Here is a 288,358-nt window from a genome sequence, read left to right as displayed (position 1 = left end):
CAGCTGGGTCCTTAATAACATTATTTACTTGAAATGGCGCAGTTTTATGTATTAATGTAATTACCCCTCTGGCTTGTGTAATAAAACATGCCGAGAATACCTGTCCTTGCCACCTTCTTTCAATTTTGATCACTTCCTCCTTAGTCATGTGTGACTCTTGCAAGAATACCACATTTGCCTGTATCTGCTTAATTCTAGTCATCACCTGTTTAATCTTTTTTAGTTTCCCCAGCCCCCTGCAATTCCATGATAGAAGCTTAATCCCTCCTATCTGTGCCATTTTTTGTTTTAACCATCCTCATTACCTTGAACCATATATTCGCCAAAATATAAGAGGCCAAACCTAAAATAACTAAAACAAAACTAATAACATAAAACATGAACTTACCCCAGCATTTTCCATGCTTCACTGATACCATCTGTATCAGTAACCCCCTTCCCTACACTCGACTTCTTAAATGGTCTTCTCCTATTTGTTCTTTTGTTCAAAAAAAAAAAAATGAACACCAACCCCTCTATCCATCGTTACAGTTTCAACCTTCTTATCCATTTTTATACCCACATATTTTAACCAAGCCATGACTTGTCCAATAAAATACTATTACCTCAAAGAAAAGAAAAAAAAAACACAAGAAATACGCTGACAGTCAGTCAGTCTTATATTTCCAAGTAACATCTTTCCAACTATACACATTATATTAACCTAATATCTTCAAACTATTATCTTAAAATAAAGTCAAACTTTCACTTTGTGACATTTCTTTTTTCCAAATATTATAGCAAAAGCGCCCTCTTCTGAACCTTAAATGAATTAACAAAAACGTCAAATACTTATCTTGTTGCCCTTATTAAAACAAAATTAAATATCTACTTTGGACGAATATACAACCTACAGACAAAGAAAATAAACTACAATTTTACATTTAGTCCTCAGTACCTCGCATTAACTCGATGCCTCAGTTCACTTGTCCTCGACCTGCTGCATAAGTTTCTCCACTTCTTCTGGACTGTTCATAATCACAGTACGGTCTCCATGTGTAAGAAACAATCGAGCAGGAAAGATTACTCTGTGTCGGTTGATTCCTTTGTCACGCAATTTTTGACGGATAGCATTGTACTTTCTTTGTTGCCTGTGAAGCTCTGCCGACAAATCTGGAAAAAAACGAAGATTGGAACCTTTGTATGCAATTGCTCCCTTACTCTTTGCAGCCTTTAGAACATGCTCCTTCTGTTTGAAATTGAGGAACTTCATTATGACAGTCCTCGGCTGCACTTTGCCATCTTGTCCGTATTTTTTTTGACCTGAGCTGGGTATTCGATGGGCTCTCTCTATTATCAATGGCGTAACGCTTTCCCCCAACTCCAAAGTCTCTGGTAGAAACTTTTCCAGAAAAGCACATGCATCCGATCCCTCTTCTTTCTCCGGCAAGCCAACCAACCTAAGATTATTCCTCCTACTTCTGTTCTCCAAGTCAATTACCTTATCAGCCATTGATTTAATCTGTTTTTCCAGCGTATCATTTCCGACCTTCAGTTGGACGATTTCATCCTCTAACCCTGAAATTCGCTCCTCCGCCTCTGTCAATCTCCCTTTGACATCCACGACCGCCGAAAGAATTTCGTCCACCTTGCCGCTTACTTGTCTTTCTATTGCTTTAAAGGCCTTCATCATCTCCGCGTTACTAGGATTCTCATTTGAGGCCTCACCCCCTTCATCCTCCGTCTCTTCGCGTTAGCTCGGGCTTTCAGGTTCGGATGGCATAATTTGTGATTCCCGCTTCCAATCTCTCTTTATTTTTTTCTTCGACGGCATTGTTTTAGTAATCGCTTTAGCTATTCCACCAACTTAAACAAGTATCTTAAGTGGGTTTAGAAGGATTAATTCTAGCCTAATGCACGAGAGTTGAAAACTGCGACTTGTCATGCCACCGCCATAACCGGAAGTCCTGAATGCCATTTTTGGTCTGAAGCAGTGTGCAGCTGACAAAGACACTGAGCTATGTTACACAGCAGTGCACACAGGAGATGTAGTCAGTCTTTCAACATTGCATCATCGAAGATGTCGCTTTGGGGATCTCATAAAACCCCGCCGTGTTGATAGTGAAGGTCCAGATCAGCTGCAAGCAAAGCCGTTGACCTCAGCTAAAAGTATTTCACACAACAGAAGACTTCATAAGCTTACAGGCATAGTAGCTATAAGAGCAAGTTACACAAGCATTAGACGCCTGCAAACACATTGCAGAGTAAAGGACAGCAGTTCCACCTGCATCCTGGATTAATCATAAACTCGGCTCGGTGTTCATCTTCAGTTCTCTCTTCACAGCAGTTCAGTCAGTGTACTGTTTGAGTGCATGCATTACTCCGGGATATTGGTTTGTTTGAACTCAGAGGGAGTGTCAGCCACATTAAAAAAAGTTAACAGCTTAAGTAATTTGTGGATTAATGCGTATTAGAGATGCAAACCGTTTAAAACGATTCAGTTCGATTTGGTGAACTGAATGATTTGTTCGCGAACCGGATATCCAGACTGCTTTGTTTTGAACGCTCTCTCACAACAGACACGGAAGAGAAGACAATGCTGAATAAAGCCGTAGTTTTTGCTATTTTTGGACCAAAATGTATTTTCGATGCTTCAAAAAATTCTAACCGACCCTCTGATGTCACGTGGACTACTTTGATGATGTTTTTCTTACCTTTCTGGACATGGACAGTATACCGTACACACAGCTTCAATAGAGGGACTGAGAGCTCTTGGACTAAATCTAAAATATCTTAAACTGTGTTCCAAAGATAAACGGAAGTCTTACAGGTTTGGAACAACATGAGGGTAAGTTATTAATTACATAATTTTGCTATCTGGGTGAACTAACCCTTTAATTCTCAGCACATAGACCCTTTCACGTAGATATCACACTAGTCAAGTCAAGTCACCTTTATTTATATAGCGCTTTTAACAAAATACATTGCGTCAAAGCAACTGAACAACATTCATTAGGAAAACAGTGTGTCAATAATGCAAAATGATAGTTAAAGGCAGTTCATCATTGAATTCAGTGATGTCATCTCTGTTCAGTTAAATAGTGTCTGTGCATTTATTTGCAATCAAGTCAACGATATCGCTGTAGATGAAGTGACCCCAACTAAGCAAGTCAGAGGCGACAGCGGCAAGTAACCGAAACGCCATCGGTGAAGGAATGGAGAAAAAAACCTTGGGAGAAACCAGGCTCAGTTGGGGGGCCAGTTCTCCTCTGACCAGACGAAACCAGTAGTTCAATTCCAGGCTGCAGCAAAGTCAGATTGTGCAGAAGAATCTGTTTCCTGTGGTCTTGTCCTGGTGGTCGCCTGAGACAAGGTCTTTACAGGGGATCTGCATCTGGGGCTCTAATTGTCCTGGTCTCCGCTGTCTTTCAGGGCATTAGAGGTCCTTTGTAGGTGCTGATCCACCATCTGGTCTGGATACGTACTGGATCCGGGTGACTGCAGTGACCCTCTGATCTGAATACTGACTGGATCTGGTGGCTACGGTGACCTCGGAATAAGAGAGAAACAGACAAATATTAACGTAGATGCCATTCTTCTAATGATGTAGCATGTTCATAGGGTGTAATGTGAAGTGTTCCCGGTTCCGGTTTACCTAATTAATGTAGCCTAAAAATCCTTTAATAGATTTGGATATTAAAAGCATATTAGTATGTTATGTGTAAGCCAGGTTAAAGAGATGGGTCTTTAATCTAGATTTAAACTGCAAGAGTGTGTCTGCTTCCCGAACAATGTTAGGTAGGTTATTCCAGAGTTTAGGCGCCAAATAGGAAAAGGATCTGCCGCCCGCAGTTGATTTTGATATTCTAGGTATTATCAAGTTTTGAGAACGTAGCGAACGTAGAGGATTATAATGTAAAAGGAGCTCATTCAAATACTGAGGTGCTAAAACATTCAGGGCTTTATAAGTAATAAGCAATGTTTTAAAATCTATACGATGTTTGATGGGGAGCCAGTGCAGTGTTGACAGGACCGGGCTAACATCGTCATAGTTCCTGGTTCTAGTAAGAACTCTTGCTGCTGCATTTTGGACTAGCTGTAGTTTGTTTACTAAGCGTGAAGAACAACCAATAAACACCCAATAAAGCATTACAATAATCTAACCTTGAGGTCATAAATGCATGGATTAACATTTCTGCATTTGACATTGAGAGCATAGGCTGTAATTTAGATATATTTTTGAGATGGAAAAATGCAGTTTTACAAATGCTAGAAACGTGGCTTTCTAAGGAAAGATTGCGATCAAATAGCACACCTAGGTTCCTAACTGATGACGAAGAATTGACAGAGCAACCATCAAGTCTTAGACAGTGTTCTAAGTTATTACAAGCAGAGTTTTTAGGTCCTATAATTAACACCTCTGTTTTTTCAGAATTTAGCAGCAAGAAATTACTCGTCATCCAGTTTTTTATATCGACTATGCATTCCATTAGTTTTTCAAATTGGTGTGTTTCACCGGGCCGTGAAGAAATATAGAGCTGAGAATCATCAGCATAACAAGTGAAAGCTAACACCATGTTTCCTGATGTTATCTCCCAAGGGTAACATATAAAGCGTGAAGAGTAGCGGCCCTAGTACTGAGCCTTGAGGTACTCCATACTGCACTTGTGGTCTTCATTCACTGCTACGAACTGATGGCGGTCATATAAGTACGATTTAAACCATGCTAATGCACTTCCATTTATGTCAACAAAGTGTTCAAGTCTATGCAAAAGAATGTTGTGGTCAATTGTGTCAAATGCAGCACTAAGATCCAATAAAACTAATAGAGAAATACAGCCACGATCAGATGATAAGAGCAGATCATTTGTAACTCTAAGAAGAGCAGTCTCAGTACTATGATACAGTCTAAATCCTGACTGGAAATCCTCACATATACCATTTTTCTCTAAGAAGGAATATAATTGTGAGGATACCACCTTTTCTAGTATCTTGGACAGAAAAGGGAGACTCGAGATTGGTCTATAATTAACTAGTTCTTTGGGGTCAAGTTGTGGTTTTTTGATGAGAGGCTTAATAACAGCCAGTTTGAAGGTTTTGGGGACATATCCTAATGACAATGAGGAATTAATAATAGTCAGAAGAGGATCTATGACTTCTGGAAGCACCTCTTTTAGGAGCTTAGATGGTATAGGGTCTAACATACATGTGGTTGGTTTAGATGATTTAACAAGTTTATACAATTCTTCCTCTCCTATAGTAGAGAATGAGTGGAACTGTTCCTCAGGGGGTCTATAGTGCACTGTCTGATGTGATACTGTAGCTGATGGCTGAATGGTTGCAATTATATCTCTAATAGTATCGATTTTAGAAGTAAAGTAGTAAAAGTCATTACTCTATAGAGACTGTGTCTGTTCCCCGAACTAGAAAATACCAAAAAAAGTCTAAAAATATTTAACATTAACAATTTAAATGATGTTCAACAAATAAAACATTTATATAATACAGAAAAACTAATTATAAAATTTGGCTTATTGAATTTTAGCTCCCTTTCGATGAAAGTGCTTTTTGTAAATGAATATTTTAAACGAGTCTACCCCACAAGATTATTATTTTAAACATGAGCCATTTACTCACATTTCACTGCTGGTTAAATATGCTCTATATACTTGTGTATGTGACAAATAAAATCTTGAATGAGCCATGTCCAAAAGGTAAAGGGAGAGGTGTTGCTACAACTTATAATAATATTTTCAGTATTTCTCAGAGTGCAGGCTTCAAGCATAACTTATTTGAAGTAATGGTGCTTTATATAACAGTATCCAGAGAAACAAGTGTCAACAATAAATCCCCTGTGATGTTTGTACTGCCTACTGTAATACAGGCCACCAGGGTAACATACAGAATTTACAGTAACCTATCCTACAGGGTACTGTATGTATTGTAACTATCCTACAGGGGAAGTCATGGCCAGATGGTTAGAGAGTTTGACTCTTAACCCTAAGGTTGTGGGTTCGAACCTTGGGCCAGCAATACCATGACTGAGGTGCCCTTGAGCAAGGCACCGAATCCCCAATTGCTCCCCGGGTGCCGCAGCATAAATGGCTGCTCCCTGCTCCGGATGTATGTTCACTGCTGTGTGTGTGCACTTTGGATGGGTAAAATGCAGAGCACGAATTCTGAGTATGGGTCATCATACTTGGCTGTATGTCACGTCACTTTCACTTTATTAAAGAAATTGCTGATTTTCTATCTGAGTTAGTGCTAGCTGCAGATAAAATCTTAATTGTTGGTGTCCATTTAATGTTTAATATCCATGTTGATAATGATACAAATGCATTGGGATCAGCATTTCTAGACATTCTTAGCTCTATTGGGGTTAGACAACACATGTCAGGTCCTACTTATTGTCGAAATCATACTCTAGATTTATTACTGTCACATGGAATTGATGTTAACAGTGTTGAAATTCTGCAGCAAAGCGATGACATCTCGGATCATTATCTAGTCTTGTGTAAACGCCATGTAGCTAAAACTGTAAATTCTACTCCTTGTTACAAGTATGGTAGAACATTAGGGAAGTCGTGGCCTGGTGGTTAGAGAATCGGACTCCCAATCGAAGGGTTGTGGGTTCGAGTCCCGGGCCGGCAGGAATTGTGGGTGGGGGGAGTGCATGTACAGTTCTCTCTCCACCTTCAATACCACGACTTAGGTGCCCTTGAGCAAGGCATCGAACCCCCAACTGCTCCCCGGGCGCCGCAGCATAAATGGCTGCCCACTGCTCCGGGTGTGTGCTCACAGTGTGTGTGTGTGTGTTCACTGCTCTGTGTGTGTGCACTTCGGATGGGTTAAATGCAGAGCACAAATTCTGAGTATGGGTCACCATACTTGGCTGAATGTCACTTCACTGAATGTCGCTTCACATTCACTTTTACCGCAAAAGACTGCTTTGTAAGTAATCTTCCTCATGTATCTCAATTTCTCAGCATATTCAATTGTTCAGAAAAATTTGATGATGTAACAGAAACTATGGACTCTCTCTTTTCTAGCATTTTAGATAGGGTTGATCCTTTATGCTTAAGGTAGATTAAGGAAAACAGTTTAACACCATGGTATAATGAGCATACTCTGACCCTAAAGAGAGCAGCCCTGAAATATTGAGCGCAGCTGGAGGAAAACAAAACTAGAGGTATTTTGTGTTGCATGGTGGGAAAGTACCCTATCCTATAGAGTAGAATTAAAACAGCTAAATCTGATTATTTTTCATCTCTTTTAGAAGAAAAAACATAACCCCAGGTATTTATTAACAAAAAATAAAGCATCAACAGGTGCTAACATTTCCAAGCAACACAACAGTAATGACTTTATGAACTACTTTAATTCCAAGATCAATACAATTGGAGATAAAATTGTAACCATGCAGCTATTAGCTACGGTATCACATCAGACTTTGCACTATAGATACACTGAGGAACAGTTCCACTAAGTCTCTATTATAGGAGAGGAAGATTTTTATAAACTTGTTAAATCATCTAAACAAACAACATGCATGCTAGACCCTATTCCATCTAAGCTCCTAAAAGAAGTGCTTCCAAAAGTCATAGATCTTCTTCTAACTATTATTAATTCATCATTGTCATTAGGATAAGTCGCCAAATCCTTCAAACTGGCTGTTATTAAGCCTCTTATTAAAAAATAACTTGACCCCAAATATCTAGTTAATTACTGAAAGTTTATGATCTTGAATCTGCCTTTTCTGTCAAAGATACTACAAAATGTAATATCCTCACAATTATATCCTTCTTAGAGAAAAATCGTATCTGTGAGGATTTCCAGTCAGGATTTAGACTGCATCACAGTAATAACCAGTCTGACACTTGATGGCTGATCTGTCAATTCTTCGTCATCAGTTAGAAATCAAGGTGTGCTATTTTATAACAATCTTTCCTTCGACAGCCACATTTCTAGCATTTGTAAAACTGAATTTTTCCATCTCAAAAATATATATCTAAATTGCAACCTTTGCTCTCAATGTCAAATTATCAAGGTTAGATTATTGTAATGCTTCATTGGGTGGTTGTTCAGCATTTTTAATAAACAAACTCCAGCTGGTCCAAAATGCAGCAGCTAGAGTTCCTACTAGAACCAGGAAGTATGACCATATTAGCCTGGTTCAGGTAACAGTGCATTGGCTCCCTATTAAACATTGCACAGATTTTAAAATCCTACTATTTACTTACAAAAGCCCTGAATGGTTTAGCACCTCAGTACTTGAGCAAGCTCTTACCATCTTTGTTGGGGTTTATGTATTACAAGTAACGTTAGTCTTGTAATTAGATTACTTTTTCAAGTAACCAGTAAAGTAACACATTACTTTTTAATTTACAAGAGAATATCTGTGTTACTTTTTCCAAAAAGTAATGACAGTTACTTTGATTTACTATTTACTGACTGACAAGTCTTATGTCCCCATATTGGGAGAAATCGGAAGAACATAGGCATTGTGTGCACTGTGTGAACATGATGTAGTTCTAGACTGAATGTGAATGTGCATTAATTCATCCCACTTGCAAATAAACCAAAACAGATTTAAAAGATAATAGTAACTTTCCCTGACACTGCTTATCATATCATAGTCCTCTGTGTCCACCGTGCTCTCAAAACTCTGGCAATTTGATAGTACCTTGAACATCAAAATGTCAATGTCAATGTCACCTTTATTTATATAGCGCTTTAAACAAAAAACATTGCGTCAAAGCAACTGAACAACATTCATTAGGAAAACAGTGTCAATAATGTAAAAATGATAGTTAAAGGCAGTTCATCATTGGATTCAGTTATGTCATCTCTGTTCAGTTAAATAGTGTCTGTGCATTTATTTGCAATCAAGTCAACGATATCGCTGTAGATGAAGTGTCCCCAACTAAGCAAGCCAGAGGCGACAGCGGCAAGGAACCGAAACTCCATCGGTGACAGAATGGAGAAAAAAACCTTGGGAGAAACCAGGCTCAGTTGGGGGGCCAGTTCTCCTCTGACCAGACGAAACCAGTAGTTCAATTCCAGGCTGCAGCAAAGTCAGATTGTGCAGAAGAATCATCTGTTTCCTGTGGTCTTGTCCTGGTGCTCCTCTGAGACAAGGTCTTTACAGGGAATCTGTATCTGGGGCTCTAGTTGTCCTGGTCTCCACTGTCTTTCAGGGATGTAGAGGTCCTTTCTAGGTGCTGATCCAGCATCTGGTCTGGATACGTACTGGATCCGGGTGACTGCAGTGAACCTCTGATCTGGACACAGACTGGATCTGGTGGCCACGTTGACCTCGGAACAAGAGAGAAACAGACAAATATTAGCGTAGATGCCATTCTTCTAATGATGTAGCAAGTACATAGGGTGTTATGGGAAGTGTTTCCGGTTCCGGTTTACCTAATTAATGCAGCCTAAAAATTATTTTAACGGATTTGGGTAATAAAAGCATATTAGTATGTTATGTGTATGCCAGGTTAAAGAGATGGGTCTTTAATCTAGATTTAAACTGCAAGAGTGTGTCTGCCTCCCAAACAATGTTAGGTAGATTATTCCAGAGTTTGGGCGCCAAATAGGAAAAGGATCTGCCGCCTGCAGTTGATTTTGATATTCTAGGTATTATCAAATTGCCTGAGTTTTGAGAACGTAGTGGACGTAGAGGATTATAATGTAAAAGGAGCTCATTCAAATACTGAGGTGCTAAACCATTCAGGGCTTTATAAGTAATAAGCAATATTTTAAAAGCTATGCGATGCTTGATAGGGAGCCAGTGCAGTGTTGACAGGACCGGGCTAATATGGTCATACTTCCTGGTTCTAGTAAGAACTCTTGCTGCTGCATTTTGGACTAGCTGTAGTTTGTTTACTAAGCGTGCAGAACAACCACCCAATAAAGCATTACAATAATCTAACCTTGAGGTCATAAATGCATGGATTAACATTTCTGCATTTGACATTGAGAGCATAGGCCGTAATTTAGATATATTTTTGAGATGGAAAAATGCAGTTTTACAAATGCAAGAAATGTGGCTTTCTAAGGAAAGATTGCGATCAAATAGCACACCTAGGTTCCTAACTGATGACGAAGAATTGACAGAGCAACCATCAAGTCTTAGACAGTGTTCTAGGTTATTACAAGCAGAGTTTTTAGGTCCTATAATTAACACCTCTGTTTTTTCAGAATTTAGCAGTAAGAAATTACTCGTCATCCAGTTTTTTATATCGACTATGCAATCCATTAGTTTTTCAAATTGGTGTTTTTCACCGGGCTGCGAAGAAATATAGAGCTGAGTATCATCAGCATAACAGTGAAAGCTAACACCATGTTTCCTGATGATATCTCCCAAGGGTAACATATAAAGCGTGAAGAGTAGCAGCCCTAGTACTGAGCCTTGAGGTACTCCATACTGCACTTGTGATCGATAGGATACATCTTCATTCACTGCTACGAACTGATGGTGGTCATATAAGTACGATTTAAACCATGCTAATGCACTTCCACTGATGCCAACAAAGTGTTCAAGTCTATGCAAAAGAATGTTGTGGTCAATTGTGTCAAACGCAGCACTAAGATCCAATAAAACTAATAGAGAGATACACCCACGATCAGATGATAAGAGCAGATCATTTGTAACTCTAAGGAGAGCAGTCTCAGTACTATGATACAGTCTAAATCCTGACTGGAAATCCTCACATATACCATTTTTCTCTAAGAAGGAATATAATTGTGTGGATACCACCTTTTCTAGTATCTTGGACAGAAAAGGGAGATTCGAGATTGGTCTATAATTAACTAGTTCTTTGGGGTCAAGTTGTGTTTTTTTGATGAGAGGCTTAATAACAGCCAGTTTGAAGGTTTTGGGGACATATCCTAATGACAATGAGGAATTAATAATAGTCAAAAGAGGATCTATGACTTCTGGAAGCACCTCTTTTAGGAGCTTAGATGGTATAGGGTCTAACATACATGTTGTTGGTTTAGATGATTTAACAAGTTTATACAATTCTTCCTCTCCTATGGTAGAGAATGAGTGGAACTGTTCCTCAGGGGGTCTATAGTGCACTGTCTGATGTGATACTGTAGCTGAAGGCTGAATGGTTGCAATTTTATCTCTAATAGTATCGATTTTAGAAGTAAAGTAGTTCATAAAGACATTACTGCTGTGGTGTTGGGAAATGTCAACACTTGTTGAGGCTTTATTTTTCGTTAATTTAGCCACTGTATTGAATAAATACCTGGGGTTATGTTTGTTTTCTTCTAAAAGAGAAGAAAAGTAATCGGATCTAGCAGTTTTTAATGCTTTTCTGTAGGATATGTTACTTTCCCACCAAGCAATACGAAATACCTCTAGTTTTGTTTTCCTCCAGCTGCGCTCCATTTTTCGGGCTGCTCTCTTTAGGGTGCGAGTATGCTCATTATACCATGGTGTCAAACTGTTTTCCTTAACCTTCCTTAAGCGTAAAGGAGCAACTTTATTTAAAGTGCTAGAAAAGAGAGAGTCCATAGAGTCCAAAATCAACTGCAGGAGACAGATCCTTTTCCTATTTAATGCCCAAACTCTGGAATAATCTACCAAATACTGTTCAGGAGGCAGACACACTCTGTCAGTTTAAATCTAGATTAAAGACCCATCTCTTTCACCTGGCTTACACATAACACACTTACACATTTCTATTTTTCAAATCCATTAAAGGATTTTTAGGCTGCATTAAATAGATCAACTGGAACTGGGAACACTTCCAAAAACATACAATGTACTTGTTACATCATCAGAAAAAAGGCATCTATGCTAATATTAGTCTGTTTCTTTCTTATTGCGAGGTCCCTGTAGCCACCAGATCCGGTCCATATCCAGCCCAGATTGTGGATCAGCACCTAGAGATGACCTCAAATAGATGAGCCCCAAAGACAGATCCCCAGTGAAGACCTGTCGCCTCTGGCTTGCTTAGTTGGGGACACTCAATTTCCAGTGATATTGTCGACTTGATTGCTCAGATAATATTTAAACTGAACTGAGCTGGACAATGACATCACTGAATTCAATGATGAACTGCATTTAACTGAAAATGTGTGTTTACAACTGTTCTTTAGCATTGACACAGTATTTTCCTATGTTGATAATGTAAAGCTGCTTTGACACAATCTGTATTGTTAAAAGCACTATACTGTATAAATGAAGGTGACTTGCCTTGACTTGACTTGAACGGCTAAATGACCTAGTTGAACACCACTTCGCAGGGGCATCAACTATTGCCGTGATAGTCTACATGGCATATTTGACACCACCCACAATCTCAGGTCAAGTTGTAGACATAATCCTCTTGCAAAGGCAAACTCACAATGGGAGTGAGGAAACATTCAAATCACAGAACTGACCAGAGTGCCCAGCATGAGTTGATCATGTAGAAGGGCGAGAGGTGATCAGCCTTCTTGTGCCACAAAATATTATTGACAGGACATTCTGCCGGGAGACTATAAATAGTTTGGCGTCCTGCCATTATAGTGGTATTCTTAAAACAAGAAGGGTATACAGTCACTGTCAAAATACTCTTGCAAAACATCAAGGAAACTAACAGGGGCTATGTGACCATAAAGTAGATATATTCAGGTCCACCTACAAAATCCAACCCCCTGGCCAAACCTATGTGCCTTCACTTGAATGCATGTTTCAATAGATATATAATGACTTAATGCACTGCACAGTGGAATGATCTGGAAATACAGACCATTGAGTTCCTGTCACCCGCAACAAGCTGGGCATGTAAGAACAAACATAAGAGAGATGACAGTCTCTCGTCGCCTTATGAGTAAGAGCAAAGCACAGTACGCTGCCAATGCCATAACCATCAGTCTCTTAACCATGGGAATTCTTAAAGGAAAAAAAATTATCTGCTTGAAATGAACGGAAGTATAAGTTACATACTCTGAGTGCCCCTGTAAAAATGAGAGCTTGCATCACTACAAGTCCAGTTGGGGTGGTTCTCTGGGTGGTTGAGAAGCAGAAGTCTGTAATCATCCAGACCCAGTGCTCCCGGTGCTGGGAGTTGATATCTGGTTATGTGGGCAGCACACACCATCCCAAGACCCACTGTCAGTCACAAATTACCACCCAAGCTCCACCTTTTCACCAGTCTTTGCCTTGGTCAGTCGTCGACCTGCCATCGCCCCAGGACTCCACTCCTCCAGCTGTGCCTTGTCGATCCGACCTGGCTCCGTTGGGCTCCTCTCTCCCTCCAGCTCCGCCTACGCATCGGTCTCAACAATGACTGTTTTCTATTGTCTTCTTGGATTATTAGCACACATTTTTCACTGTAAAACTGCTTTTACACAATCTGTATTGTATAAAGAGCTATATAAATAAAGGTGACAAACTGTTTTATTTGTACTTTCCAGTGCTGTATAAAACATATTCTAAATCTATATTTTTCTTAACTACATCGGCCCTCATGTTTTTCCTCCTTTTTTGTTATAGAATGTTGGGTCATAAGTTTGACAGTGTTGGTTGAGCAAAAGGGCCACCTATGCCATTTTTTTTTTCACTGTTGGGCCAGTGCGAGCCTTCAGCGGGCCAGGAGGGGCTAATAGCCTCAGACCTCTAGCACCAGTGTTGTCAAGTCCGTAGTGGAATTGGGCTACTTTAACACTGTTGCTTGTTTTTCATGTCAATAGCCACTGGAATGCGATGCACGATAAAGCCCTCTGGAAGTTCCTTACCAAAAAGTACCAAGTATATTTTTAAGTATACTTTATGTAGTACACAAATATCGGTGTTCTAGTAGTACACTTGTAAGTGTACTGTTCCAATACTCCTTTGGACTAAATTAGCCAACTTTCTAGTATATAAAAGTATACTTTAAGTATAACAGTAGCAAACTTTGAGTACACTACTAGTTCCCCATCGAGGGAGACACGATGCGTCGATAACGCCTTGGGAACGCATACTGCGTGAGTGAGTCTGAAGCATCCCTGTCAACTAGTCCAATGGCGAGAGTGAGCGTCAGGAGTGACGTTACGACCAGGAATTGATAAAAACCCCAACCGGAGCAACTGGTGTTAGCTTTCTGTGCCTCAGCAAGCGATCTGTGTCAAACTTGTCTGTCATATTTACTGTTGTCTTGTACAAGTTTATATCATGGCGAAACAACTATTCAAACAGTGTGTTTCTCCCTGCCCACGTTATTTAACGGGTGGGGATACAAACAAGCTTTGTGTAGCTTGTTTGGGAGTGGAGCATGCGGTATCAGCCTTCGTGGAGACTGATTGGCAGCATTGTGAGAAGCTTTTGCTTCGCATGCTCCGCTCCCGCTTGTCACTCTTTGATGAGAAGAGCGGCGAGCCTTGCGCTCCTCAGGGTGCAGGACCCGTTTCTGCCGAGGCAGAATGGAGAATGCATTCCTGGGGTTCGCAAATGGATCTCTCAGCGGGGTTGGAGACGAGTCCGAGGGCTCTTTCTCCTCCCTTACCTGGGAGATCCATAGCTCGATCTCCTGTGTCGGGGGGAGAGCCCAATGCTTCGTTGCTCTAGTTCCGAGGAGTTAGATGTAACGGGCATTGAAGGTGACACAATCAGGGGAGAAGAGGATTCACCATCTCTTTCCCCAGCAAATGAGGAGTTGGTTGATGTATTAACACGAGCTGTAGATAAGTTACATATATCTTGGCCATCTGACAAACAGAGCGCTCGTCCTAAAAGCAAATTAGACGAGCGTTTTCTGTCTTCTAATACGTCACCTACATCACAGGGTCTTCCATTTTTTCCTGATCTTCACAGTGAGCTGTCTAGATCGTGGAATAAGCCATATTCGTCACGTCTTTTCAGCCCTCAAGTGTGCATTTATTCTGATATAATAGGGCTGAAAGAATATGGTTATGAAGCGATGCCCCGGGCGGAACAGACGCTCGCGAGCTATCTTTCCCCTGGTTCAGCATCATCTATTAAGAACCCGACTTTGCCCACGAAGTCGTTAAAGATCACATCTAATTTACTGGGTAAAGCTTACACAGCAGCAGGTCAGGCTGGAGCTTGCCTTCACTTGATGGCTTTGCTTCAGGCTTATCAGGCTGAGCTGCTGGGGGATTTAGATACCAGTGAGGGAGTCAGCCGTGACGAAATTCGTGAACTTCGTCGGGCTACGGATTTATCACTCAGGGCGACTAAAGAAACAGCACGTGCTATTGGTAGATCTATGGCTGCTTTGGTTTCTACAGAAAGACACCTTTGGCTTAATCATTCAGATATTAAAGATAAAGATAGATCTTTTCTTTTAGACGCTCCCATTTCCCATGAAGGTCTGTTTGGTGATGCTGTGAATGAAGTGGTTGAAAGATTTCAAGAAAATAAAAACAATTCTGAAGCTTTTAAAAGTTTTTTCCCTCACTGATCTAATCCTCCTGAGGCTGCTGGGCATGCAAGGCAGCCCCAGCCATCAAGCTCCTGATATCGTGTGTTTCAAAAAGAGAGTGTTGCGTCTCGCGCTCCTCCTCAAAAATCACGGGGACCGAGCCAGCACTCACAGCCAAAGCAATCGAAGCAGAAGCCGGATCTGAGGACCGTTCTTCTCGCTAAGAAAGCTTCGGCTCAGAAGTAAAGGTCCTGACGCCAAATGGGTCAGACCTGTGAGGGCAGCCCCAACCCAGACGGTGCGGTGTACACCTCAGTCTCGGTGCTCTCACGGGGCTGTTCTGCCAACCCCGCCACCCTTGGTGCCTCGGGGCGCAGCGGTCTCCAGCGGGTCTCTGGCGCTGTGTCTCCCAGACGCTGCGTCAGGCTCGCTCCCTCTGAGGGGGGTTCAAGAGCAGTTAACTCGGGTGGTTCCTGCGCTTCGGCTTCAGGTCCCCGAACTAGCTGTTCAAATTACACCAGAGGCCAGCCTCGAGTGGCTGGTTCCCTTATTAGAATGTTTGACAGAATGGAAAAGTCTGCCGAATATATCTCAATGGGTCCTGCAGATAGTAGAGAAGGGTTACAGAATCCAGTTCAGTTCTCGTCCCCCACGCTACAACGGGGTGTTGCTCACAGTAGTGCATCCCGAGCAGGCTCTGGTCATGGAGCAAGAAGTAAAATCTCTTTTAGCGAAGAATGCAATAGAGCAGGTGTATCCTCCCGACAGGGCATCGGGTTTTTACAGTCGTTATTTCATTGTTCCAAAAAAGGATGGAGGGCTGCGTCCCATTTTAGATCTTCGTCTGTTGAATCCTACAGTTCTGAAATTAAAATTCAAGATGCTGACACTCAAACAGATCGTGACTCAAATCAGATCCTAGGACTGGTTCGTCATGATAGATCTAAAAGATGCGTACTTCCATATCTCCATCCTCCCTCAGCACAGGAAGTTCCTAAGGTTTTCTTTCGGGGGCAAAGAATACCAGTATCGGGTACTTCCCTTCGGTCTAGCTCTCTCACCCCGCACATTCACGAAGTGCGTAGATGCAGCTCTGGCCCCGCTCAGGCTGCAGGGCATACGTATTCTGAATTACTTGGACGACTGGTTGATTTTAGCGGAATCAGAACAGTTGGCGGTTTGGCATCAAGATGTCGTCCTCGCTCATATGCAGAAGTTGGGTTTGAGGCTCAATACCAAGAGGAGTGTGCTATCTCCATTACAGAGGACCACTTTTCTTGGGGTGGTATGGGATTCGGTCACGATGCGAGCCGCTCTTTCGCCCGTTCGTACAGCCAATATCTTCACAGCCACATCAGAGCTAAAGCTAGGCCAGTCACGCACTGTGAAACAGTTCGAGAGATTGTTGGGTCTCATGGCAGCAGCGTCCAATGTGATCCCCTTTGGCCTGCTGGGCATGAGACCTTTACAGTGGTGGCTCAGGACCAGAGGGTTCTCCCCAAGGGGAAACCCACTTTGTACGATCAAGATCACGCGGCGGTGTCTCCGCGCCTTGGTCATATGGAGAGAACACTGGTTCCTGTCCCAGGGTCCGGTATTGGGAGCTCTTTGTCATCGGGTTACTATCTCGACAGATGCTTCCCTCAGCTCAGGGTCTGTGGGTGATCCATCATCACTCCTGGAACCTCAACTGCCTGGAGATGATGGCTGTCTTCAAAGCTTTGAGGCACTTCCTCAAACTGGCTAAACCGACCGTCTGCTAGCCGTCTCCCGTCACAGAGGTCAGTTAATTCTCAGCACATAGAGACTTTTTCACCTAGATATCACACTATAGAGACTGTGTCTGTTCCCCGAACTAGAAAAAACAAAAACGTCCAAACCAAGTTAAGATTAACAATTTAATTGAGGTTCAACAAATAAAAAACAGAAGCAATATGGATAAACAAATGATGAAGCTTGGCTTATTGAATATCAGATCCCTTTCTACGAAAACACTTTTTGTAAATAATATGATCACTGATCATAATATAGATGTACTCTGTTTGACAGAAACCTGGCTAAAACCTGATGATTACATTATTTTAAATGAGTCCACCCCCCAAGATTACTGTTATAAACATGAGCCGCGTCTAAAAGGCAAAGGTGGAGGTGTTGCTTCAATTTATAACAACGTTTTCAGGATCTCTCAGAGAGCAGGCTTCAAGTATAACTCGTTTGAAGTAATGGTGCTTCATATAACATTATCCAGAGAAACAAATGTTAATGATAAATCCTCAGTTATGTTTGTACTGGCTACTGTATACAGGCCACCAGGGCACCATACAGACTTTATTAAAGAGTTTGGTGATTTTACATCCGAGTTAGTTCTGGCTGCAGATAAAGTCTTAATAGTTGGTGATTTTAATATCCATGTTGATAATGAAAATGATGCATTGGGATCAGCATTTATAGACATTCTGAACTCTATTGGTGTTAGACAACACGTTTCAGGACCTACTCATTGTCGAAATCATACTCTAGATTTAATACTGTCACATGGAATTGATGTTGATGGTGTTGAAATTATTCAGCCAAGTGATGATATCTCAGATCATTATTTAGTTCTGTGCAAACTTCATATAGCCAAAATTGTAAATCCTACTTCTTGTTACAAGTATGGAAGAACCATCACTTCTAACACAAAAGACTGCTTTTTAAGTTATCTTCCTGATGTATCCAAATTCCTTAGCATATCCAAAACCTCAGAACTTGATGATGTAACAGAAACTATGGACTCTCTCTTTTCTAGCACTTTAAATACAGTTGCTCCTTTACGCTTAAGGAAGGTTAAAGAAAACAGTTTGACACCATGATATAATAAGCATACTCGCACCCTAAAGAGAGCAGCCCGAAAAATGGAGCGCAGCTGGAGGAAAACAAAACTAGAGGTATTTCGTATTGCTTGGCGGGAAAGTAACATATCCTAAAGAAAAGCATTAAAAACTGCTAGATCCGATTACTTTTCTTCTCTTTTAGAAGAAAACAAACATAACCCCAGGTATTTATTCAATACAGTGGCTAAATTAACGAAAAATAAAGCCTCAACAAGTGTTGACATTTCCCAACATCACAGCAGTAATGACTTTATGAACTACTTTACTTCTAAGATCGATACTATTAGAGATAAAATTGCAACCATTCAGTTGTCAGATACAGTATCATATCACACAGTGCACTATAGACCCCCTGAGGAACAGTTCCACTCATTCTCTACTATAGGAGAGGAAGAATTGTATAAACTTGTTAAATCATCTAAACCAACAACATGTATGTTAGACCCTATACCATCTAAGCTCCTAATAGAGGTGCTTCCAGAAGTCATAGATCCTCTTCTATTATTAATTCCTCATTGTCATTAGGATATGTCCCCAAAACCTTCAAACTGGCTGTTATTAAGCCTCTCATCAAAAAACCACAGCTTGACCCCAGAGAACTAGTTAATTATAGACCAATCTCGAATCTCCCTTTTCTGTCCAAGATACTAGAAAAGGTGGTATCCTCACAATTGTATTCCTTCTTAGAGAAAAATGGTATATGTGAGGATTTCCAGTCAGGATTTAGACCGTATCATAGTACTGAGACTGCTCTCCTTAGAGTTACAAATGATCTGCTCTTATCATCTTATCGTGGGTGTATCTCTCTATTAGTTTTATTGGATCTTAGTGCTGCGTTTGACATAATTGACCACAAAATTCTTTTGCATAGACTTGAACACTTTGTTGGCATCAGTGGAAGTGCATTAACATGGTTTAAATCGTACTTATATGACCGCCATCAGTTCGTAGCAGTGAATGAAGATGTATCCTATCGATCACAAGTGCAGTATGGAGTACCTCAAGGCTCAGTACTAGGGCCGCTACTCTTCACGCTCTATATGTTACCCTTGGGAGATATCATCAGGAAACATGGTGTTAGCTTTCACTGTTATGCTGATGATACTCAACTCTATATTTCTTCGCAGCCCGGTGAAACACACCAATTTGAAAAACTAATGGATTGCATAGTCGATATAAAAAACTGGATGACAAGTAATTTCTTACTGCTAAATTCTGAAAAAACAGAGGTGTTAATTATAGGACCTAAAAACTCCGCTTGTAATAACCTAGAACACTGTCTAAGACTTGATGGTTGCTCTGTCAATTCTTCGTCATCAGTTAGGAACCTAGGTGTGCTATTTGATCGCAATCTTTCCTTAGAAAGCCACGTTTCTAGCATTTGTAAAACTGCATTTTTCCATCTCAAAAATATATCTAAATTATGGCCTATGCTCTCAATGTCAAAAGCAGAAATGTTAATCCATGCTTTTATGACCTCAAGGTTAGATTATTGTAATGCTTTATTGGGTGGTTGTTCTGCACGCTTAGTAAACAAACTACAGCTAGTCCAAAATGCAGCAGCAAGAGTTCTTACTAGAACCAGGAAGTATGACCATATTAGCCCGGTCCTGTCAGCACTGCACTGGCTCCCTATCAAGCATCGTATAGATTTTAAAATATTGCTTATTACCTATAAAGCCCTGAATGGTTTAGCACCTCAGTATTTGAATGAGCTCCTTTTACATTATAATCCTCTACGTCCGCTACATTCTCAAAACTCAGGCAGTTTGATAATACCTAGAATATCAAAATCAACTGCGGGCGGCAGATCCTTTTCCTATTTGGCGCCTAAACTCTGGAATAACCTACCTAACATTGTTCGGGAGGCAGACACACTCTTGCAGTTTAAATCTAGATTAAAGACCCATCTCTTTAACCTGGCATACACATAACATACTAATATGCTTTTATTATCCAAATCCGTTAAAGGATTTTTAGGCTGCATTACTTAGGTAAACCGGAACCGGAAACACTTCCCATAACACCCTATGTACTTGCTACATCATTAGAAGAATGGCATCTACGCTAATATTTGTCTGTTTCTCTTTTGTTCCGAGGTCACCGTGGCCACCAGATCCAGTCTGTATCCAGATCAGAGGGTCACTGCAGTCACCCGGATCCAGTATGTATCCAGACCAGATGCTGGATCAGCACCTAGAAAGGACCTCTACATCCCTGAAAGACAGCGGAAACCAGGACAACTAGAGCCCCAGATACAGATCCCCTGTAAAGACCTTGTCTCAAAGGAGCACCAGGACAAGACCACAGGAAACAGATGATTCTTCTGCACAATCTGACTTTGCTGCAGCCTGGAATTGAACTACTGGTTTCGTCTGGTCAGATGAGAACTGGCCCCCCAACTGAGCCTGGTTTCTCCCAAGGTTTTTTTCTCCATTCTGTCACCGATGGAGTTTCGGTTCCTTGCCGCTGTCGCCTCTGGCTTGCTTAGTTGGGGACACTTCATCTACAGCGATATCGTTGACTTGATTGCAAATAAATGCACAGACACTATTTAATTGAACAGAGATGACATAACTGAATTCAATAATGAACTGCCTTTAACTATCATTTTTTCATTATTGACACTGTTTTCCTAATGAATGTTGTTCAGTTGCTTTGACGCAATGTATTTTGTTTAAAGCGCTATATAAATAAAGGTGACTTTGACTTTGACTTCCTGCCAGACCTGAGGGACCATCATGTGCTAGTCCGCACAGACAATACATCGGTGGTCTCTTACATCAACCGTCAGGGGGGTCTGCGCTCGAGCCCACTCTGCAAATTGGCGCACCAGATCCTCCTATGGTCCCTGGGGAAATTACGCTCTCTGAGGGCAGTGTATATACCAGGGACTCAGAATATTGGAGCAGACACCCTGTCGAGGCAGGTGCTGAGGACAGGGGAATGGAGGCTTCACCCCGAGGTGGTGGAGCTCATATGGGAATTTTATGGCCAAGCAGAAGTGGATCTGTTTGCGTCTCAGTACACGACACACTGTCCACTATGGTTCTCCCTTACTCATCCAGCCCCCCTGGGGTTGGACGCTATGGTACAGACGTGGCCGAGGCTCTATATTTCTTCACGGCCCGGTGAAACACACCAATTTGAAAAACTAATGGAATGCATAGTCGATATAAAAAACTGGATGACGAGTAATTTCTTACTGCTACATTCTGAAAAAACAGAGGTGTTAATTATAGGACCTAAAAACTCTGCTTGTAATAACCTAGAACACTGTCTAAGACTTGATGGTTGCTCTGTCAATTCTTCGTCATCAGTTAGGAACCTAGGTGTGCTATTTGATCGCAATCTTTCCTTAAAAAGCCACGTTTCTAGCATTTGTAAAACTGCATTTTCCATCTCAAAAATATATCTAAATTACGGCATTTGCTCTCAATGTCAAATGCAGAAATGTTAATCCATGCATTTATGACCTAAAGGTTAGATTATTGTAATGCTTTATTGGGTGGTTGTTCTGCACGCTTAGTAAACAAACTACAGCTAGTCCAAAATGCAGCAGCAAGAGTTCTTACTAGAACCAGGAAGTATGACCGTATTAGCCCGGTCCTGTCAACACTGCACTGGCTCCCTATCAAACATTGTATAGATTTTAAAATATTGCTTATTACTTATAAAGCCCTGAATTGTTTAGCACCTCAGTATTTGAATGAGCTCCTTTTACATTATAATCCTCTACGTCCGATACGTTCTCAAAACAATTTGATAATACCTAGAATATCAAAATCAACTGCGGGTGGCAGATCCTTTTCCTATTTGGCGCCTAAACTCTGGAATAACCTACCTAACATTGTTCGGGAGGCAGACTCACTCTTGCAGTTTAAATCTAGATTAAAGACCCATCTCTTTAACCTGGCTTACACATAACATACTAATATGCTTTTAATATCCAAATCCGTTAAAGGATTTTTAGGCTGCATTAATTAGGTAAACCGGAACTGGGAACACTTCACATAACACCCTATGTACTTGCTACATTAGAAGAATGGCATCTACGCTAATATTTGTCTTTTTCTCTCTTATTCCGAGGTCACCGTAGCCACCAGATCAAGTCTGTATCCAGATCAGAGGGTCACTGCAGTCACCCGGATCCAGTACGTATGCAGACCAGATGGTGGATCAGCACCTAGAAAGGACCTCTACTGCCCTGAAAGACAGCGGAGACCAGGACAACTAGAGCCCTAGATACAGATCCCCTGTAAAGACCTTGTCTCAGAGGACCACCAGGACAAGACCACAAGAAACAGATGATTCTTCTGCACAATCTGACTTTGCTGCAGCCTGGAATTGAACTACTGGTTTCATCTGTTTAGAGGAGAACTGACCCCCCAACTGAGCATGGTTTCTCCCAAGGTTTTTTTCTCCATTCTTTCACCGATGGAGTCTCGGTTCCTTGCCGCTGTCGCCTCTGGCTTGCTTAGTTGGGGTCACTTCATCTACAGCGATATCGTTGACTTGATTGCAAATAAATGCACAGACACTATTTAACTGAACAGATGTAACGACCCTGGTTTGTAGTCTTCTGTTTGATCGCCACCAGAGTTTGCCTTTGCTTTGCATTGACTCTTGCACCACAGAGACTGTCACAGATCACACTGGACTACAGTTCCCACAATGCATCTCACTTATTACATGCACATCTGAGGCCAATACACATGCTCTACAAAAGGCTCTCTCTCTTGCTCATCTGGGCCGAGTGTTGTTAGCGTTTAGCGCTTGAGAGCGTTAGCTACTTTGCAGAGCCATTTACCTTTCTGAGTTTCATTCTGTTTCCTAGCTTTAGTTCTATCATTCTAGATCCTGACTTAGTTCTTAGTTCCTAGTCTTAGTTTTACTATTCTAGTTATCTCTTGTCTAAGCTTTAGTTTAATCATTCTAGTTTCATCCCGTGCCTCGACCTTCTGCCTGTCTTAGTTTTACCTCCTTAGTTTTGACCCTATTAGAGATTGTCTGCCACTTGATTGATCATCATCCATGGATGGCCCCATTGGACTACCCAATTGGATATTGTTCGCAGATTGCAGATACACGCCTTCATATGCATCACTCTTCATCTTGTATCCTCTGTTCCTGTTTTCCAGTGACTGATCTTAGCTCGTATTACCATGTGGTCTAATAAAGTGTTGCATTTGGATCCGCACGTTTCCTGTTCTGTTGGCTCCGTAACAGAACACTCGGCCCAACAAAGATCCAGCGACTATTCCAAAGAACTTTGGCCAGGTATGAACTCAGCGATTCAGTTATTAGCTCTCAAGCAGGGAACACGATCACTTGAGGGTTACATTGAGGAATATTTGGCTTTGGCTAATGGCACGGAATTACCAGACTGTATGCTGATAGACTTTTTCTGTGATGGCCTTAACCAGCCTTTAAAGTCAAGAATTATTCATGAGAGTCCTCGTTCGTCACTGAGTAATATTTTAGATGATGTTTTGTGGACCGTTGGTTCAACGTTCACTGTCGGTGTCGCAGAGGAACGCAATCCTACTCCCACTCTTGTAATGGTGACTGTATTAGATCAGTCTCACAAGATGTTGGACACAATAGCACCCCTTTGTGTCACAGCCCATCCAGAATCAAGTCAAGACACAGCTGAACGTACAGCTTCACATCACCTTACAATTGATTATCCAGAGTCCGGTCAAGTCTCATGTCTACCTGAATCTATTCACATCATGTCTACTACTACGGAGTCTTGTACTATTACTGTCATCAAACCACAACTCTTCACTGTCCCATCGAAGGAATCTGTCTTCAGGGGCCAGAGGTTGGCATCCAGCGTGGACGATCCACTGCTGATGTCAGCACGCAATGCTGGAATTCCCAAGTCAAGTCAATCTAGTCCTCCTGATCATGAACTTATAACCCTATCAACAGTGCTTCCCACCTGGGGGGTTGCTTTATTGTGTGTTTGGGCTGCATTTACGACCACAGAACTTGCTGGGGAAATGACACGTGTTGCAGTTTCTCCAGAGGTGGAAGCATGCGCTGCAGAATTTCTCAATCCGTGGGTAGCATCCAGCACTGAACTCTCTCTGTCTCCTGCCGTCACTACTGTAGAACCTCCAGAGGTAGCGGCTATCACTGAGGTGTCAGGGATGTCATTCATTGAAAATTCATCCTGCCCTAAACCTGTCAAGGAGTCATTTTCTGAACTTCCTGTCGGCTCTGTCATGATTATCAAGGTTGAGCCTGAACTTTCTATTGATCCTGTCACTGTCATCGGGACTAGTTACGAAATATCTGCCTTGCCAATTTATACTAATGAAACTGTCTTTGTGATGCCTGTCCCAGCCCTTGAGGCTGTGTATACTGTGTCTGCTTCCTCTGTCTTAGTTCCTCTGTCATCGTGGGGGTCTTTGGACTCATCTGCCCTGATCTGGTGGTCTTCAGCTCCGCCGTGGGGGTCTTCAGACTCCTCTGCCCTGATCTGGTGGTCTTCAGCTCCGCCGTGGGGGTCTTCGGACGCATCTGCCCTGATCTGGTGGTCTTCAGCTCCGCCGTGGGGGTCTTCGGACGCATCTGCCCTGATCTGGTGGTCTTCAGCTCCGCCGTGGGGGTCTTCGGACGCATCTGCCCTGATCTGGTGGTCTTCAGCTCCGCCGTGGGGGTCTTCGGACGCATCTGCCCTGATCTGTTGGTCTTCAGCTCCGCCGTGGGGGTCTTTGGACTCATCTGCCCTGATCTGGTGGTCTTCAGCTCTGCCGTGGGGGTCTTCAGACGCGTCTGCCCTGATCTGGTGGTCTTCAGCTCCGCCATGGGTGCCTCCAGACTCCTCTGCCCTGATCTGGTGGTCTTCAGCTCCGCCGTGGGGGTCTTCGGAAACATCTGCCCTGATCTGGTGGTCTTCAGCTCCGCCGTGGGGGTCTTCGGAAACATCTGCCCTGATCTGGTGGTCTTCGGCTCCGCCATGGGTGTCTTCAGACTCCTCTGCCCTGATCTGGTGGTCTTCAGCTCTGCCGTGGGGGTCTTCGGACGCATCTGCCCTGATCTGGTGGTCTTCAGCCTCTGGTTTCCTGCTCTGCTGGTCCTGCTTCAGGTCCTTGTTGCTGCACTGCCTCATGGACCTGGCCCTCCGTCCCGCCCCCAGTTCCGCCTCTGCTCCACCGCCGTCCTGGATCCTGTACTGCGGGGAGCGTCTGGAAGCCGCTCTTTGGGGAGGGGCTCTGTAACGACCCTGGTTTGTAGTCTTCTGTTTGATCGCCACCAGAGTTTGCCTTTGCTTTGCATTGACTCTTGCACCACACAGACTGTCACAGATCACACTGGACTACAGTTCCCACAATGCATCTCACTGATTACATGCACATCTGAGGCCAATACACATGCTCTACAAAAGGCTCTCTCTCTTGCTCATCTGGGCCGAGTGTTGTTAGCGTTTAGCGCTTGAGAGCGTTAGCTACTTTGCAGAGCCATTTACCTGTCTGAGTTTCATTCTGTTTCCTAGCTTTAGTTCTATCATTCTTGATCCTGACTTAGTTCTTAGTTCCTAGTCTTAGTTTTACTATTCTAGTTATCTCTTGTCTAAGCTTTAGTTTAATCATTCTAGTTTCATCCCGTGCCTCGACCTTCTACCTGTCTTAGTTTTACCTCCTTAGTTTTGACCCTATTAGAGATTGTCTGCCACTTGATTGATCATCACCCATGGATGGCCCCATTGGACTACCCAATTGGATATTGTTCGCAGATTGCAGATACACGCCTTCCTATACATCACTCTTCATCTTGTATCCTCTGTTCCTGTTTTCCAGTGACTGATCTTAGCTCGTATTACCATGTGGTCTAATAAAGCGTTGCATTTGGATCCGCACGTTTCCTGTTCTGTTGGCTCCGTAACAACAGAGATGACATCACTGAATTCAATGATGAACTGCCTTTAACTATCATTTTGCATTGTTACGATATTTTGTTACATTATTACCTGAACATACAAAAACATCCAAAGAAAAAAACAAAGAAATGTTCTTGTAAACAAAAACATTTTATTCAAGCTTCATGTATTATTTTTTAAAAACAAATAATGTGTTTTATAAAAAAATAAGAAATATAATTTTGAACAAAAAGCTGAAAAAAGACTATGAATTGGATTCAGAATGATAATCAAAAGGTAGATGGAGTCGATTAACAACCCAAAGCTTGACTGTAATTATTACCTCTTTATCTGTCATTTTATTCCATAACGTTACAGTTTTGATTAGTGCAGGCCGGTATACCGGTTCATACCGGAAAACGGTGTATATTTTCGTTACGATATTCATTTTTAATATACCGCCATACCGATGTATTTAATTACTCAATGTTCGGAATGCTGCGGCGCGGCCGCGTGACACTGCTTCAGACGGACCCTTTACAATGTTGCACTTCTAAGCAGCGACTGCGAGGCGTGGTGAGAGTAAACACCGTAGTGCTCTGGTGTTACTTTATAACACCTGTTTCACACATACTCTGTCTGCAGTGCGTATTTTTTTTACGCACCCATGTTAATGGATTCCAGCGTTCATACTGCACAAGGTTGTGGTCCATCAGTGCGTTCAAGGAGCGGTGCGTCTGCAGCAGTGCAGCGACCATTTACTGAGTCTATTTTTGCTGTGCTGCAGGCGCTGAATTAAAGTGAAAGCGCATTGTTCGCGGGAAAAATTAACATGGATTGACACGGAAATGCAGTCATTTCACAATAAACGTCTACTAATTAAAGCTGTTTCACACGCAACACATGGGTTTTTGGCTAGGTTTAAAACAAAAACATGTGTACTTTTAGATAAACAAGGAAAACAATATATATATTCACTTTTATGAAGGCAGAAAAACAAAGTTCATTAAGACCCGTGGGATTGCTTGTGATAAAGATTTAAATGCAAATAGCATGAGACTGTTTCTGTCTGTGGTGTTTTAATTTTCAATATTTTAACAAGAAAAGTAGGCTAATTATCGTGTTTAAATGTTTTGCCGCTTGCTTGAGCAGCTTATTATACAAACCTAGAAGTAACATGAATGAATAATGCGTTGTTAATATTTATTGAGTTTAAACTAATGTCTTTAAACTAACTGTGCTGTGGACCACATATGCACTGCAGGCGGAGTATGTGTGAAACATGCGTTACAGGAAAGATGGATCCTGCAGAACTAGTAACCCATGACACAGAAGAAAAAAAAGAGGAGCCTGGTCTGTTGTTTAGAGGGTCTTTGGTTTCCAAAAATCTGACGTCGACCAAGCAACCATTTTATGCAAGTGCTGTTGGGCTAAAAGCACGTCTTGGGATATCAACCAGCAGAAATTGCTTTGTACACCTGATTATGCATGGAAAAAAAAAAAAAAAAACCTCATAAACCGGGAAACATAATTTAGAAAAAAAAAATGTGATATACATTTTTGTTCAAACCGCCCAGCACTAGTTTTGATGCTCTTTCATGTCAGATGATCATGTTACATTTGTTAGTATCTGTTGTTTTTTTCTTTTTCACTTGTGTTTTTTTGGAAATTCTCTACAGAAGATGTGTACTAGCACCCTCTACCGTATAGCAATGAAAACACAAATTCTAGGAGTATAGCTCAAATTTATTTAGACTTTTTGCAAGTATAAGTCAAGTATACTTAAATGTAATTTTCAGTATATTTCTGAGGAGTACATAAAAAGTAAACTAAAAGCATACTTCCTATTTTTTTTTAGTTTAAAAGAAGTATACTAATAACACACTCAAATAAACTTCTTTTTCGTAAGGGGTGACAGTGGAAATGCAACTAGCCCATGCACACAGAAGCACGCCCGCTTTTGGCCCGGCAGCAGGAACATGTCTATTGAGGGCCTAAAACAGGGGTCTCTAAACTTAGTCCTGGAGTCCCGGTGTCCTGCAGAGTTTAGCTCCAACTCTAATTAAACACACCTGAACAAGCTAATTAAGATTAAGTTCTACTAGACATGCTAGAAACTTCCAGGCAGGTGTGTTGTAGTGGTGGAAATTATGATTATGATTATGAAGAGATTCGTTCATTTTCAGTTCGTTCACCAAAATGGTTCGTTCAGATTCGTTCACTGATTCATTCAGATTCATTCTCTAAATCGTTCAGTGACCATTCCTTCATATTACACAAAATATGCCAGCAGGTGGCGAAAAATAGTGTCTTATGTCTTAAGTCAACGAACGTATTCACTTGTTGTTTATTAAAATGTGTGCATAATCGCATTCAATATAAAGTCTAATTAAGTTGTTCGGATGAACAAAGCACAAGGTTTTCTTGCATAATTACCATTTTAATTGTTTGGTCAGACAGTTCGTATATTATTCACATTCATAAATCAGGGATTAAACGTGGAGTTATGTTCTGTATGCTAAATATGAAAACAAGCATATGTGCACAGTACCTATAACTGCGCTTTGCATTTTACGAGATTGACAAGCTAAATGGCCAACTGACCCGGTTTACTCTCATTCATTTCACGCATGAACGAGATAAGCTATGTACCAGTTCATTTCATTCTCTAACGACATGTATCCATTCATTAACTCGTTCACAAAGAACATGTGTACCAGTTCAGTCATTTCATTTACGAACGGCAGAAATATGAGTCAGTGGCTTACGTGAATGAGAACGATTCGTTCATCTAAAAGATTTGTTCAAAAAAATACTATTCGTTCATGAACGACACATCACTAGTGTGTTGAGGCAAGTTGGAGCTAAACTCTGCAGAACACCAGCCCTCCAAGACTGAGTTCGGAGAACCCTGGCCTAAAATAAGACTCCCAGTCCAAGTCAACATTATCTTAAAAGGCAGCATAATGTTGTATTGTTGAACACAAACCTATGATATCTGTTATCTATGTAGGCAGCTATCTAGGTTTTGTAAGAAACCTACTTTAAATGGATAGTTCACCAAAAAATGAAAATTTGATGTTTATCTGCGTACCCCCAGGGCATCCAAGATAAGGTTAGGTAACCATGTTTCTTTAGTAGAGCACAAATCAAGATTTTTAACTCAAACCATTGGAATCAATCCGTCTAATAAATGTAAATGGATAAGAATCACAGCTAAAACACACAATAAAGCTAAAAATAAAAAAAATACAGGAAAAGGGCAAATTAAACCTTGCGGCTCGTAACGATACATTGATAAGTGCATTACCGCCACCTGTCTCTCAAGTGGACCACGACACTCTTAACTGAGGTTCTAAATAAGAGTGTCAATGGTCCACTTAAGAGATAGGTGGTGGTAATGGGACTTATAAATCTGTGACTGTGTCTGAGACTGTGTCTGTTCCCCGAACTAGAAAATACAAAAAACGTCCAAACCAAGTTAAGATTAACAATTTAAATTGAGGTTCAACAAATAAAAAACAGAAGCAATATGGATAAACAAATGATAAAGCTTGGCTTATTGAATATCAGATCCCTTTCTACGAAAACACTTTTTGTAAATAATATGATCACTGATCATAATATAGATGTACTCTGTTTGACAGAAACCTGGCTAAAACCTGATGATTACATTATTTTAAATGAATCCACCCCCCAAGATAACTGTTATAAACATGAGCCGCGTCTAAAAGGCAAAGGTGGAGGTGTTGCTTCAATTTATAACAACGTTTTCAGGATTTCTCAGAGGGCAGGCTTCAAGTATAACTCGTTTGAAGTAATGGTGCTTCATATAACATTATCCAGAGAAACAAATGTTAATGATAAATCCCCTGTTATGTTTGTACTGGCTACTGTGTACAGGGCACCATACAGACTTTATTAAAGAGTTTGGTGATTTTACATCAGAGTTAGTTCTGGCTGCAGATAAAGTTTTAATAGTTGGTGATTTTAATATCCATGTTGATAATGAAAAAGATGCATTGGGATCAGCATTTATAGACATTCTGAACTCTATTGGTGTTAGACAACACATTTCAGGACCTACTCATTGTCGAAATCATACTCTAGATTTAATACTGTCACATGGAATTGATGTTGATAGTGTTGAAATTATTCAGCCAAGTGATGATATCTCAGATCATTATTTAGTTCTGTGCAAACTTCATATAGCCAAAATTGTAAATTCTACTTCTTGTTACAAGTATGGAAGAACCATCACTTCTACCACAAAAGACTGCTTTTTAAGTTATCTTCCTGATGTATCCAAATTCCTTAGCATATCCAAAACATCAGAACAACTTGATGATGTAACAGAAACTATGGACTCTCTCTTTTTTAGCACTTTAAATAAAGTTGCTCCTTTACGCTTAAGGAAGGTTAAGGAAAACAGTTTGACACCATGGTATAATGAGCATACTCGCACCCTAAAGAGAGCAGCCCCAAAAATGGAACGCAGCTGGAGGAAAACTAAACTAGAAAAGCATTAAAAACTGCTAGATCCGATTACTTTTCTTCTCTTTTAGAAGAAAACAAACATAACCCCAGGTATTTATTCAATACAGTGGCTAAATTAACGAAAAATAAAGCCTCAACAAGTGTTGACATTTCCCAACACCACAGCAGTAATGACTTTATGAACTACTTTACTTCTAAAATCGATACTATTAGAGATAAAATTGCAACCATTCAGCCGTCAGCTACAGTATCACATCAGACAGTGCACTATAGACCCCCTGAGGAACAGTTCCACTCATTCTCTACTATAGGAGAGGAAGAATTGTATAAACGTGTTAAATCATCTAAACCAACAACATGTATGTTAGACTCTATACCATCTAAGCTCCTAAAAGAGGTGCTTCCAGAAGTCATAGATCCTCTTCTGACTATTATTAATTCCTCATTGTCATTAGGATATGTCCCCAAAACCTTCAAACTGGCTGTTATTAAGCCTCTCATCAAAAAACCACAACTTGACCCCAAAGAACTAGTTAATTATAGACCAATCTCGAATCTCCCTTTTCTGTCCAAGATACTAGAAAAGGTGGTATCCTCACAATATATTCCTTCTTAGGGAAAAATGGTATATGTGAAGATTTCCAGTCAGGATTTAGACCGTATCATAGTACTGAGACTGCTCTTCTTAGAGTTACAAATGATCTGCTCTTATCATCTGATCGTGGGTGTATCTCTCTATTAGTTTTATTGGATCTTAGTGCTGCGTTTGACACAATTGACCACAACATTCTTTTGCATAGACTTGAACACTTTGTTGGCATCAGTGGAAGTGCATTAGCATGGTTTAAATCGTACTTATATGACCGCCATCAGTTCGTAGCAGTGAATGAAGATGTATCATATCGATCACAAGTGCAGTATGGAGTGCCTCAAGGCTCAGTACTAGGGCCGTTACTCTTCATGCTTTATATGTTACCCTTGGGAGATATCATCAGGAAACATGGTGTTAGCTTTCACTGTTATGCTGATGATACTCAGCTCTATATTTCTTTGCGGCCCGGTGAAACACACCAATTTGAAAAACTAATGGAAGGCATAGTCGATATAAAAAACTGGATGACGAGTAATTTCTTACTGCTAAATTCTGAAAAAAACAGAGGTGTTAATTATAGGACCTAAAAACTCTGCTTGTAATAACCTAGAACACTGTCTAAGACTTGATGGTTGCTCTGTCAATTCTTCGTCATCAGTTAGGAACCTAGGTGTGCTATTTGATCGCAATCTTTCCTTAGAAAGCCACGTTTCTAGCATTTGTAAAACTGCATTTTTCCATCTCAAAAATATATCTAAATTACGGCCTATGCTCTCAATGTCAAATGCAGAAATGTTAAACCATGCATTTATGACCTCAAGGTTAGATTATTGTCCTGCTTTATTGGGTGGTTGTTCTGCACGTTTAGTAAACAAACTACAGCTAGTCCAAAATGCAGCAGCAAGAGTTCTTACTAGAACCAGGAAGTATGACCATATTAGCCCGGTCCTGTCAACACTGCACTGGCTCCCTATCAAACATCGTATAGATTTTAAAATATTGCTTATTAATTATAAAGCCCTGAATGGTTTAGCACCTCAGTATTTGAATGAGCTCCTTTTACATTATAATCCTCTACGTCCGCTACGTTCTCAAAACTCAGGCAATTTGATAAATCAAGAATAGAATATCAAAATCAACTGTGGGCGGCAGATCCTTTTCCTATTTGGCGCCTAAACTCTGGAATAACCTACCTAACATTGTTCGGGAGGCAGACACACTCTTGCAGTTCAAATCTAGATTAAAGACCCATCTCTTTAACCTGGTTTACACATAACATACTAATATGCTTTTGATATCCAAATCCGTTAAAGGATTTTTAGGCTGCATTAATTAGGTAAACCAGAACCGGAAACACTTCCCATAACACCCTATGTACTTGTGACATCATTAGAAGAATGGCATCTACGCTAATATTTGTCTGTTTCTCTCTTATTCCGAGGTCACTGTAGCCACCAGATCCAGTCTGTATCCAGATCAGAGGGTCACTGCAGTCACCCGGATCCAGTACGTATCCAGACCAGGTGGTGGATCAGCACCTAGAAAGGACATCTATTGACCCCGAAAGACAGCAGAGACCAGATGGAATTTTGGTTCCTTGCCGCTGTCGCCTCTGGCTTGCTTAGTTGGGGTCACTTCATCTACAGCGATACCGTTGACTTGATTGCAAATAAATGCACAGACACTATTTAACTGAACAGAGATGACATCACTGAATTCAATGATGAACTGCCTTTAACTATCATTTTGCATTATTGACACTGTTTTCCTAATGAATGTTGTTCAGTTGCTTTGACGCAATGTATTTTGTTTAAAGCGCTATACAAATAAAGGTGACTTGACTTGACTGTGATCGTCGATAAAGCAAGAAGAAGAAGATGCCTCATGCCCTGCTGCTGACAACGCGACTGATAGACTGCAACTGACTGAGTAAAAATTTTTGGTTTGTGTTCTACTGAAGAAACAAAGTTACCTATATCTTGGATGCCCTGTGGGTAAGCAAATAAACATAAAATTTTCATTTTTGGGTGAACTATCCCTTTAACACATGTATTAAAAAATTAAAAGCTCTTAAATGAGTACTTTGTACTAACTGTTTTCAACAGAAACAAACATAGTTGTCAAATGACATGAGAGTGTTTGTATTTACTTACAGGGTTTCTCTGCTCCTTATTGTCTTGTATTGAAGGTTGAGGTCTCAGCAGCATGTCATCACTACATTCAGTGTCTGATCCTGTGGGCGACTCGGGTAGATCCAGGAAGTCATCTCGCTTTGGACCACGGAATCTTATTTTGTCCAGCCGCTTTAGCATGTTCAACACAGCTGCTTTAGGCTTTACCTTAACACTCCGTATGGCAGCTCTGCAGTGTCAATAGAGTAAAAAAAAATAATTAAGGACAATCAAAAAGTAAACATTTTACAGAAAACTTTAAAAATGAGAACAAATAGTTAAAGAGGACACAGGTGTTGCACTGCAAACCTGCTGGAGAAATCTCACTAACAAATAATGAAGATGCAAAGTCGCTTTATTACAGTGAGCCAATAATACTGACAGTCTGATACAGTACTGTATATCATCCTGTCAATTTAATTAGTCAATTTTTGGCTCATTTGAGATTACTGGAATTGGCTGATGCTCATGTCGACTACGTTGACTGACAAAAGTGTAAGTAAATATTGTCTAAGTCTCTCAGCAATGTTGTTTTCATTAAATAATATGAAATATCACTAATTTATAGTAGTGTACCAATGTGTCACTGAGCAAGACACTTAACCCCCTAGTTGCTCCAGAGGCGTGCGACCTCTGACATATATATATAGCAATTGTAAGTTGCTTTGGATAAAAGCGTCAGATAAATGTAAGATGTTGACTATAAATTAATACAATTAAATGTATATAAAATATTTTTTAAAAACTCCAATGAATGATTTTAATAAAAAGTAAACATGTCATTAAAACATTTACAGATGCCAACTGAAAGCCTATGAAAATATGTCAATAAATCTGTTATTTAATCAATGTTTACCCAGAAGTCACCTCACTGACACACACTCATATTCTCAGGATTTTCACAAAACCATGTGAATGAATATTCTCAGTAGTCTCTTAAAAGGGCTGACCTTTTAAAGCAGAAAATGCTTCTGTTCTGAAGACCAAAGCCAAAAGAACATCTGGTTACACTTTACTTGAAGGGGGTGCTTAAGACTGACATGTTACCTTCATAATCATGACATGACACATCATAAATATGAAGGAGGTTTTATGCATGTTTATGACAACTGTCATTAAGTGTCATTCGCTCAATTATGTCATTTTTAATGCAAAGAGGACATTGTTTGTGATATGAGTCATTGTTATGGGTTAGGTTTAGGGCAAGGGTTAGGACAAACAGTCATCTTTGCATAAAAAATTGCATATCTGAGCAAATGACACTTAATAAAACTTCCTTCATAAAACTTCCTTCATATTCATGACATGTATGAAGATGTCATGTCAGTCTTATGCACATCCCTTCAAAAAAAAAAAGTGTTACCGAACATCTAAAATTACCAACAAGAATTGCAGGTGCTTTTCCTGCCCCGAGCAAGAATCACTGACCAAAGTATACTGTAGAGATCCCTTACATGCCATTTTTGGATTTCCCAAATGATTTGTGCATGTCACTATTTTAAAAGTGCTTCAATAACTGACACAATGTAACAGTTTCAACTATTGCACAAATTGTAGTATAAAATAATTTGTGTCATGCTTAAGATTTTACAGGCCCAACAATTCCATATGTAACCCAGATTAACGTCCCAAGGTTACGAATGTAACCCTAGTTCCTCGAAGGAACAAGACGCTGTGTTGAACGCTTTGGGGCATGCCTTTGGCAAGACCGACTCTGAATATCGTGTGCAAACTGTCCAATGGGTGACGTCACGGGCGCTCGAGCTGGATACATACAATTAGCTTCTTCTGGTCGGACTCCCAGAAGGGAGGAGGAGAGCAAAAGGCCTGCAGTACTATTGATTGTGGTGTGACAGAGGGAACTTTTGTAACATAACCCGCTCGAGGGTATAAGAGTGCTTTGGCCATGCCGGGTGCAAAGTCTAGGTAGGTAGGGGCCAATGAAGGGGCCTACAGTTTAAAGATCAGATGTGTTATCTAAAAATAACTTGAATTGGCTCGAATGGAGCTTACACCTCTAAAACCACAAGCAAGTCCCAGGGGGGAAAACGGGATTGTACTGGAGGCCTCAGCCTCATTGCACCATGGAGGAAACGTGTCACTATGGGGTGTCTATCCACTGATTGATCACCGGAAGGGACATGGTAAGCTACAATGGCCTCCACGTAAACCTTTAAGGTGGAGTGGTTTAACCCTGCAGAGAGCCTGTCTTGTAGAAACTCTAGAACTGTACCAACTGGGCAGTAAATAGGGTCAAGCTGGCGATCTCTGCACCATGAGGTGAAGAGTTTCCGCCTCAGGGCATACAGTTTCCTCGTTGAGGGAGCTCTGGATTGAAGGAGGGTCTCAACAACCTCGGTTGAGAGAGAGCGGATACTATGAGTTGTGCCCCCTCAGGGGTCACACTCACCGTTTCCACAACTCTGGGAGAGGGTGAATTAACTTGCCCTGCACCTGAGAGAGTAGATCTGTCCTGATCGGAATCTCTCACGGAGAGCTGTCAAGGGTATAATGCTCCCACAGTCAATCTCCCAGGAATATACACTGCTCCGAATGAGAGGACTTTGTCCTGGGACCACAGAAGAAGCAGATCTCTCTGGTGACTGATATAAGAGATCGCCAATGTGTTGTTGGTACGCACCAACACTTGGTGACCTCTCAGGTCTGGGAGGAAATATTTCAATGCTCGATGCACAGCTAGCATCTCTAGACAACTGGTATGCCATGTCAGATGGCGACCGCTCCACAGACCGCGGGCAGGGTGGCCACTCATGATCGTACCCCATTTGGTGAGGGATGCATCTGTCGCTAGCGATTCAAGAACCAAGGTTTCTTTCACATGTCTAAGGCACGAAGGCATTGCCGCATGACCTTAATAGTTCGAAGTGGGTTCCCCCTCGGGGAAAAACCCTTGGTCTTGAGCCACCACTGTAGGGGTCTCATGTACAGCAGGCCAAAAGGTATCATGTTGGACAGAATTCTGAGGAATCTAATGCAATTCAACAATCAGACAAGTAAACACGGTCTAGATTGAGATTAAGTACGCATTGAAGTGATATATTGACTTCTCAAAGTCATTATATTGCTCAGAATTTAAAGCAATCAAACAACCAGAGAAGTAAACACGGTCTGGATTGTGATACAATACACATTGAAGTGATATATTAACTTCTCAAAGTCATTACATTTCTCAGAATTTAATGCAATCAAACAATCAGACAAGTAAACACGGTACAGATACACACTGAAGTGATATAACTACCTCCTCCTTATTAAATGGAGCTTAAACAACCAGAAAAGTGGTCGGGTGTGGAAAGATTCACATCAAAACTGAAAATGATGTAATACACGCGTTAACTCGACAGCACGCAAATAGCTTAGTCACACAAACAATATTAATCCCCTCGGAGATTAAATAGCTGCTCATTAACACTGCCAGTATAATGTTAGGCATAACATTATTTGTTGTATACTGGTGCTTATGCAACTTTATGTTTGTGCAACTACAAGCTCGCCGATGTCCTCCTTGTCAATCTCCACGGAGAAAGAAAGGCAGAGCGTCGAGCCCGATGCTCGGGGGGGAAGAACCGAAGCTCGGGCTTCTGAGCCCAGGAATCGGGCAGATCTGATGGATAAAGTAGGAGATAAGGATGTGCCCGTCTCCATTCCCTCCAGCAGATCTATCTGCGAACCCAACGTATGCTGGCGCCGCTCCGCCTCTGCGAAAGCAGGACTGGTACCGCGAGGAATGCTGGCGAAGGCTCACTTCTCGAAGAGAGGCTTATGGGATCGAAGCGTCCGCACATGAAATCATAAGCAGCGCGCTTTGATCCTGGGCAGACTACGCACAGACTGTGTGTATCCCCGCCTCCAATGTTTAGTTTTAAGAGCAGGGAGGAACACACAATCTGAATCGCGGTCTGGATTCACCATTCAGATGCCTAGTCTTAGCTTTGCTCTTTGACATACTATAGCTACTTAAAGGAGCCAATAGTGACAAACGACAATAAATTAGACTGACAAGACAGAATGACATGCACACACAGAGCGCTTGCTGAAAGACAAGAAGATGGTGCCAGCTGCGCGGCACGTGCTTTTATAGCTTCCTGGTCGCTACGTCACCCCGCCCGTGACGTCACGGCCTTCCATTGGACAGTTTTCACATGATATTCAGAGTCGGTCTTGCCAAAGGCGTTCCCCAAAGTGTTAGACGCAGCTAGCTTTAGTTCCTGAAGAGGAACTGCTTGTTATTTAAGTCACTTTGCTAACACAACTGATAAATGAATAAACTGTGAATGGCACAATCTTCTGTAGAGCTGTTTTGTAAATTTGAACTGAATAACAACATCACTGCTTTTGTAGAACAGCTTATTGTAGTTGATTTGAACTTGTCTCAAATTGTTGAACTTCACATTGTTACTGATTTGAACTAAATAATGACACTATTTTCTTTTTGAACTGTCTCCGTAGCTGAGTTTCCATAATTAATTCTGTCATTTTGCGATTTATCTTGGTGAAGCTGCACTGGCACAGTCTGTGTACTGTATATAAAGTGCTATAGAAATAAAAGTGACTTGACTTGACAAAATGTAAATAAAAATGAATTAATATTTTCCATGGAAGCATGAAAGTCAAAAAGGTTTGAAACATGGGGGTCACTATTTTATTTACTTATTGATTTATTGCTCTCCCAGATATAATTTAGTAAGTTAAAATGCCAAAATAAACAGGTAAGATAAAAAGGTATTATTTACAGAAAATAATGGCATAGATTGTAGATGCAGACAACAAACAAGGGGGTCATGAGCTTTAATTGTAGCCATCTCACACTGAAATTACATTATAAAACATGGTTTCCTTGAGAGCTCTCAGCATAGCCGTAGCCAGCTATGAGGTCACAGAGGTCTGGACCGCTGCTGAAGTGAACGAGTCTTCTGAGTGTTGTGAGCGAGAGAGCGAGATGCAGCCTTTGTGTTGCCAGATCCAGCTATTGTAAGCATTTTTTGACTCGTTTTTTAACTTAATTTGACACTTTAGAAAGTTAATAAAGTGAGAGGTTGCGGTTTAGGGTCATTGTCAGCGATAACTTTATCTTATCTAATTTCCAAAATATTTGAAATAATTTTGGTTTATTTTATTTATTTATAGGTTTTTGTTTATTTTAATAGCAATATCTGGTAACATTGCATCGCCAGCATTAGTCTGGCAGTAATTAAAAAAGGCAGCGGCTATTTACACTAAGTGCAAATAGCTACAGATGTTAAAATAGCAGGATTTTCTGCTATTTATAATACCTATTGCAAATAGTGGCTATTATCTTCCCCTCAGTATTATAGTACATTATAAAACAGTATTCAGTATTTCATGAGTGTACATTTTTATTCAAATTATCAACTAGATGCCACCTTATTGGGACAATAAGCCCTCCCTACACCTACCCTTACCCTACCCAATACTTTATTTTCAACTTTTTGATTATTTACTTCATTTTCATTGAAAATAAATGCTTTTCTGATGTGATTTGAAAAAGGGAGAAAAAAGTTGTCCAAAAGGCCGATTCAAACCTGGGTCAATCCCGTCAAAATACGTATGACACGCGGTTTATCGTCTGCACCACAAGAGGCAATGATCGCCGATGGTCTAAAAAAAGTCCATGGACAGGGTATTGCTGACAAGATCTGACATTCAATAAGGGAAAAAAAAAAATGATATTACTTGTCCCAAACGTTATCAACGTTATTCAAACGCTGTTTAACACTATAAACATTCATAAGAGCACTAGACAAAATTATCAGCTATATAATGGTTATAAATAAAAACAATAACAGCAATATGATGTTCCACCCACATAAATGTGTCCACCCACAAAACCCACCGATATCTATACTGCCCACATCTCCACACAAATATCCATCACCAAGGCCCTCTTCTAACCGAACACCAGAGAGAGCACTGGGGGGACGCCATAACTTACAAAAACAAACAATGACAAGGACATTCATATCAGTGAAAGAGAAATTAAATTCAGTTCATTCAAGATCAAATCAATGCTACATTAAAAAAAAAAACAAAAAAACAAACAAACCGTACTTCTTTATTTGTGCATGAGTCATTCTCAGAGTTCAAATCTACAGGTGATGTCAACATAAACTCTCCCAGTGCAGGAATACTGGCTTAAATCAAAGAAATTGTTTGATTGAGAAAACAGTTTAGTCTGAAAACAGTGAATCTGAATATGACTGCATCAAACAGCGTCAATGCATCAAATGAATAGTTAATCATGAACCAATTAATTAAAAAACTTATATATCATTGGCTCAATAAATAAATAAAACATCAGATCAATGAATCGATGAGTCAGTGATTCAGCTGATTTAAATTATTTAGTTGATTTCTTAATGGAAAAATGAATCAGTGACTAATAGGTCAATGAATTAATAAATCCATGAATTAATTAATCACAAAATTAAATTGTCAATGGCACAACTGAATAAATGAAACAATGCATCAATGATTCAATGTATTCCATTGATTCAGTTGATTTCACAATAGTGTAATTAGTGACTCAATAATGCAATGAACTATTAAATCCATGGATTAATTGATCAAAATATGAATTAATATTTTAAACAACAGATCAATGAATTGATGGATCAATGGTTCCATTATTTTAAAATATTTTAATTGATTTTAATTGAGGGTAAATGAACCAGTGACTCGGTAAGCAAATGAATCTGTGGATCAATTAATCAAAGGATTAATTTATCAATCACTTATTAGATCAATTAATCAATATATCAATGATTTAATTTATTTAAATGATTCAGTTTATTTCTGAATAAGCAAATTAATCAGTGACTCAATAATAAATATTTCAATAATTCCATAGAACAGTTAATCAAAAGATTATTTAATCAATGACTTAACAAATCAGTTAATCAATGATTAAATTTATTTCATAATAAATCAATCAGTGACTCAATAGGTAAATTAATCATTAAATTAATAGATCCAATGAAACAATATATCAATGAATCGATGTATCAGGTATTTGATTGATTTTAATAATTCAGTTGATTTTAAAATGATAAATGGATCATTGACTCGGCAGATCAACGAATCAACAGAACAATGTGTTTACAATTCAGGAAATCAATGAAACAGTAAATCAATAAATCCTCTAAGTGATTCAATCGATCATGCCTTGAAGGAACACAATGAAAGATGGATCAGTGAACGAGTCAATGAATCAGTCGATGAATCAATAGAGAAATAACCAATGAATAACTCCCTTTCAGAATCACGCGACGATCCGTGTTCATCATTATCGCAACATTAGTAACACACATAACCGCTCTAGGCCCTTGTTGTGTGGATACAATATATTCAGTGCTGTGTTCTACATAATGATACATTTTGTTCCAAACATTAACGTGTCTGAACGACAGAATAACGGTCACGTTCCAGCATTTAAATGTGACATTAAACAAAGGATGATCCATTCGATTATGACGTACACATACTTAGCTGTTTAAATCTGCCGGTAGTGCGACACTGTCAGTTATATTAACAGTTCATTTTAAAGATCGTCGCTCCGAATAGAAATTATTTAATCTATGAATTATGACAGTCTTGTAGACGCATACTGCAAAACGCCTGTTGCCCTCTTGAATATCAGCGCGGTTAAGTTGGTTTTGTTTTCGATATTCGTGACACATTCAGCGGTAAACGCCAATAACTCCAAAACGAATTGCCCTAAAAAAATCTAAACAGTGTGACCGCCAAAAGGGCAAAGCTGATCATGTTTCACAGCCTTCTTTTTCTATATTTTCCCTCGATATAATAAGCACGGCCCCGTGCAAGCCGTCGCAATGTGCAGAAAGCCGGGAGAGAACGCTCTCAGCAGAGCCCTCAGTTAGGGACCGTGGGGAAAGTGCAAACTTTCTTCGTTTTTTGCTATAGCTCAGTAGGCGGTGTTTTTGTAATAGTTTTTTTAGTTAAAGGGCATATAGACATGATAACAGTGTCAATCAATAGTGGGGAACCGTGGACGTTTTTCACAACCTCTTTTTTGCCCCTACTGGTAGAAAAGGGAATTGCATGTCCAAATTTAACCTTCTTTTTGTAATAACTTTCTACAGCAGGGAGACAGAGATATGAAACTACTGTCAATCAATAGAGGGAGAGAGTGGAAATTTTTCACAACCTTTAATTTTACCCCAAGTGGCTGATTAGGGAACTGCATGTCCAAAATTAACCTTCTTTTTGTAATAACTTTCTACAGCAGTGAGACAGAGACATGAAACCAGTGTCAATCAATAGAGGGGGACAGTGGACATTTTTCACAACCTTTCTTTTTAACCCTACTGGTAGAAAATGGAATTGCATGTCCAAATTTAACCTTCTTTTTGTAATATCTTTCTACAGCAGGGAGACAGAGACATGAAACCACTGTCAATCAATACAGGGAGAGAGTGGACATTTTTCACAACCTTTCATTTTACCCCAAGTGGCTGATTAGGGAACTGCATGTCCAAAATTAACCTTCTTTTTGTAATAACTTTCTACAGCAGCGAGACAGAGACATGAAACCAGTGTCAATCAATAGTGAGGGACAGTGGACATTTTTCAGAACCTTTCCTTTTACCCCTACTGGTAGAATAGGGAATTCCATGTCCAAAATTAACCTTATTTTTGTAATAACGTTCTACAGCAGGGACACAGAGACATGAAACCAGTTCAAATCAATAAAGGGAGAGAGTGGACATTTTTAACAACCTTTAATTTTACCCCTAGTGGCTGATTAGGGAATTGCATGTCCAAAATTAACTGCCTTTTTGTAATAACTTTCTTAAGCAGGGAGACAGAGACATGAAACCAGTGCGAATCAGTAGAGAGAGAGAGTGGAAATTTTTCACTTCATTTCATTTTACCCCAAGTGGCTGATTAGGGAATTGCATGTCCAAAATATCCTTTTTGTAATAACTTTCTACAGCAGGGAGACAGAGACATGAATCCAGAGTCAAATCAGTGGAGAGAGAGAGTGGACATTTTTCACAACCTTTTTACCCCTACTGGTAGAAAAGGGAATTGAGTGTCCAAAATTAACCTTATTTTTGTAATAACATTCTCCAGCAGGGACACAGAGACATGAAACCAGTTCAAATCAATAGAGGGAGAGAGTGGACCCTTTTCACAACCTTTCTTTTTACCCCTACTGGCAGAAAAGGGAATTGCATGTCCAAAATTAAACTTCTTTTTGTAATAACGTTCTACAGCAAGGACACAGAGACATGAAACCAGTTCAAATCAATAGAGGGAGAGAGAGGACATTTTTCACAACCTTTCTTTTTACCCCTACTGTTAGAAGAGGGAATTGCATGTCCAAAATTAACCTTCTTTTTGTAATAACTTTCTACAGCAGGGAGACAGAGACATGAAACCAGTGTCAATCAATAGAGGGGGACAGTGGACATTTTTCACAACCTTTCTTTTTACCCCTACTGGTAGAAAAGGGAATTGCATGTTCAAATTTAACCTTCTTTTTGTAATAACTTTCTACAGCAGTGAGACAGAGACATGAAATCTGTGTCAATCAATAAAGGGGGACAGTGGACATTTTTCACAAGCTTGCTTTTTGCCCCTACTGGTAGAAAAGGGAATTGCATGTCCAAAATTAACTTCCTTTTTGTAATAAATTTCTATAGCAGTGAGACAGAGACATGAAATAAGTGAAGTGACATTCAGCCAAGTATGGTGACCCATACTCAGAATTTGTGCTCTGCATTTAACCCATCCGAAATGCACACACACAGAGCAGTGAACACACACACACACACTGTGAGCACACACCCGGAGCAGTGGGCAGCCATTTATGCTGCGGCGCCCGGGGAGCAGTTGGGGGTTCAATGCCTTGCTCAAGGGCACCTAAGTCGTGGTATTGAAGGTGTAGAGAGAACTGTACATGCACTCCCCCCACCCACAATTCCTGCCGGCCTGGGACTCGAACTCACAACCTTTCGATTGGGAGTCCGACTCTTTAACCATTATGCCATGACTTCCCAAAAACCAGTGTGAATCAATAGAGGGGGACAGTGGACATTTTTCACAACCTTTTTTTTACACCTACCGGTAGAAAAGGGAATTGCACGTCCAACTGTAACTTTCTTTTTGTAATAACTTTCTACAGCAGGGAGACAGAGACATGAAACCACTGTCAATCAATAAAAGGAGAGAGTGGACATTTTTCACAACCTTTCTTTTTACCCCTACTGGTAGAAAAGGGAATTGGATGTCCAAAATTAACCTTCTTTTTGTAATAACTTTCTACAGCAGGGAGACAGAGACATGAAACCTGTGTCAATCAATAGAGGGAGAGAGTGGACATTTTTCACAACCTTTTTTTTACCCTTACTGGTAGAAAATAGAATTGCATGTCCAAATTTAACTTTCTTTTTGTAATAACTTCCTACAGCAGGGAGACAGAGACATGAAACCACTGTCAATCAATAGAAGGAGAGAGTGGACATTTTTCACAACCTTTCTTTTTACACCTACTGGTAGAAAAGAGAATTGGATGTCCAAAATGTACCTTCTTTTTGTAATAACTTTCTACAACAGGGAGACAGAGACATGAAACCAGTGTCTATTAATAGAGGGAGACAGTGGACATTTTTCACAACCTTTCATTTTACCCCAAGTGGCTGAATAGGGAACTGCATGTCCAAAATTAACCTTCTTTTTGTAATAACTTTCTACAGCAGTGAGTCAGAGACATGAAACCAGTGTCAATCAATAGAGGGGGACAGTGGACATTTTTCACAACCTTTCTTTATACCCCTACTGGTAGAAAAGGGAATTACATGTCCAAATTTAACCTTCTTTTTGTAATAACTTTCTACAGCAGGGAGACAGATACATGAAACCAGTGTCAATCAATAGACGGGGACAGTGGACATTTTTCACAACCTTTCTTTTTACCCCTGCTGGTAGAAAAGGGAACTGCATGTCCAAAATTAACCTTCTTTTTGTAATAACTTTCTATAGCAGGGAGACAGAGACATGAAACCACTGTCAATCAATAAAAGGAGAGAGTGGACATTTTTCACAACCTTTCTTTTTACACCTACTGGTAGAAAAGGGAATTGCATGTACAAATTTAACCTTTTTTTGTAATAACATTCTACAGCAGTAAGACAGATACATGAAACCAGTGTCAATCAATAGACGGGGACAGTGGGCATTTTTCACAACCTTTCTTTTTACCCCTGCTGGTACAAAAGGGAACTGCATGTCCAAAATTAACCTTCTTTTTGTAATAACTTTCTACAGCAGGGAGACAGAGACATGAAACCACTGTCAATCAATAGAACGAGAGAGTGGACATTTTTCACAACCTTTCTTTTTACACCTACTGGTAGAAAAGGGAATTGGATGTCCAAAATTAACCTTCTTTTTGTAATAACTTTCTACAACAGGGAGACAGAGACATGAAACCAGTGTCTATCAATAGAGGGAGACAGTGGACATTTTTCACAACCTTTCATTTTACCCCAAGTGGCTGATTAGGGAACTGCATGTCCAAAATTAACCTTCTTTCTGTAATAACTTTCTACAGCAGGGAGACAGAGACATGGAACCAGTGCCAATCAATAGAGGGGGACAGTGGACATTTTTCACAACCTTTCTTTTTACCCCTACTGGTAGGAAAGAAAAATGACTTTTCTTCAACAGTTTTGTTTCAACATACCGGTTGATCAAAACATACTTTAACATTACGACAGAAATTTTTATTTAGTTTTATTCATTTACTTTTAGTAGTTTTTTTTTTTTTGCAACACAACATTATTTGTATTTATTTATTTATTATCTATAATAAATTTATTTTATTAATTAGATAATTTATTATTATTTATTTATTATATATATATATATATATATATATATATATATATATATATATATATATATATATATATATACATTACTCTTTTTTCTATTTTATTAAAAGGTTTTTAGAAGTAAATCAATAACTATTAACATTTTACAATATTTAAAGTCTAACACATATAAAAGCTAAAAACTATTGAATAAAAACCAAAAAAGAGCTTAATTGGAGAAAAACAGGTGTTTGGCAGTAACATTAAAGTTACACACAGATTTTAAGATTTTGAAATCATGTGCCTCAAACTTATGGGACATATCTAATCAAAATGTAGCTATGTAAGAGAGAGGGACACATTAATATTTCCTGTTCATAAATGTAGGGGTGTAGTTAAAATCAATCTCGGCCAATACAGCAAAACATTTGCAAATTTACAAATAAAATATAAAAGATAAACACACACACACACACACACACACACACACACATATATATATATATATATATATATATATATATACATATATATATATTCGAACATCACTATTTAAAAAAAAAATCCAAAATTTGTTTTTAAATTAAAAAATTATTTAACATTTAAAAATTATTTTATAACATGAAATTTAGAGGTTACGGTTCGGGGCAGCCACCAGCCATTGGAAAGTACCCGAAAAATTATAATTATGATACAGTTTTAAGTTTACTGATATTTTACATTTTATGGGGGGTTTAAATAAATAACACAAGGATCTTGGTAAATATCTAATGTTTGAATACTTAAATGCATTTTTCAATTGTTTTTTGGTTTTGGGACATTACTTGGCACCAATTCTGTGCTGCTCATATTCATATCAGACATTTAAGTTGACAGATGAAGGCTGTGATACTGTAGTTGTTCACTAGATGGATTCTAGAAGATACAATGACCAACAAAGACATAAATTATGTTAGTATGTACTGTAAGTATAGTATTATTACTGCACTACTAGATCATTAAAATAATTTAAATAATGTTTTTACAAAATTACTAAGTTTTGGTAGTATTTTAAAAATAGGTCTAATTTGTTAACACTATTTAATGCATTACTATACATTAACTGAATATGAACAATATATATTTTTGGAGCATTTATCAATCTTTTAATGTTTTAATGTTACTTGATTTATTTTTCTTCATGTTGATCCACGGTACATTAACTGATGTTAACAGATACACAACTGAAAGTTAATAATGTATTTTTAGTATGTAATTATAGAATTAATACTATAAAACATATTGTTCAAGTTAACATGCACAGTTAAGTACTGTTAACATATTAAAGGAACATTCCACTTTTTTGGAAATGGGCTCATTCTCAAACTCCCAGTTTATACCATTTTTGAATCCATTCAGCCGATCTCAGGTTTTTGAGACCAGCAGCATGGCATTCAGAAATGACCAAAGAGTATGGATATTTTTCCTATTTAAAACTTTCCTCTTTTGTAGTTATATTGTGTACTAAGACCGGTGGAAAATGTCAAGTTGTGATTTTCTAGGCCGATATGATTAAAAACTATACTCATTCCAGTGTAATAATCAGGGAACGGTGCAGCCATAACATGAGCGCAGCAGTCGCAGTGATATCACTGCAGTAAAACTCAACTTATTAACTCTGGGGGAGTTGGAGAATGAGCATATTTCCAAAAACGGGGAGTGTTCCTTTAAACCTTATTGTAAACCATTATTAAAGGTTTATATTTTGTTGTCTGTGTGCATGGTGTTTAACCATTTCATTGCTGTAACCCTGTAACCTGCTGTAAACCAGACTGCCAAACGGTTAATATCAATGCATGCACACCTCTTTCCCAATGACACTAGAGGATGGTGGTTGCACTAGTGACTTGGGCTCGTCATTGCAGCTTGAAACATTTTGTACTTTAATTTAGTAATGGCATTTTCCACCAGGGAGATGTAAAAGCAGTGTCAGTTAATAGAGGCGGACAGTGATCAACTTACACAACCTCACATTTAATCCTTACTGTTGCACAAGGTAGTTGCATTTACAAATTGTACCTTATTTACATCCTGACAATTACGAAATTTATGTAATGCAGAATGATCCTGTTAATACTGTAAACTAATTTGAAACGACAACAGCCAACAGTACAATAGCCTTTTTGACTGAACTGGTATTTATACACTGATCAAAAATTTATACTGATTTTAAAATTTACTGATTTTAACATTTATATGGAGCTGATCAAAACAAAAACAACAACAAAAAAACATTCAAGAGTAAACAATATATTTTAACACCTACACTTGTAAAGTACTTTTTACTTATAGAAAACACACAATCACTTTCTCGTCTTCCATTTTTGTACCTCTTTTTAATTCATTCCGAGACAGACAGAGTGGTACCATTTTTTACAGTTGCTGCACTGAATCTAGTGGAAATAAAAATTGTCACAAGTAAACTTAATTTTTAATTATATTGAACATATGTTACGTTCGGGAACCCAGGGAAACACAGGAGACGAGAGATCCAAACGCACTGTGAGTGTAATGGGTAATCCAAATTCAGAATCCAAAAAGCAGGGGTCAAAACCAAAAATCCATCCAAACAAACAAACAGGAATAGGAATAGGAACAGGAATAGAACTTGAAACTCGGAAGGCGAGGAAACTGGGTGACGGAAAGAAAGGACTCCATGAAAAACAAACAGAAACAGACCGGTTAATATAGGCAGGGTAATGACTATCAAGTGAAGACACCTGAGTGCAATTAACAGGAGTGCAATTACTGTGATGAAGGGACAAGGCTTTGTGGGAATTGTAGTGCCTGCGGTGAGGTGCCTATGGGGAAGTGAGACCACTAGCGGAGACTCAGGGAAACAGAGACCAGACAGCGTGACAACATATTAAGTTAAATATAAACTGTAATTCATTCTTTTATTACTCCATTATTAAGATATTAATTGTAATTTCAGCTTAAAATCATCAAATTGAAATATAGACAATTGAACAAACAGTAAAAATAATAAAACCTTTTGATCTGTATTGACCTAATACAAAATACTACTTAATATTTGATGTAAAGTCATTTCTGTATTAACTGCATACCAATTATCGGCATAATAATTATCTATTTAGTTGAAATAATTTAACATTTCAGCTCTACAGATTGTATAATACCTCATCTTCATGGGGAAGTTGTGGCCTAGTCCCAACTGCTCCCCGGGCGCTGCAGCATAAATGGCTGCCCACTGCTCCGGTGTGTGTTCATGGTGTGTGTGTGTGCACTTTGGATGGGTTAAATGCAGAGCACAAATTCTGAGTATGGGCTGAATGTCATGTCACTTCACTAATTACTAATTTCTCAATGAAGGAGCCATGCTTCCAACTGGACACTATTTTCCACACAGGGAGCAATGCTGTTTGGGGTTAAATACTGAAAATACAATATCACAAATCAAAGTTTTATTTTAACCATTTTGTCAGACAGACAGACAGACAGACCGACCAGTGTATCGACAAACAGATAGACAGACAGACATACACTAACCTGAAGGATTATTAGGAACACCATACTAATACTGTGTTTGACCCCCTTTCGCCTTCAGAACTGCCTTAATTCTATGTTGCATTGATTCAATAAGGTGCTGAAAGCATTCTTTAGAAATGTTGGCCCATATTGATAGGATAGCATCTTAGAGATTTGTGGGATGCACATACAGGGCACGAAGCTCCCGTTCCACCACATCCCAAAGATGCTCTATTGGGTTAAGATCTGGTGACTTTGGGGCCATTTTAGTACAGTGAACTCATTGTCATGTTCAAGAAACCAATTTGAAATGATTCGAGCTTTGTGACATGGTGCATTATCCTGCTGGAAGTAACCAGCAGAGGATGGGTACATGGTGGTCATAAAGGGATGGACATGGTCAGAAACAATGCTCAGGTAGGTTGTGGCATTTAAACGATGCCCAATTGGCACTAAGGGGCCTAAAGTGTGCAAAGAAAACATCCCCCACACCATTACACCAACACCACCAGCCTGCACAGTGGTAACAAGGCATGATGGATCCATGTTCTCATTCTGTTTATGCCAAATTCTGACTCTACCATCTAAATACCATCATAAATATAAAATAGGTACATATAACAGTGTTCTTTATAAGTGGATAGCATGTTCTATCCACTGAATCAGAAAGATGTATTTTAATGTTGTCTCATAACATTTTTTTTCAGGTTCCTTTATTTGTAATTGAATAGACATAAAACCATACATTGTTGACAAGGATTGTGCTATATGTAGTGAAGTGAAGTAAAGCAACATGATGGTGAAGTATAATAATAACAAACACTTGGAATTTGTGGAGTTTATCCCATCCACATGCACCTGGCATATACTTTGTATATTTACACAAAACTCCTGTCATTGTGTCAACAGTGTATGGTTTATGTCTATCCTTTATGTTTTCGTAAACATAATGAACTCTTAACTCTACTTATCACAATTTGTTAGTTTGGACTTAGTCTGTCTTTCATACTTTGTCATTTGACCTATATTTTGTCTCACATTTTGATTACATAAGTTCACCTGTGGTGTTGCTAATTATTTCATTTGTTCTGTCTAGTTACGTTCTTGTCCTTTTAGTTTGACTTTGTCGGGTAATTTTTTTGACCTCATGACTGCTATCTGTGGATACCCTTTTCCTATGTCATGTGGAATAAATACCTTCTGAATCTTCTCCTATGTGCACCTTTTTCTACAACCTAGCTTCAGTGTGAAACTACAAAATATAAGGTTCTTTAAAAGTTTAAGATCTTAAGAACTACCATCACCATGTTTCAAGTGAAAACACTTTATTAGTAATATGTAGTAACCAAACCACAATAAAATAAAATAACTATTCAGTCATGCAAATTAAATACATGAAATTAATTAAAATAATTAGTAACACTATATTTCAGGGTCTATTAACCAGTTGCTTATAAGTATGCATATTTATAGAATATTAGCCATTTATTAGTAGTAAGCACATATTAACAGAGGTGTAAAATACTTGAGTCATTTTACTTGATTACTGTACTTAAGGATTATTTTGGGGGATTTGTACTTTACTCAAATACATTTTAAACTGACTACTTGTACTTTTTCTTGTTTACATTTCTGTGGAAAAAAAACAGTGCTTTTTACTCCTTACAATTTTATTTAATCTTGAAAAGTACATTATATTTTTATTTTATCTTATGCACATTAAATATGGTAAACAGAAAGTCAAACGTGTGTGCCTGACGTGGGAACTAATAATCATTGTTTTCATGCATCAAACACACACATTTCTACATTAATTATTACTTTTGTCAGGTAAATGTCTGGATTCAAAAGTTCACCATCAAATCTGAGGGAGCATATTGAGGTAGCAAAGTTGCGTTTCCCCCACAAAAAAAGTTTATTCCTTATTTGTTCTGTTTTGATAGAGCCATTAGCTATGATAAACTGAATGCACAAAATAGTGCAAATAAAATCTGTGATGAGAATTTAAATACTATTAATATTTTTGTGGGATTTTTTTCTCATTAATCTAGTCACAAATAACAATTTATCAATATTTGCTAGGAAAAACTACTGTATAAATGCCCTAAATAAAAATTGTAAAGATTAATTGTTCTTTTAGACAGTGACGCTGAATAGACAACACAAATAAAGTGGACTTTAAACATTTTGTATGTATTAATTCTATGACTCTCCTCATTAATTGAACACATTCTTGTTTTCTGTTTGGAATATATTTCTAGCCTCTCTATCACATCTTGCTCTTCTGTCACAGTCTTGTGTCTTTCTGTCACTGTTTTCTGTGAGTGTTGTGTTTGTTTGGTGCCACGTGCTCTCTCCTGTCTTTTTTTGACCCCATCCATCTTGTTACCTCATTATTGTTTAGTTGCTCCACCTGTGTTTCTCAATTGCTCCCGGACTCATTACCTTCACTCTGCACAGCTGTTTCATCCACTCACACACTTACACACACACCTGGTGCCCATTGTCAATGAGTATATATTCTCCACTCTCACACCACTCTGTCAGGCAGTATTAATTGTGTAATGTAAATTGTGATTTGTAAGTGTTCCTGGATACTCGTGTTTTTGCATCTTGGCTGCGTCTGCTCTTGTCTTCATGATTTGTTTCTGTTTTGTTTTGCCTTGTTGGCCTTTTAGTTCTCATTTATTAAAAAGTAATTTCTTCCCTGCACTTGGACCCAGACCCTGTTCTTTCCACTGCTCCGTTTCTACCACGCCCTGACATCTTCAAAGGGATAGTTCACCCATAAATGAAAATTCTATCACCATTTACTGACCTCTGTCATCCCAGATATTTATGACTTTCTTTCTTCACATGAACACAAGCAAATAATTTTTATTTTTATTTTGAACATGCAATTCTCTAATCAGCCACTGAAAGGTTAAAATGAAAGGTTGTGAAAAATGTCCACTCTCTCCCTCTATTGATTGACACTGGTTTCATGTCTCTATCTTCCTGCTGTAGAAAGTTACTACAAAAATAATTCTTCAGGACATCTGAACTCCATTGTGAAGCCTCAGAATATAACGCACGAGTCATATGAAAAAATATCCATTCTCTCTCTATATAGATTGACAGTGGTTTCATGTCTCTGTGTCCCTGCTGTAGAAAGTTATTACAAAGAGAATGTTAATTTTGGACATACAATTCCCTTTTATACCAGTAGGGTTAAAAAGAAAGGTTGTGAAAAATGTCCACTGTCCCCCTCTATAGATTGACACTGGTTTTATGTCTCTGTCTCCCTGCTTAAGAAAGTTATTACAAAAAGAAGGTTAATTTTGGACATGCAATTCCCTTTCCTACCAGTAGGGGTAAAATGAAAGGTTGTGAAAAATGTCCACTGTCCCCCTCTATAGATTGACACTGGTTTCATGTCTCTGTCTCCCTGGTTAAAAAAAGTTATTACAAAAAGAAGGTTAATTTTTGTACATGCAATTCCCTTTCCTACCAGTGGGGGTAAAAAGAAAGGTTATGAAAAATGTCCACTCTCTCCCTCTATTGATTGACAGTGGTTTCATGTCTCTGTCTCCCTGCTGTAGAAAGTTATTACAAAAAGAAGGTTAAATTTGGACATGCAATTCCCTTATCTACCAGTAGGGGTCAAAAGAAAGGTTGTGAAAAATGTCTACTCTCTCCTTCTATTGATTGACAGTGGTTTCATGTCTCTGTCTCCCTGCTGTAGAAGGTTATTACAAAAAAAAAGTTAAATTTGGACATGCAATTCCCTTTTCTACCAGTAGGGGTACAAAAAAGGTTGTGAAAAATGTCCACTGTCCCCCTCTATTGATTGACAGTGGTTTCATGTCTCTGTCTCCCTGCTGTAGAAAGTTATTACAAAAAGAAGGTTAATTTTGGACATGCAATTCCCTAATCAGCCACTTGGGGTAAAATGAAAGGATGTGAAAAATATCCACTCTCTCCTTCTATTGATTGACACTGGTTTAATGTGCCTATCTTCCTGTTGTAGAAAGTTATTACAAAAAGGGGGTTAATTTTGGACATGCAATTCCCTTTCCTAGCAGTAGGGGTAAAAAGAAAGGTTGTGAAAAATGTCCACTTTCCCCCTCTATAGATTGACACTGGTTTCATGTCTCTGTCTCCCTGCTGTAGAAAGTTATTACAAAAAGAAGGTTAATTTTGGACATCCAATTCCCTTTTCTACCAGTAGGGGTAAAAAGAAAGGTTGTGAAAAATGTCCACTGTCCCCGTCTATTGATTGACACTGGTTTCATGTATCTGTCTCACTGCTGTAGAAAGTTATTACAAAAAGAAGGTTAAATTGGACATGCGATTCCCTTTTTTACCAGTAGGAGTAAAAAGAAAGGTTGTGAAAAATGTCCACTGTCCCCCTCTATTGATTGACACTGGTTTCATGTCTCTGTCTACCTGCTGTAGAAAGTTATTACAAAAAGAAGGTTAATTTTGGACATCCAATTCCCTTTTCTACCAGTAGGGGTAAAAAGAAAGGTTGTGAAAAATGTCCACTGTCCCCCTCTATTGATTGACACTGGTTTCATGTCTCTGACTCACTGCTGTAGAAAGTTATTACAAAAAGAAGGTTAATTTTGGACATGCAGTTCCCTAATCAGCCACTTGGGGAAAAATGAAAGGTTGTGAAAAATATCCACTGTCTCCCTCTATTGATAGACACTGGTTTCATGTCTCTGTCTCCCTGCTGTAGAAAGTTATTACAAAAAGAAGGTTAATTTTGGACATCCAATTCCCTTTTCTACCAGTAGGGGTAAAAAGAAAGGTTTTGAAAAATGTCCACTCTCTCCTTCTATTGATTGTCAGTGGTTTCATGTCTCTGTCTCCCTGCTGTAGAAAGTTATTACAAAAAGAAAGTTTGTGAAAAATGTCCACTGGTCCCCTTTATTGATTGACACAGGTTTCATGTCTCTGTCTCACTGCTGTAGAAAGTTATTACAAAAAGAAGGTTAAATTGGACATCCAATTCCCTTTTCTACCAGTAGGGCTAAAAAGAAAGGTTGTGAAAAATGTCCACTGTCCCCGTCTATTGATTGACACTGGTTTCATGTATCGGTCTCACTGCTGTAGAAAGTTATTACAAAAAGAAGGTTAAATTTGGACATGTAATTCCCTTTTCTACCAGTAGGGGTAAAAAGAAAGGTTGTGAAAAATGTCCACTGTCCCCCTCTATTGATTGACACTGGTTTCATGTCTCTGACTCACTGCTGTAGAAAGTTATTACAAAAAGAATGTTAATTTTGGACATGCAGTTCCCTAATCAGCCACTTGGGGAAAAATGAAAGGTTGTGAAAAATATCCACTGTCTCCCTCTATTGATAGACACTGGTTTCATGTCTCTGTCTCCCTGCTGTAGAAAGTTATTACAAAAAGAAGGTTAATTTTGGACATCCAATTCCCTTTTCTACCAGTAGGGGTAAAAAGAAAGGTTGTGAAAAATGTCCACTCTCTCCTTCTATTGATTGTCAGTGGTTTCATGTCTCTGTCTCCCTGCTGTAGAAAGTTATTACAAAAAGAAAGTTAAATTTGGACATGCAATTCTATGTTCTACCAGTAAGGGTAAAAAAAAGGTTGTGAAAAATGTCCACTGCCCCCCTCTATTGATTCACACTGGTTTCATGTCTCTGTCTCACTGCTATAGAAAGTTATTACAAAAAGGAAGTTAATTTTGGACATGCAATTCCCTTTTCTACCAGTAGGGGCAAAAAGCAAGGTTGTGAAAAATGTCCACTGGTCCCCTTTATTGATTGACACAGGTTTCATGTCTCTGTCTCACTGCTGTAGAAAGTTATTACAAAAAGAATGTTAAATTGGACATGCAATTCCCTTTTCTACCAGTAGGGGTAAAAAGAAAGGTTGTGAAAAATGTCCACTGTCCCCCACTATTGATTGACACTGGTTTAATGTATCTGTCTCTTTGCTATAGAAAGTTATTACAAAAAGAAGGTTAATTTTGGACATGCAATTCCCTTATAAGCCACTTGGGGTAAAATGAAAGGATGTGAAAAATATCCACTATCTCCTTCTATTGATTGACACTGGTTTCATGTGTCTGTCTTCCTGCTGTAGAAAGTTATTACAAAAAGAAGGTTAATTTTGGACATGCAATTCCTTTTCCTAGCAGTAGAGGTAAAAAAAAAAAAAAGGTTGTGAAAAATGTCCACTCTCTCCCTCTATTGATTGAAACTGGTTTCATGTCTCTGTCTCACTGCTGCAGAAAGTTATTACAAAAAGAAGGTTAATTTTGGACATGCAATTCCCTAATCAGCCACTTGGGGTAAAATGAAAGGATGTGAAAAATATCCACTCTCTCCTTCTATTGATTGACACTGGTTTAATGTGCCTATCTTCCTGCTGTAGAAAGTTATTACAAAAAGGGGGTTAATTTTGGACATGCAATTCCCTTTCCTAGCAGTAGGGGTAAAAAGAAAGGTTGTGAAAAATGTCCACTGTCCCCCTCTATAGATTGACACTGGTTTCATGTCTCTGTCTCCCTGCTGTAGAAAGTTATTACAAAAAGGAGGTTAATTTTGGACATGCAATTTCCTTTCCCAGCAGTAGGGGTAAAAAGAAAGGTTGTGAAAAATGTCCACTGTGCCCCTCTATTGATTGACACTGGTTTCATGTCTCTGTCTCCCTGCTGTAGAAAGTTATTACAAAAAGGAGGTTAATTTTGGACATGCAATTCTTTTTTCTACCAGTAGGGGTAAAAAGAAAGGTTGTGAAAAATGTCCACTGTCCCCCACTATTGATTGACACTGGTTTCATTTATCTGTCTCTTTGCTGTAGAAAGTTATTACAAAACGAAAGTTAATTTTGGACATGCAATTCCCTTATCAGCCACTTGGGGTAAAATCAAAGGATGTGAAAAATATCCACTCTCTCCTTCTATTGATTGACACTGGTTTCATGTGTCCGTCTTCCTGCTGTAGAAAGTTATTACAAAAAGAAGTTTAATTTTGGACATGCAATTCCTTTTCCTAGCAGTAGGGGTAAAAAGAAAGGTTGTGAAAAATGTCCACTCTCTCCCTCTATTGATTGAACTGGTTTCATGTCTCTGTCTCACTGCTGCAGAAAATTATTACAAAAAGAAGGTTAATTTTGGACATGCAATTCCCCAATCAGACACTTGGGGTAAAATGAAAGGATGTGAAAAATATCCACTCTCTCCTTCTATTGATTGACACTGGTTTAATGTGTCTATCTTCCTGCTGTAGAAAGTTATTGTAAAAAGGGGGTTAATTTTGGACATGCAATTCCCTTTCCTAGCAGTAGGGATAAAAAGAAAGGTTGTGAAAAATGTCCACTGTCCCCCTCTATAGATTGACACTGGTTTCATGTCTCTGTCTCCCTGCTGTAGAAAGTTATTACAAAAAGGAGGATAATTTTGGACATGCAATTCCCTTATCAGCCACTTGGGGTAAAATGAAAGGTTGTGAAAACTGTCAACTCTCCCCCTCTACTGATTGACACTTGTTTCATGTCTCTGTCTCCCTGCTGTAGAAAGTTATTACAAAAAGGATATTTTTAACATGCAATTCCCTAATCAGCTACTAGGGGTAAAATGAAAGGTTGTGAAAATGTCCACTCTTTCCCTCTATTGATTGACACTGGTTTCATGTCTCTGTCTCCCTGCTGTAGAAAGTTATTACAAAAAGAAGGTTAATTTAGGACATGCAATTCCCTTTTCTACCAGTAGGGGTAAAAATAAAGGTTGTGAAAAAACGTCCACTGTCCCACTCTATTGATTGACACTGGTTTCAGGTCTCTGTCTCACTGCTGTAGAAAGTTATTACAAAAAGAAGCTTCATTTTGGACATGTAATTCCCTAATCAGCCACTTGGGGTAAAATGAAAGGATGTGAAAAATGTCCACTCTCTCCTTCTATTGATTCACACTGGTTTCATGTCTTTATCTTCCTGCTGTAGAAAGTTATTACAAAAAGAATGTTAATTTTGGACATGCAATTCCCTTTTCTACCAGTAGGAGTAAAAAGAAAGGTTGTGAAAAATGTCCACTGTCCCCTTTATTGATTGCCACGGGTCTCATGTCTCTATCTTCCTGCTGAAGAAAGTTACTACAAAAAGAAGGTTTTTCTACCAGTAGGGGTAAAAAGAAAGGTTTTGAAAAATGTCCACTCTCTCCCTCTATTGATTTGAACTGGTTTCATGTCTTTGTGTCACTGCTGTAGAAAGTAATTACAAAAAGAAGCATCATTTTGGACATGCAATTCCCTTTTCTACCAATAGGAGTAAAAAGAAAGGTTGTGCAAAATGTCCACCGTCCCCCACTATTGATTGACGCTGGTTTCATGTATCTGTCTCACTGCCGTAGAAAGTTATTACAAAAAAGGTTAATTTTGGACATGCAATTCACTAATCAGCCACTTGGGGTAAAATGAAAGGATGTGAAAAATTTCCACTCTCTCACTCTATTGAGTGATACTGGTTTCATCTCTATATCTTCCTGCCGAAGAAAGTTATTACAAAAAAGGTTAATTTTGGACATGCAATTCCCTAATCAGCCACTTGGGGTAAAATGAAAGTATGTGAAAAATATTCACTCTCTCCCTCTATTGATTGACACTGGTTTCATGTCTCTATCTTCCTGCTGTAGAAAGTTATTACAAAAAGAAGGTTAATTTTGGACATGCAATTCCCTTTTCCACCAGTAGTGGTAAAAAGAAAGGTTGTTAAAAATGTCCACTGTCCCCCACTATTGATTGACACTGGTTTCATGTCTAAATGCCCTTTAACTAAAAAGCTATTACAAAAACACCGCCTACTGAGCTATAGCAAAAAACGAAGAAAGTTTGCACTTTCCCCACGGTCCCTAACTGAAGGCTCTGCTGAGAGCGTTCTCTCCCGGCTTTCTGCACATTGCGACGGCTTGTACGGGGCCGTGTTTATTATATCGAGGGAAAATATAGTAAAAGAAGGATGTGAAACATGATCAACTTTGCCCTTTTGGCGGTCACACTGCTCAGATTTTTTTAGGGCAATTCGTTTTGGAGTTATTGGCGTTTACCGCTGAATGTGTCACGAATATCGAAAACAAAACCAACTTGACCCCGCTTGAATATCACTACAGGACACATGTTAAAGATCTGCTTACCCAGCTCGCAAATCGTAGCAAAGTTTCATGAACCCTGCTGAAAGTCTGTGATAAATCCTTCAGTAACACCTGCTGGAAAACTGCTGGAAATATACACCAGATCCCTGAGCAGCAGCACGCTCTTCCCCACTGCTGTCTAAAAGAGCTGTGCGATGTCGCAAGGTTTTTGATTATGTATGAGTTTATGTCAGTCCCCACCAGATAACATGGATCTGTGTGTCTTGATGTCACCGAACTCACACACACACACAGCAGACGGGCAGATCTCCTAGACGCGTCCGCTTATCTCTTAAAGGGGCCACAGCACCGTATTTTCTATTTTATTTTAGGTTTTTATTTATTTATTTATTGGGGGGGGGGGCTGTATTTGTTTGTTTGTTACTTTGATTTTTAATTCTTATCCCTTTGCTTATTATTATAAATATTGTTATTATTCATATTGCATGCAGCTTGACTATATAGAAAATATGTTACATGTGTTTTTGTATTTAACATTGTGATTATTGTGATTAAGTATTGGTCAATAATTCAGAGGTTCACTATTTTTCCACATTATATATTTTTAAATCAATTAATACATTTTACTTTAAAAAGTATTTATATTTTATATAAAGACCCTCATGATATGTAACTCTTCACTATTTTCACTTTCACTTGAATCATGGCTGATTGCAAAACAATAGCAACAACAATACTGTTATAAAGACTGTTGTATTATAATATCACAGTTGTGCTTTTAATATTAATGCATTCTCTTAATTAATATGATCTCATAAAACTGAATTTACTATTATTATGTCTAATAAAATATATACATTTGTGGAAATGAAATAAGATATATATATTTTTTTTACCATTTATTTTATATGCTAAACTAAAAGGTACATTTATTCTGTATCAAAAAATAATTGGAGTTTAGGCCAAAACACTGTTCTGTAATTTCTACTATTCTGTAAAGTCACAATAAATTAAATCAACAGAAAGGTACAAAGCTCTTTCTGTCATTTTATTTATTGTTCTGCCATTATTTGTATTTAATTAGTATGCTTGCAATAATTTATGTAGTAAATATTTTCTAAATTCAGAAATGCATATAGGTGTAGTGTGTGTGTGTGTGTGTGTGTGTGTGTTTGTGTGTGTGTGTGTCAGAACACACGGAAAGCAATTCCTTATAAAAATGTTACCAACCCAACAACAAGAACATTCTATGTCTTTATTATTAGTCAAACATACCTGAATGAGCTGCTTTTCCGCTAGATGGCGACAAATATTGCCAGAGATGTTTATTTGGGTAACATTCTTGTCATTTTAATCACATAATTGGTTTAATGGTTTGACTTATTTTGCAAATTTCATACTCATTAAACGCTAAATTATGCAAGATCCAACAAAATATTTTAATTGTTCCGCATCCGATGACCCCTTTAATACTAGGTTTCTTTACGTAATAAATCATTGGTGCCATTAATTATCACACTTCCTTACAAAAGTATCTTTAACCCTTTAAAAAAGATACCGCACTAAGCAGTGGTTATCACCTTTAGAACACTGTATGTCAGTAGACTGCAGTCTTGTCTTCTCAGAGACCATACGACCCAGATTTAGACCAAGTTGTTGAGACCATGTCTACATGTCTCAAAAACACCTAAAGACCACATGATTAAGGCTTTAAACTTTTGATCTTGGCAATAAATTATGCATCAGTAACTGAAAGACCTAGAAATCTACAGGAATTCTATAGAAAACTATAGAATTGAAACATAGCAAGCCTTTTGACTGATCCTGAGATGATAATCAAACATATCAGCTAGGTAATTGATGTGCCAGTAGATGGCGCTAAAAGGAGGTGAAACAGCATAACAAATCATCAATTATCATGTTCATCATATGATTCATAAGTATTTCAGCATAAATAACTCTTAACTAATAAGCTGTTTAGATTGACTGTGTCAGAAAACTATTATTTTGTGAGTACTTTTCAGGAAATAACAGCTGCTGGAGCACAAGTCACCCTGAGTTTTCCAAGTTTTGTTGAGATACATTTACATTGTAGGGGGAGAGTGAGATAAGTGGTTTTCATCCTTAGGCAATATAAATTAGATAAAACAAAGGTAAAACTAATTTGCATAATAATATTTCAGAGTGTCTGCTATCAACTGAAAAAAAGTAAAATACAATTAGTTATGTACAGCTTACCCCAGAGCATGACACACTGCCTCTCAATTATCATTGTAGAAAAATATACTTTATTCAGTAATTCACAGCTAAGTCATATTGTTTTTAAAATAAATAAATAAATTTTACAAAATGTACATGGTTTACACAAAAAAGAAGCTAATTTCTGTTTAAAGAAATAGACATTTTTTGACATGCAAAAAGAAAATAAAAATATTAAATAAATATTACATTATTCATTTAGTTAGAAAGACATAAATCAAATAGTTAAGACAGGTGTGAACATTTAATTTTTTTAGCTGGACTTTTGACTTTAGAAAAGTTTAAATATGCATATCTTACATGATAGCAGATAAATACTTTTGAACTTCAGAAATAGGTTCAGATTTTTGGGCAAAGAAGATAAATAGAGTAATGGGATGATAGATCCATTCTATTTATCTGGAATGAGTTGTGTGCCACCTCCTTCCCACAACACCCTTTAAGGGTGCAAAAAAGACATTAGGACTTTTCCCAGTCAGTCTATGCATAAGTGGGGAATTGTTTTAGGAACTATTTCTGCAGCTTACACTGTAACACCATTGGGTGGAGACAAGTCTTTATGAGTGAGTCATTGACTCATTCACTTAACTAATTAGTTTAAAATGGATTAATACGTGAATGAAACTCAATGAAAAACTTTGTCTTTAACATATTTTCTTTACAGTCTCAATATGTCAGATTAAGAGGAAGAAAAATACATTTAACTGGACTTTTGGCTTAAAACCTAATTACTAAATTAGACTGAAACAGTGACAACTTGTCCTTGTCGTTTACTATATTGATGATGCTATGCTATCATTGCATTGTCTTAGATCAGCAGAGATAATACAATTAAAAAATAACAATTGGACCTGAGAGGGGTCCTGGGAGGGGTTAATGCACTCTCACAGTTTTATATGACAACAAACATTTTGTAGATATATTTAACACTTTCTGCTGTGAAAATACTGAATAAAGACCTCAGTGAGGAGAGAAAGGCCAATTTCCCACCTACTTTGCCCTCATTTTCCCATATACTCCGTCTTTGATGGCATTGTGTATGTGAGACTTCAGGAAGGGGCAAAGTTTATCAGCACCAAGCTGAATGACAACTTAAAGCTGTAACTCTATCCACCCAAGATTAGGTTTCTTCCCAAACCCTGTCAGACTTCTTTCATGCCTATTACTAAGGATTTGCAGCCCATTTCATACTCATACCAAGTTTATTTCTCATATTACTAAGTGAAATTCATTATTCAAGGAGAAAAAGAAGAAAAAAAGTAGGATGAGATCTGAATGTGATTGAATGGTAAAAAATTAGCATTACATACCAGTGAATTGTGAAAGCCTACTCCACTCTTGAAAATCCATCGGGATCTGCTTTTGAGGGTGGAGTTTTTGACAGTGAAGTGGAAGCTGATGGTCAAGTTCACCCTTCAGTGTAATGGTAACGCTTCTTTTAAAAATGGCAATCTGCTAGTGTAAAAAAGTTATTTCTGGTTCACACTGTGGATTGGGCGGTTTTTCTGCTTATGCACATACAGGAAAATTCCAAATGGAATTTCTGTTTCTGCTCACTCAATTTGAGACGTTTGGGAAGACTCTTTACTGTACCTCGCATGAGAGTCAAGTCAAGTCACCAAGTTTTAACAATAAAGATTGTGACAAAGCAACATTAAATAGGAAAATAGTGTGTCAACAATGCAAAAAGGCAGTTCATCATTGAATTCTTCTGAAATATTTTGACTGATTTATTGGTTGATTGACTTTCCTTAATGTGAACAAGCTAAATGTTACTTTCAGTTTCAAATATTATTATTATTATTATTTTTTTTTTTTTTTTTCAAATATTTCTAATCTTTATTTTATTAATTTTTTTCTTGCATATAGGCAAAAATTTTATTTCATTCTCAGTTAATCTAGCAGTATTTAACAGGAGAATGAAAAAGCCATATAAACACATCATTTGACAATTATTTTTTTATATTTTTGGAATTCTTTGGGGGTGAGGGATACACTGACAGGATAAGACATGTGGGAAAAGTGGGAGAATACAAGGGAAAGCAATGTAATTTTCTTGAATGAAATTAAATTGAATGAAACTATGTGTTGTGATACATTCCCTATTTCTGCAGGTTACAGTTGGGTAGCAACAAGTGACTGTCACTTCATTCAAAACTCTGATTTATTCCATTCATGATATTTTTTCTCTTTCTTTCTTTCTTTCTTTCTTTCTTTCTTTCTTTCTTTCAATAAAAAGACTTGTATTGCAAAATTAAACAGTAAAAAGTAAACTCTTTGTATTATTATTATTTTATAGTTTAACAGTGTCCGATTTATATATTTTATGAGTACACCCCACCCCTTAACTTTTCATTCTGAGCGTGAGTTCAGCTCAGTTGTTAATATTTCATGTGCCCTTTGAAGCAAGGCAGTTAAGAGCGCTCAGCAGGGCCGCTGCTGGCCAAATGGGTGCCCTAAGCAGGATTGCATTGTTGTGCCCCCCTTCCTCAAATATGATGATGAAAAAAAACACCTACTATAGGGGTGAAAATAGAACTTTCATCAAATAAAAAAGTAAATGATTAAATTGTATTATTTACAAATTACAATTGTAGCTCTCGACATTTACCTTCGGCTATAACTTTATTATGACTCTAATTTATCTCAAGCATTCAGAAATCATGCAAAAGGAAATTAAGCAGTTTTACTATGATAAAACCATGGTTTATTTTTGTAAGGGTTGTGATATCCACGTTTTTTGTTGAAGAAATTATAAAGGCTGTGTCATCTATAGCAAAAAGGTGGCCAAAAATAAAAGATTAAGTCAATATTTGAATTAAATGTTTGGTCAGTAGCCTAAACAAGGATTTGATTGTCCTGTAAGTGTAACAGCAGCAATTACATGACATTTGGCTCCCTTTGCAGGCATTTGTAATAATGTACATAAATTGTTTATTTTGTATTTGCCTACATTATGTATTTTAACAGTGTTATTATTAACCAATAATTACTGCCTCATTTATATATATTTATATATATATATATATATATATAAATGAGGCAGTAATTATATATATATATATATATATATATATATATATATATAATGCATTTTAAGTCATTTTAAAGGCTATTGATGGCTTAGGTCTGTTTTTATAGCAGTATATTAATACTTCTTTGTAAATTATTATTTGAAGTAACAAAACCATGGTTAATATGCAGTTACCATGGCTACAAGAAAAATGATTTGTGGTGTTATAGTTAAAACCATGGGTAATTTTTGTAAGGGAACCTTAAAAAAAAAAAAAAAAAAAAAAAAGACTTTCACAGGAATGTGCCTGACTGTGATAAACGGACCTCGTTTTTACCTAAATGATTTATAATTTATTTTAATATATATTAAAAATGTATAAGGTGTGCATTGTAGCTGACACCTAAATGAACACATTACTATTGTTTAATGACTACAAGTCTTTCTCCTAAAATGTTTTTGAGCTTCAAATTTACGTTTGAGCCCATGTGAAAAAGTAGCATAATTTACATGTGATTTACAGTTTATTTTAATAAACATCAAACATTCAATTCAATTGTGCATTATAGCTGACACCTGAACAATTACAGTTGTTTTTATGACTGTAAGTTATTCTCCTCAAATGCTACTGTTAGAAAACTGTATACCAATATCGCATGTAAATTTGAGACTCTCGAACGTCCAACGTCAAGCCAACTTTATTATTTATTTATTTTTTTTAGCAACTGGGATAAGAGAGAAACAGACTAATATTAGCGTAGATGCCATTCTTCTAATGATGTAGCAAGTACATAGGTAGTCCAAAATGCAGCAGCAAGAAATGGGAAGTGTTTCCGGTTCCGGTTTACCTAATTAATGCAGCTTAAAAATCCTTTAACGGATTTGGATATTAAAAGCATATTAGTATGTTATGTGTAAGCCAGGTTAAAGAGATGGGTCTTTAATCTAGATTTAAACTGCAAGAGTGTGTCTGCCTCCCGAACAATGTTAGGTAGGTTATTCCAGAGTTTAGGCGCCAAATAGGAAAAGGATCTGCCGCCCACAGTTGATTTTGATATTCTAGGTTTTATCAAATTGCCTGAGTTTTGAGAACATAGCGGACGTAGAGGATTATAATATAAAAGGAGCTCATTCAAATACTGAGGTGCAAAACCATTCAGGGCTTTATAAGTAATAAGCAATATTTTAAAATCTATACGATGTTTGATAGGGAGCCAGTGCAGTGTTGACAGGACCTGGCTAATATGGTCATACTTCCTGGTTCTAGTAAGAACTCTTGCTGCTGCATTTTGGACTAGCTGTAGTTTGTTTACTAAGCGTGCAGAACAACCACCCAATAAAGCATTACAATAATCTAACCTTGAGGTCATAAATGCATGGATTAACATTTCTGCATTTGACATTGAGAGCGTAGGCCGTAATTAAGATATATTTTTGAGATGGAAAAATGCAGTTTTACAAATGCTAGAAACGTGGCATTCTAAGGAAAGATTGCGATCAACTTTATGACTTTTTTTTTTTTGAAACAACTGGGATGGTGCCCCCTCTGGGAGTTGGTGCCCTACACAGACTGCGTACTCTGCATATAGGGAGTGGCAGTACTGGCGATCAGGATAATCAAGCTCAGCTGAAGATGAATTCTTGCTCTGTGCCACCAGCGACAGTAAAGGCTTCACGCTGGAATTTAGGGTAAAGGGCAGAAAGCCTGCGTGAAGTCACAAACAAGGCACTCAAACTTGAAGTTAGCATATTATCCTTTCTAAATTATACACAAAATTAGAGTTAGTGAGCTGAAAATAATGTGCTAAAGATACCTGGATGTTTTATTATTTCTGGTGGATTTTTGAAGTGTTTATCTGTGCATGCTTTTTTTTTTTATTTGGGGCTGATATTACCCAAAATATCTTGTGCAACAGAAAACATTTAGTTTTTTGGGATTTTCTTTAGAATTCTTTAGTGTAAAAAGTTGTGATGCCTTTTAAAATAACATCAACTATAGCTATGGTAACATAAAGAGTATGTGATAGAGATTTTTGGTATTAAGAGACATTTAGATGTGATATAATAGTGTCTTATTAGATACTAAGCAATAATACTTTCACTATCAACGACATTTGGCTCAAACTGCTTTAATCACAATAAGTTCATTTGTGAAATACGCCTATACTAACACAGTATTCCAGTAGTAAAAAATAATGTTTACTAATATACACACACACACACACATACATTTTTATAATACTTATTTTTACACTTCATAGCCTTTTTTTTTTTTAATTATTTTTATTTTATAAAATATGTGTTAGTACATCGTATTATACTTCACCTCACATTTAGTGCTTGGAATGAGATATTGTACAACAAAAATACAAAGAGAGAGAGAGCATTTTATTTTTACAACTTCAATTTTTTTCCAGTGTCTCAAAACATACAAATAAATACAGCTATGTCATAAGAAATCCAGTGTCTTTTGTGATAAGAAATTAATTCGAACACCTGCAAGTCTTTTCTTTATTTTCATGACTATGAAAATTGTAGATTCACACTGAAGGCATCAAAACTATTAATTAACACATGTGGAATTATATACATAACAAAAAAGTGTAAAACAACTGAAAATATGTCATATTCTAGGTTCTTCAAAGTAGCCCCCTTTTGCTTTGATTACTGCTTTGCACACTCTTTCGATGAGCTTCAAGAGGTAGTCACCTGAAATGGTCTTCCAACAGTCTTGAAGGAGTTCCCCGAGAGATGCTTAGCACTTGTTGGCCCTTTTGCCTTCAGTCTGCGGTCCAGCTCACCCCTAAACCATCTCGATTGGGTTCAGGTCCGGTGACTGTGGAGGCCAGGTCATCTGGCGCAGCACCCCATCACTCTCCTTCTTGGTCAAATAGCCCTTGATGCCTTCAGTGTGACTCTACAATTTTCATAGTCATGAAAATAAAGAAAACCTTTGAATGAGAAGGTGTGTCCAAACTTTTGGTCTGTAAAGTATATATATATATATATATATATATATACAGTACAGTACAGTACAGACCAAAAGTTTGGAAACATTACTATTTTTAATGTTTTTGAAAGAAGTTCTTCTGCTCATCAAGCCTGCATTTATTTGATCAAAAATACAGAAAAAACAGTAATATTGTGAAATATTATTACAACTTAAAATAATAGTTTTCTATTTGAATATACTTTAAAAAAATAATTTATTCCTGTGATGCAAAGCTGAATTTTCAGCATCATTGCTCCAGCCTTCAGTGTCACATGTAACATCCAGTCTATCACATGATCATTTAGAAATTCAGATGAATTGCATAGTCCTTCTTTGCCATGAAAATTAACTTAATCCCCAAAAAACCTTTCCACTGCATTTCATTGCTGTCATTAAAGGACCTGCTGAGATCATTTCAGTAATCGTCTTGTTAACTCAGGTGAGAATGTTAACGAGCACAAGGCTGGAGATCATTATGTCAGGCTGATTGGGTTAGAATGGCTGACTTGACATGTTAAAAGTAGGGTGATGCTTGAAATCATTGTTCTTCCATTGTTAACCATGGTGACCTGCAAAGAAACGCGTGCAGCCATCATTGCGTTGCATAAAAATGGCTTCACAGGCAAGGATATTGTGGCTACTAAGATTGCACCTAAATCAACAATTTATAGAATCATCAAGAACTTCAAGGAAAGAGGTTCAATTCTTGTAAAGAAGGCTTCAAGGCGTCCAAGAAAGTCCAGCAAGCGCCAGGATCGTTTCCTAAAGAGGATTCAGCTGCGGGATCGGAGTGCCACCAGTGCAGAGCTTGCTCAGGAATGGCAGCAGGCAGGTGTGAGTGCATCTGCACGCACAGTGAGGCGAAGACTTCTGGAAGATGGCCTGGTGTCAAGAAGGGCAGCAGAGAAGCCACTTCTCTCCAAAAAAACATCAGGGACAGATTGATCTTCTGCAGAAAGTATAGTGAATGGACTGCTGAGGACTGGGGCAAAGTCATATTCTCAGATGAAGCCCCTTTCCGATTGTTTGGGGCATCTGGGAAAAGGCTTGTCCGGTGAAGAAAAGGTGAGCGCTACCATCAGTCCTGTGTCATGCCAACAGTAAAGCATCCTGACACCATTCATGTGTGGGGTTGCTTCTCATCCAACGGAGCGGGCTCACTCACAATTCTGCCCAAAAACACAGCCATGAATAAAGAATGGTACCAAAACACCCTCCAACAGCAACTTCTTCCAACAATCCAACAACAGTTTGGTGAAGAACAATGCATTTTCCAGTACGATGGAAAATCAAAAGTGATAGCTAAGTGGCTCGGGGACCAGAATGTTGAAATTTTGGGTCCATGGCCTGGAAACTCCCCAGATCTTAATCCCATTGAGAACTTGTGGTCAATCCTCAAGAGGTGGGTGGACAAACAAAAACCCACTAATTCTGACAAACTCCAAGAAGTGATTATGAAAGAATAGGTTGCTATCAGTCAGGATTTGGCCCTGAAGTTGATTGAGAGCATACCCAGTCGAATTGCAGAGGTCCTGAAAATGAAGGGTCAACACTGCAAATACTGACTCGTATGAAGTGCTTGTAATTATATTTCAGTACATCACAGAAACAACTGAAACAAAGATCTAAAAGCAGTTTAGCTGCAAACTTTTTGAAAACTAATATTTATGTAATTCTCAAAACTTTTGGCCACGACTGTATATATATATATATATATACATATATACAGTAATTACACAAGGAAGGTATTAGATAAGAGACGGATCCCCTTTCAGCATTTCAGCATTCTGTGATTTATGCTTCGTGATCAGAAAATGTCTCTACACAGTTCCAGCCTTGTGTGATCGTGTGCACACTTGCACAGTTTTAAGGAGCACTAGTAGTAAAATGTACAAAATGACAGAGAATCTTATCTGCCTTTTTAGGTCCACCTGTCACGCAGTCAGAGCGTGCCCCCCTGTTTGGCACAGTTTCTATAAATCCTTGCTGACCATGTCTTGCATATTTACATACATTCCCTTTTCTTTCCTTATCATTCATTTAACAGGCAGATGTCTGCAGTAATACTATTCTCCAATAGAGCCTAGACCCAAGGGGCACACTGGAGAGCATGGTGCACCTATAGGGAGGGTCTTTGGGTAATCCTCCTTCACTTTCTACCTTCCTCCCACAGTCAAGGCTCCTCACGAGGGCAGAAGTTCCTCAGGTTTCCTGCTGGGTCAGATTGATGTTTCATTACTGCCACTGTAGTGAGCAGAAAGGGAGAGAAAAGGAAGGGGGATACATGCGGGTTAGGAGGGTGTCCGGGCAGGAATACAGGCCAAGTACAGCAGGTCCATGCCACATGAACAACAGGTTTAAAGAAGACATTCTTTGTTTTTGGCACACATGCTCCAGCAGACACAAAGAGCTGAACAGAATCAGAGTGCTCAGATTTAAAAAAACATGCAAAAAGTAAATGCCAGTTCATTTTAAAATGTGTTATTTTATCTTCTTTTTAAATATATATTGTAAGGATGTAATGCTACAGTACCAAGTAAAAAAAAAGAGAGAGAGAAGTAATAATAGTACTTAGTAGTTGTTATGTAAAACAATTATGATAATTACATTAGTAATTATTATTTTCCAGGAAAAGCACTAAAATTTCTTAATGAAATAAGCTTGTCTTTATAACAAGAATGATTTGTAGTTTTTAATTTTCACATTTTTATATTTTTTATGCATTATCCATATTGGTATTGAGACTTGTGGAATTTCACTGATATTAGTATCAAATACTGCAAATTTGGTGTTGGGACAACCCTAATATATTTTAAAATCAATTACTAAATTCTATTACTAAAATAATTATTTTAAAGAAAGAAAGAAAGAAAGAAAGGGTTTGGGTGTAGCAAAATGGGTGTAGAAAAGCATCTTACTCAGAGTCTGACTGGTTGCCGCCGTTAACAGTCCCTGATCTCAGATTCATGGCAATGCCATTCTGCTGTTCTCGTGGTGGGACGTCCAGCTGATGAGGGGGCTTGATTAGGATGTTCTGGCCGTTGACCCCATCATTAGAGGCTATAGAGGGCACTCTGGAGGAGATGGTGGGGGGGTTATAGTCCAATAACTTTTCCCTAAGTTTGTTTTTCATGTTTTTGTCCGTGAGTGGAGGACGATATGTATTCTTATTCTTTAGAATACCTATGAAAAGAAAGTACATGAAGTTTATATGGAACATTAGTATTCGTATTTATAAAGGAACATTAGTATATATGTAATGTTTAACAGAGACAACATAAAATCTAAATTTGACTGGATGTTACCGTATTTTTCGGACTATAAGTCGCACCTGAGTATAAGTCGCATCAGTCCAAAAATACGTCATGATGAGGAAAAAAACGTATATAAGTCGCACCGGACTATAAGTCGCATTTATTTAGACCCAAGAACCAAGAGAAAACATTACCGTCTACAGCCGCGAGAGGGCGCTATATGCTGCTTAGTGTAGACTACAGGAGCACTGAGCAGCATAAAGCGCCCTCTCGCGGCGGTAGACGGTAATGTTTTCTGTTAGTTCATTTCTCTTGGTTCATGTCAAATTCATTTTGATAAATAAGTCGCACCTGACTATAAGTCACAGGACCAGCCAAACTATGAAAAAAAGTGTGACCTATAGTCCGGAAAATACGGTAATAAAAATTTATGTTATCTTAAAGAAAATGTTTGTTTATATTAAATTAAATGTAAAAACTACGCTTGTTTTTGTCACTTGACGTTCCTTTAAATAAAATGAATGTTAAATGTAATAAAAAAAAAAAAAAAAAAAAAATATATACACTCAACTAAAGGATTATTAGGAACACCTACTCAGTGTCTCATTAATGCAATTATCTAATCAACCAATCACATGGCAGTTGCTTCAGTCCATTTAGGGGTGTGGTCCTGGTCAAGACAATCTCCTGAACTCCAAACTGAATTTCAGAATGGGAAAGAAATGTGATTTAAGCAATTTTGAGCGTGGCATGGTTGTTGGTGCCAGACGGGCCTGTCTGAGTATTTCACAATCTGCTCAGTTACTGGGATTTTCACGCACAACCATTTCTAGGGTTTATAAAGAATGGTCTGAAAAGGGAAATACATCCAGTATGCGGCAGTCCTGTGTGCGAAAATGCCTTGTTGATGCTAGAGGTCAGAGGAGAATGGGCCGACTGATTCAAGCTGATAGAAGAGCAACTTTGACTGAAATAACCACTCGTTACAACCGAGCTATGCAGCAAAGCATTTGTGAAGCCACAACACACACAACCTTGAGGCGGATAGGCTACAACAGCAGAAGACCCCAACGGGTACCACTAATCTCCACTACAAATAGGAAAAAGAGTTGAAGACTGGAAAAATGTTGTCTGGTCTGATGAGCCTCAATTTCTGTTGAGACATTCAGATGGTAGAGTCAGAATTTGGCGTAAACAGAATGAGAACATGGATCCATCATGCCTTGTTACCACTGTGCAGACTGGTGGTGGTGGTGTAATGGTGTGGGGGATGTTTTCTTGGCACACTTTAGGCCCCTTAGTACCAATTGGGCATCGTTTAAATGCCATGGCCTACCTGAGCATTGTTTCTGACCATGTCCATCTCTTTATGACCACCATGTACCCATCCTCTGATGGCTATTTCCAGCGGGATAATGCACCACGTCACAAAGCTTGAATCATTTCAAATTGGTTTCTTGGACATGACAATGAGTTCACTGTACTAAAATGGCCCCCACAGTCACCAGATCTCAACCCAATAGAGCATCTTTGGGATGTGGTGGAATGGGAGCTTCGTGCCCTGGATGTGCATTTCACAAATCTCCATCAACTGCAAAATGCCATCCTATCAATATGGGCCAACATTTCTAAAGAATGCTTTCAGCACCTTGTTGAATCAATGCCACGTAGAATTAAGGCAGTTCTGAAGGCAAAAGGGGGTCAAACACAGTATTAGTATGGTGTTCCTAATAATCCTTTAGGTGAGTGTGGCGGTTTCTCCATTAGGGCAATTGGGCGACGCACCACCAAAGGAAAGGGAGGATTTTTTTTTCTTTTACATTCAACTACAGTGTTACGCTAGCTTTCACTATTCTAGACTGTTTGTTCTGCCTCTAAATAGTACAATCAACGCCGAGTCGTGTTTCGTGTAGTACCGCCCCTTTTTGGGGCGATTTCTGTCAAACTGACCATTGCCCGAGTGGTCTCATAGACTTCCATTCAAAGATAATTTTTTTTCGAACTGCAGGCACTGCAATGCAATCTCAATGAGTTCCGGGAGGGCTCACACTAACGTGCTTTCGTCATCATGCATAACCTTAACTTGTGCAATGACTGGTGGGAACAGTGACATCCAATAATATTTAAAAACTATTTTGAATTTTAACAACAAGAAAAAAAATGAAAAACGACTTTAATACCTTTATCAAATTTGAAAAAAAAAAATAACAGACACAAAAAAAAACAGAGAGACTGGGACAGCTATGCCTTTGTCAGCTGAACTTGATCGACATCACGGTGAACGTTACCTCAGCGCAGATCTATCGTGTCATTGACATTCATTCATCGTGGCAATAAGGATAAATTGGCAATTAATGAATCAGGACAACCAAGACCAAATTTAAACATCAAACAAGTATCTACAAAGGGCGGGAAGTCGTATAAACAAGGATTTTTACCGCTGCATTTTATTCCATTGCGAGAGTGTAACGGACTTGCATGGAGAACTACAATTGTCACCGAAACTCATCATCTCTAGGAGAAGGTGAAAAAACATGAAAGAGCAAAGATGCATATGGATAGTAGGGAGCAGTGTAAAAGTGACTAATTTAAGTAAGCAGTGTAATGTAAGTAAGGAATGTGATATAAATGAGCAGTGTAATATAAGTGAGTTTTGTAAACAGTGATTTATGTGACTTCAATTATTTCTTATTAAACTGAAATCTAAGTAAAAAGTTTTTTTGGAAAAACCACATCCTGTGGTCTTCATTTGCTGCTGAATTGTGTTAACACGCATATAGAAACAGTTTTCTCACAATAAGTTAATATGCAGCCTATTATGATAAAAGCTTCAAATTAATATTTTAAAGTGCGTGAATAAATCCAACCACCCCTATAAATTTATGTTTCACTTTCCATAATCCGTGACCGACAGAGGAGTATCTTGGTGGCAGGGATTTCAAACTTTACCAGGACTGACACAGGCAGAGGCTGGATTTTTTCGAACAGGTAGGGTATAAGTGATTTCAAAACATTTCAGCCGGTATATATATATATATATATATATATATATATATATATATATATATAATCGTGGATATATTATTTACCTGATATAAGATGCATTTGGTTTTGAGTCAAGTGCTTCATTGTAGTACTATGGTGATTATCTCCTTAGGATGTCTTATAAGTCCTAATATTAACGTTATGTTGTATAAATAATGAAGCATATTCTAGCTACATGAAATTATGAGTTCCCTTTCAGTCGGTCACTCTCGACGCCACGTCGGTGACCAACGCAAAATGGGATATCGCTTCGATAGACCAATCTACTTCGAGTGTAAACTAAATGAGCCAATGCACATTTGCATGCAATTATTGCATCCAGCTGCCGCTGATTACAGTGTGAGTATAAGAAGGCAGCAGGTGCAATGCATACCAGCTTTTTCGCTTCGGAGCCGAGCGTTAGTATCGCTCTGCTCAACTGTGTCTGCTGTGAACTACGAGTTTAGCACGCTCTCGGAAGCTTTGTGTGTTGGCGAGATGGCGCTTCAGCGGCGGTCGTTCCGGTGTCGAGTGGATTGCACACTTCAGGCTGCACTACCCCTGTCGTGTTGCAATTCCCCTGTGTGCCTCAGCACTAAAAGAGCATTTCCTAAAGAGCAAATTTCTCTAAAAGAGCTTCACGGGTGCGTCTTTGTAAAGACGACGGATCATCCTTATAAGGATGCCATTTCACCTGTGCGTTTCTGGGTGCGGTCATTACCTGGCAACGGGTGATGGTCACGATCGCTGCCTCACGTGTCTGGGCAAGCACGCTGAGGTGGCCTTCGTGGATGAGTCATCTTCTCATTGGGAAGATAACCATCTCGGAGCTGCGAACCAGGCTCTGCTACGTTTGGGGGGCGGAGTCCCGTAGCTGCTGCTGCGATCTCGGTCTCGTTCTGGCGGCCGACAGACGAGAACCACTTCCGGCAGTAGCGCGGGTGGTTTGAGGATTACAGTGGTGGCAAACCTCACAGGGAACCAACCATCTGGGGACCATCACCCCTCTTGCACCTCCGATCCAGTGGAGCCACCCACGGAATGCGCTGGGGCCTCTTTAAAGAGCGTACCAGCGGTATCCAGTGGGCCTCTCCCTGACCAGATGTCGATCTCAGCATGAGAGGGAGAGCTGTCGGGTGACGTTTCAATGCCTTTCTTTCCAGAAGTGCATGATAAGCTCACCAAGTCGTGGACGGCACCTTTTACTGCCAGAAACCAGCCGGTGGGCTCCTCCACCCTCACCACCCTCGATGGCGGTGCAGCGAAGGGGTATTCGAGAATCCCGTCTGTGGAGCGTGTGGTAGCGATGCAATTGTGTCCTAAGTCCGCCTCCTCTTGGCTTGGAGACCCGGTGCTTCCTTCCCGCGCCTGTAGGCACTCGTCTGGTCTGACCGGCAGTGCCTATGCGGCTTGCGGGGAAGCTGCTTCCGCCTTACACGCCATGGCGTTACTGCAGGTGCACCCAGGCTTAAGCACTGAAGGACCTGCACGAGGTTGGTCACGACCCAGAAGTTCTAAAGGAACTCCGAACCGCCATTGACCACACGCTCCAAGCGACGAAGGTCACCGCGAGTTCCCTGGGTCGTGCGATGTCCACGTGCGATGTCCTTGTGGTCCAGGAGCACCAAATCTGTCTGTGTCTGGCAGACATGAGGGACACCAACAAGGTCCAGTTCAGTTCGCCCAGTGTCCCCCCAAGTTCAGTGGTATCTGCTTCACTACAGACGCGATAGAGCCGCTCCCTCCAGCCGATATGAGGAAGGGGTCTTACTGCCCTTACTTCATTGTACCCAAAAGAAGGCGGTGGGTTACGACCGATCTTGGATCTGCGAGTTTTGAATCGGGCCCTTTACCAGATATTGATACTAGCACAATCTCGGGATCAGTCGTGCAAGCACAGGAATTTGGTGCTCCGGCACCTGAGCCTGTTGGGCCTACGGGTCAACTGGGAAAAGAGCAAACTCTTGCTGAGGCAGAGGATCTATTTTCTCTGTATGGAGTTGGATTCGGTCGAACAGATAGCACGCCTCACAGAGGAACGTGCGCGGTCGGTGCTAGCCTGCTAGAATATGTTCAAGGGCAGGACAGGTGGTCCCACTGAAACTTTTTCAGAGGCTCCTGGGGCATATGACGGCACTTACACCGCTCGGCCTGTTACATATGAGACCGCTCCAGCACTGGCTTTATGGCTGAGTCCCGAGGTGGGCGTGGAAGTGCGGCACTCACCGGGTCCAAGTTACACCGGGCCTGTCGCCAAACCCTCACCCTGTGGTCAGATCTTGCGTTTCTCCGGGCAGGGGTGCCCCTAGAGCAGATCTCCAGGCATGCTGTGGTTTAAACGGATGCCTCCACCACTGGCTGGGGGGCCACGTATGACGGGCATGCAGTCTCAGGGTTTTGGATGGGCCCGCAGCTGCAGTGGCACATCCCTGAACTAGTGCTCCTCGTGACAGCCCCTCCTTGGCCGATTCCTCTGAGGAAGGATCTACTGACTCAGAGACAGGGCACCATTTGGCACCCGCGTCCAGCCCTTTGCAAACTCCATGTCTGGTCCCTGGACGGGACGCGGAGGTTCTAGGTGACCTACCCCAAGAGGTAGTGAACACCATCACTTCGGCAAGAGCACCGTCTACGAGACAAGCTTACGCCTTGAAGTGGAAACCTGTTCGACGAATAGTGTTCTTCTCGCCGAGAAGACCCCGAAGATGCCCGGTTGTGGTCGTGCTTCCTTTCTGCAGCAAGGGCTGAAGCAATGGCTGTCTCCCTCAACCCTTAAAGTCCAGGTTGCCGCTATTGCTGCGTACCATGACCCCGTGAATGGGAAGTCTTTGGGTAAGCATGACCTCATCGTCAGGTTCCTTAGAGGGGCCGGGAGGTTAAATCCTTCTCGGCCCCCCTCTATACCCTCTTGGGACCTGACTCTAGTGCTTAAATCACTACAGCAGGGCCCATTCGAGACTTTGCAGTTGATGAGTTTGCAGTTGAGCTAAGTTTCTTTCATTGAAAACTCTGCTCCTGCTTGCACTGGCCTCCATCAAGAAGGTAGGGGACCTGCATGCATTTTCGGTCGACGATTCGTGCCTAGAGTTTGGGCCGGCAGACTCCCAGGTAATCCTGAGGCCCCGGCCTGGCTACGTGCCCAAGGTTCCCACTACACCCTTCAAAGACCAAGTTGTGAACCTGCAAGCACTGCCCCTGGAGGAGGCAGACCCAGCCCTGGCTTTGCTCTGTCCCGTCCAAGCATTGAGATGCTACGTAGACCGGACACGAAGCTTCAGGACCTCAGACCAGCTCTTTGTCTGTTACGGAGGCCGGTAGAAGGGGAGTGCCCTCCTCTAAGCATGAGGATGGCCCACTGGATTGTGGATGCCATAACCCTGGCTTATCAGGCTCAGGGTGTGCCCTGCCCGTTCAGGTTGCGAGCTCACTCAACTAGAAGTGTTTCATTCTCCTGGGCGCTGGCTCGTGGCACCTCGCTGACAGATATTTGTAGAGATGCGGGCTGGGCGACCCCTAACACGTTCGCTAGGTTCTATAGCCTTCGTGTAGAGCCGGTATCCTCCTGTGTTCTCACCTCAAACAGGTAGTGGCACTGAGAGGCCCCGGTTTGTGTCGGCTTGCTTAAACTGCGCCAGAGTGTCCGTACTGTAGACCCTGTTGAGATCCTCCATCACCCTAGGCAGCTGGACGCGGCGGAATGTTCGACTATTAGTCGAATATCAGCAAGATTCAAAAATTCCGATTCGACTATGAAAATCCTTAGTCGGGGACTCCCCTAACATACTAAATAAATAAACTAAAACTAAAACATTAACTAAATTTAAAGTGATAAAAAATACAATCTAATTAGGATTTAATCAACTACCTCCTTTTAGGTGAGGATCTCAACAAATTTATATATTTTGTATTGTTTTGATGATTTAATGTATGTTTATTTCCCACTCTCACCCTTCCTCTGTTCAGGCTGGTGGTTGCTTTTGGCTTGGATGGAGGGTGGTGGATGGTCTTTATCCTGAGTGGTCTCTCCAGTGTGATTGAGTTTATTTTCCTGATGAAGCTCCACGTTAACTTTAGTCTCCACTCTCAGTCTCTCTGCTCCTACGGGATCTTCACTGTCACTGGCTGTCATGGCTTCAGTCGGCCAGAAAGGCTTGACATGATTAGACACGGTGTCCACTAAAACATGGAAGAAGGGGTTAATGTTTACTGACACTTTAATAACTTGTGAATACATTCCCCAGTTTCAAATTTCCATATATGAATGCAATTCTGAAGGATAAATACCTTCTTTTGTACCCTTTGGCGTGCTGTGTACTGGTTGTCTCTCATTATTCCACTTAGGCTTCATGTCCATGTCCTCGTCCTCACTGTCAGATGAGTGAGAGGAGGCATATGAGCTGCTGTGTTCATCCATGGAGAGCTCGCTGTCTGAATCTGAGTCTAAATACACACAAATGTATGTCAACAAATTTTTTGAGGTGACATACACAAGCTAAGAAATAAACAAGTTTGGCAGTTCAAAAATATAGATGTCAGACTACATTATGTTTGTCTACATGTGGATAACAGGCAGTAAATATACATTATTAGTGCTGGCATGGAAAAGATTTTCAAGTTTTTCTTACCATCTGCTTTAGTGCCATTACGGAAGAGTGAGCCGTCAATGTCAGTGTGTCTAGCTTTAGCGTTTACAGATGAAACACTGGGTTTCTGACCCAATTCATCCCTGTTCAGGATTGAAAGCAGGAGAATGAGAGATATACAAGACAGATGGTAAGCACATATGCAGTTGCAATGAGATTAGATTCCAGTGAAAAACAACAACAACAAAAAAAAAAAAGAATAACCCACATATGACTCACTTCTTATCAGTTCATGTTGACTGGCTTAAATTCTTGTTGTCTAGAGGTTTAGCTTCATAAAATTGAATGAAGTTGTGAAATTCCTTCTGCACAATATGACTAGCCTGTATATTGAATATTTGGTCACACTTTATTTTAAGGTCCAATTCTAATTTGCTGCTTGTTAATTGTTAGTAAGGTAGTTGTGAAGTGTGGGTATTGGGTAGGATTAGGGATGTAGAATATTGTCATGCAAAATATGTGCTTTATATGTACTTATAAATAGCCAATATGTTAATAGCAGGCATGCTAACTATTTAATAGTGCTATCGAAAATTTAAATTCTACACAACCTTTCAAAAGTAGAAGTCTCTTATATGCTCTGCAATATTGTATTTATTTGATCAAATTACAGTAGAAACAGTAATATTGTTGAAATATTAATACCATTTAAAATAGCTGTTTTCTATTTTAATATATTTTAAATGCCTTTTTTTTTTTAAATCCACCAATCAGTTCCTCCTGTCAAAAAAATCAATCCAAAATTTGTTCACTAAAAAATTATCATGTGGGTTCCCCCTAATGTCATTTGCACACTTTAAAATGTTGAGTAAAACTTATGTAAATATGTATCTAAATGTATTTAATATATGTACATATTACATTTACCATGTACTGTTATACTATAGTAAGAAATGAAGAGGTTAAATATCATGCTTCCTATTGCTTATTATAGTAAATATTAAACTGAATTATTATTATGAGTCTAATCCACCAAACTACTGTTATAAGCATGAGCGCCGTCAGACTGGTCGTGGTGGAGGTGTTGCAACAATATATAGTGATATTCTCAATGTTACCCAGAAAACAGGATACAGGCCTAACTCATTCGAAATACTTCTGCTTAATGTTACACTGTCAGATATGCAAAATAAATCTATTGTATCTCTTGATCTGGCTACTGTGTATAGACCACCAGGGCCGTATACAGAATTCTTAAAAGAATTTGCAGATTTCCTCTCAGACCTTCTGGTTACAGTTGATAAAGCGCTAATCATGGGAGCTTTAAATATTCACGTTGATAATACAAATTATGCATTAGGACTTGCGTTTACTGACTTAATTAACTCCTTTGGAGTCAAGCAAAATGTCACCGGGCCCACTCATGGTTTTAATCATACACTAGATTTAATTATATTGCATGGAATCGATCTTACTGATATAGATATCGTACATCGAAGTGATGATGTTACAGACCATTTAATTTAATCTATATTTCCCAGTCCTACTCAGTGTTGTTTTAGCATTATTTATATACTATTATAGTATTTTTGAATATTTTGAATTATCTATTAATTTATTTTGAACATTAAGTTTCAGTAATGTATGTGATTTTGTCATTTTTATTAGTTTTTGTTTGTTAAATATTTAAATTTAGCTTTACTTCTAATTTGTTTTAAGTTCTGCAGTATATTACTGTATATTTTGATTAAGCTTTATTTGAATTGCCAAATTATTTTCAGTAGTTTTAGTCTTAGTTTAAGAATAACAACACGGGTCATAATGTGAGCTAATTAGTAAGTCATTCTGCTATTATGCTACACAAACAACAAACCTGCAGGGCGATTTGTACTCACAGACATCATAATATATCATAATGTACAAGCATACATCATATTACCATAATTCTGTATCCTTTCACCAAATTCACATTATTTATACATAAGGATAAGTGCTTTGAAAATTACTAATGGACTGAATCTATAAACAGAGCATGCACAGAGGTCATAAGGTTGCCTTCAGTGTATACAATAAATATGCTTACACAACATTCATGGGAATACACGCATGACTGTGTTTTAGAGTTTGTGTACATTATCGCAGCAAAGCAGAAGCAATGCATACATGCGTATGAAAAGAGAAAAGTAATTTGAATAAGAAGAAATTAGTTAAAGTGCTATGACATTCTTGAAAGAAGTCAAGTAGGATCAGTGAAAGTGAAATGTTACATAATGAGAGCGTGGCGCCTTGCCCCAGCAGTAGCATGTTACCCGTTCATGTAAGTAAGGTAGCTGCTGTGACTCTTGGCTGACCTGACTGTGCTCTCCAGAGACACCGTTGATTCGCCGATGGCCGAGCGATATAGTGTGTCGTCCTCCATGTATGTGTTATTACAGTTCAGTGTACGCTTAGGACAAAAAAAGAGCACAGTACTGTAATTCAAGCAAAATAATACATTTCCAAATACTAGACCACTTCACAGCGAATTACATCCTTTGATACCAAATTACATGAAATTACCTTCTTATTGCTTGCAAATTACTTAAATGACTTCCTTCATTTATTTGCTACAAGATTAACTGACATTTAAACCCAGCCTAACTGCTGTTTCCAGACCTGTGATGGACAATTATTGTATAAATATTTAATAATGCAAAGGTGTTAGATTAACTTACCGTCAGTAGGGCAGTGTGTGTGGTGCTGGTCTCATCAGGTAATGGTTTCTTCCCTGTGAATAAATTTTTCAGATTTTTCCTCACCTCTTTATTGAACACAATGTGGAAGAAAAAAATTAATATGCCCTGAAAAACAAACAGGAAATTGTAATTTTAGTATTATTATTATTTAGTATTATTATTTAGTATTTAGTACATTACGTATCATAGTTCTTATTAATATTAAAGGTATAGTTTACCAAAATATCTATGTAAGTATGGAACTATGTAACAGCAAACTGAGGTCAAGAATAGTATAACAGTACCTGCAGACAGCTGAAGATGGCAAACAGGTAGTGGAAGGTCATGACATCACTGTTAACAGCCATTAAACCCAGCAGCCAGGTGGCACTAATGAGCAACAGTAGCAGAAAGGCCATTCGCAGAGCAGGACTGGAACACATGGAAAAAAATCACAATGAGTACTATTTAATAAATCATTCCTCAGAAAATGCTCCCAAGGGACAGAATTACAATGTCTTACATGACTCCAGACTTCTCATAGGAACGCTGCCTACGGCCACATGACGCCTTCGCCGCCAATACAAAGATTATGATGTTGACCTGTTAAAGAGATTGTTTTTGGCATTTGATTACGGAGTATGGAGAATGGAATGAGAACAGTCAGAATGAAGAACAAAGTAGATGGACTTACTAGCACCACTACAGCGATGGGTCCCGCGAAACTCCAGATGAGGGTGTCATGTACAGACAGCCAGCAGAAGTCAGGGTTCCCATATCCCTGAGGATCCAAACCCACAGCCAGACCTGATGGACACAAGCATCAACATGACTTTTACATCATCTTCAGAAAACATGCTGTTGTAGGTGGTTGCAGGGCATTGTTATATACTTGTACGGTTGTTCTGGAGTAATTCTTGGGGTGTTGCTCAGTGGTTTCCAATGTGTTCAGAGTGTTTTTAACTTGTTGCTATGCTGTTGAGGTACTGTAGTTTGGAGTTGTTTTTAACACTGCTACTGCATTGCTACTGTAGCTGCTTGCTAAGGTGTTCTGACCAAGTGTGCTGTACAACTCCTGAAAAATCAAGCCAAAATGTTTTGATCGCCCCCAGGTTGCTGGACCCAGTATAGGTCATAAACCCCACCCTTTCCATGTAATCTAATGGGATATGAAACACATCAAGTTAGGGCTGCACAATTAATAGAATTTCTAATCGCAATTATAATTATGGATGCCACAATTACATAATCGTTAAAAGTGTCAATTAATCGTTCAAAGTCCACTTTTCATATTCTGCATGCTTAAGATATGCTTTTCTTTCTTTCTACATGTTATCTTAAGAGGTTTTCCATTGTTTTAGTTTTAGCACATTATAATACCTTTCATATTTTAATTTTTTTTATAATTTACAGAAGAAACCAATCTGATGTTTATTTGACATTTGAAGCTTAATACTATAGAAAAGCATTAAAAGGTTTTTCAGTTATCAACTTAAAATTGTGTTTTCAACTTGTTTATTTTGATATAAACAAAAATAAACATCCCTCTAAGTGACAGTGTTCAAGTTGCTTGATAGGGTGTTGCTAGGTGGTTACATAGGATCCATTTTTTTTTTACACTGCTGCTGTTTTGAATGAGGGGTTGCTAGGGAGTTGTTATGATATTCTAGGTGGTTGCTAATGTGCTCTAAGTTGTAGGTAGCATTACTGTGTGAGTGATAGATGCGGTTAGTATGATCACTCAGAAAAGGTACAAGCATTTCTCTCCTCTTTAAGCAGAACAGAGCACGATGAATAACTCACTGAAGTTTGTTAATATCCCAAACCCGCAGTATGAGCAATGAATTATACAATGGAGTAAAGAAAGCAGGCAGCCATTCATTAAGCTGGGAGGAGCAGAGAGAAGTCAGGTCAGCCTCTATTATCTGTAAGATAGGGGCTTTTTCACTGCTTTGAGCATGTGCCAGTGCAGAAATTGACACCCATTATGGAGAGCAGAGCCCTCGGAGAGAAAACAGAGAAAGAAAGAAAAAAGAGCGAGCAAGAGAGCGAGAGCTAGTAATATGAAGACACTGGCATCCTGTCTTTTTCCCACAGGGATCACACACACCATCCAAAAGAAGGGGCGAGTCCAATCATGATTATATGAATGCATGTGTGTGCTGGTTTACAAACATTTCTAATAGTCTATTGTGTATCTGTATATGTGTTGACATAGTGGACTTACACTGAGTACATGAGCATACAAATACAAACTTGCAAAGATGCTGGGTCGGGTGAAATGTATGTACATGAAATAGTAATTAGTGAAAAGACTGGAGAGGGTTTGTGTGTGTGTCTCACCTGTAATAATAGCAGGTATCCCCCAGCCAATGGCGTAGTAGAAGCGCATTTGTCCATGGTTGATGTTTCTGACTTCAGTGAGCATACGATAAATGTGCAAACCCTCCACAAATGTCCAGGCGAATGTACACATGTAGAAGTAGTGAAGAAGGATGGCTATCACTGTACACACAAACTAGAAAGAGAGAGAAAAATGGTTAGCATTCAACACAAACAATCTGCCAAATCTCATTAAAACATGTCTGGGTTATAGTTCAACCTAAAATTAAAAAGGATAGATAGATAGATTCTGACGAATCACGCTTGGGCTGGCTGACTCCCAGATGATCCTGAGGCCCCAGCTCGGCTACATGCCCAAGCTTCCTGCTACCCCCTTCAGGGATCAGGTAGTGAACCTCAAGCGAAGCCCCAGGCCTTGCTTTGCTTTTTACCATCCGAGACTTGAGATGGTACGTAGACCGAACACAAAGGTTCAGGACCTCAGATCAGCTCCTTATCTGTTATTGAGGTTGGCAGAAAGGGAATGCCATCTCTAAGCAGAGGATGGCCCACTGGATAGTGGGTGGATAGGTGTGCCCTTCCCACTCAGATTGCGAGCTCACTCAAGTGTTGAATCCTCCTGGACGCTGGCTTGTGGTGCTTCACTGACAGATATTTGTAGAGCTGTGGGCTGGTCAACCTTCATCACGTTCGCTGGAATCTATAGGCTTCTTGTGGAGCTGGTGTCCTCCTGTGTTCTCACCTCCAACGGCTAGAAGCACTGAGAGGCCCCAGTTTAGTGTTGGCTTGCTAAACCGCTCCAGAGACTCTGTACGGTAGTCCCTGTCAAGTTCCTCCATTCCCTCAGCACCCAGACGTGGCAAAATGTCCAGCGCCAGGCCCTCACTCAATGAATCTGTGAAAACTGGTAGAGGCCTGGGTTCCATATGTAGAGACCTGAGTGGATCCCATATATATATATAAAGTCCACGGTACTGCCTCAGAGCCCCGTGTTTCCCCGGAAGACTTCTTCCATTTCCAAGAGGGTTATAATCACCTCTAATCTTCCATATGCACCTAAATGGTTTTTCATACTTCCGAAACCTCCTCCGGGAAGGATGGGGCTTCCACAATGTTCCTGTTCCAAGTGGAACGGTTACGTTTTCCCAGTGTTATCCAATCGCATTGATGGGTAGTGCTATGACAAACAGTGACTGGTCTTCTTGTGGTGACCCCCTATGGCGAAAAGGGGGTGCAGGACGCTCACACAGGACACTGGAAGGGGCAGCATCCATGGCATTTTGGTAGTGATCCCAATTCATCAGTCATTACTGAAGTGACGTCAAGAGTGACCGACTGAAGGGAAATATCTCAGTTACGTACGTAACCCTCGTTCCCTGAAGAAGGGAATGTAGATGTCACGTCCTGTCGCCACAGCTGCTGTACCACCACTGAGTGGCCCGGTCACCGGCTCGGCTCCTCAGTGAAAACCTGAGTATGCATTGTACTTGCTGCCTGGCTGATTTATAGTTCAGCGGCAAACCTATGTCATAGTCTACGAATAGATGCACATCCTTAAACCGTAGCCTATACCGTAGCCTGACAAGCACCTCTCCAAAAATATAACAGCGCGTCAATTCTACACAGACTGCAAGCACTGTGATTGGTCTGCTAGAACCCCTCCCTCCATATGTACTTGAGTTTTGTGTGTTTATGTGCACTTTAATATTTTTTTATGTTACACCTTCTTATATAAAATAAAACAAAGCAAAGAACAAGTGTCTTTTCATTTATTATACTACATAGCATTATACATCAGTAGTTGTCTGTGACAAACAATCCTGATCTGCCATGATACAAGTCCTTGTGGAGATTGAAAGAATGCCATGTTCTCCTGTTCCGTTGTTGTCTCCTTTTTGTAGTTTTAAATAATGATTTGATATTTATTTGGTGCCGTCACAACTTTAATGCATCTCCAACGAGACGCTTCTTCTTTGGCTTTTGTCTTGGTACTGCAGGATACACCAGCAACATGCCTGTGGACACTGCAGACAAGCGGTCTGCATGTGTACTGCACGTCAATGCGGACAACGACGCAGATGTATAAATAAAAACTGACACATAGCCTACAGCGTAAAGGCTACGGTGTAGGTCCGACGCAGAAGTATAAATCAGCCTTTATACTCCCATTGCGATCAGTGGCAGCTGGATTCAATCATCGCATGCCAGTGTGCATTGGCTCGTTTAGTTTACCCTCAAAGTGTATTGGTCTCTCTAAGCAAGATCTTAATTTGTCGGTCATTATCGATGTGACGTCTCTGTTCCCTCCTTCAGGGAACAAGGGTTACATATTTAACCGAGACGTTTTGCTTTGTTTTGGTTTAAAAAAAATTTTTTTATTACTGTAATACAGTATATTTAGAAAAAGTATAATAGCAGAAAAGTTAGATGTAAATAATGAACATTAAACATTTTTTTAAATTAATTCAAACATATAAATTAATGAATGTATTGAAAGGCAACATATCAAACACTCCCATGATGTATACATTTAAAATAAAACCATTAAAAGGGATAGGACACCCAAAAATTTAAACTCACACTCAAGTTGAGTTTCTTACTTCTGTTGAACTCAAAAGATGTTTTTTTAAGAATTTTGGAAACCAAAAAGTTGCTGGTAGTTACAATGCTTTCACAGTATGGAGATAAAATACAATGGACGTCAAACTGTATGGTTACCAACATTCTTCAAAACAACATTTTTACATTACATCAAAACAACAGAAGAAAGAAAATCGTTTCTATTACACTTACTGTAAATAGCATCTACTTTTTTTCCTCTTAGTCTAAACATCTGCCACTTTACATTTATGTCCTTGACGTTGTGTGAAATTCGCCCACTTAGTATTGAAATATCAGAAAAGATATAGATGCATTCTTTAGTGAGCTAGACTTAAACAGTGTGTCCAACATGTAGTCAGACCTCACATTTATTACAATAGGCTAATGTGAAAGTGTGTCAGTGTAAATCTAAACCAAAACCTAGTACTAGCAGACATCAGTCACAACATGCCTCCATGAGAAAACCAGCTGGGAAATATGGAATTTCAACATTAAACGAGCAAAATATTCATAAATACAAAATACATTATGTTCAGTGTTATTTCACATGCTAATAAAGCAATTGCAGTATCGGTATAAAAATCTTAAGTACAGAAAGATGTAATCTGGTGTAATCTAAAGTTCTGAAGAAGTGTCAAACCACATATAAATGAATTTAAACCATTAAAGCTTTTCCCTACTCAGTAAAGGATGACAAATACCCAAAATAAAAGCCACCTCATAGTAATCACAGCCATTTGTCAAGGTAACCTCAAGTATATGCAGTTGTTAATTACAGACTTAAGAAAGTAATTAGTGGAATTTGAGAAGGGGAATCAAAAATTCTGTATATTGCTGAAAGGGAAATTATAACATGAGACTCTCTCGATGAGAAAAGAAAACCACATTTGACATCGAAACGCTCACTTGTGATTTAACTTGATGAAAGATCAAACCCATAATTTTAGTCTTGTAATTTCATGGGAGGTCTTTTGAGTTCCTTCTAACTTACATTTTACATTATTTAGCTATTTCCACTTTTAGACCTATGCTGGTTGCAGTTATATGAGCCCCTCACCGGATTGTCAGTCTGGTTGATTCCAATAAGGAAGACCAGCTCAGAGAAGAACAAGGCAGCCACCAGGTTCTTGTGGATGCTGTGAAGGTTAGAGCGTAGTTTGTGCAGGATAGCCAGCAGGATGAAGGTGAGGAGGAGTGACAGTAGAGAGGCGGAGACTGTGGTGTAGGTGACAATCTTCAGGGGAAGAACATCACCATGCTGACAGAATAAAAGAATTTCAGAAAAATTCAATACATATGTACATACATACATAAATGATTTAAAGTTATAGTTCACCCAAAAATGAAAATTACCATAATTTAAAGAAAGCTTTTATCACATTTAAGCATTAATCAGTGCACATACATAGCACATCAAATATGGTCAAGGGAAACTCAAATGTTCTTTTTGCTTTACGCACAAAATTCTGTGAGGTTTATTAATTGCATAGACTTTTGATGTATGAACAAGAATAATGAGAATATTTTTAAATAATTTTTAATTGTGTTTTCCAAAGATGAACGAAAGTGAGGGTGAGTAAATGATGACAGGCGGTATTATTTTAGCCAAAGTACCTCTCTCTTGGAAATGTCCATAAGCACGGCAAAGCTGGTCATGTGACTGCATTGGCAGCTGATGTGGGTGTGGTTTCTGTAGATGAGGTTACATCCTTTAGGTGACCAGGCACCTGTTTCACCAACACTGACATACAAAATCATATCAGACCGGCATTAATACATTCGAAATACTACTTACTGAAACAAACATGTGGACTGATTTAGGATATGCCTGTGAATGCGTATGAAGGGGTAGTGACTCACGTGATAGAGTGATTCCAGAACACACACACAGGTTTAGTTCTCTCCTCCGTCTCCAGAAGGTTGTAGTCCAGTGTGATTGGTCGCTCCAGAGGAATGTGCAATGGCTCGCCTTCACTGTACACAACTGTGCTTATGATAGGTGTGTTAATGACTGGACGGTTTGGCAACCTGTGGAAAACACAGGCAGCAATAACATGCTAAATGGATCTTCTTAGAATGGCAACAGTGTTCTTTGTTTGACTGTGGAATGCCACAAGGCTAAATATTTGGACAAGTGCTTTATAGTTGGACAAATGTGATAAAAAGTGACGTTTTGTACCTGAGACTGCGGCGGTCGGGGTCATAGTGCTCTGGTAGGAGCTGGCCCAGAGATTTATAGATGATGACTGCAGCCACAGGAAATGGTGGCAAACTCTCTGCATGCCTTTTCCTCTTGTTTGTAGCCAGATCATGTTCTTCATTAGAGCTGCTGTGAGATTCTGGATCATCTGTAGGAGAAACTACCAGAGAGAGAATTCATGTGACAGTGAGTTACAAGACGGAAAAATTTGGAAAATGCAGTATTTATTAACGCTGAATTTGACTGAATATTATTACAAAAGTAACATGTTTTGTAGTTTGTTATGCTTATTATGGCAGAATTTTTGTCATGAATTAGCATTTTTTCCAAGTTAATCACTGTGCGAGATGTCAGTCTGGTCTCATTGTTCATATGTTGGCATTAGTTTGTAATGTTTACCAATACAAAACGTACGTTTTTGACATTTTGACTGATACTAAAATGTACAATTTGGATGTAATTTACAGCCATAAAACTGTAAAATATTTACAAATATTTTATATGATTAAGATACGTATATCAATGTGTCAGGGCCGGTATTGCTGCTTACGGTCACTGCTCAGGAGGGAGAAGAAGATTGCTGAAAAAAAAAAGGCTTGTGTTTGGCACTGTTCCTCACAGTCTTATGGATTCTGAAGATTTGTATTAAAGCACACTAATAAAATTAGTTTGGTGTATTTTATGGTTAAATTGTCAGTAACAGCATGCCAGAGAAAAAAACTTTTGTGTCCCATAGTAAACAAAGTAAATATTACATGATAAGTAATGGTTAAACGATTGCAGAAATGTTATTCATTTTAAGGGCTTAAAGTGTAGTCTCATTAACATTATGTATTCTTTGAAATGAGCTGCCAACAGAAATCATACAGAACAGAACAAATTGTTCCTTTCATATTATAAAAAAAAAACAGGCATGTGTTATTTAATAAATGCAATTGGAATGATGCCACTAATATGATAACTGAATACAATAAAAATTGTAATTCTGAGATTGCAATATTTATAAGAATTCATATGTCTGCAACGTTGTTTGTATGTACGTCATTTATGTTATATGTGCTGGGAATACATTAGTATTATACGTTAAGATGCTGTAAAAGCATCAGTATTGTACATTTCATTGTCTATGCAAAAGTAATAAATGTAAATTTTGTAGAACCACATTTTACGTAATAGATACAAGATTCTCATGAGATCACGTTGGAGATTTGTTAGTTTACTCACAAAACTTTAGCATTTTCCCAATAAACTTTGTGAACACAAAGTTTCTCGGGAGAACGCAACACTTTAGCTAGAGAAAATTATTCATATATATCTATTTATTACAGAAGCTTTTAAAAAAATGTTTATAAGTAAATCACAATTCAGTGACTTTTTGTTACTATAATATATTTGTTACCTTTATGCTCTGAAGACTTAAAACTGAATTCTGGGAAAATAACAGATGACTTGAGGTCTTTGGGACACTCCTGGTCAGTCATTTGAAAACGAGGGATTTTTGCCTCATCTGGATAAATGGCATCCAGATAATCAACTGCAAAAACTGAGAAGTCAAAGAAAGATTAAGGTTAAAAAGAACTGTACAGAGTTCAAAACAATATACTCAATAATTGATTCAATCTAAATTACTTTCTAAGTGACTCTAATTTTTAAACAATTTTAGCAATGTAACTCACCCATATTCTTGGTTACGATGATGAAGGGTTTCAGGTAGGTCTTCCTCATGTTCTGCGCCACAGTGTTGGCATATTCCTCAAAGTTTTTCAACAGATGTGTCGTGCCTCCCTCTGTTCTCTGTATCTGATCCCAGTGTCGTTTATTACTGGCATCCAGGATTGCACTGCCAGCCTTCACTATGTTCTATAATTCAAACAAGTTAAGAATTTCAGGGTTTAGATATTTGAATTTGGGCCAACATGAGACATAATGACTGCAGTCTTAAATTGCATCCTTATCATAAAACCATGTATCATGATAAGTATGCTCATGCTGCCAGATATGCTTTAAATTGCGGGCGTTTTCATTCTCATGACATCAGTCACTATATGCTATGTTATTTACTCTAATCCACTAAACCTCAAGGCTAAAAGCTCACAATTTTGGGCTGCCAGTGCTCAATTATAGAAGAGACCAATAGAAAATTGCCCCAAACATCCCATTATTGGTATAGATATAAACAATGGTAAAAGTGTTGCTATGTGGTTGCTAAGGTGTTATTAGTGTTTTTTTTTTTAACTATTAACTAAAGGGTGTTCTAGGTGGCTGCTATGTGAGTGCAAACTAGATTACATTTACTGAAGAAAATGCGCCTGGCAAGCACCAATTACAAGTCAAAAAAGCCCAACCCTAAGTCTTAGTGATATTTTGGATATTGCGACATCTACAATGGGCACTGCCAATCTAAACAGCTTTTTTAATTATAATGGGACCTTATTTTATCATGCCACAACATGCCGCATATGTCCAGTGTAGACACAGTTTTTGAAAAAATTATGTCTCTCCAACAAGTTAGATAACTGGAGATATAACTAATGAAGCTAGAATGGTGTGGAAGAATGCAGTTTAATAGCTGGGTTAGTGATTTGCTCACATATCTAACCCTTCTGTATGCATGAGCAATAGTAACAGTGATGCTAGTCTGAAAAGTAACCACTAATAACTTTTAAGTATTAAAGCTGATGCATATTATATAGATAGTAGAGATGAAGGTGTAAAACCAACCTCGTTGAATTTGGCGTCACGCATGGCGGCCATGTTAAAGCCCTGCTGCTGGCTCTCATAGTGCAGGATCCAGGATATTAGCTGGTAGGTTGTCTTAACATCGTTTCCATAAAAGGACTTGGTCTGGTCAGTGGCATTCTTTAACATCCAAGCCATGTCCTTTGATTTCTGCCCGTCCATTGTTGATTCCTTATGATGCAACTCCTCATTCTGATCCAAAAGATGTGAGATATGAACAAGAGGAAGGGAGAAAGAGAGGTTACTTGAGATGTTTACGTGATGACCACAACAATATGAACTTTTCAATGATTGTTCATCATTTAAACACCTAGGCCTACCAGTTTCTTGAGTTGGGAGAATGTGATGGTGGTACAGTTGAAGAGCTCAGGGGGCAGCCAGCCTTTCTCATCACTGCAGTGTCTGACAGCAGTGCCTAAAGTCATTTAGAGAACAATATAATTAATCATATAATTAATAAATATTACATTTAATACAGTATATCTATCTATCTATCTATCTATCTATCTATCTATCTATCTATCTATCTATACAGTATATACACACACACACACACACACACACACATACATACTTTCATACATGCATACATACAGTATATAAAATTATTTTATATTATAGAAATATAAAAAGAAATGCCTTTACTGAAAGTACAGTTTCAAAAGTGTCTCAAATTAAAACCTCACTCCAACAAGCAATGTGGTAAATGTGTCTTTATACAAGCGCTGCCAAGCCGTGTCCCAGAATACTTTAGTGTTTGCCAACCAGCTCCCTCTAGAGACGAGGCCTCATTAACATTCAGTTACCCAACCAATAAAAAGAGTTCTGCCAATGAGAGTTCTCTATTAACAGGGCTGAGTAACGTCAATGGGGGGCGGCAGTGCCAAGTGACAGAAAGCCACCGAAAACATGGGCATTTGCACAATTTTAAGACCATTATTTCACTTAAATAACATACACTAACATTGTAGCAACTAGCTACATCAAAATATATAACTTTTTTTTTTTTTGAATCTTAAAATTTATGGTTACACTACTTGGCATTATTAAGAATTTAATTTTATTATATTAAATAAAGCAAGTTTGAAAAACAATCAACTTTGCTATTGACTCAAACCTAAGTTTTAATTATTCAGCTTGTATATGATCATTTAGATATTCACTGTCAATTTGTCACTATCACAAGGCCTGTATTACTCACCAACAGATCCCTTGGGACAATTCATGGCTACTGGGCATCCAAAACTGGTCCTGGGCCACCAGATTCCAACGTCAAAGACCTTTGGGCAGCCCTCATATACAACTGAATAGTGAAGAGAGGACACATGATGATACTCACTTTGCACTTCATTAGTGTAGATGGACCTTGCCCAATTGACATTGCCACATCTTTCGTTCAAACCCAAAGCAAGTTGGAGGAAATCATTACGTACCCTGACAACCTGTGCTAGTCACTTCAGAAAAGGGGCTGTCACAGCGGTTGCACTGTCGGCCAATCACACCCGCCTTGCAGGGGCACTGACCCGTCTCTGGGTCACATGTACGTGAATTGGCGCCAAAATGGAAGCAGTCACAGGGGAAACAGGTGTCACTGTCCTTTGGTTGATAGAAGTTGTCCTGTGTAAAATAGATATGTAAGGATAGTCTCTAAAACAGCCATCAACATGTGTGGACAACAAATCTGGACCAGACTAAAAGGCTCAGACCAGTTTGGGTAAAATATGAAAAAAAAAAAAAAGAAAAAAAGAGAAAGAAAATCACATATTCATACTTTGCAGCGGCATTCTCCAGTAGTCTTGTTGCAGTCAGGGTTGAAGCCTTTGCTGGCATCACAGTTGCAAGGGCCACACATGGGGCTACCCCACCAACCCTGAGGACATGGTTTTTCCACTCTGGTTGAATAAAATTATATTATCAGCATAACAAACTGGGTGAAAACTTAAACTGAAAAGCAAAAATAGTGCAGGCCATTTCCTGCAGAAATATTTGCTTACAATTTTGTCATTTTTGTTATTACGTTTTTCCTAAATCCTAAAACATATATTTCTTTTCTGCAACAAACATTAATAATATATTAATAATTATGTAATATAGTTAGTTATAACATTTTGCCACATTTTGTTGAAAAGTTAAAAGTATTTTTAAAAATATTGTTTTTAATTATTAATTAAATATTTGTTTCACTACCTCAAAGTGACGTTGTTGGTAAAGATTGTACATTTTAACATCTGAACATCTCACTCTCAGAGTACCAATGCATCAAGTAAATCAATCAACAAGTTAAACCCATCCCATGAATCACTGGCAGGATTTGTCATGGTATAGAGATCAAGAGATTAGACGTGAGGGTTGGCAGAATTTAGATGATAGCTAATAACACAAGACTGAAAAGTGGAAACTGATGAGAAACGGGACTGTGCCTATTAGCCTGAGCATCATTTTCTTGGGTGGTTGAGGACTCTTCTACAGGTATATGCATACATAGTTTATCCTGTGCTTTACACATAAAGTAGGTGATTTAGAAAAGACATTTTCTATTTTCTCCAAAAATAGTCTAAAACATTGCTGAGTCAAGGAAAATGTGTCAGCAGGGAAAAACTATGTAAAATAAAAATAAAATAACACAAATGACAGCATGCATAATTGGAATAGCATAAGAAATAGACTAATCTGCTAATAAATAAGAGGGAAAATGCTATTGATGTCAAAGGTTGTGCATCCAGTCAATGTTAGTGTCGTGTTTTAACCATACACTGTACGTCTGTGATGTAACTTGTAGGTTTCCGAAGAGCGTTTTTGATGCCTAAAGTAACCGGAGCCATCCGTTGCCATCTTGGCAGCACATCACCATGTGCCACAATTAAAATGTCATGAGTCATGAAGGGCAAAATAATTTTTTGAACCAGGCTGTAAACAGGTTTTTTTTTTCTGCTGTAAAGTTGGAAATTTGAACATGGGGAGTCTATGGGATTGACTTCCTTCTTCAGCCAGCCTCTAGCAGCCAGTTGATGAATTACAGTTTAAGTCACTTCCGTTTTTATGTACTTTTTATTTACTGCTGCATGTAGATGTCACACTTGATATCCAGTGTGACATCTCATCTCAGTGGCCACATATGTTTGCAGTTTGCTAACCAAGTATTTGCATAAAGTATGTTTTTCGCCTTTGAAAAGTACTAATATAGTTCCATGTTTTGTTGTTCAGTTTAGTTATGAAAACAGCCAATAAAAGGCCAGTTGGAGGTTAATACAATTTCATTGTGGTATTATTTCAGTACATTGAGGCTGAAAAAAAAATTCCCTCTCCTTAAAATGTGCAGACAGCAGGGCCGCGTGGTGCTTATTAACTCAGCATCAGGTGCTAGCAGCGTGTTTGCATCTTAATCTAATAGTGGACAGTAATTTCAACAGAGTAAGTAAGGAACCAGAGGAAAAGACATCTCACTTGTTAGTGATGAGACAGCATGACATTCATCGCTGATCAGAGGGTTCTCTTACGAGAGTTCCCTCGTACTGCGTCTTAGCTAAGACGCTACGGGAAAAGTCTCTTTTCACGAAATACTGAAGCAAAAAATTATCCTTAATTTTGAATTTTTGTAAAACGCATTTGCAGCAGTATACAGCCATAGGCGAGACGGCTCGCTCGCTCATTGGCTGCTCTGCAGCAAGTGCACAGCCTATCGAGCACAGGCTGATGCAATATCAGACCAATTAGGACGCTTCGCGCCCATCACGCCACTTCCCGCCGAAACGGGTGTGGCCCAACCCTATAAAAGGAGCTCGAAAAGGCTGACTCACCTGATTTTTCATCTCTTCAGCTCACGCATAGCTGGATCACGGAGGAAGCAAGCGCCGTCTGAGAGGCATATCAGCGGGACGAGCCATTCGGAAGCTGCTGGCCTCGCCGCCTTCTACTGCCGTTCCTGCTGCGCTGTCCGGCGCCTATATCCTTTATATCCTTTTATATCCTTGTGTGAGTTCGCTCTGCGACGCACACTCATAAAAGAGCTGCGTCTTTTTAAAGATGCCCTCGTGCGGCTCGTGCAGAGCCCCCGCTCATCGTCACGTCATCTGCGTCTCCTGCCTGGGTGAGGACCATGCAGCGCTCGTGCTCGCTGACGGCGGATGCCCTCATTGCGAGTTAATGCCTATGGTGACTCTGAGGACTCGCCGGGCGTTCTTCTCGAAGCCTGCATCATCCGCTGCGCCGCAGCGATGTAAAAAGCGCCGCTCGCAGCGCCTACCGGAATCGCCTCCAGCTCTGCCGAGCTCGCCGGTTCCCCCCGCTTCACCGGCCTCCCCTGCATCGCTTCCCGATGGTCAGCGTCCGCTGTCTGCCGCCGCGTCATCGGAGGAAGTGGATCTCAGGGCCGCGTCGGAGGAAGAGGACACATGCTTTCTGCTTGCTTCGGGCAGTGAGGGTTGGGCGAGCTCCGTGGATTTCGCGCCTTCTGCTCAGAGGCCCAGCAGACGGGCGGATATCGATAAGGAGCTGATGCGAGTGCTCACGCTGGCCGCGGCGAGCCTCGGCCTCGAGTGGTCTGCTCCAGCGCCCCCTTCTCGTTCCCGGCTGGATGGTAGCTTTCTCCCGGATGAGCATTTTTCTCCCAGCTCAAAGGACGCCCCCTTTCTTCCTGAGCTTCCCGAAGAAGTGGCGAAAGCTTGGAACGCTCCATTCTCGGCGAGAGTTCGTTCATCTGTTTCACCAGCATTCTCCACACTGGACGATGCTAAGAACAGAGGCTACCTGTCACTTCCGCCGGTGGAACAGGCTATTGCAGCGCACCTTTGCCCGCCCTCTGCTGGACAGCAGACTAAGGCGGCGTTGCCATCCAAAGCCTGCCACATGACGTCATCGCTGCTCGCACGGGTATTCTCTGCTGCTGGGCAGGCTGCGTCTGCGCTGCACACCATGGCCACGCTGCAGATTTTCCAGGGCGATCTCCTCCGCAAGCTGGATGAGATGGGACCTGAAGCGATCTGTCTCGCAGATCTGAGGAGTGCTTCGGATCTCTCCCTCCGCGCTACTAAGTCCGCTGCACAGGCCATGGGACGGGTTATGGCTTCCGCTACGGTGGCTGAGAGGCATTTGTGGCTAACGCTCTCTGACATCAAGGAGTCTGAGCGCGCTGCGTTCCTCGACGCGGCTGCTGACTCCTGCAGGCCTCTTCGGATCGTCTGTCAGCCAGTTTGTGGAGAGATTCGGCGAGGACCAGAAAGCATCGCAGGCGTTCAAGCACTTCTTGCCGAAGCGCTCCGGTTCTGCAGCTGGCCGCGATAGGCCAGCCCCACAGAGCTCTCAGTCACGCCCACCGCCAACTGCGGTTGCCGTCTCGCTCTTCCAGCCGTCGCCCCGCACCGTGGGAGCCGCGGCAGAGGATTGCGGTGAAGCCAGAAGCCCCGAAAGCATTCTAGCACTGCTAGGAGAGCGCCGGTGTATGAGTTCCGCTGCGGCCGAGCTCTCACCCAAGCGCGCCGCTGTTGCAGTTCCAAGAATTGTGACTGTATCAGCGTCTTCTGCAATGCGCAAGCCTGCACGAGTGCCCGCTTGCCTGCACACAAAAGCCGTTATCACGGCTACCCAGATATTTCCCGAAAAGAGTGTTATTTCTGGTGTTCGCTCCATATTCAGCGCGAACTCGTTAGTCTGTCTCACTAGCATGCTCCACACTGGATGATGCTAAAAACAGGAACTACCAGTCACTTCCGCCGGTGGAAAAGGCGATAGCGACGCACCTTTATCCGCCCTCTGCTGGACGGCGGACGAAAGCGGTGTTGCCATCTAAAGCCTGCTGCATGACGTCACCTCTGCTGGCGCGAATCTTCTGCTGCTGAGCAGGATGCGTCTGCGGTGCACACGATGGCTGCTTCATCGAAGCGCCGGTGTACGAGTTCCGCTGTGGCCGAGCTCTCACCCAAGTGCGCTGCTGTTTCAGTTCCAGGAATTGTGACTGTCTCAGCGTTTCTGCAATGCGCAAGCCTGTACAGTTGCCCGCTTGCCTGCACACAAAAGCCGTTATCACAACAGCTTCAGCAACGCAGCTCGAGACCCCCGTTCTTGCTCTAACTGCCGTCGCCCCGCACCGCAGGGACCGCGGCAGAGGATTACGGTAAGGCCGGGAGCCCCGAAGCCACCCTAGGAAAGCGCCGGTGTACGAGTCGCCGCGGCCGAACTCTCACCTAAGCATGACCGCTGTTTCAGTTCCAGGGATTGTGACTGTTTCAGCGTCTTTTGCAATGCGCAAGCCTGTATGGTGGCCCGCTTGTGCCTAAAAAAACAAAAAAAAACAAACAAACAGATATTTCCCGAAAAGGTGTAATTTCTGGTGTCCCGGCCACGGCCATTGGTGCTATAAATGTAGTGACGATGCCCACTGCTCAGTGCCCATCTCCACATATAAGCACAGCCCTTCACACAGGGCTCGCGCCCATGAAAGCGACTCAAGTCGATCGCGCGCACTGCATAGTAAACGTGCCCACTCCTCTGTGCCCACAATTACTATGTCACATGCGTTATGTGGTTTCTGTAAAAACGAAACCCGTGCACGTTCGTCCGGCCACGGCCGATGGTGCTATAAATGTAGTGACGATGCCCACTGCTCAGTGCCCATCTCCACATATAAGCACAGCCCTGCACACAGGGCTCGCGCCTATAAGATCGACTCAGATCGGTCACGCGCTCCACATAGTAAACGTGCCCACTCCTCAGTGCCCACAAACACTATGTCACACACGGCGCGTGGTTTTTGTAAAAACGATACCCGTGCACGTACGCTCTGCCCAGGCAGACAGCGAGTCGAAAGCAGTAAATGTGCACACTTGCAGCCCTCAGTTACTTGCAGACATCACGAGTCCCACGGGACCCGCTCAGCCCTCCCTCAATCGGTTAAGCGCCGGGACGGGGTCGAGGAGGAGCGATCTGCCCGCTGTGATCAGTGCGCTCCCCGCCTCAAATGCCACAGGCATAACGCCCATGTTACAGCACACCGAAGCGCCGCCGTTGCTCAGTCAACAGAGCGCGCTTCGCATCCAGCCCTTAGCCATTCATGCAGATGCATGTTCAGCGCTTCCAGGGGTTTCGGATTGGGTGCTAGGCATTATAAGGAGAGGCTACTCGCTACAGTTTTTTGACGCCCTCCGCGCTTTTTAACGCGCGTCGAAACCACGGTCAAAACAGAAGTAGCACGCATACTTCGGGCAGAAATATCAAAACTGTTGAGCAGAGGGGCTGTAGAGCCTGTGTCTCAAGCTCAAAGCGAGGGGGGGCTGTACAGCAGATACTTTCTAGTGCCCAAGAGAGACGGGGGTCTCAGGCCCATACTGGATCTAAGACAGCTGAACAAGGCATTGGTGAAACGCAGTTTCAGAATGCTTACGACCAGGAAGCTCCTCGCGCATATTCGCAGAGGAGACTGGTTCATGTCAATAGATCTGAAGGACGCGTATTTTCAAATACAGATGGCGTCAAGTCACAGGCGAAATTTGAGATTCGCCTTCGAGGGCCAGGCATACCAGTTTGCAGTCCTGCCGTTCGGCTTGTCCGTAGCTCCTCGTACGTTTACGAGGTGCATGGACGCAGCGCTCGCTCCTCTCAGACTCAGAGGCATGCGAGTGCTGAACTATTTGGACGACTGGCTGATTCTGGCTCAATCACGAGCGGAGCTCGTGGAGCACAGGGCCGTTTTACTCGATCGCCTCGAGAAACTCGGTCTCAGTCTCAACTGGACGAAGAGTCGCTGAACCCCAGTCAGACGATACTGTTTTGGGTTTAGTTCTGGACTCACGTTCCATGACGGCGCGGCTGGGCATTCAGCGCGCGGCGAGTTCTCTCCGCTGCGGCGCGACCGTTTCGCTCAGAGAATGTCAGAGGATGCTGGGTCTCATGGCCTCAGCATCTCCGGTTCTGCAGTTGGGCCTGCTCCGCATGCGCCCCCTGCAGTTCTGGCTGAAAGCGCGGGTACCTGGTCGACTGCGTCTCAAGGTCAATCGAAATCCTGGACAGCAAACGACTGGTACCAATCAGGTGTAAGCCTGGGGACTTCCTCGAAAGTGAAGATGGTGTCGACGGACGCCTCCACTTCGGGATGGGGAGCGCTGCTCGAGGGCAGACCGTCCTTTGGCCTGTGGTCAGAACGGGAAAGGCTCCAACATATCAACTGTCTGGAAATGCTGGCAGTGGAGAACGCGCTGACGCGCTTTTGTCCCCAAATCAAGGGACACCACGTCTTAGTCCGTTCGGACGACATGTCTGTGGTGTCCTACAGAAATCGCCAGGGCGGTCTCGGGTCCCGAGACCTGTACAGGTTGGCAGAACGCCTCCTGGTTCGGGCTCAGCGCAACTTGCGCTCGCTGAGGGCAGTTCATGTGCCTGGGCTACAGAATCTGGGTCCAGACAGGCTGTCCAGAAGCAACATTCCCACGGGCAAATGGTCTCTACACCCGCAAACAGTCCGGCTGTTGTGGGAGAGATTTGGCAGGGCGGAGGTGGACCTCTTCGCGTCCCACGAAAACACTCACTGCCCCGCGTTCTTTTCCAAGGACGAAAGCGCGCTGTCACGGAGATGGCCGTGCTGCCCGCTTTATGCTTTCCCTCCCGTCTCCCTCCTTCCGCAGGTGATAGAACGGGTGAGAGAAATGAGATGTTCAATACTGCTTGTAGCACCTTTTTGGAAGAACCAACCATGGTTCCCAGATTTGATGCAGTTAGCAGACATTGCCCTGTGGCCAGTGCCTTTGAGGAGGGACCTCCTCTCGCAGGCCAGGGGCTTGATTTGGCACCCTCAACCGGAGTTGTGGTCCCTCCATGTGTGGGCGCTCAACGGTTACCCGCTGATCTCTCAGTGGGAGTGCTAAATACCATCACTCAGGCTAGAGCTCCGTTGACACGACGGCTGTATGCCTCGAAGTGGTCGGTGTTCTCCAGCTGGTGCACGGCTCGGGGATGTTCACCCCTTAGTTGTGAGGTGACGGAGGTTCTCTCCTTCCTACAGGAGCTGTTGGATAAGGGCAGAGCCCCATCCACGCTCGAAGTTTATGTGGCGGCCATCGCAGCGTTTTCTGAACAGCGCTCGGTCAGTCAATAGGAAGGAACGATTTGGTCATCCGCTTCCTTAGAGGAGCTAGGAGGCTGAGTCCTCCCAGACCTCCGTCAGTCCCTATATGGGACCTCGCGGCGGTTTTGGAGGCCATGAATGGTCCCCCTTCTGAGCCTATCCAATCGATTAGCCTCCAGCATCTGTCGTTCAAGACAGTATTCTTTTTGGCTCTCGCTTCAGTGAAGCGTGTGGGTGACCTGCACGCGCTCTCGGTGAGCCTGTCGTGCTTGGAGTTTGGGCCTAATGACTCAAGGGTCATACTCAAACCTAGGCACGGTTATGTGCCGAAGTCCCTCAACACGCCGTTTCGGGCCCAGGTTATTGCCCTGTCTGCCCTGTCGGTGTCAGGAGAGGATGGAGACTCGAGTCTTCTTTGCCCTGTTAGGGTTTTAAGAGCTTATGTGTCTCGCTCCGCTGTCTTTCGACAGACTGAGCAGCTGTTTGTCTCATTCAGTGGACGTTCCAAGGGAATGGCTGTTTCGAGACAGACTCTATCCAGATGGATAGTTGACGCCATAGCGTTAGCTTACGCTTCCAGGGGCCTTCAGTGCCCACTGGGCGTCAGAGCACACTCCACAAGGGGCGTCGCCTCGTCGTGGGCGTGGTCTACTGGGATCTCCTTGCAGGATATATGTATGGCGGCAGGTTGGGCCTCGCCGTCTGCATTTATCAGGTTCTATAACCTGGAGGTTCCCGCCTTGCAAGCAAGGCTGCTGTCGGTGTAGCCGAATCAGGGCCCTGATGGGAATTCTGAGTTCGTGAGCGTTATGCGCTACCGACTGTTATATGGGCAGTATTACGTAAGACCCGCATTGCCACATTGGTCAGGCCTTGCCTCGACTGTGTGATGATTGTATTGCCGCATCTACGGGTGCTGCTAGATATGGGACGGAAGGCTTTCCCCCCCTCTCCTGTGCTGGGCTCTCTGTGAGTCCCTCGGGTGACTGTGCACTGTAAATCCTGGGCGTTGCTTCAGGTTTATTGGTGTGTGATCCCTGCGAGCACGGCGTTTTACATGGGGTTCCCGTAGCGTCTTAGCTAAGACGCAGTACGAGAGAACTCTCGTAAGAGAACGTACTCGGTTACTTACGTAACCTCGGTTCTCTCTAGAAGAGGGAATGAGTACTGCGTTCTCTGTCGTGCGTACAATTCACTCTGGTTCGCTTCGGCGATGAAATAAATCAGGTGAGTCAGCCTTTTCAAGCACCTTTTATAGGGTTGGGCCACACCCGTTTCGGCGGGAAGTGGCGTGATGGGCGCGAAGCGTCCTAATTGGTCTGATATTGTATCAGCCTGCGCTCGATAGGCTGTGCACTTGCTGCAGAGCAGCCAATGAGCGAGCGAGCCATCTCGCCTATGGCTGTGTACTGCTGCAAATGCGTTTTACAAAAATTCAAAATTAAGGATAATTTTTTGCTTCAGTATTTCGTGAAAAGAGACTTTTCCCGTAGCGTCTTAGCTAAGACGCAGTACTCGTTCCCTCTTCTAGAGAGAACCGAGGTTACGTAGTATGTTAGACCCTATACCATCTAAGCTCCTGAAAGAGGTGCTTCCAGAAGTCATAGATCCTCTTCTGACTATTATTAATTCCTCATTGTCATTAGGACATGTCCCCAAAACCTTCAAACTGGCTGTTATTAAGCCTCTCATCAAAAAACCACAACTTGACCCCAAAGAACTAGTTAATTATAGACCAATCTCGAATCTCCCTTTTCTGTCCAAGATACTAGAAAAGGTGGTATCCACACAATTATATTCCTTCTTAGAGAAAAATGGTATATGTGAGGATTTCCTGTCAGGATTTAGACCGTATCATAGTACTGAGACTGCTCTTCTTAGAGTTACAAATGATCTGCTCTTATCATCTGATCGTGGGTGTATCTCTCTATTAGTTTTATTGGATCTTAGTGCTGCATTTGACACAATTGACCACAACATTCTTCTGCATAGACTTGAATACTTTGTTGGCATCAGTGGAAGTGCATTAGCATGGTTTAAATCGTACTTATATGACCACCATCAGTTCGTAGCAGTGAATGAAGATGTATCCTATCGATCACAAGTGCAGTATGGAGTACCTCAAGGCTCAGTACTAGGGCTGCTACTCTTCACGCTTTATATGTTACCCTTGGGAGATATCATCAGGAAACATGGTGTTAGCTTTCACTGTTATGCTGATGATACTCAGCTCTATATTTCTTCGCAGCCCGGTGAAACACACCAATTTGAAAAACTAATGGATTGCATAGTCGATATAAAAAACTGGATGACGAGTAATTTCTTACTGCTAAATTCTGAAAAAACAGAGGTGTTAATTATAGGACCTAAAAACTCTGCTTGTAATAACCTAGAACACTGTCTAAGACTTGATGGTTGCTCTGTCAATTCTTCGTCATCAGTTAGGAACCTAGGTGTGCTATTTGATCGCAATCTTTCCTTAGAAAGCCACGTTTCTAGCATTTGTAAAACTGCATTTTTCCATTTCAAAAATATATCTAAATTACGGCCTATGCTCTCAATGTCAAATGCAGAAATGTTAATCCATGCATTTATGACCTCAAGGTTAGATTATTGTAATGCTTTATTGGGTGGTTGTTCTGCACGCTTAGTAAACAAACTACAGCTAGTCCAAAATGCAGCAGCAAGAGTTCTTACTAGAACCAGGAAGTATGACCATATTAGCCCGGTCCTGTCAACACTGCACTGGCTCCCTATCAAGCATCGCATAGATTTTAAAATATTGCTTATTACTTATAAAGCCCTGAATGGTTTAGCACCTCAGTATTTGAATGAGCTCCTTTTACATTATAATCCTCTACGTCCGCTACGTTCTCAAAACTCAGGCAATTTGATAATACCTAGAATATCAAAATCAACTGCAGGCGGCAGATCCTTTTCCTATTTGGCGCCTAAACTCTGGAATAACCTACCTAACATTGTTCGGGAGGCAGACACACTCTTGCAGTTTAAATCTAGATTAAAGACCCATCTCTTTAACCTGGCATACACATAACATACTAATATGCTTTTATTATCCAAATCCGTTAAAGGATTTTTAGGCTGCATTAATTAGGTAAACCGGAACCGGAAACACTTCCCATAACAACCTATGTACTTGCTACATCATTAGAAGAATGGCATCTACGCTAATATTTGTCTGTTTCTCTCTTGTTCCGAGGTCACCGTGGCCACCAGATCCAGTCTGTGTCCAGATCAGAGGGTCACTGCAGTCACCCGGATCCAGTATGTATTCAGACCAGATGGTGGATCAGCACCTAGAAAGGACCTCTACATCCCTGAAAGACAGCGGAGACCAGGACAACTAGAGCCCCAGATACAGATCCCCTGTAAAGACCTTGTCTCAGAGGACCACCAGGACAAGACCACAGGAAACAGATGATTCTTCTGCACAATCTGACTTTGCTGCAGCCTGGAATTGAACTACTGGTTTCGTCTGGTCAGAGGAGAACTGGCCCCCCAACTGAGCCTGGTTTCTCCCAAGGTTTTTTCTCCATTCTGTCACCGATGGAGTTTCGGTTCCTTGCCGCTGTCGCCTCTGGCTTGCTTAGTTGGGGACACTTCATCTACAGCGATATCGTTGACTTGATAGCAAATAAATGCACAGACACTATTTAACTGAACAGAGATGACATAACTGAATCCAATGATGAACTGCCTTTAACTATCATTTTTGCATTATTGACACTGTTTTCCTAATGAATGTTGTTCAGTTGCTTTGACGCAATGTATTTTGTTTAAAGCGCTATATAAATAAAGGTAAAGGTGACGTAAGTAACCGAGTACGTTTAGCAGATTAAATATGAAATTAAAAGGGAATAAATGATACTGTGAAGCTTGTGTGGACTTGTGACAAGGGTGTATAGGGTTGTTTTCCCCTGCTTTGTAGAGAACAGCCAACAGACACCCACACACACACACACACACACACACACACACACACACACACACACACACACACACACACACACACACACACATTAACACACAAACAAAACCACTGGAATGAAGATGATTGCCATAATGCAAATCATTAACACTGATACACTGCACAACCGCAATGTAAATTTCAGACAATTTTACACTAAACAATTTTGTTAGGTACTTTTCCCCCCCAGATCATCTCAGAAAACAAAAAGCAGTATATCAGAAATCTCCATTTTACAATGTAAAAATGTCATTGCAGTGTTTCAATTCCATTCAGAATGCAACAGTGTCATATTCATATTGCAATTATGTAAATTATAATGTAAAGTCAGCCAGTCATTATCACAATATAAACCCTGATAAGGGTTGTCAGGTCAAAGTACAAATGTGCCATAGAAAATAGGACTATAGGATTGCCTACTATAATTAGCAAGTCTTCTTTACTAAAACCAGCTTAATGTGAAATACTAAAATAGTCGACCAGTTTCACCTGCTGTATTGTTACTAGTTCTCCAGTCCACAGGCTAGGCCAGCAATAAACCAGATATGTTAAATATATATGTATGTTCAACTTCATCCCCACACATACAGTGTGCTTGTATAGGGCAATATATACTGTATAGAATATCTAAACTGTATAGTTGCAAATTGTAAACTATATTGTCACTCACCTCTAATTTGCTAAATGCGACTATAAAGCATGAAGGTATTAACAATGACTTTCTGTAAAGCTGTTTTACAATGTTTATTGTGGAAAGTGATATTCAAATAAATATGACTTGACTTGATTAACTAACGAGACTATGTTTACAGTAATTCATCAGTTTAATCAGCAATCACCTGCTACTTAAGGTTGACATAAAATTTAAAATTCTGTCATTTACTCACTCATGTAATTTCAAAAGACTTTTATTCATCTTTAGAACAAAAGTAAAATTTCAAATTCCCACATCATATTTGTCCACCCATTGAACGTTTATACAACCAGCATTTTCAAGCTTAAAAAAATCATAAAGACATCACAAAAGTTTCAATGCACAGTTTAGTATCAAACTTGTACTTTGAAATTAATTTTCCAAAATTTGCATTTCATGCCTCCAAAATATTCTTGCTGTGTAAATGAATAACCAAAATGAATAAAAGGTTTTCCATTTGTAGGCTATTTGAAAGAAGTATTATCAACTTTTGGTTGCATGTGTTTCAAAGATGAACAAAACTCTTATAGATTTGGAATGGATACATTTCAATTAAAAAGCTCAACCAGCAAGATTCATAAGAAAAGCTAGTCATGCTAGTTTGTTTAGCAGCAATAGCTATGCTGGGCCACCAATCATACCAAAACCAGCACTAACTTGAATAAAAAAAAGTCTAGTCTGGTATTTCATCTGGTATGCGACTTACTTGTTCTCACAGTACTGTCCATAGTAGTCCTGACTGCACTCACATGTGTAACCATGAGAGGAGCTCGGTTTACGAACACATGTGGACAAATGCTTACAGGGATTCAGACGACATGCATCAACACATTCTTTGCCAAAGAAACCTGTGAGTGACAGAAAAAAGAGAAAGAGAAAAAGAACGAAAGAAAAAAAAGAAAAAAAAAGAAGAGAATTGATGATGAATGCCCTCAAACTGAAATCATATGTGTCTGTACAAATGCAGTGAATGTGATGCAGGTGTCAGTACCGGGGTCACAGACGCAGGTGTGTGCATTCCAGTCATCTGTGCACTGGCTGTTGTCAGGGCAGATGATGGAGTCGCAGGGGTTGGCCATATCACAGCCTTCTTCCACATGGATCTTTAATGCCTGCTGCATGTTGATGTTAGCCGTGTTGGTAGCAGTCTCCCCCATCCTGACACCCTGTGAAACATTTTTGAATAAAGTCAGTCACATTTCACTTATTAATGAGACAGTTTTCTTCAGGGCCAAAACTCAAATTCATCAAAAGTGTGGTGTTAGAGATCTTTTATTATCTTCTTCTTTTTTTTTTCTTTTTTTTTCAAATCAGCATATTAAAATGATTTCTGAAGAATCATGTGACATCAGAGTAATGGCTGCTGAAAATTCTGCTTTGAAACACAGGAATAAAAAAAAGTTACAGTTATTGCAATAATATTTCACAATATTACTCTTTTTACTGTATTTTTGATTTAATGCGGCCCTGGTGAGCATAGGAGACTTACGTATTTAAAAAAAAAAAAAAAAAATAAATAAATATATATATATATATATATATATATATATAAAAACATACAGACTACAAACATATATATTCATGACCTAAGCTATAGGGAAAATCCTTGGGATTTTTAGATAATTTCCCTTATGATAACTTTGCATTTAATTATAGGTGATTTTCAAATATACTTTCAAAATATATCAGTAGTTGTCAGATCTTCTTCAATAAGTGGAGCTGACAGTCCATAATGCATAATGAAATCATGCTTAATCCAGGTTCACTTCTCAGTATTTATAATAGGTCTAACAACATAATACATGTATATGTATCAAAGTTAACACATTGAGTGCTAGAACACAGATACATTTTTATAATAACAAATATGTTCATGTTAATAAATACAAAAATATAATGATAAGAATTAAGTTTTAATCTTAATGATAAACACCTATATTACTCAGTTCCATATTATATACAAAACAATTGTTTATATTTTTTAAGTCTGTGTACCTGTTTTGCCAAGAATCAGTGCATTACACATATATGATTCACAACTGCCACTGTATGATGCAAGGTGAAAGATTAAAATGCCTTTTCTTGGCCTCACCTGCATGCATCCCTTAAGACCCTGGTGGACATTGTTACTCTGTCCCAGAAGTCCACCAATGAACAGACTCCTCAGCTTGAGTCCAGGCAGCTCATTTCCAATCTCTGCTGACTTCTGTAAAGCATTGAAGACTTCAGTAAACAGGTTTCATCAAAGGAGAGTTCTATTTGGTAAAGACGGTGTAACCACAGAACTGACCATGAACATGTCGTAGTCCAGGAACACATGTGCCATGTACTTTGTGTCCTTCCCATCTTTGCTGCTCCTCAGCTCCAGGAGGAGGTGGTGCCATTCCCCATCATTCACTCGGACCTCTGGGAAATCCAGCGTTGCCACTTTATGCTCTCCCAACAATACTTCAAAGCGCACATACTTGTCCCTTATCTTTGAAAAAGTAAAATGACTAATTTTCTGTAAATGTATAACTGTCGTGCCTATTTAGGAAATGGTATAAGAATTAACTGACATCAAATGAGAATGACCTGTATGATATTTGATGCTTACCAGAAGGTTAACTTGAGATGCGTCGCCAGCGTTGACTTGCAGTAGGGTTGCGTTTCCACTGCTCTGTCTGGTGCGAAACATTAGGCTTATGTACCAGGGCACAGCAATGGTGATATCAGGGTCATTCCACGACACCATGGCACGACCATCAAAGTGCTGCGGTGAAGGCATTACTGTAAGAAAGTGAGAAACAGTTTATGACTGACTGCATTAAAATATATGCAGGAAAATGGAGCCTTTTGACTAGCTACATACTTAAAGGAGTGGAAAAGCCTTAAACAAACTGAGACTTATCAGCGATGTACTCCAGTCTACTGTTTTATTTGTGTGCAGCCAAATCAAATAGCAGAAGTGTGATGGTATGGAAAAATGCTACAGTAGAGTCACAGAGTCAAGCGAGGACTTGAGAACCTTTCAGCTATGAGCCCTGATCACCTGCAGAAAGAGTGTGAAGTATCTCTACACTAGCACAGTCCACAGCTCCTGCTGCAGCCTTGAATTCACTCTGTTATAGAAACTCAGAAAGAAACAAAGAATTAAAACAAAGACTAAGTCCCATAAAAAGCAATGTCAGTAATATTAAATTTATGCTTATGCCTTTGACATATTCTTTACTGTGATCACTTCACACATATTCACTGGAAATCAAACTTATGGCCAGTGGTGTCAAAAGTATTGGCATTCATTACTCAAGTAGAAGTATAGATACTAGGGTTTAAAAAGACTTTTGTAGAAGTTGAAGTATCAACTCAAGCTTTTTACTCAATTAAAAGTGTAAAAGTACTGGTTTAAAAAACTACTTAAAGTATAAAAATAAAAGTAATGTAAGGGAAAAAAAATGCCATTAAGAACAAAAGCTTAGGCCGCGCCATAGGGGCCTATTGTGCACTACCTCACCTCCTCAAAAAAACATTTTTCTAAAGGCCATAGGCCATAATGACTATAATGTTATATCAAAATGTTCATGTTGAAAAATTTGGGATGCACTAGGCTACCTGTTTCAGCCGCATATATGCCCATTGAAAATGAACGCACTTTAGTACAATGCAAATAGACTAGAGATATGATGACTAGTTGCCTATAAGTATTGTTATGGTGCAAAAAGTCAAACTTCAGAGGCATGTCATCAATAACCTTTAATGGAATGTAAATGTACATCCAAGCTTAGCTGCAGGAATCTGTGAGGGCAATGGACAAGATCATTGGTGAAGGCTTAATAACAATTACCCTTGTATGGTTGTCTATTTACAATAAACATTAGTGCTGTCAAAATTAATGATTAATCCAAGTGATTAATCAAAAACTAAAAATGAAAAATAACTCATAATCCTGATACCTTCTTGATTGATAGCTTCCTGTATTCGGTACATATGTCTGCTATGTCCAGTGTGGGGGGGGGGTAACGAGTTACAAAGTTGGTATAGCCTAGTTATCACAACATTGTCAATCGTGTCGTCAATCGCAAACGATAATTTATTAAAACGTCTCGCTACCGAACTACCTACAGTAGCTTAATTTGTGGAGCACGAAGAGAAAGCACCCATTTGGTAAATGAGCCAGTGAGAAATAATAACTTTTAAGTAGGGTCCAGTGCCTTTTAGATACTTTTAAAACGGTACCGGTGCCTAAACGGTGCCTGAACCGATACTTAAAAAAAAAAGAACCTAAAAAAAAACTATGGATAACTTTAAAGAACATTACAAATATTTAAAATAAATCCATAGCTTCCAGCTTGGATGCTCTCATATCCCAAGTTGTGCTTCCCTTAATCTAAGGCTAATAAATGTATTTCACATTCTGGGTCATTATGTAATATAAAACCACACATAATGTTTCTACTGTATCTGTCACTCACTCTGATATTTAGTTAAGATGAGTGCTGTCTGTCACTGTCTTTAATCACTTCTGTGAATGACTGTATGATCATTCTTTATAAAGTAGCAACAATGTTTTTAAAATACAGTACTGTGCAAAAGTCTTATGGAAAAGAAAAATTAGTATTTTCACCCCAAAAAAGGGTTTTAAGCCAGTTATTTATATCTTTTGCTGTAGTGTGTCAGTAGGAAATATCAGTTTGCCATTAATAATAATCTAGTGCGATTTTGAATGCACATGCAGTTTGACAATGGCAAAATGAATGTTTGCAAATGTAAACTGATATTTTATACTGACACACTACAGCAAAATATATAAATAACTGGCCGAACACCATTCTTTTAAGTGAAAATACTAACGTGCCTAAGACTTTTGCACAGTAGCTAGTGTATGTATAAAGTACGTATGATTCAATTAAGTATATTTAAATAAGTATAATTAAAGTATGTGTTCGTTCATATGTGTTAAGGGCTAGATTTTCGCTGGAGGAAACAGCTGTTTAGTGATGAGCGGTGAACGCAGCGAAAACTTTACAGTAGATGAGAAACCGACTGCTCCCTCGTGACCTTTTGTAAACTCTGTTTGAGCTCGTGCTGCTCTGCCGCAGTCTGATGATTGAAGAGCGCGCTGAAAGACGGGAGGAGACCGGTCTGTCGCCGGTATCATTTGAAATTTAAGGGAACTGACTCTGAGGCGATCGGATACCGGTTCCATACCCAACCCTACTTTTAAGAAATATATTTTTTGATAAACGAACCTAACACTGTCTATGTCCTTGCTGGAGTGTGATGTGATCTGTGTCCTGTGCAGGTGCGATGGATTGCGTACAAACCAATAGGGTGTCGGAATGGTATATGTTTATACTTCTTATCCAACCACAATCAAATTCACTCCATCCAGATGGCGCGATTTATCTGGATAGGTTGTTTTTTTTGTTTGTTTTTTTTGTTGCTTTTTTTTTAATGATGACAAGCCGGAATGAAAACAAGCCGAAAGGAAATAGCAGTAACGAAGCTATTTTTAAAATGGAAGGAGTAGGAAGTACAGATACTTGCGTGAAAATGTAAGGAGTAGAAGTAAAAAGTCGGCTGAAAAATAATTACTCAAGTAAAGTATAGATACCCCAAATTTCTACTTAAGTACAGTAACGAAGTATTTGTACTTCGTTACTTGACACCTCTGCTTATGGCCTTAATTATTTTATATTATTTTTCTGATTACTATTCTCTGAAGCTTTCTCTGAGAACAAAACAAATGCTGGTCATGAATTAGAAGTACAAACCGAAGATTTGCAAAGAAAAATGATTGAGGATTTTGATATAAACCAAGAGGAAACTGATTCCTTTGCTCCTATAAACAAACTCGCGAGACTAGCATATCTCAGAGAAGTGCCCGCTGCGCATACGTGCTGCGTCATATGCCGGAACGGCTTCCACGTGATAGATAACGGAGGTGAGAGAAAAGTGTTTATTATGTTTGAAATATGGATATTTTCCTTACAAAAAGTTCATGCATTCACTACAAAAGGACTTTATTCATTCCCCGGAGCTGTGTGAGTAGTGGTTCTTGAAGCACTGACTCCAACTGCAGTCCACTCTTTGTGAATCTCCCCACATTTTTGAATGGGTTTTGTTTCACAATCCTCTCCAGGGTGCGGTTATCCCTATTGCTTCTACACTTTTTTCTACCACATCTTTTCCTTCCCTTCACCTCTCTATCAATGTGCTTGGACACAGAGCTCTGTGAACAGTCAGCCTATTTTGCAATGACCTTTTGTGTCTTGCCCTCCTTGTGCAAGGTGTCAATGGTCATCTTTTGTACAACTGTCAAGTCAGCAGTCTTTCCCATGATTGCGTAGCCTACAAAACTAGACTATGAGACCATTTAAAGGCATTTGCAGGTGTTTTTGAGTTAATTAGCTGATTAGAGTGTGGCACTAGGTGTCTTCAATATTTAACCTTTTTACAATATTCAAATTTTCTGAGATACTGAATTTGGGATTTTCCTTAGTTGTCAGTTATAATCATCAAAATTAAAAGAAATAAACATTTGACATATATCAGTCTGTGTGTAATGAATAAATATAATATACAAGTTTCACTTTTTGAATGGAATTAGTGAAATAAATCAACTTTTTGATTATATTTTAATTATATGACCAGCACCTGTACATACAATACAATGAAGGGTGACCATTCATGCTCTTTTTCCAGTACACGTCCTGGCCAAGATTTCAATATTGCCTAAAATATCCAGGTTTTGGCTTTGTTTCCTGTTTTTATACTTGCTGTAGGTCGAAAAGTAACAATGAACAAGCATTGGTTAATCATGGCGCATGAGAAGGTGGGATCTACAGAAAACTGCACAGCCTGCACAGTGCTGCTTCAAGTTGAAAGCAAGTATGAAAACAGGAAACCAAAACCTGGATATTTTAGGCAATATAAAATCCTGGCCAGGACATGTCTGGGGAAAAATAGCATGTATGGTATACCTACAAAATGAACTGAAGTATCAAATATTTCCAGATGACATTAATGTGACTGAATTTTGAGAAGTCGCCAAGGAACTGCCATCCTATGCAGGCAGAATTACATATTTTACTTGAGATGAACACCCTATCTGTGCTATGGCACAAGTGTAGAGGTGATAATAACTAAATTATGCTTTGCCATTAGCTATAAAACAGAGCTATCTTTTAATGAAAACAAACTACAAAATTGGGGCTACTTCAGGCATCCATTTAATTAGCATAAAAAATAATACCCTTTCTTGGCAGGCACGCTTCCCTGCCAAAACATAAAATTAGAGAAGGCTGTTTCAGTCAACACTGTTGTATGTTAGATGATGACATTACTTGAACATCCAGAATTCATAAAGGAGCACTGCCCCAACAGGCCTGTGGAGGGACCTAAAAGAGAACAGCACGTATCATGCTATCCCCTCTTGTTTGGACTTACATAATGTCAAACCACAAAAAACAGCCAGTGGGGATGTAAGGTATATTATCATTCGGGTTGTTCAAACACATGCAAGCACACACACTTTCAAACACATCTGCCAATTAATCACAGCAGCATTGTAAAGCAGTGTGTAAAGTCCTGTTGAATATATATCAGTATTGACTGCCAAAGATGGTAAATGTGGCAAATGTATTGGCCTGTAAACTTTAACAAGCATGTTTTTCCAAACCGCAAGAGTGCTAACTTCACAAATCCACAAAGAAAGAGGTAAGAACAGAAGAATCTGTACTTCCTGTAGCTCTGAGCATGTGAGGGAACAGTCATTTTAAACTAGACTGACAGTTACTCCAAAACTGAAAATTAAATTATGTTCCAAAACCTAATGAGCTGTCTACTTAAAAATTATGTTACTATATGTTCTAAGATAGAATCTAATTAGTAAAATCTAAGACAACTTTGCTGTATCTTTAACAGAGATGGCAATCCCAGAATGAATTGCAACAAGCATGGTGGAACAGTTACAACACAATACAATACAAATTTTGTCGTTGACCAAATTCCTTTCCAGCATCATTACATACCATCACAAAAACAAAACTTAAAATGAAAAATAAAATGTAAAAGCTATACTAAAAAGATACGATTTCAATCTAGATTTAAAAGCATCCACAGATGGGGTGCTGAGAATCACCCCAATCACCATTTGATTTTAATCTAGTTTTAGGAACATGAAAACTCGAGGATCTCATATTTCTTATATTTTAATAAGGAATCAAAAGGTCAACGATAAATTTTGGGACAGTACCATACAGTGTTTTAAAAACCATTAAGAGAACCTTAAACTCAATTCTACATTTTACAGGCAACCAGTCTAAAAAAACAGAACAGGGTTAATTCTCTTCCTCATCTTTGTGTGAGTCAAAAGTCTAGCAGCAGCATTTTGCATTAATTAAAGATGAGATAATTAACTCTGTGAAATACCTATATAAAATAATTACAATAATCAATGCGTGATGAAACAAAAGCATGAATAAAATGTCCAGGTCCTTAAACGGGAGAACTGATTTCAGCTTAGAAATCATTCTTATGTGTTGATAAATTGTACCCTTCACAACATTAGTACCCTCTTCTAAAACTATCTAAAACTAAAGCTGAATCCATTATAACACCTAAATTCTTAACATGATCTGAAACACTTAACCTCATTGAGGATAGCCTACTTATAATTTCCTTGGAAGCAGAAAAGGGTCCAAAGACAACACATTCAGTTTTATTAGTATAAAGATGAAAAAAATTGCTAGCCAACCATGTTCTAATCTCACCTAAACACTGAACAAGTCCATCAAAGGATTGAGAGCCATTTGGATCTATTGGAATATATAACTATATATATCACACTCAGGAGAGTTTTAACAGTTTGCACACTATGTGAATTAGAGCTGAAGATCTTTGCCCGATCGGGTTCGGGCTTAATTTATATAATTTTACGCAGGCTTGGGTCGGGCTCGGGCTTGCACTCCGGGTTGCGCGGTAAACGAGTGGTCATGTGATGTGTTTCGATTGGAGCGAGAAATGCGAAAATGGATACTGAGCAGGTGTAACGGAGGGTTGCCTCTTGCAATTACGTTTTGGTTGCACCAGCAACTAAAGCAAAGTCTGAGTTGAGGAAAAGTTTTGACCATGTTTATAATGAGAATTAATGAGTGAATAATGATGCACCATCAGGGAGCGCAGGAACGCGCTGAAGACATCTAGAGTGGACTCAATAATTTTCCTCCACAAAAACATGTAGGCTTAGCCTAATCTATGTGATTAAAGGTTTTTCAAATGATAACTAAATTTTCATTGATTCTTAAATGCATAATGTGGACAGAGTATTTACGTTAATGTTGGCATTATTCTTTTATTAAATGTCAGCTGCTAGTGGCCTTAATCTTAATTTCGTTATTGCCAAATACCCATCTAAATTTAAAATTTATCTTAATTTCTTTTGTTAAAAAAGACTCGTTTTTATTAGTGTGTTGGTCTATTTATAGGCTAAATGAGCCTATGTCTATTTAGAGTGCTGATATGTTAAGATGTCACAGAGGACTTATTTTATTTCTTTTTTCCAACTACCAAGTGGTTTAGTCTACTTTAGTTATGAATAAATTATGTTAAAACATGTATAAATGACTCATTCTTAACAGAAAGCAAAAGAGCTGTGTGTGTGCACACATTTGAATAATGTCGGGCTGTAAACGGGTTCGGGCTTTTAAAAAGCTGTCAATCAAAATGTACTTTTCAAGCTCGGGCCGAAAACCTGTCGGGCTCGGGTCCTGTCAGGCCTAACTTTTATGCCCCGATTACAGCTCTAATGTGAATAAGAGGTTAACCCTCTGAGGTCTAAGGGTATTTTGGGGGCCTGGAGGAGTTTTGCATTGCCCTGACATTTGTGCTTTTTTCAGTTTCTTATAAATATCTATATGGCTAAAGTCTAATCTCACTCAGCACAAACTGGGCTATAATAATAATATGTGAGCAGCATGTATGTACATGATTGTATTTTTGAGAAAACGGAAAATGTTATGCGTGGTTAGAGAAAAACTTAAAAAGGCCATAAAACACATAAAGAACATTGGTTCCCGGAACTTTTGAGAACTGGAGCTTGTAGCCTACAATTTTTCTTTCTAAATTATGTGAAAATCATTTTGTTTACTCACTCACAGAAAACAATATATTGATTTAAATTTTCTAAGACATTTTTTGTTGGTAAAAGTCATATGCGAGTAGGCGTCAACTATCATGAATATCATTGTGATTTAAACCTGAGAAGACAGAGGCTCGCATAATGAGAGGGGGGAGTTACAAGAAAGAATGTGAAGGCAAAATAAATGTATATAATTTTATGTTTGTAGTTTATTTAGAACATATTTAATTATCCCACAACATAATTTAATATTCACTTGCGAGTGCAGTTAACAGTTTATTAGGAACAATCAAAGCTGACTTTCTGATTTTTTTGCATCATTACTCCAGTCACACAATCCTTCAGAAATCCTTTTAACGATCTGATTTTCTACAAAAAAAAAAACATTTATTGTTATCATTATTATTATTAATGTTGAAAAGACCTTAGAATATTTTTCAGTGTTTTTTTGGGGGGGGGGGGGGGTAAATTGAAAGAACAACATTGTTTGTTACATTTATTACAGTTACATTTATTTGTTAAATGTATATTATTTACATCAAGCTTTTGAATGGTATAGTAGTGTATATTGTTATTGAAACTTCATAATGTTTCACTTGATTATACATTAAGTCAGGAATTATAGTTTGGAAAAAGTCTAACTAGTAAAATGTTTACACGGTATGTGAAAACTAGTACAAGTATATAAATAAATAAAAAGAGACACTCATGTTTATGATCTCTTCTGAATAAAGCGCTTCATTCTTTTTTTCTGATGAAATCCATTCACATCTTTTTGGGGTGAATTGCGTCTTATTCCTATCATCGCGAAGCAAACAGTAAAATAAAAAAACTTGAACACTCTCGCTGCGTTTCTGTTGTATGGCCGTATTCAAGCCGTGCACTTCAGTGAAAAATTATCATCTCAAAAGTGCGTTCAGCGCGGGGGCGTGGTCGCATTAGAAGATAATGAAGGGAGACATACAAAATGGACATTGCGTTGTTTTCGTATGGATTACTTTATCACAGAATATTTGTTTTCGGCAGAACTTGTTTAGCTTGACATGTCAAGCTTTCTATAGATATATCTCTCATGTCTCTTCGTTGAGTATTCACTGAGTTACAGTTAATTTTAATGACGCGTGTCTAAATGAAGATCACTGCAGATAAAGGCTGCAGACAGCACACCTTGTTTGTTATCTTTATTTTATAAATGCACAAAGTTTTGTTGTTATTATGTCTGTATACAAAAAAGTAGACCCTTTACAGATTCGATTGATGTATTGCTCTTATCTGTACAATCAAAACTGAAAGTGTACACATGTACACATTAACATATGTTAATGAGACACATGTACAATCGTGGCCAAAAGTTTTGAGAATTACATAAATATTAGTTTTCAAAAAGTTTGCTGCTAAACTGCTTTTAGATCTTAGTTTCAGTTGTTTCTGTGATGTACTGAAATATAATTACAAGCACTTCATACGTTTCAAAGGCTTTTATCGACAATTACATGCCATTTATGCAAGGAGTCAGTATTTGCAGTGTTGGCCCTTCTTTTTCAGGACCTCTGCAATTCGACTGGGCATGCTCTCAATCAACTTCTTGGCCAAATCCTGACTGATAGCAAACCCATTCTTTCATAATCACTTCTTGGAGTTTGTCAGAATTAGTGGGTTTTTGTTTGTTCAACCGCCTCTTGAGGATTGACCACAAGTTCTCAATGGGATTAAGATCTGGGGAGTTTCCAGGCCATGGACCCAAAATTTCAACATTCTGGTCCCCGAGCCACTTAGTTATCACTTTTGCCTTATGGCACGGTGCTCCATCGTGCTGGAAAATGCATTGTTCTTCACCAAACTGTTGTTGGATTGTTGGAAGAAGTTGCTGTTGGAGGGTGTTTTGGTACCATTCTTTATTCATGGGTGTGTTTTGGGGCAGAATTGTGAGTGAGCCCACTCCCTTGGATGAGAAGCAACCCCACACATGAATGATGTCAGGATGCTTTACTGTGGGCATGACACAGGACTGATGGTAGCGCTCACCTTTTCTTCTCCGGCCAAGCATTTTTCCAGATGCCCCAAACAATCGGAAAGGGGCTTCATCGGAGAATATGACTTTGCCCCAGTCCTCAGCAGTCCATTCACTATACTTTCTGCAGAAGATCAATCTGTCCCTGATGTTTTTTTTTGGAGAGAAGTGGCTTCTTTGCTGCCCTTCTTGACACCAGGCCATCTTCCAAAAGTCTTCGCCTCACTGTGCATGCAGATGCGATCACACCTGCCTGCTGCCATTCCTGAGCAAGCTCTGCACTGGTGGCACTCCGATCCCGCAGCTGAATCCTCTTTAGGAGACGATCCTGGTGCTTGCTGGACTTTCTTGGACGCCCTGAAGCCTTCTTTACAAGAATTGAACCTCTTTCCTTGAAGTTCTTGATGATCCTATAAATTGTTGATTTAGGTGCAATCTAAGTAGCCACAATATCCTTGCCTGTGAAGCCATTTTTATGCAACGCAATGATGGCTGCACGCGTTTATTTGCAGGTCACCATGGTTAACAATAGAAGTACAATGATTTCAAGCATCACCCTCCTTTTAACATGTCAAGTCAGCCATTCTAACCCAATCAGCCTGACATAATGATCTCCGGCCTTGTGCTCGTCAACATTCTCACCTGAGTTAACAAGACGATTACTGAAATGATCTCAGCAGGTCCTTTAATGACAGCAATGAAATGCAGTGGAAAGGTTTTTTTGGGATTAAGTTAATTTTCATGGCAAAGAAGGACTATGCAATTCATCTGATCACTCTTCATAACATTCTGGAGTATATGCAAATTGCTATTATAAAAACTTAAGCAGCAACTTTTCCAATTTCCAATATTTATGTAATTCTCAAAACTTTTGGCCACGACTGTATGCACGCTACTAAATAGTCCCACCTACCCTGATCACAGTTCTTGCCGCCCCGGCCTTCAGGACAGTCACAAAAGTAGGTGTTCCACTTATTTTCACACTGAGCACCATGCTGACACAAACCCTCATAGCAGAGGTTCTTCTTTGCTGGACAACCTGACAGTAAATAATTGTATTGGTTTTGTGTAACAGCAATTTAAAAACAAGTTCAAAATGCCCACTATAAATTCAAATTGTTATGTTTGTGTCAGACCTTCAGTGGTGCCATTGTTAGCGATGTAACTGGCCATGTCTATGGATTTACTGTCAATCATCAGGTTCCTCATGCAACCCACAAAGTCCCGGTTCCGTATGGGGAAATCTTCTGGAAGGTTGGGAACCCCACCAAGCAGAAGAGGCCCAGTGAGATCCAAAGACCTGAACAGGAAAAACGAAACTTTGAAATGTGCCACCAAACTCTCCAACAAGTTAATGGCATCAAAAGCTCACAATCTAGTGAGCTGACCTGCTTTCCACTGTCAAAAGCTGAAAGTATACTTTGGTTTTTAATGCTAATATATGTGTACAGTGCGCATCTGTACACTATGCACAATTTTTTATGTACCTTTTTACTAGTTAGTTGGTCCACAAGGTGGTAAGGTGGCCCAAGAACAATAAAAACAACTGCTGGTAACAGAAGCAACAGCAAATTGTCAAGCACTTTTATGAGGGGGTTAAGAGCTACCCGTAACTCTACTTTAAAATACATTTTACAAAGACTTCAAAGACATTTTTATCTTTTATAACTTAAAGCAGACACTTGACAAAGATAAACCTTTCTAGTGCAAATTTGTCAGGTGCCTCTATAGACAATATCCAAAGGAGCATACTTTAATGCATTCGGTTGTGCGCTCAAATTAAACTCGAGTTTTTATGCATACATTAGGGTAAGCGTACAGTGCTTGCGAAAGGATTTTCATCATCAGCATAGTACTTGCACAAACAGATTTTTAGAACCATGCTATTTGTACTCTGTACATGCAGTTCACACACTTTTGATCAGGTATTAGTAAATGTCTAACAGTAATATTGTGAAAAATTATTACAATTTAAAATAAAAGTACATCTCATTGACCCCAACTGACATCCTTTAATATCACAGCATGATAAAAAGCTAAGAAAGAAGACAGGTGAAAGAGAGCTTGACTCCTAGCCAGTCTGTCAATTGCTGTGTCCATGACAACAGAGCCATAGGGAATGGAATGTTGCCATGATGTATAAAACAGGTCGGTGCTTATTAGATTAGAGCTTTGGGTTAAACCTTCACTTCACTTAAATACTTCCTTGTTCTTTCTTTTAAGTGTTTTAATGCACAGTCGTGTTTCAGCATGCAACAACATCTGATGCTACAATTGCCACCTTAAGTATGAGAAGATCTTTCACAAATGAAAGATTTTTGGATGTGTGTCCTGAAGGACTCTGAATGGGTGTGAGAGAGTAAACAGCAGTGTAATTATGAATAATTACCAAAGGCTAAATATCATGAGAATGAGTTCTTGTTTGATTTACACAGAGAGAGGGATCAACTCACTTCTTCTGTCCCGTCTGGGTGCCCTGGGCAGCGCAGGAGTAGTTGCCAATCTGACTGCCGAAACGCATTGCCATGGCGATGTCACAGTTGTCCACCGCAACTACTGCCACCTTCTCACCTGACGGACCTTGAGGCAACCCCAAATGACTTATCTTCGGCTGAAAAGAGAAGAAATGGAAATGTGTTACTGATTAAAGTCATGTCACCTTTATTTATATAGCACTTTATACAATACAGACTGTGCCAAAGCAGCTTTACATGTGTTAAACAGTAAAAATGTTTGCTGATTATGCAAGAGGAACTAAATTAAAACTAAACAGTATGAGCACAGTTTCACAGAAACACATTTTGAATGATTTTTACATGTTTTGAAGACAATGAGTATTATAAGTATTGATATCCACTTCTACAATTCATGTAGACAAAAAAAAGTGTGCTGTAATGTATTGAAATGTATTGAAAGTGCAACTGTACTTCTTAAAATATTATATAATGAAATAAAAGGCCACTTTAGTACACTTTCATGATTGTTAGACAGATGTCTAAAGAGTGCACTTTGTAAAAAAAAATTCTTATGAAGTACATTTTAATTTATTACTATTTAATATTTCTTTGTCATGCTTTAAAGAACTATAATTATTTTTGTGTTGACAATTTAACTAAAGCAAATGTGAAGCACTGGCTTACAATTTTATCTACAGTGTGTACAATAATGAATGTATTTTACATGTACGAAATTCTAAATTCACCAAGTGTCTGGAAACATTATATTTAGTTCTTTTAAAGTATATTATAACCATAATAATTAAATGTTTCCTGTGTTGGCAAAATGAATCGCAATGAGCAAATTTTCAAAAGATGAGTTATTTTGATTTTCACAATGCCCACAAAAAAACTAAAAAACTACAACTTAAAAATGGTTTATGGGAAAAATCTAATTAAAGATTTCTGAAGGTTCCCAAAGCAAAATCACCTAGCAACTTTGCATCTTTTCCTCCACTTATTTCCTTAATAATAATCACAAAATAGCTATTTTTGTTTTATCTTTGTTATAAAAAAAAAAAAAATTAACGAAGATGCAAATAAAACAAAACTTCTAAATGGAAGCATTCAACTAAGAAAAACAAATAGGCTAATCAAATGTAAAACTCGCTTTAAGTGTGTTCATTACAAATAAACCGATTATTAAAAGGACAAAAACAGTTCAATCAAGAGCAGCGAGTGATTCCCTCTTTTCTTTTATTGTCAGATTAACATTAATGAGACAAACGGCCTATCCATTAAGACCTACTGTAATGCACAGATCCAATAAAAAATTACATATCAGATGTTTTTCCCTAACAGTCAACCGAAAGTTAACTTAAGAGTTAACAGATTATATTTGCAAGAAATACCCACAAAGATGATGCTCTCTGAATGTGGTAAAACACGCTTTGTGAATCAAAAAGCTTTTAATTTTGGTTTTATTGTATTTTCATTTGGTGCATTTTGAATGGAGTGTGACAAAAACAAAATTAAAAATATGAGAAAAACATCTGAAATTAGTTTATTATGCCCAGGAGAATGTTTAAATATGGAATTAAGTACATTTGATTCAACTGAATTAGCAACTGATCTAATATTAGTGGGCAAAGCAAGAACATTTAGCAAAATGCTAATTGCTTCAGTTGAAGCACGATACATGTCCATCATTGCAAATGCAACAATGCTTCCTTTTACACCGAGATGCCTTCCGTTTGCACTGAAAAGTTCACGCATATCCACATATGAAATCGCTGGCATATATGTATATACACAACTAATATTTTATATTAGTGTGCACATGTATTTCATATACATTTTTTGAACATCCAATAGTGTATATGTGAGTAAATTATATGTGTATATGCACATGTTTTATGTATGCTTTGATAAGCAAAGTTTGATTTAAATCCTAGGTGACGCCTCATAGTTACCACCTTTCATTTAACCTGTAAGTGATGAATTAAATTTTTGATCAAATCTTGAACCTATTTAAGATAAGGTTTATTTATGTTCCAGCAAAGTTTGAGGTTTATGGCCTGAAATACTTCTGCTAAAACTCATTTCATACTTATGTTGATAATGTAAAGACAATTCCGGATGTTTACAGAATCCTGTACATACCTGCTCACAGATCAAAGCTGTTTACAGGAGATATATCTATGTGGCATGTGTTGGCTCTAAATACCTAGCTCGCGGCAGATATGGGCCATCTGTCTGTGTAATGCATGGCATGAAAGTGACAGTCAGAAAGAAACGTTGTGTCATGTGTAAGCATTCACAAACAGCACTTCACACTTTCCAGAGCACAGCAGCTTTTAAACTATCACTGCCACTTCTACAGAAATTACTCTTTTCTACTGCAAAAGCACTCACACTTTCCATTAGGTGCTGTCTAAACATGGCACAATTTGAGTCTATTTTTCTTTTTGCCTTCCTGTTGCTATATATGAATATCTCTCTGTGTTTGCTCCAACTACTGACACACAAAGTCCCAGGGGTTGATTTTTACTCATACTAACAGATTTCAACTTATTTTATTACTTGATGGTCACATTATAATCATTTTGAAGTTTTTTTTTTTTACTGTCCCATCAATTATTTTTGCAACTTTTTAAATGGCTTTTATTTATAGATTTTATGGTTACCCTTGTTCTATACCAAAACTTTGAATCTTAAACTATAAAAATGCATAATTTCTAAACAAACAAACGAGTGAAATAAATATAGAATAGTTTTGCTGTGCATCATTTCCAATCAAATCAAATTATGTAAAAAGCAGGAAAATATGATGTTGATGATTACTATAATATTATGGATTATTATATTACATATTGAGTGTATTTAGGCTCCAAAAAAACTATATCTATGAAAGGCAAAGATGCATAAGAAAAAAAGTTGTACTGTTTTATATATTTTTTCCCCTAAATATATTTTTTCCCCTAATAATAATAAAAAAGCAATGCAGTGGAAGATGGAAATCATATTTGATTATGACAGTTGTAAAATAATTATCATAATCTTAATTCCATTGAAAATAAATAAATAAAATGACAAGGATGACATATGTCATATGATGGGCAATGTTAAATACATCTTTTAAAAATAAGAGTGTAAAAAAGTATGTTTTAATGTTTATATTTTAAAAGCAGAAATCACCAAAAGTGGCCGTAGTTTTAAAATCACCAAGAATTATACAGTTGTACCTATATAAAATTTCTTTCCTACATTTTTTTTTCATACTCTGTCTATTTTTCTAGCCAGAGGCATATTTCTTTAGCTTCTCAGGAAATGTAAAGGTTGACCAGATTGGGAATCTTAAATGGTGTGGTCTCAGACACAAACCCCATCATGGGACCAGAGCAGACAAATGCACCTTCGAAGATCTTGAAAAAAAGAGTATGCCTTTCAAGGGAAAACATGCTCTTTAGGTGCATTTTGCCACATTCATCTGTCTTGTTTTTAGCAGGAAATGAGGGTGTGAGGTATTATTCAGATGGATATCTGTGGTCATGCTGGGTGCTTTCAACACGTATCTGGCTCATAATCTGGAACCACTTGTATATGCTCACTTTGTATACTTGTATGGCATACAAATGTAATTAAATAATTACATATAAATCTTATATTTAAGATTTACACTTAACATTTAGATTTTAGATATTTTTCATATATACAGCATAATTATATACTTATATTAGGATTTAATATGAAGATTTATATGAAGAATTTAAATGTTTGTTTAAATATTTAAAAAAATATATTAGTTTTAATCAAAACATTTCGATTTAGATTCAAGATTTAAGAACAAAATGTATATTTAAATATTTTAAAATGCAATTAATTAGTTGAAATTTATGTTTGTGGAAAATGTATCTAATGCTACACTTATCCCACATATTTAACTTGGGAATTGATTTTCTTTAACGGGTTTCATTCATTAAACAGAACTAACAAAATTCTACGTAAATTGTTCTTGCAGCCAGTCTTATATGAACTGTTGCATAACTTAAAAAAAAAATCACCTATATAACCTGGCTTTGAGCACAATAACTGTGTGCCTTGTACCATACAGCACAACACAGTAAACAAAATAAACCATGTCAAGTATGTTCCGCCCACTGCCTTTGATTTAGGAGCTCAACTTCATGCTGCTTGATTTCACCAACTCATTTTTCTGACCCCTTAATCAGTGGAGTAGAAGAACAACACTCCAGCTTCCAAACGCTGCAGGAAACCAGCGAAATATCACAAAATGTAATGATAAGACACGGTTCACAATTAAAAAGTTGAAATTGAAATTGAATTGAAAAGTTGAATGAGAACAAATGTATTGTTATATATAGCAGAGTGAGTTGGAACATAACTTCAAAACTTACTGAATACTTTCAAAATATATGTTCCTGGCTTTATTGTTAAGGTCAAATGGGCTATTGGATAATGTTAACCAATATCAAAGTTGCTTCTTAGACCTTGTTTTAGTCAGTAATTTAGTCTAGCTCTATTCTGGTAGGTAACCCACAGTTTTCATAATCTAATCAAATTCTGATGAAAAAAATTACCCTAGTTTTTTATTTATTTATTTATCTCAGAAATGCACAGAGGTCAAATAGGTTGTAGAAGGCTATTCACATTGACTTTATTATACATATTCTGCATAGCTTGCTAATGAAAAATTATTGTAGGAGTACAATGAAAAAAATACAATATATATGGCTTATAGATATGCTCTTTCATAGCTCAGGATACTCAGTTTTCAGTTTGTGTCATTTAATGTCATTGTGAGTTAATACTATGTTCTATGACTTTTAAATACAGGCTTTTGCATATTGACACATCTGAGCACAGTTAAATACATGGTTGAAACTCCAGAAATCTTTTCTCAGCAGAAACGTCTCTATCTGCAAGAGACTTCAACAACGTCTCCATCTGCTCTTCTTTTAACTGATTGCTTCTTAGGATGAACAACTTATAGATAGATCTCACTACTGTTTCATTCCTAAGGGTTTGTTTGAGTGTTAAACCCTCGTGCGCATGGGTGCAATTTGAGTCAGATTAGCCTCGTTTGCTCTTTTGCATGGTGTAAAATGACCGACAGACCTAAACAAAGACTTATTTGTTGCGACAAAGACGCCATTACCCAGAATCCCTCTATGTTTTGCTATTTCCCAGATCTGCAAACAAAGAAATTTCGAAGATACTTTTTGAAATGTACAAAAATATCTGATGTACAAAAAAAAAAAAAAGATACTTGAAAACAACAAAACCATGGAATTTTAAATGACTGACGCACAGTGTGTAATGACTAAAACCTATTAGCCTAAGTATCACTAATCTCACTTTGAACATGTTATTCAACTTTTTCTCTGTTCTTTCTAAGTGAAAAAAGCTGAGGTCTATAAATCGCTCTGGTGACCTCACCAGCAGAGGGTTTGTTAGGGGCAGTTCTAGATCTCTGGGGGTTCTGGCTACATGCCACACGTTACTGGAAGAACAGAAAACAAGTGGGGCTCCAAACATGCACCTTAGGCACAGATGAGAGCACTGTTTGGGCAGGTACTGCCATACTGTTTTTATGAAGACTGGAGGTTTTGTACAGTTCAGATTCCCGTCAGCTGTTTAACAAAAATATTTGCTACCAGTGTTTTACTAACTCAGTATCTCAATCATACTTGATCTCAACGTCGGTTGCATACCATGCGTCCCCCTTCTTCTGACAAAGGCAGGTGTCTACTTGTGTGAGGTTTCCACCTTAGCCTGCTTCTTCAACATCCATCTGTACATTAAAACACTGCATACAGTATGTATGTCTTACTTTAAATGAAAGATGATCAGGGGTGTTTTAAGCGTGATTTTTTTTATTGCTGTTCTCCCCAACCTCTCCCCTATGTGATAATGGCAGTGAGGCGGACTAATGCAGGTTATTTAATCCAGCACAGCAGATGTGGGATTTGGTTTCATGACAGAGAAGGTGGTACATAAATCCAGGAAAATGTTGGAAAATTTAGGGTTTCTCACAGGTCTAAATTGGTGCTTAAATGACTTGGATAATAATATAAACAAATATGTATCTATATAATATAATTTCTCTTTGATGGAGGAAATTTTTTACAGTCACTGAATCATACATACCATTATGCAATAATAAACTACATTTGTGGGTGTGCTTGCACCATAATCTGATTTGCATGATACATTTTGTTAAATGAATGCTGAAACAATGCTTATAGTTTTTGCAGGTGCATATTCGGTCATAATAAATCCCCCCCTGGTGTGCATTCATTTGTTAAAGCAGGGTGCGGCTCTCTCCCCCTCTTTGGTTCCCGGGTAATTCTTCTGTGAAATCAGCTTGACCTTTTAAAACTTTCCTTAGCTAGGCTATGGCTGACCAAACCATTAGATAAGATGAAGTAATTTAGGATGTTGATTCTGTTATGCATGTCAAAGAGAGTGTGAATCTGAGCTGTCTTGGTTTTTTAAGTAACAGTCTTAAAGGAATAGTTCCACTAATAAAAATTAAAAATAATAATTTACTCATCTGAAATGTCAATATTTGTATTTATTTTGGTAATCATCTGATTTTTCACAGATATTTTTTCTCATAACTTCTGTGAAGGGCATGAAAAAGGAATGATGCAAGAGTGAGTAAATGATAATCGAATTTTAATTTCTGAGTGAACTATTCCTTTAAAAAGGCCTCCAGCTAAGGTTTTCCCTCTGGGGTGTTGAAAACTCCCGTCACCTCTACACACAGTTCTCTAGGGACGGAGGGTTTGCTGTAGCCATAGCAACACACTTGATCCAAACAGATCCTGACAGAGGATGAGGTCAGATAGAGAGGCTCACTCATACCTTCATTTCAGCCAATCAGGCCAGGGGGGAAGTATAGAGTAAGAATTGCATAAAAAAAATTAAAAAAATAAAAATAAAATAATAATTCTGATCATGGAAATCTACATTGATTGCTTAAAGAAAAAAAAAGAAAAAAAAATAAATAAAAAGATTCTCGTCAACAAATGAAGTTTTGTTCAGTTTCCTAATCCATCAGCAATATTAATAAAGCCAAAGTGTAATGGGCCTAGCACAACAATGGTGGCCCGGCACAACTCCATGAGAATATTTCTGTAGAGATAATTGGCACTGTTTAGGCACAATGTACATTTGATAGCTCATTTACAGGGATCAAAATTTCAGTCTTAAAGGGACACCAATGTTCCTGCTCTGAGCAGGATTCTTACGTTTCACATTCTCAAATTATCTGTTCTGGACATGCACTGTTCAGCCCATCCAGTGTACTACAAGCACAAGAATCAATCACTGATAAGCTAACGTGCCCCGAGTCTCCCTTCACAACATTGTTTCTCAGTGTTTCCACTGCTAACACAAGTCAGTACAGGAGAACATGAATGTAAACTGCTCTAAATGGCTTGTGTTTTCCCCAGAGGGCCAAACTGAGATCAGTTTGACAGTAACAGTTGTGTGGAAGCCCTGGAGTTCAGGTAAAACTGCTCAGCTTTCAGATAAATCCGTCGCTGCTGCCACTGGCATGTCAGTTAAATGGGAAGACAACTGTGTTATGAGGGATTAGAGCAAAATGTCAATCAACGATTTGGTTACACACAAAACTACAAAAACGCGATAAAAAAACAAACAAAAAAAAACTGATGACAGAGTCACTTTTGTATTACTTGTGAAATATATTCAGTTATGACAGCTTTCTCAGAGCATTGAATGTGAGTATGATAAGCTGGTTCTTTTTTACTACCTTTTCAGTATTTCAAGCCCATTCTTTGTGTCACAATGCATGTATCCAAGCATTTTTAAGCTTTAAAGGGATACTCCACCCCAAAATGATTTTTTTTTTTTCATTAATCACTTATCCCCATGACGTTCCAAACCCGTAAAGCTTTGTTCGTCTTCGGAACACAATTTACGATATTTTGCAAGAAAACTTCTGTGTCTCTCCACATCACTCAAACTGCCTATGCTCTTCTGTGTCAGCCTTGCCACAAGGATGCGCTCTTTTCTTCCAAATCAAAGCATAAATACACATATCTATGTGTATTTATGCTTTGATTTGAAAGAAAAGAGCGCATCCTTGTAATGCGGCTGACAGAAAAGAGCTTAGGCAGTTTGAGTGATGTTGAGAGACACAGAGGAGACTGTTGACAAAGAAATAATTGAATAAAGTCATTATTTTTGTTTTCTTCACTTACAAACAGTATTCTCATCGCTTCAAAACGTTACAGTTGAAACACTGATGGCAGATGGACTATTCTGATGACGTCTTTCCTACTTTTCTGGACTTTGACAGTGTAACTTGGTTTGCAGTCTATGAGACAGTCACAAGCCTCACGGTTTCCATCCAAAATATCTTAAATTGTGTTCTAAAGAAGAACAAAGCTTTTATGAGTTTGCAAAGACATGGGGTAAGTGATTAATGACAAAATTTTCCTTTTGGGGTTGAGTATCCCTTTAAGATTTTAAGAGTGTCTCATTTAAATAATAATAAACAGGCCTGTTAATTTAGTAATTAAAATGATATTATTGTTTATAAAGATATATTTGGATAGTAAGATATATTTAAACATTTATTTTCAGTGATTCATTTATTATTATTCACTGATTATTTCAATGAATTGGTTCAACAATTCATGACTCACTCAGAAGTGTTTGTGTTTGGTTTCACAAACACTGTACTCCTGCCTGCGGGTGTCGCTGTTGGACAGTGTTTTCTCTATTTCCTGTTGGCCGTCTGTAGCAAATTGTAGCTCCGTGTAGCTGTTTTTATTTTATTTTTTCTCTAGAACCCTTTATCTTACTATCACTCTCTGTTTTTAAAGTGGTAAAATATAACTTAATTCACACCATATTTCTGATATTATCGATCAATCTTATCAGATTAACTTTGATCGTTCAATTTTATTTTATATCCGTGAGTGCAGTACACCTGCAAAGCGTTAGCACTCGTTAGCTTGTCATTAGCGTTTTCATTCTAACCTATCGCTGTTTTCTTTTCTCCTCTCCCTCGCTCCAGTTTTTCACAAGTTCATCAAACAACAGCAGTAAGAATATTTCATCAAGCACGGTGAGTAATGGCTTCTCCCGTCATTGTTACTTGCACCTCTTGCCACATGTACAGTTTATCTATCTCTGTCGCTGATGAGGGATTCACATGTGATAAATGCAGGGAAATAGTTAGGCTGACAGAGAAGATTTCAGAATTAGAGACACGCATCCAAACTTTAATTGAGTACAGTAAGAAAGTTAGAGCTCTAGATACGGCTTTGGATGCGTCTAGCTCAGGGATTCCTGTACATTGTTCGGTTCTGGAAACAGAGCCCTTGCAGCAGGGCAACAGGGTGACGGTGAGGCAGCGTAGTCGTGGGTCAAAACACCGCTCTTCTGTTCCGATCAAAACATTAAACAGGTTCTCCCCACTCAGTGATGCACACACTGAGAAACCTGATGAAAGTGCTCTAGTTATTGGTGATTCTATTGTACGGAACATGAATATAGAGACACCAGCCACCATAGTCAAATGTTTACCGGGAGCCAGAGCGCCTGACATCTTGGCAAATTTAAAAGTGCTGGCTAATGCTAAACGTAAATACAGTAAGATTGTTATTCATGCCGGCGCTAATGATGTTCGACTTCGCCAGTCGGAGATCACTAAAAATAACATTAAAGAGGTGTGTGAACTTGCAAGCACGATGTCAGACACTGTAATATGCTCTGGATCCCTCCCTGCTTACCGTGGTGATGAGATGCATAGCAGATTGTCATCACTCAATGGCTGGATGTCTAAGTGGTGCCCACAGAATAACATAGGTTTCATAGACAATTGGACGAGCTTTTGGGGCAGACCTGACCTGTTTAAAAGAGATGGTCTTCATCCCTCCTGGGGTGGCGCCACTCTTCTCTCTAGAAATATGGCAAATAGTCTTAGTGTTTATACTTGACTAACTGGGGCCCAGGTCAGGAAGCAGACAGACTGGCTAAACCGACCGTCTGCTAGCTGCCTCCCGTCACAGAGGTCAGTTAATTCTCAGCACATAGAGACTTTTTCACCTAGATATCACACTATAGAGACTGTGTCTGTTCCCCGAACTACAAAAAAAAAAAAAACATCGAAACCAAGTTAAGATTAACAATTTAATTGAGGTTCAAAAAATAAAAAAACAGAAGCAATATGGATAAACAAATGATAAAGCTTGGCTTATTGAATATCAGATCCCTTTCTACGAAAACACTTTTTGTAAATAATATGATCACTGATCATAATATAGATGTGCTCTGTTTGACAGAAACCTGGCTAAAACCTGATGATTACATTATTTTAAATGAGTCCACCCCGCAAGATTACTGTTATAAACATGAGCCCCGTCTAAAAGGCAAAGGTGGAGGTGTTGCTTCAATTTATAACAACGTTTTCAGGATTTCTCAGAGGGCAGGCTACAAGTATAACTCGTTTGAAGTAATGGTGCTTCATATAACATTATCCAGAGAAACAAATGTTAATGATAAATCCCCTGTTATGTTTGTACTGGCTACTGTATACAGGCCACCAGGGCACCATACAGACTTTATTAAAGAGTTTGGTGATTTTACATCCGAGTTAGTTCTGGCTGCAGATAAAGTTTTAATAGTTGGTGATTTTAATATCCATGTTGATAATGAAAATGATGCATTGGGATCAGCATTTATAGACATTCTGAACTCTATTGGTGTTAGACAACACGTTTCAGGACCTACTCATTGTCGAAATCATACCATAGATTTAATACTGTCACATGGAATTGATGTTGATGGTGTTGAAATTATTCAGCCAAGCGATGATATCTCAGATCATTATTTAGTTTTGTGCAAAATTCATATAGCCAAAATTGTAAATTCTACTTCTTGTTACAAGTATGGAAGAACCATCACTTCTAACACAAAAGACTGCTTTTTAAGTTATCTTCCTGATGTAACCAAATTCCTTAGCATATCCAAAACCTCAGAACAACTTGATGATGTAACAGAAACTATGGACTCTCTCTTTTCTAGCACTTTAAATAAAGTTGCTCCTTTACGCTTAAGGAAGGTTAAGGAAAACAGTTTGACACCATGGTATAATGAGCATACTCGCACCCTAAAGAGAGCAGCCCGAAAAATGGAGCGCAGCTGGAGGAAAACAAAACTAGAGGTATTTCGTACTGCTTGGCGGGAAAGTAAAATATCCTACAGAAAAGCATTAAAAACTGCTAGATCCGATTACTTTTCTTCTCTTTTAGAAGAAAACAAACATAACCCCAGGTATTTATTCAATACAGTGGCTAAATTAACGAAAAATGAAGCCTCAACAAGTGTTGACATTTCCCAACACCACAGCAGTAATGACTTTATGAACTACTTTACTTCTAAAAATCGATACCATTAGAGATAAAATTGCAACCATTCAGCCGTCAGCTACAGTATCACATCAGACAGTGCACTATAGACCCCCTGATTAACAGTTCCACTCATTCTCTACCATAGGAGAGGAAGAATTGTATAAACTTGTTAAATCATCTAAACCAACAACATGTATGTTAGACCCTATACCATCTAAGCTCCTAAAAGAGGTGCTTCCAGAAGTCATAGATCCTCTTCTGACTATTATTAATTCCTCATTGTCATTAGGATATGTCCCCAAAACCTTCAAACTGGCTGTTATTAAGCCTCTCATCAAAAAACGACAACTTGACCCCAAAGAACTAGTTAATTATAGACCAATCTCGAATCTCCCTTTTCTGTTCAAGATACTAGAAAAGGTGGTATCCTCTCAATTATATTCCTTCTTAGAGAAAAATGGTATATGTGAGGATTTCCAGTCAGGATTTAGACCGTATCATAGTACTGAAACTGCTCTCCTTAGAGTTACAAATGATCTGCTCTTATCATCTGATCGTGGGTGTATCTCTCTATTAGTTTTACTGGATCTTAGTGCTGCGTTTGACACAATTGACCACAACATTCTTTTGCATAGACTTGAACACTTTGTTGGCATCAGTGGAAGTGCATTAGCATGGTTTAAATCGTACTTATATGACCGCCATCAGTTCGTAGCAGTGAATGAAGATGTATCCTATCGATCACAAGTGCAGTATGGAGTACCTCAAGGCTCAGTACTAGGGCCGCTACTCTTCACGCTTTATATGTTACCCTTGGGAGATATCATCAGGAAACATGGTGTTAGCTTTCACTGTTATGCTGATGATACTCAGCTCTATATTTCTTCGCAGCCCGGTGAAACACACCAATTTGAAAAACTAATGGATCACATAGTCGATATAAAAAACTGGATGACGAGTAATTTTTTACTGCTAAATTCTGAAAAAACAGAGGTGTTAATTATAGGACCTAAAAACTCCGCTTGTAATAACCTAGAACACTGTCTAAGACTTGATGGTTGCTCTGTCAATTCTTCGTCATCAGTTAGGAACCTAGGTGTGCTATTTGATCGCAATCTTTCCTTAGAAAGCCATGTTTCTAGCATTTGTAAAACTGCATTTTTCCATCTCAAAAATATATCTAAATTACGGCCTATGCTCTCAATGTCAAATGCAGAAATGTTAATCCATGCATTTATGACTTCAAGGTTATATTATTGTAATGCTTTATTGGGTGGTTGTTCTGCACGCTTAGTAAACAAACTACAGCTAGTCCAAAATGCAGCAGCAAGAGTTCTTACTAGAACCAGGAAGTATGACCATATTAGCCCGGTCAACACTGCACTGGCTCCCTATCAAGCATCGCATAGATTTAAAAATATTGCGTATTACTTATAAAGCCCTGAATGGTTTAGCACCTCAGTATTTGAATGAGCTCCTTTTACATTATAATCCTCTACGTCCGCTACGTTCTCAAAACTCAGGCAATTTGATAATACCTAGAATATCAAAATCAACTGCAGGCGGCAGATCCTTTTCCTATTTGGCGCCCAAACTCTGGAATAACCTACCTAACATTGTTCGGGAGGCAGACACACTCTTGCAGTTTAAATCTAGATTAAAGACCCATCTCTTTAACCTGGCATACACATAACATACTAATATGCTTTTATTATCCAAATCCGTTAAAGGATTTTTAGGCTGCATTAATTAGGTAAACCGGAACCGGAAACACTTCCCATAACACCCTATGTACTTGCTACATCATTAGAAGAATGGCATCTACGCTAATATTTGTCTGTTTCTCTCTTGTTCCGAGGTCACCGTGGCCACCTTATCCAGTCTGTGTCCAGATCAGAAGGTCACTGCAGTCACCCGGATCCAGTACGTATCCAGACCAGATGCTGGATCAGCACCTAGAAAGGACCTCTACATCCCTGAAAGACAGCGGAGACCAGGACAACTAGAGCCCCAGATACAGATCCCCTGTAAAGACCTTGTCTCAGAGGAGCACCAGGACAAGACCACAGGAAACAGATGATTCTTCTGCACAATCTGACTTTGCTGCAGCCTGGAATTGAACTACTGGTTTCGTCTGGTCAGAGGAGAACTGGCCCCCCAACTGAGCCTGGTTTCTCCCAAGGTTTTTTTTCTCCATTCTGTCACCGATGGAGTTTCGGTTCCTTGCCGCTGTCGCCTCTGGCTTGCTTAGTTGGGGACACTTCATCTACAGCGATATCGTTGACTTGATTGCAAATAAATGCACAGACACTATTTAACTGAACAGAGATGACATAACTGAATCCAATGATGAACTGCCTTTAACTATCATTTTTGCATTATTGACACTGTTTTCCTAATGAATGTTGTTCAGTTGCTTTGACGCAATGTATTTTGTTTAAAGCGCTATATAAATAAAGGTGACTTTGACTTTGTGTATTGGTATAAACGGTTTATGAAGACACAAATGTGTATAATGACATGGGTACTACAATGTAAACATGGTTTATGAGGACACTTCCTGTGTCCCTGTAAAACAAAAGGCTTAAAAAACATACTGTTGCGCTAACCCGGTGGAGGTATGGCTGTCTTCCGAGTACATTGCTGTAGTTGTGGTTCAACGTGTCATTTTCTTTCTCCTACATGCCGCCTTCCCTGTGCGCGCTCTGTATGCCGGCCCGCACGTGACTGTGCGCACTCTGGTGCGGGCTCAACCAGGTGATTTTAATTGGGGAAATTAGAAGCTCGTGCCTGGTTCAGTGTTTTAAATACGCGCAGCAGTCATTTGATTGGGGTACAACGGGAAGAGAGGTCGGCAGAGGCACAAATTCATTCACTGTGAGGAACTGGGACTTTTTCTTTCTTTGATTATGACGGGCTATCGGTAAGCTCACGTTGACTCTTGTTTCACAGATTCTCGTTTGAATCATTTGTCTGTTCATCTGTTTGGTATTTAATGTGGTAAATGTGTAAATGTTTGAAAGCAATTAATACTGCATGGTTTAAAAAGAGAAACTGTTAACTAAGACTAAATGTTTAGATTGGTATAGTGTTGATTGTAAAATGCAGAGTAAAAGACCAAGCTGTGTGTAAAATGCATTTGACCTTTCCTGTGTTAGGAAAATACCTGATTATTTAAAATGTTTGTGTTTTTTTTTCTTTTATTTATTTAAAGGTTTTTCACCTGTTACATCTGATCCTACTACATTGCTACATCAACTGATCAAAATAAATATTCTTCTGAGTGAAATCCCAAGTCTGGTCCCTTTCAAGTGTGGGCACCTCACAGTTAAAATACACTTGACAGTGAAAAACCGCTGACGAAGCGAAGACTCCACAAAAAGCCTGCTACAAGAGGGGAAGATTCCACCTGGGGGCCTGGAGGAAAGCCAACTATCTGCCGTCCACCCGTCCAGCTACTTGTTCGTCCAACAGCCAGAAAAGCAACATGGCTGAGTCCAAGTCACTCGAAGAGCTGAAAATGGAGCGAACAACAGTGAAGAGACTTCTTTCTTGACTTACCAACCATATAATGAGGACCCACATGGAGATGTCTGTGGAGGAGCTAGAAGGTAATTTTAAAAGACTCACAGCAGAGGGCTCCAAAGTGATGGATGTAAATGAGGAGATTGAGGCTGCATACATTGCACAGTGCGAGGAGACTGATGCAGAGGGCGCACCTGAGTTAACCGACCAGCAGAGAGCCGACCTCGAGAAGACAGAGAAAGAGTGTGAGCAGAAGTTAAAAGAGGTAAAGCACCTAATCCAGGAGACACTATGGGCTTCATTTGGTGAGAGGGAACTGACCCTCGCTCTAGAAACTGCAGAGGCAGAGTGCGAGAATGCCTCTTTCATTCAGCCTGACACACCTCTGGAGGCATATGACTTTATGCTCCATCATGTAGAGAGGCTGGTGCATAAAGCCAAAGAAGCGCACCAGACCTGGAACCGTTGGGCTCCACTAGCCGAGAAGCAAGACTTAAATCGTCGCCTAACGAAGCTAGAATCCCTGCTTCCCAAGCTGGTGTCAGGAAAGGCCACCCTGATTAAAGCAGCAAGAATTAAAGAGGACATCAACAGCGTACCTGTCACAGCCCATAGTACAGCCCCTGTTGCTGCCATAAAGCTCAAAGCCACAGCTTTACCAAAGTTTACCGGCAACCAACGTGAGTATTACAGATGGAGGAAAGAATGGGAGGCTCTGCAGAAGCAAGGCGAACCAACTGGGTCCATGGAGGTGAAGAAATTCCAACTGCTTGATAGTCTCGATGAAAGAGTGGCCAAAGATCTACGCCTGTCTATTTACACCTCAGCAGACGAGATCTTCAGAGTCCTGGAAAACCGTTATGGGAACCAAGCTACTATCGCCATCGAGGTTGTCGAAGAGCTATACGCTATCCCACCTGTCCGTGGTAACCAGCCGAGAAGAATCGTAGAGCTCATCCAAGCTGTGGGAAAAGCCCTCTATGATTTAAATGAATTGAACAATGCAGATGCCATAAAAAACCCACTATTAATAAAATCTATCGAGAGCAAATTGCCAGAGTCCCTGAAAAAAGACTGGCTTACCCACGCTGCTGACCTGAACAATGCTGTAAACCACCAGAACCGCTTTGACAAGTTACTTGCATATCTTCAATCCCAAGAGTCCATCTATGAGCAGTTAGAGCAGTTGAGAGACATCGACCCTGCCAAGGAGAAGACCAGGTTTCGAACAAAGTATGCCCGAACAAAGACAACCAACTCCAGCAGTGGATCAGCAGGCTGCATTATCTGTGGAGACCCAAAGCACAAGAGAAAACTCTACTTCTGCAGAAGGTTTAGAACTACCACAAAGCTTCAGGAGAAAAAGGACGCAGTGCAACAGCTCGGAGCTTGCAGGAGGTGCCTCGAAGTCCATGATGAACCCTGCAGAAAAACGACTTACCTGTGCAGGAATCCAGAGTGCAGAGATCAACACCACTACCTTCTCTGTCCCTTGCCCAGACATCTGTCCCAAAGACCCAAGTTCGGTCCAGTGAGAGCTGAGGGGAGAAGATGCACCGTGGCCCAGGAAGAGTTCCTCTCTAAACTTCTGCATTCTGCAACATCGCATCCCGAGCATACAACTCCACTGCAGCAAAGAGAGGCCTTCTGGAGGAGATTGGTCTGCACGAGTACCCCGTGATCCTGATGCTCCTTGCTGTCACCGCCAACGACGGGCAAAGAATCGTGACACTTATTGACCTGGCATCTGACACAAATTATATAACTCATAAAGCTGCAAGCCAACTGAACCTTCGCAGTGAAGATGTCACACTGGTCGTCCATGGCGTCGGAGGGATGAAGGTGTCTGTTGAAACCAAGCGCTACCTCCTCAAGATCCGTATCAGCACTTTAAGAGGGAACCTCAAGTCTCACCAACTGATCTGCTACGGGCTTGACAGAATTGCAGAAGTGCACAGACATGTTCCACCTAATAAGCTGCAGGAGATCTTCCCTGATATTTCCCTCAAACACCTCATTAGACCTAAAGAGATCCAGCTTCTGATCAGCCACAAAGAAGGTCAGCTGGTGCCCCAAAAAGTCCGCTCTATTGGCGACCTGGTGCTCTGGGATGGTCCACTCGATAAGACAGTCGGGGGCACGCATCCAGATCTCTTCGAGGAAGTCATCCTGATGGCCCACACATCCAAGACTCATTTCGCGAGATCGATGAGAACCGCATCAGTCAAGTATCGAGAGTTTGCAATAGACCCAGCTCCCTGCCATTATCCAGATCACACCGAATCTCAGTCTAGCACAGCCATCAGCAGCAAAGACTTTCTGAAGTGGTGGAGTTGGGAAAGTATTGGAGCCGCCTGCCAGCCAAGATGTGGAGGGTGTCGCTACGGGAACTGCCAGCCAGGGGGTAAAGAAATGACGCTTGCAGAGGAAAGGGAGATGGAGCTCGTGAGAAATGGCTTGACATATACAACTGGAGATGATCACAGCACTGAACCACACTGGCACGCTAAGTATCCGTGGACAGAAGATCCAGTAACTCTACCAAACAACAAGAAAGCAGTAGAAGCAACATTCCTCAGAACTGAGAGGCAGCTGTCTAAAGAACCTGAGTGGAAGAAGGCCTATACTGCGCAAATCCATGAGATGGTGAATCACAGGGCTGCAATAAAACTGTCTGAAGACGTCCTGCAGAATTGGACTGGGCCAGTGTGGTACATAAGCCATCTCATCGCGCCAAATCCACACTCAGTCTCCACCCCAGTCAGACTAGTGTGGAACAGCAGCCAAAAGTACAAAGGTCTCAGTCTAAACGACATCCTCATCAAAGGTCCTGATGTTCTGAACCCGATCAGAGCTGTCCTGCTGAGGTTCCGAACTGGTGTCTATGCTGCCCTTGGTGACATCCGCAAGATGTATAACTCCGTCTGGCTGGAAGATCAAGAGGTCCACCTGCACAGATTTCTGTGGCGTAACAGTGAAGATACTAAAATAGAGGATTATGCCATCACAAGAGTTAACATCGGAGACAAACCTGCCGGTTGCATAGCCCAAGTCGCCAAGCGAGAGACTGCAAACTTGCCTTCATTCAGTTACTTCAAAGAAGAGAGATGCGTGCTGGAAGAAGATGCCTACGTTGATGACATTCTGACTTCGCACAATGACCTTGACCATCTGAAATGCCTCACAGCCAACATCGAGCACATCCTGAAAGCTGGAGGATTCTACATGAAGCCCTGGGTCTACTCTTTTCGAAGTGGGAGGAATGATCCCAAGAGTGAAATGCCCAGAACAGAGCCAAAGACTATGATCCTGCCAAACCAGCTGATGGAAGATGAAAACAAAGCCCTTGGCCTTGGTTACACCGTCGATGATGACAAGCTTCGTGTCATGGTTGCAGTTAACTTTTCAAAGAAAAGGAGGAAGATGCGCCTTGGTCAAAACCTGCTGAGAGAAGAAGTTAGAAATCAAACTCCAGATCCACTCACTAGAAGAGAGCTTCTAAGCCAAGTTTCTGGCCTGTACGACCCACTCGGCCTTGTGACTCCTGTCAAGCAAAAGGGTGCCATTCTGGTTAGGAGAGCTTTCCGAGAAGCCAAAGTAAGGTACTGCTTAGAAGACACGTGGGACGCTGCCTTGTCTGAAGGTCTCAGAGAAGATGCCATAAAGCTATTAGAAGAATATGCTGACCTGAGCCAACTTCGCTTCACCAGATCTCTGACTCCGCCAGATCTCTGCGCAAAGCCCAGTGCCATCACGTTCTCTGATGGCAGCGAACACGCATACGGCGCTGTGATGTATCTTCGCTGGAGCTGGAGCTGCAGCCATGGTGTTGTTGTGAGACTGGTCGAATCCAAAGCCAAGCTGACCCCTCTCGACCACAGAGGCGATCCTGTGAAAGCTGAGATGTGCGGAGCCGTATTTGCAGTCCGTCTCAAGGCCTACTTCCAGAGACACTGTCGACTCCAGGTCGAGAAATGGTACCATCTTGTCGACAGTCAGACCGCCCTGGCCGCAATACAGCGTGAGAGTTATGGCTACCAGACCTTCTTCGCAAACCGTGTTGGCGAGATTCAGAGCAGCACCGACGTCCAGGACTGGTGGTGGATTCCAGGGTTAGAAAACATAGCAGACATCATCACCAGAGGTGCCAATCCAGATGGCCTAACTGAGGACTCCGAGTGGCAGTCGGGTCCAAAGTTCCTCCAACTTCCTGATGATGAGTGGCCGAAGAAATCCGCTAAAGAGGTTGCAGCCCAAGCCCGAGACAAAGTCACAAAGATCCAGAAAAAGACATTTGTAGCAGTACTTACCAGAAGTCGCCTGAAGACTGCACACGATCCAGCATACGATCCAGCCCGGTTAGAGTCCAGAAGACCAGCAGGATTAGCAATTCGACAGCTCATCGATGAAAGGCACTTCAGCAACCTGAGAAAGTTGGTCGGGACTGTGTCGTGGATCTGGAGGGCAGCTAAAAAGTTCCTGAGTGCCAAGATCAGAGACCAAGAAAAGTGGGAGGCAGTACCATCCACAGGTGTCCTTACAGTCAGCGAAAGACGAGACGTGTTCCGAGACCTTTGCCTAGCAGCGCAAGAGGGTGTCAACTTCTCAAGTGCCACAATGAACAGACTAGTCGTTTACAGGGATCAGACAAGTGGACTACTGGTTTGTGGTGGCAGAATCCAGACCTTCGGAGAAGACCACAGAGCTGTTCCTCTTCTACCATTCCAAGCTTGGTTATCCACCCTGCTAGCCAGAGAAGCACACAGCGAGGGACATGATGGAGTGGCGGGAACTCTATTGCGGATGAGAAGGAAGGCGTGGGTCATAAGAGGAAGAATTATTGCCCGAAAAGTTGTTGACAAGTGTATCTTCTGCAGGAAAGCAAAAGCAAGAACCTGCAAGCAGATAATGGGAAACTTACCTGAAGAGAGGTCCAGTCCTGCTGCACCATTCGAGTTCACGTCTATTGACCTATTTGGACCTTACAGTACTATGTGAAGGATGATGTCAAGAAGAGAGTAACTATGAAAGTATGGGGTGTTGTATTTTGCTGTATGTCCAGCCGAGCCGTCCATGTCGAGTTAGCAAACACATTATCAACAGAGAGCTTTCTGCTTACCTACCAGAGGTTCACTGCTGTCCGAGGCCATCCCCGGAAAATCTGGCCTGATCCTGGTACAAACTTTGTCGGAGCAAAACCTGTCCTAAAAGAAATGTATACTTACCTGAATCAACAGGACAAAGAGTTGCTTGAAGAGTATGCTGCCAGAAATGAGACCACCTGGACGTGGAAAATCCCCCCGGCCGATTCACCTCACCGAAACGGGGCCGCCGAAGCTGCTGTCAGAGTCACTAAAAGAGCCCTCCAAAGTCTTACCAATGTGGAAGGCTTTACCTTCAGTGAATTCCTGACTGTGCTCCAGCTAGCTGCCAATCTTGCTAATGAGAGACCCATCGACGCCAGAGTTCAGAGCCGAGAAGAGCACATCCAGTACATCACGCCGAACAACCTGTTGCTTGGTCGAGCCACACAAAGTGGAGACTTCAAAACTGTCGACTACACCATTTATCCATTCAAAAGACTCAAAGAAGTACAAACTATAGTCAACAATTTCTGGAAGTCCTGGAGCCAACTCGCTGGCCCGAACCTGTTCATTCGCAGTAAGTGGCATACTGCTGAAAGGAACGTTGCCGTTGGAGACATAGTTTGGCTCTGTGACCAAAATGCACTGAGAGGGCAGTTCAGACTTGCAAGAGTCGTTGGTGTTAATCCTGATTCCAGAGGTGTTGTTCGAGATGTTTATGTGAGGGTCTCTCTAAGCTCCAGCATTTCGGTGAGAAATTCAAAATCGGGTGCCAGAGATCCCGACTTGAGCACCATTCTGCATCGGGACGTCCGGCGCCTTGTGGTCCTCGTGCCAGTGGAAGATCAGGTCGGAGACCAGCCCACTTGAGAGTGCGATCTTTCCAGGCATGGCCACGTAAAGATCGAGTGGGAGGTGTCGCGCTAACCCGGTGGAGGCATGGCTGTCTTCCGTGTACATTTCTGTAGTTGTGGTTCAACGTGTCATTTTCTTTCTCCTACATGCCGCCTTCCCTGTGCGCGCTCTGTATGCCGGCCCGCACGTGACTGTGCGCGCTCTGGTGCGGGCTCAACCAGGTGATTTTAATTGGGGAAATTAGAAGCTCGTGCCTGGTTCAGTGTTTTAAATACGCGCAGCAGTCATTTGATTGGGGTACAACGGGAAGAGAGGTCGGCAGAGGCACAAATTCATTCACTGTGAGGAACTGGGACTTTTTCTTTCTTTGATTATGACGGGCTATCGGTAAGCTCACGTTGACTCTTGTTTCACAGATTCTCGTTTGAATCATTTGTCTGTTCATCTGTTTGGTATTTAATGTGGTAAATGTGTAAATGTTTGAAAGCAATTAATACTGCATGGTTTAAAAAGAGAAACTGTTAACTAAGACTAAATGTTTAGATTGGTATAGTGTTGCTTGTAAAATGCAGAGTAAAAGACCAAGCTGTGTTGCCTGTAAAATGCATTTGACCTTTCCTGTGTTAGGAAAATACCTGATTATTTAAAATGTTTGTGTTTTTTTTCTTTATTTATTTAAAGGTTTTTCACCTGTTACATCTGATCCTACTACATTGCTACATCAACTGATCAAAATAAATATTCTTCTGAGTGAAATCCCAAGTCTGGTCCCTTTCAAGTGTGGGCACCTCACAGTTAAAATACACTTGACACATACAAAATGGTGTTTTATGAAATGCAAAAATTGCAAAAGGTTTAGGTGTAAGGATGCTTTAGCGGGATAAAAAAAAGATACAGTTTGTACAGAATAAAAACAATTATGCCTCCTTAGAGTGAGAGAGAAAGGGAGAAACAACTAAGGTCATGAGGGTCATTTTCACAATACAGGAAGTCTAGCTTGAGAGATGCTTTTATGTGTATTATATCAAGGAAATATGCTCATTATTATCACCACACACACACACAAACTTCCTTTCTCTCCTTAGAGGAATTGTGTCTGGAGCAGGTGTCATGGCAGAATCCGTCTTTGTATGAATGTCGTTCGGGAGAGGGTGTCTTTGTCACATTGATCTCCTTCACTATCAAACAGCATTACCTCGCCCACCCTCTGGCTGTGTAAACCTAGAGCTTTGAATAATTCAAGATAACTGGCCCAGGTTCACACACACACACACACCCTCAGGACATACACATAGCACGGTGTTGTTGGCTGGGCTTTGGGACATGGAGACCACTTTTAAACTCATGTGTCTCAATAACATATCTCATTTATCGTTGCTCAGCTCTGCTCCAGAGTGTTAGAGATGGACATGTGCTTTTGTCCACTGCTATGTGCGTAATCCACAAAACTCGCCTTTAAGAAGGAAAAGCGTGCGGGTACAAAGCTGTCTCTTATTTCAGGTGCTGTCCACTTCTCTTTATCAAACAGGTTACTGAAGAGATTCATGTCACATAATAAAACTCTTTACAGTACGGGTAGACCAAATCCCCAAACTATTATGTATTCTGAATTACAAGAAGATTGTACAGATTTTGGCCAATACAGATAGCCAAACTACTACACTATAATAAATGGCATTATTATTAAATCAATCCCATTTTAATGTGCAGCAGTAGCAGTTTTTGGCACGGGCAAACCAGGCAGCCGAAATGTGCGTCAGAGACCAATCATGCGCGTGAAAAAGAGCGACAATGTGCAAGAAAGACTGAGTGTGTCCGAAAGACTTCCAAATAATGCACATTTAATTCATAATATTATAAATACAGGCCTATAGTTCCGGCACATTTTTGTTTTTCTGTATTGTGTGAAATGGCTATTAAAAATAGGTAATACAAAATGTCTCAGGTTACGAATGTAACCATGGTTCCCTGAGTAGGGAACGAGACACTGCGTCCTCTAGGGGCTGCTATGGGGAACACCTTGTCGTAACCCGTGTCTGACGCATACATTGAAAAAACACCAACTTGTTGGCCGGTGACAGCATCTGACTTCACTATCGGCGCGACCATAAACAGGCACCGGGAAGCATAAGCTTGCTGAAAGAGCTGTCTCAACAGTTCTCTAGTAGCAACACCCTGTTTAGATAGGTATCCGAGGATACATAGGTGGAATGGCACCCAAGATGAACGGGGCTTTTACCAACTCAAGAAAGGGTACAAAGCAACCGCGCAAAGCCCTCACCATATAGGATTTTAGAAAGAACGCAGAATACTAGCGTGCGAACTTACCACAGTGTGGATTTCAGAAAGTGTGCAAAGACTTTACGTGCACACTTACCATAGCATAGATTTTCAAATACTGTTCTAAGGAGGGGCTCTCGTGGTACTCTGATAGACCAGCTCATGTATGGAATGTTGCATCTCAAAACACTATGATTGAGAGTCATCAACTCGCTCTGAGGAAAAAACAGAGAACTCAGTCTCATATAATATGGGAATTCCAAGCTCAGAGTAGCGCGCTCATAGGCGACTCTTTTTGGAAAAAGGGGATCGCTGCTAAACTACCATGAGAATCGCCCAAATAGCCCCTCATGTTGAGGGAAGCGATGCTTGAAGTGTAAATAAATAAAGTGTAAATGAAATAAATACACCCTGACTGAAAGAAGCACAAGGAATCAAGGTCTAATCATCTCAAGAAAGGGAACGAGGCGGAGCGCGTAACCCTTACCGTACAGGATTTCAGAAAGTGTGCAGAGTCTTGCGTGCACACTTACTACTTATGTGGATTTTAGAAAGTGTGCAAAGTACACAAAGCTTAGCGTGTGTACCTAAAGGTTCCTAAGCATTGCAGAGGCGCTGAATCGCACGAGAGAGGCATGCTCAATTTTACAAACCTTGGGCGAGGGGAGCATCACCTGAGGCAGCATATACAAGAAGACTTCTGTAACTGCCACCTCCACTTCCCGCTAGATGCATCAGCACCAGTAAGCAGACAGGAGACCCCTCAGGGTGACCTTACCAGACATCCATGAAATTCCCTGCAGCGCCGTGCCAGGCCTGATGATCAAGGAGGCTCCCGCCGAAGCCTGTGATCTCAGCCACCTAATACCGGAACATGAAGCCTGATGGCTGGTGCTGACGAGTGTTTAGTAAACACTGTAATTGAGCACTGCAAAGGAAACTCGCAGAATTTATTAGTAGACACATAACCACCTGCAATTTAATACAGAGTATATACAGAGAGGTTTACATACTCACCCACCCTCCTGCGCTGGAGCCCCGCTCAAGGGGCGCCTCCTTTTAGTATGGACCATCAGTCAGGTGGTTGCTATGAACATAAAACCAACCAAAAACATTATAGGTCCAGTATAGGAGACTGTTATGCGAGAGGTTTCAACCTAACCTCGATCAGGTGGAGACCTGGTGGTTCCAGGGGAATTAGGAAGGGGAGGATTGTAAAAAATCCCTGAAGGGAATGAGTAGATTCCTCGGTATCACTCTGATTCGGACGAGAACGCTGCCTCGTCTGGATCATATCCCTAAGGTTCTGCTTACCTCAACGTGACCCACGATTCCTCTTACCCTTGCCCGCAGGTGGGGGAGGAGCGCGAATCGCGACACTAGCCTTCTCTGTCCGTCTTTGATCCTCAGATCGAGACAGGCCAGGACCCCTTATGTTGTTCGGGCTCGGACCTGGACCTTCGTGGAACGAAGGATCTGAAAGCAGCAAAGTGCGCCTTCGTCTCCCTGAACTTCTCGGTCACCATCTCAACGGAAATACAGATAAGTTCAGAAGGTGAAACCTGAGTATCGAGAAGAAAGCCTTTTCTTTCTTCCCGATGTCTGCCAGGTTCATCCACAGACGTCTCTCCGCTGCCACCATGGCCGCCGTAGTCCCGCCCATGGTGGAGGCGGCCTGCTTGGTAGCATGGAGAGAGGTCCATGGTGCGGCGCGGCTACCTGATCAGGAGAAAGGCCCTTGCCTCCATCCAGGTCTCTTAGCAGATCAGCCTGATATGCTTGAAACACCACCATCGAGTGTAACAAAGCCACAGCCTGAGTTGCTGCTGCGTATGCCTTGCCATCTAAGCCAGATGAATTTCTGAAGGGGATTAGATGGCAGGGAGGGAGCTTAAGAGAGGATGTCTCCCCCGCAGAAAGAATTTAAAAAAAAACTCTTTCTACAGGGGGCATCCCCTCATAGCCGCTTTCGCGCATCACCTCGATGTCGGCAGATTTACTCTAATGCCGAAACCGAGGGATGCGAGAAGAAAATGGCCTCTTTCATTTCTTTTTGATATCTGTATGGAGATCATGCAGAAATGGAAGGCTCATCTGAGCTGGAGGGCTATGGTCAGAAAGAAAACGCTCATCAAGGTTTTTAAAAATTATTTATTTATTTTTTAATGGCCTTACATCATCATCTTGTTAGCTCATTTTCATGGCAAGTCCAACTTTGCCATGGCGCGATCCATAACCTCTAACAGCTCTACATATGCAGGGGAGGAGAATTGAGAAGGCTCAGCCTCAGCTTCTTCACCATCCTCAAATATCTCCTGCTTTCCCTGGGTAAAAACCCAGCAGAGCACTAACCTCAGTATCAGATAGTGTTAAAGATATAACACCATCCTCCCGAGGCTCTCTTGTCCGCCGCCATTATGAATGTGAAAGGGAAAATCCCTCTTTAAAACATTCAAACAGATCCACCTGTATTCTCATGAGTTCATTCTCCTCCGTGCCTCAGCAGTGGCAGGTCCTGATCCGCGGGAAGCAGTTGACTGCTTTTTTTCCCTTTTTTTTTGGAAGAGAGACAAACGAGAGCGTAGCTTTTTTCTTAAAAAAAACGCTCACAATGCACGCCGATTGCCTCCTCAAAGACATCGCATGTGTGCTCTTCACCCTAACAAATGACGCAAAGATTGCGTGTGTCATCGCCTGTCAAATAACGCAGACACAGATGCACACATTGTCTAAACGCTTGCTAGTAGTTGCCATGATATACAGAGAAAGATCACCCTTAGTTCTTTCAGATGCACGCTTCAAACAGAACAGTCAGTGAAGACGAAGAAGAGAATGACGTGTTCTCCCGGTGCCTGTTTATGGAGAACTACAAGCAACATATTATAATATATGTTGCTTGTAGTGACGTCAGAGGCTGTCGCCGGCCAACAAGTTGTTTTTTCAATCTATGCTTCAGACATGGTTAACGACGAGGTGTTCCCCATAGCGGCCCCTAGAGGATGCAGTTTGAAGTTCCCTTGAAAGAGAACAATTATGTGGTCACCGAGGTGAATTTTTTTATTCTAGACTTCTTGTCGTGAGTGACAGTTTTGGTGGGTTGGGGGGGGGCATGTTCTGTTGATTGTGGAGTGCCAAATAAACACTGAGATGGACAGGAAAAGGTCAAAGCAATCAGGTGCCCAATTTAGAAAAAAAGGAAAAGAAGAACAGGCAAAAGAATAGGAGAAATGAGCAAAAGGTAAAGGTATGCAAGTATGTTATCTCTGTATAATTATTGTGGTATCCATGTCATGAATGAAGGGCTATGTTCCTGGGTGGGTATAACTCACCTCATAAGTTTTTTAGCCTTTTTGCTATGATGCTTGCTGTGCTTACACAACAATGATTTTGGTTTTAACTCAACAAACACAAGATCTAATTTCACCATAATATTGTGCTTTGCAACAAAACTATTAACTACACAACTTTAGGCCCTGTAATTAGCCAATGGAATTTTCAAATCTGTGTGATTATAATATAAATCGGACTACTTTTCAAATTTCACATTTCATAAATCAACATCTCAGACGTTATGTCAAAACATTATGGGGTTTCAGATCAATAAAAATTACTTTCTGTTACAGAACAGGGCATTGATTTCATACATGTCCACTGCAGAGGACTTCAGGACTTAAATCATGTTTATCAGGCATTTTGGGAGACAGAGTAAGTGAATATTGAAATAAATTATACATCAATATTCCTATGAAATATTAGATATTATTATTTAAATGTTGCCAATTATTAATCCAGTTATTACACTTATTTTTTCATTAAGTCAAGTCAAGTCAAGTCACCTTTATTTATATAGCGCTTTAAACAAAATACATTGCGTCAAAGCAACTGAACAACATTCATTAGGAAAACAGTGTGTCAATAATGCAAAATGATAGTTAAAGGCAGTTCATCATTGAATTCAGTGATGTCATCTCTGTTCAGTTAAATAGTGTCTGTGCATTTATTTGCAATCAAGTCAACGATATCGCTGTAGATGAAGTGACCCCAACTAAGCAAGCCAGAGGCGACAGCGGCAAGGAACCGAAACTCCATCGGTGACAGAATGGAGAAAAAAACCTTGGGAGAAACCAGGCTCAGTTGGGGGGCCAGTTCTCCTCTGACCAGACGAAACCAGTAGTTCAATTCCAGGCTGCAGCAAAGTCAGATTGTGCAGAAGAATCATCTGTTTCCTGTGGTCTTGTCCTGGTGGTCCTCTGAGACAAGGTCTTTACAGGGGATCTGTATCTGGGGCTCTAGTTGTCCTGGTCTCCGCTGTCTTTCAGGGCAATAGAGGTCCTTTCTAGGTGCTGATCCACCATCTGGTCTGGATACGTACTGGATCCGGGTGCCTGCAGTGACCCTCTGATCTGGATACAGACTGGATCTGGTGGCTACGGTGACCTCGGAATAAGAGAGAAACAGACAAATATTTGCGTAGATGCCATTCTTCTAATGATGTAGCAAGTACATTATGTTATGGGAATTGTTTCCGGTTCCGGTTTACCTAATTAATGCAGCCTAAAAATCCTTTAACGGATTTGGATATTAAAAGCATATTAGTATGTTATGTGTAAGCCAGGTTAAAAAGATGGGTATTTAATCTAGATTTAAACTGCAAGAGTGTGTCTGCCTCCCGAACAATGTTAGGTAGGTTATTCCAGAGTTTAGGCGCCAAATAGGAAAAGGATCTGCCGCCCACAGTTGATTTTGATATTCTAGGTATTATCAAATTGCCTGAGTTTTGAGACCGTAGCGGACGTAGAGGATTATAATGTAAAAGGAGCTCATTCAAATACTGAGGTGCTAAACCATTCAGGGCTTTAAAAGTAATAAGCAATATTTAAAAATCTATACGATGTTTGATAGGGAGCCAGTGCAGTGTTGACAGGACTGGGCTAATTGAATAAATACCTGGGGTTATGTTTGTTTTCTTCTAAAAGAGAAGAAAAGTAATCGGATCTAGCAGTTTTTAATGCTTTTCTGTAGGATCGGTTACTTTCCCGCCAAGCAATACGAAATACCTCTAGTTTGGTTTTCCTCCAGCTGCGCTCCATTTTTCGGGCTGCTCTCTTTAGGGTGTGAGTATGCTCATTATACCATGGTGTCAAACTGTTTTCCTTAACCTTCCTTAAGCGTAAAGGAGCAACTTTATTTAAAGTGCTAAAAAAGAGAGTCCATAGTTTCTGTTACATCATCAAGTTGTTCTGAGGTTTTGGATATGCTAAGGAATTTGGATACATCAGGAAGATAACTTAAAAAGCAGTCTTTTGTGGTAGAAGTGATGGTTCTTCCATACTTGTAACAAGTAGAATTTACAATTTTGGCTATATGAAGTTTGCACAGAACTAAATAATGATCTGAGATATCATCACTTGGCTGAATAATTTCAACACTATCAACATCAATTCCATGTGACAGTATTAAATCTAGAGTATGATTTCGACAATGAGTAGGTCCTGAAACGTGTTGTCTAACACCAATAGAGTTCAGAATGTCTATAAATGCTGATCCCAATGCATCTTTTTCATTATCAACATGGATATTAAAATCACCAACTATTAAAACTTTATCTGCAGCCAGAACTAACTTGGATGTAAAATCATAAAGACTGTATGGTGCCCTGGTGGCCTGTATACAGTAGCCAGTACAAACATAACAGGGGATTTATCATTAACATTTGTTTCTCTGGATAATGTTATATGAAGCACCATTACTTCAAACGAGTTATACTTGAACCGTGCCCTCTGAGAAATCCTGAGAACATTGTTATAAATTGAAGCAACACCTCCACCTTTGCCTTTTAGACGCGGCTCATGTTTATAACAGTAATCTTGGGGGGTGGACTCATTTAAAATAATGTAATCATCAGGTTTTAGCCAAGTTTCTGTCAAACAGAGTACATCTATATTATGATCAGTGATCATATTATTTACAAAAAGTGTTTTCGTAGAAAGGGATCTGATATTCAATAAGCCAAGCTTTATCATTTGTTTATCCATATTGCTTCTGTTTTTGATTTTTTGAACCTCAATTAAATTGTTAATCTTAACTTGGTTTGGACGTTTTTTGTATTTTCTAGTTCGGGGAACAGACACAGTCTCTATAGTGTGATATCTAGGTGAAAAAGTCTCTATGTGCTGAGAATAAACTGACCTCTGTGACGGGAGGCAGCTAGCAGACGGTCGGTTTAGCCAGTCTGTCTGCTTCCTGACCTGGGCCCCAGTTAGTCAAGTATAAACACTAAGACTATTTGCCATATTTCTAGAGAGAAGAGTGGCGCCACCCAAGGAGGGATGAAGACCATCTCTTTTCAACAGGTCAGGTCTGCCCCAAAAGCTCGTCCAATTGTCTATGAAACCTATGTTATTCTGTGGGCACCACTTAGACATCAGCCATTGAGTGATGACAATCTGCTATGCATCTCATCACCACGGTAAGCAGGGAGGGGACCAGAGCATGTACAGTGTCTGACATCGTGCTTGCAAGTTCACACACCTCTTTAATGTTATTTTTAGTGATCTCCGACTGGCGAAGTCGAACATCATTAGCGCCGACATGAATAACAATCTCACTGTATTTACGTTTAGCATTAGCCAGCACTTTTAAATTTGCCAAGATGTCTGGCTCCCGTTAAACATTTGACTATGGTGGCTGGTGTCTCTATATTCACGTTCCATACAATAGAATCACCAATAACTAAAGCACTTTCATCAGGTTTCTCAGTGGGTGCATCACTGAGTGGGGAGAACCTGTTTAATGTTTTGATCGGAACAGAAGAGCGGTGTTTTGACCCATGACTATGCTGCCTCACCGTCACCCAGTTGCCCTGCTGCAGGGGCTCCGTTTCCGGAACTAAACAATGTATAGGAATCCCTGAGCTAGACGCATACAAAGCCGTATCTAGAGCCCTAACATTCTTACCTAAAATCTAGATTAAAGACCCATCTCTTTAACCTGGCATACACATAACATACTAATATGCTTTTAATATCCAAATCCGTTAAAGGATTTTTAGGCTGCATTAATTAGGTAAACCGGAACCGGAAACGCTTCCCATAACACCCTATGTACTTGCTACATCATTAGAAGAATGGCATCTACACTAATATTTGTCTGTTTCTCTCTTGTTCTGAGGTCACCGTGGCCACCAGATCCAGTCTGTGTCCAGATCAGAGGGTCACTGCAGTCACCCGGATCCAGTACGTATCCAGACCAGATGGTGGATCAGCACCTAGAAAGGACCTCTATTGCCCTGAAAGACAGCGGAGACCAGGACAACTAGAGCCCCAGATACAGATCCCCTGTAAAGACCTTGTCTCAGAGGACCACCAGGACAAGACAACAGGAAACAGATGATTCTTCTGCACAATCTGACTTTGCTGCAGCCTGGAATTGAACTACTGGTTTCGTCTGGTCAGAGGAGAACTGGCCCCCCAACTGAGCCTGGTTTCTCCCAGGGTTTTTTTCTCCATTCTGTCACCGATGGGAGTTTCGGTTCCTTGCCACTGTCGCCTCTGGCTTGCTTAGTTGGGGTCACTTCATTTACAGCGATATCGTTGACTTGATTGCAAATAAATGCACAGACACTATTTAACTGAACAGAGATGACATAACTGAATTTAATGATGAACTGCCTTTAACTATCATTTTGCATTATTGACACACTGTTTTCCTAATGAATGTTGTTCAGTTGCTTTGACGCAATGTATTTTGTTTAAAGCGCTATATAAATAAAGGTGACTTTGACTTACTGTCCTCAATTAAAGTTTGGATGCGTGTCTCTTATTCTGAAATCTTCTCTGTCAGCCTAACTATTTCCCTGCATTTATCACATGTGAATCCCTCATCTGCGACAGAGATAGATAAACTGTACATGTGGCAAGAGGTGCAAATAACAATAGCAGGAGAAGCCATTACTCACCGTGCTTGATGAAATATTCTTTCTGCGGTTGTTTGATGAACTTGTGAAAAACTGGAGCGAGAGAGAGAGAGAGGAGAGGAGAAAAGAAAACAGCGATAGGTTCGAATGAAAACGCTAATGACAAGCTGACGAGTGCTAACGCTTTGCAGGTGTACTGCACTCACAGATATAAAATAAAAGTGAACAATCAAAGTTAATCTGATAAGATTGATCGATAATATCAGAAATATGGTGTGAATTAAGTTATATTTTACCACTTTAAAAACAGAGAGTGATAGTAATATAGAGATTCTAGAGAAAAAATAAAATAAAAACAGCTACACCGAGCTACGATTAGCTACAGAAGGCCAACAGGAAGTAGAGAAAACACTATCCAATAGCGACACACGCAGGATTAAATGTTACTCCAAGAACACATTACTATGCAAATTAGATACAGTGTATAGATACATTGCATTGAATGGGAATATTAATTTATGGCCATTTTACCCACATATTGCATAAAGTAAAATGGTGTATCAATTCATTCCATTATATCTTTCATAACATAGTTGAGAATCATCTTATGAGTTATGTTCGTAATTGTAATCTATGATGAAAACATTTTTGTCAACAAAGTTTGAAGAGATAATAATAAGGTCATTAAACTATAACTGAGACTTAATGAACATGCAGTTTCATTGACGACAAAAGACGAGACTAAACTGTAGTTAAAAGAACAAAAACTCAAGACTCTATTATGTGAGCATTCATGTTTGCGGTTGCCAGATATTGATTGCTCAAATACTCTAATCAGACCTTTTATGTTAAACAGATACATACTCTGCCTGGCTTTTTGCTCTTTACAATTTGGCAACCATTCACACACCCTCCCTCTGTGGAGGCGCCATGATCTGAAAACACTGAAATACTGTAAAGTACTGTACAAGTATTCAAGTATTCGTTATTCTATTGACTTCTGCTTATTGTTGAAAAATAAATTTCCCAAATGACAACAATCAGTGCAATTAAAATTGAGCAAAATTATATATATTTTTTTAATTTTACCATTACACAGTAAGACGAAAATATGATGAAATTGTCTAAGTTTCCACTGACTAGAACTATAAAATGCTCAGACATTTAGTCGACTAAAACTAACAGGACAAGTTGACTAAATATAATAAAAATTAAAAGTTAGATTTGACACACGACTAAGACTGAATAAACTAAAATAGACTAAATTCAAGAAAAACTGGAGAAAAAGAACACCCCTGAAACTCTCATGAATTCTTGATTGGTTCTCCAAAAGTGCCCAGACCTCAAAAAATCTTACCTCCTATACTCCACAATGTGATGAATCAGCAGGTCATAACGGTCTGTTCTAAAGTAAAACAGGCATGATCGTACATTCAGCTTGAGGTGCATTCTTCTGGCGAGAGCTTTCTAGACTGAATGACAGCTGAATAGCTGGCGGAAGAAGATCTACAAAACATAGAAATCAGCAGCCATTCTTGATAAAATCCCTTGACATGAATTTCATCATCTTGAGACTAACCCTCTACAAATCTCCTCATACACTAGGCCAATTATGTCACTACTTGTAAACGAACAAAAACAGCTTAATGTGGACAATTGATTCAGAATTTTAGACCATTTGTACTTATCCTGATTGATTCGATATACTAATGTACTAATCCGGACTGTAAATGTACTAATTTAAATGTCATATATTAATTCTTCCTTAATCCATTGCTCTGTGTGAAATATATGACACAGATTCATAGTTAATCAGAAACCTTAAGGAAATTAAGGACTTAGTTTAGAGACTTACATGATGACCTTGGATGACTTTTCGGTATGACACAAGCAAAGAGGTCAATAATTCCTGGGTAAAGCTGTTTCTTAGCATTCCCAGTAACCTCATTGGTAGTTGCTTGGTTGACGCATTAAGTATGTGTTTACAATTCTGCCATCTTTGCTCTTTGACACACTGATCCGAATACAGTTTTTGAGCTTGTCAACCGGTTAGTCACCTGAACATCACATAGAAAAAGTTCAACAACTTATATTTTTAAAAGTTTAGAAGTTTTGCTTTGGTTCAGTTAGCAAATTTTTTATTTTTTTATTTTTAAATGCATTCTCAGCTAAAAATTTAAAACTACAGACTACAAGAAGTAGTTGTACTACAGTTAACTACAAGAATTCAGTCAACTGTGTCATGTTTTCTATAGGTACCCTCTTCATGCAGAGATTTTAAAAAGCAGCAACTCTGTATAGCTGTACAGAGTTTCATGATGTCATTCTTCCTTCCTCTACAGGGTGTGACGTGTTTACTCGCTGTGTGTGTCACATCCTCTCTCCTGCCCAATTTCCCTCTTTAAAGCATGAGGTTTCACAATATTCCTACATACAGCATTCCTTCAAATATTAACCTTGCTTCTGTAGTTACCTGAGCTGACCTATGGTGACAAAAATAGAAAATATCTACATAATACACCAGTCTCGTCTGGGCTGAAGTGATTGCCCTTATTATGGACAGATGCTGTGAAAAAGACTCTATTTCATAGCTTAATTCAAATTCTTGTATTTCTCTCACATTAAGGGTGTATTCACACCAGAAAAATCTGCTAGTTCACTTGCTTTGGTCCGGACCATATACAACGTTGAATTGTTTTTTGTTTGGTGCGGTTCGCTTTGACACTGCCCTCTTTGCAAGTGAACCAGAAATTGTAAACAAAACCACACGTGTGCTATGGTCACCCATTCATTGGACAGAAATTCTTAAGCAGGGAAAAGCAGGAAGTTCAAAAACAGGTTAATCATGGAGATTTTTCATAGTGCAATTGTTATTATTAAAACAGATTTTCTGTTATCAGCTACAAACAAAATATGAAGACACTAATGAACATGAGACAATGCCATCTATACAATGTTGCAAAAAGGATTTTGCAAAGATGACGAAGTGCTGCAAGACTGTGCTGGCAGAGAGAGCATGCTCTTATGTGTGCCAACCATGGCATCATGACAGTAGCACTGTGCGGAAGACAGATTAGGAATAAAAGAAACTTAAAAGATTAGCGCACATAGAAAAGTGATTGCAGGCTTTCACAAATGTCAGCTAACTGCGCGTTCATCCGTAAATTCCCACATCCCCCACCCCCCAGCTCAACGTGATTTTTATGTGTCTTCTACAGGAGCTGTGATATATAGGAATCTGCCCAAATGTCAATGAGACAGCGTCCAGGTCAAACCATGATTCTGTATTCCACCACCTCCTCAGCTGGGTCTCGGTTCGGTTGTTTGGTGTGCACCAGATTGTGACTGCTGTATTCACACCTGCCAAAAACATCTGCATCAAAGGAGGAAACGAACCTGAGTTCGTTTCACTCTAACCAAACAAGACAGGTGTGAATCGCCCCAAAAATGTGTTTGCACAATACAGGAAAGACTGGAATAAAGAAAACTAATTTTCCTCATGTTGACACAAGCAACTACTAAGAGCTGGTTAACATTACAAATGTAATTGTTGATTTATCAAATAGCCAATACACTTCACTCAAGTAATACCAATGTAAAGGCCTGTTTCCATCGAACACAATATGTTCAGCAGCACAATTTTCAAAACAATTAAATACATTGGACTTCTTCAAAGCTAAATCAACCTGCAGAAAGCACAATTTTCCCTCAGTAGATCTTGTTTGTTTTCCCTAAAAATATGCTTTTGGGTTAACTGACATTGGGTATGTTTATATATTTGTGCTTTTATTCAGTATGCAGTAGCCATAAGCCATGAGGGAATAAAGGAATATTCTGCAATTGAATTTTCTGCAATTGAAAATTTTAAATTTTTCTGACAAACGGTTCTTGAAAGTCTGCATTCTTCAACCAACACAGACAGAACTCTATGAATACACAACAATGTATTCTATTCACTAGCAGCACAGTAAAACCAGTTTAGCCTGATTCAAAAACAAATGAGTCTTGTAAAAAAAAATAAGTAAATAAATGCTCAAAAATCATTGTTGGATTATTGCTTTGAATTAGCTAAAACACTCCTTGACTATATATGTAATAGCAAAAAATAAATGTAGCTAATAAATGTAGCTAATAAATGTTAAAAATACACAGTATAAGTAAGTGATAATGTACATCCAGCCTGTTTTTATCTCAGAATAAATGCCAACAGGGTGATCACAAACCCAAAATCACTTATTACACATCATTTCACCACAAAAATAATTAAGGCAATAAAAGAATTAAGATGAAAATGTTTTAAAATCTTACCAGTTATTTAGTTCTCTTATAATCCATTACAGCGTACAAAACAATCTTAGCAAAATGGAAGCAGCTGCATTTGTATGAAACGAGAGTGAGTTCGCAATACCAGGATGACATAATTAAATAATCGTAGACCATTTTTAACAGAGTTTTAATATTTTATTAGCTAAACAAACACATAGCTTCCACCAAGAAAAAATTGTTCATGCAAGAGTACAGCGCCGACTGCTGTTACCTGGATAAGTCTGTGTTATTAGCTTGTACTGGTTGTTATCGAGGGATAACATACCTTGAAATGTCATGACTGACCAATCAGAATCAAGTATTCCACAGAGCAGTGTAATAATAGTGTTTACTACAAGCTATTATCTTTATTTTCTGCACCACTAGTGGTTTTTCTTTTTCTTTTTTTTAAATTATGGTTTATCCCCAAGAATGCTTAATGGAAGTGCTGACAAACTCGCTAAGTAGAAACTGAGCCCGACTGTAAATTTCCCTGAGATTCATATCCCTACTAATGAATCTCTTTGGACACAGATATAAGCTGTTGGAGTCAGAGAAGAAGATGTGGGTCTGTATTCACAGAGCTTCTCAAACTACAGAAGAAGATTTTGAATTTGATTGCCTCCTCCCAATGTTGCCCTTTGTCTCTATATGACCAAGTGCAGAACTGATCCGAAAAAAGGCCGGAGAAACTCTGAGATGCTTTGTAAATGCCAGGACCCTAAGGCTGGAAGGATAGCAGGAACCGCCACCGCAGAGCTACACTAGGTCACTGGATACAGTACCTCCTCATGAGTGAGCTCCAGCCAGGCGGTATAGAGATGGACGCGCAGCACCCCACTGGAGTCCAGCAGGTGCAGGCTGTCCTGCGTAGACCACGGGAGAGAAAGTGGCGATTAGAATGTATGATGACCCCACAGATATTGAGAGCCCTTTTAAAGGTAGCAGAAGACGCTAGTTAAAATCAGCCCCAAAGCCCATTAACATTTAACAGAGTAGCCTGTCTGCTATAAAACGGGCTTTCTAAAATAATCAGGGACTAAAGTCTTGGTTTATCCCAAGTTAAGTTCTAGCAACTTGCCCCTTTTACATTTGGGTCCTTGTTTAGTCATCAAAAGTTATGTTTAAATAAAAAAATTATAATAATAATAATAAAAAACAATCCATCAACAAATGGATTGATGGTTCAGTCGGATTAAAAAAAGCAAAAATGTGTAAAATGTAAAAACGGTATATATAAAAGTGTGCATTTTAAGAATGGGGCAGTGGAGGTCAATACTGAACTGATCGAAATTTGCTACATTATTGATTATTGTTATGCACAAAACTAATAATGCGTTCAAAAGTAGTGTATTGTTGTTCACTTTTGTCATTTAAAAGTAGGCCTACTGCAATACGAACTTTTTACATAGTAGCAGTTAAAATATTTATTGTAGCCTAAATCTCAACTTATAACATTAATGTAATTAAATTAAATACAAAAAAGTTTTGTCAATGCCAGTACATTAACGTTTATATAGAAAATATTTTATAGTTTGTTATAGAAAAACAAGTTATGCTTAGAGTCCAGAGCCTCAATCATAACATTATAACAGGCACCTTCCTATTAGAGACCTGCACGAACGCGGGACCCATCAAAGCAGAGTGCGTCGTAGGACAACACTTAATAGGTGGGTAGAGACTCGTATTTCTGAGCAGTAAATCTGTAAAGCAATATACTGTGAGAGGGATGTGTGTAACCGAGTCCCATACAACTCAAAATAATAAACCACAAAGTTAGCAAAACGATTCACTCCACTGTGTTGAGTGAGAGCGCTTCTCTGCTGTCTTCACGTACTATCGGAAACTTCCTATTTCCAACTTATAAACTCATGATCACGAGCTCGATGCATTCTTTTCAGTTAAAATAACAGTGGTCAGGAGTCATCAAGGCAGAAATGGCAATTATGTTAGAACAAGTTCTGGTGACAGTTATGCTTAAGATGCCAATTATGCCTTCGATAAAATTTAGACGTATTGTTTTCATACCAATTACGCATTACAATAAAGCTACATTTTTGAGGATATTCAGGTGTTTAAACCCTAACCAAACGAACAAAACTTTGTTGTCAAATAGTGTTGTTTTTGGTAACTTTAATTTTAGTTTTAGTCTAGTCTTTGTGTAAAGCTGTCATTTTAGTTTTTATTCGTTTAAGTCACGTTAGTACTCTTTTTAGTCTGGTCAAGTTTCAGTCAACTAAAAGTCGGAGCATTTTAGTTTTTTTTTTGTCAGAATAATCCATGACATTTAGTCTAGTTTTAGTCAATGAAAATTGTATTTTAGTCTATTTTTAGTAATGCAATTCTATTTAACTCAGTCAATGTAGTATAAGTACGTTACCTAGTAGTATAGACGAAACCCACATTTTCATTTAGCCAAAACTAATTTCAAACAAGGTTATCATATTATATTATTGTTACCTTATAGACTCATGAATACATCCATTCCTGATGCAGCCCCTGAAGTGAGACACAGGAAACAGAAATACTTGGAAAATAATAGTAATAACGCGACTAAACGAGACAAAATAATGTTCTAACATTTAGTTTCATCTCGTTTTGGTCACTAAAAATTAAGAGACATTTTAGACATTTTAGAGCAACACTAGTGTCAAATGAAATTGTTCCATTAGGAAAGATTTCTCGTAAATGCATCCAAAATCAAGTAGTCTGCCTCTTGAGTGACATGGATTGTTTAAATAATGCAAAATAATCCCTAAAAAAGGTAACCATTTTCATTTTCTTAGACGTTTGACACATATCATCACACACTGTCGTATGAAATGCTCTGATAGATAAACTCATTCATAGAGAATGTGAGCTGGCACCCTTTACTATGACCTGGATGGTTTGCCTTTAAAATAATTGTTTGCCTTTAAACCCTAATTCCGCTCTCTTTACTTCCAATATTGTGCAATTCTTTATTAGGCAAACTAGACCGTTTGGGGCAAGTTACTGTATGCAAAAAAAGAAAATAATTTATTCCTTACTAGTTTTTCCCCAGTGGTCTCGTGTTCTCTGTGAGTATAAGTAGTGAAATACTGGCACACAGTTAAGCTGCTTTGTGAACCATTGTGCTTTGGTCTCATTCTTAAATGTGATTTAGAAATTAAGCCAAATTGAACTGAATTAAGTTCAGTGTGGCCTGTGTTAAATCATGTTTTATGTTTTTATTTAGTACATGATACTCATATGCACCTAGGTACTAAGCAATTCTCTGTTGGGATCTAAATTAGGGTTGTGCCGATAGATGATAGTATCATGTATCATGTATTATGTATCGATGATTGTTTGACATATCGCCTGTGGCTGATCCCTTTGACGATATCAAGATGATAATAATACAATAATACAAATTATTACTATCATTATTATTACTATTATCAGGCTAGTATTATTATCTAATTAATACTAGGGCTTATTTGTTTCATCATATTTATTTTCCACATTTTTACAGTGGTGTGCATTATAACCAATCACACATGATTCCGAGTTTATAAATGCAATGGCCAATTTGAAGAGTTTAGCAGTCAAAATTGATTGAATTCTGCTCACTCGCTAATTCTCTCATCATAAACAACAAAGTGCAGATGTACATGTGATGTAAGTATATGATATTAATTCAACATACAGTGTAAATCGCTTTACTGATTATAACGGGAGTGTTTTTTATTTTTCATTTTTAGTGCATAAATTGAAACATAACATAACATAAACATAACAGACTGAAGTCTGTGATGATGTTTTTTGACACTGTAAATATTGTAAGGTAAGGAAATGGTAAGCATTATAATCAGCAACTTACAGTGTTTTTTTTTCAAAAATTTCCCAAAAATGCACTTAAAGCAATCGCATGTACCTGTGCTTTAAGTGCTACTTAGGAGTCGCTATCCGTTAGTCAAGTGCTGAAATGTCACCGTATACAATGGCTTGTAATTGTAGTACACAATTGTTTATTGAAATGTTAACCTAATACTGTGTTCCAGAAAGACAACTTGGATATAATTTTATATTATATTATATTAAACTTTACATAATAATAATATATAATTTACTTTATATACAGTAGGCTATATGCAGTATATATAAACTAAGTAGACATTCAAAAGGCCCTTTTTACCGCCGCACGTACCGCCGCGGTGGCGGTATAAAGTGCATTTGCAGCCTTTGACCGCTGAGTGGTGCTTTAACCATAAGTTATCAAACAGTTTTGCCTCACTGATGTGTTAGATTTGATGGCTTCAGTCAGGGAAAATGAAAGAAAAACACTGTAGTTAAAATATTTAATATATTTAATATTTAATATCCACAGACGAAAGTTTGGTACTTATGAAGTTATGTGCATTTCTTGCTTGAACGAATTCAAGCAGGATAAACATCAAGCCTGTGCCTGTGCTTATATTTTCTCTAAGCTACCTGGTATTAAACCATATTTTAGATTTGACAAATTTAAAAGGTGTGCAGTATTATTTATATTATATTAATTATGCGTTATATTATTCAAAAGAAATTGTGGTTTACTTTGCATCGGAGCATTAAAAGTGGTAGCCTTTTTTAGGGGGGTAGGCTACATGGATTAATATGCAAAATGTCAATATTTTCATATTGTTACAAACACGCCAGGTTCCACCTCCACACAATCACAGCGCACACCCTCACCTGAATACTAGTCATCACCACCTGCTCCTCATCACCCACTCATCAGCGCTGCACCATAAAAGCCACACACGCACTCAGTCATCATCCGGTCACGTTCGCGACAAGATCATTCCTGTATGCTTACTATTAGGACTAACTCCTCTTCTACCCTCTCTCTAAGGGTTGCCTCCGAAGATACCGATTCCCCTAAAGTGCGTGTGTGTGGTTCACCTACCCTTCCAGAAGTCACTACCTTCCCGGCACGGATCCCTACGCCCATCCACTCCTCACTACCTGCTCCTCTGCTTGTGTCTTTAATAAACCAACTTCATCTGTTACTCCTCTGTCTCCAGTGTGATCCGTAACACATATATTATGCCTATATTTTAATTTATATTTTCAATATAAATATATTTTTATACTTTAATAAAACAACATGCATTTTTGTTATTCGTTACCTGTCCTTTAACTTATTGGGGAAAAAAACATTTGTCTGTAAACTGATTAAGAAATTGTTGCATGTTTAAACATGAAGCACTGTATAATTTCGTTCCCATTATTTATGCCTAATTAGCCTAAAACAAGAAACGAATAAAATTAAACCTGCACGATTAAATCTTTGAAACTCTAATAAATGGACGGATTAATAAACTGTCCTTTACGATTAAACTCAAGTTCTCTCATTATAATCAACAAAATAGCTTTAGTAATTGACAACTTAAGTGATTTTAAAGGGAGCCTTCTTTACTTGCTTTTAAAGTTGGGCAATAGCATATGGAAAAAAAAATCAGATTTATGATTTAAACCGATTTTTAAATCAATATTCAAATGACGAGGAAATTTTACAAAACAAGTTTTAACACAGTTCTTTATCATTCATTTAGCAGTCAGTTTTTATAACTGCAACAAGATGATTAAAAAACAGTAATGTTATTACCTTAATGCTGGAAAGACCTTTATTTTTATTTATTTATTTATTTTATACTAGCCCATCATGCATCTAACCATCCACTCATTAAGAGCTGTTAAGATTAAAACTGGCAGCTCAGCAGTGAGTCAGTGTCATGGACGGAGGACCTGTTAATATATTTTCTAGTCTATATTTCCATCTCGTTATGCTGCTGGTTTAGTTGTTTTTTGTTTTTTTTTCTTATAGAACTTATTTGTAAATAGAGCAGGCACTTTCTGTGTGTCTACACCAGACACGAGAGTTGTCATCCGTGCCCCACAGCGAAAAGTGTGTCTAAACTTGATGACATCACGCTATAGTGTCAAATCATCTGAACACAGTGTCAGGACATTTCATCATAAACAGAATGAGCATCAGTTCACTGAAGGGGATCGTGTCCAGTGTATCCATCACTGTGTTCTGTTGTCTTTTGTTGGATCACCCCAACCCAATATGTCCGGTGTAGACCTGGCGTGCGTTTTTTATTGTTTTATTTAGCCCTGCTTGTTTTATTGTTTTTATTAAATATCTGTATTGATTGCATGGTCATATTATCGAATTATTTACTGCGATGCGACCTACAAAAGTAAAGCTTGGCGAGTTGATCAACGAGCATTGCTGCAGGTTGATTTTTGGCGGATGTGCTGTGCTTGTGTTCCCGCGGTCGTCTTCATTTCGTCGGGTGAAACATCTCTCTCACTCGCAGCAGAGTCTGTGAGCAGCAACAACTTCCCCTCTGCGCGCACTGATACCAGAAACACGCTCCGCCTTCACTCCATGGATAAAGTATTTCAGTATGTTTGAAATGTTATGTTCATAACGTAGCATATAAAATAATAATAATAAATAAAAAAAAAATAACAGGAGAGTTTCAAAGTGGTTTAAGCTATTTTGTGTAAACTTTTTTCCCTATATCACATGCCAAACTAATAACGCTGTAAGCATTAAATTAGGGCTGGGCGATATATTGAATATTAGCGATAACATCGGAATAATTTTGACGACGATGTACAATTTGAATATATCGGGAATATCGAATATTTCAAATTCAAGCATACTTTCCCAAAAGAACGCGCCGAATCTCCAAAAAAGGAACCTGTAACTGCTGACTGCTCTATGCCCCTCTACTACGAGAGCTGTAATGATAGCGGTTGCCAGATAACAAGAGTTTAAATCTCCGAATCAGAGCTCCACTGTTACAAGGATACATTTTCTGCCCGGTGTTTGCTTATTTTAAGCAATCTGGCAACCATGCGCACGTGCTCACTCCTCATTGCGGAAGAGCCGCTGACGATAATCTGAAAACACTAACAAGCTGGAATTGAGCGATTTAATGAAAGCATCGTTCAGCCGGTCTGTGTTCTGTCGTGAGATCTCAACTGTATTGTTTGCATTTGTGATCGCAAAATAAATGCACTTACTCGACCGCTGATGTTTGAATAGAGAAACATAGGCTATGGCCATTTGGAATTACTATTGGGGAATTTCACTGATATGTTTACCAGTTTCCATAATATAGACAGAGAGAATGCAAAAGTCTTTGGTATTCATTTATATATATTTATATATAAGAAATAGCTATGTGCTTCAGCAACTAGCTCCCCATCTAAGAGGGTTTTTAGTGTCAGTAGGACCATAGTTCCATGCCACAGAGCTTCTCTTAAAACCACAGACAGTTGACAGACTTGTGTTCTTAGCTTAAAAACTTGTTAAAAAAATTTAAATAAAATACTTATCCCAGTTGCATAGTTTAAATTGTGAATTGCATGCACTAAAAAGAAGAATGCACTTTCTGTAACTGTTACTTAATTTGCACTGCTTCAGTTACATATAGGCCTACATGTATTCATTTAATAAAAAGCAGTAAGTGATCTCTTGGTCTAGATTTTTTAACTGCTTAAATTAGCTGTTTAATCTAAATAGTTTTTTTTAATGGGCAAAAGAAAATCATGTTTTATTTTTTATTATTTAAATGCAAATGCAAACATATCGAGATATATATCGAATATCGTAAAAATTTGACAATATCGAGATATCATTTTTTTTGTATATCGCCCAGCCCTACATTAAATCTTTAATTGCTGCTTTCTGCTGTGAAAATTTTGTTTGTGATGAAAATAACAGTACATCTTTGTCAGTTATTTTATCTAAACAGATCGATTAACTTCTTCAAGATTTCAAAATCAGATAGCATGCTGATAATGTATTAGTACTGTAAGATTACATTTGTTTGAATGCATTATTGTGAAAGCGATTGAGTGTGAATCTGTTTAAATCATGCTTTAACCCGAAAATAATCAGTAAAAGAAATAGACAAACTCTTAACATCCCGCTCGACTCTTGCAGTCATTGTAACCTTCTGATCAAGCTATAGCTAAATATGTTTAACATTAATTCCTGCTGAATATGCAGTTATATTATGGGCTGTTGGCATGAATTGTACTCGTGATGGAGTGCTCTTGGAGCGAGTGAAAACCACGTCGCTCATATTCAAGTGTTTGTGCAAAAATTATTAATGTGCATTAATGACAGAGAGGCGCCGTCTCATCACTTAAATTTTTTTCCTGATAATGAATTTATAATTTTTTTAATTAACATAATATCGTGGTGTATCACATATAAAACATCTACAGAAAGCTTGAAATGTTTTTTAAACGAAAACGAATTGTGCAATTTGTGAATGTTGCATTTCTCTCGTTGGAGAGAGCCAGGACTGTGAATTTCATCTTGCAGCCGACAAGAAAACATTTGTTTATTATTAAATAATTAAAATGTCTCATTTTTCACAATTATTAGGCTACTTCTGCGTGTGCTTTGTTGCAAACTTAATGCATGTGCTTGAGCGCGGAATATATTAAGATTTGATTATGTAAATTTAATATAAATCGTACTCGGTTACTAACGTAACCTCGGTTCTCTCTAGAAGAGACGGCTCGCTCGCTCATTGGCTGCTCTGCGGCAACTGCCCTCCATGCCACTTCCCCCCGAAACGGGTGTGGCCTTACCCTATAAAGGGAGCTTGAAAAGGCTGACTCACCTGATTTATTTCATCGGCGAAGCGAACCAGAGTGAATCGTACGCACGGCAGAGAACGCAGTACTCGTTCCCTCTTCTAGAGAGAACCGAGGTTACGTTAGTAACCGAGTACGTTCCCTTACGAGAGTTCTCTCGTACTGCGTCTTAGCTAAGACGCTGCGGGAACCCCATGTAAAACGCCGTGCGTGTAGAGATCACACACCAATAAACCTGGAAGCGAAGCCCAGGATTTACAGTGCACAATCACTAGAGGGACTCACAGAGAGTCCTAGAACAGGAGGAGGGAATCCTCCGTCCCCATATCTAGCAGCGTCCGTAGACGCGACAATATGACATCGCATAATCAAGGCAAGGCCTGACTAATGTGGGAAAGTGGGTCTTACGCAATACTGCCCATATAACAGTCGGCAGCGCATCGCGCTTGCGATCTCAGAGTCCCAATCAGGACACTGATTCAACTATACCGACAACAGCTTTGCTTGCAGAGCGGGAACCTCTAGGTTATAAAACCTGATAAATGTAGACGGCGAGGCCCATCCTGCCGTCATACATATATCCTGTAAGGAAATCCCACTAGACCAAGCCCACGATGAGGCGACGCCTCTCGTAGAGTGCGCTCTGACACCCAGTGGGCACTGATGGCCCCTGGAAGTGTAAGCTAACACTATGGCGTCAACTATCCATCTGGATAGGCTCTGTTTCGAAACAGCCATTCCCTTGGAACGTCCACTGAACGAGACAAACAGCTGCTCAGTCTGTCTGAAGACAGCAGAGCGAGACACATAAGCTCTTAAAGCCCTAACGGGGCAAAGAAGACTTGAGTCTCCATCCTCTTCTGACACCGACAGGGCAGACAAGGAAATAACCTGAGCCCAAAACGGCGTGTTGAGGGATTTTGGCACATAACCGTGCCTAGGTTTGAGTATGACCCTTGAGTCATTAGGCCCAAACTCCAAGCACGTCGGGATCACCGAGAGCGCGTGCAGGTCACCCACACGCTTCACTGAAGCAAGAGCCAACAAGAACACTGTCTTGAACGACAGATGCTTGAGGCTAATCGTTCGGATAGGCTCGAAAGGGGAACCTTTCATGGCCTCCAAAACCGTCGAGAGGTCCCATAGAGGGACTGACGGAGGTCTGGGAGGATTCATCCTCCTAGCTCCTCTAAGGAAGCGGATGACCAAATCGTTCCTTCCTATTGACTGACAGAGCGTTGTCTCAGAAAACGCTGCGATAGCCGCCACGTAAACTTTGAGCATGGAGGGGGCTCTGCCCTTATCCAACAGCTCCTGTAGGAAGGAGAGAACCTCCGTCACCTCACAATTAAGGGGTGAACGTCCCCGAGCTGTGCACCAGCTGGAGAATACTGACCACTTCGAAGCATATAGCCGTCGAGTCGACGGAGCTCTAGCCTGAGTGATAGTATTTAGCACTCTCACTGAGAGATCAGCGGGTAACCGTTGAGCGCCCACACAAGCCGAACGGCAGGACTTTATACTGGTATGTCTGGCCCTCGAAGGCAAATCTCAAGTATCGCCTGTGACGTGACGCTATCTGTATTTGAAAATACGCGTCCTTCAGATCTTTCGACATGAACCAGTCTCCTCTGCGAATATGCGCGAGGAGTTTCCTGGTTGTAAGCATTTTGAAACTGCGTTTCGCCAATGCTTTGTTCAGCTGTCTTAGATCCAGTATGGGTCTGAAACCCCCGTCTTTCTTGGGCACTAGAAAGTATCTGCTGTACAGCCCCCCTTCGCTTTGAGCTTGAGATACAGGCTCCACAGCCCCTTTGCTCAACAGTTTTGATATTTCGGCTCGAAGTAAGTGTGCTACTTCTGTTTTGACCGTAGTTTCGACGCGCGCTAAAAAGCGCGGAGGGCGTCGAAAAACTGTAGTGACTGTAGGGTTGGATGCGAAGCGCGCTCTGTTGACTGGGCAACGGCAGTGCTTCGATGTGCTGTAACATGGGCGTTATGCCTGTGACATTTGAGGCGGGGAGCGCACTGATCACAGCGGGCAAATCGCTCGTCCTCAACCCCGCCACGGTGCTTAACCGAGTGAGGGAGGGCTGAGCGAGTCCCGTGGGACTCGTGCTGTCTGTGAGTAATTGTGGGCTGTAAGCGTGCACATTTACTGCTTTGGACGCGCTGTCTGCCTGGGCAGAACGAACGTGCACGGGTTTCGTTTTTACAGAAACCACATGACGTGTGTGACATTGTGTTTGTGGGCACTGAAAAGTGGGCACGTTTACTATGTAGTGCGCACGGTCGACCTGAGTCGTTTTTATGGGCGCGAGCCCTGTGTGAGGGGCTGTGCTTATATGTGGAGATGGGCACTGAGCAGTGGGCATCGTCACTACATTTATAGCACCGGTCTTACCGCAATCCTCTGCCGTGGTCCCCGCGGCGCGGGGCGACGGCCGGTAGAGCGAGAGCGGGGTCTCGAGCTGCGTTGCTGTCGCTGTTGTGATGAAGCAGCAAGAGGCGGGGGGTGTGGCTGAGAGCTTTGCGGGGCCGGTCTAGCACGACTCGCTGCAGAACCGGAGCGCTTCGGGAGGAAGTGCTTAAAAGCTTGAGACGCTTTCTGGACCTCGACGAATCTCTCGATGAACTCGTTGACAGAGGATCCAAAGAGGCCAGCGGAAGTCAGCAGGGCGTCGAGGAACGTGGTGCGTTCAGACTCTGCCATGTCTGAAAGCGTCAGCCAGAGATGCCTCTCAGCCACAGTAGCGGAAGCTATAACTCGTCCCATAGCCTGTGCAGCGGACTTAGCAGCGCGAAGAGAAAGATCCGAAGCGCTCCTCACATCCGCGAGACAAATAGCCTCAGGTCCCATCTCGTCCAGCCTACGGAGGAGATCACCCTGGAATATCTGCAGCCTGGCCATGGTGTGTAATGCAGACGCAGCCTGCCCAGCAGCAGAGAAGATCCGGAGATGACGCAGAGCAGAGCAGAGATGACGTCATGCGGCAGGCTTTAGATGGCAACACCGTTTTCGTTCGCCGTCCAGCAGAGGGCGGGCAAAGGTGCGTCGCTATCGCCTGTTCCACCGGCGGAAGTGACTGGTAGCCTCTGTTTTTAGCATCGTCCAGTGTGGAGAATGCTGGTGAAACAGACGAACGAGTTCGTGCTGAATAGGGAGCGTTCCAAGCCTTTGCCACCTCTTTGTGAAGCTCAGGAAGAAATGGAGCGGGCTTTGAGTCCGGAGAAGTACGCTCACCCGGAAGATAGCTACCATCCAGCCGGGAACAAGAGGGGAGCGCTGGTGCAGAACACTCTAGGCCGAGGCTCGTCGCGGCCAGCGTGAGCACTCGCATCAGCTCCTTCTCGATGTCAGCTCGTCTGCTGGGCTTCTGAGCAGAAAGCGCGAGATCCCCGGAGCTCGCCCAGCCTTCGCTGCCTGAAGCTAGCAGAGAGCACGTGTCCTCTTCCCCCGACGTGGCCCTGAGATCCACTTCCTCGGAAGACACGGCGGCAGACGGCGAGCGCTGACCATCGGGAAGCGATGCAGGGGAAGCCGGTGAAGCAGGGCGAACCGGCAAGCTCGGTCGGGCCGGAGAAGGTTCCGGCAACCGCTGGGAACGGCGCTTTTTACGGCGCGACAGCGCGACGGGGAATGCAGGCTCGAAAAAAATGCCAAGCGAGTCCTCAGAGTCACCATTGGCATCAGCTCGCAGTGAGGGCAGCCACCATCAGCGAACGCGAGCGCTGCATGATCTTCACCCAGGCAGGAGACACAGATGACGTGACGGTCTCCCTCGCTGAGTGGGGCTCTGCATGAGCCGCATTTAGAAGGCATCTTAAAAAAGACGCAGCTCTATTACGAGTGTGTGTCGCAGGGCGAACACACACACGAGGATATAAAGGATATGGGCGCCGGAAAGCGCAGCGGGAACGGCAGTGGAAGGAAGCGTTGGCCAGCAGCTTCAGGAATGGCTCGTCCCGCTGAGATGCTAGTCAGACGACGCGTTTCTTCTTCTCGTGATCGAACGATGCATGAGCTTCGCTGAAGAGATGAAAAATCAGGTGAGTCAGCCTTTTCGAGCTCCCTTTATGGGGCAAGGACACACCCGTTTCGCCGGTAAGTGGCATGGAGGGCGCGAAGCCCTGATGTTGCATCAGCCTGCGCTCGATAGGCTTATGCAGTTGCCGCAGAGCAGCCAATGAGCGAGCGAGCCGTCTCGCCTATGACTGTATGCTGCTGCAAATGCGCTTTACAATATTTCAAAATTAAGGATAATTTTTTGCTTCAGTGTATCGTGAAAAGAGACTTTTCCCAACGCGTCTTAGCTAAGACGCAGTACGAGAAAACTCTCGTAAGAGAACTCTGATTAGTTGAATATAACAAATGAACGACTAGAACTAGAAAAATCTTACTTGGGGGCAGACCATTTTTTAGTGTATAACCAAAACAACATTCCTATATAAACCAGTTCAGCAAGTGAAAGCCTCATAAGACACTGTCCATATGAAAGAGCAAGAGATTCACACCTTTATCTCAACCCCCACAAGCCATACATAACTACCCCCAAAAAACCCAAACCCCTCCAGCTGAACTGAATTCGGTCTGTTTTTTGGCTCTGAGGAACGGTGTGTTACTGGGCTGAAACATGCCTGCACTCAGCAGCACTACTCTCTGTATTCATTATTTTCTCGCAGCCCATATTATTATTTTCACAAGACCATAATGATAATAACAAATTATCAATTGATAATGAATCATTATTTTACAAAAATCATTGTTATTTGTGAACATAGCGTTTGCGGAAGGCTTTAAGACCAAGCTGAATCCTCTATTCCCGCCTCACAGCGCGTGGGTCTCCGCTCAGTGAGGCAGTTCCACCGTCTGCGATTTGACTTTACTGAATCAAATTGAGGCGAATACAACTTATTGATCATGAGCCCAACATTTAGCAAGGCAGGAAAACATTCATTCTAACAGAAGGAAAACGTATTTCATTGAGCTAATGCTGTTAGAGAGAGAGAGAGAGAGAAACTAGTCTAGGCCTATTCTTAAACTTGGAGCTCATTATATTGAAGTACAAATCCAAACACCAGAAACATTATGCATTTTATCAATAATGAAATGTTCTGAAAAGTATGCATTTTATTTTTTCACATGCTGTATGGTTGAAATAATATTTTAGTTCACAACTTTAAGTTCCGTTGTTTATAAAAATGCTTTATTGGCTAATGTTTCATAAACCTTCAGTTGTTATGCTCTAAAATCCATGCCATTATTAATTTCACAGTATTTTTACCACCTAAATCACTAATCTTTAAAGTCACAATTCTATAATGGTCAAAATTACTCAGGCCAATGGTATTTTTTAATGACATTATTTTATTATTATTATTATTATATATTTAATAATTGGAGCCTACATAAATAGGTGAAGCAAAACAAATATTCGGATCGTCCCTTATTTTTCCCTTATTTTCTACAAGAATAAACACGTATTTTCTACAAGAATAAACATTATAACATATTATTAATTAATAAAAATAATTTAAGCAATTAAAAACTTTATTTTAAAACTTGAATTTAAATACTATTAAACTAACTTTAAAATATCAAGGAGTTTATAAATAAAAAATGGTAAAATGTCACAGTGCATGTTAAATAGTCTAAATGAACTTGTGTTAATAATATATAATTAGAACTAACAATATAATTCGATTTTTTTTAAATGAACAATTCCTGTACAAAATGGGACAGCAACCTTTATATCAAACATTTTTAAATCGTCCACAGCTGAGCATCGCGGGAGGCTGATCTGCTCCAGAGCGCGTGAAGTGAATGTGATGAACGTGATGAAGTCATTTTCAGATGCAATTGAAAAAAAAAAAAAAAAAAAATGGATAGCCTATATTAGGCCCAGGCTCTGCTCTGAAGTATAACATTTTAACGGATTAACGGCCTATTTTCATTTGCTGCATGTTTTCTTTATTTTTCTTTTTAAACACTCTAAAAAATAATTTAAGTTTGTCAGAGGAAAAAATCTATAAGTCGTCTATAGGTTGCATTTTAACGTATTCATCACCTATTTTCTATTTGCTGCATGTTATTTTTTAAACACGTTAAAAAATAAATCAGAGTTTGGGAGAGGAAAAAATATAAGTCAGGTATAAATAGACGTGTACCGAAACCCGGTATTAAACTGGCCCCGGGGCTAAATTATGAAAGACCGTAGTATCAGTAAGATCTGACGCTATCAGTTCTGCTTTCGGTACTGGAGGGAAAAAAATGAATGTACTGTGTATTTTTGCTTAATAATGTTATCGTGCACATCTTATCTCACCAAACATTTCTAATGTGCGATCATATTAAGACGTTTGTTTGTGAGATCTGCGAGATCTCTCAAGCGTGCCGCGGAGGCTGTCTGTCTGTCACACACACACACACACACCACAACGAGCGCGGCGCACGCACACGCATTAACTGTACGTAAACTCCTGCTTAATAAGAAAGAGTGAAGATGGTGAACAGATTTGCTTAATGTTGTCGTGCACATTTTATCTCACCAAACATTTCTAATGTGCGATCATATTAAGACATTCGTCTGTGAGATCTGCGATCTCTCATTCGTCTGTGAGATCTGCGATCTCTCATGCGCGCCGCATTGTAAAAATAATAAAACCTATATTTCCCTCAAGACTTAGTCATGTTTCTGTGGTTGTTTTAATTTAAACGTGTCTGCTTCTATTTTAGCCAATTTATTTTCAATAAACTAAAACTGAATTTTTAATACTATTAAACTGAATTTAAAATCTCATGGAATTTTTAAGTTTAAATGGGTGAAAATGCCACAGTGAATGTTAAATATAGCCTAAATAACAGAAGACCTTGATTGCATGTTACCATGAAACTAACAAAATAATTCGATTTTTTTTTAAATTAACAATTCATGTATAAAATGGGACAGCAACCTTTATATCAAACACTTTTACGTCATCCACAATTGAGCAACGCGAGAGGAAGGTATTGCGCAAGAGCGCACAAGTGAATGTGAAGAAAATTTTTTAGGGGGTAGGAGCAGGCCCGGATTGGCTAATCGGGAGCACCGGGAGGATTCCCGGTGGGCCGGTTTGTTTTTGGGCCGCGACACTGGTGTTGCATGCCACTGGTTTGAACTATGCTGTACTTAGACTGCCTGCACTCAATCTTTTTATTTATTATTTTTTCGCAGCTCATATTATGTTAGATCTTATCAGTAATAAAATCTCAGTTGATAACTAATCGTTCTTTTTGCGCAAATCATTGTTTTATTTGTAGGTGTGGCAGAAGGCTTTAAGACTGCTAAGGCTGCACCCTCTTCACAGCAAACGAGACTCACACTAACTGCACCTTCACCGTCCGCTTTATAATTTACAAAATCAGTTTGGGCGAATGCAAACAATTTATTTATAATGAGCCCCACATCCAGCACGGCAGGAAAACATTTACTCTACTTGAGGGAAGACGTCTTTCATCGTTAGTTAATGTTGTTAAACAGAGAGGGGGAAAATGCATTAGGTCTACAAAATAATAAATAAATAAAATAAAATCCTTCTAGCGTAGGCTATTCTTAAACTTGGATGTCATTATTGAAGTACAAATCCAAGTAAGCGGTCCACAATCTCTAAGTTTTCTTTAATTGAAAAAAAAAAATAGCATTTTCATTCATCCAAAGGCTAAAGTTGCAATAATATTTTAGTTCCAAAAGTTTAAGAAAAAATAAAAATGCTTGATTGACTGACCATAGACCTTGTTATGCTTTCAAATGTAATGCCAGTTTTAATTTAACAGTATTTTCACCTAAATTACACGTGTTATGTCATTATTCTATGATGGTACAATTTACTCAGGCTGATGACATTTTTTGTATGACATTAAAATTCTTTTTAGAATAGTTGTAAATAAATAGCTTAAGCAAAACAATAATTTTTATTTCGGTTAACTTTTTAACTGCAGGCAGACTTAGGCCTACATTATGGTAAACAGTACAAATACAGTACAAAAGATAAGGAATCACAATTGTTAATTGGCTTGTGACTTCCCTGAAAGCGGCACCTTGCTCAAAAAAAGCAACAAGTCATCGTTGGAGATATGTGAGCAAAAGATAATAGAAAAATGTATTAGGTAAAATAGGCTTTGTGGTTCACGTGTGTTTCAGTATCGACGGAAAAATATTATAATGAGCAAAAATATGCCACAGTAGACCGCTGTTCATGTTGACCTGCACTGTTTACAATGAATATGTGCACGTGAGGCACCAGCGCATAAAACAGCAGAAATTTACCATACTCAATTTTTGCTCACACAGTTAAGGAATAATTGGAGACAGTTTGAAAAATCAAGAACAATAGCAGTTAATAAGAATTATTGCTGTTAGTGCGGTCTTAATGCTGGACCGTTCTCATTTCGTTCCTCATATGGAACTTGAAGGATTTTATTTATTTATTTTTGCTAAGAGCAAACCAGAATGAAAATATATATTTTTTAATCCGTGTGTGTGTGTTCCTATATATATACATACATACATATATATATATATATAAATATATATATATATAGGAACACACACACGGATTAGAACATTTTATATTTTTATTCTGGTTTGTCTATATATATATATATATATATATATATATATATATATATATATATATATATATATATATATATATATATGTGTGTGTGTATTAGGGGTGTAACAGTTCACAAAATTCACGGTTCGGTTCGATACGATACACTGGTGTCACGGTGCGGTTTGGTACGTTTTATATACAGCAAAAAGAAAAAATTGGCAGATAAATTTCCTAAATTTTCCTTAACTTAGTTTTATTTATTAAAACTAACAAAGTATGATTTTTTTTACATTGAACAATGATGGAGCTATACTTTACCCATCTTCTATGGTGTTTTCTTAGCAGCATACTGTGTAAAACAAAAACAGCTCCTTATAAAAAAATGAAAATGTTATATTGTAGTAGTTATGAACAAATACAAAGAAAATAACAATTTGGAACTCTATATATGGAACTCTGTAACTTTATATGGAGTGTGTTTTTACTCAATTGTTACGTTTTTTATTTTTCAGAAAGATGAGAGTGTCCACATTTTCTGTAGACAGCACAGATCTGCTTAATGTGACAATGTCCCCAGCAGTGGAAAACACCCTCTCACTAGGGACAGAGGTTCCAGGCACAGCCAAGTAACGCCGTGCCAACATGGCAAAATGAGGGTATACGTGCTCATGGGTTTTCCACCATTTCAGTGGATCTACATCCAGGGGAATAGAGTCCACTGCCATGAACAATTTCATCTCCTCCTCTGCCATTTTGGCCACAGATTTGGGGCCTGGCTCATGATGATGGGTCATGAACTTTCCTCCAAAAAGTTTAGTCATGGCTGATTTCTTTTCTTGTGGAGGTGATGTTGAGGGCTCCAAGTCCTCTGTCTGAGTCTCCATGGAGGTTGCTGGCTCTGTGGTGCCTGTAGCTTGCTCCTTGGGAAATATAAACAACAATAATCTTAGAAACATGCATCATATAATCCATAGCATGGGATTCACTACAAAAGGTTATTATAAATCACACACACAATTACAACTGTTATACACAGGGACATGGGATACAACAATACAGAACAGATTATAATGAACACAAAATCTGGATGTATTCAGTGTCAAAGTAAGGATATAAAAATTTTATTTAAAAAATCCCATAAAGGTATGCAAATAATTAATCAAAAATATAGGAAGCAGCAAAATATAAATAGTACCAGTAGTTCAATAATACTCACAATCTCTGTGGTTAGAGCTTCATAGACTCTCAGGCGAGTGGTAGCATCCAAGTGTTGCAGTGACTTAAAACGTGGATCCAAAGCTGTGCTCTTGTGTAGGTAATCTTGAAGATCAGGTGCTGTGTATCGCTGCTGCAGGTCATTTTTGATGGCTGTTTTGACATCCTTCACTGCTGGGTTGTCATCATCAGACAGTACCATGGATTTCAGGATCATCATTTTCATAGGAAGGACCATGGATGCAGATGGAGAGGACTCGGTGCACATAAGGGTTGTCACAGTTTTCAAGGGTTTCAAAACCGTGATGACATTCTCAGCCAGTCTCATGTCGTTTTCAGACAAAGTCATAATGTCTTAAACATTTTTCTTCACAGTTTTGTCTGCCATTGCAAAATACACTGCAGCCTGCTGTTCAATGTATCTTTCTATCATAGCTTGAATTCCATCTAGTTGGCACATCTTGGATGAGTTTGTGAACAGGAAGCTGCAGCAACTCCTGTTTTGTCCTCAAAACAAAATGTCACAATCTTTCTGATCTTTGCTAGAAGGCGAGAGATCTGCTGCACTGCCATTGCTTTCTGCAATGCTAGATTAATGACATGGGCAAAGCACCCTATTTGTGGACCAAGTCCAGCAGCTCCAACAACAGCATTAACTATATTCCTGGCATTGTCAGTAGTTACAGGAATAGTTACATTAGCTCTCTCCAACTTTCACGCTTCCACTGCTTCCATCATACCTTTGGCCAAATCCTCACTTGTGTCCCTCTTAACGGGGCGTGTCTGAAGAACGTGGCTGTTCAGCTCCCATTCATCGGTAATGTAATGTTCCGTTACAGTCAGGTAGCTTTGTGTAGCCCTTGACGTCCAGCCGTCTGTTGTCAGAGCAACTGCTGTTGCTTTGGCCAATTGGTTCTCTATTTGGGCTTTTGTTTTTTGGTACAAAGCAGGAATTACGGTCTGGCTGAAATGGGCTCGTGAAGGAATATTGTAACGGGGCTCAATTACATTAAGCATGTTCTTAAAACCTGCGTTTTCCACTACAGAGTAAGGTCTCATATCCGCGGCTATAAATGTACCAATCGCCGCGGTGATGTCTTTTGCCCTGTTTGAATCAGTTGGAAATGTCTGTCTAAATGCAGCGGGGATAGTTTGTGGCGTGTATGTTTCTGCTTTTTTTCGTCTTGTTCCAGATACTGACACACTGGGGTGATGTCGGCGTAAATGAGTTGGCATGTTTGAAGTATTCCCGCTGGTGTACCCTATTGTCGTGTGGCAGATGCGACATATCGTTGTTTTTTTATCCACCACTCTCTTGCCATCACCATCATAGCTTACAGGGAATCCAAAATGCACCCAAACACCAGACCGGTTGGTTATTGGAGGATCTTCTATTTCTGGTCTGTTAAACGGATTAGCCATTTTGCAACGAGCCTTCAGCGCGTACTGAGTGAGCGAGCGCCTGACTGAGTAGCCTAACATAAACATACAAGTTGGTGTTTTTTTTTCTTCGGGGGTATCAGGGGCGTTGCCTGTTACGTCGTTTGGGTTACTGGGCTACCTTGTTGAACGCATAACATCATATTTCACACACTTTTTTTTTTTCCAAATGTAATTAATCAGTCCAACGAACCGTTCGGTACATAATGCGTACCGCATACCGAACCGAAAGCCTCGTACCAAACGGTTCAATACTAATACGCGTATCGTTACACCCCTAATATACTAATATATATATATATATATATATATATATATATATATATACCTAGTAATGACTGTTTAATGACAATAGCATGCAGTAAGACTTTGTGTAAAGGTCTTTCTTTTACATTTTTACTGTAGCCATAGACCCACGTTTTTAAATGAACTCTTACCTTAAATTTTATAATGGTTTTTAAGGATGTTAAAATGTTATAATATAATGCTATTGATGTTTTACTTGTCCTTTCCTCTTAGTTTACAAACCGTCATTTTATTATTACAGTCAGTTAATAAAATTAAAAATTCGTCCCTTTGCGCCACCTGGCGGTAGTTAAGCAAATTATTTTAACACGCAATGCACGGCGGTAAAGCCCATTTAGCTTGTCCTCCTACTGTATATATATATATATATATATATATATATATATATAGATCTAAATTAAGATCTAAATTAATAAGATCTAAATTAAATGACAAAACAACAATTACAGTATTGAAACCAGTTTGACACCATGGTATAATGAGCATACTCGCACCCTAAAGAGAGCAGCCCGAAAAATGGAGCACAGCTGGAGGAAAACAAAACTAGAGGTATTTTGTATTGCTTGGCGGGAAAGTAACATATCCTACAGAAAAACATTAAAAACTGCTAGATCTGATTACTTTTCTTCTCTTTTAGAAGAAAACAAACATAACCCCAGGTATTTATTCAATACAGTGGCTAAATTAACGAAAAATAAAGCCTCAACAAGTGTTGACATTTCCCAACATCACAGCAGTAATGACTTTATGAACTACTTTACTTCTAAAATCGATACTATTAGAGATAAAATTGCAACCATTCAGCTGTCAGATACAGTATCATATCACACAGTGCACTATAGACCCCCTGAGGAACAGTTCCACTCATTCTCTACTATAGGAGAGGAAGAATTGTATAAACTTGTTAAATCATCTAAACCATGTTAGACCCTATACCATCTAAGCTCCTAATAGAGGTGCTTCCAGAAGTCATAGATCCTCTTCTGACTATTATTAATTCCTCATTGTCATTAGGATATGTCCCCAAACCTTCAAACTGGCTGTTATTAAGCCTCTAATCAAAAAACCACAGCTTGACCCCAAAGAACTAGTTAATTATAGACCAATCTCGAATCTCCCTTTTCTGTCCAAGATACTAGAAAAGGTGGTATCCTCATAATTATATTCCTTCTTAGAGAAAATTGTTTATGTGAGGATTTCCAGTCAGGATTTAGACCGTATCATAGTACTGAGACTGCTCTCCTTAGAGTTACAAATGATCTGCTCTTATTATCTGATCGTGAGTGTATCTCTCTATTAGTTTTATTGGATCTTAGTGCTGCGTTTGACACAATTGACCACAAAATTCTTTTGCATAGACACTTTGTTGGCATCAGTGGAAGTGCATTAGAATGGTTTAAATCGTACTTATATGACCGCCATCAGTTCGTAGCAGTGAATGAAGATGTATCCTATCGATCACAAGTGCAGTATGGAGTACCTCAAGGCTCAGTACTAGGGCCGCTACTCTTCACGCTCTATATGTTACCCTTGGGAGATATCATCAGGAAACATGGTGTTAGCTTTCACTGTTATGCTGATGATACTCAACTCTATATTTCTTCGCAGCCCGGTGAAACACACCAATTTGAAAAACTAATGGATTGCTTAGTCGATATAAAAAACTGGATAACAAGTAATTTCTTACTGCTAAATTCTGAAAAAAACAGAGGTGTTAATTATAGGACCTAAAAACTCTGCTTGTAATAACCTAGAACACTGTCTAAGACTTGATGGTTGCTCTGTCAATTCTTCGTCATCAGTTAGGAACATAGGTGTGCTATTTGATCGCAATCTTTCCTTAGAAAGCCACGTTTCTAGCATTTGTAAAACTGCATTTTTCCATCTCAAAAATATATCTAAATTACGGCCTATGCTCTCAATGTCAAATGCAGAAATGTTAATCCATGCTTTTATGACCTCAAGGTTAGATTATTGTAATGCTTTATTGGTTGGTTGTTCTGCACGCTTAGTAAACAAACTACAGCTAGTCCAAAATGCAGCAGCAAGAGTTCTTACTAGAACCAGGAAGTATGACCATATTAGCCCGGTCCTGTCAACACTGCACTGGCTCCCTATCAAGCATCGGATAGATTTTAAAATATTGCTTATTACCTATAAAGCCCTGAATGGTTTAGCACCTCAGTATTTGAATGAGCTCCTTTTACATTATAATCCTCTACGTCCGCTACGTTTTCAAAACTCAGGCAATTTGATAATACCTAGAATATCAAAATCAACTGCGGGCGGCAGATCCTTTTCCTATTTGGCGCCTAAACTCTGGAATAACCTACCTAACATTGTTCGGGAGGCAGACACACTCTTGCAGTTTAAATCTAGATTAAAGACCCATCTCTTTAACCTGGCATACACATAACATACTAATATGCTTTTATTATCCAAATCCGTTAAAGGATTTTTAGGTTGCATTAATTAGGTAAACTGGAACCGGAAACACTTCCCATAACACCCTATGTACTTGCTACATCATTAGAAGAATGGCATCTACGCTAATATTTGTCTGTTTCTCTTTTGTTCCGAGGTCACCGTGGCCACCAGATCCAGTCTGTGTCCAGATCAGAGGGTCACTGCAGTCACCCGGATCCAGTATGTATCCAGACCAGATGCTGGTTCAGCACCTAGAAAGGACCTCTACATCCCTGAAAGACAGCGGAGACCAGGACAACTAGAGCCCCAGATACAGATCCCCTGTAAAGACCTTGTCTCAAAGGAGCACCAGGACAAGACCACAGGAAACAGATGATTCTTCTGCACAATCTGACTTTGCTGCAGCCTGGAATTGAACTACTGGTTTCGTCTGGTCAGAGGAGAACTGGCCTCCCAACTGAGCCTGGTTTCTCCCAAGGTTTTTTTCTCCATTCTGTCACCGATGGAGTTTCGGTTCCTTGCCGCTGTCGCCTCTGGCTTGCTTAGTTGGGGACACTTCATCTACAGCGATATCGTTGACTTGATTGCAAATAAATGCACAGACAATATTTAATAGAACAGAGATGACATAACTGAATTCAATAATGAACTGACTTTAACTATCATTTTTTCATTATTGACACTGTTTTCCTAATGAATGTTGTTCAGTTGCTTTGAAGCAATGTATTTTGTTTAAAGCGCTATATAAATAAAGGTGACTTTGACTTTGACTTTGAAACCATGTATTTGACCTAGAAATAACGTCTCTCTCTCTCTCTCTCTCTCTCTCTCTCTCTCTATATATATATATATATATATATATATTGTAATTGTTATATATATATACTGTAATTGTTTTTTGTCATTTAATTTAGATCTTTATTTTGATTTTTTTCTACCCTTTTTAATCATTTAATTTATAAATTAATAAAAAAAATTAAGAAAACAAGTAATAAAGTGTACAATAAAGCACAATCAAATCCTTATATTATAATCACATTGCACTTACATAAACTTAAATGTGTAATCTACTGATTGACCTGCAGGTGACCACATAAATCTGTCTTCTTATGATGCACTTAGGTCTTTACGATTACTCCAGAGCACTCCTAGATCTACAATGATTTACAAGTGCTACTTAAGTTACGATGCTTTTGGGAAACAGACCATAATATTAATATCAGTTATACGATCGCTTTTACGAACTTCTTAGGCTTACGAAGCTTTTGGGAAACGCAGCCCACATATGACTATGGAGCATATCACCCAACACTAATCTGAATATAACCGCATGAAGTTTTTCCAAAAGTTATAAAGTCACAAGGGCAAATTATATTTATTTGTCCATTTATGAATATTAAAATTAATCATCGTAAAATATTCTCTTCATAAAAAATATATTGCACTTGTCTCAACAGCTCAATCTCATAAGTGAATGATAGCTACAGTTATATGGGGGTGTCTGGGATTTTTGATTAGTGTCTGTAATATATATCCCACATAATATATACCACAGGAAACAGATGATTCTTCTGCACAATCTGACTTTGCTGCAGTCTGGAATTGAACTACTGGTTTCGTCTGGTCAGAGGAGAACTGGCCCCCCAACTGAGCCTGGTTTCTCCCAAGGTTTTTTTCTCCATTCTGTCACCGATGGAGTTTCGGTTCCTTGCCGCTGTCGCCTCTGGCTTGCTTAGTTGGGGACACTTCATCTACAGCGATATCGTTGACTTGATTGCAAATAAATGCACAGACACTATTTAACTGAACAGAGATGACATAACTGAATCCAATGATGAACTGCCTTTAACTCTCATTTTTGCATTATTGACACTGTTTTCCTAATGAATGTTGTTCAGTGGCTTTGACGCAATGTATTTTTTTTAAAGCGCTATATAAATAAAGGTGACATTGACATTGACATTGACATATCCAGCATGTAATGAGTACTATGCTGGAATCCAGTTCTAAACTGCAGGAAAATTGAAAGGTCTGAAATTAACTTATTATAATGCATTGTGTGTAGTCACTATAAATACTGAAGTACACAATGATTTAAATTCTAATATTCTAATGTTGTTACACTATCATACTCTGATAATCATAAAATATACACTACTGTTCAAAGGTTTGGGTTGTTTTTTTACTGTGCGCAACCAAACTGAATATATTTTATCAAACGAATTAAAACAGCAATATTATGAAATATTAGTATAGGCAAGTGGGTTAAAGTTAGTCAACATTTTCTCTTAAATTCTTATTGGACAAAATAGTTTGTGGATAAAAGCTTAGATTTTGGTCACATAACATAATGTCACCTTCAAACTCGTTTGAAACTCGTTTGAAGTAATGGTGCTTCATATAACATTATCCAGAGAAACAAATGTTAATGATAAATCCCCTGTTATGTTTGTACTGGCTACTGTATACAGGCCACCAGGGCACCATACAGACTTTATTAAAGAGTTTGGTGATTTTACATCCGAGTTAGTTCTGGCTGCAGATAAAGTTTTAATAGTTGGTGATTTTAATATCCATGTTGATAATGAAAACGATGCATTGGGATCAGCATTTATAGACATTCTGAACTCTATTGGTGTTAGACAACACGTTTCAGGACCTACTCATTGTCGAAATCATACTCTAGATTTAATACTGTCACATGGAATTGATGTTGATGGTGTTGAAATTATTCAGCCAAGTGATGATATCTCAGATCATTATTTAGTTCTTTGCAAAATTCATATAGCCAAAATTGTAAATTCAACTTCTTGTTACTGTCACACACCTGGACTTATTTTGTGTGTTTTTTCCCCTGTGACCCAGTTTCTGTCTTCCGTGTGTGGTTTTGATTAGTTCCCAGGTGTGTCTAGTCATTTCCCCATGTGTTCCATGTCCCTGTTAATTTAGTCATGCCATCCACCTGTGTTTCCCCAATTATCCCTTCTATAAAAGCCTTGTCCTTTCAGTTCTGTTTGGTCGGGTCTACTCGTCTAAATGTCAACTTGTCTACTTGTCACCTGTTACTTGCCTCTTGCCACCTGTTATTTACGACTTACCTTGTTTATGTTTTATTTAATAAATCCTTGTTTCGTTTATCCCTCGGCTCCGTGTTCCTTCCAGCAGCATAAGCCGTGACAGAAGACCCGACCTAAAAAGTTTAAGAACTGCGTGTTTTCCCTCCGTTTTGTTTTCCGTTTTTTCACAGTCTTTTTGTTTCCGTAGTGTTTCATGGATCCCCTCTATCGCCCCGAATACCTCCTCCTCCTGCTGGAGCAGGAGGGACTGTCTCTCGAGGACCATACCAGACGGTTTCTCTGGATAGCTAATGCCACCAGCTACCCGGACCACGCGCTCTGCACCTTTTATCACGCCAGCCTGAACTCCAGGTGCAGAGCGTTGTCGCCCGAAGATGGTCCTCGGGAGGATTTCGCCGCCTTTATAGAGTGGAATCTGGTGAGAAATGGGTCACCTCTCACGGTCGGCCCAATGGAGGATCTCGCCAGGTCCACTCTGGACCCAGAGCCCAGCCTGCAATCTCCCCACGGTACGAGGCATAAGCCCGAGCCCACCGATGACGGAGAGCCAGAGAGCAACCCGTCAGACCAGGTGCGAGAGCCGGCGACACTGCCCACCACGAGGGAGCATAATGTGGAGCGCCAAATGGGTCAAAATGAGGGGGTTTCCAATGCACCTATGCCAGATCCTCTGTTAAGCCCAGGAAGGGCTCCTGATCTTCCGTTAAGCCCAGGACGGGCTCCTGATCCTCCTGTAAGCCCAGGACGGGCTCCTGATCCTCCTGTAAGCCCAGGACGGGCTCCTGATCCTCTATTAAGCCCAGGAAGTGCTCCTGATTCCCCGTTAAGCCCAGGACGGGCTCCTGTTCCCCCGTTAAGCCCAGGACGGGCTCCTGATCCTCCTGTAAGCCCAGGACGGGCTCCTGATCCTCTGTTAAGCCCAGGAAGGGCTCCTGATTCCCCGTTAAGCCCAGGACGGGCTCCTGTTCCCCCGTTAAGCCCAGGACGGGCTCCTGATCCTCCTTTAAGCCCAGGACGGGCTCCTGATCCCCCGTTAAGCCCAGGACGGGCTCCTGATCCCCCGTTAAGCCCAGGACGGGCTCCTGATCCCCCGTTAAGCCCAGGACGGGCTCCTGATCCCCCGTTAAGCCCAGGAAGGGCTCCTGATCTTCCGTTAAGCCCAGGACGGGCTCCTGATCCTCCTTTAAGCCCAGGACGGGCTCCTGATCCCCCGTTAAGCCGAGGACGGGCTCCTGAACCCCCGTTAAGCCCAGGACGGGCTCCTGAACCCCTGATAAGCCCAGGACGGGCTCCTGAACCCCTGATAAGCCCAGGACGGGCTCCTGATCCTCCGTTAAGCCCAGGAAGGGCTCCAGCCCCAGAGCTTACTCCAATGCCTGCTCCTCCAAAATTCCCACCCTCCCACCCACTCCTGCCTCCTCCTCCGCTGTCGTCTGGCTGCCCCTCTGCTCGCCCTCAGCCTACCATCATTGTGGTGCGAGCTCAGCGGGACCGCCATCCTCCAGCGACGCCTTGGTCGGCGTCTCCCTCACCTCCGCCTCCAGCCTCTGAGGCCTGGACTCCGCCTCGGCCCGTTGACCCGTCGGCTCCACCATGGCTCCTAGCTCCTTCCTCTCCGCCGTGGCCCGGCAGTCCGCAGGCTCTGCCTGGCTCCCTCGTCCCTCCGGCTCCGCCTTGGTCTGGCGTCGTCCATCCTATGCCTCGGGACTCCACTCCTCCGGCTTCGTCTCATCCCTCCGTCCCTCCGGCTCCGTCAGGCTCCTTCATCCCCTCGGCTACACCTCAGTCCTCGGTCACTCTGGCCTCAGCGCGGCCTTCCGGATCCACATCGCCGCGTCAGTCACCAGAGCCATCTGTTCCGCCTAGGACCTCCGGCTCCTCCCCGTCACCCTGGCTCTTCGGCTCTCCGTCTCCGCCTCGGGCTCCTCCTCCACTTGCTCCGTTGCCGTGGGTCGAGTCCCTGGAGTCAGTGACCATTCCTCCTCCATGGCTCCTTCCACCGTCGGCCCCACCTTGGGCCGTTATGGCTGTGGCCTGGGTCCTGCTGGGTACCTCCTGCTTCACATCCTTCCTGTCTCCTCCCTGGCTCCTCCCTCCGTCATCTCCTCCCTGGCTCCTTCCTCTGTAGTCCCTGTCTGCTGGCCCCCTCCTGGGAGGCTGTCCTCCACCGGAACCTCCTCCCAAGTTCCCACCCACGCCTCCCTTTGTTGTTTCTACGGTGCGAGGACGCACCTACCGGGAGGGGGGAGTACTGTCACACACCTGGACTTATTTTGTGTGTTTTTTCCCCTGTGACCCAGTTTCTGTCTTCCGTGTGTGGTTTTGATTAGTTCCCAGGTGTGTCTAGTCATTTCCCCATGTGTTCCATGTCCCTGTTAATTTAGTCATGCCATCCACCTGTGTTTCCCCAATTATCCCTTCTATAAAAGCCTTGTCCTTTCAGTTCTGTTTGGTCGGGTCTACTCGTCTAAATGTCAACTTGTCTACTTGTCACCTGTTACTTGCCACTTGCCTCTTGCCACCTGTTATTTACGACTTACCTTGTTTATGTTTTATTTAATAAATCCTTGTTTCGTTTATCCCTCGGCTCCGTGTTCCTTCCAGCAGCATAAGCCGTGACAGTTACAAGTATGGAAGAACCATCACTTCTAACACAAAAGACTGCTTTTTAAGTTATCTTCCTGATGTATCCAAATTCCTTAGCATATCCAAAACCTCAGAACAACTTGATGATGTAACAGAAACTATGGACTCTCTCTTTTCTAGCACTTTAAATAAAGTTGCTCCTTTACGCTTAAGGAAGGTTAAGGAAAACAGTTTGACACCATGGTATAATGAGCATACTCGCACCCTAAAGAGAGCAGCCCGAAAAATGGAGCGCAGCTGGAGGAAAACAAAACTAGAGGTATTTCGTATTGCTTGGCGGGAAAGTAACATCCTACAGAAAAGCATTAAAAACTGCTAGATCAGATTACTTTTCTTCTCTTTTAGAAGAAAACAAACATAACCCCAGGTATTTATTCAATACAGTGGCTAAATTAACGAAAAATAAAGCCTCAACAAGTGTTGACATTTCCCAACACCACAGCAGTAATGACTTTATGAACTACTTTACTTCTAAAATCGATACTATTAGAGATAAAATTGCAACCATTCAGCCGTCAGCTACAGTATCACATCAGACAGTGCACTATAGACCCCCTGAGGAACAGTTCCACTCATTCTCTACCATAGGAGAGGAAGAATTGTATAAACTTGTTAAATCATCTAAACCAACAACATGTATGTTAGACCCTATACCATCTAAGCTCCTAAAAGAGGTGCTTCCAGAAGTCATAGATCCTCTTCTGACTATTATTAATTCCTCATTGTCATTAGGATATGTCCCCAAAACCTTCAAACTGGCTGTTATTAAGCCTCTCATCAAAAAACCACAACTTGGCCCCAAAGAACTAGTTAATTATAGACCAATCTCGAATCTCCCTTTTCTGTCCAAGATACTAGAAAAGGTGGTATCCACACAATTATATTCCTTCTTAGAGAAAAATGGTATATGTGAGGATTTCCAGTCAGGATTTAGACCGTATCATAGTACTGAGACTGCTCTCCTTAGAGTTACAAATGATCTGCTCTTATCATCTGATCGTGGGTGTATCTCTCTATTAGTTTTATTGGATCTTAGTGCTGCGTTTGACACAATTGACCACAACATTCTTTTGCATAGACTTAAACACTTTGTTGGCATCAGTGGAAGTGCATTAGCATGGTTTAAATCGTACTTATATGACCGCCATCAGTTCGTAGCAGTGAATGAAGATGTATCCTATCGATCACAAGTGCAGTATGGAGTACCTCAAGGCTCAGTACTAGGGCCGCTACTCTTCACGCTTTATATGTTACCCTTGGGAGATATCATCAGGAAACATGGTGTTAGCTTTCACTGTTATGCTGATGATACTCAGCTCTATATTTCTTCGCAGCCCGGTGAAACACACCAATTTGAAAAACTAATGGATTGCATAGTCGATATAAAAAACTGGATGACGAGTAATTTCTTACTGCTAAATTCTGAAAAAACAGAGGTGTTAATTATAGGACCAAAAAACTCTGCTTGTAATAACCTAGAACACTGTCTAAGACTTGATGGTTGCTCTGTCAATTCTTCGTCATCAGTTAGGAACCTAGGTGTGCTATTTGATCGCAATCTTTCCTTAGAAAGCCACGTTTCTAGCATTTGTAAAACTGCATTTTTCCATCTCAAAAATATATCTAAATTACGGCCTATGCTCTCAATGTCAAATGCAGAAATGTTAATCCATGCTTTTATGACCTCAAGGTTAGATTATTGTAATGCTTTATTGGGTGGTTGTTTGGTTGTTCTGCACGCTTAGTAAACAAACTACAGCTAGTCCAAAATGCAGCAGCAAGAGTTCTTACTAGAACCAGGAAGTATGACCATATTAGCCCGGTCCTGTCAACACTGCACTGGCTCCCTATCAAGCATCGCATAGATTTTAAAATATTGCTTATTACTTATAAAGCCCTGAATGGTTTAGCACCTCAGTATTTGAATGAGCTCCTTTTACATTATAATCCTCTACGTCCGCTACGTTCTCAAAACTCAGGCAATTTGATAATACCTAGAATATCAAAATCAACTGCAGGCGGCAGATCCTTTTCCTATTTGGCGCCCAAACTCTGGAATAACCTACCTAACATTGTTCGGGAGGCAGACACACTCTTGCAGTTTAAATCTAGATTAAAGACCCATCTCTTTAACCTGGCATACACATAACATACTTATATGCTTTTATTATCCAAATCCGTTAAAGGATTTTTAGGCTGCATTAATTAGGTAAACCGGAACCGGAAACACTTCCCATAACACCCTATGTACTTGCTACATCATTAGAAGAATGGCATCTACGCTAATATTTGTCTGTTTCTCTCTTGTTCCGAGGTCACCGTGGCCACCGGATCCAGTCTGTATCCAGATCAGGGGGTCACTGCAGTCACCCGGATCCAGTACGTATCCAGACCAGTTGCTGGATCAGCACCTAGAAAGGACCTCTACATCCCTGAAAGACAGTGGAGACCAGGACAACTAGAGCCCCAGATACAGATCCCCTTTAAAGACCTTGTCTCAGAGGAGCACCAGGACAAGACCACAGGAAACAGATGATTCTTCTGCACAATCTGACTTTGCTGCAGCCTGGAATTGAACTACTGGTTTCGTCTGGTCAGAGGAGAACTGGCCCCCCAACTGAGCCTGGTTTCTCCCAAGGTTTTTTTCTCCATTCTGTCACCGATGGAGTTTCGGTTCCTTGCCGCTGTCGCCTCTGGCTTGCTTAGTTGGGGACACTTCATCTACAGCGATATCGTTGACTTGATTGCAAATAAATGCAGAGACACTATTTAACTGAACAGAGATGACATCACTGAATCCAATGATGAACTGCCTTTAACTATCATTTTTGCATTATTGACACTGTTTTCCTAATGAATGTTGTTCAGTTGCTTTGACGCAATGTATTTTGTTTAAAGCGCTATATAAATAAAGGTGACTTTGACTTTGACTTCATGCATTTTTCTTCTGACGTACCATCCGTTTTGAAATGAATGTATTTGAGTTCTTTGACACAGAATAAGTTCTAGTATATACCCACCAACATAATCACTCTCTGACCCCATAAATTAAGCACTGGGCATTAGGTAAGAGTAAAGCACTTTGTCTTTCTATAAGTTCCCTTAAGTGCAGCGGCACCTTAAAAGGTTGTGAAATTATAAGCAGATTTCATCTGAAATCTTCAGAAATCCCAAATGACCTCTCTCTGGCGCTGTGTGGAGGTGATAATCAGGAAAAGCATTAACTGATTGTGGAGGAATTTCTTTAGATCTGGACAGTATACCCACTCCTGACACTCACTTCTCACACTCAAGGAGACATGGTTCAGGACAGTTTCATCTCTCATAGAGAGTGGATCTCCTTGGACAAAGTGTGTGTGTTTAAATAGTTCACCATGGTCAATCACTGTGCACACTCGACAACAGCTGCAGGCTGTCACACACTTGCTGCCTCTCTGGCCTCCCGGTAATATTTTCTGTGTGTGTGTTGGAAGCAGGTGGAATATTTTTGACACAGCTGTGTATGAGGACTCCTGCTTGGATGGTGGTCTAACACCTTCTCGGGACCCACTATGAGTTGTGTTTATTTAGTGCCTTGTAAATGTGTGTTTGTGTGTGTGTGTGTGTGTTGTGTTTCACCAATAGTAACTCAGGCTTGACATAAGAGTTCTTCAAACTATTATGTGCTCAATCAAGACAAACAAGAAAGCAAAAACTGCATAACCCATAGCATACTATATGGAGGACCATTTACACTTCATTCTAAAATATTTTTTTAGGTGTTTAAAGGTCCAAAACTCTCTCACATGATGCTGTGGTGTGTTGTGTGGCTGCCAAGTACAGATGCTTTGAAAGTTCTAAAAAAAAAACAAAAAAAAAAACATTTGCGGTGAATGTGAATCATTGCGGTGAATCATGATTGTACTACAAACACACTTAATTTAATACATGGTTTGTTCAAATGCTTCTTCAAAAACCAATAATAGTCCAATGTAAAATTTATAAACAACTGTGATTTAACCTTTTCTGTGTTGTCATAACATCCAACAATGCACTAGTCTGAGATATCTTCATCAATTAAAGTTATTACAGAACACTGCATTACCCTCTTTGCAAGTAAATTAAAACTTCTCCCTTTAAATTTTAGACTTCCTCATTGTTTCCGTCCACCAACAACTGCTGACTTTATATGAGCACAAACATATCCAATACAGAAAATCTTTAAAGCAGTTTTATGAAACTCAAGTTGGAATCTCTTATAAGCAGGAAGACTTCTGGCACATCACAATAACATATTTAGTTTCTGATGTTCTGGGCTTGGAAGAGACGAGAATCACAGGACAGAAATAAAAATGACTGTTTCTTTTGTTACCTATGTGCATTAGTTCTTTTGAAGCTTACACAAATCCTATGGCCTCCAGTTAGCAGATTGTCTTACTGGGACTGTCACATGGAGAGGGCAACATGAGATAAACTCTAGTCATAATCTTCTAGTGGAAGAATAAGCAACACATGCAAAACCATGCTAGTAAGTGCATTTAGACTTAATTGTACAATTGCAGGACAGCATGTTGTTTCCTTTGGAAGTGGAAGCATTTAAAAACAATCTCCGGTTGAGTGAAATGCAATGCAAGTAAAACATGGAGATTCCATGAATAAAATAATCTGTCTTTCCCAGGTCATATGCAAGTGGAAAGTAAGAAGACCATTGTGGGAACAAACAACATCCATAACTTGCCCTGGTTTTCCAGAATAAGCGTAAATCTTCATGAACAACACTATTCCAATAACTAAAAGCGAAACAGACTTAATGTCTTACCTTGTTGTAATAGTGAAGCTGAACCGAATGCCACTGGCCATCACTAACGCCACCTTGTACAAAAGGTGCGACAGTTGTTTTAGCCTCACCTGGGAGAGAAAGACAATATATATATATATATATATATATATATATATATATATATATATATATATATACAGTTATACGAACTACAAACAAAACTATTTATATAGGAAACTTGAACAAAAAATGTTACACTAAATACAACTAACAAAAGTGGAATTATAAATATATAACATGATAAAAGCAAGAAAAGAGCAATTCAATATTTAGCAAGTAATAATAATAATAATAATAGGAGTTCAAATTAATCTGTAATTTTTTTCAAGCTAATTTTCTGACTGAACAAATTTACTACAATACATTTAGTTTGTTTCTTACGCTGCATGTTAATTATATATAAGTTGCAAAAGTTGGTAAACACATGCAAATGTTACAAATTACAGTTATGAGTATAACATAAAAAAAACAGATATAGTTCAAAGAATGCGTTTTGGCATCCGATGAGTGTGTTTCTTGTATAAATTGTGGCTTTGTCACCTCTGGTCCATCATAAAGTAATTTAGTGGTTACAGCACAAAACTACAGCTGACATTACAACTATTAATCATGTTTAGATATTCTCTCTCATGGAGTTCATTTAAAAGGCAGGGGAGCAAAAATGTACAATGGGTTTAGAGAAATATTTACCCAAGGCAGGAGCTCCTGCTATTAATCATAAAGAATCAGTTAAGAACAGCCAAACATTGTGCCTTGTTGGTAAACAATTGCAAACTTTTTCTTAACTATTAGCTATTCTAAGATTAATTTAGATGTTTTTTTTTAAACCTAACATCATTGTTAATTAAATTGTACAACTTTGATCAATGAAAAAACTAAGAATGGTGGGCCAGCCTCTTGAAATGGTCGAAAGAACAGTTTTAGTCCAAGTATCATGGGGTACAGCATGTAAAACAGGCTCCAGAGCGTGACACAGCATTGTTCTATTTGTCTGGGAAAGATTTATGTGTGCTATAAGATCAACAGTCCCATTATAGGGCAGTGCTCATCTTGTGTTTTTTATAACCGCCTTTGAGCTTAAAGGGTTAGTTCATCCAAATAGCAAAATTATGTCATTAATAACTTACCCTCATGTTGTTCCAAACCTGTAAGACCTCCGTTTATCTTTGGAACACAGTTTAAGATATTTTAGATTTAGTCCGAGAGCTCTCAGTCCCTACATTGAAGCTGTGTGAACGGGTAATAATGTCCATGTCCAGAAAGGTAAGAAAAACATAATCAAAGTAGTCCATGTGACATCAGAGGGTCAGTTAGAATTTTTTTGAAGCATCGAAAATACATTTTGGTCCAAAAATAGCAAAAACTACGACTTTATTCAGCATTGTCTTCTCTTCCGTGTCTGTTGCGAGAGAGAGTTCAAAACAAAGCAGTTTGTGATATCAGGTTCGCGAACGAATCATTCGATGTTTTTAACGATTCAGTTCGATTTGGTGAACTGGTTCAAAAAGATCCGGTTACATCGAATGATTCGTCCGCGAACGGAAGAGAAGACAATGCTGAATAAAGTCGTAGTTTGTGCTATTTTTGGACCAAAATGTAATTTCGATGCTTCAAAAAAATTCTAACTGACCCTCTGGTGGACTACTTTGATGTTTGGACACATGGACTACTTTGATGATGTTTTTCTTACCTTTCTGGACATGGACAGTATTACTGTTCACACAGCTTCAATGGAGGGACTGAGAGCTCTCGGACTAAATCTAAAATATCTTAAACTGTGTTCCAAAGATAAAAGGAGGTCTTACGGGTTTGGAACAACATGAGCGTGAGTTATTAATGACATAATTTTGGTATTTGGGTGAACTAACCCTTTAAGTGTGTGTGTGCGTGCGTGCGTGTATGCGTGCGTTCGTGCGTGTGTGTGTCTTCCATGCACATGCATGGAAATGTTGAAAAGACCATCTGGGTCACTGCATAGTCTCATTAAAGTTTGGACACTTTAGAACATATAAATCCTTTGTCATAAACACATTCACCCAGAGCAATTCTCTCTCTAAGTGACAAATGGCTACAAAAACAAGCTGTTTAATGTAGCATGATGTCACTTCAGATTGTCAACACTACTGTCTGCTGTCCCAGGAGTGAATCTGACATTCAGACAGAAACAAACTCTATATGAAGGCACAAGCGCATATGTGGCCGCTTGACTAACATACTGGAAGTGCATGGTCATTTTGTACATGCTAAAGTTGTGTTAGTATTGTTGTAATAAACTCCAGTACTCTAGGGGACGATAGAATTACCTTCAAATGTAAATTTAACTGACTATTATCATTCACGTAGCTAGCTGTAAAAATGTTGACAATTTAGCTCTAACGTGCTCTGCAAAACGCTCCTCAAATTGTTGCTCTTGCCATAACAGTAGTTGAACTGAAAAAAAAAAACTGTCCACAGAATACATTATTGTTTGTTGTGTACATTCATGCTATAGCATTAGAAGGCTGAGAATAATTTGAGTTCACATACTTAAATAAAGTACATTTTGGTAAGGGATGAATAAAATATCTGCACAATATTGGTTCATGGCAAATATTCAATATTTTTTTGGTAATTATTGAATATTTATTTGTGCATACTCATTTCCCATATTTATACGTAAAGATTATTAGTTTATCTGCCCTATGATAAAAAGTATTCAATTGGCTCATCATATCGGTGACCTGATCTTCTCAATTGTAACAGTGGTAGGACTGTTGTACCTGCTGAGAAGGTGAGTTGAATCTGTTCCTCAATGATCTCCACAGCAATGAAGTCGTGTTTCTCATTAAATCGACCATTGTAGAGTAGGAGGGCGTTTCTCTCTCTTGTTGCAAACCTGGACAGAAGAAGACACTGATCAGAACAACCAGAATTACAGGTTTTATTGAATGTTTGCACTAATCCTTCATAAATCTTTACATCTATCAAAGTTTGATTGCACTTCTCATATGTTAGAACTCAAGACTTCAATTCATTGAGATACAAGACACCTCCAAGCCAGACAGAAGAAATAACATATATTAATCAAGGGAGGAAAAAAATAAATAAAATAAAATACAAATCAGAGAGGAAGTTAATGTAAGGCTAGTGGTACAGGAAGGAACAGGAAGTGGTTCCTCTGCCCTGGGAGGCATATCCCACCTCCATCATGCATGGGCCGTGGCATAGAGGGCAGAGGAGTCAGAGACCAGCTGCTCTACAGGAAGAAGATACAAATAAGGAAAAACACTGATAGTGCTCTCTCAACACATAGCCCTTGCTGTGTCTACACAGCACAGGAGTCCAAATATTTCTCTAGTGACCCTGTCTCATTATTTGCTAGTTAATAAATAAGAAGCTTATTTTTTTAACTTTACAACAGTTTAAACAAATTATCCATATGTATTTCTAGCTTTATAAATCCAACAGATAACAGGCTAAAATAAATAAGTTTAAACAAATTATCCATATGTCTTTCTAGCTTTATAAATCCAACAGATAACAGGCTAAAATAAATTCTACTCTAAAACAAATTACACTTTGCAGCATGAAAAGCTTCAGGCAGATGTGTCAGTGTAACAAGAAGGTAAACAGAGGGATGACATAGAGGTCATAAACAATTGTCTTGTCACATAACTGAGCACTTACATGAAGGAGGCAGTGAAGTGGAATCTCTGTCTCAGGCCTCGAAAGGTAATGAAGGACTGTCCAGGAAAGCTGCGTGTCGTCATCTCACAGAAAGGTTTCTCATACTCTCCAGAGGGGCAACTGCATGTGAAGCCGCCCACTAGCAAGTTGACACACTCACCTCCATTTTTACATACCCCGGGGACACAGCGACCAGAGCGGGCATCTATTTCACAGTTTTCACCTGTGTAGAATAATCAGAAGTAAAGTAAACTTTTAACTTGACAGGTAGATTACATTGGTAAGGAATTCTGCAGGACACTGGCCCACCAGAAGCACTGCTATACTGGCCTTAAATCAAAGTTTCAACCCTGAATTAGTCTCAGCTTTCCATACGGAAGCACTTGACAATCCAAAAGTTCCTCTATGGCACCACCAATTCCCTTGCTGAGAATGGACAAGCAACTCATGCAGTGTTATATATCAGCCATTATCCAGACAAGATCTGAACAAAGGGTGTTTATGTGTGGCAGGGGAATGGGATGGCAGTCCCTCCGCCTGTAATGACCCCTGATTTCCTTGGGATAATCTTTCTCTTGGAGGGAAATAGACAGATCTGTTTCCCTCTAATGTGAGAAAGTCAGAAAGGGTTAGATGTTGAGAGGCAGGCTGTCATCACTATTATAATGGATGCAGAATATCTGGAGTTGAACTGTGACCTTCAAAGCACCTAAGGAGATGATTAGAGGGGGTAATTGGCCTTGATAAAGAAGGGGGAGGTGGTCAGGAATAGCAGAGTGCATCCAAACTGGAGATTGATGAGATATAGTCCTCACTATGCAAGTCTTTTTATGTTATACTTTGCCATTTAGTCAGAAAGCTTTGTTTGACATGGCATGATCTTTGCTCAAGACTCAGTATGTCCCTCATAGGTGGACACATCATACCACTTGTTTGTCCACCTGTGACAAGGACTCCCTGACTTTTGCTTCTGAAGGCAGTGGCTCTGGTGGTTTCCCTATTTGTGGTTTACCCCAAATGACTGACAGTTCTACCCTGTGGTTCCTTCAGCATTCCTACTGCTCCTGCCAAAACACTGCTCCCTAACCACAAACCTCCCAACCCAAACCATATTCCTGCAAGTGTTCAGACTACAGTAAACACACAAATTCTGTATGCCATAAAACAAAAGCACCCAATCCTGCCCCGGGAGATCTAGCTGTAGAGTTCCAATTCAACCCTGATCGAACACACCATTTTGTAATCATCAAATGCTTCTTAAGATCTTAAATGGCTGGTTTGGTTGTGTTTGATCAGGGTTGGAGCTGAACCTTACAGAAAGGTAGATCTCCAGAAACAGGATTGAGCCCCCCTGCCATAAAATGTTTTGCAGACTCACCTGTAAAGTCTTCTAGACACTCACAGGTGTACCCTCCTTCTCGACTGCGGCAGCGACCATTGTTGTGGCATGGACCTGAGTAGCACAGGTCAATCTCTGTCTCGCAGTAGTCACCGGTAAAGCCTGCCAGACAACGGCAGCGCAGGCCATTAATCGGATGGATTGGTCTGAAGAGAACTGTATCAGAGGCTATGAAAGGTGGAGAACTATCAAACTTTAACACAGAGACGCATTTCATGTAGTTCTCACAAGGTTCCCGCAGGCAGATGTTGTCATCAAACGGAAGGACACTTTGGCTGGAGATTTTCTGTAACAGAGTTCGGTTCAGGTAGATTTGCTCTTGGAGTTCTTCCGAAGGGAAGTAACGATCCTGAGCTCCTCCAGGAAGCAAGGCGGAGAAGGTGACATTGAGGATGTTGCCACTGACATCTGTGTCATTCTGGATATTGAAGATGAAAACTCCTTCTCGACTAGTTGAGAGAACAGCTGCCACACCTTCGGCGAATAGAGAAAGCAATGAGGATAGGAAGCATTCCTGGGACATGTTCTCCAGACGGACAGTGATGCTGTTTGTTAGCATCTCGTCAGTGATGATGGTCACACGGAGAGTGCAGAAGGCCATCACTTGGTGGATACCATCTAAAAATTATCAAAACAACTGCCTGTTAATAATTCAGTTTTACATTCCATGAAAAAACAACCTGTCTCCAGCCTTAGAATGCTTTAATTTTGGAATGTTTCAGCTGGAAGTCAGTTGCTTCCAGAAAATAACAGTGTTCTCTTTTCACACAAAGAAAGTCTACATATGGTTTTGGGTTGGAGAAGAAAGCATGTTAACAAACAGGATTACTACAAAGCTGCACTACAATTAGACAGATCATCTTGGTATCTTGCTTCAGAACACAAACTTATCTTCTCTGTTGGAACTAATGCCCTAAAAATTATGATGGAGAATTGACAACTGTAAAACGCTATAAATTCTTTCATCCTCAAAAGTACAAAAAGGATCGGAATACTTATTATTTGATTATACACGATCGTAACTACAGTTCCATAGTCAATTACAATGTTTACAAGTATACACTTTCAGAATATGACAGTTGCTGATTTAATGCATACTGAATGTCACTTATGTCAGGTGGGCCAATTGCTTAGCAACAGACAACAACCCTGTTCATACCTTTGAACAACTTCAGCATAAGAGTGCAAAAAAAAAAAAAAATATATATATATATATATATTTTTTTTTTTCTTATTTTACTTACAGACATTAAACTGTACAACTGACAAACTTCCAAATCCTTAAAGGGATAGTAGCCTATTGAACCTCATGTTGTTTCAAACCAGTATGACTTTCTTTTGTAAAATATAAAAAATATATTTTGAAGAACATAACGTTTCCCCAGTGCAGAAATGCAGAAATATAATTATTTACAATAATTATTATAATTAATTACAATATTGTGGGGAAGTTGTGGCCTAATGGTAAGGGAGTCAACCCAAAGGTTGTGGGTTCGAGTCTCGTAACAGCAGGGTTTGTAGGTGGGGGGAGTGAATGTATAGTGCTCTCTCCAACTTCAATACCACAACTGAGGTGCCCTTGAGCAAGGCAACGAACCCCTAACTGCTCCCCGGGCACTGCAGCAAAAAATGGCTGCGCACTGCTCCGGGAGTGTGTTCATGGTGTGTCTGTGTGTTCACTGCTGTGTGTGCACTTTGGATGGGATAAATGCAGATCACTAATTCTGAGTATGGGTCACTTTACATGGCCACATGTCACGTCACTTTTGATATGACACACAGAATATTGAACTAATAACATTGTATTACATTACAAAGTTATGCCTGGAGCACTGCCTGTGTAGTATAGATAATATAGAAAAGGTCAGATTAAAGCAGTCATACATTTGGCTTAGTCTGCGCAAGTGCGGAAAGTGCCTGAAGTGATCTCTCGCGCATTCACGTCACTCATTGTTTACTGTTTACCTCACGATATGCCACCAATCTGCACTGTCTGAAATATAATGCAGTAATTGTAATTAATTAATTTGTTTATAATGCAACCTATAATCGTTGCGATTATAATAAAAATACCACACATTACTCACTCTATTGACAGCATGCCATTGGGTCCCTCTGGCATTGGACGTCGCCTCCAGTTTATACGTGGCAAACTAAACACAACGTGCAAAATGCTGTGCCTCAACAACGGAGAAAACTCAGGAACTTCAGTCAGGCAGGTGTGTGATGCGATACTGTCAATGTCCTTGTTGTCGTCTTGTAGTTGTTCCATTCATGACAACATATGCTCTCCACTTCTGTTGGCATCTCACAACACTTGCTACTAAAACACCACCAATTTTGAAGAGATCTCTGTCTCTCTGAGGCTTTAAGACGTGTTCCTGTAGCGGATCGCTCCTGAGTACTTGGTCTGTGTATTCTGGTTCAAATAAATATGGTTGTGAAAAAAATTAAACGTTGTCTATAGATATATTGAAATCGTCTTCCATTGCGATTTCTTGTACGTCTAAATATGTTTAGATCTTCACAGTGAAAGGTAACACTTCCGAAATCTCTGTCTAAACCATAGACAGTAAGTGTAAACAATGAGTGATGTACACGCGCGAGAGATCACTTCCTGCGCTCTCCGCGCTTGCGCAGACTAAGCCAGAGCGCGCGCCCGGAAGCACTCGCACACTCAGATCAGTTGGATGTGGTTGTGTACAAGAGGTAAAAACTATATAAATACTCTTCATTTTCTTACGCAAACCACTCGTTTCGTGTCTTAGGTCATCAGTGTGTATTTATGATGGGGAATTGTTTAATTTGGACTCCTCTGTACCTGCTCTTTGAGGTGGTGACCATAGACCTCCATTATATGAGTCACAGACAAGAACGGTTTGACCTAAAAATATCAAAATGGGAAATACTGCGGAAACGAAGAAACCTACATCTTGGATGTCCTTGAGGTAAGCTAAAACATACCAAAATTTAATTTGAGAGTGAACTATCCCTTTAATGTCAAGCCCTGTATACATACATATATATACATATATATACATATATATATATACATACATATATATATATATAATTTTGATTCTGTTGTCTTTGAAATATGATTAATGTGTACTGACAAATTTACTGACAAAGCAATTGTGATGCATTAAAATTAAATCTACTGAAACGTGTGCGTCATATTTAAATAAAAATGGAACACATTTGTAATGATGAAGCTGTAATTTAGCACTTTAAATGTTATATTGAATAACACACTAGATAAAGTTAAAATATAATCAAGTACTTTACATGTGTTTGTAAGTTGGTCAAAGCATAAAAATAAGTCTACTTCTTTGCAGCCTGACAATGTATACGTCTGTCAACTGCTGTCACAGTCTATGAATGCATTAGCACATCATTAATCAAGATAACACAAATTGAAAATAAACACTGATTAGTTTATGAACTAACAGTATTAACTTTATGAGGCTGCAACAAACTGCCTCCATATGATAAACTTTATTACTATACACACATGCATAAAAATTCAGATAATAATAGGGTTAGGGTCTTTATTAATAATAAAGAAAATAAATTTAATTTGTATGTGTTGTAGTATGTTGATGTTTAACTTGAAGTTGTTAAGTGTGCGATATGCCTCAAACTTCACCATATCACAGGTATTGGATAAAAGCCACGAATATCCCAGCATGCCCGCTGCGGTCAAAATGATTGGCAATGGTTCCTTCCTCTTAGACCGGCGTCTTGTGCAACTCAAGCTGACTAATGTAATTACATGGAGAACATGGGATAACAAACTCTGCCATTAGCATTCCCTGTCATTATCCACAACCGTCCTAGAGCGGTGATCTGACACACTCAGGACAGAGGGGCAGTCCAGTGTGTTTCAGAGTGTGTCAAGGGTGGGATGGCATGAAATTAGTTTTCCTCTTATTGGCAAAGGATGACTAAACAACTGGTATAAGACAAACCTCAATGCTCATCCTAAACAGTGTTTGATTTGTGTTTAAAATGGTTTAAAATTAGGGATACTTCTATAGATGTTCACACTCTGACACACTTTGTTGGCATTAATGGAAGTGCATTAGCATGGTTTAAATCTTACTTATATGACCGCCATCAGTTCGTAGCAGTGAATGAAGATGTATCATTTCGATCACAAGTGCAGTATGGAGTACCTCAAGGCTAAGTACTAGGGCCGCTACTCTTCACGCTTTATATGTTACTCTTGGGAGATATCATCAGGAAACATGGTGTTAGCTTTCACTGTTATGGTGATGATACTCAGCTCTATATTTCTTCGCGGCCTGGTGAAACATACCAATTTGAAAAACTAATGGAATGCATAGTCGATATAAAAAACTGGATGACGAGTAATTTCTTACTGCTAAACTCTGAAAAAACAGAGGTGTTAATTATAGGACCTAAAAACTCTGCTTGAAATAGCTGCTCTGTCAATTCTTCGTCATCAGTTAGGAACCTAGGTGTGCTATTTGATCGCAATCTTTCCTTAGAAAGCCACGTTTCTAGCTCCCTATCAAACATCGTATAGATTTTAAAATATTGCTTATTACTTATAAAGCACCTCAGTATTTGAATGAGCTCCTTTTACTTCCTATTTGATAATACCTAGAACAGGGTTCCTCAAATCTGGACCTCGAGATCCACTTTCCTGCAGAGTTTAGATCAAACTCTAATCAAACACACCTGAACATGCTAATCAATGCCAATCAATGTCTATGGGATCATTAGAAAATCACAGACAGGTGACTTTGATCAGGGTTGGAGCTAAACTCTGCAGCGCATTGGACCTCCAGGGCAAGATTTGAGGAAGGGGGACCTAGAATATCAAAATCAACTGCGGGCGGCAGATCCTTTTCCTATTTGGCGCCTAAACTCTGGAATAACCTACCTAACATTGTTCGGGAGGCAGACACACTCTTGCAGTTTAAATCTAGATTAAAAACCCATCTCTTTAACCTGGTTTACAAATAACATACTAATATGCTTTTAATATCCAAATCCATTAAAGGATTTTTAGGCTGTATTAATTAAGTAAACCGGAACCGGAAACACATCCCATAACACCCTATGTACTTGCTACATCATTAGAAAAATGGCATCTACGCTAATATTTGTCTGTTTCTCTCTTATTCCGAGTTGATCATAGCCACCAGATCCAGTCTGTATCCAGATCAGAGGGTCACTGCAGTCACCCGGATTCAGTACGTATCCAGACCAGATGGTGGATCAGCACCTAGAAAGGACCTCAACTGCCCTGAAAGACAGCGGAGACCAGGACAACTAGAGCCCTAGATACAGATCCCCTGTAAAGACCTTGTCTCAGAGGACCACCAGGACAAGACCACAGGAAACAGATGATTCTTCTGCACAATCTGACTTTGCTGCAGCGTGGAATTAAACTACTGGTTTCGTCTGGTCAGAGGAGAACTGGCCCCCCAACTGAGCCTGGTTTCTCCCAAGGTTTTTTTCTCCATTCCGTCACCGATGGAGTTTCGGTTCCTTGCTGCTGTCGCCTCTGGCTTGCTTAGTTGGGGTCACTTCATCTACAGCGATATCGTTGACTTGATTGCAAATAAATGCACAGACACTATTTAACTGCCTCTAACTATCATTTTGCATTATTGACACACTGTTTTCCTAATGAATGTTGTTCAGTTGCTTTGACACAATGTATTTTGTTTAAAGCGCTATATAAATAAAGGTGACTTGACTTGACTTGACTAGATGTTCCTTTCTTAAATTAGACAAATGAGTAAACAAAAACAGTCTTTCATTACAAGATGCTGCCCAGGGCAACAATATTTATAATAAGTCGTTAAATGGGTGGCTGTTGTAGGAGAGGTACATATCTACCAGATCCAATGAAAATCAGTTTCTGTGCCAATGTGACCATCAGCATTTTTGCAGCCCTCCCTCAAGTTCAAATGTTTGAATCATAACAAAAGAAGCAAAGGTGCCGCCCACTGAGCCAATAACTCTTGAGAAACCCGCCTATGAATCCCTCCCATTTCTACAACTCAGTGACCTGCTTTAGGTACGGTGAGGTAAAACCATGTGGCTTTCTATTGTTTTGCTCTAATAAATACACACACACATACTCAGGGTGTGAATTGTTAAGTTTCTTGGTGTATGTAATTACAATCCTTTTTTAATAGTTTTTTTTTATGTGTAATACAATACACCAGCAAATCAAATATTGCAATTCACTGCCATTCATTCTGCACATTTAAATAAGATTTATATACAACATTTTATATGACACTGCTTGTAAACTGAGATGCTTAAAACGTGTAGTCATACAACACATTTTACCATGATTTTTGTCCCACTACATATGCGATGAGATCAAAACCTTTACACTTTTATCCAAAGTGATTCACACAAAAGGAACACAACAAGCAATCTGTCCTAGAGACGCTGTAAAATGAGAAGAGCTACAATGCAAACTTAAAGTTTTTACACCTCTCTTTAATATTTGACTGTGATTGGTTGATCAGGAATTCTGTACATTTTTGTGTTGACCACTGTTGTCCCAAGCAACAATTTCCTACCTAGCTGAGCTTTTCGCAGACACAAAATCTGAGATTTTCTTAGTGCTTCATTGAATTTCTACCTTAACGATATTTATCAGTCCATCATTTCCCAGAGCTCATTGTGACTCTCATGCCAGCTGGGCATGTAGAGACAGATGCAGGTGTTTAGATCAGGGGCCCAAATGGAGATCAACATCAACATTTCACCTGTTCACAGCTGCGTCCAGATTGCTCTTATATACTTGATCTTATATACTTAAGTCACCCCACAACAGCTCCATTCTCCACTTCTCTGGAAATCACTGTTTCGTTGCCATCTCTACTATTTTCATATTAATGAAAGCATTTAATATTACAGTGTAGGAATTCTGATAATATACAGCGTCATGAAATGCTAACATTTATGTATGTTGAATGTATGTTAAAATACAGTCAAAATGGCATTTACGAGACGTACAACTGGGACAGTTGCGGTGTAGTAGGTGGCAAAGTTTCTCAGCAGAATAAAATCATGAATGAGACTTTTCACAGTGCTCAAGGTCTTTCAAATAAAAACACACCTCTGAGTCATTGTTTAACCTGGAAGAATGACACTGACAGACGGGATAATAGATTCTTGGCCTTCCAGGAAATTACCCTGGTCCAGAAATGGGGCTGTAATCTTCTCTGTCAAGAGAAATTAATCAGTTTTTGTGATAAGGACTTCACTTGTCATTGCCAGACTTTTGTCGACAATGGGGTTAGAAAGATGCGGTCCCTTTTATGTAAGGTTTTGAGGGCCATGTTCAAACATGCTTGTGGTTATTGTGTTTAGGGCAATTCCTTCTTACTCACACTCTCAAACACATACAAACGTCCAATTTCACACTTTACCCTGTCTTTGATCCCCTTTGGCCGTCATCGCGGGGAATATGAGGGCAAGACATTGTTAGTTGCACTCTGTGTTTACATCAGCCAGATGGGACCAGACGTTTAATGAATGGGTAAAACGAGATAACTAGTTTATCACCTGCTCCTCTGGTTTCAAAACTAACACATGGAGCAGAGGGGAGGACAGCATTTATTTTGTAATGCATTGACAATCATAACGTTATTGATTGTTGGTGGAGACGCGTCTGGAAGTTACAGAGCAATTATAGAAATGCGCACCTATCAAATGGTCTACAGGCATTTGTCGGAGATGATTGAAGGAATTCAATTCAATTGAATTCATGATTCAAAGGAACACGAGGCTTTGAGTGACAGAAGTACAGTCTGTTTATTGGGCAGTTTATTTGGGAAACAAAAAGGTACAATTTTCATAGTGAATTCTTCATAAAGCCATTGTTTAATGAACAATATGCGCAGAAAACATTTTGTATTAATTCTGTGATAATTTATGTAAAAATGGATTCACAGTTTATTCAGAAATTTGTTTTGCATATATTCTGAAACAATATCCATTCTGAATTTTTCACAAAAATTGGTTTACAAACAGTTGTCACAGCTGCTGTGACGAAGAGGCTGAGGCCGTCGGATCCATCTGCAGTATTTAATTAACGCAGGTAAGCCAGCAGAGATAGTCATATAACACAAGGATACTTGGCAAGGCCAGAAGAAATAACTCAAAGCAGCACACAGGTAAAGGCAATCCAAGAATAGTAAATCAAAACAGGCCTGGGTAAGGGCTGGCAGCTTAGGTTCAAAAACAAGATCAGAGTCCAAGTCAAAATCACAAGAGCTAACTGGAGAGACAAACTAGAGACAGAGTATGGGTAAATCAAGACTTCACAAATGAACCATGAGCAGAGCAGTCCAGATAAAGGAGAGCTAAGGGTACACAGGTGATAATGCAATAAGGAGACTAATCAGGAGATAATGAGCAGAGGCGGATAAGGGGAAAAGCAGTCCTAATACGCAGGAGAGAGGGATCTGGTGAAACCAGGAGGCGGCGTTGTTGAGCGTTCCGTGACAGCTGCATTCTGCACGTATAAACAATTTACGAAAGAACTGTTTTACGAACAATGCATTGTAAAATTTGACATGATGGGTTTACAAACTATTTATACATAAATTGATTTTGTATTTTGCATTTCGTCAGAAAAAGGTTTGTAAATGATTAATGATACATTTCTGTAATTTTTTTTGCAAGGGATTTACACAGTATTCATTCTGCATTCTTAAACAATTTTACATAATTAACATATACATAACTATTTAAGAAGATATTTAGGCTAGTCTTTATCATCTTTACTGCACTGAGAAACAATATGGATAAATAATAATAATAATAATAATAATAAAGTTTTACAACAACTGCTTGTGTTTCGTAAAGAAAGCTATGGTGTAATGTTGTATACCAATGTGGTGTTAGTTGTTTGACATGGGGAAACACTGAAACATCTTCCAAACAAATCCAGTAGCGGAAAAAATCCAGAAATCCATTGAACAACTTAATTTGCATCAAATTAAATAGAGTATCTATCTAGTCCTACTAAAGTCAATTACTGTCAGTCTGCCTAAACATTTAAGAACCGCTGCCAGTTACCTTATCAAGTTAATCCAGCAGTGATAAGGGTGTTTGGGTGTAGATGTCTGCTATGACAGCTCTAAGGAGAGAGCGATGAAAGATAGATAGTGGAGGAAAGAGATGATGAGCCAGAATAAAGTGCTGGCACCTACAGTAGTCACGAGCAGGCTCAGTTCCCAGAGAGCGCACTTGAGTTTTGAGAGAGTGTTTCATGTTGACTTTGAAAACTCTCTTGTTTGTACAACAAGAGTGAATGACAGTAGGAACCACTGCTGCCAAAGGTAGTCTTGTCCAACTCAATATCCTTTACACTGTGAGGGAGGCTGGTGTCATGGTGTCTTTTCCTGTTCCACTCGCCATTGAAAGTGATGCATGCCTCTGCTTGGCTTGCTGGGATTAGTCTGCTCTTACATGGATGCACTTTAGAGAAGGACCCCATGCACACAAAAGATTTTATTCAGCTTGGGGAAGAGGGAGGAGGTGGGCAGACTGCAGGAGTACATCTCTCCAGCCTGTAACAGGTGGGATTACAATACAGACCTGGATGCAGTGGGACCAGTCCTGGAATGCAGGAGGCGGGTTGATTTCACAGTAGACTCCATGTCTACTAAGTCTCCTAAACTTATACTAAAATGGATATTCAGCAGTGGCAGCCAAGTTTGCTGCCATTTTACTGAATGGATTTTCAGTAATTAACAGTGTTCAGACTACTAAACAAAATTTTAGTAGCCAGTTATGTGTTCAGGCTGCTTAAACCAGTTCAGTATTCAATTCAATTCAGCATTCAGAGTACTGATACAAACTTTTCATAATTAAACTAGGTGTAGTGAAATTTACATTTAGTAATCAATTTAGATTACTAAATTGATTTTTAGTTGGAAATTCTGAGTTCCCAGTAGGAACTTTAATTGGAACACACTCCTAAATTGGAGTTCCGTCTCGAAATCTCGGAAGAATCGCAACAACAACAGAATCCAATATGGCTGCTCAGTGCATCAATAGAAGAGAAATAGGAGTATATATTGTTTATTAGCACCTATGTTTGTCTCTGTCTCAATGAACTCAGTGGTGCACACAGTACTATCCAAACACTATTTGTGGACATAATCCTATGACATTATCTGTGCAAAATTATGCTATTTATGTGTTTTTAATCAACTGGTATTGCTAACAATTGAGTTAAAGAGGTAAATGGAACACAGCATTAGCTTAGTAGCCAGTTATGTGTTTAGACCGCTTAAACCTGTTCAGCATTCAATTTCCCATTCAGAATATTTACATTAATTTCTGAAAACTAAATTACTGAATCAATTTTAGTAGTCTGAAAGCAAAGCTAACTACTGAAAACTTATTCTTATGGTCTAGACTAAACATTAGATAAACTACTGAAAATCTATTTTAGGAGTATTAATAGCAGACTAACTTGTAAAAATTCATTTGTGTAGTCTGAAAGCTAAATTGACTACAATTAGTTAGTTACAATTAGTTTGATTGCTTCTAGATTCTTCATCTGTACTTGTGTCATTGTTGACAGACTGTGCTTACTGAGCTGTTCCTCCGGACAGCAGATCACATCAAGATATAGGCACACAGTGCTGCTCTTTTTGCATTAGTGGAAAGGTTTGGGAGGACTGGGAGTGGGAAATGCTATCTTAATTGAGTTAAGAGAGTGTCTTGTTCATTTTCTATTACATTAGTCCAGGTTTGATGGTGAGTGACATACAGTCTTCATCTAATGAAGGTTAAACAACAGTCCCAATCCATTCTACACATATATTTAAAAAGACTCATCCTCCAGATGCATTTTTTTAACAAAATCGGATGGAGAGAAAAAAATAAAAAAATCCAAATGCGCATCAAGCGACAAATGCATGAAAAACTTGCTATGCTGATTTGCTTATGATGTGCACTGAAACCCCCTGCAGGTTCGCTTTATTTTGACATTGTCTGTTAATCCAGTAACATAGTGCTGTCTGTGTCAGGTAATTGTATTCTATCCTTTAACATCTTGTCACTTCTAAGACAGACGTATCTACAAACCAGGTGTTTTCACCTGACCATGCAGAACAAACTCGGATTAAAAATGGCCAGAGGTCAATGACCTGCAACATGAGAATTGTCACCGGACACTCATTCCAGTGAGAACCATTCAAAACAGCTCCTGAGAGATTTAATTAAAACAGATTTTTATAGATGCCATCTTATTCAGCTGTTAAGTATCTAGAACTATCCTGACTCATTTTACTGATAAAACAATATCTCCAAATCCTGCCAACATAGTCATCTAACATGAACGAATTGCTCCTGCAGGTTTCCTGTTATAATCGGCTGGCCTCTGCTCAGGCAAAGAGCCCTTCAGAATACCAGAATGCTGACTGTGATTTGAAATCAGATATTGAAAAAATTAAATACGCAGCTGGCGTGTTGAAATGCTTAGCAGGTGATACAGTAGTGTGGCATGTGGTGAAACAAACATGACCTCAGGCAATAAACTCATCGATGTGACACTGAGGTTAAAGCACCAGACTGAATCAAAACAACGGAACACATATTTCAACATAAAAGAGTCAGTGAGGCCTCAGTATTGCAGTAAGGGAAATTAGCTTTCTAGATATAAGATAATATATAAACTAAATCAAGTGATGAAAGTTGACAGAAGAAGAACACTGTACTAAAACAATGATGTTTTTTTCTTAACTTTGTAAACATTCCCAAGAAATGTAGTTAAGCCAAGTGCACACTAAGACCAAAGAATAACACCTTTTGATGCTATTTATGACTAGTTCATAGATAGTTCAGAATTCTGTCTGGACAAGTTGAATATATATATATATATATATATATATAGGGGAAATGTGATACAGAGGGTATTCTAATATCCAAAGGTAATTTAGCAGCCAGGTACTTGTGTTAATCAGAATGTCCGTCTATCGAGTGCTCAGATACTGACAGGGCTCTGGCTCTGTTTGCAGTGGACATGAACACGCTCCTTTGTTCCTGTGAGCTATGTGGGCAGGTAACCGATGATAACCCATGTATCATGGGATACCTAAAAGTGTTTGAGTAAGGAATATACAAAATATGAAAATGACATTGTCAGATTGTCTAAAAAAAATGTATATATATATATATTTATATGGAAAAAGAAACCAATGAGAACAACAACACATTACTGCATAGGTGTGATTGGCAAAGGACAAAAAAGCAGGAAACTTTACGGTGCACCATGACGCGGCGACAGCCCCCCCCCCCCCCACCATACCACACACACCTACATTGACATAATTTATATAGTATAATAATAAATTAAAAATATTGTACTTGTTTTTTGTTTAAATGAATTTATAAATTAATTAATTAAAAAGGGAAGATATGCTTCAAAGACTGGGCAAAATAGGGATGAATTCCAAAAAATCTGTCAATGATTTGCTGCTGACGTGCACGAAAACTAGCCATTTATTGGGCATTTCTTGTCCTCATTTCTATGGTGTCCTTTACATCTATTAAAAATAACATCTTTATTTCCCTCTATATTTTTGAAAGGTTTCTTTTCTTGTGTTTTTGTTCAGCCATTTTGTCAGTGCTTTATTATAGACTTCTATGATTGCTAATCCACAACAGATGAAGATTATTAGGTTGAACGTTCAGAATACGATTCAATAGGTTATATTTCAGCACGAATTTAGCAAATGAACAGTGATTCTTTAGTAGCACGTAGAACGTGTTCATGTCAAGTAAAGTTTTTGGGAAAAGCGCGTGGAATTGCGGCGAGCGTTTATAACCTTGCACGTAGAGAGCGCTCTTCAGAGCGAAAATACATCATTATCGGGAAACTCGACCCAGATCAGATTTAAGCATTCATTAAAGTGAATCGGTTCAAAGGAGTCATTAGTTCGCAAATCGGACATGTCATTAGTGGACAGATATGTTCATATGCTCCTCGCATATAACGTTACTCCTAAATATATTTTTAGGTCGCACAGATTAAATTTCAGGAGCATATGCGACAAAAATGTTGGGAATTTCGAGCCTTGTAGAAGCTGCTAAACTTTCTAGCTAGAAGTTAGCAATAACCAACATGGCGCTACTTTGCTAAGTTAGCCCAGAATCGTTTAACATTAATGTTATGGAAGCATGACAAAAGTGATCAATATATTGGTTACATTTTACTAGACCTGCATATAAAAATGAAAGACAATGTATTGGATTTGCTTACATGAATCATCCGTGTTCACTGTCTTCGTCAGTCAACTGAAGCTGGAGAATACTTTGAAAGCCTGAGCATTCGGCAGTTACATCAAAACTGAAGTATACTTTTGGCTTTATTTTGTAACAATCTACATCACTTTCACAAGAGTGTCATGATTAGCAGACGAATAGTATTGAAAAATGATCACTGACCACATGATCATCTATATGAAAGTAATCTGCTTAGAGTACCTCTGGAAGTGGACAAATGTGGAAAAATTTACACCTCTATTTAGCGTAGACATCTTGTATCTGGACTGATTAAAATGCATCTTAATTCCAGGTGTAAACAGGGCCCAAAGGGTCTTGAAAGAACTAGTTAGAAGCTGAAAGAGAAAGAGGCTTAGCCAAAACTCAATTAAAACATCAAAACCTGAAAGTGAGCCCCAGAACAACAGTTGTTAGACCTCTTCAGGGACTTTTTCTGATATGTGATAAATATAACGGGACATTCAAAGAAGTACATGCACACAAAAAGATAAAAAGTCTGTTTTGGAAAAATTTATGTTCATTACTTGTAAAAACCATTAATGCTGGACATTATTAGGGTTACAGATTTAAAGGGGTCATACAGTATTCATATGCATTTTATGGACGACTGTTTCATGAACCTAGGAGAGGAGGTAATTCTGACTTTGCTACGACAATCTGGCACTTCAGAATCAGCTACTGGAAGTATGTTTTGTTATTAGTTTAAATATTTGCTATAGAATTTTTCCAATGATGAGTTTTGCGCGTTGGGTGTATGTGTGCGTCATTACATTTATTTTGAAAGAAGAAGCTCACAATTATGGAAAGGGGCGTTACATTTCCGGTGCGTTCTTTTGGTGTTTGGCCTATCACAATGCAATGCGTCAGTTGGCCAATCATAGCAGACTGCACTTGTCGGAAGGAGGGACTTTGTGAGAGGCAGGGCATAGAGGACCTACAATAATGTACAGTATTTGAAAAATAATGTGTTTTTTTTACTATTAAAGCATGTCAACATATTCTGTTAAACCAAATACACAAATTAATGATCTTTATAAAAGCATCATATGACCCTTTAAACAAACCTAAGGATTAAACTTTGACTGCTAACTTGTCACAAAACATGATAAACTTAAACATGATAAATTGTGTGGCTTTATGAGGGGAGATGGCCTATTAATTTTCTAAGTAATTATATGGGGCTGAGTATTGGTACAGGTTTCCCAATTAGATTCAGTTCCACACCTCATGAAGCCCTAGTAGCCGTAACAAACACAGGGTTCCAGCTGATCATAAGAGGAGTATAGGGCTGCTTCTGTCTCTTCCTGAATTCAACAATCAGTTCTTTAGTTTTGCTCACATTCAGAGAGATACGATTGTCCTGGCACCATGATGTAAGTTTATCTACTTCATCAAGGTATGCAGTCTCCTTATTGAGGCCCAGAACCACAGTATCATCAGCAAATTTGATAATAGATATGGAGCTGTGGGAAGACACGCAGTCATGTGTGTAGAGAGAGTGGAGCAGGGGACTCAGAACACAGCCCTGTTGGGCTCCTACATTCAGGGTGATGGAGTTGGAGGTGAACTAGAGCTTAGATCGGGCCCAACAAATCAAGCCCGACCCTATCCGAGCACGTTGTGTCCGAGCCTGGCCCGGCCTGACACGTTCACTGTAATTATGAGCCCGATTTAAACCCGACCATTTTTAATATGTGGGCCGTTATAACCAGGGGCAGTGCCAGATTTATTTTTTATTTTTTACCGCAGGTGCTGCTGTGCTAGATCATTTAGGCTACGGGGGAGCTGCGCAGTTATATATATATATATAAAACTTGCTCAAAGTTAATTCTCCTGTTTTCATTTTTTTCTTTGCTTCTTCAAGCTCCATGTTGCACTTATTCTACTGAATAGTACAGCACGCACAGCAGGTGTGATGCGTCACGCATGCGAGACTGCGAGTGGTTGAGACGCTACGCACGACACGTGACGTGCTTTATCAAGGGCCCGACCCGACCTGGCCCGAGGACGGTGGCGGGAAATATCGGCCCGGCCCAGCCCGCGGGTCGTGTCGAGCCCGAGCTCGGGCAGAGAATCTAAGCTAAGGTGAACTGGCCTACTTTCACCACTTGAGGTCTGCCGGTGAGGAAGTCTTGAATCCAGTCACAGAGTGAAGAGTTTAGACTGAGGTCTATAATTTTAAATGCAAGCTTGATGGGGGCTATAGTACTGAAATCTGAGCTATAGTCGATAAATAGCAGCCTCACATAGTTCCCATTGCTGCTGTCAGTGTGCATGAGAGAAGAGTGCAGGACATGAGAGATGGCATCTTCAGTGGATCTGGGGCAATAAGCAAACTGAAGAGGATCTAAAGTATCAGGGATGGAGGAGCAAATTTAGTTCTATACCAGACCTTCATGACTATTGATGTGAGGGTAACTGGGCGATAGACATTCAGACAAGAGGGTTTATTATTCTTAGGCCCAGGGATGATGACAGATTTTTTAAAGTAGGTGGAAACCTGCGAGGTAGCAAGGGACTGAAAGAAGGAAGTAAACAAACCAGTGAGTTGATCAGTGCAGGACCTGAATCCCATCAGGTCTGGCTGCTTTCCTGACATTCACTCTCTTTAGGGCCCTTCGAACCTCGTCCTCCAACACGGTGATCACATGATTATAGCTACTCTGACTGCTGATTCCTGATGCGCTGATTGGCAGACTCTCGCTGCTTAGATTGTTTTCAAAGCGGCTGTAGAAAGTGTTTAACTCGTCAGCCAGCAATGGATCTGCTCTAACCTCTGCAAAGGATTTATTTCCAAAGGCACAGATGGTTTTTAGTCTGTGCCACATGTGTCGTGAGTCATTGAGCTAGAAATTAGACTATTCGTTCACAATGCTTTGTACTCATTCATGTTCCCCGAAAAAAGGGCGGGGGAGGCATGGTTCAGTGAAATCTGCGACGGGAGAGAGAGTGAAGAGACGAGCGGCGGTAAGTGGGTCAAGTGCAAAATTTGTACTTAAGTACAAGTACTATTATATTGCTGAAATAATACTCAATTACAAGTAAAAGTACTGCTGTCAAAAAAGTACTTAAGTAAAAGTACAAAGTACTCCTCTCAAAAACTACTCAGAGTACTAATTACTAGTTACTTTTTAGCCTGCGGTATTTAATCACCAAACAATATTCATATCAAAGATCTATGGGGATAATAGCAACTTGAACAAAACCCACTTTTATCTTATTGACAAGGTATGTGAATTAGTGATCATGATACAGGGATTTCTAACTTCAATATCTGGTTGGATAGGAGTGGTTAAAGGGTCCTATTATGCTCTTTTATAAAGTCTTGATTTCATTTTGGCAGGTGTACTAGAACATGCTCTCATGCTTGGTGGTTCGAAAAATTCATTACTTTTCACATAATTTACATTATTGCAATACCTTTCTTCCCAGCCTTGCACAAATGGTTTGATTAGTTCCGGGTTTGATGAAGGCCCGTCTTCCAAAAACTAAATGTATTGTGATTGGTTAGCTGTCCCTGCGCGTAGTGATTGGAGAACAGCTCAGACAGTGTTTCAGTACTGCCCTGCCCCTTCTCAAAGCAGCAATTTCCCTCTGCTCCGGTACAGTTAAGATGGCATCAATACTGTCATATCAGTTTGAGCCGGATTCAGATCCTGAGAATATTAAACAAGAGGATCGTCTTGTCTGACCACTCGGCCTAGTGTTCAAACCATGACCTCAGCCCTCCCCACCAACCAACCATTTCCATAGGCGGGATTTATTTTAATTTTATTCTAATGGGCTGCTTCGCGAAATCACAAACCCCGGAAAACAACGCTGTAGTTCAAACTAGCCGTTTTTTGGAATTCTTGAAAGGGATTTTATTTTTTTTTAAATGAAATATCTTGCTTTGGAGTCAACTTTGAGATTTATAACTTAGTAAAAATGTTTATGCCCAAACAAACACACTACACACTGACTAAAATTCCAAAAGTAAAAAAGCATAAGAGGACCCCTTTAGGAATATCTGCTTGTTATGTCTGACATCATTCTTCACCACTTCTGGGTCCTAAGATCCACTCCTGGATCGGAGTGCCACCAGTGCAGAGCTTGCTCAGGAATGGCAGCAGGCAGGTGTGAGCGCATCTGCACGCAAAGTGAGGCGAAGACTTTTGGAAGATGGCCTGGTGTCAAGAAAGGCAGCAAAGAAGCAACTTCTCTCCAAAAAAAACATCAGGGACAGATTGATCTTCTGCAGAAAGTATAGTAAATGGACTGCTGAGGACTGGGGCAAAGTCATATTCTCCGATGAAGCCCCTTTCCGATTGTTTGGGGCATCTGGAAAAAGGCTTGTCCGGAGTACCATCAGTCCTGTGTCATGCCAACAGTAAAGCATCCTGACACCATTCATGTGTGGGGTTGCTTCTCATCGAAGGGAGTGGGCTCACTCACAATTCTGCCCAAAAACACAGCCATGAATAAAGAATGGTACCAAAACACCCTCCAACAGCAACTTCTTCCAACAATCCAACAACAGCTTGGTGAAGAACAATGCATTTTCCAGCACGATGGAGCACCGTGCCATAAGGCAAAAGTGATAACTAAGTGGCTCGGGGACCAGAATGTTGAAATTTTGGGTCCATGGCCTGGAAACTCCCCAGATCTTAATCCCATTGAGAACTTGTGGTCAATCCTCAAGAGGCGGGTGGACAAACAAAAACCCACTAATTCTGACAAACTCCAAGAATTGATTATGAAAGAATGGGTTGCTATCAGTCAGGATTTGTCCCAGAAGTTGATTGAGAGCATGCCCAGTCGAATTGCAGAGGTCCTGAAAAAGAAGTCCAACACTGCAAATACTGACTCTTTGCATAAATGTCATGTAATTGTCAAAAAAAGCCTTTGAAACGTATGAAGTGCTTGAAATTATATTTCAGTACATCACAGAAACAACTGAAACAAAGATCTAAAAGCAGTTTAGCAGCAAACTTTTTGAAAACGAATATTTATGTTATTCTCAAAACTTTTGGCCACGACTGTACAGCGAAGTTTTAAATGCTTAGCTTAAATATGTAATTTAATTAAAAAGTGCTCACAAATGCTGCTGAGATAGTATTTTCAAGTGAAATGAGTAGAGGCTTGGACCCGGAAACAGCAGTCCTAACATCATGACTTAACAAGAGGATTCTCCCAAGCCATCACACTGACTGACTGACTTCATCAGAGCAAGAACGCCACTCCAGAGCCGGAAGCAACGGCAGACAATTTTGTTATCAGTGTATTGATTTGCATGGTTTAATTGTTCGCCACAAGACTAGTACTGTGCACTAAAAAAAGCTAGTAGGATTATTTTTTATTTCATTAATGTACAATCATTTTCAATACCATTGGCAAAACTATCAGATACTGTATATTGCCATATAGACATTTTAATATTTTTTGTCCATCCATTTTTTCAAGGCACTCATTATTTTAAGATTTAATATTGGTTTAATCCAAGTCTTCTAAAAAGATGAACATTTATGATATATGATGAACAGATTTTATATAGGCTGTTATTTACATTATTTTACAGACTATTTATTTTTTATCAATTACCATTACAAAAATCTCAATCTTAAACATTTGCTCATTCTGTGTATCCGTGTCTTTAAAGTAGGGTAACTTACAGCATGAGGAAGCTTGATTTCAAACTGAATTGAATTTACAAAAAAAAAAAAAAAAAGACAGATAGGCCTACACAGTCAGTAATAAAATTTTAAAACAAATGACCTCAATTCAGTTGAGGTATTCAAAATATGACAACAATGAATTTTTATAAGCAGTGATTTAAGAGCTATATATAATATTTTAGGCCTGTTTATTTAGATAAATGAACATCAGATGGCTTTGACCTGTAATGACTGTACAATGTAGTGATGCAGTTAGGCAGACTAGGATATTTATATGTACAATTCAGACTAATATCCCATTCCAAAACATTTCTAGCACAAATTTACATGGTAAAGAAAATTAAAGTTCCATCTTTGTTGAAAGACTTTCTGGTGCATTTCACTTACAACCAATAAAACTTCTAGAAGCATATTCAGCAGTCAGGTCTAAATCTATTCTGAATGTTTGATAACTTTTGACAAAATTTAATCCAGGAGCAAAGAGAAACAATTTATACTTTAAAAGCACAGAGAGATCGCGATTGCACACAGTCTGTGAACAAGCAGTTCATCTGTATAATTTAGGCCTATTTGATAGCTCGCATCCAGTTTTCTGCGATTACATGACAGTGATCTCATGTTAAAATAAAGCGCTCGCCACATTTGCGCAGGAATGATCCAAGCTCTGAGTCCATAAATGACGCTGAGCTCCCTCTCTGTCTGTTCAGCTCTTCACCTGCTGCAGCGGCGCTTTTCCCGGTTCAGATATCAGCGCTGTTATTGGTCCGTTTACGATCGGATATCTTTATTGGCTGCAGAAGTGCCTTCAAAAATTCTAATATCAATTCAAATTGTGGGTGTACTCATTAACGAACTGTGATTTAAAAGTAACAAAGTAGATTATTTTGCTTAATTTGTACTTTAAATACTAGTAAAAGTACAGCTTTAAAAATATACTCAAATGTACAAGTACCCCAAAAAACTACTTAATTACAGTAACGTGAGTAGTTGTAATTCGTTACTTCTCACCACTGCAGAGAAGTTATCAGACGGCGTTACAGCAGTGTCCGGGACCAAGGTCGTAAGCCATGTTTTAGACATACAAAGGACATTACAGTCCCGTTAGAAACTTGAAATGTTCGTATGAATTAGCCACCTAGTAAAATATGTATGACTTGCCATGAGATTGGGTTGGACTAGGTAAAAAGTCCACACATTGCATATAAACACTCATTTTGATTGGTAATGACAGTCATGTGTCATTTCATGATGACAGATGCAACACAACACTGTCATTATTTTTACGCCCGCTAGTGGGCACTTAACATAAAAACATAAATATAGGTCGTAATGAGGTGCTTGCACAAACAACCTATGGGGTTGTTTTTTGTTGGAGGACAGTCTGCATTTTATACATACTTTCCAAGGCAAACAACAGATATTGTGTAAGGAATGAGGTATGTTGCTGTATATCAAGTTACTTCTGCATGTAGACCACAAAGTGCAAATTATGCATACCACAACAAGCCCAAATCATGATATTCTGCAAGCATATTCAGAAATAACCAATAACACGAAATGTCTCTCATGGTAGCATTCCCTCTGTTAAAAAAAATAAAAAATAAAAAGGTCAGCAGTGGACAAAGAACATCATTAAACAATTAATGGATGATGATCACAACAGGCAAAGGGCAACAGAATAACAAAATGGCAAATAATGATTGTGTGCTCGCAACAGCTATGGAAATTTCTACGCATTGCCTCCTGATTCGGCTGTGTTTGTTCAAATGTACACAAGTTCCTGCTTTCCTCTGCAACTTTTTTTCTCCTTTTGAAAAGAGCCAACCATCCGGGGGCTGGTAACTAAGCACCCTGTTTATCAGTAACCAGGCTTAACAATGTCCGTAACTAAACACCGCTGTGACAAGAGAGAGAATTAGAGAGAGAAAAGGAGAGAGAGAGAGAGATCTTCTGACATTGCAACTGATACACTTGGCAATAAGAGTCATGAGGAGGTACATGGGTGGGTACATGACTTTGAAGATGAAACTTAAAGGTGCCATGTGGAAAAATTGAGCTAAAAATATTCAAAAAATTACCTGCACGCATCAAAAGTATGAGAAGAAATAAGGGCGATGATGTCATTAAAAAAATTTAAAGTTATAGTGTTGCAGAGATATCAACCTTAATTTGCAGTAGCATTACTAGCACCGGCCCGACAGGTGTCGTAATACCAGTTTCGGCCATGGGAGGCGGTATGCGGGCAACATAACCACCAGCCAACCTGCAATACACGAATAACTCGCACGGCTTGTGGGCGTAATCTAACCTGATGTCAATCAAGCGGAAGGATGGTTGAAGCCCTTGGCAAGAGACCACCACCCGCTACAGGGAAACAACCGCGCTCGGAAACACAAATCAAATCCGATAAGAAAAGGAGCCGAACCAGAGTAAACATCGGCACTGCTTTCAATCGCTGGAGACAACTGATGGACCTGAAAGAAATGAGGTTCGACACCGAACTTGCAACATTTCTTTTGGATTGGTAAGTTAGATGCTGTTAGTATTTCGCTAGAAGTTTGTTTTATATGTTATATGTGTATTTTTTTTCGGGAAGTACGTGAATACGGGAAGTAAGTTTCTGTACGTGAGAAAATTGATGTGTGGCGTGAAAGCGTGTGAAAAGAGTCAATTGCGTGTGTCTCACGGTGAATGCTTGAGAGTTGGCAGCTCTGGTTGCGTTGGTTGGCGCTAGCTTGGTCAACATCAGCTGTCTGATGTAGACCAATGATGTTGACAGAATGCTGTCTGTCAAATTAATTTAATTCAAATAATGTGTATATACAACTCAATGTAATATGAACAAAACGAATATGTACATATTCACTGGTAAAGGTGAAGGGGAGTAGCTTGAAGATGTCATGTTTCAAAATCACTTGACATCACCCAACGTTCCTCTGGAGGCAAAACGTCCTCTTATAGCAGCGGTTCTCAATTCCAGTCCTCGCGCCCCACTGCTCTGCATATTTTGCACGTTTCTCTTTGTTAACACACCTGATTCAGATAATCAGCTCGTTAGAAATGAACTCCGTGCATGAACTGTTTTTCAAATGTTCATTGCTCCCTACTCCCTGAGCAGGGGAAATCTGTTGAAGTTTACCTCACATCGAAACATTCATTCACTGGTTTGTGCTGTGCAGCGTCTTTAAACATGGACAACTGTGACATCATATACCTCTGTAAATCAATACAATTTAAATTCACGTCTTGCACACTTCAATGCACTTTGATTGGAACATATAGCTACGTTCACTTCGAACTGGAATCATGGCTGAATATCCTGTGATGTCCACTTCGCAGGGCACTTATGTTCGAATAGAACAAATGTCTGAAGCTCTAAGAGAAACGTTCAAAATGTGCAGAGCAGTGGGGCGCGAGGTCTGCAATCGAGAACCGCTGTCTTATAGGCTTCGGATATGCTCTAGTGTTGTTGTGAAGGTAGGGGCGGAGCATAGAGACTATGCCGTTTCTCGTTTGTTACTCTAGAGTAGACCAATTCACTTTATTGAGGCATACTGCCCCCATCTGGTATGGAATGTGGAGTATGACTTGATTTTTTTTGCCAGATATGACAGATGGCACCTTTAACTATCTAACAGGCAGGAAATGTTCAATATGTACATTACATATCAACATATTGTCAGCACAATCCCAAAGTACACACTTTCACATTTTTGAGCTACTGTGGTTGTAATAAACTTAAAAACTACAATATCTAATATTTGTGCCTTTATTATGTTATTATTATTCCGGTATCTAGTTTAGTATTTAGCTAGCTAGTTATAAACGTGTTTCTTAACTTTAACTAACTTGTTTAGAAAAGATTATCCTGAAACTGTGAACTGTAGTTGACTTCATGCACTTCAAGCACCCCTTATGGTAATTCCGAGAATGCAACACATACTTGTGTTGCATTAATTGCAATCTGACACATTTCAGAAAGTAGCATTTCTGTTATGAAAACTGTCAAACCAGACAGCATTTTGTGCCATTTGATCACTCAAATTGTACATATAAGACAAAAAAAAGCTAAATTTGGACATTCAATGCAAAAAATTGCTATACTTGTACTCAGGTTTTGAAACACAGCAATGCTCAGAGTGAGTGCTTTAAACATTTGGGCCTTGTGACGGTAGTGTCATAGTGACCATGTGGTCACAGTCCACCGATGCTAACCTCTACTGAATGAGCAGGTTAAATCCTGTCCTGCTTCACTCTCCTCCTTAGGAATCTAATATCTCTCCATACTCACATTCACTGCTCACCCTCATCCCATTTCTTTCTATTTTTATCCCATATGACAGGAATGAGTCTAACTCACTTTTATTTGTTGTATTTCAGCTTTCCTGAAAGACACTTCTGCGTGACAGTTTATTAAATGTAAAAATGCATTTAGATTGGTGTAAATAATATACATTTAATACATTTGCACTAATATAATATATTATAAATATAAATATAATTTATTTAACTTCACTGAAAACAGTGATAAACAGACAGATCTAACCATACGTGCATGGAAACCTTTGCAAACTTTTTAGCAGTGACAGATAATATAAAGTTTAGCAGTTTAGATAGTGTAGCATAAATATAAACAAGTTATATAGATATAAAGATTGATACATATATAACACACACACAAATATACATATACATATATATATATATATATATATATATATACACAGTACAGTACATTACTATTTTTAATGTTTTTGAAAGACGTTTCTTCTGCTCATCAAGCCTGCATTTATTTGATCAAAAATACAGAAAAAACAGTAATATTGTGAAATATAATTACAACTTAAAATAATAGTTTTCTATTTGAATATACTTTAAAAAAATAATTTATTCCTGTGATCAGTGGCGTAGCCACGGGTGTGCCAGGGTGTGCCTGTGCCACCCACAGTGGCAGCTGGCACACCTAAAAATAGATGCAGAATTATTTTTTATAGTCTCAATAAAAAATGTTTACTAAACTTAGGCTATTGTTGTTCACTTAGAAAATATATATATTTTTAAATCAACCCTTTCACGCGTAAGTTACAAATATTTTAACTGACCCCTTGTTTCCATGGCGACGCGTCATGATTGTCACGTGACACTCCGCAGCCACTAACAGATGTATCGGTATTCGTTTTATTTAGTTTTTAATTTTTTGATAAAATATATACACAAACTTGCTTACCATGTCAACTATCTGATATTCCGATTCTTCGTTTAAAAACCTTTATAAATTATCTTGATCTATAACGAGATGAGCGCTGCAGTTCAGAGTCCTGTCAGCCGGATTTAACGTACAGCACTTGAATTCCCCAGTTTCTCCCGAAATACATGAAAGTAAGTGGCTGTTGAACCGGACAAAAATAAAGTAAACTTTATTGTTCTGAATGTGTCTGTCTGAAATATAAATAAAACACGTAATTTAAATGTATGAAACCTAAAATAAACATCATGTGGTTGAAAACACTGCATATTAATTGTGATATATGACAAGCGCTGAGCGCGTCCGTCTCTAGCTCAGTGCCAGCCAATGCGCGAAAGCTGTGATGCCACTGAACATTCTAAATCAGACTCTCAGGGGCACAGAAATAAGAATCCAATATATGGTGCAATAATGCTAAAAATGTTAAAATGTAATTTACATTTTAAATTATTTTTGTTAAAATATATCTGCCGACATTCGGACTGCCAACTTATCAGCAAACAGCAGCTGACTGTGACCCTAGCAGTCTATGATATAAACAGATAATTTTTGATTGCACATTGCTAGCTTTCTTAATTTTTTTTAGAAAAAACCTCGGCTTGATGGACAGCCAGACACAAGGCCTAACGTTACACCTAATGAGGATGTTTCTCCCTCCCCGGGCCCAACATCAACAGACAGTGTTGCCAGATTGGAAATGTCCAAGTATCGTACCAGAAGTTCAAAATAATCGTATTTGGAAGAAAATTATTACATTTAACAATTAACTACATTTTGACACGACCTGCAAATTACCACTAGGAGTATGGTTGGATGGAAACAGTGCGACAAAAATACTATCCCATAATTTTGCACAGTAATCTGACAATAAATGTGGCACACCCAGATTTTTATATGCACACCCAGAGTCTCTCTTCTGGCTACACTACTGCCTGTGATGCAAAGCTGAATTTTCAGCATCATTGCTCCAGCCTTTAGTGTCACATGTAACATCCAGTCTATCACATGATCATTTAGAAATCATTCTAATATTCTGATTTATTATGAGTGTTGGAAACAGTTCTGCTGTCTAATATATTTGATGAATAAAAGGTTAAAAAGAACTGCATTTATTCAAAATAAAAAAAAAATCTAATAATATATATTCTAATAATATATTTTCTTTACTATCACTTTTTTATCAATTTAACACATCCTTGCTGAATAAAAGTATTGGTTTTATTTAAAAAAAGAAAGAAAAAAAAAATTACTGACCCCAAATTACTGACCAGTAGTTTATATTGTTATTACAAAATATTTATATTTTAAAAACATAGCAATTTTTTTTTTACTTTTTATTCATCAAAGTATCCTAAAAAAGTATCACATGTTCTGAAAAAATATTAAGCAGCAGAACTGTTTCCAACTTTGATAATGAATCATCATATTAGAATATTTCTAAAGGATCATGTGATAATGATCCTAAAAATTCAGCTTTGCATCACAGAAATAAATTATAATTTAAAAAAGTATAATAAATTTAAAAACAATTATTTTAAGTTGTAATAATATATCACAATATTATATTTTTTTCTGTATTTTTGATCAAATAAATGCAGGCTTGATGAGCAGAAGAAACTTCTTTCAAAAACATTAAAAATAGTAATGTTTCCAAACTTTTGGTCTGTACTGTATATATAAATTAAATTAAATTTAATTAAAATTTAATTAAATTTAAATTTATGCATTTAGCAGATGCTTTTATCCAAAGCGACTTACAGTGCATTCAGGCTATCAATTTTAACCTATCATGTGTTCCCGGGGAATCGAACCCCCAACCTTGCGCTTTGCTCTACCAACTGAGCTACAGGAACACTATATATATTTTATATTATTTATATTTTAAACTTTCCTACTCTAGATGGCAAGAACACAGGTTCACATAAATCCTGATGAGTCAAAGTAACATTTTCTCAAAATGGATAGTGAATTTTTTTTTTGGTTAATTAAAGGATAATTACACATGCTACTTTTAGTTTAGGGAAGAACAACAAAGACAGAGAGAGGCTTGCTTAAGGTATGTGGTGTAGTGCTGTTATCACAGTAATAATAGTGAATTCATACTTGCAGTCAATGAGTACGACAATTAAACCTTGTGCCATGATGAACTAGCTGTGTAGTTTTATATATAGATATTTTAATGTATAATATAATATAATAAGTATAATAGATATCAATAATGTACAATAATGTACATACTATTCTTGTACCTCAACAATGGACTATTTAAATGAATATAGGTATACAGATGACAATTACAGTAAATTAAACAACTGTGAACTTTGAGAAAAACTGTCTCCAGAGAAAAATAAAGCATTCATGTAGGAAACATGTTTAGAATGCTGATGCATCAGTCCCTGTCTAGAAAACGAATTCCTAACATCACAGAGATGACTGAGGGGCTGTTAACCCAGACTGACCAGGAAATTCATATACACGGTAAGCATCTGCTTGTGGCAGAACAAAGAGAGCACACAGCTATAACATTGGAAAGAACAAAGTATGACAGTATACAGAAGACACAAGGGCTAATATGATTGGTTGCTGTTTAAAAATTAAATGCAATTAGTAATGCAATTGATACTATTTGCTTATTTAAAGTCATTTAATGGCGTTTCCAATGCATATAACTTGTATTATGTGATGCATAGTGAAAAAAAGTAGGATGACTTCATTTTATTTACTGGGATTTGATTGTATCATGTATGTTAGGTGTAAGTACATAATTTCCTGTTGACCTTAATAAGCATAGAAGACATCTGTCTGTCTAGAGCCCAAACTGTGTAGTACACATTAAACCTTACATTTAACAACAAATTATTAACACAGAGGTGATTCTATTTAAAATATGAAAGGAGAACCTGCAGACAGAAAACAAAACTTCAGACCCCCCCCAAAGCTCATGGCCAATTGAAATGTACCAGGACCGTAGGCTGATGCATTGTTTGTGAGTCCATTAACAGCTTTGTGAACTGAGACACCCTGACGAGTCTGCAACACCTAGGAACAGTTTGGACAATGGGCTGGACCCTTACACTAGCTCTGACGACCCACGTTCATTCAAGAAAAGCCTTTTGACATGGAAAACCCCCTTGTACGTACCCCCTCCTTTTTATAAGAGTATTTGCATTGAAGAGAAGCCCAAGGGATACTTCCGTAATGTGAACACAGAACTGGAAATAAAGAGATCAGCAAAGGTAAAACAGCACAACACTCAAGGAGTTAAACTGGACAGAATGAAACACTCTAAGATGGTAATAAAAAGCATTCTGTCTAAATGTAATTTGGTACAACAAATAATATTATGATGTATAAATACTTCACAATTCAAATAATGTAATAATAGCTTTCCAAATATCTTTTGTATTACTGTAATTTTTACTGACATTTAGTTTTTTACATTAAAGTTATGCAAATTGTGATAAATACAAAACAATTTAATGTCTCAGGGTTTATTTTCTTTATGCATAATTTCTTATATTTTCATATTTTATATTCATGTTGATTTTGGGGTTAAATATGACCTGTATATATATATATATATATATATATATATATATATATATATAGAAGTAACAATAGTCATTATATTTGTTTTGTTTTTCTCATTTTGTTTTTATTCCAATTTCCACTTTAATACAATTGCTATTATTGTAATTCTAATTGTTTTTAACAGTTTTTGTGCTTCATTTTTCAGTTTTATATTCTGACTAGCAAACCAATTTTTAATGTATGAAAGGTGCAATGCAAATAAAATGTATTATTATTAATGAAAGGGTTTTTTTTTTGATAATCACTCAGAACACGTATTCTTTTTAACGTAAAACCTATTATTATGAGGTAAATAAAAGGTAAAAGCTACCAATAAAAGCAACCATTATGAGGAAAAATGTTTTGCTTTTATCAAAGATGTCTGCACTTTTTTTAAGTAAACAATCTATGTGTGCGTGTGTTTTGAGAACATAGATGACTTATCTTGAGAGCTTGAGCGTAAGTATTATTAAGGCTCTACACTGGCACTATAGTCATTCAACTTAACTGTTCAGGCCAGATGTGACCTCTATAGCCCTCTATAAAGCCCTATAGAGTAGACCTAAGGCATAAATCACACAACTGGCAAAACACTAAAAAACAAGAAAGAATAATTTCCTGTTATAACACATCCATACGACCTGAACAATATTAATTATTACTTTGATTCAAAAAAAATGTATGTATCACTTAAAAACATATTTTTTATGTTTTCTACATGATAATTTGCTCCTCTTCTAAAATTATTTTTCGGTTACACTTTATTTTATGGTGTCCTTGTTACAATGTAATTATACATTTAAGTACTGAGCAATAATAAATTAACAGCATGCATACTATATGGATATGGTTAGGATTTGTTTTAGGGTTAGTTGCATGTAATTATGCATCAGCTGTAGTCATAACTATAGTAAGCTCATGTAATGTGTAACAAGGACACTAAAATAAAGTGATTTTTCTTTATTGCTGATACAACAGATAGCACTTTGGCTAGATAAAAGAATATTAACTAGAAATATTACAACCTAACATGCATGAGCCCAGCTTTTTAGCTCAAGAAATACTGTATGTCAATATAGTTTCCATGAGAAACAGAAAAGCATAGGGTCTGGTCAGAGGTGCTTATTACAGGTAACTAATAATAATACATATACACACACTAGGGCTGTGAATCTTTGGCAAGGCAGCGATTCGATTCGATTACGATTCATATGTTTTCGATTCGATTCAAGAACGATTTTTGCAAATTTAGAACGATTCAATTCGATTCGATTCACAATTAAATTCGATTCGATTCGATTATAACGATTCGATTCTGCATTCTTTAAGTGCATTCACGGGAATTATTTAAATGCTTCTACTAAATTCTTTAAATGCTTAGTCAGGGGGCAAATTACAGTAGCATTTATGTTTAGAGAACCATAGGTTAGAAAAAAAAAAAATGATGCGACATGGCATACGGAAAAATGTATGTAAGCCAAGTTTTTAAAAAAGAGCTTAAAGAGTATTATGTATAAGCTAACATTTTGTCACACCAGGGGCGTAGCCATAATTTCAGAAGTGACAGAAATGTCAAATACAATTATTTTTATGTATGTAGCCTATATAATAATAATAATTATTATTATTATTATTATTTTTTTTTACAAGGAATTATCTTCTTTTTTAATTACTTTTAATTAGCTGTAATAAATCAAATACACTGCTGGACAATAATCAATCATTTGTAATCGATATTTTTTTCCTAATGGCAGTTTTATGATTGTTTTATATACTAGGCTACATTTAATTAGCAATTATTTAAATTTTCTGCACAGAATAAGGTAGAAAATATACTTTATAGTTTCTGTACTGTAATAAATGTCAATTAGCACTGCATCATTCATAAATTGTTTGTGGGTTTTTTTTAGTTTCATCAGTTTATTCTGCTTTTATTCAGTTTAGCTGCAGATATAGCCTGGCACGTCTATGAGAGCGAGATCGCTTCTCTTTCAGTGTGAAAACGTCTTCAACTCTATTTAACTTTTCCTCTCCATCAGCGAATGATTCTGAGAGAAAACGCGCCTTTCATGCATCTGATTAAATCTCGCGCTCTTATTTCAAGGTCGTTGTTAATGCTGTGGTTAATTTTAAAAGTTTCCTTTGGTTCATCCGCATTGTTTAAACACATTTATCATTCAATGGATCTGTGCGTATGATTTAGTCACTTACATTTCTGCTCCGTCCATGCAATAAATACAGCTGTCGACGGCTCCGGTAACTCCGTCGGTAAGATGCAGAGAGCCATTGACAAACTACAGAAAAGTAAAACTACTTCACGTTAGCATTACTGGCCACGAGTCCTATAGATCACACGTCAGCTGCGTCAGAGACGAACGGAGCGCGAGCGCAATCCAGTGACAGTCTCAGGCGGTAAACAGTGGAGCGCGTGAAGGACAGATAAGAGGCACGATTCACGAACACTCTTCAAGGTCTCCATTAATTTGTGCGTGTAGTAATTTAATGTGTATACATTTTGAAAGCATTGAATCGCTATGGAAATCGCGATTCATTCGATTCTTAGCATTTTGAATCGATTGCTGTCCAAGATCGGTGATTCACGATTCAAAAATCATGTTTCAAGATCGATGCATATGAATCGACAGAGATTGTAATTGATGCATCGAGAAAACGAGTGAATCGTTACACCCCTAACACACACACACACACACACACACACACACACACACACACACACACACACACATATATATATATATATATATATATATATATATATATATATATATATATATATATATATTCTTTTCTTTTGAAGGGAAAAGATTTTTAATTTGTCTTGTAGTCCCCACTAAAACTTCAAGCTTATAAATCGGCTTATCATTAGGGACGAGAGATAAATAAAATACCGGGCACAGCCAAGGTTACCATAGCATACAGATAATTTTTTCAAATAACACAGATTACAAACTAAACAGAGAACAGCATTTTGTGAGAATTTCTGTCTCTATCATGAAACAGAAATTGCTACATGAAAATGTAATTTGAGAGAACCACCTCATGTTTAGTTGTGGACATTCAAGTAGAGAAGAGCTTTGTTTTTAAGTGTCATTGTCAGGTGAGAAAGGTTGTGAATGAAATGGTTATATTGGCTGTATTATAGGGAGGAGGTGAATGCTGTTTTTATAAAAGTGGCTTTGACACCTCTATAAATGACAGGACAAATTCATTACATCTGAGTTGGTTAAGCTTAGCCTGAAGGTTTAAAAAAGTACAAAGTGCATCTCAAAACGAAGACTAAAAAATGCAAAACGCTGCAAGCTTCTCGTGATTTTGGTTAACCAACAACTTTCTCTTGTTAGTGGTCACATTTTCTGTAGGCATATTTCCATGTTGTCTTGCTCAGATTTTTGTCAGGCTGACAACATTTAATTTGACATGGATAATTTGAATGTTAAATGACTGTCTGATTAATGTTTTGTACAGCTGTATACCTTGGTATTGATAAATATGTACATAAGTGTAAATATGTATTATAAGCCAAAAGTGGTAGTTAGAATTTTATCAACCAGTCATATTTTTTACATGTCATTTTTGGGCTGCATTTCATGACAAATAAACTACATTGTATGCAGCTGTATTATTTATGAAATATAATTACTTTATAATAATCATCTTACAGTTGCATAAAAATGTAATTTCTTACATAAATTTGTTATTTCTTACAATAACAAATACTTTATCCATATTCGTATAATTTTTTTTAAACAATTAAAATTATTATTATTTTTGAAAATGTACTCTGACTGTTTTTAATTTCTGACTTATTCATAAAACACAAGCAGAACGAATTTTTGTAGCTTTGTAATTCGTAAAACCCTTCTTACCCAAAATATTGCACCGAGATCAACAAGTTCTGCTTGTATTTCATGAACACAGGGCATACATTAGGTGATTTATTGACAACAAGTGTTTATCAAAGTGATGTAATATTACCCACAATGCACAGCTTAAAACATGTTGGATGTTGCATTTCTCAAAGTCTTTCTTTGCCCCGCAGAATGACCAAAACATCCCAACAGCAAGCTCAAACTACTGAGTAAGAACAGCCAAGATGTAAGTGTCTGTTATCAAATACATGCTTCTGTTAAATAGTGGCACTGTCATGCATCATTATTGATAATACTATTGAATTACAGGCCAGCCATTATAGAAAAGGATGTGCCAGTTCATACAAGCTGAGTGAAAAACAGGGTCCCTTATAATCCCTAAATGCTGTGCATGGATGGCCTTTGGAGTATATTTCTCTAAACATAGAGCTGGACACTGCTGGACACATGTAATGTCACACTTTTTGGCCATTGGCTGAAAGAGATGCTTTTCTAGCTCCTTAGTGTTGTTAAGGACAAATACATCTTTTATGTGCAGCAGAAAAGGGTCTGGATAGAGCGGAAAGTGTGTCGTGTTACACACGAACAGTTCCTCTTCCGACTTTCAACCGAGGGAATCGCAGATCTGGATTACGTCTGAACGTCTGGAATGAATCTAGCCCCCAAGAATGGGACCTCCACTTCACCCGAGCTCACAGGTCAGACCAAGTCGGTTAAAAAACACAATTTGATGACTACCCAACCTGTCCAGACTGCCCAACCAGAGATGTGTCTGAACAAATAGCGATTTAATCCTGGCCAAGAGTTCATGGTATTCTTAAAGACGCTTAGAAAACCTAAAAAGAGGCAGACATTTTATATAGCATTCTTTACTGAATACCACCATTCAGTGATTTTATGCTTTGTAGGATTTCCTGTCAATTCAGGAGCGCTTCATATATCTGTGGAGTTAGAGGAAGTAGCTATTAATTTTCTGAATAGGCAAACTTCATCTTCACTGAAAGTATACAATGCAAAGGGCTGTTGAACATCATCAGACATCTCTGACATTTCTGGAGATCACAGGTGGAGTTAACTGTGGTAATGATCTCAGTAGTATTGCCTAAGGGTCATGCCATTTTCTGAGAAGGCAGTTCTTGAGAAAAAAGGCCTGTAATTTGTTTTCCAAGTTGTCTCCACTGCACAGGTCAAGCTGGATGTGAGTTGTAACTTCACGCGCTTTACAGGAAAATCCACTCAGTTAAAGGAATATTTGAAGTTCAAAACAAGTAAACTCTATAAACATTATCTACAGCATTCAGAAATGTCATAAAGCCCTGACAAGCATAGCAATATGTAAATATTATATGTTTTAACAAGTCTATAGTCTAACAGTTTCAACCTTGTTTGTGAAAAGTGTTATTAAATATTTTAACTACTGCCATGCTCACGTGATACTGGTTAAAGCCAGGAATGATTTGTATGCACAATATGTTTAAGAATACCAAAAATGGGCATAACTATCCACAAAGTACTGTTTACATTGAGCAGACTCCACCCAGAAGAATTAAGTTGGTAAAACACGAGAAAATATTTCCAGCCCAGAACAGTATAGTCCCACTGCTACAAGGATGTCTTAGTCAGCTTCATTGATGAAATAACAATAATACATTTCATACATTAATTTTAGCTCTTCGGAAACAATAGGGCCTGCAGATTTCTGCATTAAGCCCCTTGAATGACTTTAGACTTCCATTGTAAACGTCCTTTGTAAGTAACTGTAAACATGATTTTTGTTTTTAAAATCAGAGTGAGCAAAAAATGTTTTCTGTGTTTAAGTATTTAATCCAGAATATTCCTTTAAAATTTGCTTTTTTTTTTTTTTTTTTTTTGTAAGTGAAGGACAAAAACGTTCATTATCATAAAAAGATTACTTCCCTGCACTTAAGGGCAAATGAGACCAGAAAACTTTATTTCTCAAACAAAACCATATAATTAGCTAACAAAGACTCCTCTTAAACCACAATGCTGACCCATATTTTCATGTAAACTACCCTCGAATGACCCAAACCTTGAGCAGTTATTGTTTGCTCCTCTTGGCCCTGGTTGGAGACCACATCACTAGCTGCATTTCCACTGTCGGGCCAGTGCGAGCCAGGGCTTAAAGCGGGCCTGGCGGGGCTCATAGCCTCGGGCCAGTAGCACCGAGGCCAGAATAGCGCAGGGTTTCCACAGTGGAGCCTGAAGCTCCGCTGCGCGTCACTAAAACACACCTTTTACACGCCTCTCAGAACAACGTCATGCAACCTCATAATTTCACCAACAAAGAGAAGTTATCAGAAAATTAAGAAATAATTCACTGGATGCGCGATCACAAAACGAAGATGATAAAAGTGGCCGTTTGTTTGCATGCTTTGTTATATATTCAAATTCAAAAGCATAGATGTAGAATAAGTGAAACATTGATCATATTGATTTAATTTATCAGGACTCAAAATTAATCACACATAAATACACTTATTTCTATTTTATTTATTTATTTTTAACGCTTATGAAAATAGCCTGCTTATTCAGTCGAGTCTGTTTCTGTTTAGCCACAGTAGCCGTCACATTTAGAAAGAATGATAATATCTCTATTTTTATAAAAGCTCCCGAACAAAAAACATTATTTTATATTTTTATGATAGGCAACGTGAGCTAAACTCTCGAGACGAGGCTTGTGACAGATAATATAAGTTACTAAATAAATAACACGATTGTGACAGAGAATAAGAAGATGACATCTGATTTCTTCAAGTGGTCATATTTACCATGTTTACTATGGTAATGTTAATGCCTAGCGTGCACAGACTTTTGCATCGCTTATAAATATTTCTGCCTTGTATGGTGATTATAATCCACATTGGATCAAGTTATTTCAAAGACTCACTGCTGACTAAGAGTGAGTTTTGAGCTCAACTTATTTTAAAAAGTGAAAGTGACGTGACATTCAGCCAAGTATGGTGACCCATACTCAGAATTTGTGCTCTGCATTTAACCCATCCAAAGTGCACACACACAGAGCAGTGAACACACACACACACACACTGTGAGCAAACACCCGGAGCAGTGGGCAGCCATTTATGCTATGCCATTTATGAGCAGTTGGGGGTTCGATGCCTTGCTCAAGGGCACCTAAGTCATGGTATTGAAGGTGGAGAGAGAACTGTACATGCACTCCCCCCATCCACAATTCCTGCCGGCCCAGGACTCGAACTCACAACCTTTCGATTGGTAGTCCGACTCTCTAACCATTAGGCCACGACTTCCCTAAAGTCTTTAATACCAGTATTAAAGCTGTTATTTCTCTGAAATGATCCGCAGTGCTGAGCTCTCTAGACGCTGAGAGTTCATGAAATGTTCATGAAACTCCGCCTTTGTTCATAACCCCTCCTCTAGCCCCAGCTGGCCCGCTTTGGCCCAAGGTTTTGCAAGGAAGCACGATCAAGCCCCTGGAAGTGACAGTGGAAACGTGACTGGACTAGCACGCCCGGTTTAAGCTCGCCAGTGGAAACGCGGCTACTGTCTCGGTCTTCTCTCTCCACCTTCAAATGAGTTTACAAGATTAAACATGAATCAAATTCCTTTCCTGCTCATTTAACAGAGATGCAGGCAGCTTGCACTATTATTTAGCGTAATTAATGTTCAGGTTTCCCAGTCTCGGGCTGTATTCTGTTATCAGAGCACAGGAATGTGAGGAGGATTTCTGATCTTCATCCTTTTGATAATAAAGTTGTAGACGTCACCTTTAGACATTGTAAAGAAACCTGCGGTAAACCAAAATTGCTAGTATCAAATACAGTAGAGGCCATTTTTCTGTCTGTTTATAAAGGACAATGTTTACGAGGTACTGCACCAAATAAAGACGGGGAAGAGAACAGTGCTGACACAGTTTGCCTCAAGTAATCTAATAATAGTTTCAACCGACATTAGGGAAAGATATAGCAATGCAAGTAAAGTGACAAGTTTCAATAAAACGGAGCTTGTTTAAAGTACACAGACCTTGAGTCTTTTTTGTTATGTCTACCAAACTTCAGCAATGAAACAGTGTTTGTATCTAGAGACCAGAACACTCTCTCATGGCAATTTTACTTTTTAAGCAAATTAGTGAACGTGAAAGTCATGACATTTGCCAAGTATGGTAACCCATACTCAGAATTCGTGCACTGCATTTATCCCATCCAAGTGCACACACACAGCAGTAAAAAACTTTTAAAAAAATCTGCAAACACCCAACTGAGGGTTAGGTTTAGGGGTGGACATTCAAGCTTATTTCTAAAAACTACGTTTTCATCAAGCAGCAACCTTCAGGTTAGGGCTGGGGGATATATCTAATGATATGATCATCTGTGCATCTAGTCAGTAAATCTGGTTCTGTGATTACCGCTAAATCGGCATCACCTGCTTTTAAATGGAGAGGCATTATATACGAGAAGTCGTGGCCTAGTGGTTAGAGAGTTTGACCCCTAACCCTAGGGTTGTGGGTTCGAATCTTGGGCCGGCAATACCACGACTTAGGCGCCCTTGAGCAAGACATTGAACCCCCAACTGCTCCCCGGGCGCTGCAGCATAAATGATGAACACTGCTCCAGGTGTGTGTTCACTGCTATGTGTGTGCACTTTGGATGGGTTAAATGCAGAGCATGAATTCTGAGTATGGGTCACCATACTTGGCTGAATGTCACTTCACTTCATATAGACAGAGCTGTAGATCACTGACAAACTACACAATATTGTGTTCATTATCGAAGGTGATACATCTGGGATAATGAACGTGATATTGCATAGCTTGTCAGTGATCTACGGCTCTGTCTATTAAATGTCTCTCCATTTAAAAGTAGGTGATTGCGATTTAGCGGTAATCACAGAACTTGATTTACTGACTAGGTGCGCATGATCATATCGTTTGATATAGCGCCCAGCCCTACTTTAGGTCTCTCTCGTGAAACCAACATGGAAGTGACTAAAACTGCAAGCCATGTGGTAACAATTAAAGAAACTGTTTTTATATCAGTCTAAAATATTGTTTAACATGACTGCCTTAAGATGACTACATTAAGTTAAACCCCCCCAAAAATTGCCACTTTTGAGGGTCGGATCAGGTAAAAATTTCTAAATCGTTTTGCATTCAAGTGTGGAGTATGGTACATTTAAATATGAATGGCAGGGAATGATCCTTAAAAACGTTTCAGAAAAAAAAAAAATTAAACGTGTTGCTACATTTTGTAAAAAAAGAAAAGAAAAAAAAAAGAAAAAGTAAATGGCGCTTGCCCATGCAAAACTCCAAACCATGATTCTAGTGGGTCTCCCAGTGGGTGGTTGCTAGCGCGCTGCTATGCATTTATATTAACTGGCTTTTAACATGTTGCTATGTGGTTTCTAAGGTGTTCTGTGTGGCTGCTTTCAGCCCCAAATCAAAAGAGCCCATTCCCAAGTCTCTATGATATATTGGTCTCTAGATGTGGCTCAGGCCCATCGGGTATGTTGAATATTTCTTCATTTATTCATTAATTTTTCATAATTTTTTTGCCTATTTTATTGTTTGTCGGGACAAAATAATAAGTCAGATTAGTTAAAAGATCAACGTTTAATACTTAGGTTTGGTGGTTTAAATAAAACCCTGACCTAAAGTATAACCATCAGTAAAGCATGTATGCATTCTCTAAACATATTTAAGCTACAAAAGTCCGGGGGGGGGGGGGGGGGGACTATTTAACTAGGTTATTTCTGTCTAAGCTTTCTTTCAGCCCTGCTTAGACTCAAAAATTGCATGATCAAAAAACATTTGCTACATTTCTGAGTATGGCTGAATTTAGAGACACATCGTTATCAGCTAAATGTTTTATACTCACTCACAGACCAGTTTAGACATTGAAATTTAGAACTCTGTCACATGTTTTCCCTTAAGTTTCCTTTTCAGTTGGCTGGAGGTGGAGAGGTCACATATACAGTGTTAATGGTTACCTAACATCTGACATGTGGATATGTCCAGGAATAAAATGCATTAGATTAGCAGACCAAAAATAAGGAGAGCTGTGTGAAATAAGAGGGGTTTGAAGAGGGAGGAAACTGCTATGGCGCTGGAAAATGATGTGTCTTTGTCATGAATGAGAGAGCATGGCATGAATGTGGCTCATTACAACCCAAACAATGACCACTAGCATGCACAATCAGATGAGGACCAGCCATCAGACCAACAAAGACACAACCGTAAAGCCACAAAGCACCGACAAGAGAGCTGTGTTCAGTGAGATGTATTTGAATTGCAAGTTGCAAATGAACAGGAAGAGTGCTATGTGGGAGGAAAAGATAGAAAAGGAGGACAGAAACAGAAGGAAGAGTGTGAGAAATGAGAAGCTGGTGCCATTTGAGGAGGCTGGCTGTACATAATCTAACATGATATGATAAAGCACTGAAACAACACACTAACACGTCACAGAATCAGAATGAATAATGTTAAGAAGTAAAATCATTCAAATGAAACAACTCACATAAAATAATAATAAAAAACTTGACTGTGATTTGTGGGATAAATTATCACAGAGAATGAAAGGATAAACTGAGTCATTATAATACTAAGAGGCACTACATTAAACAATATGTTGCTCATCTCTAACATTTCATAACAGAATACTGGCGGGGATTTGGATTTAACAGAAGTTAAATAATCCTCTAAAAGTGAACTGAGACTTCATTCCCACGCACAAACGGTTCTTGCCTTCTTCTCACAAACACCTCATAAGCAGAAAAACAGGATTGTGGTTCAGCCTGCAGCAAACACAACCTGAAATCATGCAGTCCTTCGGAGCAGCAGATCCATCACATCAACCCAACATATTGAAATTATATATTGAACATTAGTTTATCTTTATCAAAAAAATGTTTTTGTTGTTTTTTTTTTACCCTGCTTAAACTTAAGGAACGCTCCTTGCGTTGCTCCTTGATTTTTTCAAGCAAAGACAGTTGATTCAAAAGATACAAAGAAAATTTTACCGACCTGTGACAGAAACTTTCATGGTTGCCTCCAGAGGTCTGTTGTTATCCAGATCTTTGCTGAGTTTGAGCTCACCAGTATTTGGGTTTAGAATCAGCAAACTCAGCTCATTTCCTTCAGTGAAACTATACTTGAGCTTATCTGACACATCTGGGTCATAGGCAGGTACCTTTCCTATAATCCCAGATGGAAAACTGTTGGATTTATTGGTGACGTAGTTATTGAAGATAATCTGGAAATTCTGCAGGACGGGATCGTTGTCGTTGACATCAATCAGACTAATGTGAATGGTTGCTCTGCTGACCAAAGGAGCGGATGTGGCCTGTACGACTATGACATACTCCAATTTGGTCTCGTAGTCCAAATCCACAAGTGCTTTTAAGTCTCCAGTGAATATATCCAAATCAAAGACTTCTGGGATATTTCCTTCCACAATCTGATACAATATCTGAGCATTGGTTCCTTCATCTGGATCCATGGCGTTGATCCGGGCAACCACTGAATCGACAGGACTGTTTTCTTTGATGTAGATAAACAGTTCATCCTTCTCAAAAACAGGAGCATTGTCATTGATGTCCAACACAGAAATCTGGATCTCCACTGCTGCTTTGAGAGGAGGAACACCTCTATCAACAGCATAGGCCTTCAGGTTATACACTGGAACGTTCTCTCTGTCCAGCTTCCTTTGTGTTCTTATAATTCCAGAGTATTGCTCAATCATGAAATCACCTTCCCCGTCATCGCCACCTTGAAAGGTGTAGCTCACACGCCCATTAGACCCCGAGTCCCTGTCTGAAGCAGATATCTGGAGCACACTGGTGAACACAGGTGCGTCTTCAAACACGGTACCCTGATATTTATCCCTCCCAAACTGTGGCACATTATCATTTGCATCCAGAACAATGATTTCCACATAGGTGGTATCAGACTTCTGAGGGATTCCATTGTCACGAGCGATGATGGCCAACGTGTAGGAGGCTTGATCTTCATAGTCTATCTCCATCTGCGTCGTGATGGCACCTGTGTCCGGATCAATCTTGAACTGTGGGACATTGTCCTCCATGATATAGGTAATGCGTGCATTCTCACCCGTATCTTCATCTGTGGCACTGATTACCACAACAGTTGATCCAATGGGTCGGTCCTCGCTGAAAGTCTGATGGTAGCTTGCGCTCTGGAACACAGGTCTGTGAGTGTTAGCATCAGTTACATTGAGGAACACCTGCGTAGTGTCGAAGCGTGTACCATCAGAGGCAGTGACAGTCAGAACATACTGGCGTTCCTGTTTGTAATCTAACGGCAAAGCCAGCGTGATGAGTCCACCTCCGCTTTGACTAGTGATGGCAAACCGGTTCCGTGTATTACCACTGGAGATCTGATAGGTGACCACACTGTTGACATCACGGTCCAGAGCTGTAACAGTTAACACACTGGTCCCTACAATGGCATCTTCATTGATTTTTAGAGAGTATACCTTTTCGGTGAATGCAGGGATGTTGTCATTCACATCTAGAACGGTGATGCTAATGCTAGCTGAGGACGACATTACCGGAACACCATTGTCTCTGGCTTCTACTCCAAAGGTGTAATACTCAGTGGTTTCTCTGTCCAGCTCATCGCTGACTGTGATCCATCCAGTGCTGTTATTGATGGTGAAGGGAAAGCCTGGAGTGGTGTCTGTGAGGCTGTAATCCAAACGAGCATTTTCTCCAGAATCAGAATCAATGGCCTGAATGTGAATAACAGAATATCCAATGGGCACGTTCTCTAAAACGGTGGCTTGGAAAGGAGTACTTACAAACATAGGAGCGTTGTCATTCACATCCACAACTTGGATGACAACAATGCCTGTTCCATTAATGAGAGGAGGCCTGCCTCCATCCTGGGCCTTTATGCGTAAATTATATTCTCTGATAATTTCGTAGTCCAGAGGGTTTATGACATCAATGGCTCCAGTTGGGGTGTGAATGAAGAACTGACCTTTTACATTGCCGCTGATTATACTGTAATGAACCTTGGCATTATTGCCCTCGTCTCGGTCAGTGGCTTCTACCTGGGCCACTTTAGTGTTAACCGCCACATTTTCTGGCACCTGCACTACATATCTTTTCTCACTAAAATGAGGATAGTTATCGTTTTCATCTTCAACTGTGATGTGCACTGTCGCGGTAGTACTGCGAGGCCCAGGGTCCTTTCCTTGGTCATTGGCCTCTACTATCAGCTGATACTGAGCCATGGTTTCTCTATCTGGACGCAAGCGAATCTTGACCAGTCCATTTCGAGAATCAATTTCAAACCCAGAATTGACACCCTCGCCATTCACGATCTTATATATCATGTTCGCATTGGATGGTGCATCTCCATCTGTCGCCCTGACTGTAATTACCTCAAAACCAACTTCCACATTCTCTCGTATCCTAACCCTGTATTTATTCTGTTCAAAAACGGGCCCGTGGTCGTTAGTGTCACTAACTGTAACTGTCAGGTATGACGTGGTTGTGCGTCGCTGTATGCCATTATCAGTTGCTGTGATTTTAAACACGTGAGTGTCTTTAACTTCTCTGTCTAATGGCTGGACAGTCTCAATGCTGCCTGTTTGAGGATCTATCCTAAAGAAGTCGTTGGAACGGCTGTCGAATAATGCTTGCATGCCATACTCGATCTTCCCCGCCTCTCCATGGTCACTGTCAGTCGCTTTGAGGGTGATGACTCTCGTACCCGCCGGCTCGTTCTCGGGTACTGAAACCTGGTAGTTCGGTAACTGAAACTGAGGCGCTGAATTCACGGCTCGCCTTATTCTCGGTTTCCGTTGATTTGATACGTGTTGCATAGAATGTAATAATGCTGTTTGGACTGAGGCGAATCGTAATTTAAGGCACATAGAAAATATTTCACCGTTTGAATAGTGAAACGAACAGCGAATAGTCTCTTTAAGGCGTCTCAAGTCCGTCTCCAAACAGAACGCATCCTTCACAAGTAAAGTCCCGTTACGCACAAACACATTCAGATGGTCTGAGGTGCAAGAAGTAGCAAAAACACCAGAGTTTCTTGTGAAGACAGGTAAGTAGTCATTAAAATGTAAGAGTAAATCTCCCAGTGAAAAGCATAAAGTTTGTCCCAAGTTAATAATGCAATCCACTTTAATATCAGGCTTAGTCACTCTCTTCCTTTTATATTTGAACACGCAATTTCGTCCATGTACAAATACATTGAAATGTGCGTTAACTTGTCTTTCAGTTGTTAATGACTGGATTTTAAAATAAAGAGGCAGCGCGCTGTGAGGGGCGCGCGCACAATCCACCTCTCCATTTAAACGCACCACTCCATCTCTCCAGTCCACTTGAATAAACTTCCCAATGTACTTGGAAGTAAAAGTCCTGTCTATTTTATACGTCCAGCCTGGTCCCAGTGACAAATTGGCCAAAGCAGTTCCAGAAAGTAAAGTATCCGAGAGGTGCAAGTCGAAACATCCCATGAGAGGAGCACAGAGGAGAACCCACAATAAACAAAACATTACTAGATCCATGGTGTAAAACTCCACAAAACATGAAGAAAACACGTCAGCTCTCCTTCTGCCGGCACGTTGACCTTCTTTTATCCTTCATTGTAGCTTTTTAACAGGAGAAAACAGTTTATCAGGCTGGTATCCATGGAGCCAAGTGACATTACCCACGTTAAGACAAAATGGCTCCGTGTGTGCGCGTCTCTCCGAAACCACACACACACACACACACACACACACACACACAGTCATTAACATAAACCTGCACCTCCTTTCAGAAAGAACTCTCATGGAAATTCAAATATTGTTTGTCTCTTCTGCATTTATTCTTTGGTTCTTTTGGCCACTTTTACAACGTGAGCGACGCAGCGTGTCAAACCAGAAAGTCATAATAAAAAAAAAATGCTAAATGCGTTCACTATTTTAAGCCCGTTCTACTTTGTTTAGGCTATATGGATATAGTTTTCTACTTTTTGTCCCCTAAAGTGTTGTGTTTCTTTCACACAATGTGTTTAAATCGCTCAGTTTACAAGCAGCTGTAAAGTAATAAAGAGTTATCAAAACTGGGTTCTCTGTTATTCGCTATGTAAAATTGAATTGTGAATGAAAAAAACTTTACTTTTGTATAGAGAATATTATGTATTGTCAATACAAAAATCTCTAAAAAAAAAAAAAAAATACATAATTTAAGTCAAAATTCCATAAGACAGATACTATATTTAAACAATCGTAACGTAGCTCTAATAGCACTGAAAATTAAAGATTTATTTGTTTTGTTTGTGATCTAAATCTTATTCTGTGTTTTATTTATTTATTTTTTATAGTGTTTTTATAATTACGTGTGTTGGTTTCATTTACCTTAAATTTTAATGTCTTCTCAACAGATAAAAATATGGACCGAATCCCCATGTTCCTAATGAAAGACGTTAAAAAAGGAATTAATTTCTTGTTAAAAAAAAGTGCAAAGTTAATCTTATACAGTTTGTTGAATTGTGATGCCATTCATATTAGAAAATACAGAAGATAAATAAGGCAAAACCCAAAAACATATAGTATTATGTATATTAAGCTTAAATTTCTTTATAAACATCTTTATAATATTACCACAGGTCGATCATTTATTCTCTAAACCCCAATTTAAAACAATAAAATGTCTTAACATATGTAATGTATCTTAACATCGGCAATTTTAAACAATATATAGTTAAAAGACGTTCATTTAGAGTTATCTCTATAGCATAGAAATTGAGGAAGCTGTCCAGACGCACCACACATACAGTAAGTGATGTACTCACGCCCTCTATTGGCAGAGAAAATAACTCAGTGAAGATGGTCAAGAAGAACGATGTGAACCTGTACCTTAATATTTGTCTTAACATTGAATAGATCAGGATGTGATGCACAATAAGGGCACTTTAACCAAAACTGAAAGAACAATACAACAATTAATATGTATATTATACAAATAAATTACAATTACACAACTCACATTAAGGATTCACCCATCCTAAATGTCTGTGAATAGTAAGAGAGTCATTACACAGCAAAAGTCTGCTCTTGTCATTCCTGTTAAGTTCTTTTTAATGTCTTTAATATAATAAATAAAACGTATTTGTGCTGGTTTGTACAGCATGTGTCTCAGCTGACAGGCTCTGGATGTTGTAGGTTTGTGTCTTTAGGTGGGCAGCTCATGCAGTTTGACCTTTCTGTAGATTGAATATTGTGGGTCCCAGATGAATGATCTTCCCACTGCCCAAACATTCATCTTCCTTGTATAGGACAGCAAACTGCAGAGCAAAGACAATGGAGTCAGATTTGAATAAAAAAATAATAAATGCCCAGTCCTCTTCTATCAGCCGTTTTCTGTGTGTATAAAGCAAGAAGTCTCAGAAGGTCATAATTACCATGATGTTAACACTGTTATACAGTTCATTACTCTAACAGTAGGCTGCTTACAGTTGCCAATTAACCTAGCAAGCTTGAATGCGGCTCTAAATGTACAATCTGAACTTCAAGAATTTACTTCAACATTCAAGATACATTCTGCAGTGGTGTAGATGTTTCTGGATTACCTGTCCAGGTGTCAGTGCTCTTATTGGCTCTTTCAACATTACCCAAACTGACCCATCTAGATTCAAGGTTACACTGCACGGAGCTGAAAGAAATGAGACCTTGATATCAGGACGTTAAAAACTATTTTGTAGACTTGAATTCTCATTATTGTTAAGTAAAACTGAAAAAAAAAATTTATTTAAACTATTCAAAATGATTTCTCTTAAAATATTACAAAATAAGTATTATGCATACATCAATAAGTTAAAAACTACATGAAAACAAGTAAGTTTAAGTACTAAAACTATTAAAACTGAAATAAAAAAAATCACAGGGCCAAGCACTAAAGATTCAAGCCTCAGACCAACTGCAGGAATGAGTAATTAAAACCATTTTAAGATTATTTTACTCAAAATGGCTGAAAAATCATGGTCATGGTCTGAAGATGATCCGAGTCAAATTTATTGTAGGGGTGCACCGATCGAGATCGGCCGATCGTTATGCGCATTTCGTCAGTAAAGCCGGTTCTGTAATCAGCGGTAAATTCCACCAGGTGCGTGATTTCACATAGAGCAGCTGTTACTACACAGAGCCGTTGTTAACCGAGAAGCTGCGCAAATCCACGTTCATCATCAGCGTTTATTTGCGCAACTAGACAGTTAACAACGGCAATTCTTCGTCATCAGTTAGGAACCTAGGTGTGCTATTTAATCGCAATCTTTCCTTAGAAAGCCACGTTTCTAGCATTTGTAAAACTGCATTTTTCCATCTCAAAAATATATCTAAATTACGGCTCTCAATGTCAAATGCAGAAATGTTAATCCATGCATTTATGACCTCAAGGATAGATTATTGTAATGCTTTATTGGGTGGTTGTTCTGCACGCTTAGTAAACAAACTACAGCTAGTCCAAAATGCAGCAGCAAGAGTTCTTACTAGAACTAGGAAGTAGTCCATACCATATTAGCCCGGTCCTGTCAACACTCCACTGGCTCCCTATCAAACATCGTATAGATTTTAAAATATTGCTTATTACTTATAAAGCCCTGAATGGTTTAGCACCTCAGTATTTGAATGAGCTCCTTTTACATTATAATCCTCTACGTCCAAAACTCAGGCAATTTGATAATACCTAGAATATCAAAATCAACTGCGGGCGGCAGATCCTTTTCCTATTTGGCGCCTAAACTCTGGAATAACCTACCTAACATTGTTCGGGAGGCAGACACACTCTTGCAGTTTAAATCTAGATTAAAGACCCATCTCTTTAACCTGGCATACACATAACATACTAATATGCTTTTAATATCCAAATCCGTTAAAGAATTTTTAGGCTGCATTAATTATGTAAACCGGAACCGGAAACACTTCCCATCACACCCGATGTACTTGCTACATCATTAGAAGAATGGCATCTACGCTAATATTTGTCTGTTTCTCTCTTGTTCCGAGGTCACCGTGGCCACCAGATCCAGTCTGTGTCCAGATCAGAGGGTCACTGCAGTCACCCGGATTCAGTACGTATCCAGACCAGATGGTGGATCAGCACTTAGAAAGGACCTCTACTGCCCTGAAAGACAGCGGAGACCAGGACATCTAGAGCCCCAGATACAGATCCCCTGTAAAGACCTTGTCTCAGAGGAGCACCAGGACAAGACAACAGGAAACAGATGATTCTTCTGCACAATCTGACTTTGCTGCAGCCTGGAATTGAACTACTGGTTTCGTCTGGTCAGAGGAGAACTGGCCCCCCAACTGAGCCTGGTTTCTCCCAAGGTTTTTTTCTCCATTCTGTCACCGATGGAGTTTCGGTTCCTTGCCGCTGTCGCCTCTGGCTTGCTTAGTTGGGGTCACTTCATCTACAGCGATATCGTTGACTTGATTGCAAATAAATGCACAGACACTATTTAAACTGAACAAAGATGACATCACTGAATTCAATGATGAACTGCCTTTAAATATCATTTTGCATTATTGACACTGTTTTCCTAATGAATGTTGTTCAGTTGCTTTGACGCAATGTATTTTGTTTAAAGCGCTATATAAATAAAGGTGACTTTTGACTTTGGTTGGACCCTGCAAGAGATGCCATATTTTACAAATCTATCGACCTGACCAGGCTTTTTTTTGCAAAATAAATAATGTAACTCACCACAAATACATCACCGCTTGTGGTATCTTTATCAATTACAAACTAAGGGTCTATCTGCCCTCCTATTCTAGCCCTCTGACCCAGTGTTAATGTTAACCAGCCTGTGGCGAAATAATATGTGTATAAGTCATACAGTATCACAGACATTATGAAGGAGAACATGAGCAATTATTGATTTAATATCCACCTTTATGCTGCCCCATGATCTTCCCATGTTCAATGGAGACTAAATTTCCTGGTTTGGGCTCAATGTACTGTAATTAATTTGACACCAAGATGAAATAGTACTGAATTAAGGGACTGCAGTATATACTGAATAATGACAATGATCAAAATACAATACAAAGTCTTTCATCAATCTAGGTTTTTAACTTGTAGAAAATGCTGATTGCATGATGTTTGCCATTTCTGCAACCCTGTTACCAAAATGTGGGATATGCTTGAAAAAAGTTTATATACCTGAATATCAAGGTTTCTAGCAATAAATATTAAATGCAAATTAATTTCAAAATTTTTAAAAATATGAATAAAATGTCAGAATAGGTAAAAGGATTTCAAATATAGGTAGGGACAGACAAATGTTGGTTTGTTATTGATGGAATAATATTTCATATAAGTTATATTAAACAAACAAACAAAAAATAACCTTGGTAACATGGTTCAGGTTTTGATATTATAAATTCAGTCAACGATTTGTTAAAATATATCTAACATATAAAAAAGTTTATAGTTTTCACTAGAAAGAATATGAGGCTTGTGTTTTTATTGCCTTAAATGATACAGGAGGCATCAAACATACCTCAAGGATAAAGTTCTCAAAATCTTTCTCCCCAATGAAACAGATCCCCATGCTCTTTCAGAGAGAAAAAGAAAACTTAATTAATTACATTTCTATTATATTTATTAATTGAGCAGACACATAATTTAGTGTAGTATATTACTAAAATACTAAGCACTACTAAATGTCAAATTTCTCATGCCAGAAATGTTAGATGTTGTAGAAAAGTGTGATTTATTTAATTTAGTACCTCTTTTTTCTTTAGAACATGTTGGAAGCCAGCCTCAGCAGCTATTTTCATCACAAATTCTTTGGTTAGCCCAGCTAGGGGAAATATTGTGTGTCGCAGAGCATCCTGGGAAATCTGACTGAGGAAGAATGTCTGGTCCTTCAAGTGATCCGCACCCTGATAGAGCCGCACGGCTAATAAGATTCAGAAGAAGAGTGAAGGTCAATTCAGAAACAAATCACAGTCACAACTGACCTTAAAGGAACATCATATAAAATCTCTTAAATCTTATAGAAACTGTCAAGAAAGGTCCATGTACATAGTACAACCCAAAAATCAAAAGAACAGAATAAGACATGTTTTGCATAAAGATTTAAGTTGAAAATTTTAAGTATACATTATGGTGGTATTTGTCTGTAAATTAAAATATTTGTCAAATCAATTTGAAATAGAAATTAACAATGCAATAAAATACAAATACAACTTGATTTTCATTGATACTGAAAATAAAATACATACTTCTCCTGTAAACACAACTTCTTCCCCAGTCCTCTACATCGCATGAACACTTACGCCTTCGAGTTTCAAACCGATCTCTGAAGAGGATTCTGGGAGGTGGGACGTGCTTCTGTTGAAAAACCTCCTCGTCCTCCTGGGATGTCCGGGCATAGTGTCCCGTTGCCATGGCATCAGCACCTGTTTTCAAATAAGACTGTGATGATGCTAAATATGCAAGACGCAACATATATAAATCTTCTATATATTCTTTGCACTTTCTTTCACTTATTCTTTGCTGAAAAAAAAAGTAGTAGTCAAGTGCTATTTTGCATCTATTTTCCTGGAAAATGCAAAAAATTCATTATCTTACCTAAAGTATTAACTGCATAATGATAAAAGTGCTTAAACTTGATGTGTTTGTTACACATTATGTCTGGATTTGGTGTCCTGCCCTGCTCATATTCCCAAAGAAGATTACTGCAAAATAAAGAGGGAAAGAAAGGAGAATATGAACAAGCTCTGTACACGATTTTGATTTCAATGAACTTGATAAATATTAATGACTAAAATGTTTACCTAAATACTTCATGCCAGTATTCTTTAACACATGTGACCTGGTGGAAAGGCATATCCAGCATCTTACACACTTTATAAGCATCTTCACAGTCTCTCTCTGATGAACACAGCCCTCTCTCATCCTGAGAGTCCCAGTTCTTCATGAACACACCAGTCACATGATAGCCTGACGGCAGAGAAACACGTGTCATATAAAATCTGCAAATAAATCAAGCACACCAGAAAGTGTCTTTTAGTCTGCAACTCTGCTTATTAAACTTTTTATATGCCTCGTTTTATCATTTTTAAACAATACAATATTTATTTAAATTTTTTCTTTCATGTTTTGTGGCATATTTCTTTTAGATAAATGTAAAAATGTCAGTGTGACTTAAGTTTCCAAATACTTTATTATCGTTACAATACTATTTAATGCACAATCTAGAATAGAATTAGCACATTAGCACAGTATGTAATTAACCATTTGTATTACTTTAAATTATAAATAATAATATACTAATAATATAATACATTACTATATATATATTAGCTTATATTTAATTGTAGCATGTTATATTAATTTATACATCCACACGAAATACAAGTTTATGGGTGATTGAAAACATAAAACTATAGTGAATGGGACTGTTAATTTTAAAAGGTAATTTAGTAAAATTGTAATTAATTTTAAGTTCAGTGATGTCTTACCCATTCTTTTGAGTAACAGTGCGCTGACAGAACTGTCAACCCCTCCAGACATAGCACACACAACATGTCTGAGAACACCCATGACTATTTTTAATATTCGCTCAAATACATTTAATCAGACAAGTAAAGATAAATTAATAGCCTTTTCACGCCTCTGCAACGGAGGTCGCCATAATTACAGTCCTTTCCAAAATATTGACCGATCGGAAACGAAAGACCGGTGTTAATGAAACCATGGTTCCGGGCCCTCTTGGTGGAACTCCTTAAACGGTAACACTGCAAAGTCCACATAAATATTATGGTCAGAATTGCTAAATAAATAAATGGACGTGTCTTTGTGGTAAAAAAGATAATTCCAATTGATCAGTTTACCATGTCATTATTCCTTTTAATGAATTTTTTTTTAAATGAAACATTGAACTTTCTTTATAAAAGTTAATACAGTGGTTCCCAACCTTTTTCAACTCATTGCCCACACAACCAAACACATATGTTTGCGCGGCCAACTGCTAAAAAATTAACTGACCCCGCTATTGTTGGGTTAATAACTTAGTACTCAGAAGCTAGATTGTTAACTGTCTTTGTTGAATGAACTGGCAATGAACAGAAAATAACTCCGGGTCTCCGGCTGGCACCGCTTGGCACAACTACTGTTGTTCTGTAGCATATGCAACAAAAAATATCTAAGATTTTTTTTCTTATTTAATTATATATATGAAATTATGTTATTATGTTATGACATTTTTACATATATGAACAATATTATTATTTATTTTAATAATAATTGGCGGCCCACCTGCAATATCATTGCGACCCACTTAGGGGGCCACGGCCCACAGGTTGAAAACCACTGCTCTAATAGATTTAGCATCTAGAGATCGCATAACAAACTTCATGTATGCAAGCTGCTGAACTTTGTATTTATTCAATTTGAATGATTAAACTTGAAGTACACACACACACATAGTTAAATTAAGTACCACGAATATCTATCAGCATGATATATTAAATGACGAAGTATTCATTTATACCACAGTGATATTTGTTGCACATGAACCGGAATCAATGGAGGCCTTTTTTTCTCGAGTCATCGAGCTCGAAAAAATACAGAGAAAAAACAATCACCCAATTTCATCTTCATCAACGAGTCTTCAACCGTTGCTTGGTCGTGATGACCACAAATGAAAGTGTTTAATCTGGAAAAGCATCTTTATGAAATCCAGCATTATATTTTTGGATTGAACTTTCGTTTAACGGTAATACTATCAACAGTGTATATCAAAGCAGTAGTATAGTGCAATTAAAGCATTGGGCTGTAATTTAGAAGTTTTATGTTTGGGATATAACATAATTAATATTTATTTGGCACCGTTTGTTTCAGAAAACCTCGATAATGTTGTATAGTCGGATTTGATTATTTCACTGTTATTTTTATTTTTTACAACAATCATAGCTCTGCTATGATTAATGAATTCACAATTAAAACTTGTTAATTTAACAAATGTGTAAATGAAAACAAAAAATGAAAGACAAAATAATTTTTTTAATGATTATTTAAATTATTTAAAATCGTAAATTCATTCATGATAAAGCATAAATTAATTATAATATATTTAATAATAACTATTTTCTTACACTCTTATGTATCTGTTTAATTTTTCATTTTATTTCCTTTTTAACTATAGCCTACATCTAGGAAAGTTTCACAGGTTGCTCAAGAATGATGGGAGATGTTTCAGCAGACACTATTATACAAGTGTGAAACTCTCATTTATACACTTTGTGATACAGTTACACTTTTTTCGTTGTTTAATCTTTAACAAAATGTGTCAAACATTTGTAGAGTTTGGGAGTTGAGATTGAAAGAGTGCCAACTCCTCGTCTCATACATACTCGTAGTGTTCAAGAGGACAATATTCTGAATTCCCTACATTTCTATGATGATCCGGATCTTATCGCTGGACATGCCAGGTTAAATACAAGTCTGTGTGAACTGTCCCAGACTTTAACCTGGCATGTCCAGCGATAAGATCCGGATCATCATAGAAATGTAGATGTAGAAATGTATATATAATGTATATATATGTATATGGTGAAAGTGAAGTGACATTCAGCCAAGTATGGTGACCCATACTCAGAATTTGTGCTCTGCATTTAACCCATCCGAAATGCTCACACACAGAGCAGTGAACACACACCCGGAGCAGTGGGCAGCCATTTATGCTGCAACGCCCAGGGAGCAGTTGGGGGTTCGATGCCTTGCTCAAGGGCACCTAAGTCATGGTATTGAAGGTGGAGAGAGAACTGTACATGCACTCCCCCCACCCACAATTCCTGCCGGCCCGGGACTCGAACTCACAACCTTTTGATTGGGAGTCCGACTCTCTAACCATTAGGCCACGACTTCCCCACATCTGTTGTTGTTTGTTTGTTGTCAGACAACTTTTAGATATATCTTATAATGTCCCCCTTGGAAATTTTGGCCCTAGTTGGAAACTGTATATATGAAAACACTGAACATTTTAAAGTGGCTTACATCTGCATTAAAGAATGTTAACAATGTGTCACAAGATGCAAGTTTTTTCTTCATAAAAAAAGTGGAATATATACAATATATTGTATTTCACATTCTTTACTACAGGAGATCTAAAAAGTAGATATACAGTGTTGGGTTTATTTAAAATATAAATATATCAATGAGCTAAGCAACATCTTTAGTGGCCATCCTGCAAACAATAGCGTCCAAAAGACTGCCACATTTTTCCTCCGGTGGTGCGACTTTGTAGAGCTGCAATGAGAGACACGGATGCGCTTTAAACAAGTGCAAAAAAAAAAAAAAAAAACACCTAAAAAAAATCCAAAAATTCCACTAGAGAAGACATACCTTTTTAATTTTGGCAACATCAGTCAAATCAGACACTCGGTCAACGGCAATCTGTTGTCCATCCACCTTTAAGATGATGTCATTGATGTTGAGGGTCTCGTCTTTATTGTGTACCAACACAATATGAACTGCACTGTCACTGTCTGAGATCCCGAACCTTTTGAATGCTTCCGATATCTGCCAAACATTAAGCTCAGTTAAAACGACACCGTAAACAAATAAAGTTAGTGTCAGCTGTGTACATGTCCTGAAATATCACTCACGTTGTTTGTGGGTGAAAGATTAAAAATGATTTCCGAGTAAAGGCTCCGGGTTTTCATTTTCCCATTTTTATGCAGGTGAACGGCTTTATTTGCTGCCACCAGGATCTGGAAGGAATCCACAACCTTTACAGAAAACATGAAAATAGTAAATATAGGGCAAATATATCACAATTCAGCCTTACCAACACAGTAATAAATTACATATGAAAATATATTCAAATAGAAACGGGTAACTGTATTTTAAATTGCAACAAAATTTCACTAAAATTTATGTTTTTACTGTACGTTGTCGTGAGCATTGGTGAGCATAAGAGACTTATTTCAAAATCATTTAAAAACGTATCTTATTTTGAACTTGTGACAGTCGTTTTGTGTATGCAAAAAAAAAAAACCAGTATTGCACCATCCAAACCTAGGTATTACCGTGGTACTTTCTGGCGGGAGTTAAGGATACCATAGTGAATTTATGTACAGAATCACTAATGAGTTTGTTACGTGCTCTTACCATTGATGGATTGATCAAGGCGCCTTTTATTTCTCCATTCACTGCCATTTTTCTCAACTCCGTCGCATTTTTTACATCTTTGAAGAGCAGTTGAGTCACCGTGTATTCAGGAAACAGTTCTAAGTTTTGCGTAAGATGCATTATTAATATTTTAATATCTTCAGTACATTATAAACGTTACCTAAACAGTATGCAGTAGCCAGTGTGGCCACATACGGAACAATAATAATGTGACACCGTCATAGCTGATGGGAATGTTCCGACTTGACGAATTTCAGACGATGTAATTGTGTAGGTTATATTACATTATTTTTTTTTCAAAAACCTATATTCAATAATATACAGTCAAGTTTTATTGAATAAAATATAAGACAACTACAGAAACAAAACACTGGCGCAGTTGCCTGGAATGGGCGGGGCCTATAGCTCAGAAGTTGTTTCTGCCTGCATTTTGACTCTTTATTGTGTATTTTTAATTCATTTTTTTTCGATGCCACTACGCAGTGGCGAGTTTAGTAAATTAATGCATGTACTTCTAAAGTAGAACGTAGATTACATGTGCAAACTGCTTCAGTTTTATTTATTTATTTAATCATTTATTGCGATTGCAGAAGCGGATTTGTATGCAAGGCACTTGCACATCTTATTCTTACGAGAGAAGAAGACATTATATTTTTTTAAAATTAAGAATTTAATAAGGAACATATAGTATAGGCGATGTACATATTTAAATATTACTACATTATTATTTACAACAGATTTATTATTATTTTCATAATCCGTGACAACATCGGCATGGAACCGATTGTTTACGCTTCCGGTTTCAACACGGACTGTAGTATGTGACGCACCAGTAAGCTGTCAAAAATCTAAACTTAAAAATGCGATTTTTGCATACGTTTGTACATTTGTGACACTCTAGAGGAAGATCGATTACCAGGAATCAGTGTTTCGCATACTCCCTCAATCATCCTCATATATCATTCATTTCCAAAAGTGTATTATCAAACATCGCTTGTTTTTGTTTGTGGTTGATTGAGTAAGGATGGAGAAATTAGAAGTTTACGTCTTCACAGCTCTGTGCAGCATTAACTTTCTCATATCCTGTCTTCTGTTCTCCAAAATCACACGGGAACAGAGAGATCCTTACATGGATGAGATATTTCATGTTCCTCAAGCCCAGAAGTACTGTGAGGGGAAGTTTAATGAGGTATGATTGTTAATAATGGTTGCATTTCTTAGTGTGTGTATGTGTTTGGTCAATAATGACCATGTGTCGATTTCCACAGTGGGATCCTATGATCACCACTCTTCCTGGGTTGTATCTGGCATCAGTGGGTCTGATCAGGCCGGTGGTGTGGCTAGCGGATCTGAAGGGCAGTGTGGTCTGCTCCACTGCCATGCTGAGATTCATCAATCTACTCTTTAATAGTGGGAATCTCTACATAATCTATCTGATCATCTGCAGACTGCACATGAAAGATAAGGTGCCTTATTTTATTTATTTTATTAATTATATTATTATTTATTTGTAAAAATATGTGACGTATATATAAAATATTAATACAAAAAATGTATTAAACTCTCTTGTATAACCAACATAATAACCGTAACTAAATATAAACATTATTGGGAAACTCATCTGTTTTTTTTAAATGATTGGTAACATGGTAATTACAGCAGATTTTATTAAATTTCTAACAATAATAAAAAATAAAATAAATAAATAAATAAAAATTTGTTGATTTTAAGCCTCTTCATAATAAATTATTGGTTAGGTGGCAAGCAACAACAACAACAACAAAAAAACGGACAAATTTATAAGGATTATTTCATCTTTTTTTTATCACACTAGTGGGCATAGGACATCATTTCTATAAATATAATAATTTAATATTTAGTTAAATTTTTATTACATTTATTATTATAATAATTTAATTTAATTATTTTCCCATTATCTTAAGAAACTGTAACTGGTACTTGCACATTCAAAACTCACAATTGTTGCTGGTTGCTAAGGTGTGATGTTTTATATATATATATATATATATATATATATATATATATATAATTATAAACCATAACCAAATCAGTTGTAACAATTAGTTACATATATAAACATTATAGTTTATTATATATTATCATCGAGGGGGCAAGCAAAAAAAAATAATAATAATAAATACCCTTTGATACACTCTTAAAGATATTACACTTGATACCTAAAATTAATTAAATAATTGATTAATTTGCTATTCTTTTCTTTAAAATTACCCTACAGGACAGAATTTGTAATAAATATAATAGTATTTTCATTAATAGTAAAAAATGCACATTAGCTCGATTTTGTCCTTATTCAAAGAAACTGACTGGCACTTGCACATTCAAAACAAGTGTTGCTAAGATGTGACATGTTTTTCATTAGTCTGTTGGGTTGCAGCCTATTTTTAGTTTTATGGTCTACCAGGTGAAAACTGTAAATTGTATAGTAAAAAAGTATAGTAAAAAACTGTAAAATGTCTAGTTTCAAAAAAGGCACATAGCATCTACCCAGAACAACTTAGCAATCACAGCTTTGAAATTAAGCCCAAAATCAAGTGTAAAGTGTAATACTATGGTGTTATATTTCATTTTCTCTCTCTAGTCCCGTTCTGCCACTCGTAGAATATTCTCAGCCCTGGTTCTGTCCACGTTCCCAGTGCTGTACTTCTTCACGTTCCTGTATTACACTGATGCTGGCTCCACATTCTTCACCCTCTTCATGTACCTCATGACTCTGTATGGAAGCCACAAAGCAGCCGTGCTTCTTGGTGTCTGTGCCGTCCTCTTCCGCCAGACCAATATCATCTGGGTGGTGTTCTGTGCTGGCACTGTGGTGGCTCAAAAAATGGACGAGAGCTGGTGGACTGAACAGTCAAAGAAGCACGATGAAAAGTCACCCTTTCACGTCCCTCTAACCATCAATGGGACAATGAAAGTGATGCGTTTCCTGTTGGAATTCTTCAAAACGCCCAACAATATAAAAGCTGTAGTCTTGTCAACATGGCCATATATTGCTGCAGCTGTTATTTTTGCGGTATTCGTTGTGTTGAACGATGGAATTGTGGTTGGAGATCGTAGTAGTCATGAAGCATGTCTGAACTTTCCTCAGATTTTCTACTTCCTGTCATTTACTCTTCTATTTTCTCTTCCTACATCGCTGAGTTACCAAAGGGGAGTCAGGTTTCTACAATCTTTAAGAAAGCAGCCCTTAATTTATGCTGTACTGATGACGTTTTTCCTGTTTTTGGTCTGGAAATTCACATTTGTTCACAAATACCTGCTTGCTGACAATAGACACTTTCCATTTTACGTTTGGAAAAGGATTTTCCAGAGACATGAGTTTGTCCGTTTCCTGTTGGTCCCTGGATATGTGTTTGCAGCATGGAACTTCCTAGATACTTTGAGGTCCAAATCGTTGTTCTGGTTTCTGTTTTTCTCTGTGTGTTTGGTGGCAGCCACTGTCCCACAGAAACTCCTAGAGTTCCGATATTTTATCCTTCCATATCTGTTATATCGCGTCCACATCCCTGTTCCATCTTTACCGAGACTGCTGTTTGAGTTTGGCCTCTACACCGCAGTTAATGCAGCCACAGTTTATATATTTATCAATAAAACATTTCAGTGGCCTGACAGTATGGCTGCACAGAGATTCATGTGGTGACTTGACTGATTTGTTATTTTCACATTTCTTACACTTAAAGGAGATTTAACTTATTTGCCATTATTTTCACGAGAGTTCAGTATAGATTTAGGCTGATTATATTTTATGCTTTCCCTTTTCCAGTGGCTTATTGTCTTTGTTTTTTGTTTTTTTTTGTAAACATTTGAATGTAAATTTCTCATTGTAATTTGTTTGTATCAGTGTTTTTCGATTCTTATTGATCTTTTACATTTTTATTGGTCTTTCCTCTCATTATTTCTTTGTGATAGTACATTTGTTTTGATACACGGATGTGACTGAATACATTAATTATCTCCATAATGTCAAGTGCTTAATAAGAATTTCTAGTTTCCAGAACGGTGTAATTCAGTAAAACCTGCAGTTGACTTGCATATTCTAAATTTCAAGCCTGTTTTTTTTTCTTTCCTGGAAATGAGTGCTAGAGAGTATTTATGCATATTCTCACCCTCAGATCATGTTGAGAAGCTGCTCCTGAGCCAGCAAATCATGGTCATTGTCTTCATGTTCACCTGAAAACTACAGGAGTAGCACAGCTGGATTAAAAAAGACAACAAGAATGCTGAAATTAATATTTCATACTTTGACTGCATTTCAAGAACTTCTGACATGCAAAGAAATCAAAACTCTTTGTTTCATTTTCTTTGAAATGAAAACTGGAGATGCAGGACTAGGTTAAATATTTGTTTTGGGAGGCAAACAAGTTAGAACTTAAGTTCCTTATAAGGTTGTCACTATTAACCTATGAGTTGAACACAATTGTAAATTTAACTTGTAAATTCACTATCGATGCCCCTCATCCAGATTTGTCTCATACATATGAAAACATGGAGAGATGTTTTACTTCCATGAAACAGATGAAAGTTTAGTGCTGGTTTACGATCATCAAAGAAAAAAATAAAATAAATAAATTATAGGTATATATATATGTGTATATATATATATATATATATATATATATATATATATATATATATATATATATATATATATACAGTACAGACCAAAAGTTTGGACACACCTTCTCATTCAAAGAGTTTTCTTTATTTTCATTACTATGAAAATTGTAGATTCACACTGAAGGCATCAAAACTATGAATTAACACATGTGGAATTATACACATAACAAAACAGTGTGAAACAACTGAAAATATGTCATATTCTAGGTTCTTCAAAGTAGCCACCTTTTGCTTTGATTACTGCTTTGCACACTCTTGGCATTCTCTTGATGAGCTTCAAGAGGTAGTCACCTGAAATGGTCTTCCAACAGTCTTGAAGGAGTTCCCCGAGAGATGCTTAGCACTTGTTGGCCCTTTTGCCTTCAGTCTGCGGTCCAGCTCACCCCTAAACCATCTCGATTGGGTTCAGGTCCGGTGACTGTGGAGGCCAGGTCAACTGGCGCAGCACCCCATCACTCTCCTTTTTGGTCAAATAGCCCTTGATGCCTTCAGTGTGACTCTACAATTTTCATAGTAATGAAAATAAAGAAAACTCTTTGAATGAGAAGGTGTGTCCAAACTTTTGGTCTGTGTTTTTTTTTCTTCAGCTTTTTAGATACACAGATTTATGGTTCACTAGCTTATACAGTTCGCTGGGCTGAGGACTGGTTCATCAATTCATGTTTGTCTAAAATTAGCATTCAGCATTTAAGGTATTTGTTGAATAAACAATCAAATGGGTCTGAAACAGATACACAATGTAGTTATTATTATTATTATTATTATTTATTTATTTTTTTACAAAACATTTGCCACATTTGAAATACACTGTGATCCTTGCAGAATATATATATATATATATATATATATATATATATATATATATACACAGTCGTGGCCAAAAGTTTTGAGAATTACATACATATTGGAAATTGGAAAAGTTGCTGCTTAAGTTTTTATAATAGCAATTTGCATATACTGTACTCTAGAATGTTATGAAGAGTGATCAGATGAATTGTTAACTAAAGTGATAACTAAGTGGCTCGGGGACCAGAATGTTGAAACTTTGGGTCCATGGCCTGGAAACTCCCCAGATCTTAATCCCATTGAGAACTTGTGGTCAATCCTCAAGAGGCGGGTGGACAAACAAAAACCCACTAATTCTGACAAACTCCAAGAAGTGATTATGAAAGAATGGGTTGCTATCAGTCAGGATTTGGCCCAGAAGTTGATTGAGAGCATGCCCAGTCGAATTGCAGAGGTCCTGAAAAAGAAGGGCCAACACTGCAAATACTGACTCTTTGCATAAATGTCATGTTATTGTCGATAAAAGCCTTTGAAACGTATGAAGTGCTTGTAATTATATTTCAGTACATCACAGAAACAACTGAAACAAAGATCTAAAAGCAGTTTAGCAGCAAACTTTTTGAAAACTAATATTTATGTAATCAAAACTTTTGGCCACGACTGTGTATATATATATATATATATATATATATATATATATATATATATATATGTATATATAATTTTTTAAGTGTTTGTTTTAGTGTAATGAAACCTAAAAAAGGAGGTAAAAATATTATGTGTGGTTGAAGGACTCTGAATTAAATTTCCAGCATTTTACCGGTAGTCACGTTAGAGGAGGAGCAACTCTGTTTTATAAAAAAAATCTACCGCTTCATCTGTATCCTGAGAACACTTAAACAAGGATAAAGTAAAATATTTATGTCCTTTTTTCTTCCTTATATGAAATTAATGACATTTATGTTCATTATCATTATTTACTAAATATATAGTTCCCTATGTTCTTCTATGTAATTCTATTCTTTTGAAAGGTACTCCAATAATACATTTTATTTAATCTAATTTTATTTGCATTGACAACTTTTACAGTGTACTAGATTAGATGTATTATAAAAACTCTATACAACTATCTATACAACTCACTTCATTCAAAGTTTTCTGGAACAGATGTTTTTTTTTTTTTTTTGATAGAGAGAACTCTTTAAGAAACATTGATCAATGTAAAAATAAAAAAATGTAAAGCATTACCTGATGAGAGTACACAAAATAACAGAAATAACACCACGGTCAGATTTGTGATCCACGACCCAGTGGGGGGTTGCACCTGAAATAAATACAAATCCTGAATCACATTGTCAGAAGTTTCTTGATTTTCTTAAGAGCACCGCTTTCATGAAAGAGAATGAGTTCTGTTATGAGGAATGAGGAAACCAAGAAATTAGAAATAGACTTGTTAAAAAAAAATAGAATGTTAAATTTTTTCTGCTTTTTTGATGTAGACAATTGATTGATGACAATTGCTAAAAACTTTCCTCAGGGCACTTACTACCCAGAGCCCAACTTCTGTGTGCTTCTACCTGATGGAGATGATACTCTTCCTAAGAGTTTTACTAATACAAAATCTAAACAAATGAGCATGGAATCTCATTTTTTGATAAGACAAGTAAAACAACATAACTTGGCTATGTAAAAAACTTGGTTTCTTGGCTATGTACTCTATGCAGACAAAACCCTAATTATAACTCCTGTTCCAGAAAACAAACAGAACCACACCAACCCAATGATCTGGGCAATTAGTATTTATGCACACAGAGAACTTAACGTTACTGAGAAATATAAACAGGAAAAATTTTGATAAAAATAAAAAAGAAAGACAAGCATATAGCAAATCGTTCAAATATCCCTTTGTTAATGGATCTGCTAAAATCATATGAAGTGGCTAAGAGGGTAAAGCAGGAAAAGACCTTTTGAGGGACATAGTGCAGATCAGGTATTTAAGGCAGCTAAAAATGTTTGGGAGTATCTTGAAAACTCAGTAAACATACTCAAAAAGTATGCTTACTGTTTTCTTAAATTATAAACAAATGTATGTAAAATGACAAAAAAAAAAAAAAATCTGTAGTTAATATAATAAAACCGTTAGATGGTAAAATGGTCAAATGACTGGCAGCAACAGCTACCAAACAAAAACCATAACATTAAAGTAAAATCTCCTTATTTAAATAAGCTAACAACATTGTTAATTTACAGGGATTTTCTCAATTATTACAATAAAACATATTCACTGTAAAATTAACTAACTAATTAATGAATTATACATCATGTGTGGCTGGCAGTTGACTGGCAGCAACAGAACATGAAACACTAACAGATCTCTATAGATCTCAGCATCTTATTAAAAACAAGTCTGACTTTATTTATTTCATAAACAACTTCAAGATCAATAAGAAGTTTTTTATGAAAGAAAGAAAGTCAGACTGGTTTGTAATAAGTGATGACAAGATCATCATTACGTAAACAACTTCATCTGACCAGAAGTTTCCTCACAGGTTTTGCTATAAAGAAAAGCACATTTAAAGCAGCAGGATTTTTTTTAAGTCAAGGGTCAGAAGCATAACTAAAGCAAATGCTTATTTCCCCAAATGTGACTTCAAACTTTTATTAATTTCAATAAAACATCAACAAAAACCTCAAAAATAAGTTTTATATGAAAGCAATAAAGTTAGACTGGTTTGTAAGCCAGAATGGTTTGAAGAGCTAAGAGCCAGAAGAGCCTGAAGAGTTAGAAGAGCTAAGAGTCAGAAGAGCCTGAAGAGTTTGAAGAGCTAAGAGTCAGAAGTGCCTGAAGAGTTTGAAGAGCTAAGAGTCAGAAGAGCCTGAAGAGTTAGAAGAGCTAAGAGTCAGAAGAGCCTGAAGAGTTAGAAGAGCCAGAAGAGTTAGAAGAGCTAGAAAAGTCAGAAGAGTTAGAAAAGCCAGAATAGTTAGAAGAGCTAAGAGTCATAAGAGCCAGAAGAGTTAGGAGAGCTAAGAGTCAGAATAGCCTGAAGAGTCAGAAGAGTTAGAAAAGCCAGAAGAGTTAGAAGAGCTAAGAGTCATAAGAGCCAGAAGAGCTAAGAATCAGAAGAGCCTGAAGATTCAGAAGAGTTAGAAGAGCAAGAAGAGTTAGAAGAGCCCGAAGAGCTAGAGGAGCCAGAGGAGTTAAGGCCCGTTCACACCAAGCATGATAACTATAAAGATAATGATAAAGATATAGTTCTAAAAATCATTCTCAATATTAAATAACAGCAGAGTCCACACCACAACTATAATGATAAAGGCACAGAGAAACAATATCGCTTGAATCACTTTCAGAACAATTTTTTTTCTGATGAACGATAAAAACATTGACAGGCAATCAGAATCAATCCTGCTGTAATGAGCTCAAGAATTTAAAGCAGCAGACGCACGTGCGCTTAGAATAAACACAATATCGTTCGCTGGTGTGGACGCTAATATCGTTATCTTTAAATTATCTTTATAGTTATCATTCTTAGTGTGAACGGGCCTTTAGAAGCATTATGCTAGAAGGTTGGGAGATATATATATATATATATCTTCATTCATTGTTATTGTAATTTTCAAATTATTACTGTTTAATTAGTTTATATCATGTGTTTTATCCTGCATGAAGTACAAAACCTATAAAATACAGCTAATATGTTGTTTTCATTAGTCCTTCATTAGTGACTAACCTACACTGTCGAGTAAAAAAGAAAGTCAAAGAAAAATATGAGGAGAAAGAATCTGTCTGCAGGCAGACATAATATATTAGCAATTAATTTGTTGCTTGAAAAATATGTTAGATATTGTCCGAATACACAATGCCTTCTGAATGGCCAGTGTAATGAAGCTTGACTGGTTCTTAGGTAGATGTGGTCATCGCCATGGTGTGTCGGTAAGGACACGGAGACAGGAACCCCATTTAAATGACTTTAATGTTCTTCAAGTTTACTGGTTACATTGGTATGGTCTTTAGCATGTGCACAAGTGTTGTTTTCATGTGTGTGTGTGTGGTCTAAACAAAGGAAAGGAGAAATAAAATCACATAAATTAAATGAGTCTAGAATAAACAGGATAACATTACCACATGTAAATTAACATATGTAAAGCTGTACACAGCACTGTTATACAGTATCTAAATAATGGGAATCCTTAAACTTGTAAGCTTAATAAACCAAATACCAAATACACAGCCTATGTATTCATAGGAAAATATTAAGTATAGATTTAACAGATTAATCACTCTCACAACTAACTATTATTTGAATTAGGCAGAAATATCACATAATAGCATTAACAGGTTCACATTAGACGATTTTGAATATACATATTAGATTTAAATCGCTTATGTTTACACTAACATTCGCTGGTGCGGAGCCGCGGGTCTTCCGCGCATCTGCTTAATCTTGTATATAAACAACTCGGCAAATAATCTTAATCAGCAGTAGGCTACAGCAATAAACAGAATGAACAAACACTTACTTTTAATCATTGACGCACACAACTCTAGCAGGAATTAGGAGGAAACAACACACGAACCACCTCTCTATGATCGAACTAAACAAACTAAAAAGTTCTGTGCACTGTTCTGATTGGCTGTCCATTCACGTGATCAGGGCATGATCAGGCTCATCCTGTATGATTGTTAAAAGAACAAATAATAATAACGTCCAGCAGAGGGCGCAGCTGGACTTCCTCTTCTACAGCCGCCCCTACATTTACTGTGCAAATGTACTTTCCTTCTTCCTTGTTAGTCTGTTGTAGTGTCGTTCTCTGGGATGGGGGGCAGTGTGATGAGACGAGACACTGGTCGATGGTAGTGTTTGGTTTTTACTTCAATCTTTGCGGAGCGTACACGGCCATCCGATCCAGGGTATGTGGTTATCACTTTGCCGACAGGCCATAAAGCTCGAGGAAGTTGTTGGTCTATTATCATCACAACAGTCCCAGGTGTGAGGTTGCTACAGTCACTCATCCATTTTTGACGTGGTTGTAGGGTGGGCAAGTAATTCTTAATAAAACTTGTCCAAAACTGATCTGCCAATACTTGTGAGTGTCGCCATCTTTTCCGACTAAGGATTTCAGATTCTGGATAAATCACTTGCGGTAGTGATGCATCTGGCCGCCCCATCAGCAGGTAGTTTGGTGTCACCGGATCTGGATCCGCTACATCAGAAGAAACATACCCCAGTGGTTTTGCATTGAGTATAGCCTCAACCTCCGTAAGGAGTGTTCGAAGGACCTCCTCTGTAAGGATCTGAGACCCCACTATGGTATGTAGGGCAGTTTTAACTGAGCGGACTTCTCGCTCCCACATACCTCCGAAATGTGGGGCATTTGGAGGATTGTAATGGAACTGTATCTTCTGTTTAGCTAATTGGGTTTGAAGATGTGGACTCATGGAAGCGAAAGCTGACTGTAGCTCTTTTTCACCTCCTCGAAAATTGGTGCCCTGATCTGAAAGGATTTCAGAAGGAGTTCCACGTCGAGCAACCATACGCCTAAGAGCCAGCAGAAAGGAGTCTGTATCCATGTTACTCAGTAGATCTAAGTGGACACAGCGGGTAGTCATGCACTTAAAAATTATTCCCCACCTCTTTTCATTGCTCCTTCCTCGTTTTATAAGGAATGGGCCAAAGCAATCTACTCCTGTGGAATAGAAGGCTGGTTTTCTTAGACTGAGTCTGGCGGGAGGAAGTTCTGCCATCTTTGGAATGTTAGGTCTAGCTCTCCACCTTTGGCATTCGACACAGGAATGTTGATGGCGACGTATTGCTTCTCTCCCTCTGAGGATCCAATAATATCTTCGCATTTCTGCAAAGACCCTTTCTGGACCAGGATGGCAGAGTTTGGTATCATATTGTTTTATGAGGAGTCGGGTAATAGGATGTTTTGGGTCCAAGACTATGGGATGTAGAGTACTGTAACTCAAGTGGGTAGCTTGGCGTAGCCGGCCTCCTACACGGATGAGTGTAGTCGTTTTATCCAACTCTGGTGACAACGTGAGCAAACGGCTGGATGAAGGGAGCGGCTTATCAGTTGTAAGAGCCTGATATTCTGTGGGGAAACTGTCTAATTGGGCCTGCCTCAATAAACTAGTTACAGCTTGCTGATACTCCGGTGCTCCTGGATCACCTATTTTTCCTGCCGCCCCGTGTAAGGATCTGCAGGTAGCTTCAAGGAGTTCCTCAAAGGTTGAGAACTGGGTAGCATCTGGCAGTGGTGATCCAGGATCAGTCAAAGTGAGGCCACAAAACTTTGTTTTACGGAGCTCAGAAGGGTCCTCATTCAGTCCAATGGCAGGACTTTCTGGCCATGATTCAGGTGGTAGGTAGAGGAAGTCCGGCCCTTTACACCATCGATTGGGTTGGGATAATTCAAGCAAGGTTTTGCCACGTGTAATGTCGTCTGCAGCGTTATTTTCTGAATCTACATAGCGCCAGCAATACCCTTCAGTAAGTTCTTGTATCTCAGTTACTCTGGTTCCTACAAAAACTTTGAATCTGCAGGACTCTGATTTCAGCCAGGTGAGAACTGTTGTTGAGTCGCTCCACAAGAATGTGTTCCTGATCTCCAGTGAGAGCTCATTATGGAGTAACTTGGCTAACTGTGCTCCAGTGAGAGCTGCGCAGAGTTCAAGCCTAGGCATTGATTGTTGCCTTTTTGGAGATACTCTTGATCTGGCATGGATGAATGCTAGCTCAACTTGAACTTGGCATTCAGTACGGAGGTATGCTACTGACCCATAGGCTGCCTCAGAGGCGTCGCAGAAGATGTGAAGTTCTCGTTCCACCTCTGGGACATCTAATGCGGCTGACACATAACACCGAGGTATACTGATTAGTGGTAAGTGTTCCAGTTCTGATTCCCATTTTTGCCAGGCCTGCAGCAGCTCAGAAGGAAGAAGGGGGTCATCCCATTCTCGTTCTTTCTCCCACAATTGTCTTACTATGATTTTAGCCCTGGTTGTGAAAGGTACTATGTAACCCAGGGGGTCGTACTGGCTGGCGAGGACCCGGTAGATGTTCCTCATTGTTATCTCATAGTAGGATAGCGGACGATGGCGGTAATGGAGGGTGTCTGGTATGCAATGCCAGTTTAGTCCCAGGGTCATTTCTTGAGGATCTGATTGACTGCGAGAAATCCACAACTCAGTGTTCTCTGATCTAGCCTCTTTGGGGAGATGGCTAATCACTGAGGCCTCGTTGCTTGCCCACTGACGGATTTCAAACCCGCCTGAAGCCAGTAGGGACCTTAATCCATCGATTAGCTCACGGGCTTCAACTGAGGATGCAGTGCTCTGTAAACAGTTGTCAACATAAAAGCAGCGTTCAATTGACTGTCGTATCTTATCACCCTGCTGGCATTGGGTGAAAACATGTCGCTGTACTGCAAATGTCGCACAACAGGGGCTACAGGTTGTGCCGAATGGAAGGACCTGCCACTCGTACACGTCAGGTGGGTTCCCAGGCTTTAGGTCCCGCCACAAGAACCTTAGAAGGGGTTTATCTTTGGGGAGCAGACGGACCTGGTGGAACATCCCTTTTATATCTCCACTGATGGCTACTCGATGTTCTCTAAAGCGGATTAACACTCCAAGGAGAGAGGGGCCCAGAGTAGGTCCAGGTAACAGCTGCTTGTTTAGATTTTCCCCATTGTAGGTGTATGAGCAGTTGAACACCACTCTGTGTTTCCCGTTGTGGGTCACAATGTGGTGGGGCAGATACCATGATTCTGTAGACAGGGCTGCTTCTTGAGGTGGAATTTTAGTGGCGTAACCCGCTTCTTCCAGTTTTTGGATCTCTTCTTGGTACTTGTTAGCTAATGATGGGTCCTTAGCTAACCGACGTTCCATGTTACGGAGGTGGCCCATCACAGCATCCTTTGGAGCATGTAACAGAGGCATGGTTTTAACTCTCAAAAGTGGGGTGGCATATCGTTCAACTCCATCCACTTGCACTCGCACTGTCTGTGCCTCCAGCATGTTCACTGCCTCTTGGTCTTGTTGTGATCTTATGACCATCTTTTCACTGCGATAAGGCAGGGTGTCCATCTGCCATAACCTTTCAACTTGACTAAATAATTCTGCAGACTGGGGGCAGTTAGACGTGAACAAACACTGCGAGACTGGGAGTTGATCCTGCAGATGTTTGGAGGGGCCTTGCAAGGTCCAGCCAAGACGAGTTCTGACAGCGGCTGGACCCCCAGGTGGACCCAATCGCACTGGTTCAATTGGGGTGATGAACTCAGCGTGATCTGAACCAATAAGCAGTAGGGGACAAGCTTTGACCAGAGGTGGTATTGGTATCCCTCTGAGGTGTCTGTACCTTTCCTGCAGGGTACTTACTGGGTAGGTGTATTCTGCTAGTCCGAATTGATCAGCTGTAAATGCCCCCTGAATGTTGAACCTTTTCGCGGGGTTGCTTGGGGTGGATAAGCTGAAGTTCACGGAAGTGCCATGCAGTGTCTTGATGTCTTGATGCACTGTCCGTAAATTCAGTTGCTCTGGTCTGCCCTTTAAGCCGAGGTGTTGTGCAGCTGTGGCGAGCAAAATTGTACGCTCTGAACCATCATCAAGTACAGCAAATGTGTCCAAAGCTCTGTGCTGGTGATGGATGGTAACCTTAACCACTTTCAGGAACACTTTTCCACCGCAACGAGGTTGGTCTAAGTAAAGAGTTTCTGTGGTGGAGTTATATAGGCTATTGCTCTCACTGGTAACGTCACCTTTCCTTTGGTTGATGTCATGGAGTATGGAGAGGTGTTTGGCTTGGCAAAGGTGGCAAGGCCTCTTTAGGTCACAGTCTTTGGCCATGTGGGAGCGTGCACATTTCCAGCACCGTTTATTGTCTTTGATCCAGCCAACCATTCGCTCTTTGGTTAATGCTGTAAATACTGTACACTGGCTGAGGTAATGTTCTGCACTACAGTATGGACAGATGGCTTTGGGCTTAGTAAGTACTTTGGGATGAACAGCCTTGGGTTTGGTTAGTGGTTCCATGACCCGTCTTTGTTCCACACCATGCAGTATGGTAGTTTGTTTGCTTTGTCCCCAAATTGCTGCCCTTTGATCTCGCTTTGTGGCTTTTGTCCCATCAGTTGGGTCAAATTCCATGCAGTTGGCTTCTAGCTCCAGCCAATCTGCAAATTCGAGGAGGGAGAACTTAGTCTTATCTGGATTCCTCTTGAGGTGATGCCTCCTGAATTGGGTTTGTTGTGAACGAGGAAGACGGTTCAGAAGGCGTTTCACATTTGACCCACTGTGCAGTTCTTCAATACCATCCGCCTTTAGGGCTTTGAGCATGCCGACTATTGCTTGTACTCTGAGAGAAAAGTCATCGAATGCCTGCTCGTCACCGACACGGATAGGTGGCAGGCTCTCCAAAATCTCTATTTCCTTCAGCACGAACTGGTAGGGCCGACCATACCTTCTGTCAAGGGCTTGTACTGCATTAGTGTAGGGCATGACTGACTCTGCATGTGCCAACACCAGCCTGTGAGCATTTGGCACCTTCACATGCTTAAGAAGGATGGAGTACTTATAATGTTCTGGTAACTGTGGGTGGAGCAGGTTGTCTAAAGTGATCCTAAGTTCCACGTACTGGGCTCTGTCCTCTTTAGTGAAATCTGGGAAAGTAGGGCCTTCTACTGTTGAAAGCCAGGAGGGATGGGGGCTGTATGGTACAGCATCAGCCCTAAGCTGAGATGTTGTAACTGGGTACAAAGTTCTTGGTATTGGCTCAGTTTCTGATGCAAACTGACTGTGCGCTGGATAAGCCTCTGGGGGTGCTACTTGATATAAAGGAAGCTGGGTATTTTGGCTCGGTCTCTGTTCAGGGAGAGGAGGCAATGGTTTAATCCAGGGTTCTTCTCTGTGGCACACTTGGGTTCTGGTTGGGTCTGACGAGGGGCTGCGGCATGGTGAGGCATACCGATGTTCAGACAGGGTAGTCTCTCTGCTTACAGGAGGTGGTGACTGGAAATGAGTGTCTCTGATTTGGGTTTTCCTCAGTACTTGTGAAAGCTCCTCAATGAAAGGGGGTTGGGTTTTGGCAGGCTGTGGCCAAGGATGACGGTCTGAACTGACATCATCAGGGCTAGCATCAGATTTTAACTGCCCCTTCTCCACTGATTTCAGGATCTGGGTTCTAGGTGTCTGATGCCGGGATGATGCTCGTGAGGAGTGGGCAGATGCTTGAGGAGTACTGTGTAGCAGGACTTTCTCCAAGAGTTCTGTTTGACGCCTAGCAGTCTCACTCTGTTGCTTTGTAATCTCCATTATCTGCAGCATGAAGTCTTCTGATGAACCAGCTGTTCCGAATGGGTGCTGAGAGGAGATAGGGGTTGAAGTCACCATTGCATTCTCTTTTGGTCTAACAGCCTGCCCTGATGGGTTCCCAGCATAGTCGACCACATAGTCATCTAGGTAGACAGGTCTCTGGATTACTCTGCGTGGACGTCGGGATGAGGGAGGGGCAGACTTCGACATTTCAGACTTTGGGGTTGCCATGGTAACGACCTGGATCCGGCTAGAAGGACCATTAATGTAATGAAGCTTGACTGGTTCTTAGGTAGATGTGGTCATCGCCATGGTGTGTCGGTAAGGACACGGAGACAGGAACCCCATTTAAATGACTTTAATGTTCTTCAAGTTTACTGGTTACATTGGTATGGTCTTTAGCATGTGCACAAGTGTTGTTTTCATGTGTGTGTGTGTGGTCTAAACAAAGGAAAGGAGAAATAAAATCACATAAATTAAATGAGTCTAGAATAAACAGGATAACATTACCACATGTAAATTAACATATGTAAAGCTGTACACAGCACTGTTATACAGTATCTAAATAATGGGAATCCTTAAACTTGTAAGCTTAATAAACCAAATACCAAATACACGGCCTATGTATTCATAGGAAAATATTAAGTATAGATTTAACAGATTAATCACTCTCACAACTAACTATTATTTGAATTAGGCAGAAATATCACATAATAGCATTAACAGGTTCACATTAGACGATTTTGAATATACATATTAGATTTAAATCGCTTATGTTTACACTAACATTCGCTGGTGCGGAGCCGCGGGTCTTCCGCGCATCTGCTTAATCTTGTATATAAACAACTCGGCAAATAATCTTAATCAGCAGTAGGCTACAGCAATAAACAGAATGAACAAACACTTACTTTTAATCATTGACGCACACAACTCTAGCAGGAATTAGGAGGAAACAACACACGAACCACCTCTCTATGATCGAACTAAACAAACTAAAAAGTTCTGTGCACTGTTCTGATTGGCTGTCCATTCACGTGATCAGGGCATGATCAGGCTCATCCTGTATGATTGTTAAAAGAACAAATAATAATAACGTCCAGCAGAGGGCGCAGCTGGACTTCCTCTTCTACAGCCAGCATTGGAGAAAAGTGTGAGCAGTGAAAGAATCTGTCTGAAATCTTTTCCATTTCCCCTTTAGTTATTTCAGGTGTCAGACATTTTGAGTATTGGAGATTATCTAGTGTACTTATTTCTTCCATAATGCAACACAATAAAAAGTTTATATGCTCCACAGCTTTAGTATTAAAGTTCAAATTAAAATATTTAGTAGCATCTTAATTCACTTTTTTTATTTTCTTTTTGATGTAGTTGATGATTTTACATTCTGCATAAAGGGAATATCTCTTCCTCCACTAGGTGACAGTATCTGCTTTATTTTTGTTGTACTGCACAATATCACCCTAAATAACTATGGATGGCTTTTTTTCTGGCACCTTTAATTAGTTTTGAATTTTTTTTCCAAAGAAATTGTTTTGCAACTAATGCAGAGCCACAAATCTCAACTAATGCAAGTGTGCAAAAATGATAAATACCTACTATTCTAATACGCACTCATGCTTTATCCATTTACTTCTTTTATTTTTATACTGAACTAATGACATCTGTTCCCTTAATCCTGCAAATTAATTACAATAGTCTATTAGGTTAAAGTTTTGTGAGTATTTGTTTGCGTTTTATATGTCCGAGATAAATCGTTACCATTATATGACAATTTAAACTGTACAAATTATATACTATAATCATTTTGTCATGTCAGAAACACAGTTGAATTATCCATAGTTAGTACTAAGGAGCTTAAAGTGTAAAATCAGCATATTAGAATGACCATGTGACACTGTGGACCAATGGCTGCTACATTTTTTTTTGCTTTGCCATCATAGGAATACGTTATATATTAAAATATATTCAAACAGAAAGTGGTCTTTTCAAATTATAATAATATATCAATATTTCTGTTGTATATATTGTGATATAAGATGAATCAGATGCATAAATGGAACAAGTCTGTGCATTATTTGCAATGCCTTCACCACTGCTTGTGACAACTTAATGTCTGTGAATGTAGGGCCACGCAGTCTACTGTATGGAGATAAAGATCGGTGTGGAGATACAGATCGTAATTGTCCTTTCTATGACGCACATATTTCTCATGGAACTCACACAGAGTAAAAACACTTGCAAATTACTCAATTTGTTGATACAGAAAATGTGTCTCTGATCACAGTCCATGGTGGGACTTTGAAAAAGTAGAAAAAGTGTATAGTTTAAATCTATGCTATTGGAGGATGTCGAAGACAAGAAAATACAATCAGGATGAAGCTCTAAGAATATAAAAACTAATAAATGTTCAGACATAGTGAATTTCACTTTTCTGTACAGTGCTCAGTGGACACATAAAATGTATGTTTATGTAAAACAAACATTTGTTTTATCTGTATGGATTGCATACATATAAGTACTATACACTAAGTTTGCTAATTGAAAATGAGACATCAAGTGTTCTACTTTACACAACTTTCTTGATATTACATAATTTGGATTCTAATCAACAATCAGCATGTTGACAAGAATCAACTTACTTCATTGCCTGAGAGATTTAAAGAACTTTCTTTGTCTTAATAAAAATAAGACTGAGATTGTTGTGTTTGGTCGTCCTGGGGATTTAAGTGTTTGTGTAGATGCACTTGGTAATTTAGGTTCGTATGTTTGTCCATTTACCGAGAATCTCTGTGTGATTTTTGACAGTGCTTCTAAATTTGAAAAACAGATTAGTTCTGTCGTAAAAGTCTGTTTTTTTCAGCTGAGACTTGGCTAAAGTCAAGCCCTTCCTGCCACGTAAGGAGTTTAAAAGTGTAATGCATGCTTTTATTACATCTAGACTCTAGTCTACTGTAGCTCTTTATATGTTGGTTTGGATCAGTCATCTCTTCAATGCTTACAGTTAGTCCAAAATGCAGCAGCTCGGCTTTTAACTTAGACTAAAAAGTACGAGCACATTATCCCAGTCTTAGCTTCACTACACTGGCTTCCTGTCCGCTTTAGTGCCAAGAGTCTTATATTCATATAATTTCCTTTGGTAGCCTATACTAAGACAACAATTTGGGAATCGTAACTAAAGGGCTATTGGGAACATTTTAAAAGCTAAAATGAAAGCTAAAAAAAAAAGCGAAACATAAAAGCTTAAAAAGCTAAAACACCAAATATTGTCGTTCACACCATAATGTTCCTGCTATATCAGTTATTGGACTTAGTTTTCTTATTTGTAACAATTTTTTTGTTTTTAATACAAAATCTACAAAAAGTACACCTAGCTTTAGTACAAGATACCTAAACTCATAGTTGGTCACCAACAGCGGTGTAGGTCTCTATATTTCAATATACTGTACTTGTGAATTTCTTTGCTCAGCCAATGGAACTGTTAGTTCCAAACAAAGTATAATCAATATTTGTGCATTTCATTTTTCATTCATTTCGAAAATGCATTATTTGTACAAAACACATACAATTCATTTGAATTATCCTTTACATTTCCATGATCAGAAAAGAGCAGATAGAAGAATAATATTCTTATATTTATCTGCCCCCTTTATAGACATAAATAGTAGATGGCATTAACATTGTTCCCTCCTCCATCACCTAAAAATTATAAACATTAGTAGTAGATGACATTAGCATCACCCAAAATATATTAACATAAATAGTAGATGTCATTAGCATCGTTCCCTCCACCATCACCCAAACTACAACATATCTGATATTTGTTTAAACGTTTTACAATGATCACATACAATCCAAATCAAAATTCAGTTTGATATAATTCAAGTTGTTTCTTTTTATAACTCCTTTTAAATTCCAAAATATTTTTACAACTTTTTAAATCTTTCCTTAGAGAATTCCAAGCTTTTACTCCAGCAACAGACAAACACATTTTTTTCAGGTTTGTTCTTGCTATTAGATGTTTAAGGTCATACGGCCTTCTGTGATTTCCATCTTCAGAAGTAAAAACAAATAACTTTTGTAAGTCATGTGGAAGAGCTTTGCTTCTAGCTTTGAACATCACTAACAGAGTTTGTACAATGTCTTTAAATTTTAATAATCCTGACCTAATAAAGAGTGGATTTGTGTGGTCTCTATATCCTGCTTTGAAAATAATGCGAATGGCTCTTTTCTGTCAAATAAATAAAGGCATAGTGTTACTAATATATGCATTTCCCAATATTTCTACACAATAGTTTAAATAAGGCAAAATCATTGAACAATATAACATTTTCATTGTATTATACGGTGCACTCTATTTAACCTTATTCAAAATAAATAGGCTTTTTGCCATCTTATTTTTTACATGCAATATATGACTTTTCCACATCAATTTCTTATCTAAAGTGACTCCTAAAAATCTAATTTCAGACACCTTCTCAATATTTACATTGTTTATAGATAAGCTGACTTCCTCCTTTCTTTTATTGCTGAATATCATAAACTTTGTCTTATTCAAATTTAAAGATAATTTATTTACATCAAACCACAATTTTAGTTTAACAATTTAATCTTCAATATTATTAGATAAAGTTTTCAAGTCATTTCCTGAACTATATAAATTTGTATCGTCTGCAAATAATACATAGTGTAATTTTTTTGAAACCTCACAAATCTCATTTATATATAAAATAAAAAGTTTGGGCATCTTTAAAGGCCAGCAGTGTTTTGTATGAATTAGTGTTGTTCAACTTAATGGTTGAGTGAATGATTCAAAGACTCACTCATAAAGGCTGCATTTACACATGGCATTAACATGCAATCACCGTGATCCGATCAAGCAGATCGGATAATCAGTCAATCAGAACACGGCACGTTTACACTTGGCAACATCAACTGACTTTTCTATCTGGATAACCGTCTCTAGGTTACGTATGTAACCCTAGTTCCTCGATGGAACGAGACGCTGCGTCGAACAACGCTTTGGGGAACGCGCTTGAGCGACTCTGAATATCGTGTGTAATCAGTCTAATGGAAGAGCGTGACGTCACAGGCGGGGTGACGTAAGCGACCAGGAAGCTATAAAAGCACGTGCCGCGCAGCTGGCATCAGCTTCGAGTACCAGCAAGCGCCAGCACCTAGAGACGTTCCTCTTCAGGAACTTGAGCTGCGTCGAACAATGCTTTGGGGAATGAGTACCAACGCCGCCAGACTACCAAACCCCTGCCTAGTGTGTATCCGAAGAGCACAGCTTAGGATGAGAGGACAGAAGCGCCTGGAGTGACTGGCATGTCTAGGCCATAGAATTCAAACGGGGGTTTGCACATTGCCTCTAACACCACAACCAAGCCCCACGGGGGAATACGGGACAGTACTGGAGGTCTCAGCCTCAGCGCACCGCGGAGGAAATGTTTAACTAGGGGGTGTCTTCCCAAAGACTGGCCATTGAGAAGGACGTGGTTGGCCGCAATGGCCGCCACGTAAACCTTCAGCGTGGAGTGGGTCAACCCTGCAGAGAGCCTGGCCTGTAGAAAGTCCAGAACTGTACCAACTGGGCAGTTTGCTGGGTCTAGCTGGCGGTCTCTGCACCATGAGGTGAAGAGTTTCCACCTCAGGGCGTACAGTTTTCTCGTTGAGGGAGCTCTGGATTGGAGAAGGGTCTCAACAACCTCGGTTGAGAGACCAGCTGCTAATAGTTGTGCCCCCTCAGGGGCCACACCCACAGCTTCCACAACTCCGGGCGAGGGTGACCTATCATGCCCTGCGCCTGTGAGAGTAGGTCTGTCCTGATCGGTATCTCCCATGAAGAGCCGTCGAGGAGCAAGACCAGGTCTACGAACCATACTCGGCCCGGCCAGAACGGGGCTACTAAAAACAGACGGACCCCGTCCCGGCGTACTCTCGCCAGAACTCCCGGGAGCAGAGCAATAGGGGGAAAGGCGTACAGACGAAGCCTCGGCCAGGTCTGTACCATAGCGTCCAGTCCCAGAGGAGCTGGATGAACTAGAGAGAACCAAAGGGGACATTGAGATGTCTCTTGAGTCGAAAAAAGGTCTACTTGTGCCCTGCCAAATATTCTCCATATCTGCTTCACCACATCTGGGTGAAGCCTCCATTCCCCGGGCCTCGGCCCCTGCCTCGACAGTATGTCTGCTCCCATATTTAGTTTCCCAGAAATATATACTGCTCTTTGGTTAGCACTCGTTAGCTTGTCATTAGCGTTTTCATTCGAACCTATCGTTGTTTTCTTTTCTCCTCTCCTCTCTCTCGCTCCAGTTTTTCACAAGTTCATCAAACAACTGCAGTAAGGATATTTAATCCAGCACGGTGAGTAATGGCTTCTCCTGCTATTGTTATTTGCACCTCTTGCCACATGTACAGTTTATCTATCTCTGTCGCAGATGAGGGATTCACATGTGATAAATGCAGGGAAATAGTTAGGCTGACAGAGAAGATTTCAGAATTAGAGACACGCATCCAAACTTTAATTGAGGACAGTAGGAATGTTAGGGCTCTAGATACGGCTTTGGATGCGTTTAGCTCAGGGATTCCTGTACATTGTTCTTTTCCGGCAACAGAGCCCCTGCAGCAGGGCAACTGGGTGACGGTGAGGCAGCATAGTCGTGGGTCAAAACACAGCTCTTCTGTTCCGATCAAAACATTTAACAGGTTCTCCCCACTCAGTGATGCACACACTGAGAAACCTGATGAAAGTGCTCTAGTTATTGGTGATTCTATTGTACGGAACGTGAATATAGAGACACCAGCCACCATAGTCAAATGTTTACCGGGAGCCAGAGCGCCTGACATCTTGGCAAATTTAAAAGTGCTTGTTAACGCTAAACGTAAATACAGTAAGATTGTCATTCATGCCGGCGCTAATGTTGTTCGACTTCGCCAGTCAGAGATCTCTAAAAATAACATTAAAGAGGTGTGTGAACTTGCAAGCACGACGTCAGACACTGTAATATGCTCTGGTCCCCTCCCTGCTTACCGTGGTGATGAGATGCATAGCAGATTATCATCACTCAATGGCTGGATGTCTAAGTGGTGCCCATAGAATAACATAAGTTTCATAGACAATTGAACGAGCTTTTGGGGCAGACCTGACCTGTTGAAAAGAGATGGTCTTCATCCCTCCTGGGGTGGCGCCACTTTTCTCTCTAGAAATATGGCAAAAAGAGTTTATACTTGACTGACTGGGGCCCAGGTCAGGAAGCAGACAGACTGGCTAAACCGACCGTCTGCTAGCTGCCTCCCGTCACAGAGGTCAGTTAATTCTCAGCACATAGAGACTCTTTCACTTAGATATCACACTATAGAGACTGTGTCTGTTCCCCGAACTAGAAAATACAAAAAATGTCCAAACCAAGTTAAGATTAACAATTTAATTGAGGTACAACAAATAAAAAACAGATGCAATATGGATAAACAAATGATAAAGCTTGGCTTATTGAATATCAGATCCCTTTCTACGAAAACACTTTTTGTAAATAATATGATCACTGATCATAATATAGATGTACTCTGTTTGACAGAAACCTGGCTAAAACCTGATGATTACATTATTTTAAATGAGTCCACCCCCCAAGATTACTGTTATAAACATGAGCCGTGTCTAAAAGGCAAAGGGGGAGGTGTTGCTTCAATTTATAACAATGTTTTCAGGATTTCTCAGAGGGCAGGCTTCAAGTATAACGCGTTTGAAGTAATGGTGCTTCATATAACATTATCCAGAGAAACAAATGTTAATGATAAATCCCCTGTTATGTTTGTATTGGCTACTGTATACAGGCCACCAGGGCACCATACAGACTTTATTAAAGAGTTTGGTGATTTTACATCCGAGTTAGTTCTGGCTGCAGATAAAGTTTTAATAGTTGGTGATTTTAATCAGCATTTATAGACATTCTGAACTCTATTGGGGTTAGACAACACGTTTCAGGACCTACTCGTTGTCGAAATCATACTCTAGATTTAATACTGTCACATGGAATTGATGTTGATAGTGTTGAAATCATTCAGCCAAGTGATATCTCAGATCATTATTTAGTTCTGTGCAAACTTCATATAGCCAAAATTGTAAATTCTACTTCTTGTTACAAGTATGGAAGAACCATCACTTCTACCACAAAAGACTGCTTTTTAAGTTATCTTCCTGATGTATCCAAATTCCTTAGCATATCCAAAACCTCAGAACAACTTGATGATGTAACAGAAACTATGGACTCTCTCTTTTCTAGCACTTTAAATACAGTTGCTCCTTTACGCTTAAGGAAGGTTAAGGAAAACAGTTTGACACCATGGTATAATGAGCATACTCGCACCCTAAAGAGAGCAGCCCGAAAAAATGGAGCGCAGCTGGAGAAAAACAAAACTAGAGGTATTTCGTGTTGCTTGGCGTGAAAGTAACCTGTTCTACAGAAAAGCATTAAAAACTGCTAGATCCGATTACTTTTCTTCTCTTTTAGAAGAAAACAAACATAACCCCAGGTATTTATTCAATACAGTGGCTAAATTAACGAAAAATAAAGCCTCAACAAGTGTTGACATTTCCCAACACCACAGCAGTAATGACTTTATGAACTACTTTACTACTAAAATCGATACTATTAGAGATAAAATTGCAACCATTCAGCCGTCAGCAACAGTATTACATCAGACAGTGCACTATAGACCCCCTGAGGAACAGTTCCACTCATTCTCTACTATAGGAGAGGAAGAATTGTATAAACTTGTTAAATCATCTAAACCAACAACATGTATGTTAGACCCTATACCATCTAAACTCCTAAAAGAGGTGCTTCCAGAAGTCATAGATCCTCTTCTGACTATTATTAATTCCTCATTGTCATTAGGATATGTCCCCAAAACCTTCAAACTGGCTGTTATTAAGCCTCTCATCAAAAAACCACAACGTGACCCCAAAGAACTAGTTAATTATAGACCAATCTCGAATCTCCCTTTTCTGTCCAAGATACTAGAAAAGGTGGTATCCTCACAATTATATTCCTTCTTAGAGAAAAATGGTATATGTGAGGATTTCCAGTCAGGATTTCCAGTCTGCTCTCCTTAGAGTTACAAATGATTTGCTCTTATCATCTGATCGTGGGTGTATCTCTCTATTAGTTTTATTGGATCTTAGTGCTGCGTTTGACACAATTGACCACAACATTCTTTTGCATAGACTTGAACACTTTGTTGGCATCAATGGAAGTGCATTAGCATGGTTTAAATCGTACTTATATGACCGCCATCAGTTCGTAGCAGTGAATGAAGATGTATCATATCGATCACAAGTGCAGTATGGAGTACCTCAAGGCTCAGTACTAGGGCCGCTACTCTTCACGCTTTATATGTTACCCTTGGGAGATATCATCAGGAAACATGGTGTTAGCTTTCACTGTTATGCTGATGATACTCAGCTCTATATTTTTTCGCGGCCCGGTGAAACACACCAATTTGAAAAACTAATGGAATGCATAGTCGATATAAAAAAACTGGATGACGAGTAATTTCTTACTGCTAAATTCTGAAAAAACAGAGGTGTTAATTATAGGACCTAAAAACTCTGCTTGTAATAACCTCGAACACTGTCTAAGACTTGATGGTTGCTTTGTCAATTCTTCGTCATCAGTTAGGAACCTAGGTGTGCTATTTGATCGCAATCTTTCCTTAGAAAGCCACGTTTCTAGCGTTTGTAAAACTGCATTTTTCCATCTCAAAAATATATCTAAATTACGGCCTATGCTCTCAATGTCAAATGCAGAAATGTTAATCCATGCATTTATGACCTCAAGGTTAGATTATTGTAATGCTTTATTGGGTGGTTGTTCTGCACGCTTAGTAAACAAACTACAGCTAGTCCAAAATGCAGCAGCAAGAGTTCTTACTAGAACCAGGAAGTATGACCATATTAGCCCGGTCCTGTCAACACTGCACTGGCTCCCTATCAAACATCGTATAGATTTTAAAATATTGCTTATTACTTATAAAGCCCTGAATGGTTTAGCACCTCAGTATTTGAATGAGCTCCTTTTACATTATAATCCTCTACGTCCACTACGTTCTCAAAACTCAGGCAATTTGATAATACCTAGAATATCAAAATCAACTGCGGGCGGCAGATCCTTTTCCTATTTGGCGCCTAAACTCTGGAATAACCTACCTAACATTGTTCGGGAGGCAGAAACACTCTTGCAGTTTAAATCTAGATTAAAGGGATAGTTCACTCTCATATTAAATTTTGATATGTTTTAGCTTACCTCAAGGACATCCAAGATGTAGGTTTCTTAGTTTCCTCGGTATTTCCCATTTTGATATTTTTAGGTCCAACCGTTCTTGTCTGTGACTCACATAATGGATGTCTATGGTCACCACCTCAAAGAGCATGCACAGAGGAGGCAAAATTAAACAATTCCCCATCATAAGTACACATTGATGACCTAATACACGAAACGAGCGGTTTGTGTAAGAAAACGAGCAGTATTTATATCTTTTTTACCTTTTGTACACAACCACGTCCAACTGATCTGAGTTCGCGACTGCTTCCCGATGTGACGTGTGCGCGCTCAGGCTTAGTCTGCGCAAGCGGGGAAAGCCCTGGATGTGATGTCTCGCGCATGCACATCACTCATTGTTTACCACACGCTACGCTTTCAATCTGCACTGTCTGAAATATAATGCAGTAATTGTAATAAATTAATGTTTATAATGCACCCTATAATCGTTGCGTTTATAATAAAAATACAACACATTACTCACTCTATTGACAGCGTGCCATTGGGTCCCTCTGGCATTGGACGTCGCCTCCAGTTTATACGTGGCACACTAAACACAACGTGCAAAACGCTGCGTCTCAACAGTGGAGAAAAATCAGGATCTTCAGTCAGGCAGGCGTGTGATGTGATACTGTCAACGTCCTCGTCGTCATCTTGTAGTTGTTCCATTCGTGACAACATATGCTCTCCACTTCTGTTGGCATCTCACAACACTTGCTACACCACCAATTTTGAAGAGATCTCTGTCTCTGAGGCTTGAAGATGTGCTGCTGCAGCGGATCACTCCTGAGTACTTGGTCTGTGTATTCTGTTTCAAATAAATATGGTTGTGAAAAAAATTCAACGTTGTCTATGGATATATTGAAATCGTCTTCCATTGCAATTTCCTGTACGTCTAAATATGTTTAGATCTTCACAGTGAAAGGTAATACTTCCGAAATCTGTGTAAACCATAGGCAGTAAGTGTAAACAATGAGTGATGTACACGCGCGAAAGATCGCTTTTGGCGCTTGGCGTTGTGTACAAGAGGTTAAAGGATTTTTAGGCTGCATTAATTAGGTCAACCAGAACCGGAAACACTTCCCATAACACCCTATGTACCTGCTACATCATTAGAAGAATGGCATCTACGCTAATATTTGTCTGTTTCTCTCTTATTCCGAGGTCACCGTAGCCACCAGATCCAGTCTGTATCCAGATCAGAGGGTCACTGCAGTCACCTGGATCCAGTACGTATCCAGACCAGATGGTGGATCAGCACCTAGAAAGGACCTCTACATCCCTGAAAGACAGCGGAGACCAGGACAACTAGAGCCCCAGATACAGATCCCCTGTAAAGACCTTGTCTCAGAGGAGCACCAGGACAAGACCACAGGAAACAGATGATTCTTCTGCACAATCTGACTTTGCTGCAGCCTGGAATTGAACTACTGGTTTCGTCTGGTCAGAGGAGAACTGGCCCCCAACTGAGCCTGGTTTCTCCCAAGGTTTTTTTCTCCATTCTGTCACCAGCGATATCGTTGACTTGCAAATGATTGCAAATTAATGCACAGACACTATTTAACTGAACAGAGATGACATCACTGAATTCAATGATGAACTGCCTTTAACTATCATTTTGCATTATTGACACACTGTTTTCCTAATGAATGTTGTTCAGTTGCATTGATGCAATGTATTTTGTTTAAAGCGCTATATAAATAAAGGTGACTTGACTTGACTTGACTCTTAATGAGAGGAGTTTGCTCTGGGACCACACCAGGATCTGGTGCGCCAGCTTGTACAAAGGGCGTGAATGCAGACCTCCCTGGTGGTTGATGTAAGAGACCACCGATGTGTTGTCGGTGCGCACCAACACATGGTGACCCTTTAGGTCTGGGAGAAAGTGCTTCAGTGCACAATAAACTGCTAGCATTCTAGACAATTGATATGCCATGTTAGATGGCGACCGCTCCATAGACCACGGGCAGGGTGGCCACTCATGACTACACCCCAGCCGGTGAGAGATGCGTCCGTCGCTAGTATTACACGGCGACAAGGAGCTCCCAGCACCGGGCCCTGATTCAAGAACCAAGGTTTCTTCCACATGTCTAAGGCATGGAGGCAGTGCCACGTGACCTTGATAGTGCGAAGTAGATTGCCCCTCGGGGAAAATTGGGGAGAATTTTGAACTTCAATCTCATAACTGAACGATTTAAGACCCTCAAGTCTATAATTGGACACAACCCCCCCATCCTTCTTTGGAACTATGAAATACCGGCTGTAAAATTCGGACTCCCTGTCTTGAGGAGGGACCACCTCGATGGCCTCCTTCTCTAATAGGGTTTTCAATTCCTGTTCCATAACCAGACCCTGCCTGGGGCCGACTATTGTCGGGATGACCCCGTTGAATATTGGCGGCGCAGAGCCGAACTGAATACGGTAGCCTTTTTCTACTGTGTGCAGGACCCATTGAGATACATTTGGCAGTAGTTTCCACGCTGCTAAATAATCTACTGAGGGAATCAGTCTCTCGAGACTGACTTCTGGTGTAAGAGGCCCCCGCAGGGGCGGCGAGCGTCTCAGCCCGCTACGCGCACGGGCGGAGGATACTGAGACTGATGCTTGCTGGGGACCGCTGCGCCCAGGAACACTGGCAGGGTTGGCAGATTGGCCCCGAGAGGGCGCTGAGGCGAGACGGGCACTTTGTACTGCGGTGTGTACCGCTCTACCCCAGCAGAGGCTGCCCTCTGAAACCCTGGGCTTTTGGCGTCAGGGTTTCTTGGCCAAGGACTTCTTAGCTTCTATGACTGCCCTAAGATCTTTAAGCTTAGAAGACCTCGGCTGAGAGCGGATGCGGAGGAGCACGAGAGGCGACGCTCTGTTTCTGGGCCTCGAGATACGAGGAGCTAGGGTGCGGCTGGGGCATCTCCCGCCCAGATGCCCCGAGAGAGCGACGAGGGAGGAACTTATGGAACGCCGCCGCTTGTTTTCGGGCCTCCTGAAACCTGTCGAACAGGCCAGTCGGCTGAATCGGGGCATCCATAAGGCAGACCCTGTCCCGCTCTTTCATATCGGACAGGGTCAACCATAAGTGCCTCTCCGCAGCCACCATAGCTGCCATGGACCGCCCAATCGCTCGGGCGGTCTCCTTGGTGGCGCGGAAGGAGAGATCAGCGGTCCTTCTTAGCTCTGAAATATCATGGGACTTGATCTCCTCTCCTTCATCTAGCTCTTTAAGCAGGTCGGCTTGGTATGCCTGTAACACCGCCATGGTGTGCAGACATGCACCAGCCTGACCTGCAGCCGCATACCCTTTGCCCACCAAAGCCGACGTTGTTCTGAGTGGCTTTGAGGGCAATGCCGGGGCCTTCAGAGACGATGCCGCGCCGGGGGACAGATGCGACCTTGACTACCTCTTATACTTATACTACTTATACAGACACACAACTGCAATACGCAAAGGGAGTGTGACATTTATGACATTGCACCTCCCAAAAACTTCCCTTGCAAACCAATGATTAAATACAACAACACAAAATAAAGGCAGTGGGTGCATTTGTTTGTTGTTTTGACAGGTTAATTATTCATCCTGTGTTGATGTGGAAGTTTCACACAAAGAGGGCTTGCTGATATGGCTCCTTTTTGCTAAATGAAATGACCGTTGTATTATAGTCGTAGCCACAATATTTATATGTACACAATAAATATATTAAAATAAAAAGATATTTACATCTAATTGAAATGTTGTGATCTTAGAAACCTCCCACCATAATCATCTCCTTGTTTTTAAAGATTAGAAGTGTGAAAAGTATGTTTTCAAATGTGGACTTGTATTCATGTGTGCTGGAGGGTTTGAAGAGAGAGGTTACTGTAGGTGACCATGTTCATGTTATAGGTGTCTCTGTATGTGAGGTAGATTTGTTTACTTTGGATCAGTATTAGCCCAGTGAATATATGGGCTTTGAGATGATCACAGCTCTTATGTGTGATTTAATAAAGGCGAATCACATCAAAATAGGCAGTTTAAAATGAAAATTGTACCGAAGCTGCTCACTGACAAATTCCGACATGATGAATGAGATGAACAAGTCTGTAAAATCTAAGTAATGCGTATCTAGTGAAGCAAACTATTTTTGAATTGCAAATTGCCTACAACATTTATGTAATTCATGTTATGTAATATATAACTGTAGTATGTCCATATAATTTAAGAACAAAATATTCAGTTGTGATAAAACTAAGACTACACATATATATATATATATATATATATATATATATGTATGTGTGTGTATCTGTGTTGTGACTTGGGAACACAAGGGTAGTTGATAGTAAGTTTATTAAAACCTGTATATATGCAGGCGGGGAAGTGATGCAGGTTAGTATATCCGTATGAAGGGTTGATTATGGTAGCGATAGCAAGATGTGATACTGGTATTCTCCTTACAGGCAGTGGGGTGACCAGAATGGATGAATCGTTGCACAGGAGGACTCGGAAGAGGAATTGCTGGAGGAACTCAGGAGTATAGGAGCTTTGTGCTGACAAAGAGGTAAGTTTGAGGAGTCAATGCAGGTAACTTATGACAGGGAAAGTTCCACTGTAAAGCTACGAGATTGGACAAGGAGTTGACTGAGGGGTGTGCTTTTTATGAACTGGTGAAATGGTCACTGAATGAGATCAGGTGCTGGTGATTAATACTCGAGTGAGGGAGTGTGCTGTGGGTGATGAGCCTGACCGACTTGTGACAGTACTACCCTGGAGGTTTGGGGCAGGACCGGAACAGGGTGGAGTTGAGGAGGACCTCCAGGGCGGATCTGGAGACTGGGGTGGCCATGGCGGATCTGGAGAGGATCTGGCAGCTAGTGGGCCTGCATCCGATGCAGAGGGCCGCACTTCGGGGACGAGGACCGGGATGGCTGGAGGTAGCAGAAGGGTAGTAGCCTTTAGTGCTGACCTGACAGATCGTAATGGTGGGTCATATACGTTTGAGGTCCCTCTCTGACTACCGGAAGGCACATGAAAAAAGGGGTGGCAAGAACCATTGGCTAGGCATGGGTAGGATCCCGGCATAGGGTGAGTTGGAGAGGCTGGAGCAGAAGATTCAGGGTTTAGGGCCAGGGAGAAGATCTGGAGGTCTCGGGGAAGAGCAGAAGGAATGGAGGGAGTGGGCTCTTTGGAGTGGTATGTGGAGGGTGCTGGCTTGTGGTGAGCTGGAGCACCCACATGCTTCCAGATGGAAGGAGGATAAGGATCCTCCACATCAACGAAGAACCTAGAACCACTTAAATCGAGAACATAATTAATCAAATCTGCTACGGGTCTGCAGCAATCCTCAGGAGTCAAAAAAGAAACAGATTGTCATCTGTTAGTCCCACCCGAAAGCATGAATTAATGACGGAATCGCTCCCACTCATCAGAAGTATCAAGCTCAAGAACTCTTCCACGTACTCCTCCAAAGGCTGAGGTGTATGCTTTTATGTGCTGGTGAAATGGTGACTGAATGTGATCAGGTGCTGGTGATTAGATGACTGAATTGTGAACAGGTGCTGGTGATTAATACTCGAGTGAAGGAGTGCGCTGTGGGTGATGAGCCTGCCTGAATTGTGACAGTTTGTGTGTGTATATATATATATATATATATATATATATATATAAGGCCGCTATCGAAGCATCCTGGGCCAATACTTGGTCGGGAATCCTTTTGCAGAAATGACTGCTTCAATGCGGTGTGGCATGGAGGCAATCAGCCTGTGGCACTGCTGAGGTGTTATGGAGTCCCAGGATGCTTCGATAGCGGCCTTAAGCTCATCCAGAGTGTTGGGTCTTGTGTCTCTCAACTTTCTCTTCACAATATCCCACAGATTCTCTATGGGGTTTGGGTCAGGAGAGTTGGCAGGCCAATTGAACACAGTAATACCATGGTCAGTAAACCATTTACCAGTGGTTTTGGCACTGTGAGCAGGTGCCAGGTCATGCTGAAAAACAAAATCTTCATCTCCATAAAGCTTTTCAGCAGATGGAAGCATGAAGTGCTCCAAAATCTCCTGATAACTAGCTGCATTGACCCTGCTCAATTGATGACTCCTTGATAAAACACAGTGGACCAACACCAGCAGCTGACATGGCACCCCAGACCATCACTGACTGTGGGTACTTGACACTGGACTTCAGGCATTTTGGCATTTCCTTCTCCCCAGTCTTCCTCCAGACTCTGGCACCTTGATTTCCGAATGACATGCAAAATTTGCTTTCATCCAAAAAAAGTACTTTGGACCACTGAGCAACAGTCCAGTGCTGCTTCTCTGTAGCCCATTTCCTGCACACACCTGTGCACGGTGGCTCTGGATGTTTCTACTCCAGACTCAGTCCACTGCTTCTGCAGGTCCCCCAAGGTCTGGAATCGGTCCTTCTCCACAATCTTCCTCAGGGTCCGGTCACCTCTTCTTGTTGTGCAGCGTTTTTTGCCACACTTTTTCCTTCCCACAGATTTCCCACTGAGGTGCCTTGATACAGCACTCTGGAAACAGCCTATTCGTTCAGAAATTTCTTTCTGTGTCTTACCCTCTCGCTTGAGGGTGTCAATGATGGCCTTCTGGACAGCAGTCAGGTCGGCAGTCTTACCCATGATTGCGGTTTTGAGTAATGAACCAGGCTGGGAGTTTTTAAAAGCCTCAGGAATCTTTTGCAGGTGTTTAGAGTTAATTAGTTGATTCAGATGATTAGGTTAATAGCTCGTTTAGAGAACCTTTTCATGATATGCTAATTTTTTGAGATAGGAATTTTGGGTTTTCATGAGCTGTATGCCAAAATCATCAGTATTAAAACAATAAAAGACCTGAAATATTTCATTTGGTGTGCAATGAATCTAAAATATATGAAAGTTTAATTTTTATCATTACATTATGGAAAATAATGAACTTTATCACAATATGCTATTTTTTTGAGAAGGACCTGTATATATATATATATATATATATATATATATATATATATATATACACACACACACACATTTTATAGGTTTTAAGTTTTAACTTAGTTACTGTACACCCTGTAGACCCACTTAAATGGAGATTTGCTACAAACTAAACCACATCATATGAACAATGTGTCTTCTTTTATAGGTGAAAGAGTGTAATAATTAATCAAATCCATTAAAAAAATATTCTAGATGGCTTTACTCTTTTGAAATAAACATTACTTGTGGATAAGATGTCTATCCTGCAGCACAATGACAACATTTCCAAGAAAATCATTTAAAAACGTGATGAATATTTCATTTTCATCCATCAATCATGATGTCTGTATGTCAGTAGTAGTGTGTGTGATTGGAGCAGTGTGTGGACAGAGCACAGAGGAGGTAAATTTAGCCCAGGGTGATATTAATAGACTCAGTGTCAGCCATGCCTGGCTGGTGCACACCTGCACAGAGGCAAAATTACTCACACATACACATGCACACTAAACCAAGCACAAGTATACACACAAACAGGCTTACACACACATATTGTCCTGGTGACAGGGGATTCTGTCTCCTTAATCGGGGTTTGGACTGGGGTGCTTTACTCTTTAAGCTTTACTCACATCCTTATCTGTTCCAACTTCAAGAAAATATTTTTTGTTTAAAAGGTTCTAGAATTTAACTGTAAAACAAAATAAAATTAATCAGAATTTCATTTTTACAACCCAATCCTCTATATTTACATGAACAAACCAGAATGTTGTTTTCTGTAAGGTGTTGACATGATATACAGAGCTTTCCCCCCATATCCTTATTCACTTTGTACTTCAAAGTGTAATCAAAGTGTTCACATTTCACAACCACAATTGAATGTGCTGCAACAGCTAGAAACAAAATGCTTTAACATACCAGAACAGCAGAACAGTTTATCGAACCTTTAGACAATATATAAACAGTTGTCTTTAAAAGTATTAATATTATTAGTAAATATGATCAGAGAAGACTTTGAAAATAAATCTGCATTTTTAAACCTCATGATCTTTTATTTAAAAAATTTACAAAAAAATCTAATATTTAATTAGAGAATGGGGGATATCTCATTGTGAAATAAACATTTTTCTCTCATACCTTTTTATTCAATACTTTTTGCAACCTCCTTTTGCCAAGATAACAGCTCTAAGTCTTCTCCTATAATGCCTAATGAGTTTGGAGAACACCTGACGAGAGATCAGAGACCATTCCTTCATTCAGAATCACTCCAGACCCTTCAGATTCCCAGCTCCATGTTGGTGCTTCTCCTCTTCAGTTCACCCCACTCATTTTCTATAGGGTTCAAGTCAAGTCAAGTCAAGTCACCATTATTTATATAGCGCTTTAAACAAAATACATTGCGTCAAAGCAACTGAACAACATTCATTAGGAAAACAGTGTGTCAATAATGCTAAATAATAGTTAAAGGCAGTTCATCATTGAATTCAGTGATGTCATCTCTGTTCAGTTAAATAGTGTCTGTGGATTTATTTGCAATCAAGTCAACGATATCGCTGTAGATGAAGTGACCCCAACTAAGCAAGCCAGAGGCGACAGCGGCAAGGAACCGAAACTCCATCGGTGACAGAATGGAGAAAAAAACCTTGGGAGAAACCAGGCTCAGTTGGGGGGCCAGTTCTCCTCTGACCAGACGAAACCAGTAGTTCAATTCCAGGCTGCAGCAAAGTCAGATTGTGCAGAAGAATCATCTGTTTCCTGTGGTCTTGTCCTGGTGGTCCTCTGAGACAAGGTCTTTACAGGGGATCTGTATCTGGGGCTCTAGTTGTCCTGGTCTCCGCTGTCTTTCAGGGCAAAGAGGTCCTTTCTAGGTGCTGATCCACCATCTTGTCTGGATGCATACTGGATCCGGGTGACTGCAGTGACCCTCTAATCTGGATACAGACTGGATCTGGTGGCTACGGTGACCTCGGAATAAGAGAGAAACAGACAAATATTAGCGTAGATGCCATTCATCTAATGATGTAGCAAGTACATAGGGTTTTATGGGAAGTGTTTCCTGTTCCGGTTGACCTAATTAATGCAGCCTAAAAAATCCTTTAACAGATTTGGATATTAAAAGCATATTAGTATGTTATGTGTAAGCCAGGTTAAAGAGATGGGTCTTTAATCTAGATTTAAACTGCAAGAGTGTGTCTGCCTCCCGAACAATGTTAGGTAGGTTATTCCAGAGTTTAGGCGCCAAATAGGAAAAGGATCTGCCGCCCGCAGTTGATTTTGATATTCTAGGTATTATCAAATTGCCTGAGTTTTGAGAACGTACCGGACGTAGAGGATTATAATGTAAAAGGAGCTCATTCAAATACTGAGGTGCTAAACCATTCAGGGCTTTATAAGTAATAAGCAATATTTTAAAATCTATACGATGTTTGATAGGGAGCCAGTGTTGACAGGACCGGGCTAATATGGTCATACTTCCTGGTTCTAGTAAGAACTCTTGCTGCTGCATTTTGGACTAGCTGTAGTTTGTTTATTAACCCCTTACTAGTCACCCCCTTTTTTGGCATGGAGACAGAAATGACATACCCAAAATAAAAGGTTTCTGCTCATGATTCTTTCTGACTAGATACATAATCAACCTTTGTTCACAAAGCTGACACTTCAAAGTTTACTGTTCAGGAATCAGAATCACTCAGACTGTTACGATAATAGAGATATATAAGCTCAAACATAAAAACAAAAATAAAAATATTAAAAACATATATTTTAAATGTATTTAAAAAATTGTTGATGTAGGATATGAGTTTGAAAACACAGTGTAGCTACAGCCACAAGTCTTCCAAAACTTCATAAAAAAAATCATTATCGAATCTGTAAAACTGTGAATTTTATGAAATATTTTCTAAGGCCATGTCATGTGTGTTTTTAGAGAAGGCTAATCAGATTGATTTATGGCACTTGTCATCTCTGTAAGATCTCGCATGTAAACTCTCATATGTGCTCTGAGTGTTTTTTTTTCTCTGACAACTCCCCGATTCATTATTCTATTGTTCTCACCAAACGAGTCTTTCACACCTCCGCCAGGTATGACACATTACCCGCATTATTCTTTTATCATTATTCTATTGTTTTTATTCCACCTTTATCAGCCTTTGTTGTGGTTTTTCAGGCTTTACAAAGACACAAAGCAGCGATCTCACTTTAGTCTCTGTTTGCATTTAGCCCTTATTTATCAAAAGTCTTACTATAAAAATACAACAAAACATTTTCTTACGACCTTACGTGAATTATTGTGCCAAAAATGCATTATGAAGAAGAAATGCACCTGCTATTAGTAGCATTAGCTAACGTTAGCATCAAGCTACATCAGACAATTTATGAAATTATTAGTACACTTTTACTCAAAACTCACTTTAAACCCCGATTGAGTGTTTATAATAACTTCCTTTAGCGATCAGGGGCCTGTTTTAGAAAGGAGGTTAAGTGAAAACTCTGAGTTGGTTAACCCTGAATCGCGGCCGTGCTCTTACATCAGAACAGATTCTTTGCGTTGCCTTACGTTTTTCTTTGCAAATGGTAGTTTTCTGTATAACATCGAAGATGCAGAACATATTAGTAAAGCTACTGTTTGCAGCACGGCCAGGAAAGTGTGCCTGACTCATAAGCGATTTCTGCGAATTTTTGTGGTGTTTCCTGGGCACAAACCAGTCAGAGTCATCAAAGAGGAGTTTTACAGGATTGCAGGTCAGTGGTGTATAAATCGGTTTAAATGAGACTGATAAAAGACATTCAATTAGAATATATTGCTGTGACAACTGGAAGTAACCTAATAATCAGAATTCCCTTTAGGATTTCCAAATGTGGTTGGATGCATTGATGGCACACATATTCCGATCATTGCACCTTCTGAAAATGAAGCAGATTATGTTAATAGGAGGTCCATCCACAGTATTAATGTGCAGGTATATACTGACAGCCTACTGTTTCAAATGGTAAAAGACTACATCACAATACTGTAAATGTGTCATTCTTTGCACTTTCAAGATCATATGTGATGCTGCACATATAATCACAAATGTGGAGGCAAAGTGGCCCGGGTCTGTTCATGACTCAAGAATATATCGAGAGTCAACCCTGAGCAACAGACTGGAAAGGGGTAAGTAAATGTATGTCCTATACACATATTTCAATGTATGCACTACACACTTACAGGAGAATTTCTATGCAGCACTAAAACAATATGAATTTTCTTATAGGAGAGATTGATGGCCTTCTGCTGGGAGATAGGGGTTACCCATGCCGACCAAATCTTATTACCCCTTACCCAGAACCTGAACCAGGACTCCAGCAGCGCTTCAATGTGTCACACTGCAGGACGAGAGCCCGGGTGGAGATGACCATAGGCCTGTTGAAAGCACGTTTCCATTGCCTACGTCACCTCAGGGTAACCCCTGAAAGGGCCTGTAACATTATTGTGGCATGTGTTGTTCTCCATAATATTGCCATGATTAGAGGGGAGCAACACCCTGCCCTACAAGTACAAGATCCTGAGGAAGACCCCATCAACCCTGCAGATTTCCAGGATGGAAGGGTAGTCCGGGATATGATCTGCCGCAATGTCTTCTCAGATTAGTCAAGATATCCACCACTACCACCAAAAAAAACAAAAAAACAACAGCAGTTTATATGGTCTTTTTTATTTCCCACAAAAAAAGAATAAACATAAAATCACAGAAATTTATATGCTCTTCTTCATTTCCTACAAAAAAATAAAAAATAAATAAAGGTTTTCATATAGTTTCAATACTTTCTAGAATACAACTGTGACTACACTCACCTTTAGCTTTTGTTTCAGAATTTCAATTTCCAGATCTGACTTTTGGATTTGGCGGTCCAAGTATATAAGTTCTTTGCTGTTTTTTTTCTATCTTTTTAATGAGAAGAAGTCTATATAACTCCTTAACTGGCAACTGAAAATACATTATTAGAGTTACATAGTGTAGCCTATTTGTAAAATTCTACAGAATTAAACTGTGGAATTTACTGTAAGTAACTGAACTGTGTTCATCTGTGCACCAGAAGTTGATAGACCTTCATCCTGTTGTTCTTCCACACTCTGGGAGGGTAGAGATAAGAATGACCATTTATAGATATAAAGTACTCAAAATAAAAAATGTGAATGTGTAGATTGTTTGATGTGTAAAGACCCATATTAACATGAGCTCTGTAGGCCTCTCTGTGGCAGCATAAACTGTTTCTTCATCCCCATCATCCTGTGAAGATGAGCATTTCATAGAGTACACTTTGTAATAATTTATGGTGAATTGACTATAGGCTACTTACAACTTCCTGTAGTTCTGTTGGGACAGAAGGCTCCAAAAGACAGATATTACCGTCAGAATCTGTTTGGACCAACAAAAAAACGATCACAAAATAGGATAGGAATATGAAATATCACAAAAAGTCAATATCATTTTTTTTTTACACATACTGTAGGTACACCTCTTACATTTTATGAAGGCACTTGAATCTTCTGGAGTGACTGGCTCAGATGAAGTCCCTCCAGGAATTCCCTCAGCTATTGGCCGTCCAGCATTCTGGCTCAGGGCCATCTCCTCTGCATTAGTCAGAGGTGGTGGTGCAGGTCCTCCCCCCGTTTTGCGAGCATCTGCCTTCTTTCTGTTGGCTGAGTAGTCAAAAAAGAATGAACATTTAGACCAATGTCAAAAATGCTGCTGCACTGCTAGACACTGAATGCTATTTAGTTATTTAATATGTCAAATAGGTACACTATAGCAAATATCAAGGCTTACCTGATTGAATTATGTTTTTATATTTCATTTTAAGCTGCTGCCATGTTCTTTTGATGCCTGCAGGATTGCACCTATACATGAAAATTAAATTAATAGGTTTAATAAAATACTGTTCTTCCAGTTTCACCTCTGATATTAAAACAGTTGGGAATTTACTATAAAATAGCTCTTAATTAATAACTACAAATTACATCTTCAACCAGTGTAATTAGATTAATGTAATAATTACTATTTCTACTTACTAATGCAGTGTACTTATTAATTTCTACATCCCAAATCAACCTCAACCACTTGAACAATAAGGACAGACAAGAAACTTTACATCTAATGCTTTCAAATAAACAATATAGGCTACAATTACATGAATTATCCTTGAATTGACCTAAAGTGTGTGTAGAGGGAGGTTACATTAAAAATATACCTTTTAAAATTAGATTTTAAATCAACTTTTTTTATATATACAATTGTTTTACAGTCTTTCTTACGCATTGACTTAACTCAGAGTCAGTCAACTTCGAGTTGATTGAACTAACTCATTTCAGCTGTTCTGAAACCGAAAACTCAAGAGTTTCCCACCTCAGAGTAAGTCAACTCAGAGTTCAAGTTTAAACTCATAGTTGGTTGAACCTCCTTATTGAAACAGGCCCCAGGGGTGGAATTTGGTCGTTTACTGTTGTAAAAATATGCTATTTATAGCCTTTTACATCGCTGCACAAGTTAGCATTTCAGATGTACATTTTCGATTTTTTCAAGAAAATCTCATACCAAGCTTCTCAGATTTCAAGAAAATCTCATACCAAGCTTTACTATCGTAATCGCGGGTTTATTATTCGGATATTTCGTGTGTACAGAGGTGTTTCGGTGTTGTTTTGGTCAGATAACTACCAGGAAGTGTACAGGAAGCATGTGACACGATGTGGCGGTGTCCGGTTATGACACTCTAAGATTGACAAAGAAAAGGACCAATCGGAGTCTGACTGACACACACACACACGAGCTCCGAGCTCTGCACACACACACAGAGATCGCTGGGAGAGGCTGTTTATCATCAGATCGCGTAAATCAGTGAAAAATAAATAGAAATGATGATTCTGTCTGAAGAAATATGAAGTAAACATAAGTAAATATATCCATATATCTCCGTAGATATGGGTGATTCTATAATTGGAGATACATTTTGCATTTCAATTTTAAAAAAAAAAAAAAGGTTGTCATACAGAACCATTGTTTAAGAATTACCTTGAAAACACTTTAAAGTTTATATATTCAGTGCTATACAAATACAGATAGTTTATTATTTTCTCTATTTTATCAAAATATCACCTGTTCATAGTTTTTCTCGTCAATTCTGTTACGGACGAACAACCAAATATATAGAAGTAACAGTACATCAAAAAATGATAAATCTTTTTAGTTTCATTTGTCATGTAGTCCTTTTATTCAGGCCTTTAAAACAGATATTAAATGTTATATTTATACAACTTCAAAATTAGATTTACCCCCAGGCAATAGTGGATTATCCAAAGGGTGCGCTTGTTTTTTTATCAAATTACTTGAACATTACAGGGTAGAGATAAAACTATAACATATATCTTACTCTTGCACAATATAAAAATAACAATATTAAGTAGTTTGATATTTCAATGTATTATCTCATTAATATTCAAGATGAAAGACTAAAAACAGAATTGACACATATGGCAACAGAATTGACAGGGGGTAACAGAATTGACCCAAACCAACCAGAACATGCCTATAACAAGAAAATAACTGCTGAGTTATTGAGAAATACTTGACCAGATATCCCTCTGGATCTCTACATGCCGTGTTGCAACCTTGGTCGGGGGTGGAATTAATCTGAGGATGTCCTCATGTGGGTACCAATGAACATCTTCACGACCAGGCCAAAAGAATAAATTTTTTTCCCATTTGGTGCATGCACTTGACCCTCACATGAGTCTCATTGACCTCCAGGATGGTACCAGGATAGATATCATGGTCATATGTGAGGACACACCATTGTCCAACCACATCCTGGCTCTCCCAGTGTATGTCTGTCTGTTGGTCTTCATCTCTCTCTTCAACAGCTCTCTCTTCTCCAACGGCTCTCTCTTCTCCAACGGCTCTCTCTTCTCCAACGGCTCTCTCCTCTCCAACGGCTCTCTCTTCTCCAACGGTTCTCTCTTCTCCAACGGCTCTCTCTTCTCCAACGGCTCTCTCCTCTCCAACGGCTCTCTCCTCTCCAACGGTTCTCTCTTCTCCAATGGCTCTCTCTTCTCCAACAGCTCTCTCTTCTCCAACGGCTCTCTCTTCTCCAACGGCTCTCTCTTCTCCAACGGCTCTCTCTTCTCCAACAGCTCTCTCTTCTCCAACGGCTCTCTCTTCTCCAACGGTTCTCTCTTCTCCAATGGCTCTCTCTTCTCCAACAGCTCTCTCTTGTCCAACTCTCTGCTTTCCATTTAATGTGAGAGGATCAGCAGGGAACTTGAATGTCTTTGTTTGGTGGCACTGGCACACCAACTTTTGCTGAGTGGAACAGGAGCAACTCACATCCCAGTAAATTAGCTGATATGGGAAGACCGTGACCACTTGGTGGATTTTCATGGTGAAGGGTACGACAGGAAGTGACTTTGGCATCACCTCCATTGCGATGTTAATGGCATGTTCTTCAATGTAGAACAGCTTCACTGATGATGGTGCATCCACCAATGCTTGAAAAAGTTTTTGTGCATTTGGCACATCTTTCCCCACTGTTAGCTAATGCGCCCGCTCTGCGTTTCTGTGTGTGTGTGGCTATAAACACACATTATGCATTTTTGTGTGTGTTTTCAGCATTGTGTGATTGTAACCAAGGCAGGGGCAGTGAAAACCAAGAGATGGACATTGGTCAATTCTGTTACAGTACCTTGGTAACAGAATTGACAGTAACAGAGTTGACATTTTTAGCATTTTTTACTAATAGCACCACATGCTAGCATATAGGCTAAGATTACATGGCCTGATACTAAAGATGATTTAAAAAACTTTTAATACCTCCTTTTGTTAATATTTTTGAACTTTGCTTTCCCTATGAGATTGTTGAAACAGTTTTGACATGTTATATAAGAACTCTTGGTGCAAGTGCCTGTAAGATTACATGGCTTCAGAGAGAACAAAACACATACCTCCTAGTTCTTCAGAGTTTAATACCAAAAGGGAAGTGACATAATCTTGCGTTGCTTAGGATACTGATGCGACAGATAAGCATAATTTAAAGAGACAATAACATGTAGTAACAGAATTGACACAGGATTTGTGGATTGGTATTTTTCAACAATAAAAGTTACTTTTAAACAAATTAATTTAGCATAATTTGGAAACTGTCACCAATAATAATTTATAAACAAAAATAATTAAAACCCCAACCTGAAATTTGTAATTTAAAACATGTTTAATGCATATTTTACCCTTGTTTGAAAAAAGTACCACCCACTAAGGACAGTATGATATCATGACTTTCAACATCATGAAATAGCTTTTAAAATAAAATATTTTCTAGTTTTACACTCTAACATTTTGTGACTCTTAAAAAGAATTAAAAAAAATTAAAATGTGTTTTTGGAGTAAAATTTTGGTAAAGCTGTTAAAAATAAATGGCTTCGGACTTCAAATGTATCTCCAATTAAAGAATCACCCATATGCATCTTTGGTCTATAAATCCTTATTGCCGCTGTTCAGTGAGTCTATGTGAACACAAATAAACCGCTGCAGACGTGACTGAATATGAATGAGTGGTGAATTTCTATTCAAAATGTGGCATAATACGGATTTATTATTTTGCACTCCTGACATATATTACTAAATAACTGTCACTGCAACAAAGTTTTTATCAAAATATTGGTCAAATATCGAAGCTAGAGTCTTTAAACTTTCAATTGATGCACAGTTTGTCCAGATCAAGTAAGAGAGTGATGTTTAACGTGCTGTGAAAGTGAAACAATAATAAACTGGGGCCGTCAGCGATGTTTGCACTTAAAGGGGCTAAGCGTGCAGAACAACCACCCAATAAAGCATTACAATAATCTAACCTTGAGGTCATAAATGCATGGATTAACATTTCTGCATTTGACATTGAGAGCATAGGCCGTAATTTAGATATATTTTTGAGATGGAAAAATGCAGTTTTTCAAATGCTAGAAACGTGGCTTTCTAAGGAAAGATTGCGATCAAATAGCACATCTAGTGTCCTAAGTGATGACGAAGAATTGACAGAGCAACCATCAAGTCTTAGACAGTGTTCTAGGTTATTACAAGCGGAGTTTTTAGGTCCTATAATTAACACCTCTGTTTTTTCAGAATTTAGCAGTAAGAAATTACTCGTCATCCAGCTTTTTATATCGACTATGCATTCCATTAGTTTTTCAAATTGGTGTGTTTCACCGGGCCGCGAAGCAATATAGAGCTGAGAATCATCAGCATAACAGTGAAAGCTAACACCATGTTTCCTGATGATATCTCCCAAGGGTAACATATAAAGCGTGAAGAGTAGCGGCCCTAGTACTGAGCAATGCAAAACATTCTTTTGCATAGACTTGAACACTTTGTTGGCATTAATGGAAGTGCATTAGCATGGTTTAAATCGTACTTATATGACCGCCATCAATTCGTAGCAGTGAAGGAAGATGTATCATATCGATCACAAGTGCAGTATGGAGTACCTCAAGGCTCAGTACTAGGGCCGCTACTCTTCATGCTTTATATGTTACCCTTGGGAGATATCATCAGGAAACATGGTGTTAGCTTTCACTGTTATGCTGATGATACTCAGCTCTATATTTCTTTGCGGCCCGGTGAAACACACCAATTTGAAAATCTAATGGAATGCATAGTCGACATAAAAAAACTGGATGACGAGTAATTTCTTACTGCTAAATACTGAAAAAACAGAGGTGTTAATTATAGGACCTAAAAACTCTGCATGTAATAACCTAGAACACTGTCTTAGACTTGATGGTTGCTCTGTAAATTCTTCATCATCAGTTAGGGACCTATGAGTGCTATTTGATCGCAATCTTTCCTTAGAAAGCCACGTTTATAGCATTTGTAAAACTGCATTTTTCCATCTCAAAAATATATATAAATTACGGCCTATGCTCTCAATGTCAAATGCAAAAATGTTAATCCATGCATTTATGACCTCAAGGTTAGATTATTGTAATGCTTTATTGAGTGGTTGTTCTGCACGCTTAGTAAAC

General features: G+C 39.4%; 5 protein-coding genes and 1 long non-coding RNA gene across 9 annotated transcripts in view; 1 reads left to right on the top strand and 5 right to left on the bottom strand.

Moving 5' to 3' along the window:
* Positions 1-58,163, bottom strand: part of LOC132099088 (GRAM domain-containing protein 4-like) — a 129,538-nt gene extending 71,375 nt beyond the window's left edge. Inside the window, exons 1-2 of one of the 2 annotated variants that reach the window (XM_059505529.1) lie at positions 57,896-58,163; positions 33,327-33,534 (exon numbers count right to left, since the gene is read on the bottom strand). In XM_059505529.1, coding sequence (XP_059361512.1) covers positions 33,327-33,534; positions 57,896-57,924 — 237 coding nt within the window. In that variant the 5' untranslated portion in view covers positions 57,925-58,163. The remainder of the gene's footprint in view (positions 1-33,326; positions 33,535-57,895) is intronic. The other variant, XM_059505530.1, reaches the window with a different exon arrangement.
* Positions 58,164-67,899: 9,736 nt separating this feature from the next.
* On the bottom strand, positions 67,900-233,814 carry LOC132099081 (cadherin EGF LAG seven-pass G-type receptor 1-like). 2 transcript variants are annotated; one of them, XM_059505518.1, is made up of 36 exons: positions 230,160-233,814; positions 191,460-192,098; positions 190,082-190,304; positions 189,175-189,290; positions 186,395-186,483; positions 154,039-154,119; positions 117,894-118,051; positions 116,577-116,740; positions 116,354-116,479; positions 105,906-106,078; positions 105,600-105,785; positions 105,402-105,515; positions 104,301-104,475; positions 104,016-104,157; positions 91,347-91,467; positions 91,009-91,192; positions 90,777-90,878; positions 89,896-89,990; positions 89,558-89,767; positions 88,513-88,696; positions 88,236-88,379; positions 86,816-86,975; positions 86,497-86,664; positions 86,251-86,377; positions 85,694-85,894; positions 82,036-82,210; positions 80,387-80,499; positions 80,216-80,295; positions 79,998-80,124; positions 79,693-79,818; positions 79,330-79,424; positions 77,021-77,121; positions 76,692-76,835; positions 76,344-76,571; positions 69,036-69,300; positions 67,900-68,361 (listed from the first exon to the last, which is right to left on the bottom strand). In XM_059505518.1, the coding sequence occupies exons 1-36, from the start codon at positions 233,680-233,682 to the stop codon at positions 68,337-68,339; spliced, it is 9,084 nt and encodes a 3,027-aa protein (XP_059361501.1). In that variant the 5' UTR covers positions 233,683-233,814; the 3' UTR covers positions 67,900-68,336. The 2 variants fall into 2 exon arrangements, with proteins under 2 accessions (XP_059361501.1, XP_059361502.1); XM_059505519.1 differs by lacking the exon at positions 154,039-154,119.
* Positions 233,815-237,861: 4,047 nt separating this feature from the next.
* On the bottom strand, positions 237,862-240,823 carry LOC132099080 (mitochondrial tRNA-specific 2-thiouridylase 1-like). Of its 2 annotated transcripts, XM_059505515.1 has the most exons (8): positions 240,631-240,823; positions 239,944-240,109; positions 239,738-239,844; positions 239,443-239,565; positions 238,891-239,063; positions 238,662-238,715; positions 238,050-238,116; positions 237,862-237,963 (listed from the first exon to the last, which is right to left on the bottom strand). In XM_059505515.1, the coding sequence occupies exons 1-8, from the start codon at positions 240,710-240,712 to the stop codon at positions 237,905-237,907; spliced, it is 831 nt and encodes a 276-aa protein (XP_059361498.1). In that variant the 5' UTR covers positions 240,713-240,823; the 3' UTR covers positions 237,862-237,904. The 2 variants fall into 2 exon arrangements, with proteins under 2 accessions (XP_059361498.1, XP_059361499.1); XM_059505516.1 differs by lacking the exon at positions 238,050-238,116 and having other exon boundaries at positions 240,631-240,822.
* Positions 240,824-243,289: 2,466 nt separating this feature from the next.
* On the bottom strand, positions 243,290-244,532 carry LOC132098415 (EKC/KEOPS complex subunit TPRKB). Its single transcript, XM_059504533.1, has 4 exons — positions 244,283-244,532; positions 243,778-243,900; positions 243,515-243,691; positions 243,290-243,418 (listed from the first exon to the last, which is right to left on the bottom strand). The coding sequence occupies exons 1-4, from the start codon at positions 244,421-244,423 to the stop codon at positions 243,332-243,334; spliced, it is 528 nt and encodes a 175-aa protein (XP_059360516.1). The 5' UTR covers positions 244,424-244,532; the 3' UTR covers positions 243,290-243,331.
* A 650-nt stretch (positions 244,533-245,182) lies between these two features.
* Positions 245,183-248,080, top strand: LOC132099079 (dol-P-Glc:Glc(2)Man(9)GlcNAc(2)-PP-Dol alpha-1,2-glucosyltransferase-like). The gene is made up of 3 exons (XM_059505514.1): positions 245,183-245,492; positions 245,572-245,769; positions 246,924-248,080. The coding sequence occupies exons 1-3, from the start codon at positions 245,328-245,330 to the stop codon at positions 247,980-247,982; spliced, it is 1,422 nt and encodes a 473-aa protein (XP_059361497.1). The 5' UTR covers positions 245,183-245,327; the 3' UTR covers positions 247,983-248,080.
* A 32,237-nt stretch (positions 248,081-280,317) lies between these two features.
* On the bottom strand, positions 280,318-280,771 carry LOC132098414 (uncharacterized). The gene is made up of 2 exons (XR_009422913.1): positions 280,677-280,771; positions 280,318-280,555 (listed from the first exon to the last, which is right to left on the bottom strand). It is a non-coding gene; the product is annotated as an uncharacterized LOC132098414 (long non-coding RNA).
* Positions 280,772-288,358: the final 7,587 nt, after the last annotated feature.

The sequence above is a fragment of the Carassius carassius genome, chromosome 22, assembly GCF_963082965.1.
Source record: "Carassius carassius chromosome 22, fCarCar2.1, whole genome shotgun sequence".
NCBI classification, from domain to species: domain Eukaryota; kingdom Metazoa; phylum Chordata; class Actinopteri; order Cypriniformes; family Cyprinidae; genus Carassius; species Carassius carassius.
The sequence above is the reverse complement of the archived record's forward strand: the minus strand, read 5'-3'. Positions and strand labels throughout refer to the sequence as shown.

Bases quoted from the DNA above. Each gene is read 5' to 3' on its own strand.
- LOC132099081 (XM_059505518.1), bottom strand. From the start codon at position 233,682: ATGGATCTAGTAATGTTTTGTTTATTGTGGGTTCTCCTCTGTGCTCCT. The intron at 86,378-86,496 runs GTGAGTCACTAC...TTTGTATGTCAG, and splicing joins TTCTGGAATCACTCTATCAC to TGTTGGTGAAACAGGTGCCT. The intron at 80,296-80,386 runs GTAAGTCCATCT...TCTCTTTAACAG, and splicing joins CCATCGCTGTAGTGGTGCTA to GTCAACATCATAATCTTTGT.
- LOC132098415 (XM_059504533.1), bottom strand. From the start codon at position 244,423: ATGCATCTTACGCAAAACTTAGAACTGTTTCCTGAATACACGGTGACT. The intron at 243,901-244,282 runs GTAAGAGCACGT...TTTTCTGTAAAG, and splicing joins CCTTGATCAATCCATCAATG to GTTGTGGATTCCTTCCAGAT. The intron at 243,692-243,777 runs GTGAGTGATATT...AATGTTTGGCAG, and splicing joins ATCTTTCACCCACAAACAAC to ATATCGGAAGCATTCAAAAG.
- LOC132099079 (XM_059505514.1), top strand. From the start codon at position 245,328: ATGGAGAAATTAGAAGTTTACGTCTTCACAGCTCTGTGCAGCATTAAC. The intron at 245,493-245,571 runs GTATGATTGTTA...CGATTTCCACAG, and splicing joins GTGAGGGGAAGTTTAATGAG to TGGGATCCTATGATCACCAC. The intron at 245,770-246,923 runs GTGCCTTATTTT...TTCTCTCTCTAG, and splicing joins GACTGCACATGAAAGATAAG to TCCCGTTCTGCCACTCGTAG.
- LOC132099080 (XM_059505515.1), bottom strand. From the start codon at position 240,712: ATGGGTGTTCTCAGACATGTTGTGTGTGCTATGTCTGGAGGGGTTGAC. The intron at 238,716-238,890 runs GTACTAAATTAA...TCTCTCTGAAAG, and splicing joins ATGTTCTAAAGAAAAAAGAG to AGCATGGGGATCTGTTTCAT. The intron at 238,117-238,661 runs GTATGTTTGATG...AATTAATTACAG, and splicing joins TTGAGAACTTTATCCTTGAG to TACATTGAGCCCAAACCAGG.